General features: G+C 45.1%; 1 protein-coding gene and 1 pseudogene across 2 annotated transcripts; one reads left to right on the forward strand and one right to left on the reverse strand.

Moving 5' to 3' along the window:
* The first annotated feature begins 37,027 nt into the window (after positions 1–37,027).
* LOC146771198 (zinc finger protein RFP pseudogene) lies at positions 37,028–37,498 on the forward strand (annotated as a pseudogene).
* A 32,647-nt stretch (positions 37,499–70,145) lies between these two features.
* LOC146771199 (E3 ubiquitin-protein ligase TRIM39-like) lies at positions 70,146–225,880 on the reverse strand. 2 transcript variants are annotated; one of them, XM_085640306.1, is made up of 9 exons: positions 225,777–225,880; positions 215,641–216,054; positions 178,027–178,122; positions 170,385–170,615; positions 111,108–111,130; positions 110,439–110,554; positions 96,412–96,432; positions 96,296–96,322; positions 70,146–71,183 (listed from the first exon to the last, which is right to left on the reverse strand). In XM_085640306.1, exons 2-9 carry the CDS (start codon positions 216,049–216,051, stop codon positions 70,672–70,674), a joined length of 1,437 nt encoding a protein of 478 aa, XP_085496432.1. In that variant the 5' UTR covers positions 216,052–216,054; positions 225,777–225,880; the 3' UTR covers positions 70,146–70,671. The 2 variants fall into 2 exon arrangements, with proteins under 2 accessions (XP_085496432.1, XP_085496431.1); XM_085640305.1 differs by lacking the exon at positions 225,777–225,880 and adding an exon at positions 225,561–225,615.
* Positions 225,881–288,358: the final 62,478 nt, after the last annotated feature.

Here is a 288,358-nt window from a genome sequence, read left to right on the forward strand (position 1 = left end):
GGTTATTTATACACTCCACTACTGTCATGTTATCAGACCAGAACACCACTGCTTTATTGCGTAGTTGCTCAGGCCAGACACACAATGCAACCCAAATGGGGAACAATTCCAGAAAACCAATGTTAGCCGTTAGTCCATTGTCCACCCACCATGTTGGCCAACGCTGCGCCACCCACTCAACGCCCAGAATGGCGCCAAACCCCTCACTGCCCGCGGAGTCCGTCATTAAACCCAACTCCTTGCAGGAAGTGACAGGGCCGGGCCACAGGACAGAGCCATTGAAGTCCCGCAGGAATGCTAGCCAAATCCGCATATCCTGCATGACCTCGCCGCTCAATCTGGTGTGGTGGTGTTTGTGTTGAAGGCCTGACATCGCCTGTGCAATGGACCTAGAAAAGGGGCGTGCCATAGGTATAATGCGTAGCGCAAAGTTCAACTGCCCTACCATCTGTTGTAGCTGGTGCAACGTTACCCTTTTTGCTTCCAAACATTGCCTCAGTGTCTCCCCAAACCTAGCCACTTTGTCAGCGGGAAGCCGTGAGCACCCCGCGACTGAGTCCAGTTCAATCCCTAAGAACTCTATTACCGGGGAGGGGCCCACGGTTTTACCCTGCGCCAGGGGTACCCCAAAGCTCTTCATTAATGCGCAGAACTGCTCCAGTGCCGGCCCACACCCTGCGCCCCCTGGTGGCCCCTGGAAGAGAAAATCATCAAGGTAATGCAGCACATGCCCATGACCTGTCACCTGTCTAAAAACCCACTCCAAGAACGTACTAAACATTTCAAAGTAGGCACATGACACCGAACACCCCATTGGCATGCACATGTCCATGAAAAACTTGCCCCCAAACTGAAAGCCCAGGAGGTGAAAATCGCTCGGGTGTACGGGCAGGAGCCTGAAGGCAGACTCTATGTCTGATTTCGCCATCAGTGCGCCCGGCCCCAGACCCCTCAGCATCTCAATCGCCTGATCAATGGATGCATAACGCACCGAGCAGCAATCCTCATCAATGGAGTCGTTCACAGACTGCCCCCGAGGCGCCGACAAATTATGAATCAGCCTGAACTCACCAGGTTCCTTCTTCGGGACTACCCCCAGGGGGGAACACACGAAGTTATGCACAGGAATGCTGTCAAAAGGCCCTGCTACCCTACCCAATCTACATTCCTTTCCAATCTTGGCCTCTGCCACCCCGGCATTTTGGGTGACCGATACTTGATTCCTGCAGAACAAGGGACCCACAATTAAGGTTTTTGCCGAGGTTGCGCACCTATATCGATTTAACCAAGGCATCATGGCGTGGAGGAGGATGGGAGTCCTAGCTCTGGTTGAAACCCCTACCGTCTGGTTTCTCCCCCCCCCTATCTTTTTGTTTCTTAAGGCACTTTGCCTCGCCATGCCCAGCGTTGCCACAGAAACTGCATGCATGCCTAAACCTGCATGTCCCTGGTGCCCTAACGCAGGAGCGTCTGTTGTAATCCCAGCAACATCCCTTCTTTCCACGCCCCCCGCCCTGCGCAGCTGGGGGGAACGCACGAAAGGGCTGAGGTTTTGGCGAGTCACTGACAGTCTCCGCTGAAAGGCCGCCCACATGATCCAACCATGAGATCCCCTCCACCTGAATCCACTTTAACGTAGGATCAGAAGCCCTGATACGCCTGAACTTCTTGTCATACTCCAACCACCCCGAGCCCCCTTTTGTTGCCTGCGCCGTTGAAATTCTAGACATGTAGCATGCCATCGCCGGTGCCTCCTCAGGGAAACGCTCTGTCACCACTGCCATGTAGATGTTATATGCCAGCATCCAATGCCTAATGTTCTCCTCAACCCTATACTTTGACATTTCATGTGCCCACTCCCGCGCAGGCATATAATCCTTTTTTCTCCTCATCTCCTCCCTCTCTACATCATCTATCAGGAGTGAAAATATATCAATATAGGTCCCTTTCCAAATGCGTTCCTTCACCTCCTGCGACAGGTGGCGCGAGAGTGATTCATAAGACGTGCATGCCTCACCCATGCCCAACATTGGCAACGTCTGTGGCTTACCCTGCGAAGGTCCCGGGATTTCCTTGGGGGCCCCGACCGCCGGCACGTGAGGTTCTGGACTTTTAAGAGTCCAGAGGTGTCAGGGAAACAACACCCGAAGACCCCTGAGTTCCCCCTGTCCCGGTGCACAAACAAACAGAGACACGGGCTTCTCGATGGCGGCGTCAAAGACCAAGGTTTATTTACTGCAGGGATACAGAAATCATAGGAACCACACAGAGGCAGAATCTAGGAGACTGTTCGACTTGCATTAAGTGGGTCGCTTCTTAAATACAAGAAAAATGTCTCGGGGCAACATTACACAAATATTTCTCATGCCCAACCCGGTATCCCAAACAGACAATAAATAAATATCAAACAATGATTAGTTGTAGGTTTTCGGTATTCGATCAGGTCCTCTCGACAGTTTTTCATTCTTCGCCCGATCCTCCCCACCATAAAAATCGTAACCTCCCCATTGTAAAAGCCCAGAAGGAAAGGAGCAGTGCCAGGTGCAAAGGATTGAAACGTAGGATAAGAGGTGTTTATGGATCATAAACGGGCAGGGCAATTGTCTTCGGCCTTTCAGTCAGGACAACGGACACGAGAACCAGTATAGCAGGACTGGCCTCAGGCAAGGGAGGCAGCTTGATTCTGCCGAGTCATGCAGCGTCAGCCTTTCTCGGGCTCGAGCTTACGTGTCCTTAACAAGGTGATCTTGCCGGGGTCATCGTCCGTTCATTGACTATGTGAGGGCAAGAAACAAGATGGATGCCGTAACTAAAATGGATGCCGTGATTTTTAGAGAGAATGCCCTAGTTTCCAGTGAATTCGTGCTAGTTGCGCAGCGAAAACATTGTCACGTATACAATGGATCATTTGCGATTCATTGGTACCAAAATCGTGTCAGTACTATGATACCGAATTCACGGGTTCGGATCGCTACAGAACCTCAGACCGTCCTTTTGCCCTTACATAGGCAATAACTCACTCTATATCAGAGTCCATTTCTATGTTCATTAGGTCACTGATATGTTGTTGTAGCATTACTTTATCTCGTGATGCATCTCCGAAAACAGGTGGTCTCCTTACACACGATGAAACACAAACGTTACATAAGGCAGGGCCACACTGAATAATGAGACAGCACGAGAATAAAAATACCAACGTAACACCGATGACCATTAGAACCTTCCACCCCCATGCAGATAACAGATTCCAGAACCATCCCATAAGTGACCAGTCACCTTCCTCTACATGAATGGAGTCGGAGATTTTGTGTAACTTAGAGATGGCCTTGTATACTGTTGGCGCATTATCCGGGATAAAAACGCAGCAACTTGATTTGATCATTTTGCATACCCCACCTCGATCTGCAAGTAACACGTCAAGAACCATACGGTTCTGTAACGTCATGAGGCGATCCGCTTGAAGCTCAGCTGTCAGGTTACTAAGGGCACCTGTAGTTTCGATAATGGTGGATTCAACTACTCGTGTTATTTGACACAGGTTTCTACTGTTGACCATAGCCCCCAGAACGGGAGGAAACCTTTGAAAAAGTCTCCTGCTTCTTGGCCAGCAGTATCCTCTTTACTGAATACACCTCTCACAACTCTCGTTTTGTGATAATCCGGTGCAGCAGTGTATGTCGGAGGTAACAGTTGAGCGATATAACATGAGCCTGAGAAGTCAGCGGGCAGCCATGTATATGCTCTGTCTTGACAAACAAAATAGGTACCCTTAGCGGCTAAGAATGCAGGGGAAGATTGTGACGGGAACACGTACGTTTCAATACAGTCACTCTTCCCTAGTCGAGCTTTCGGATTCCTCCCATTTCCTTGCAAACAGACCTGACCTTGGTGGGGTACGACCCAGATCGGAGTTGAGCTCTTACGTTTGTTCTCACCCAGAGTGATGCCATATTCTGTAATGTTCCACCCCATGTAAACTCGCAACTCATCCTTGGGAATGTACGGAGTATTAGTGACATCTCTCACCATATCAGTGATTCCTTTTACCAAGGCTCTATTAGCAGAGTTATACCGGGTGGAACGCGGAGGTCGTGGAGGGTAGGTCTCTAGAGCATAGGCGAACATGGTCTGAAATGCCCAGAATGATCCATTATAACTGAAAGGCAGAACCAAATAAGGGATGCCCTTGTCCATGGTATGTGGTATCAGGCCACATACCCAGCAGTTTGTTGTGTTAACCACTAGTTGATGTTGGTGCAAGAGCTGAATGAAAGTGTTATTTATAAACTCAGAGCGTCGAGCTTGCTCGTAAGCAGGAAAAGGGTGGAAAGAGTGAATAGTACCAATAGTTGGGGAAACAGAAATATGGGGAGATACTGTAGATATAACAGGTGCAAAGATCAATTGAATACCAAAAATAATTCCGCCTACTAGAGTTATAAAAACAATCAGAAGTGTCAGAGCACATTGCATTAGGAAACATTTACTGTACAATATGTCATATAATTTTGTCTTGTGCACATTTATGACTTTAACCCTTCGTAATTCAGGAAGCTCCATCTTCTACAACTGTTCGCAACGGATGGTTTGTACCTGTTAGAAACTTACCTCTGTCTATCCTGGGAGTTCCCAAGACAAACAGAAGAAACCGACCTAATGTCTGATTCCCTGTAAATTAAAACAAGGCACACGTTACGACCCTACGGTAACCCAGACGGCAAGGCAAGAGGATAGCAAAAATAAAAGCAAACTTCCTGACTGTACGGGATGCAAATACGATCAAAACAGTTTTACAGTTATCAAACGGAAATGTAATAATGCAATGTCATCAGTTCATCACATGAGAACGTAGATTATATCTGTATTTTCCAGGTCTTGTTTGGTCTTGAAATAGCTGGTCCACAGGTGCAGAAATGTTCGACTCCACAGGTGACAAGTGTTCACTTTGTGCAATACTTGGTTCAGGATTCAAAGGAACGGTTTCTGCTGAGGTGTCAAAGTTCTGCGTTTCAGTTCGTGGATGGTCCGTTAGGTACTCTGCATCACTGAAAGGGATGTGCCTAGGAACAGGTTCTGTCTCGGATACACCAATTCCCTGTCTAACCCAGTTGTCATAGGGAAGTGGAAGAGGGACACGCTTTGTGTGGCTGGCATGCACCCAATTTTTCCTGCCAGCCAGGCGTACTGCAGTTCTGGTTACAAGGAGGACCTGGAACGGGCCCACGAATCTTGGCTGAAGGTTTCGGGTGCGTTCAAAGTTCCGCACCACTACCTGGTCACCGGGTTTCAACGTATGGCCTGGACTCTCCGGCAGTTTAGGCAAAGATTCGAATACCTGTTGATGAATAAGGCTCAGTTTAGCAGTCAGATCATGAAGGTAATCAATCAACATTGGGTATTCTATTTGTTTAAATTCCTTTGGCCTAGGGACTCCCCAAACATTAGCAGGGCGGCCGATCACAATCTCATATGGGCTAAGCCCTACTCGAGAGTGTACGGTCGCTCTGGTGGACAGTAAAGCTAGAGGCAGTGCGTCTGGCCAAGAGAGACCAGTGGAAGCTTGAATTTTCGCAAGTTTCAGCTTTAGGGTGCCATTGTACCCTTCCACCAAACCTGCTGACTGTGGATGATTCGCACTGTGGAATTTTTGTACAATTCCTAGACCTGCACACACACTCTTCATAACTTTCCCTACAAACTCACTTCCGTTGTCTGACCAAACAATCCGTGGCATACCATACCTAGGGAAGTATTCTTTGAGGAGGATTTTGGCAGTGGACATGGCAGTGTTATCCTTTAATGGGTATGCCTCAATCCATCTTGAAAAGGCACATACTACCACTAGGACATACTTAAGATTGTTACACCTGTCCATGTGGATATAGTCCAATTGAATCACTTCAAAGGGACAAGAAGGGGGAGCAAAATGACCAGTTGGGGTTGGGGTTCCCTTGCCAGGATTATGCATCAGGCATACCATGCAGTTTTTCACCACTCTTTCCGCACACTTAGTAATTCCATCGTTCTTCCATACTGGAGCTAACATTTTACAGATCCCTTTCGAACTGATGTGCGCTGCTCCATGCGCCATCGTGACTACCGCAAGTACATACGCGTCAGGTAACATCCAACGTTGCTGCTCAGACAGATCAATCCAACATCCACTCGAATCTATTTTACCCGTTTTCTCCTTCCATTCATTCTTCTCATTTTCAGTTGCCTCATTTTGGATTGCTTTCACACTGTCAATCGTATTCTCACACATTTCTGATTCAGCAATCCATCTTGCAGACGTTGCAATGTACATTCGGCTCATCATGTTCTTGGCCGTTTCTTTAGCGACCTCATCAGCAAACGCATTCCCTCGGCCAACATCATCCGTAATCTTTCGATGTGCACTGCACTTCACAATCGCAACTTCATTCGGTAGGGTCAGGGATTCTAATAGATCGCTGACTAGCTGTCCATGTTGGATCTTAGTTCCATGGGACGTGAGAAAACCTCTTTCTTTCCAGAGACGTCCAAAATTGTGTGCGACGCCAAAGGTGTACTGGCTATCAGTAAACACATTCACTCTCTTTCCCTCAGCTAAAACACACGCTCTTGTCAATGCAATTAATTCTGCTGCTTGGGCAGAATTCTGACTCACTCTTGCAGCCTCAACAATCGTACTCAAAGTCGTAACTGCATACGCGGCCGTCACATCACCATTCTGGAGTTTGAAGCAGGACCCATCGACATATAACGTGCCGTCTGGGTCTGATAACGGAGTATCTTTCAAATCAATTCTACCTTTTGTCTCTTCCTCAGTTCTGAAACAACAATCATGGGGCTCTGAATCACTCGACTCCTGAGTAGTCGGCAACAGTGTTGCTGGATTCAATATGTTGCATCGCTTGATCTGAATGTGACTTGCCAAAAGCGTCAGCTCATAGCCTGATAATCTAGCACTGGTGAGGTGCTGAGTTTTCGTTCTATTCATGAGTGTATCCACAGCATGTGGAACCATGACTACTAACATGTTGTTCATGACTAGTCCAGCAGACTGTCGAATAGACACTGCAGCTGCCGCTGTAGCTCTCAAACAACTTGGCAACGCTCTGGCTACCGGATCTAATGTGGATGAAAAATATGCACAAGGCCGCTGTTTGTCGCCAAATTGTTGCGTTAAAACACTCAACGCACAACCTTCTCTTTCATGGACATATAGTGTAAACGGCTTACTGTAGTCAGGAGTACCCAACACAGGAGCTGAACACAGCGCATCACGTAAGTCGGAGAAGCTCTGTTGACATTCATCAGACCATGGCAAAGGGCTTGGAACACCTTTTCCAGTCAGGGCTACCAATGGTTTTGCCATGAGAGAAAAATTTGGGATCCATTGCCTACAGTATGACGTAATACCCAAAAACGCACGCACTTCTCTTTGTGTGCTTGGTACAGTCATCTGTGAAATTGCTTTGATTCTCTCTGGGGTCAACCTACTTCCCTCCTTTGACAAAAGATGACCTAAGTAGGTCACTTCTTGGCAACAATATTGCAGTTTAGAAGGTGACACCTTGTGATGTAAGTTTGACAAATGACGCAATAAAGAAATTGTAGCTGCTTTGCAAGTTTCCTTGTCATCAGCAGCCAGTAAAAGATCGTCTACGTATTGGATCAGAGCAACACCATGAGGAAGTACAAGAGCGTCTAATTGACTTTTTAATGCTTGGCTATAAATTGAAGGGCTTTCACAATAACCTTGTGGAGCGCGTTTGAATCTGAAACTGCGTCCTCCTAATGAGAAACCAAAAATGTCTCTACTTTCTTCTGCTATGGGAATGCTGAAAAATGCATTTTTCAAGTCGATCACCGTAAACCATGATGCCGATGCAGGAATCAACGTCAATAATGCAGTGATATCTGGGACTACAGGAAACTGTGGAATCACTATTTTGTTAACTTCTCTGAGGTCAATCACAAATCTGTAAATTGGTGGTTTAGAAGGGTCAGTACGTTTCAGAATTGGCAGAACAGGACTATTGCAGACGTTTCCTCTAGTTTCCTCTATCACATCTTTCTGTATCAAGTCTTTTACAATTAGTAAGAGTGCTTGTTCACCTTCGTTTGAAATCCGATACTGTGGGATTCGTGGAAATTTAACATTCGCTTTTAGACTTACCACGTAAGGGGGAATTTCCAAGAGGCCTACATCGTTGGGACCAGTTGCCCAAAGAGTATCAGGGAGAGAACGCAACTCCGGTGGGAGCTTGTCCATCGACATGTACATCGGGGAGATGACTCCTTTACCTAATGTGAGCTGTACTCCCGAAGGAGAACAGTACAACGTCGCATGCAGGCGTTTCAACAGGTCTAAACCAAGCAGATTCTCATTACAACCGGTTGTTAAAATGAGGGGTGCTTCTAGCTCGCATGGCCCAACAGTGATAGATAAAGGACTGGACACGGGATTGTGAACAGGGGCGCCTGAGAAACCTACTGAAGTGTTCGTTAAGCCGGACAAAGGTGCGCCAGGGAGTTTCGCACGCATGATTGAACTTTTTGCCGCACCAGTATCCAACAGAAACGGTTCGACCACGCCTGAGGTAACTACTGTGACATAAGGTCCACTCTGATCAACTGGAACTGATACTACTCCCTCTCTCTGCCTGCGGCTGTCCTATTGTTCGTTTCTTTGAATCTCTTCATTATGATCATAGTAATCTTCAACATGATACTGTGGAGATCTACCTGGCTGCGTAGGTTGTACATTTCGTTGGTCGAAATAATTCTATTGGCGATCAGCCTGTGGTGTCATCGTACCACGCCCTCTACCTCTAGGAGCTTGCATAAATCCAACATTACCTCTCTGAGCTGGGACACCACTAGTTTGTGGGTGTAGTACTGGACACTCATTCTTATAATGACCCTCCTTTTTACAATAGGCACACTGATTCCATGCTAACTGTTGTCGGGGAAAATTATAATTAAATCTCTGGGCCGTCCCTTGCTGGAATTGTGGCTGCTGCTGAAACTGGGGTCGCTGCTGTGAGTCTGACTGATTCGAACGAGGCGGATATGCCTGTTGCAAAAGAACTTTGGTTTTTAAATCTTTCGTTTTCTTTTCTGACTTTTCCTTCTCTTCTTTCTCTCTATTCTCGTAATACTGTGCAGTTGCAAGTATCTGTGCTGTCGTCGACACTGCCCATGCACTTTCAGAATCCTTTAACTTGTTACTAAGCTCAGGTAGTAAATTAAACACGAACTTATCAACAAACAATCTCTGACCTCCCTCGGTACTCATATCTTGCCCACTGTGATCTACGAAGGTCTCTTCAAATCTAGTGAAGAAGTCAGAGACGCTTTCGTCCTTCTTTTGCTTGCATGCTGATAGTTTATCCCAATTTACTCGTAACGCTGGCATCAGCGTTTTCATCAGGTTAATTATTCTGCCAGGTAAGTCAGCAATCAGAGGTTCAGGTTTAGCTCCACCAACCTGCTGTGCGTCTGCCGCTACGATAGCTGGCCAATCACCTCCTAAGGCGACTGGGTGGTTCTCTTGCCAAATCTTGGCCCATATAGGTTGTGGTACTACATTACCAAACAGCATTTCAATGTCTGCCAAATTCATGATACACGCTTGGACTGTCTGTGTTAATTCTTTGTAATAACCAGCAGGATTCTTACGAGGGTCTGGTAATGCTTGTTTTACCGCTAATACTTCAGCCCGTTTCCAAGGAATGTGTATCCACACTCTCTGGAATTGTGCTGGAGCAGCTGCAATACCCAAGTTCGCATCAGCGGCAACTGCTTCGCGCCATATGGGCGGAACTTCTCTCATCGGATACTGACCTCGTCTTTTCCTAGTTATCGGTGTACCATCAGGGTCTCTTGTCGCCCGAAAAGGGGACTCATCCCTATAAGCTAAAATTAATTCTATCGCTCTCCCTACTTCTGAACCTATCACCATTCCTGCGGCAAATTTCTGCTGAATATTTATTAAATCAGAAGGGACGGAATCTAAGTCATCATCTTCCCATTCCTCACGCACAAGAGAACACATCACGTCAAAAACATAACGTTGAGTTGGTTCATTCCACTGCATAAATGTGTCTAATACTCTTCGTGCATCATACTTCACAGCTTTCGACATCCACCTAAGAGCTGTCGAATCTAACGTCTCTCGTTCCTCGGGACCAGGAAGCTGGCTACGTCTCTGTATAGAGTCAGAAACGGGGGTCCCAATTAAGGACCTGTAAAGAGGGGTTAATATATTAGTTACAGAGTCGGTTATTTTCCGACGAACGGAAAGCGGAGTCAGAATGACAGGGCTTGGGGACAGGGCAGCTGAAGCAGATGAAGTAGTAAGGGTAGGAGTAGTAGGTAAAGCAGTTTGCGAAACGATAGGCAAAGGCGGAATAGGCGACCCAGGAAGAGGGGGTGCCATAGGATCATTGACCACGGGAAAGACAGGAGCTGGATTCAAAGGGAGTGGAGCACCTATCCCAGGCTGACCAACAGCTGGCTGTACAACAGGTAGTAACTGTGGTACTGTAATACCCTGTGCATACGGTGGAGGTGAACTCAACAGGTAAGACAACAGGGGATCCTTCTCAGGGTCCTCTATCGGCTTAGCAGGACAAGATGGTAATACAGGGTAACACTTATCAATTGCCAAATTATGTTTTCTACTCGCCATCTCCATTGCTTTCTCGGTCTCGTTGACATGCAGCTGCCTAGCAGACTCCATTAAAGTCAACCCTTTCTCTTTCTGTTCTTTCTTTGTTTTCCTAATTTCTCTCTGTTTGGCTTCTTTGCGCCATACGCGAAAAGAATCAAACATCGCCGGCCGGGCTTTTCTCTTAAACAACTTCATTTCTAGATTATCTAGAATTTCCGTTTCGAAACTACCATGCGGTGGCCAACTAAGGACACCATCTTTCTTGGTATAACGGACCCATACTTCATTATACGTAATAGGACCCACACCATGTTTACAATAGAGCTCATATGTAGGAGTCCCAATCGGAGGAACCAAACACGAGTCCTCCAACCGTGAATCCCCGTTGCAACGTAACCAGGACAAAAAACAATTGTTACCCTTAGTCATGACTACAAAGACAAATTCCAACCAAAATGCGCAGAGAACTTAGGCCTACCAAAATGAACCAATACCAAATACCAAGATTATCTTAACAAGAGCAACCAATGATAATCTACAAATCCAAAACGTATCCGAATAACCAAACTGAGCACAACCCACTTAATACTTAACTGAAATGTGGAAGACGTCACCAAGGAGAACCCGTCTTCGTCTCGCCGTACTAAGGTCTGCACCTCGGGTCCAAGACAGGGCGACAGTCAAGGCAGCGGTCCTCTGTAGCCGTCTGGGAACGGGAACCCTCGTGGAAGAGATCGTCGGGCCACTTTTACGACATGCAGGGATCGATGAAGCGGGGTACCTCCCTCCGGAATCTTCACACGAAACTTCTCAAACTTTTCAGGCTTTGGACCGGTACCGGATGACGTCGAGCCCAACGTTGGGCGCCAATTTGAGGTTCTGGACTTTTAAGAGTCCAGAGGTGTCAGGGAAACAACACCCGAAGACCCCTGAGTTCCCCCTGTCCCGGTGCACAAACAAACAGAGACACGGGCTTCTCGATGGCGGCGTCAAAGACCAAGGTTTATTTACTGCAGGGATACAGAAATCATAGGAACCACACAGAGGCAGAATCTAGGAGACTGTTCGAATTGTATTAAGTGGGTTGTTTCTTAAATACGAGAAAAATGTCTTGGGGCAACATTACACGAATATTTCTCATGCCCAACCCGGTATCCCGAACAGATAATAAATAAACATCAAACAATGATTAGTTGTAGGTTTTCGGTATTCGATCAGGCTCTCTTGTCAGTTCTTCATTCTCTACTTGATCCTCCCCATCATAAAAATCGTAACCTCCCCATTGTAAAAACCCAGAAAGAAAGGAGCAGAGCCAGGTGCAAAGGATTGAAATGTAGGATAAGAGGTGTTTATGGATCATAAATGGGCAGGGCAATCGTCTTCGGCCTTTTCAGTCAGGACAACGGACACGAGAACCAGTATAGCAGGACTGGCCTCAGGCAAGGGAGGCAGCTTGATTCTGCCTAGTCATGTAGCGTCAGCCTTTCTCGGGGCTCGAGCTTACGTGTCCTTAACAAGGTGATCCTGCCGGGGTCATCGTCCGTTCATTGGCTATGTGAGGGCAAGAAACAAAATGGATGCCGTAACTAAAATGGGTGCCATGACTTTACTGACAGAATGCCCTATTTTCCAGTGAATTCATGCCAGTTGCGCAGCGAAAACACTGTCATGTATATAATGGATCATTTGCGGTTCATTGATACCAAAATCGTGTCAGTACTATGATACCGAATTCACGGGTTCGGATCGCTACAGAACCTCACTATCTGGCACTTAGTGGCCTTGATAGTGAGGCCTGCCTTTTGCAGGGCCTCTAAAACATTCCTCAGGTGGACCAGGTGATCCTCCCAGGTGGAGCTAAAGACAGCAATATCATCAAGATAAGCTGCACAATAATCATCCAACCCAGTAAGGACTTGATTCACCAACCTTTGGAAAGTGGCAGGTGCATTCTTCAAACCAAAGGGCATTACCACAAATTGATAATGTCCTCCTGGGGTCGAGAAAGCAGTTTTGGCCTTTGCACTCTCAGCTAGTCTGATTTGCCAGTAGCCTGCTGTTAGGTCAAATGTGCTCAAAAACTTAGCAGCTGCCAGTCTGTCAATGAGCTCATCTGCCCTAGGTATTGGGTGGGCATCTGTCCTAGTGACAGCATTGAGACCTCTGTAATCCACGCAAAACCTCATCTCTCTCTTACCATCTTGGGTGTGAGGTTTTGGCACAAGGACTACGGGACTAGCCCAAGGGCTCTCTGAAGGTTCAATGACTCCCAGCTCCAACATCTTTTGTACCTCAATTTTTATGCAGTCCCTGACATGGTCAGGTTGCCTGTAGATTTGACTCTTCACAGGCAGACTGTCACCAGTGTCCACCTCAGGGGTGCACCAGTTTGTCTGACTTGGGGTCAGAGAGAACATATGTCTGTAGGACTGCAGAACTTGCCTGCAGTCCTGTTGCTGATGGGCAGTGAGGCTGTCAGAAAAGACCACACCATCAACTGAGCCATCATCAGGGTTCTGAGTCAACAGGTCTGGGAGAGGGTCACTCTCTTCCTCCTGCCCCTCATCTGTAGCCATGAGTAGCCCCATGTCTGCCCTGTCAACATATGCCTTCAATCTGTTGACATGAAGCACCCTGTGGGGGCTTCTGGGAGTCCCAATGTCCACCAAGTAGGTGACTTCTCCCTTTTTCTCAACAATAGTTTGGGGTCCAGACCATTTGTCTTGGAGTGCTGCTGGGGCCACTGGCTCCAACACCCACACTTTCTGTCCTGGCTGGTAAACAGTCAGTACATCCTTTTGGTCATGCCAAGCTTTTTGGAGTTCTTGGCTTGCCTCAAGGTTTTTAGAAGCCTTCTTCATATACTCTGCCATCCTGGAGCGGAGACCAAGTACATAATCCACTATGTCCAGTTTGGGTTGTCTGAGAGGTCTCTCCCATCCTTCCCTTACCAAACACAGGGTTCCTCTTACAGGATTCCCAAACAAAAGCTCAAAAGGGCTGTAGCCAACCCCCTTTTGTGGGACCTCTCTGTAAGCAAACAGAAGGCAGGGTAAAAGGATGTCCCATCTTCGCCTAAGCTTGTCTGGTAAACCTTTTATCATTCCCTTTAGGGTCTTGTTGAATCTCTCAACAAGCCCATTGCACTGTGGGTGATAGGGTGTGGCGAACTTGTAGTTCACACCACACTCCTTCCACATTGCAGTCAAGTATCCTGACATGAAGTTGGCACCTCTGTCAGAAATGACCTCCTTTGGAAAGCCCACTCTGGAGAATACTCCTTGCCACAACAGGAGCTGTTGTGGTCCTCAGGGGAATTGCTTCTGGGTACCTGGTGGCATGGTCCACTATCACCAGTATGAATCTGTGCCCAGATGCTGTTTGTGGGTCCATTGGTCCTACAATATCTATGCCCACTCTTTCAAAGGGGACCCCCACCACAGGTAGTGGTATGAGGGGGGCCTTTGTGGTGCCACCTGATTTGCCACTGGCTTGGCAGGTGACACAGGAGCGACAAAACTCCTTAGTATCTTCTGACATATGGGGCCAGTGAAAGTGAGGGACAAGCCTGTCCCAAGTCTTGTTCTGGCCTAAATGTCCTGCAAGGGGAATATCATGGGCCAAGGTAAGAAGGAAGCCTCTGAACTTCAGTGGTATGACCAACCTCCTGGATGCACCAGGCTTGGGGTCTCTAGCCTCTGAATACAGTAGCCCTTCATCCCAATACACTCTATGGGTACCTTGAGCATTCCCTGCAGCCTCAGCAGCAGCCAGCTGTCTGAGGGGTTCAAGAGAGGGGCAGTCTAATTGAGCCTGCCTCAGATCTGCCCTTGAAGGTCCCCCTGTCCCAAGAAACTCAACCTGATCAGGTTCAAATTCTTCTAGGACAGTTCCTTCAGGGCTCTCAGAATCATCCTCCTGGGAGTGCTGATCCACCACCTGAGGCAGGGGGGAAGGCACAGCCTTAACCCTACTGCTCTTTCTCTTGGGTTGTGACTGGTCCATAGTTCCAGGATCCAGCACTTGTTCAGTGGTGCACTTTTTGGCCTGTGACCTGGTCACAGCAAGGACATGTGCATCTATCCCCAGAATTTCTGCATGGGTCCTATACTCCACTTCAGACCAAACTGACGTTTCAAGATCATTGCCCAGTAAACACTCTACAGGAAGGTCTGAACTAACAACAACTTTCTTGAGGCCAGTTACCCCTCCCCAGGAGAAGTTAACAATAGCCACACTATGGGAGGTAGTGGCACTGCTAGCATTGGTCACTAGGTAATTCTCACCTAGCATGATCTGTCCAGGGTCCACAAAAGCAGGTGTCACCATTGTGACACTAGCCCCAGTGTCCCTGTAGGCCTGAGCCATTCTTTGGTTGATAAAAGGAGTCTGTCTGTACTTGCCCAGGTTACTGGGACCCACAGTAGAGGACAAAGCCAAGTCCCCATCACAGATCAGAACAGCCTGAGTAGGTATTCTGACTAGGCCAGAATCCTCCTCAGTTCCCAGGGTTAACCCTACTACACCCTTTTGCTGGGAACCACCACTTACAGCTGAACTAGGGGGTACAGTTGCCTTAGGGGCAATGGTGGCTGGGGGCTTATCCTTTTTGGTGCACTCAATAAACCAATGTGAGTTGGACTTACAATAGTTGCACCATGGTTTCTTTTGGCCATCTTTCTTTTTATCCTTTTTGGGACCACCCTCCCCCTGAGCCTTTTGGGGGCCTGGTGAAGACTTCTGGTCTTTTTGTTTCTGATCATTACCCTTCTGGTCTGCCTTTTTCTGATCACCGCCCTGGTTCTGGTTTTTCTGCTTAACTCTAGTCCTGACCCATCTATCTGCCTTCTTTCCCAATTCTTGGGGAGAAGTCAGATCAGAATCAATCAGGTGTTGATGCAATAGCTGGTTTTGACAGTTGTTAAGTATTTGTTCTCTCATGATCAAATTATACAATCCTGTATAGTCCTTAACCTTACTTCCCATTAGCCAGCCTTCCAGAGCCTTAGTGGCACAATCTACAAAGTCAGTCCAGTCCTGAGTCTGTGTCTTCTGGGTATCCCTGAACAACAACCTGTATTGTTCAGTGGTTAGGCCAAACCCATCAATCAGAGCACTCTTCAGGACAGTGTAATTATCTGCATCCTCATCACTAACTGTGAGGAGCTTGTCTCTACCTTTCTCAGAGAAGGAGAGCCACAAGATAGCTGCCCACTGACTTTGGGGTACCTGCTGTACTTTGCAAGCTCTCTCCAAAGCAGTTATCCATTTGTGGATGTCATCCCCACACTTGTAGGGAGGGACAATCTTGCTCAGGTTTCTATTTTCATAGTGCCTGTCTCTATCCTTAGGGATATTGCTGCCACCAGTGGGTTCTGATCCACTTAACTTTTGCTCTCTAGCCAGAGCAAGCTTCTCCTTGGCAAGGGCAAGTTCTTCCTTCTGAATCCTCAGATTAGCTTCCCTCATTCTGGCTTCATGTTCCTTTCTCTCAGGGGAAGTCATTCCCCTGTGAGAGGAAACACTAGAGATGCTAGAGACATGGGAGTGGATGGATTCCCTTGAAGGGGGGTCTGTCCCTCCTGCTTCTCTGTGTAAGCCCACTTGGGGGTCTGTATGGGGGGACCCCATGCAAACTCCCATGTAAGCTTAGGTTAGCCTGGCTAAGTCTTCCTACTTGGCCCTGGCTGTCTACCTCTTCATCTGAAGTCCCATCTGACTCATCTGTGGTGGGTAGACCCTCCTTTGTACCTAGGGTACCTGCCTGTGAGGCTTTAAGAGCATCATACTCCTCTAGGAGTTGTCTTAACTGAAGGAGGGTAGGGTTTGCACCCTGTTTTATTCCTCTGGAGGTACACAATTGTCTCATCTCCTGGAATGTTAGGGTATCATATCTAGAGGGGGTCTTCTGCAGACCTGACCCTCCTGAGAGAGCATCTACTTGATCTCCTCCCAGAGACATGATCTAGTGAGGGTGTGGTGTGTGCACCTACCTACACTAGTTGTTTCTACTAAACCGCTCTGGTAGTTGTAGTCAGGGTGTGTTACTCCCTTCAACCTACAACTACTAAGTCCAGTAGGACTTAAGTATTATAATCTATGTTATATGTACCTAGACAATATCTGTGTGATCTTTCAATTTAGTATCTCAAGATTACAATGGTATTACAACAGCAAGCTCAGATCCCAACCGCTGCTCACCAATGTGAGAAGTTGGCCTGATGTATGATGTCACTAGTTCTAGTGTACACCTTATATCAGTCCAAATACCCTTATGGTGATTGGTTGTAAAGTCAACCTTATAGACCAGCTATCCTAGTGGTAGCATGGACAAGAGCAGTCTTAGGCTAAACTCTGAATGGCATGTGAAGCCAGCTGTGATACCATATATAATCCCTTGAATACCAAATGAAAGGACACCACAACAGATATATATATAAAATAAAGTGTATTTATTCTAGTCAAACCCTCAGCACTCTTTATGAGATTAGAGGTAAGTACAACACAGTCTTATTTATGCATACATTAAGTCACACAGGTAAGTAATACAGTTAGGCCATAGGGGCCACGCAAACCATATACTAAGTAAGTGGTATAAGGACCACTGTCACGGAAATAGGATAGGCCTAGGCCTAGGGAATCGCTGGGGCTACACTATACTACCAAAGGCTAGGAAGTGGGAGGCCCACGGGATTCAGGTGCAGAGTGGAAACACTCACGCATAATGCGTAAAAGTCACTAGCAATAGTACAGTTTAGAAATAGATAGATTTAGGACACTTCCGGAGTAGCTAGGAAGTCGAGACTGGAAAACTAGACACTAGGATAGTCACTATCCTGATGAGCACCGGAGTACCCAAGTTACCTAGCCCACAGGCTGCGGGTGCATAGGGGTGAAGTTGCGTCGGGTTTCGTCGTCGACTCCTATGGATGCCTGAAGAAATTTGCTGACAGGCAGTCAGTGAAGAGTGTCCGGTGGATCCCAAGGCTGGGATCAAGAAGAGAGGAGACCTGCAAGCAGAAGGGACAGAGTCAAGGTCACTAGCCAGTGACCACGTGGAACCAGGAAGGAACCAGGCGATGTCGTGAAGATTGCAGGTGAAGGTGAAGCTTGTCGCTGCAGCCACGAGGACCAGGAAGCGTCGAGGACGACCAGGACCAGGAGGCGAGCTGTCCCACGAAGGCTCTTGCTGTCGGCGGCGTCGAAGTTGGACTAGGACTCACCAAGCCTTGGCAAGCAGAACCCACGCAGAACGGAGGTCTTGCTTCTGGTGCAGACCGGGAAGGTCTGGGATGCTTCTCTTTTTCAAAGGAGCAGGAGCCAGTCTGGAGGAGCCAAACCAGCGCTGAAGATTACGGGGTGCGTTGTCACAAAGGCCACTAGCCAGCGGGCAAGCAACCGGACAGACGCGGCAAGCAGAAAAATGCAGAAGGGCCCCACGCAGGACTCGTGGAGTGTGGGGGGCTGGTCTTCGGTGCAGATGGTGCTTGGGGTTGGGGCTTCTCAATCCCCGGTGCACAACTTCGAGGGTGCCTCAGAAGCTGCACTTGAAGATACTAGCCACTTTTCCCAGGTAGCCGGTCCCACGTCTCTCGTCGCCTCCACGGATCTCAGCTCTGCTGTGGATGTGGATCAGGGTCGGAGAAGTCTGGAAGTCAAGGCTCTGGTCGGGCTCTGCAGTCGGTTCCTCGTAGAACTCGGGCAAAGCAAAGGGTAGTCTCTTGATGGTGCCTGTTTGCACAGGGTAGCCACTCCTTGGCCACAAGGGAGATTCTTCAGTCTTCTTCTTTCGTCGAATGTCGAAGGTCCAGAGTTTCTGTTCAAGTTTGCAGGTTCAGGATAATCTAAAGTCTTGAGGCCCAACTCCCACTCTTATACTAATCTGGGGGGCTGGGATACCTGCTAGGTCACGCCTTATGGGTGGGACCTGGGAGGGGGTGGTTACACCCACTTCCCTTTGTCCAGTTTCGCGCCAGTGCTGGGGCTGGAGTGCCCCAGCGCCGGTTTGAACTGGACTATGCAAGGAACACCTTGTGTGCCCCAGGCATGTCTCATTCCTTTCAGCCCACCCTGCCCCAATACACTAAAGGCTGTCTGGGGAGGTGCTAGCACCTCCCCAAGCAGGAAACCTATTGTCCAGGCCTCCCTGGCTGGGATCACTCCCAGCAGCAGGAGGTCAGACTTGTGTCGTGGCAGCAGCATTCATTTTGTGATGCTGAGGCTTTGGTCAGAGGCTAACAGTGAAGTATGATTTTAACATGTCTTTCCCTCTAGAAGGGGGAAATAATATCCTCATGTCCAGAAATGGTATGGGGGTGTTATTCCACAGTGTTAGACACCTTACACGACATGTTTCGATAAAGCCAAACCATAGTTACCATAACCGTTTAAGATTATAAGGCACTTTAAGAGTATATGGTAGGCTATATCATAGAACAGCTATAAGGACATGGTTCCGAAAGCTGCAGACAGGCTCAGCTCATGCTAGAGCACCATCTCACATGTTACCAAGCACTCTGCCTCCAGGATTGTTAAGGCCTGCCATAGGAGTGACTGATAGGTACACATGTGTCTATATGTAAGTTAGGTATAGGAATACTACACCTAAGCAAGGGGTGATTACACGACCTTGCCCCAGCTGAGTGATCAGCCAGTTGTGTCAAAATGGAAGGCCAGGCCAGGGGTGGCATAATACATGCTGCAGCCCCTGGTAGGCCTAGGGTACACCTATGCCCTGGGTACCTAGGGTACACTGTACAGGGCCAATAAGGTGATCCTATCCAAATGGGTTATGCACCTAAAGTACATAGTATTAATTTAGAGAGAGAACAGCAGGGCTGTGGGTCTGATTAGCAGGCCCACAGCCACATCTAAGTTGAAAACCAGTAAAGCAAAAGCAAAAAGTGGGGGTGAACATAGAAAGCAGACCCTATTCTCCTACACCCTGCTGCGAAGTTCTGCTGTGCAAAGACTTCTACGGCCTGACCTCTGAAAACTGCGCCATCTGAAAACTGCAGCCCTGTGGATTACCTTGCTACAAATGGACTAAGAAGTAGACTCCCTGCAAGCTACAGGTTAACAGAGCTCACCCAGACATCCCCACAAAGAATCCCCAGCCTGGAGAACCGGTGGATTTGAAAAGGTTTTGTTCAAGTGGATTGCGGAATTGAAGTTTCACACTTTCAAGGACCCTCTTGGAGATTCCAGAACCTTGGACTGTGTGTTGGATACTTTGGGACCCGCAAGCAGAACTTCAGGAAGGAGTTCTAACCGGACCTGCCTGCTGGAGAAGGCAGCACTGCACAGTGGTGAGGTATTCTCCAGAACCGCGTCTAAAGGTGTGTCCCTGTCAGAGAAAACGAAATGACTAAAAGGGGCACTGTTGGTGTCTAAGCACTAGAAAGTGACTAATCTTTAAAAATTCATAACTCTGGTTCCCTACAGTGGATTTTTTTCGTTTTGATGTCATTTAAAAGATAAAAATATTACATATTTTTATAAATTGGTGTTGGATTTATATTTTGTGTTGTGTCTTAATTATTTACTGAAATGGTGTTTTTGAATGCTTTACATACCTGTCTTTGAAGTTAAGCCTGTCTGCTCGCAGCCACGTTACCAAGGGTTGAGCATGGGAATAATTTTCTAAGACCTATGCTGGGTCCTATCATGTGTTAGTGGCCTTATTGCCAGTGGCAGGCCGACATTTGCCCCTACCAATAACCCACCTTCCAACAGCTGTGGAGACATCTTACTTCTCTGTCGCTGGACACAACTTCCTTTCTCTCTGTGACACACCATTGATTTAGCCCTCAGCCCCAGAGGATTAGCTCGGTGGCATAATGGCATCTCCTGCTGTCACTGCAGGACACTGCACCGCCCACAGAGTGTGATTACCCCTTAACGTCTTTGTTCATTGAAGCTAATGAATTTCTGGGCCGATCCGAGAGTGAATGTTGTCTGACATTTGGGATAATCCTGCAAGAAAGTTAACCAGAAAAGGAGCCTTTTTAATTGACGGTGTCAGATGAAAGGTTAATTAGAGCTGCACCTTCTTTACTTTTTCACAGCTATAGATTTGTCCTATGCTTACTGTTTATCTCACTGAATCTGTGTACTAGACACTGCAGTAAAGAACTGCAGTGTTGAATGAAACAATACTTTAACTTTTAGCAGCTATTTTTAAGGACTTGGGTATAACGCTCACAGATGTCTGCGAGTGGACCACAACTAAACCTTACAGTGGGCTTAGAGCCAGCTCTTTGCTTTCTTCTTGTGTTTGTCTTACCCTAGAGCATATCCACTTTACCATCCTTTTGATTAGCTGACTTGTATCCTTCCTATGCTCATACTATAGGAACTACTTTTTCATTGAGCACTCCATGAAAGTGCATGTATTTTCTTGTTCCCTCTCGTATGCTGCACCCTCCCTCAAATACCTGCCCCATCAGCTCTTCTGTTGCTCCCCTACACCTCGTGGACACAGCACGTGCTTTCATTTTTTGGGGGGAGGGGGGTGGGGGAGCACCAAATGGAATTTGATGCCTGCTGCACTACAGTTCAAAAAGTGTTTTTGTGTGGCTCTCTTGCTCACACCCCACCCACGAAGCTGCTCATCTCAACATACCCTTTTTAACTGCTCTCCACCCTTGCGTTCTGGGAAATACATGTTTAATGTTATTTCTTTTAGAGTGTCGGGCAATGCATGTTGCCTTGTGCTGCTCTGCATTCAAAAGACTACTTTCGTTCTAAACCAAAAGTGATCCCAGCACCTCGCTGTCAATGGCATTCTCTGGGTACCATGAGGGACAATTACACCAGAGGACCTCAAGTTGTATCAATAACAAGCATTGGCATAGCCAATAGGTCTCGCTTTTAGGACCTTATAAGTATTTAGTTATGCTGCACAATATCCTTGGTGCAATAACATCAACTGTTGCATGGCTAAAACTTAGAAAGTCCCAAAGGCGAGACCTATTGGCTATACCAATGCTTGTTTCATATAACTAGTCAGTACACAACATTGTACTGTAGAAGGTATACTGTACTAGTGAGTACACTGCATTCGATGGTATAGAGTGACAAAGCTACTCCAAGGTATACTGTACTAGTTACCAAACTGCATTAGATGGCACAGCGTGACAAGACTACTCTAAGATATACAGTACTAGTCAGGACACTGCATCAGATGGTACAGAGTAAGAGGGCTTCTATTAGGGATAAAGGACAAGTCAGTACACTGACAGAGCTAGTGGAAGGTGTACTGTACTAGTCAGTACACTGCATTAGATGGTACAGAGTGAAAAAGCCACTCCAAGGTATACAGTACTAGTCAGTACACTGCCTAGATGGTACAGGGTAACAGAGCAACTCCATGGCATACTGTACTTATCAGTACTCTATATTAGATGGTACAGAGTAACAGAGCTACTCCAAGGTATACAGTACTAATCGGTACACTGCATTAGATGGTAGAGAGACAGCACTACTAGAAGGTGTACTGAACTAGTTAGTACACTGCATTAGATGGTACACTCAATAGTCAGTCACTGACTCACTACTGTACTCTGCTGCGTCTGCGTGCGTCTCACTCGCTCCGGAGCCTCCGGGCGGAAAAAGCACAATTTAATCAATCTCTGCTTGAATGGATAGGATTCTCTTAATTTCAGTCACCTGTGACCGCGTTCTGTTCAGGATAAATAATGCATTGGAGCAGGCGCAGCAGTGCCATTTTAGGGGGTGGGTAGGTCGCAGATGTCTTCACCGCCACGTCTTCGCGGCCTGCTCTAAGTCTTCAGTTCACCCACCTTAGGGGGGTGGGGCGGGCGCGTCTGTTGGTGATGACACATGCGCATTGGGCCTCGCGCAATAAAAAGTGCGCCTGACCCGCATTCCAGAGCCCAGAGACTGCGACGAGGAGAGGCCCTCTCCCGGCACCCCATAATTTAATTATTTCTAGCCCTGGCCTGGCCCCTGCCTGTCCCAGTGTCCCACTCCCTGCTGTCGACTGTCTGCCGCCTGCCGCCAGGTGAGTGTCGTTTGCATTTTTGCAAATTGCATTTAAAATCAGATATGCACAGCAGAAGGTGCAGTAGGAGCGCGGGGTCAACGGGTAGGTAGGACTGAAGTTAGTACATGTAGGCAACTGCGGGAGGGGCAGAGCTTAAGACCAAAGGCCAGAGGGCCACCACCAGGCGTGCAACACCCATTGGACTCGAAGGGCTTCAGTCCCCCCCCGTCGTGTGTGGCAGCCTGGGATGAGACAGCTTCCCGGGTAGTCACACAGCCGCACCCGAGCACTTCACAGGTCTTTAAAAGACCATTTGCATGTTAATGAGGCCTCGCTGTTGTTTCACCCCTTCTAAGAGCCCCTGTAGCTCCACTCTGCCGATTGCTTAAAGTTTCAGCCCCCCCCCCGAAATTTTTTCTTAGCCCCCCCCCGAAATTTGGCTCTAGTTGCGCCTCTGGCCACCACAGTGGGACAGGAAGCATGCATTTATATAATGTGCGGAGTGAACATAGCGCTAAAACAAGGCAGCTTTTTCTGCACAGCCGCATCGCCCCATTTCTGTTTTCTATGCGCTTTGCTGAGTGGCTGCTCCTGCGCCCCGGTCTCTGGGGCTGCCCCTGACAGGAAGTAACCAGCTCACATCACATGAGCATTACCTGTCTCCAGCAGGCAGATGACAACACATGGGCCATATTATCGGCCCACAGGAATATTGTACAGTTGTGCATTTTGCAATGGTGATCAGTGAAAAGGAGTGACTCTCATGTGACTCTTCCTGGCTGCAGCTTCAATGTGCTGATGCAGTGGCCCTCTTAGATGAGGGGATTCAGCCGGTGAGGCCTCATGAAGATTCACCCGTGGTTTACAACGCTACTGCCATTGTGACATATAAGTGTTATTTAAATGTCAGTAACAGCTCCTTTTCCCTCTGCTCCTTCGCTGAACAGTAGCACTAGCAGAAGAAATTAGTAGTTAAAATAAGAAGTGATTGCACTGCTTAGTAAATTAACACCTCTCACTATTACGGTGACATCATGCCCAATTTACAACTTATTCATCCAATGATTTAAAATTGATCCACTCTATTGAGTTTGAGATCAACCACATCACGCAGGCAAGATTGAGCAGGAACGGGATAAGGGAAATAAGATCATCTTTCCCTGAACTCAAGCTTTCCAAAGATAATAGGAAACTCACCGAACCTCTGGCGGCAAATAAAGGAAAGTCTCTCTCGATTATCTACTTAAACACCCGCTCCCTGGCAAAACATCAACTAGATATATACAACCTGTTGAAATCCGAACAACCAGATATATTACTATTAACCGAGACCTGGCTAACACAAGACTCCGCCCCGACATTCTAGCAGCACTACCTAACGAGTTCTATATTCTCCAAGCCAACCGCCCACAGGAAAAAAAGGGAGGGGGAGTAGCAGCTATAATACACCAAAATCTCAAATTCACGGCACTCACCTCCTTAGACATTCCTCAAATAGACAACTTAGTATTAAAATTAGAGTCCGCTCTCACCTCTTTGGTCTGTGTATTACTCTACAGACCGCCACAGAACATGCCCCAGTTTCCAAAATCACTGAGTGAACAAATGACACACCTTGTAACAAACCATGCCAAAGTACTGATGGCTGGGGATTCCAATTACTGGGCCAATGACCCAGCAGAGAGACCACACTCAGCGGAACTAACGGACCTACTCGCTGGACTTAACCTAAGTCAGCATATTTCGACTGCCACACACATCAAAGGACATACTCTGGATCAGGTATGGTCCAGCAATCTAGTTTTAGCCAACCTAGAAGTCACCCCCTGTATTTGGTCTGATCACTACTTCATTAAATTTACCGTAAATATCCCCACCCCGACTAAAACAACACCTTGCGATCTTGAAGCACGCAGGAGCTGGAATACTATTGACAAAGACCTATTTCTGGAGTCACTGACCAATACTATTCCCACTGGTCAATCCTCCATCGAGCTAAGTGAGAAAGCCCTCTCAAACTGGCTGCTGACAGTCAGTAATAAACATGCCCCCCTCAAAAAACCATCGCGCACTCGTCGCCATGAAGCCCAGAGATGGTTTTCCCCTGAATTAAAGAACTTAAAACTTGCCCTGCGACACGCAGAAAGGAAGTGGAGAAATAAATATTCACCTGATGACAAAAGCATCTACCTAGATGCATGGGGAACCTACAAAAAGGCTATATTGGCTACCAAAGCCGAATATTTTTCGTCCAAAATCATTAATTCCACTAATCGCTCCAAAGACATCTTTTCAATCATTAACGAATTATCCAAACCCGACAGAGTAACATTAAAGCCCACCCCCTACCAATCCTTATGTGATTCCTTAAATAATTTCTTTATTGAAAAAATCAAAATCATTAAATCAAGTATCCCCAGCTGTCCGAGCCCTGCATACCCCATAAAATCGCCGAACCCGTACAAACTGGAAGAATTTCCAATAATAAATCAGGAAAACTTCAATGACTTACTGGCAAAAGTCAAGTCTGGATCTCCAAGGGACTGCTGTCCCCCCTGGATCCTAAAGGAAGCAATTGCTGTTTGCCCTGGCCCAGCCATGACTCTCCTAAATAAGTCGCTAATCCAGGGTCAAGTACCAGAGACCTTTAAGGAAGCTATTATCATCCCTCTCCTAAAAAAGTCAGGAGCCGACCCTAAAACCTTAACTAATTACCGACCGATCTTACTGCTCCCCTATCTGGCCAAACTGCTCGAAGCACATGTAGCCAAAAGTCTGTCTGCCTTTTTGGAGCATTCTGAATACCTGGATGCCCATCAAGCAGGCTTCCGCCCAGATCACTCCACAGAATCAGTAATACTATCTGTGTTGGACACTCTGAGAGAAAAGGCGGATAAAGGTCTTCCCCAAGCCCTGGTACTGTTGGATCTCTCTGCTGCCTTTGACACGGTCGACCGTAACATCTTGATCGACCGTGTCAGAGATGCGGGCATCGAAGGAACAGCCCTTGAGTGGACCAGATCCTTCTTAACAAATCGATCACAGGCTGTACATCTCGGTGGGTTCTCAACTCCCATGATTAAAAATACCTGTGGAGTCCCCCAGGGATCCTCTCTATCGCCTCATTTATTCAATCTCTACCTTCTTCCCTTGATCCATGCACTAAAAGAAAGAAATATCCAAACCTTTAACTACGCAGATGATTTCCAACTGATATTCCCTATAAAAAATTCACCCGCCTGCATTTTTAAATGTCAATCCACATTGCTGTTCATCCGCGTCTGGATGAACAGCAACCAACTGAATCTAAACCCGGATAAAACAGAACTGATTCTCACGGGAGGCTCACTGAACCCCTGGAGTACCCAATTCTGGCCAAATGAACTGGGACAACCTCCGATTCCTTCCAAGCATGCCAAAACCTTGGGAGTTACAGTCAGTAACAATCTATCCATGAAAACCCAAATAGGATCGGTTTCTTCTACATGCTTTTTCCAACTAAGAAAAATAAAGAAAATCAGCCGGTTCCTGACTCAGGAAGCAAAATTACAAGCTATCCTCGCCATGGTGATCTCGCACATTGATTATGCTAACTCCTTATACTTTGGTATCCCGGCCTATCTTACTTACCGTCTCCAACTGATACAGAACCAGGCGGCTAGGCTGATCCTGCAGGAAAACAAACGCCAACACGTCTCCCCCCTTCTGAGTAGACTGCACTGGCTCCCTATTTCACAAAGATGCGCCTTTAAGATGGGCTGCATCACCTTTAAATCTTTGAACGGCAAACACCCCAAATTTATCAACAGCTTGATTGATAGATATATTCCAAACCGGAATCTGAGATCCACCCACATGCACCTCCTGGCAACACCCTCTTTTAAACAGAAACGATTCGGCGGCACTAGGTTCGCCACATTGGGGCCTAGGTACTGGAATTCTCTGCCCCTAGAGATTAAATCTTGCACAGATCTCACGACCTTCCGCAAACTGCAAAAAACATGGCTCTTCAAACAGGCGTTCAAATAACCACTTGATTCTTCTCCCCACCCATCACCTACCCAAGCAGCGCCAAGAAGCTAACCCGGTGTACGTGCGCTATATAAATCTAAATAACATAACATAACAAGAAGGGAAAGATTTTTCCAAAATAATAGGTGGCATTTTTGGAGCATTGATACCAGCAGTGGGTGTATCTTTTAATGCATATAAAATTTGGAAATTGTCAACAATAGTAGATCGTTTATCAACAAATACTGCAGGAGGATTTTTAATGGTCAATACCGAAATGGTTGCCATGAGAGCTATGATAATGCAAAATCGACTTGCTCTTGACATTCTTTTGGCAAAAGGAGGAGTCTGTGGAGTGTTGAAAGTGCAACATTGTTGTACATTTCTGACAAAAGTCAAAATATACAAAGATATATTAAGAATATTACTGAATTGCATAAAGATATTGTTCTGGAGAAACTTGGTAAGAGTTTTTCCATAGTAAAGAAATGGTTTGCTGAATTAGGTAGTTCCTTAGTAGGGAAAATATTAATACCAGTAACAATAGTAATATTAATGACATTGATGTTAAAATTAATCTGTACGTGTATTAGGAAAAAAAAACTGAAAATACGATAAAAATGCAAATTGAGAAAAACAAGCAAAGAAAACGAGAATTTGAAGAGATTGAATTAGAAAAGATTAAAGAGAACTTGTACAATAACTCTAAAAGACAGAATGTGAACGATACAAAAGTTTGAGCTAAAACAAAGAAGGAAAAGAAACATGTTCTGGAAAAATGTGGTAGGATGGGTTTGTGGTGATGTTTAAAAATCACCAAAGGGGGGGGTTGATGGAGCAGGAGAAATACAACATTTTTTGTACCCCTGCAAAGTTAATGCCCTCATAACTTTAATAACACTAACTGTGTGAAGTATGTAAACTAATCAACAATTGCACCGATTTTAGACACTACACGTGGGAAACTAACGGCTACATTGCAAAAGTCTAATTTACTAATAAAATGTGAATCAAATTAATATAGTTTGTGATTACTTAGAAAGGAAGAATACAGTGCATGTATTATGTTGTCAGTAGAATTTTGTCGAGGCAAAGAATGCAAATAGTAAGTATAACAGCTTTGAATGTTGCTTTCGCTAGGGAACACCTAACATGGGAGATTAGAATGGAGTGTGGTAAACAGAAGGGCTTATATTCTATATCTAATTCCTGTTATGTTTGCTTTTGTATTAGTTCCAACTTGGCTCTGCTAGGCCTTGACTGAAAGTGGCAGATTTGAAATGCGATGGCGCAAAAGAAAAGAAAGATGGCCCCGCGCATGATCAGAATGGATGTTCAGTCACAAGTGTACGGCTTATGCCCGGAGTGAGAGATATCAAGGACAGCTTGACCTGAAACAAGAATGGTGCCAAAGAGACAAGTCTAACCATATGGAAACGGATGAAAACCAAGTGTTCGGATCAGCGAGCATAGTAGCACAATCAGACGTGCTATAACAGCAACTAAACTTACAGCACACTATGAAGAGAAACAACACACAGATATAAGATGGACAGTGATAGAAAAAGTAAAAGGCATTGGCAACCTGCAGAAGAGACTCCTGGACAGAGAGCAACGCTGGGTGTACCATTTAAAGACCCATGAGAATGGCTTAAATGACTCCTATTCTTGGAGTCAACTCAACAAATGAATGACGTCTTACTTTCTTAATTAATATATTTAGGATTAAAACTACCTGTATACCATGGTTGTATGGATTAATAACAATTGCGTCCACTTCCAAGTGTGCTTATTATCTGCACATATGGATGGGAGAAGAATAAGGTAATGGGATGGTCTTATGTGCATGACTTTATGACTGACCAATTGGAATAGAGGTATACACTATCCAAACTCAATCGGATCTCTATTTCCCATGAGGTACTGCAGATCTCATGATTACAATCCCAGTCTTCACAGCCTTATACTAAAATATCCCTTAATAGTCCGTCTTTCACTCTAACCATATGAATGAGGCCAACTCTGCGCGACTATGAGACGCAACTTGAATGTTGCCGTAGATCCTAATACAGTTTGCAATCCCACAAGGACACGGAAGTACAAGTGTCCCACAAAAAACTACAATTCCCTAGTATCCAACCCACACCTCGCGTGGCACACGCGATAACGTCGCAGGTCTCATGGTTACTATCCCAGTCTTCACAGCCTTAAACTAAAATATCCCTTAATGATCTGCTTTTCACTTTGGCCATACTAATGAGGTCAATTCTGCGCGAATATGAGACGCGAATTGTATGTTGCCTCAGATCCTAATATAGACTGCAGTCCTACTAGGACACGGAACTACAAGTGTCCCGCAAAAAACTACAAATCCCTAGTATCTAACCCACGATGACGCTGCAACGTCACTTCCGGTCTCCAGAATGTGGGCGTTTTTGCAGCTCTTTGGCAGCTCTTCCCGCGCTACCTTTCAAAATATAAACACCGATCCCGGGAGGCTGCACGCACAAGCCGAGGACCGGTACCAATTAGGTATGAGAAGCGGGGCGAGATCTTGAACAGAAGTAAGTACCTAACAGCGCACACAGACACATTTGGTGTCCGACTAGGTAGGCAAGGTGTAGGATCGTCTTCCTTTATTTCTGAAGTACTGAGATGTCCACATCTTCTCTTCTCCTAATCTCTCGTAAAAAACACTGACTTGATTACCACAGGACCACCAACAGTATCCTACCGGTCCTGTGTGATACACTCAGCCTCCCCAAGAAGGGTAAGGAATTGAATGAATGACGAAGAATATATGGTATAGTTGTGTGAATCGTGGGCATATGTCAAGTTATTATCACTTTTAATGTACACAGTTGGAAGGATAAACATGGCTAGCTGTTCATAGAGACTGGCACATGGTGTAGGCACTCTGGAATGTACACATACTATCACGCAGATAGTGTTAGCATGCAAATAAAATCGCCACTACACGATAAACCTGTCACATAGAAATATTGTGTTACAGATAAAGAGATGAGTGGCACAAAAGGGAATGAGACTTATGACATGGTCTTGCACATGATTATGGCTTGCAAATATGTCTGGTCTCTACCATGCACCTAAATGGTTATAAGCAAAACAGTAATACTGAAATAATGTTATTTTAATGTTGTGTGTTGTCTGTCTTTGTCCTTTGTTTATGTTCACAGATGGAGGATCACACATAACGGATAAGTTATCTGTTACATGCACACGAGGAGTGGTTACTCTGCCCTCGCTTCATTGATAGGATAGGCACTCCCTTCCTTATAATTCTCAAGGGGGGTTATCCTTTGCCCTGAAGAAAGTCCAGGACCTACACGGCCACCCAGGACTGAAACATGTCGGCACTAGGGTCTTAGGACCATAACACTCCTACGGACCCGTTTTTAAGATTTTTAATAACCCAGACAGACCCAAGACTAAAGGGAAACCAGGGGTCTGCCTGAGGTCTTTTAATCTTTAATCCCCCTGGTCTTCATTTATCCAAGGAGCTCCCAACACTGTGGTTGAGCCCACCCCGACTTTTAGGCATCGGGGTGACCCGATGATGAAGTCTGACACCACTAGGGTGTGTGAGGGTAATTAAACAAATAGTGTTTTCCGTCCTCCCATTCATGGTTGAGTTAGGTGCAACCTTTCACTAGAGAGCCACCTCTTTTTTTGTACAGTTGGATAATCGGTTCCACTGACCACGTGCTGGTCCATTGGGGTATTTTTTGTGATTATAATTCTGCTTCGGGAGGGCATACTCCGACTGAGAAACCTCTCAAACCCTTCAGGTACGGGGATACTTCCCCCAATACCTTATTGTGTATACATGGAGTTGTACTCCTGCAAGGGTAGGAGTATATTATTATGTGAATAGGGAGAGATGGGAAACATCCTTTAGACCAAAGCCAGAAACATGCTGTGCCTTCACAACACCAGAAATAGAACAAAGATATCATTAGCACTCATTAGTTTAGCACTCACGTTGTATCAACGTCTTGATTTAAGAGGGTGCATAGGTGGAGTGGTGTTGGATATAAAGTCCAACACCTTCCCTACTGTTGCGCAGACTGGATTTGGAATAGTAAATGATACTATTTCATAATCCAGCACCTCCCTAAGGTAAGTCTTTGTGACAACTTGCGTGCTAAAGGAACGTGTCGTGACAAAGCATTCGTTCTAAAGCCGGCGTTGTAAAGGCATGCATGCTTAATGCATGCGGGATAGTGTCGTACATCCAAGAGAGAGCACCCCCATTTATATTGGTGGCCCATAGGCAGTGCTAAATTTGTGCCGGTGTTTGCAGGTGCTCGGCATTGGCACTTATTTGTAAACACCGGCATTTATTTTTAGAATCCTACTCATGGTGGTGCTGTGTTTATGTGTTTTTAGTGGAGTTTGTTACTAAAGCATTTTGCTATTTAATGTACCTTAAAAAGTTATACAAATAGGACATAAACCTACAGTTTAATTTGACAAGTGAGTGGTGCCAGTTGCAGTAGACTTGTTTGAAATACCGTGGGCCCTGGCACTTACTTTTTAATAAATTAAGCACTGCGTGTAGGGGTTTCACCAGATTGAAAAATCTATACCTCTTTGCTGAACATATGATAGGGATTAGACCTGCAGAGCTTTCAAGTTGACTTGGGCCATGTGTGAGGATTGGTTCCCCCATTATAAATCAGAACTACAAGTCCCAGGATGTACAGAAAAAAACTAGACTGGAGGAGCTATTCATCAGAGTGGCCAACGTCTTGCATTTTGCAGGTTTGTTCCGCAATCTTGGCTCCTGCCCTGCTGCCTACACAGAGGCACTGCATAGACGGACGTCAATTGTCCCGCATTTTGGTTTCCTGCCACTTTTACCCTGTCAAGGACAAGGAACTCTCACTCTTTCAGCCATTTATGAGCTGAAAAAGAGATGCATGCCATGGCTGGAAGGGAGGAGCTGCAGCACAGAAGGGATCCTGCACAATGAAGCTTCAGGAACATGTTCAGCTGCTAGGGTGCAATCCAGCCGGGAAACAACCTTTACAACGCGGTCATTACACCACGATACCTTTACAACGCGGTCGTTGCAACGCCTGTGTTGTTAGTACGTGATGCATTTACATTGCAAGTCTTTACAACGAATTCCACTGGGGGGCGTTGAGGTATTGGAAATAAATTCCAACACCTTCCCTAGTGTTGCGCGAACTGGAGTAGGAATAGTAAATAATACTATTCCTAAGTCCAGCGCGGCCTCTAGTGGAAGTCGTTGTGAAGACTTGCGATGTACAACGCGGTTGTTGTAACAACCACGTTGTAATAGCACGCGATGTAATACATCGTGTAGTAAAGTGCTATATTCAATCCAGCCACCTGCTGATAAACAGCCCTGAATATATGAATGAAAAAAAATGCTGGGGATCTGCCCAAGGAGTAGGTCCCTGGTATTCATTCCTTCCACAAAGCCTCTTTCAAAGTGCAGATATATGGTCACATCAGTAAACAGAGTCAAAGAGGGAGTATGATTTGTCCAGGATAAATCAATTTGTTGAAGTAGAAGACACATGACTGCAGCACACTGCTAAGTGATGCAAAGACTACGTTTACTGCCATAATGCATTTTACTGAAAATACAATGAGACTAGGAACTTCCCCCTTCCCTGGGTAAAATTCAGCCCATTCTTTAGTCACATTTTTATTAGAAGCTTTTTTACATTGATTCTATATATTGTCAATCTTGCCAAATAAGGTGGAATACGTTCCAAATTTTTTTTGGCCATGAGCACACAATTTAGCCAAATTAGAGGTAGGGATTAAAAACGATGTCCCCCATTTCCTTAGTTTCCAGTTATACCAGTCAGGAACTGCACTATCAAGTGATCCTTGTTGAAATAATGGTTTCACTTTGTCTTCTAGTGATCTGGATGGTATACACCCAGAAATCTGTTTAGTTATGTCCCCTCCCCCTCTCAGAATCCTCTGGTGCACCAGACCAGCTATTTTAACTTTTTACACCAGTGCTTTAAATGGGCCGGTAATCACAGGTACAGAGTACTGGCACTTCTTATTTTTATCCCTCTGAGTACCGACACTTCTCTACTGCCGAGGAGAGTACCAGTACTCATGAGAGGGTAGGTTAATTAGCTGCTAGTAGGGTGACCAACTGGCATGAGTACAAATTCAGGATGGTGTGTGTAAATATTCAGGACAAAAGGGCTCATTACGATGGCGGGCGGATCACCACCGCCGGGCCGGCAGTGGTGACCGCTCCACCATCGTAACGTGAAATACCCCGCCACCATATTACAATGGCGGTGGGTACCACGGCGGATGCAAAGTCTGTCCGCCGCTTTTCCGCCGGTAGCAATCATTCCGATTGCCCGGCAGAACCGTCAGCATGCTCAGAATGGCAGCGCTGACTAGCAGGCTTGGCCGGCACGATTATGATGCCGGCGGTAGGTAGCCTTTCTGTGGCGGTTGAACTAACGTTGAAAGTGATGCAGAGAAGGTCTTCGTGGGCCCATTGCGGGCCCCCCTTGTGCTGGAGGGTGGTGTGGGTGCATGGGGGGTACCCATGGCACCCCCTACATTTCACTGCACCAAGTGGCAGGCACAGTGTAGTGCCTGCCACGTAGTGCAGTGAAATGCATAAAATGCTCTTTTTCGCTTCGCGGCGGTGCTGCTGTCAGCACTCTCCGTTGCAATGTGAAGGGTACGGAATCCTACCGCAGCGGTGGCGGTCCCTTCCTAATCGCATAGGGGGACTGCCGCACGCATGGCGGTCGGACCTAATCACCGCTACGGTGGAGGACAGATCAAATCCGACCGCCATCGTAATGAGCCCCTAAGGGTCCAAATTCAGGACAAAAATTCAGGACAGAAGGTCCAAATTCAGGACAATCATTTGAGACTAAAGATTGGTTTTACAGACACATCAGAGGAGATCGCTCAATAGTATATAAGTACGTAAATAGACAACCAACGTAAGTACAAGTCAAAATGAGTTCATATTAAGTTGCTATAATCGTGGACTTCACAGTTTTCTCTGTATGCATGCAGGTTTGAGCCACTGGGCAGGTATTGTTGTCGTATTTCATATGACTGATGGATGCAGCTTGAGTCCCACCTCACCCGTTACACTCTGCAAACTCCACCGACTGAGATACATCACTTATTGGACCCGATGTTACAAAGCTGCAGTTTTTGTAGTCACTGGAGTTTTGTTCTAGGGCACGACTGCAGTTTCTGAGTCGCTGCATTGATGTTGCTAAAATGCACCTTTGCACTGCAACATTTTACAGTGTGACTGTGCACTTGCTTTATTATATGCTGCGGGTGGTGATTTTTGGCACTGCTGATGGTATCAAGTGCCACGGCGTCCTTGCACTTGTCAGATCTGCTGAGATGCCCAAGTTTCACCACTAGGGAGGCTAATTCAGACATCTTGTTAGTGCCCATGTGTGCTGCTGTTGTGTGGTCAGAGTGTAAATGGATAACGGATACTAAGCATCGGTTTTTGCGCCTCACTTGCATTTCTGTCTCTTCCAGGTATCACCACAGTTGTTGCTGAGGTTGTGGAGTCTTGAGAGTCTGACACTTGAGGGGGGGTCGGAGTATGAGGTGAGAGGGTGTTCATGTACACTTTGGCTGTCGTGGTGCCCTTTGAGGTTATCCTGTCACTGCACAGAAAGGCCCATTATCATTTTGTATGTGATAGTTAGGCCGACATACAGAATGTTAATGGGCTAATAGCAGTCTTTGCCGAGTTGGGGAGGGGCTGCTGCCGGCCATTGATCACAGCAGGAGCGCGAGCTGGCCCATGCATTGGGAGTTATAGAACTCTCAGGCCATGTGAAGGTGGACAGCTCGCTTCAATGTCTGAAATTAATGACAACAGGCATTCGTGGAAGAATGTTTCACGGACAAGAGGCCCAAATAACGGGCGGTCCGTGAAATTCACAGACGGTTGGTCACCTTAGCTGCTAGTGCTGGTGAGCACGAAACGGTCAGAGTGGAATCTATCTCTGGCAGCCAAGGCGCTTCTGTTGCCCCAAGCCGCCGCTGAACTATCCGCAGGGGCTAATTTGCATAGTATGCGGAAGTGTTCACCATCACGCTGTGTTTGACAAAGAAGGGTCTATTCATGGCCCTGTGCTGTCAGTCACATCTACACTATCGTTTGCATTTGTGCAAACACAGGAATCAAAGCAGCCCAGTGAAGTGGATGGCATCAAACTGCCTGAGGCTCAATGCAGGTAAAGCAGAGGTGATCATATTTGGGAACACCTCTAACCTCTGGACACCGGACTGGTGGCCAACTGCAATGGGCACGCTTCCAGTCCCTGTGGAGAAGGCTAAGAATCTGGGGGTGATCCTTGATTCGAAACTCTCCTTCAGTGACCAAATCAGCAAGATCGTCTCATCAAGTTTCTACATTCTTCGAATTCAGAGGAAAATGTCATTCCTCCTTCCGGAAGACAGCCTGAAGATAGCAGTCACAGCGCTCATTCTGTCACGTCTGGATTACTGCAATGGTCTCTACATGAACAGCCAAAAGAGACACCCGAACAGACTCCAGATTGTACAGAATGCGGCAGCCAAGCTGCTAACAGGTACTCCCAGGTTTGTCTCTGTGAGGATGGGACTTAGAGATCTTCACTGGCTCCCCGTCATGCAACGGGCACAGTTTAAGGCTCTGTGTACAGTTTTTAAGGCCCTTATGGGTGTTGGTCCTGATTTTCTGAAAAATGGGATACAATGGTATGTTCGTGGAAGAGCTTTGCGCTCCTCGCAAGCTAAGCAAGTGATTGTTCCTTGTTTTAAAAAGGCCAGCTGGGGTGCTACAAAGGCTTGGAACAGCCTGCCTTTCCATCTTAGAAACTCAACTGAGCTCCCCCTTCAGGAAGGAATTGAAAACATGGCTCTTTACGTGAACAGTTTTATCTTATCTACTTCCAGGTAGGCAGTGCCCAGCGCCAGGACACCCCAGAGTAACAGAGCGCTTTAGAAGTCTTAGTAACATTAACATTAACAGTGACTGCGGCAATCACGAAAGCCATGTGACTTTCTAATAGAACTCTAAGGATGCGCTATGAATTATATTTTTATTGTTTATGTTTACATCTCTTAGATTTTATTAAGACCTATCTTCTCCTTTTCCCTCGGCTCTCTACTTTTTCTCCTCTTTCATTTCTTCTGTCCTTCAAAATTCTTAATGATATTTGCTTTAATGAGATTATTATAGCACTATATATACTGTACTATGTATGTTTGTTACTTACTTCCTGTTCAATTATACTTCTGTTGTATATATAGTGCTTATGCATACTCATTTTTTTGGGTGGCACTTTTATGTAGCGCAAACTCGATCCGAAGGTATCAGATCGCTTTACATGACCACCGGTTGCATTACAGACGGACACATTCATTTTTCAGGCAGAGTGGGGGATGCGTCAGTCTCCTGCCAAGACTCGAACCTGGTTCCCCAGTTTCAAGGTCAGTTGCTTTGGCTATTACGCCACATGCTCCTTTTACAATACTGTATGTTATTGTATTTTTTTAAACAAAGCATTATCAAAGTTTTTTTTTTTTAAACAAAAGAAAGCCGAGGGAGGGAGTTGAAAATGGCTTTAATCCAATCTGAGTGTATTGTGTGTGTCTGCTTATGTCTGTGTGTTTGCATGCTTATGTATGCTGTTCTTGACTGAGAGCATGGGGACTTTCTTGAGAGGTAATTTAAAAGAAATGTGTGCAATGCTTTTTGTGTGCATGTCTGCTTGTTTCTTTCTGTGTGTGTACGCTCCATAATATCTAGTATTCTGCCAAAGACAACAAACAACAGGAGTGACGCTGCAAATGTTACAAAAAGGGAAATGTTAACACAGCATTGCGTTTGACTTTCATTTTGTGTAACAGGTTAACCTGTTTAGTTTATAGACACGTATTTCTTGTGTTTTGGTATGTGCTGCAGCTGGTATAGAAATCTTTAAGTATCATCATGTCTTGCCCTTTGCCCCCGCCCACTCGCCACACCTCTAGCTCATTTTAATGAGTGCCTGCGCTTCTTTATTCCCATTTTAAACACTGTACTACAAGTTCCAGAATGCACAGGACAAACCACAAGCGCTGAGTGAACTTCGCGCCCCTGGTTCTCCGTACCCGTTGCTGACGTGCTCACACGTTCCGCAACCGTTATATTGAGTTGCAGTTCGACTTCCGGTTCCTCCCAGGCAGATGTGGCTTTGATAGGGTGACAGGCCGTCTGCGCAGTGGGAGTGACAAGAAGCTAGGATACTCCCAGGATACAAACAGCAGAAACGAAACCGGTCTATTACTGCATCATGGCGGCGGCAGCCCAATCTCAGAACCTGGAGGACGAAGTCACTTGTTCGATTTGTTTGGAATATTTCAAGGATCCGGTGGTCATAGGCTGTGGACACATCTTCTGCCAGTCCTGCATCTCACGGTGCTGGCAGGGGTCCGAGACCGAGACAAACCTCGCCTGTCCCCAGTGCAGAGAAATATCCCAAGAGAAAATACTTCAGCCCATCCGGCAGCTGGGAAACCTCGTGGAAATGCAAAAAATTCACCTCCCCTCTCTGAAGCCGCAGGAGAACGTGTGCGAGAAACACCAGCAGCGGCTGCAGCTCTTCTGTGAGGATGACCAGGAGCCCATCTGTGTGGTGTGTGACCGGTCGAGGGACCACCGGCCTCACACCGTCATTCTTGTAGAGGAGGCTGCCCAAGAGTACAAGGTATGTGAGGCACTGCTGGGATCGCAGCTCTTTTACCATAAACTCTGTACTGCTTGACTGACTGAGACTAAGAGTACAAGCCGTGTGTGGGACAGCGCTGGGACCTCAGTTCTTTTACTGTAGGACCGTGCCCAAGAACACAAGGCCTGTGTGAGAAACTGCAGGGATTCTGTCTGGACTCACGGGCCTGGTGCTATAATGTGCTCCCTAGAGCACGATGAACCCAAAGAGTAGAATTCTCTTGTCACACAGGGTCTGTGTTGTGCCTCATGACTGTAGGCGTGGTGCCAAAGACAACACGGTGTGTCTGCGACAGACTTCTTTTTTTTATTTTTATTTATTTTTTCGCATCTTTATATAGCGCGAACTCGACCCGAAGGTAATGGAGCGCTTTACAAAGCACCGTATTTACATTACACATTCAGGCACGGGGAGATTAAGTGATTTGCCCAGGATCACAGGATGTGGACGTGACCCCGAGGCTCGTGCACCAGAGGCGGCAGCGCAGCCGACGGACCACATCCGTCAGTTCTCCTTGTCTCTGAGAATATAAAATTAGCTAGCATTCGCGCCAAGAATTTTCAATTCTATTAAGGACACGGAGGCGAGGATTATGCTTCTCTTTCTTATTTATTGCTACTCACAGCAGCCAATGAAAACTTTCCTTATGCAAAACAAACTACATTTCCCATGATGCATGCACCACATCACTTCCTGCAGAGCCCCATAAGAGCCAGTAATACCGGAACCAGTCCTCTTTCTTTGCTCCGAACTATAAGTCCAATAATTATAACAAAGTTCAACAACAGCTTCCAACGTGGAAGGAAATCAGACCAGCTGGGAAGAACGTCAACTTCAAGCAGGATTACGACTAATCCATCTTCTTTTCGGATCCTGAAAAAACAGAGATAGAACAACCTGTAACTTCTGTATAATCAGAGTATATATGCAAAACGGGTGGGCAATAATTACAATACTGTAATTTAACCAGGTGGGATAATCCTCGCCTCCGTGTCCTTAATAGAATTGAAAATTCTTGGCACGAATGCTAGCTAATTTTATATTCTATTACAGGACCGGAGGCTTCGTATTATGCTAGTTTAACGCTGATTAAAAACAACAAAGGATATGTCACCCACCGGTTTATAATAAAGTTGCTTAAACGTTGACTCAGATGACCAGTCTGCAGAATGCATGATATCCTGTACAGTAGAATCCAACATGAAGGTCTTAGAGGCCATAGCGCCTCGAACAGAATGTGCACCAAAGACCTGAGTGTCTACACCCGCTTCCTGCATAACATTTTTGAGCAATCTGGCTATAGTAGCCGCAGTCACAGGTTTGTACGTTTTTTGCAGAGCAATCAACAATTGTACCACACCATCTGGCCTAATAGCCCTGGTACATTCTTCATAACCTTAAGGCATTGGACCACACAAAGTTTAGCATTGTCGGGAAAAGCATGATAATCCACACTGCGTGACATTGTTTTAGTTCTAGATGTAATATTAAACGAAACTCCCTCTGGAGTAAATACTCTACCTGTAATATCCAGAGCTTTAACATCCGAGGAACGTCTACAGGCCGCTAGGCAGAGCAACATGGCCAGTTTGGCTGACAATTGTTTCCTGGACAACATATTGTTGTCGGGCCATCTGTTAAATAGTGACAGAACCAGCGAGGCATCCCACAAAGAAGAATACTTTGGTTTGGGTGGATTAGCTACTCTTGATACCCTTTAGCAGTTTACATATTAAAGGATGCATTCCGACAGGTTTGCCCTCGATTTGAGAGTGGCCTGCCGAAATGGCGGAACGGAAGTTATTAACAGAGCGAAACGCTAAACCTTCCGCCGCTTTTTCTGACAGGAAGTTTACAATAAAGGGTAATCCTGTCCCCACGGGATCCACATGCTGTCCCGTGCACCAACAAACCCAACATCCCCAGGCTGAAGAATATCGTTTCCTGGTAGAGGGGGCCCACGCTTGGTTGATAAAGCCGGAAGCTTGTTCTGAAAATCCTGGCATTTGCCAACGCTGCCTGAAAGTCTCCAGGCCATCATAGACAGATGCCCCGATAGAACCATCGGGTGTTTCTCTCCATGAGGGCCCTGGAGCATCGTCGAGGACCATGGGATCCTCCTGGGGAAGTCGCAACTCGCCTCCAATAACAACGGGAACCAAGGCTGCGACTTCCACAAGGGAGTCACTAATATCACTTCTGCTTTCTGGCGCATCACCTGCGTGAACACTCGAGGAATGAGAATGAAGGGTGGAAACGCATAATTCAACTTCTGAGTCCACTCCTGCGCAAAGGCATCCGTCGCCAGCGCCAATGGGTCCGGCCTCCAGCTGAAAAACTTCGTCATTTGACGGTTCAGCCTGGAGGCAAACAGGTCGATCTCGCAAAACCCCCATATCTCCTGCAACCACCAGACCATCCGTGGGAGAAGTTGCCAGTCGCTGTAGTCCCTGAGGTGGCGAGAGTTCCAATCCGCCACCACATTGGACTGACCCGGAATGTACTCTGCTATGACTGAAATCTGATGACTCAGGCAATAGTGCCAAAAGGCCTTCGCTATCTCCACCAACATTGAGGACCTCGTGCCTCCCAGTTTGTTGATGTACTGCACTGCCGATATGTTGTCCATCCGAAGAAGGATGCAACATGAGACCTGCCTGGGAGATAGTGTCCGGATCGCAAAAGATCCTGAGAGGAGTTCTAGACAATTTATGTGAACATTTAACTCTTCCAGGGACCAACGTCCCCCTGTGGAAATATTTCCGCAGCGTGCTTCCCAACCCCAACGGCTGGCGTCGGATTCTATGACCACCTCCGGTAGAGAGCCGAAAATTGCTCTGCCGTTCCATGCCTCGACGTGGGCCAACCACCACTGCATCTCTTCCCTCACTTCTGGGGACAGAGGGACTACGTCCGTGTATGAAAGACCCTTCTGCAAGTGCTGAATTTTGAGTCGTTGCAGGGCCTGTAGTGTAGGGGCCCTGGAAATATTGCTTGAATGGATGACGCAAGAAGTCCCACTATCCGGGCAATTCCCCTGAGAGAGACCATTTGTTCTTGATATCCTGAAGGTTGGAATTTGGAAGGCTGAGCAGGGCCGTCTGAGAGTTTATGACGAACCCCAGAAAATCTATTGTCTGCGTGGGACACACAAACGATTTTGGCTCGTTGATCACGAACCCCAGGTTCTGCAAGGTACGAATGGTCATGCGCAAGTGCTGAACCGCCAGCGCCTGAGACTGTGCCATTATGAGCATGTCGTCCAGGTAGACAATCATGCGAACCCCTTGTTCCCTGAGGTAGGCTTCGACGGGTTTCAGAACCTTGGTGAAGCACCACGGTGCTGAGGAAAGTCCGAAAGGAAGGACCAAATATTCGTACCACCGGTTCCGCCATTGAAATTGAAGGAATCTACGATGGGGACGATATATGTGGACGGACAAATAAGCGTCCTTCAGGTCCAGACGGACTAACCAGTACCCCTGCTTCAACAGGTCCGCCCGCAGATGGATGCCCTCCCTCTTGAAGTGCTTGTAAGTCATATAGTGGTTGAAATCCTTCAAATTGAGTACCAACCTGTAACCACCGCCTTTCTTCTGCACCAGAAAAATATTGCTGCAGAAACCGCGAGGGCCCTCGTCGCAAGGTGCTATCGCGTGTTTTTGCAGCAATCCTTCTATTCTGAATCGATGAAATCGCACTCTAGTTGGGAAAAAGAAAGCTGTCTGGGCCGATGAACCTGACAGGGTGTCTGAAAGAACTCTAGATGGAACCCCTGAACTGTCTGCAACACCCAGGCGTCCTGCGATATTTGAACCCAGTTGTGATAAAACTGCTGAATACGTCCCCCCAATGGAAGAAGAAATAAGTCTGGAGCGCTCACCTGAAGACTCGGTGTTCTGGAATCCTCCCCGAAAGGATCCCTTGTTAAAGCGTCGCTTGTTGAAGCGCTGCCTGGTGGGGTAGAAGGTGCCACCGCGGTTGGAGTCCCACTCTCCCCTGCCGCGTCCGAAATCTCCTCGCTGAAGACCTTGGGAGAATTGACGGCCAAACGAGCGTCCCCGGCCTCGTCCGGCCCTGTTGAAAACCCCTGCTTGGAATACCCGTTTGATTCCTGCCTGAGCTTTGTCCAGGGTTGTGAAGGTGCCCACGTATTTCGCCACATCTTTGACGAAGCGGTCGCCAAATAGGTTGCCGTCCGCCAATGGGCCAGGCTCCGCCGCTGCCAACTCCGTAAGGTTAGTGTCCATGCGCATCAGGATGGACTTTCTGCGCTCTGTGGAGATTGCGCAGTTGGCATTACCCAATAGGCAGATAGCCCGCTGGGTCCAGCCCGCCAATACATGGGAATCAATAGCGGTTCCTGATTCCTGCGCCTCCAGAGCCATCTCCAATATCTTGGCTAGGAGACCGACCACATCAAGAAGCTTGTCTTGGCACCCTCGCCATGCGCGGTCTATACCCTTCTTGGGGTCCTTGGCAAACTTTTTAAGTAAAGTTAGCAGACTAGAGTCAATTTCCGGCGTTTCCGCCACCTTGTCCGTAAGGTCCGGTCGGGGACATTCAGACCGCAGTCTGTTGCGGACTTCCTTGTCAAAGCTCTTGCGCAAGTTCTCATGTAGGTACGCTGCCACCTGGGATTGAAGGTGAAAGGCGTAGGGGCCGCCTGTGGAGTCTCCACATTTTTAACCTTCCGAGATTTCTTCCTGGGAGGGGAATCATCAGGGGTGTCCGAGGAGGTGGAACCAGGTCCCGAATCAGTGTCCTGAACCCTCTCTGTCGCAGGGCGCGGGAGTGACGAATAGGAAGCAGAATGAGGCCAGGACTTAGGTCGTGGCGCCTCTGCCAGCTCCTCAGTTGGGGTAGTGAAGCTGATCCAGATCAGGGCATATAAATTCTCCCTACTTCCACGGATAGAGTAATTTCACAGATACACGCACATGCACTCATCATACACTTGGGCCCTTTTCACTAACATACACTCGGATTACTCTATCAGCGCCAACCATGGAGAGAGAAACCTCCTAAACACCCTACATCTGCAGTAAGGTCAATGCGATCAAATTGACACTGTCTTGAGTCATGATTTAAACAGCAATAATCACAATAGAGTACTCAATAAAGGACAAGAAATAACCACCAACACTGTATTTAAAATAATGGTACTTTTTCTAAAATTAGTTCAAATGGAAAGGCAATCAAAATAAAATCATTATTCTCATAGTTACCTATTCTAGCTAAATGTCATAAATGGGTCAGGACAGGTCTCTCAGTAGAAGTCTCCTAAGTCACCGTCCTCACAGCATCGATCCTCACCAACGCAGGTTTGGAAAGAAGTGGCCTCAAAATCCCGAATGCAATGACACGGACCCTCTCTAGTCTAGTATATTTATAACAAATCTTACAAAATAAAGCAACATAAAATGTTCTGAATTTCCGTTGAGCCGCTGAGCAGAGCGAACAGGAAAGGATGTAGCATCGCTACATTTGGAAAATCTCTGCTCAGAAAAATCACAAAAATAAAAAGACGGAAGAAGGAAACTCGAGTTTGCAAATGTAACTTTTACAAATGTTCTTCCTCGGAACCATCATGAAAACCACTACTGTAATCACAAAGTTCATTGTGGCTCTCTTTTCCTCCAAGGTTACTTGGATGTTTGCCTGGAGTCGCTGTCATCACGGAAACTTTCAAAACTCCAGCAGAAGCCATAGTCAGATGACTTTCAACAAGGCCTCTCGTCATCCATTTCACTCGAGCACAGGCTGTAAACGGCAGCCATTTTCTCTTAGGCCAAAACGAACCATCTTAATCGAAAGAAATACAAACAACGTTACTACATCATCGCAATGATTAAACAGTGTTAATTCCCACTAATACCCTTATGTGTATGTAATTAACTAGCCATCTGCAACATATTTAAGCATTAGTACACGTTATTTCAAAAGCGTTTTGTGCTTAAAACAAACAGCACTTAGCAACATTCATTTAATTAAACCTGCACATTATTATTAAGCAACATATATGCATTCCCACGTGTAATTTCTCTTTGTTAATCATGTTGGTTAATCAGAATTTTCACACAAAACAAATAATTACTAATTATGGATTAGTATTTTAAGTCAAGACATATAGACAAAACTAGAGCTTAAAAAAAAACCGATAAATTTTCAAAAGAAAACTCTGCTCCAGCAAAGCCATGATGCTTCGCGAACCTCTCCAATTGCCTAGAAATAGGCCTCCATGCAGTCGCCAAAGCCCGCTGCACAGTTCCCGGAACTGCCTTCTCCAGAGCCTTGTTGACTGACTCCTGCACAGAAGCGTCCAGGGCCTCAACAATATTATCTTCGATGGCAGGTGTACCCACCTCCTCCTCATACAAGGTGTCATCCTCCTCGTAGAGCACCCAATTTTCCATGGTGGAACCAAATTTGTAGACGTACTTGCTCATAAGGCAGCAGTAAGGAGGAGTAACAGGGGGGGAGCCAACCCTCAGCACCACACCACCGGTACCTAGCTCCTCAGCAAAAGCTGTATCCCAATTATTACAGGGCGTAATGGAGCCAAAAGGGCAGGAAAAGATCCAAGGAGGTGTGCTCCCTCCAGGCCCAAGTCGTTTTTACAGCCAGCCAGGCGTAGTAGATGCTCTCTGTATGGAAATCTGCCTTGAATGGCGAAAAACAAAAGAAAAACTACAGAAAACGGGCAGTTAAAACGTGCGTAGCCCAAATCGTACCAAAATAGCCCAATTGGGCTTCGCACGTGGAAACCTGAAGCAAAAAAAACGAAAGTGACCGGCTCCCAGAGCACCGGCTTATTAGGAGAGCCTTCGCGCTACACGATAATGATCTGCCATAATGATATGCACCCACCGAAGGCGGGGCGGTACCGTGCTGTTTATACAAATGAAGCGCTTCCACGCGCTGTTGTGCAATCTATCAGACGCTTGGGAAAAGTGCCATAAGCCGGCGCGATGCCCCCACGCATCGAACGCCGTGTGTATGGACCTCGGCTAAGCCCTGAGACCTCCCCGCTCCCAGCGGGAGCTCCGTTGCGCTCATAGCGCGAAGTCAGGCTCGTCCCGCAAAATCGGGCGTTCGTGTCAAAATGCAACGCGGCGTTCAAGGAGACTTTAAATCAAACAATAAAGCGCCGCTGGCAGCATGTAACGCATCAATCATTAAAATAATGCATTTAATATTACAATAATCGAGAGCTCAACTTATCTGTCTGCATGAGCAGCAAAGAAAGAGGACTGGTTCCGGTATTACTGGCTCTTATGGGGTTCTGCAGGAAGTGATGTGGTGCATGCATCATGGGAAATGTAGTTTGTTTTGCATAAGGAAAGTTTTCATTGGCTGCTGTGAGTAGCAATAAATAAGAAAGAGAAGCATAATACGAACCCTCCGGTCCTGTAATAGAATATGTTGTTTCTGTGTGACCTGGCTGAGGTAAAACAAAGTTCATAGTGTACGACAGGGTCGTAGTTTAGCAATATATGTTTTGGGGGGCATGGCCCCAGTGATGACAAACCTTTATTTACATACTCGAACAGGACGAAGGAGTCGTATTATTTTGCGATATCAATTGAAGATTAAAACTGGTTTGTCACCGGAGGTATTAACAAGAATTGAAGCACATTGGTGCTAGAGTAAACACCTGTGTAGAGATTGGGCTATGCTATTATTGCTTTAACCCCTTCAGCGCTGCGCGGATTCCCGCGCGGTGCTGAAGGTTCTGAGCGCGGGCGGGGCCATGACGGAACGGTTCCGTCATAAGCACAGCCCAACCGACGTGCATGACGGAACCGTTCCGTCACAAGCGTCAAAGGGGTTAATGATCTCGACATAAACAAGATCGTACAGAATCGACGGACTTGCAGAAGTTTTTTGCCTTTGACATGTGGCATATGAGACAAATCCTGAAAGTAGAGCTTGTTTTTCCTGCTTGGTGTAGTGATGCTTTTCATCTGCTGCTGAGTCATTCCGAGTAGAGATGTATATAGACTCTTGAATTCTTTAATTAGAGCATTGGATTCCCGGCTGTACATTCCGAATATGTGTTTGGAGTAGTATTAGATGTTGTGTAAAAATGAGGTTTTCTTCTATGGAAGATATATACGTATCATATTCCTGCAGGAGGTGGAGCCTATGAATGAATCCCACCAAAACGTGTCAACAAATTGATGGTACACAACTTACCGCTAGTGGACATTCTTACATGATCAAATTCAAGGATGCTTACTGATGTGTATGGTAGAGGTGCGATTTCTTCGCTATAAATTTCTCCCATTTTATAAATATGGCACAGAATTATAAATATGGCTAAGTGTCTACTGGCCACTAGGAGCAAAAGGCCCTCTGTTTGTCAATGCGACACTAAAATAGGAGAAAAGTAAAATGTAAAGTTAATCATTAAGGTACTTTTTCGTTTTACTTTTCTCCCTTTTAAAAGCCTTCAGAAACATCATTTTGTTCTCATGCTCCAATATTGAGTCCACAAGGACTTTTATTTAAGAGTTAAATACCTCTGTGCTTCACCTCTGACCCATAAAGCTGACTGAGCACTGCTCATTATCAGTCTCTGCAGCCTGATGATAAAAATGTAAAGTAAACTTTGGCCTTCCTCAACATTAAAAGAAAAATGCGACCCTGTGCTTATTTAAAAGTGAACTCAAGGCTCCGTGCTACTTTAAAGGTGTCTGAACACCTGGATTATATAGTCTGATCTATCTATATGTGTGTGTGTGTGTGTATGTTCGAGGCATATGGGCTGCAGATCACACACTAGTGCATAGATCGCCATCTGGTGGTGGGCCCGGATGATTACACTTTGTTGTTGTCCTGGAAGAGTCTTTGTATGGTAGATGACTCCTCCTCTGGAGCATAGTACGCATTGGCATCGACTTCATCTTCAGATTGTTTTTTCCCGCCATCGGGCTCGGATGTGTATGTCGCTCCCGCTCGGTTTCGTTACCGATCTCTTTTCGACACGCATTCCCTGATCCCTACCGTCTGTATTGTTTTCGATCGAGACTTCCTTCTACACGCGTCTCGAACAACCTTCACTTTTTGATTCCGGTGCTCGTCGAGGGCCGTCGGGCCCAACTGCGCCATTGGGCCTTCGGCTCATGGAAAGAACACCATTCAAAAAGTGCCTTCGGTGTGGACACAAATTCCCCCACACTGATCTTCATGAAGTGTGCAATCTGTGCTTGTCCCCAGAGCACGAGAGCCGAGATTGCCAGGCCTGTGCTTCGTTCCAGTCCAAAAAGACAATAAGAGACCGTCGAGCTCGAAGAGTCCTGACACAATCGTCTTCATCGGCACCAGACACCCTCGTCCAGGAGACTCCAATCCAACCGGAGTCCGAAGAAGAGCAACAGCAGGAAGAAGTCATCATTTCCGAAGCAGAGGATTCAGCTTCCGGAGCCGATGAGCAGGCAGAAGATGATGATCTCCTTCCAGCTGGTCAACCGGTCGTAAGTACAGACGACGACCCTATTCCTACCCCAACACCTCGTGAGGCTTCGGTTCCACCTCCACCTTCGGGCCCAGGTGCACACCGATCACAAACTTCTGATGCCCCGCCTTCGGGCTCGGCAACGAAGACTTCCAAAAAGCCTCTACGCGACTCCGGCTCGAGTCAGCCTTCACTCAACCCCGATAAACAAAAGGTTCTCAAACCGAAAGTGAAACCGATACAGACTTCGGCACCAAAAATTGTCGAACAAAAGTCCAGTCAGACACCAAAACAAACTTCGGCACCTAAGACAATCGAACCGAAGCCAAGTCCGGCGCCAAAACAAACTCTGGCTCCGAAAACGGTCAAACCGAAGCCAAGCTCGGCACAGAAGCTAACTTCGACATCTAAGCACACTTTGGCACCTAAAACTGTCGACCCGAAACAAGCTTCGGAACCAACAACTCCGGATCCCCAAAAATTCTCCAATCCGAAGAAAAAATTAGAGCCGAAAAGAGCTTCCGACCACAAGTCTTCAGAACCAAAACCTCAATCCGCTCCTAAGACTGTACTGGACTTCGGTAAACCAAGCAAACAGCTCGATTCCAAACAGGACAAATCGGCCCCGAAGAAGGATTATTCCATAGAAGAGCTTTTCTGCCCAGACCCAAAACAAAATACTCTTCATATCCATCCAAAGACTGGACATATAATCACTGTACCTTACAAAAGAAAACTGGAACTTCCTCCTACACCTTCAGTTCTACTAAAAAAACATGCTCAAACTTCTCCCATAAGTCTACCTTCACCAGAACTGCCAGATCCTTATATTTCCCCCACGCACTCACCACTCAGCTCACATATAACCCTGATGACGATGATATTTCTGAGAGAATAGAAGATGAGCAACCCTTAGAGGACCCATACGATAGTCCTGGCCCATCAGGTGATCCTTGGGAAGACTACAATGCACCAGATGCCCCTGATCTACCCCAAGATGAGGTATACCCCTCTAGGCCATCTCCCCCAGATGACACCAGGGTTTACACAACTCATTCACAGAGCAGCAGCCTTTCATGGGGTCGATCTCCATACTGACTCAGTGGATGACGACTTTCTTATGGACACACTATTACCCTCTCATAAGACCACAACCATCTTACCAATGCTCAAAGGGGTTACAAAGCATGCACCAGACGTATTCAAAGATCCCGTCAGAGCTAGGGTAATTAACCCCAGGCTGGAGAAAAAATACAAAGCCGCTCCATCTGACCCAGCCTATATCAAGGGCCATCTACCATTAGACTCTTTAGTGGTTTCCAACGCATGTAAAAGAGCAAATTCTCAAACAACAGGGGACGCTCCACCCCCTGATAAAGAATCCAAACTATTAGATGCTTCAGGGAAACGCATGACATCTCAAGCAGCCAATGTCTGGAGAATTGCCAACACCCAAGCTCTGTTGGCGAGATAAGATAGGGCTCATTACGATGAGATTGAATCCCTTATACAACATCTACCAGACAAATACAAGACCAGGGCTACTGATATAATACAAGAAGGGAAGGTTATTACTAATACTTTCATCCGTTGTGCTCTAGATGCTGCTGACACAGCCTCAAGAGCAATAAATGCTGGCATACTTTTACGCAGGCATGCCTGGCTGCAGATTTCTGGTTTCAAACCAGAAGTACAAACCAGTATTCTTAATCAACCCTTTGACCAACAGCATCTGTTTGGCCCCTCAGTTGATGCCTCTCTTGAAAAAATAAAAAAGGGCACTGACACCGCAAAATCCATGGGGGCTTTACAAAATCAAACTCCCAGAGCGTCCTTTCGTCGCTCTTCATATAGGGAGGCCTCAACAACTTTTCCTACCAACACTGAATCCTCTTCTTACAAAACTCCCACCCAATCCTCGCCCAATAGAGGTTTTTACAGAGGAGGATACAGAGGCAACAATACTACAGGCAGAGGCAGAGTTAACAACACCCGTGCTGCCTCCGCCCCCAAGCAGTGACTTCCCTCCCTTCCCCCCAGACCATTCCACTCTTGTCGGGGGAAGATTACAACAGTTCCTACCTGTCTGGAACGCCATCACAACAGACAGGTGGGTGAGACAAATAATTCACTCAGGTTATTGCCTGGAGCTCACTTCCACTCCTCCAACAATACCACCCAAACAGCGTCCCATATCACAAGAGCATCTCACACTCCTAAAACAGGAGGTTGTTGCTCTACTACACAAACAAGCATTAGAACCAGTTCCACTACACCAGCAAAACACAGGGGTTTACTCGCTGTATTTCCTTATTCCCAAAAACGACTGCTCCTTCAGACCTGTACTGGACCTCAGACCCCTGAACCTTTACATACAGTCAGACCACTTCCATATGGTCACATTACAGCAGGTCCTTCCTCTGCTAAAACAAAGCGACTTCCTTGCTACCCTAGATCTTAAGGATGCCTACTTTCCCATTCCCATTCACCAAGCTCACAGGAAGTGCCTTCGCTCTATGGTGGACGGTCAACATTCCCAATTCAAAGTCCTCCCATTTGGGGTCACAACAGCACCCCGAGTCTTCACAAAATGTCTCGCAGTAATAGCAGCACACTTGAGAAGGGAAAACATCCATGACTTTCCATATCTGGACAACTGGTTAATAAAAGCCAAGTCATACCAGCAATGCGTCCAGCACACACACAAGACCATTCACCTCTTACACAAACTCGGATTCACTATAAACAAAACAAAGTCGCACCTCCAACCATCCCGGTCTCAATAGTATCTAGGTGCCACAATAGACACCTCCAAAGGACTTGCATCCACCAACCCAATAAGAATACAGGCCATGCAAGCTCTTATACAAAAATTTCAACTGCAACACTCATTAACAGCTCAAGTGTTCATGCAACTAATTGGAATGATGGCCTCTTGCATTTTCGTAGTACCGCACACAAGACTCCAGATGCGTCCCCTACAAGAGTGCTTAGCAAGTCAATGGAACAAGGCTCAAGGTCAACTAACAGATCTAGTGGTGCTGAACGGTCGGACACATCGCTCTCTGCAGTGGTGGAACACCAAAAACCTTTCCAAAGGATTGCCGTTCCTCGAGCCAGTTCCACAGGTGGTGCTAACCACAGACTCATCCCTCATCGGCTACGGAGCTGATCTGTCAGAGCACACAGTTCAAGGCAGATGGACACCGCAACAAAATCTACTCCACATAAACCATCTGGAGTTGCTAGCCATTTTTCTAGCACTAAAATCCTTTCAAAAATACCTATCAGGCAAGACTGTCTTAGTTCGCACAGACAATATGACAGCCATGTATTACATCCAAAAACAAGGAGGATCACACTCCTTACAGCTCTCCCGGCTGGCACAGAGCATATGGAGGTGGGCCATTCCTCAAAAAATCTACCTACTAGCAGAGCCTCTACCAGGAGTTCAAAATCAGATTGCGGATCTGTTGAGTCGTCAGAACCAACAGATTCACGAGTGGGAACTTCATCCATAAGTTCTTCAACCTTTCTTTCAAGTATGGGGACAGCCACAAATAGATTTGTTCGCCACACACCTAAACTCAAAATGCCCAAGCTTCGCCGCCAGGTATCCACACCCATTGTCCAAAGGCAATGCGATATGGATGAGTTGGTCAGGCAAATTTGCATACTCTTTTCCGCCTCTCTCACTCATTCCGTTAGTGGTGCGCAAGCTGCAGCAACACTCCCTCACACTGATCCTAATTGCATCAACATGGGCAAGGCAACCATGGTACACCACACTACTGGAACTTTCAATGGTACCACATCAAAAACTGCAACTCTCACCACATCTGTTAACACAGAACCATGGAGAGATCATGCATCCGGACCCCATGCAGCTCAACCTAGCAATTTGGCTCCTGAGGTCTTAGAATTTGGATATCTCAACCTCCCACCTGATTGCATGAACGTTATCAAAGAAGCTAGACGTCCTACCACTAGAGCTTGCTACGCAGCTAAATGGAATAGATTTGTTATGTATTGCACCAATAACAACATCAACCCACTAGATGTTTCCATCCAGAACATCATATGCTATTTGCTACATCTCCACAAATGCACTTTAGCATACTCCTCAATCAGGTTACATCTTGCTGCCATAGCAGCCTACCTCCAAAACAGACAGCATCTATCATTGTTCAAAGTTTCTGACATTAAAGCCTTCATGGAAGGCCTTAAAAGAATAATTCCTCCCAGAGTACCACCCTCCCTTCTATGGAACCTCAACATTGTTCTCTCCAGACTCATGGGCCCTCCATTTGAGCCTTTGCACGTGTGTGAATTACAATTCCTTTCATGGAAAGTTGCCTTTCTAATTGCTATTACATCACTCAGAAGGGTGAGTGAGAGCCAGGCACTAACAATTCAAGAACTATTCTTGCAACTACATCACAACAAGGTGGTTCTAAGGACAAATCCCAATTTCCTTCCAAAAGTCATTTCACCATTCCATACCAATCAGTCTGTTGAGTTGCCAGTGTCCTTCTCCCAACCTCAAACAGTAGCTGAGAGAGCTCTCCATACGTTAGATGTTAAACGAGCTCTCCTCTATTATATTTATAGGACAAAGCCATTCCATAAAACAAAACAGCTTTTTGTCTTCCTTTCTCCCCCGCACAAAGGTAACCCCATTTCAAAAACTGGAATTGCAAGGAGGATAGTTAAATGCACTCAAATTTGCTATCAAAAAGCAAAGAGCACTCTATCCATTCCCCCTAGGGCTAATTCCACCTGTAAACTAGGGGCATCTATGGCATTTTTAGGGAACATCCCCTTAGATGATATCTGCAAAGCAGCTACATGGTCTACACCACACACATTCACAAAGCACTACTGTGTAGATGTGCAAGCAAAACAACAAGCTAGTGTGGGCCAGGCTATATTCAAAACACTATTTCAAACCACTGCAACAGATACTGGTACTCGCCGCTAAGGGAGAGAACTGCTATGCAATCTGTGCACTAGTGTGTGATCTGCAGCCCATATGCCTCGAACGGAAAATGCTACTTACCAGTATGCATCTGTTCTTGGCATGTAGGGCTGCAGAGTCCAACACGCCCACCCGCCTCCCCTGTTGCCTCTATCTGTTCCAGTAATATCTTAATTAGATACATTATTCATGGGCATCTCTTTCTGTTCTCACACAACTCCATCATTTTTTGTAATGGCAAAAAACAATCTGAAGATGGAGTCGATGCCCATGCACACTATGCTCCAGAGGAGGAGTCATCTACCATACAAAGACTTCCAGGACAACAACAAAGTGTAATCATCTGGGCCCACCGCCAGATGGTGATCTATGCACTAGTGTGTGACTCTGCAGCCCTACATGCCAAGAACAGATGCATACTGATAAGTAGCATTCTCCATATATATTCACTGAAAAAAACAAAGGTTTCAGGCACATTATAGTTAGAAATTAGCATTTAAAATACCTTAGAAATTCACTGAAAAAAACATAGGTTTCATTGACGTTATAGTTTGTTGGACATTTCACTCGTACAAAACCAGAGAAATTCCGCCGTTTTAGTTAGTTCAGCTAACTATGACTCACTGCACTGCTGATGATGTCACATATTACATCACTCATGACATGGTCAGTGACATCACTGATGACATCTCAAATGATATCACTGATGACATCACTGATGATATCATCCAGTGACTGTGTTTCTATAAAGTTTAAATATGTTTTATATATATGCTAAGGTGTATTGAAGAATGAGTGGGTGTATAAGTGTCTGGATGGATGGTTTAGTAGGTGCGTGACTGACTGTATAAGTGAGTGATTAAATGTATCTTACTGAATGCATGGGTTAGTGACTAAACTGTGTGAATGTCTGTATCAGTCTGTCTGTTATTGTGTAAGCTGCTGCATGGGTTGGTCAGTAGCTACATGAGTGTCTATATGGGTTATTGATTGGTTGCCTGAGTATTTGTATGGGTGCCTGAGTGTGCATGTGGGTGGGTGGGAGGTGTGCGACTCTGTGCATAGATGTGTGAGTGGTTGATTTACTGGGTGTATGGGTTCAAGAGTACATGTGGAAACAGCTGTATGGGTGGATGACTGTGTGTATGGGCGTATTGGTTAATGAATGGATGTCTCAGTGGTACATGTCCAAGTAACTACATATGTAAAAGGCAGTGTATGTAAGAGTTGGAGTATATAAATGACTATACGTGAGAGTGGCTGTATGGATGAATGTGTACTTGTAACGGGGATTATATAAGAGAGTAAGTATGCGTTAGTATCTGTATGAATACGTGAGGGTGTGTGTGTATAGGTGAGTAAATGGGAGTGTGATTGATTCTTTGCATGACAGACTAGGTGTGTGAGTAAGTCCATGGATGAGTGGTGGTGTGTGAGTGTCTGTATAGGTGTATGAGTGCATATGATAGTGTTGTATTGATGAGTGACTGCATGTATAAGTGATTGTATGGGTGAATGAGTGGATGTGTGTTTAGACCCAGGAATCAATATGTGTATGTAGTAACTGGCATTGGTGTGTCGATGGTTTTGAAAATGGTAGTCTCTATTTTACAGTGGGTGTATCAAAGGTTATATTAGACTGTGAGGAGGTGCATCAGATGTTCACGTGGATGATGTCATCAGTGATGTCATTTGAGGTATCAGTGATGTCACTGACCATGTCAGTCCAACATGGAAAGGAGTCACAATTTTTAACAAGCAGTCTGCCCGAGCCCATTGTACCGATAGAGCTTGGAGTTTGCTTACATGATGAGTTGGTGTAATCGCAATGAGGAAGACAATCTATAAGGTCAGAAGATGCAACAAGTAGCTGTGCATTGGCTCGAAAGGAGTACTCATGAGAAATGCCAAGACCACATTAAGGTCCGACTGTGGCAATACAAATGGTTTGGGAGGGAACATATGTGTTAAAGCTTTAAGAAAGCGCATCACAACAGGTTATTTAAATAAGCAATGTTGCTGCGGCACATGTAAAAAAACCTGAAAGGGCCAATAAAAAACCTTAAATAGGTCCCACAGCAAGGCCTTGCTGGTCTTAGTACAAACAATAAAACAGTGTGCTGCTTAATGCCTGGTGAAGGCGGTAGCCTTCCACCACACCCCTCTGTCCAACAAGAACGCAATCCTTAACGCAGGCCTTTGTCATAGCGCACATGTATGATCTGTCTTTACCTATGACAAAAAATCAGCATTAGGGATCCAGACAACAGTTCAGTTGGGCACTCAGGGCAGGGATACTTCTGTGTTAACATTGACCATCCTAAATGGTTTTAGACAGTAATGTCCTAATTACTTCTGGGACAGCTGGCAAGATCGTACTAGCGATGTCCCCAAGATCATCTGTATATCGTCCAGATAAACACACCGTGCTGACTGATCACAATGCGAAGTTGGTCATGGAATAGATTTGTTTTCTGAATGCCTCACTGCTCCTGAGATTTCTGGGGGGGGAGGTATTGGACAGTAGGGGGGAAGGTTAGAGATTCGTAGGGAACAAATTTAGATACACCTAGGTGGTGGTCTCTGGTGTAGTATGCTGTGTAAAGAAACTAGGGTCGCCAGGAAACGGCAATCTGACCAGTTGCAGTTAAATTGTCTGCAAGTGGGTTACACAGATCGAAAGCAGGGTGTGATATGGACGAGTCGGACGCTGAGAACTTCAAGATGGCGCCCAACGGGACGCCCTCCGATTCAGCGATGAGCAGTCTAGCTTCCGGGATGAGGGGAGGAGCGGCCTCGCGAGAAAAGGAGTGCGTCGGTGGTGAGACAGGGAGAGAAGAGCGAGCGGAGGAAGAAGGACGAGAAAAGCGTGCACGAGAGGTGAACACGGGAGCAGAGACCGGCGGGACGCAGAATATCGGTGGGAGACCCGAGGAGGACGGCCCAGCAGTACAGAGGGAGAAGCACTCGACACATCCCACACCAGTATCCGGTAGTCCCCAGAGGCCCCAGGACACCGAGATACCCACTGCTACGGTCCAAGGGGACCGTAGCTCCAGGCAAGTGACGTAGAGGGAAGGGTGGAGGAAGAGGTTGGAGGGAGAGGGTTTCTTGGGTTTGTGGAAAAGTTAGAAACCCTCACGCCTTGAACAGACCTTTGCACCATCCTCTCTTCTTTCCTCCTATACCAGCCCTGACTACCCTGCACTCACCCCGGTGACCTAGGAGATTGGTGAAGGGGAGCACCCTGTAAAACTAGAACCTAAGTAGACCTCTTGTGACAGTAGTGTCCTTTGTTTCTTTTTGTTTTCCGGTTGGCCTTTTGGGGAAGCACCGGCCCGGGCAGTGTCGGGGGAAGATTAAAGCCGGAAGAAGCCGAAGACTCTCGGATACAGGACAGTTCCCATAGACGGCCAATTTTGTGAACTTTGTATGCTTTTGTACAACCCACTATCAGGACTGTTTGGTTAAAACAACAATAAATCTACGTTAATACAGGACTTGTGAGCCACCTGGTTACTCCTAAAGGGAGGGGACGTATACTCCGGGGGTCAAACGCAGACGGAGAAGGGTAAAAACTATCACACAGGGATTCTAAGAACCGGTGACCACACACACAGAAGCCTTATTTACAGACAGTGTTGTAAATCTGCACCCACAGGTTTACTAACTCACATGGATGAACATTTACAACTTTTTGGATTTTACGACATTTTTCCAGATTACCCCTGGAAACAAGTCATAGCTTCCCATGCCTATCCTCGAAAAGTTATAAATATTTAATTTTCTCAAGGCTTTGTTAGTGTTACTTGAGCAGGAAGGTCTTGGAAAGCAGTTTGTGAATACCCACAAACATGTACATTTGTGAGTGTTCACAAACATTCCCACCCTGGAAAGCCCAATCCCCTTAAAAAATGGAACCTTCTGGTTGAAAAACAACTTCGTGAATTGCACGAGTCGCTGTGAATCGGGTACAGAGAATCTACCTGCAAATCGATATAAGCATATTTTGACAAAAACTCCTTATCAGCAGTCGATTAAAACCCAACGTCCGGACAGGTTAGCTAAAACCAAGGAATGCAGTTCTTGTATAGAAGCACAAAATAATATTGCTAACAACATAAGTAACTACTGCATCTGAACAAAGTCATAAAACGACAGACAAATTGCCATGAACACAATGTCTCTGTTAGGACTGAGTGCCATTGCAGTCATCCTACTACCAAACCCCCACCCTCCATGGCAGGTAGTGCACATCGACTCACCCACATAGCTGTGTCACAGTGGAAGAGGTGGCATCGGGAGACTGCAGCAGCGGGTTAGCACCACAGAGACTGTGGCCATTGTTGCGGGGTGGTCGGTCCCCCAGCACCTATTTCTCCCTGCTTTGTACCCCTATAATCCCCACTACTATTTTGACTTAGTCGCTGGGGTGGACAGGGATAGGGTTAACGTTGGGTGACACAATTTGTTCATGTTTCAGCTTCCTATCGCTTTCCAGAGGGATAGATCACCATTTCTCTAAAGATGCTGCTGGGGATTCTGATTATCAGCAGCACTGCATTCTGGATTAGGTAGCCCACTTGTAAAATCTGACTGAGGCGCAAAAGAGGAGTCATCAAGAATACGGATTCACATTGCACCATGAGGACATCTAAGTGATTTTTAGGTTGAGCTTTCTTAGGAGCGAATGCAGGCTAATGTGGGGTTATCAAGAACATACAGGAGCTTGGAGCTTATCCATTGTTAGTGATTGGTGGCTTTCCTATCACTTACATTTGCCTCCTTCTTATTTGAGGCCCTGCTTTTCAATCCTGCTTTTCAATCCTGTGTCTGTCCCGCCCCTGGAGCATAGCCACTTTACCATATCCTTTACCATTTGCTTCTCCCCACCCACCTCCATGTTGTGCTCGCCCTCGTATAGTGCCCCCTTATTGCTTTCTTGCCCATGTGTTTCTCTTTTGTCAGCTCCATGTTGCTCTCTCACCTACTGCTTGTCCTCTCCACCCCTACTCTCATGTTGCTTCTGAACCCATTGTGCTGCTTTTCGAACCCGCATCCTCTATGTTGCTTTCCCCCACCATCCACGCTCTAAATGATTTATTTTTTAAATGCTTATGCGCTACTTATATATTTTTTTATTTATCGATTTAAAGTAAAAAAAAAAATTTTGGGTCATAATTTTTTATTAGCATTTCATAAATACAGTACACAGAATCTGTATAAAATTGGAAACTAAAGCATTTTGTAATAGAGAAATATTGATAAATACAGTTATGAATAAAAAAGCAAATACATCGAAATCTATAAATAACAGAAAGATAAATCACTAGGGATAGAATACATTATAGTATGTAAAAGTAATACAACCACCATTAACTATTAAATATTGAATATGAAATATTAAAATATTAATCATATATATTGTCAACAAGACATTAAAAGCTGAAGATAAAAAAAAACGAATCTGATAAAACATTAATTACACATTTCATTAAGTAAATGCATTTGAAATACTAAAAGATAGTGCACTAATAAAATACAGGATCATTCCAGTGAAAGGTATAGGTATAATATGAATATATTTACTAACAGGATAACATTTAATAAAAGGGCCAAAGTTTGAACTACAAGGATACTATAACTAGACAATATAATGGAGGGAAAAGAAAAGATTTAAATATCAGTTCTTTAAAATGGCCAAAGTAATTTAAGAAGTGGAAATAGTTACGGAAACATCTTCTACAAGTAAAAAAGGATCCCATACTTGTAAAAACAATTCAGTTTGGTCTTGAATGTTATATATGACTCTTTCATGTGAGGCAGTTTGGATCATTGATGCTAACCAATTCTCTTGGGATGGCAGAGACGGAGATTTCCATTGTCTTAATATACAAATTTTAGCAGTAGCCAATGTAGTATGTACAAGACGACATTGCGGTTTGGAAAGGGTAGGGCATTCTCATAAATTGTGTAGCAAAATAGTAGCTGGTGAGAGTGGTAAATGTACAGGAACGGTATTATGTAAGACCTGACCTATATAGGACCAATAATACTTAACCATGGGGCATTTACATATAATGTGACTACGTCACAGCCCGAGGCATTACATCTCCAACAATTAGTATGCAATAAAAGGCCCGCTTTATGTAATTTTACAGGTTACCAGTGCCAGTCGTGAAGTATTTTGAATAGACAAAATTTTAAACGAGCACCTTTATCTAAATTTTCCAATAAAGACACCCACTGTTCATCCTCATAGGAAAGCCCCAAACATGATTTAATGGAGCCCCATATAAAAGATTTTATCTTAGAGTCTATAAGACGCAATGTAGATAGTGGAATATGAAATGGAAGCATTCCGAGAGTATAAAGAAAACGTGGAAGAGTGACCATTTTTACTGCTTGGACTCTACCCCACAGAGACAAACCAAAAATGTTCAATTTATCGAAATCATGTTGCATCTGAGTCAGTAAGGGACTTATATTATCTGTGACCATGGCCTCTGTTCCTTTCTTCACAATTAATTTTATACCCAGAAAAAGAAGATAAATTCTCTATGATTTGAAGTAGTGATGGTAGTGATCGTGATAAATCAGTAATGGTGAGTAAGATGTCGTCTGCGTAAAGATAAAGTTTAGATTCTCCCACCGGGAGAGGAATACCAACAACGGAAGGTGACTGGCGAGTTGCTGCAGCCAAAGATTCAATAGCCAATAAGAATAAAAGAGGTGACAAGGGGCAACCCTGGCGAGTTCCTCTGCGAATTGGAAATGCATCAGAAACGAAACCACCACAATTAACTAATGCAGTAGGTTGTTCATACAATAATCATACTTTATTTATAAACTGATCCCCAATCCAAATTGTTCTAAAATTTTAAATAGATATGTCCATTCTACTCGGTCGAATGCCTTTTCTGCATCAAGTGATAATGCTATGGCATCATCCTGCAGGTTTTTGGCAGCATGAAGGGTATGAGCTAGGGAATGTAAATGATTTCTAGAAGAACGCCCAGGTATGAATCCCACTTGGGTATGGTGGATTAGGGAGGGAATAACTTTGCGGAGACGAGAGGCAAGAATACTGGCTAGTATTTTTATGTCACAATTAAGGAGCGAAATAGGACAATAACTGCTACAGAGCAGTGGGTCTTTCCCCTGTTTGGGCAGGACTGCGATAACTGCTTTATTAGAAAGACTTCCTAGAGAAAATGTATGTTCAGCCTCTTGGAATGCAGCATGTAAACAATCTAGTACGCTGTCACCTGACCAACGATAACATTTTGCAGGGAATCCAACCGCACCTGGGGCTTTATGATATGGGAGTTTGGCTATAGCTTGTGATATCTCCTCCTTACTAATTTCTGTATTTAAAAGTGCTCTGTCATCTGGAGAAAGGAGAGGTAAATCAATTCCTGCAAGGAAAGATGTAATTTTGTCATGATCGACTTGGGTACCTGGGGTATAAAGAGATTTATAGTAAGTTGCAAATTCATTAACTATATCCTGAGGGCGAGTCAACATGTCACCTGCAGAGGATTTTAGGGCTGGAATAGCCATGTCAATTTCCCTTTATCTCAATTATGCTGCTAAAAGTCTACCTGCCTTTTCTCCCTGTTCATAATGCCTCCCCTTCATTTTTTGTAGAGCATATTCTGCCTTAGAGGTGAAGAGACTATTCAGTGCCATACGGGCTTGTTCTAAAGATTTACAATTTGTAAGGTAGGTTTTTTAGTATATATGCGTGTGAAATGTGCAATATCTTCTTCTAATTCTTTCTGTCGAGTAGCATTTTTCCTATTGACCTGAGCCGCATCCCGCATAAGGTACCCTCGAATAGTAGCCTTAGCAGCAGCCCACATAATCCTACCAGAGGCCACAGAGCCTTGATTTAAGGAAAGAAAGTTGTGAAGATGAACCTGCAATTGTGTTTTACCCTTAGGTGTTTTATGGCGTTGAATATTCATCCTCCAAGGTTTGCGGCCTGGTCTGGTCAATCCTGTTTGTAAATGTAATAAATCTGGAGAGTAGTCAGACACTGATGCTTCTAAAATATGGGATTCCTGAACTGATTGAACTATACCTTGAGAGATTAAAAAATAATCCAACCTAGAAAGAGTTCCATGAGTGGGGGATGTGAAGGTATATTCAGTATCATCTGGGTGTGAAAGACACCAGTGATCTACAAGGCCATTGTCCTCAAGTATATCATTCATGAGTGCTCTATCTGCAGCATTATGTTTATCAAGAGGACCTGTTCTACCAAATTCCAATCACCTCCTATAAGGTAGTGCGAAGCATCAATCTCTGACAACAGGCGATTTAAATGCAAGAGGAAGGATTTTTTGGAACCTGTCGGGGCGTAAACTGATCCCACACAGATATGAGTATCTCCAATGCGTAACCTAACAAAGACATAACGGCCGTACGGATCTTCCCATGTTTTAGATACCGTAACTGGAAGTGTTTTTCGAATGAGGATTGCCACACCACATTTTCGAGTAGGGCCTGTGTCTGAGGGACTGTCGTCATGTATACTGCTATGGAAAACCTTTCCCACCCAATCCCTATACAATTTTTTTGATTCAATTTCGTCAGGATGTGTCTCTTGAAGAAGAGCCACATCTACTTTTTTGGATTGAAAATAAGAGAGGACTTTTTTCCCCTTAATGTAATGTGTTAAACTATGAACATTCCATGATATTGCACATAAGGCATGCAAAACAAACATGTTTGTAAGAGTACTAGGGGTTTTGTTGTACTTTTTGTTTTTTCTGAGAAAAAAAAAAAGTAGTGAAGATTAGGATCCTAGATAAAAGGAGTATAGTGAATTATGTAGGAATACATTTTCCAATGACCAATATAAAATTTGTTGACTTATTAGCCAATGAAAAGAAGTGTACTGTGTAGATAAAATAGAAATATACGTGCAAATTACAATACAATGGTATATTGGGTACTACAATTTTAAGACTTCAACTGCGGGTCTGGGCTCACAAGAGCACCGCTCCTGGCAGGACTACCACCAGGAGTATAAATCAAAAGTCAGGATCAGTGATAATAAGTACGTATATCTAAAGAATCCAATTATGTTTAGTATTGATCTATGAAGGAGAGGACTAAATACAACAAGACATATATCCGGCCGTATCTCAGGATATATAAAAAAGAAGACTAGAGAACATACTAGAGGAACATACATGTCAATAATGTAAACAAATGAGAACATATCATATTAAATATATCATAGAAGATCCGATATATAATAAATTACATTCACAACTATAAATATCATTTAGTAAACATATTTGTAAAAGAGATTGCAAGTAGAATAAATACATTTCGAATGGCAATGAATCTACCAATTGAATAAATATAAAAAGATGAGCAGAAAAGAAAATATTATCCAATAAATAACATCAATTATGAATAATAAAATAACTAGTGCAATAAACAAACATCCTAAGTAGATAGGCTAATATATGTATATTGAAAGATTGGGAACCTGTTGCTACCTATGGGAGATGTTAAATAAATAGATTACGAATCTTGACAATAAATATTACATAGAAATTACATCTTTACCATAACTAATATAATAAGCAAATTTCAGATCTTAAAGTAAGTATAAATAAATATATAAACAGTTCATTTGAAACTTTGACAACATTAAAAAGGAAGTAAATAGAAAAATAGCGTAAATAATACTCATCTGATGCATATGAAGGGATTATCTGTCTGCACAATACGGACATGTAAATGTAGTGCTTATATAGCGCACGTATCACCCCCGAAAGGGTCTCAAGGCACTGTACACATACCGCTGTGGAACCCTTCCTGGCCTTTCCCTGTGAAGTGGCCACTCCTAGGCACCTCCAAGGTGAGGCCAGGCATCCCAGCGCTGTTGGGGCCGTTGTGGAGTTTAAGCAAGCTATTGCCCAGAGTTGCAGAGTGTGACCCATGATTAGAATAGGCACCGAGGCGAGAATTAACAGGTCCGGGGAAATTGAGCCCAAGAACCGCCGAGGCGGGAATTGAACCCTGGTCCGGACCAGAACCTCTGCATCAGGGTCTGCCGTTCTAACCATTGAGCCACACCACTCCACACTCCACACCACTCCACATGGAATTCGTAACCTAGAATGGTTATTGACTGAAGTGTGTAAGGTGCTTGACTCTCTGTGAAACATGTATATGGAAGTCACAAGCTAAAATCTTTAATAACAAAGGAGAAGCATTGCGTCAAGGACTACTCTTCATCTGAAGCGGAGCGAGATTTGTCTCTATGCTGGTCTTGAGTACAGTTAGTTATTGACTGCAAAGCTGAGGTTTTATCTTCCGGGATACGATTTGATCTCTCAGACTCTTTACCACATTGACAAACCTCACCCGAGATTCGACATCTGCCATCTGTAAGGTGATGAGTTGGTTGAGAACTTTGAGAAATCTGAAGCGGAGACGCATGCTGAATTTCCATATCGTGCAACTTCATATCATCCAAGAAACATTGTAACTCGTCTGGGTTGCAGAAGTCTCTTGAATCACCGTTTTTGGTGACATGAAAATGGCCTGGATCGAACAAGCCGTATTTGATGTCCATTTTTCGTAGCTGAGGCCGCATAGATAAGAAGGCTTTTTGTCGTTCTTTAGTTTCTAAAGAGAAATCAGCTGCCATTCGGATTTCATGCCCCTCATAACTGTAGAAGCCTTGTGTGCGTGCCGCTGTCAATAATTGCCTAACCTGATCATGTCTCAAAAAGCAAGCAATGAGGGGTCTTGAACGAGTATCTAGGTCTTTACGCGGAGGACCAAGACGTTGAATTTCAAGCATTGGTTCAAAATGAATACCAAGCAATTTGGGAATAACATCACACAAAAAGACTCTAGTATTCTGGCATTCAATTTTCTCTGGAAAACCAAAAAAATTGATATTATCTCTCCTGCTGCGATCTTCCAAATCAACCAGTTTACTACGGACAAACAATAGTTCTTGATCTCTGCTTTGTACTGAGTCAAGTTTATTTTCAACTACTTTCAGTCCTTCTGCTTTAGTATGAAATTGCACTATATCTGCTCTGATTGATTTGGCCTCCGATGCAAGGGAAGAAATGTTAATATCCATTTCCGTTAAACGGCAACTAAAGGTTGAAATTTCCTGAAAAAGACGGTCCATAGTGCCTTCCGATATTGCAGTTGAAGTAGCTCTGGGTTGATTAGATGAAGATGAGGCAGAGCTCTTCGCAGACATAGTGTTTGATTGCTTAAGTACGTCAGCAAAAGTCAGCTGTTTAGTAGACTTGTTCTCGTTCTTGTTATTCGGCATTACCTCTAATTGATTTGAAGTAATAAAGCACAATAATGGTACAAACTTGGCAATAGAAATTAAGCAAATTGTATTTACTTAACGTTCTTTAACGGAGCATGAAGCTTATATATTTTTATTGGCACTTGTTAAGTGCAAACAACCCTGTATATGTTCCTTGTCAGCTGAGATTGTGAGGTTTCATAATCAGAGTGAGAGGCATTAATTCTGTATTGGTGAAGCAAGCGGTGACGGAAGGTTTAGCTGGAAAAAAAATGCTTCGGTTTCCAGGAGTTTACAGCTGAAAAAATATCACGTACTCAGTATGCGTGAATTCCTTATGCAAATGACGTAACAGAGGCTCATTATATGGTTTGCAAGCCACGCAAGATCCAAGATAAATAGTACACAGCATAACGTATTAGTACTTTTGTTTCACAGCACATAAAAAGTATTAGCAAGGTGTTATGAGGGCTCTTAACTACTGAATCTTTGTACACAAGTGGTTGCAGTAATTAGAGGACAACCACAATAAATTAGCACTTGTTGAGGCAGATATTTCAAGCGTTAAATATATTTCCAAATAGACTTCTTTTGCCCTTTTAACATTCAAAGGCTATTCATATATACATTTTAGCCAGTTTCATATCATGGAAAGAAAATCTCAGCTTTTAATTGATTGGAGTCTAAAGACGTGCTGACAGGAACCAGAACACTTTTCACTCAGTCAAAGAAACTAGCAATTATCCAATAATAATTGTTGCAATATAGAAGACCTGAATGTAGTTGTGCCTCTTAGTTAAGTTATCTTTAGGTTATAAGAGCTTCACAGCAATAAGAGTTAAAAGAAAGAGACTAGAAATTCTTCTGTCTATATATTACATACATTTCTTAACAGAGACATTTGGCAGCAAACCCTGGGCTACAATTGCTTACTGAAGAGATGTTTTTGCATGCTGAAGTGAAAGCAGATAAAGCGACTGCTACATAAATCACCACACGTCGAGTCCGGCAGCTCTTCAAAGAGGCGAGCGTGGAGATTACGTGAGGCCCGGGGTTTCTCAGATGTCACCAGGCCACAGCACCGCTCGTCTCCTCAGACGTTCTTTCGGCTGGAAAAAGTCCTAAAAAGAGCTTGCATGTCAATAAAGAATGCACCGCTCATGGCCATGATATCCAACCTGCACGGTAGCGTCGCGTTGGTAAACCTGAGCTCGCTGTAAGCAACGCTGCCTCCAATTGTCCAAGTTATGGAAGAGCAAGAGTGCATGACCATGAAACTATGAAGAAACAAGGAAATGTTGCTATGTAGTGCATTAAAGAATCATTGACATGATAGTGAGCAGTGTGGACACTATTCTCGCGCTTACCCAAGCGTGTGATCTTTGTCCAAATTAAGAGTCAGTGGGTGCGCCGGGTTCTAGAGACAGCACCAGTGTTGTAAATCATGAATAATGGCTGATAAAAACCTCCCAGGTTTTGCTTCCTATGACTATGAGCAGATCTTGAGAGAAAACTTCATAGTCCGATGTAGTGCATAATCTCTACTCTGGAAGATGCAAAGTGGAGCCTAGAACGTAGCTCCTGCCAGAGCCAATATGGTCGATGTCTTTTACACAGGATTTTGACATTCCAATGCTGAATGTTAGTCACAGCGAAGACGTGATGATTATGGTATATTTGTGGGGCTGCTACAGAGTTTTTCCGCTATGTTTATAGAGCCTAACTGTATATAAAGAATGGTTTATTTCAACCCAGATCATTTCAAATGTACACCAGTAGATTTGTAGATCTTTGTTATACTATTTTCTATTTTTCGAATGTTGCTGAAAGAATGTTTGGAATTTTCTTCACTCAAATCGATATTTGTGAAATCAAGGAATTGCATTCAATCTGGCCATTATGAAGTCTTTATTCAGACTATGTATCCTCTTTCATTCAGGTAGCAGCCGGGTCAATTTAAGGTGTTTTCCGGCCTACTAACTACTTATTTTATGGGATTTTGTAGTTCAACGTATAGTTTGAGCAATTTGAAGAGGCCCAGTGCTCTACAAACAACCATGTATTGTAGTACAAATGGGACATTATTGCATGGTGATTTGGCCAGCTTGGAAATATATCACGTCCCCCTCCCCATTCAGTATGTTCTGCAGGGCTCTCCTGTTTAAGTTTTATTTACTTTGCCTATGCCCAACCATACTCCAAAATCTAAGGGATTCTGTCCAGTCCTGCCATGGCTGGAACTCTATCTAAATCCAATAGACTTCTGCAAGCTACAGGCAGCCCTAGGGTCTGCTGCACCCAGATACATCGCAGTGAGAACTGAATATCCAGTATTAGGACACAGAAGCTTGTGGAGTAGCAGAATATTAACATTTTACATTGAACTCCATTTTCCAACCTTCTCTGAAATGAAAAATACAAAACACATAATTGTCTGTAGAAAAATACGGAACTTCATTTCCATGCATGGATCTGTGGCAAAGATAATCAAAGGTATGCGTTAAAATAAGATAAAAAACTCCTCCTTCCAATTGAACTTTTCCTCTTCAACCTTAGGAACAATCAACTGATCACAGGAATTTGCCTCAATGAATGCACGGTTAAAATTACTGCTTATGCCGATGACGTGTTAGTTGCTTCTGAGAAAGCGGAAGCTGCTATACCCGCACTTAACTCCTCAATCGATGAATTTGCAAGAGTATCTGGCTACAGGTTGAATAAAGATAAGGCGGAGGTGAAACTCCTGAACAACCTTGGAGGAAAAGAAATTATGGGTAACTCTGGTCTCTTATGGCAACCTAAGTGCTTTAAATACCTAGGCTGGGATTTCACGAAAGACCTGATCACCACCCTTCAGACCAACGAGAATGCCATCTTCCAAAAAATCTCTTCGCTGTTAGATGGCTGGTCACCTAAACTTTTAGCATGGTGGGGAAGAGCTGAGACATTAAAAATGACGATTACTCCTCTTGTCAACTATCTAGACAGCATGTTACCTATGACGCTCAAAAATGATTTCCTATGTAAAATCTGTATGCTTTTTAACACATTCCTGTGGCAAGGTAAGAGACCCAGAATATCTATGAAGAAACTTCAATTACCAAAAGATAAAAGTGGTCTGGGCCTTCCGAACTTCAGGAACTATCAAACTGCGTATCTTTGTAAACAGGGATCTAACTGGCTACTTCTGCCGACTGACTACATACCAGTCTGGTTGGACATAGAAAGATCAATCATCAAGGATATGCCCTTGCTTGCTCTCCTCACCATGGATATATCCTCCCTTCCTCACTCTAAGTACATTTTGCTCAATACTAAAAGAGCCATGCTGCAACTGGAACACCTCTCCGCAATAAAAACTAATAAATCAAACTTGTCCTCTCTCTGGCACAACCCGAGCTAGAACATCGAAGGAGGGATGTTCCATAGGGAGCATTGGTCCAAAAACGGCATAAATCTAGTCAAAGACATCTATGAGGGAACCCCTCCCATGTCTTTCTCCGCACTTCAGTCTCGCCATGGACTACAACCGATAGATTTTTATAACTTTTTAAAACTAAAATCTCTCCTCACAGCGCGATCTATCATACCCTCCGACCCGTCAATACTCTCAAAGTTATTACAGCTTCTAAGGTCAGGACACACAGTCTCTAAAATATATAAACTCCTATCACCTCAACCTTGCAAATCTCAAAAGAAATGTGAAGAAAAATGGGAATCAGAGGACAAATCTAGCAATATCCCATTTGACTGGGAAAAGATACATATCACCCCCTTTTCGAATAAAATCTCCCCAATACTATCGCAAACCAAAATGATGTTAATAAATAGGACATATTGGACACCCAAGAGGATTTTTAAACTTAACCTCAGTGAGAGTCCCACCTGTTGGAACTGCAACTCTCACGTCGGTAACCTGTCCCATATGCTCTTCAATTGTCCTACACTAAAAGTATACTGGGATAAGATTTATGAATGTATAGGCAAGACTTTCAATGTAACCCCTCCTAGGGAATTTTCCTATGTTCTACTAGGCGCTCTGGATCCTAGGATCACGGGCGTAAATGACCGTTACTTGTTAGATTTTATGCTCACTTTAGCGTGTAAAATTGTTTTAAACAAGTGGAAAAACTCCAAAGAAGTCTTAAGATGTGGCAAGAATGGTTATTCTTCCTAAGAGGAGCAGACAACGTTGCACTTCAAGCCTCTCCATGGCGTAAATCACACAGGAAAATGTGGAAGTCCCTTTTCTTTCTCATATGACCCCCCGTGTAAAACAGACTTATTTCCACATAACGTAATTCTTAATGTAGGCTTTATTTACGATGATATTCCTGTACTTTTCACTATTACAGTTGTGAAACCTGTACTTGCTTAATACAGTTGTACTGAAGAATACTCTCATTCCTACTTATGTGATAAATATGCTTGTCCAACTCCGACTCTCCTCTGCACTATGTAATTCTTAATGTTTGCGTTATTTGCAATGATATTCCTGTACTGTATTGTACATTCCCCTATTACAGCTGTACAACCTAAACTTGCTTATATTTGTACTGAAGAGTACTCGTATAACCACTTATGTGATACTTAACCGCCTCTACATCACTGCGACGTCAATGGACTCACCATGGCAAGGCACTTGAGGAGCCTATTTATTTAGTTATTTATTACTTATTTATTATTTACTTGTATTCTTTATATTTTATATTCTTGAAATTTGTGTACATTCTTACTTTCATTCCGACAGCATTTCACCATTGCGCTTATCATTTTCATTATACTGTCGACTACTTAATGTTCAGTTCGTAAATTTAATAAAAAAGATTTGAAATAAAAAAATAAATAAAAAAAGATAAAAAACATATCAAATTATGTATTCAGCGTGAAGAAGAACGCATAAGACTTTCCTCATTTAGAATATATATTTAAACTGTTCATACAAGAAATACAATAATTTGGAAGTTGTGTGTACATCATGATATATGAAAGGATATGAATATTTTAGACAAAGTTATATGAAAGAAATATTTCCCACGTCTTCAAAACTCTACCTAATTCCACGTCATCCATGAAACTGTTTTCGTATCAGCGTTTGTTTTCAACAAGGGTCTGATGGTGACCGCATCGGGCAGCTCGTTGTTGAGTGGTCCGCATCTCCCTACCTTGGTTTGCACTATACACAGACCTCTACCTCCCTAGTCCCTATTGGATGTCCTACGACACCCACCCCCATTGGAACAGCGAAAAGGAAACATGAAAAGATCAAATATTCACAGGGTAGTGAACTGCAAAGAACAGAAGATTAAGAGGGATTGAATGAAGGAAAGATTACAAAAGGTTGACATATTCTGATCATTATCAGAGCGACATTCCAAGACGTTTTGGTCGAATGAGAGCTAGTGGTGCATTTGGCAAGACAATCGCTGCGAGGAAGCTGTAGGCTACGTTTACTGGAGATTGAATGTAGGCACAGGTGATGCTGCCAGATCGTGTACCTGAATATACACCAGGAGTGCCTGATCTCTTGGCCAGAGAATTGGATGAATCATGTTAATGTAGATCTTCCAGGAATTGCAAACATTGAAGAGTATGTGCAGAATCCAGAGAATTACACAATTCCCACTTGTTCTTAAGCCTGTTTCCTGAATATTCCCGCCCATGTGCGGGGACCCCGGAAACAATAAAAATTATATATGAAAAATATATATATATATATATATATATATATATATATATATATATATACATATATATATATACAGCTCTGTATATGTATAAACACATATATTATTTTTTCCAAACCAATGCAGCCCCCATAGTAGGCTAGACAATGTAATAATAATGAATGCAAACATTCCCAGATAGATATAAATATCTAAATAAACACCATAGGAATACAAATGCACCTGAAACTTTTTTTTGAGACAAACCTCATGAGAAAGAAAAAAAGAAACACTGTGTCAAACACAGAAAACAACATTGTTAGCCTGCAGGCTGCATTGTAATACAATACCATAGAGACTGAAAAGCCTTGTACAGATAAAACTGGCACCGTGCCTTTAAGGTAGCCCTGACCCCAAGATCCCATCATGCCTCAGGGGTGACAGTTGGGTCAGTTGTTCTTTGCGGGACCCGTAGGTCTAGACACAAAGATATACTTCTTTCAGATTTAAGAATAGAATCCTCTCATTTGCCTGGGGAGGCGGGTGGGTTGCTTATGACTTTGATGAGGATACCCCTGGAAGAGAACTAGGATTACAGGTAAGTAACTTATCCTTCTCTTCCAGGGGATCCTCATCAATAGTCATAAGCACTGAATAGAATAGCGAGCCCACCTTCCACCTGCAGGCAAATGAGAACTGTACTGAAATAAAAAAAACAACCGAGATAGTCAGTTGTTGAACAGGTTCCTCAAGGAGGCTTGCCCTACTTGAGTGTCTGCTCTGGTGTCCGAGTCCAGACAATAATGTCTCGTGAATGTATGTACAGATCTCCTGGGGAGTGTTCTTAAGCCTGTTTCCTCTGCCTGTCAGAAGGTGAAGTAGTATTTGCTCTCTGCATCAACAGCAGTTGGAAGGTCAAGCCAAGCTTTCCTTTCTTGACCTTGTGGTCATCAGAAACATTTGGGATGAGTTCTGAGAGACACCAAATCAGCATTTGAATTAACCTACGCCAGATGACCAAGAAGTGAGCACGTGTTACCTCCTGGCCGAAAGGTTGAAACCTGGGTTAGAAAGGGGTGCACTCTTTGGCCATTGTTACCAGGACCACAAGGATAGTGGACCTCAACACTCAAGACAGGACCTCGAAGAAGAGGATGTGCATCAACATTTATTATCAGGTTCTGTCAACCACACCACTAGGTCCAGAATCCAGTCATATTGCCTAAATGTCTTCTGCTGGAAAACATAATCCAAGATTTCCTGATGTTAAGGGGTTGAGCTTTTGGCACACTTGTGCTGGACAATGCCTCCTAGAGATTCTAGCGCAATCATTGCAGAGAAGGAGCAGAAAATTACTGGATTGCATTTCACAGCAAAGATTACATGGTATGAAGGCAGAGCCACTGCAAAATACTTCCAGCTGCAAACAGTGTATGATATCCGAACTCAGGACAGTGATGTAGGTTTCTTCCCTCATCATCTACATGGGTGCAACCAGCTTTGCCACCACTGGCAGTCAGGCGAACTACAGACAGAGTGGCAGAGAGCCACAGTGCAGAAGTACCATGTCTGGAATGAGTAATGACAGAAGAACAGAGGACTGTGTAAGGGAGGCCAGGGAGAAAGTGTAGAGATAGTTCATAATTCTAGGACGATTTATGGACAGCAGATAAGGGGGTTATAGCTTCTACTCAAGGCTCAACTCAATAAATAGAAATTGTGGGGTGTCCTGTGTGAAAGTGGAACCACGCTTCAAGTGCCAAAGTAGCACGCAGACACAAACAGAGGACACAACTTCTAAACAAGACTCATGTCACCTCCTGCAGAGAGAGAGAAAAATGGGAAGAGCTTCTTTGTGAAGGTACACTGAGAAAACAAAAACAGATGCTCCATGGTGTCTGCGTTGTACATGGACACCCACCCCTTTTCATAGTCCAGGTACACTCCCAGCTTATTGGGTTCATCATATGGATAGAGTTTGATGACAGACTTGTCAAATGCTTTGTATTGAAGGAGGTTGGCGCCAATGCTCCAGATACCTCGCTGGGGAGTCCATACAATCGCCCCCTTTCGATTCACGGACTCTGACATGACTCCAACAGCCCACATTTCCCCCTTGTCCTTCAGCTCCACCTCCCAGTAATGTCTTCCTGAAGAAAAGCCTTCAGTCCCCGCTACAGCACAAATGGTGGTGAATCTCTTGCTCCTGTATGGCAAGACCCGCATACTGCTTGTCCATCTTACGTATCTCCAGTCCTTTGAAACAACAAGTTTAGGATGAGCAGTGTCTGGATCCATAACAATGGGCACTGTGGAGAGAAAAAGAGATAAAATGTCACACACTTTCTGTGTAATGAGTACGCAATAGTGACCAAATTCAATAGAAAGGAAACCTGGTGCCCTATTACAGATAGGACACACTTTTTATGTGTAAACTGGAAAAGTGTGCCCTACTATAGAGAATGCTCTGCCTTCAGGACAGTCATAAACTCATACTGCCCTGGGGGCAGGACATTCAAGTGAAATACGGAGCACCGCTGCACAGCTGCTATGTGTTTCACTGTGCTTTAAAGAGGGGAGGGAGATCCCCTCGCAGGCGGGTGTAGTGGGACCCCCTTTCTCCCCTCCAGAGGGCAGCCATCAGGGAGTGCACTGACAGTGCACCACCTTTTTGTGGCACACTTTCAGTGTGTCTCCAAACAGCTTCTTTGCGCGTGAGTCCATAATACGCTGCATGCGCAGAGGCAAAGAGATTCCTTTCTCTGCATGTGGTCACGCACCCCCGGCACTTTCTATTATATGGCCCCAGAAAGGCAACCCCTAAAGACGCAGGTGATGCATTGGCCCCCACTGCGAGTCTGGGGCTACGTCTTTGGAATTAGTTCTACCGCTTTCCCTCAGGCTATGATGTGAAGAAATTCTAGCATATAGTTGCAACTGTTCAATAAATCTCTCTTTCCCAATAATTTGTGTGATATTGCTTTCAAATATGATTAAACTTCCTCCTTCCATTTTTACCCTCAGAATAGGAAATCAACCATATTCTAAAGGACTTTCTATAAAATGAGCACATTTTTGATAACCAGATGAAGAGATCATGGCCTATAACATATCATGCATTTTGCGAAAATTTGCATGCAATGAATACTTGCACCTGAAATACATTCTAAATTAAATCTATTAATTTTGGTTCAATTTATTTTTATTAATATCAATGCCAACAGTCCATTTCAAAATGACTTTGTCAGGTTTTATCGACTGAGTGATGTTATTTAAAAAGTTATACCATTGACTTATTCCTTATACAGTATTATACTTCTAAAACAAGCCCTTGACTAAATTCGCATCAGGTTAATATCTGTAAAGAAGAGCCCAGAATAGGATGAATTTAGGTAGATGAGAGTCAATATTTCCCTCACTATCTTTAGAAGTCTGCTTTATTGGTGTCCAAAGTTTAATAAGGGATTGAAGACTAATTCATTCACATAAGTCACGCCAACACTTTGCCGCATATCAATAATACGCCAGTTGAATAAAGGGAACAGTTGTACAGAATCCATCTGGTTTTGGCATGAGTGGCTAAAAGTTTGAATTGTGAATAGAAAACATTTGTAATTTTTATGATGGAAATGAATTTCTTAAATCATACTTGCTTGAGGCTTCAAAGTAGACTTATCACCAATGGAAGATCATGTATTTCATTCTATAATATATCAATCAAATTTGATTTATCAAAAGCATGATTGTCCCTTAAAAATATAGATCATTGGATGCTATGTCCATAGGAATCATAATGGCATATTCTAAAATTTGGGAGACTCAAACCTCTGTCTTTCTTGGCTAGACAAAACGTTTCCAGATTGACACATGTTCTTCTCTTAGCCCAGATGAAATTCGATAATAAATTATACAACGGTTTGTAACAGCCATTGTAAATAGCACGGCACACATTAACAAAAATATAAACAGTTGAAGAACTGAAATTTTGTATTAAATTTTGCCTATTATCAGAAGAGTAAGTGTGTCAGAAACCATTTGGAGCCATGGGACAAGCAACAGGATGGAATACACAGGACTCAAACAGTCAAACAACAGCCAGAGTAAGAACTATCCAGCTCAGTGCTTGGTAAAAATAGACGTTTTTTAATGACACACCAAAACGTAATCCTACACGCAGGAAAGTTAATCATCTAAACAATTCTAAGGGCCTGATTACGACTTTGGCAGACCGGCGTCCAGTCCGCCTCATCGACTCACACCCAGATTAGGAGTTTCCTCCTGTCTGGCGGGCTTTGCATTTGACGTTCCCACGGTGGTGCCCTAAAAATGGGCACAGCAACAGGAACCTCAAAAACAGTTTCTGCATGGCATGGACTGATAAGTCCATGCCACGCAGGAACTGGGGTGCATGCATGCACGGAGGCATGTTTTGTACCCCCCTGCATGCACCCCAAGGCACAGAGGCACAAGGGGGCCCACTTTGTTTCCTCTCTGCAAGGGTTTTCATGGAGGAGGAACCACCATGAAAACCATGGCGGAGAGTAAACTCCTAATATGCTTTGAGGGACCACCAAGCATATTGATGCCTCCTGACTGCCGCAACACTGTCCCTGGCAGCTGTGGTGCGGCAATGTCAGTCTGACCACCCTAATCGTAATAGGGCAGTCAAGTGACCGCTGCACCCAAGAGTCTGGTGGTCCGTGGACTGCCAAGCTCATAATTAAGCCCTAAGAAAGGTACTGTGGGGATCTAAACACACTGAAATAGCCAGGAGTAAAAATCTGGCACAGGTAGTTGTTAAAGTCCAGTAGCGACTACAAAGTAATGTCATTAGACGTCAAGGAGCTAGATCCCCCTTGAGTTTGCCTGGTTTTAGTATGAAACCTAGGATCCCAGTATGAAAGGAGAAAGGAACTTCCCACCATCCAGAATGTGATTTGTGAGTTTACTTATGGATTCTTTTTTTATTTCTTACGAAACCATCATCTCTGCATGCCATGATTTCTTTTTCTGTGAATGTTAGCATCAATTCTGCCGGTTGATATGCAGTAGAGGGGTGCCCTGGGGCACGTGTGAGAGTTAATCATTGATGTGGTTTTTCCTATGCGTTGGTCTACTGGCTATAAACTAGAATTATCATTCATAATAGTTTTTTTAATTGTTTGGGATCTTCAGTGAGGGTATCAGTAGCTAAGTCTCAATTGCATTTCTGCTTTCTTTATGCTTGGTGGACCAGACAAATAATTTTCCAAAAAAAACCCCATCTTCATACTATTAATGTGTCCTATGGAACATACTTTAACTATTTCTTCTGCATAATAAAACTCCCTACGCACTTTGCCTTCCTTCTCCCATTTCAGTTTATCTACATTGAGAAATATTTTCTCTTTTCATGCAATATCGGATTCAAGTGCCCAGATTCATGATTGTCTTTCTCATTGTTTTGGTATTAAGTGTTACAACATGTTCACTAAGTGTAGCCTAGAATGCAGCCACATTAGAGGAAGATCAGCAGTTCTCAGTTTATGATATAAAATGTGATTATAAATTATTTTGTTTATGCCACCCAAGCTCGATCATCATCTAAAAACAATTTTTTAAAGTATCATGAGGGTTGACTTTGTCTGTACTCCTATCAATGGATATCAAATTGTACTGCTGAATGATCAGAGAAGCTATTCTGGATTTTTATGGTCCTTGCTATTAAAAAAAAAATATTCTAGAGACCTTTGAGAAACATGTATTTATTGTATTTGTAATGCACGCAATTGCTAAAAAGAGCCCTGCAATAAAAATAGGACTAACCGACCATCACAGCCACAAGACACAAACAACTAATACAGCAACTGTACACATAAGTGTCACTTTAGATGGGTGTAACACTTAAGTTCTAGTAGGTCTGAAGAAACGTGTACTATTCCATATCAAATAAGTCTACATGCCCTTTCCTAGATAAAGATGATATAAGGTAAGACTCCTAGTCATTAAGAGCCAGGTTTGTAGCTATTTCCTAAACCTGGACAAATTCACCTAACTGTGGAGATCAAATGGTAAGGCATTTCTGGCTTTTGATACTTGGAAGACAAAGGACATTCACCTTGCTGCATTCCTGCCACCAGCTACTCTCCTTGCGGGACTACCTGTCCCAGACGCCCTTGCTGCCAGCGCATATAAGCACCAAATGACACCCGCTGCGTGGGCTGCGCGCGGGCGAGGGCGGGCCCGTCATTGCCAGGCAGAGGCAGGGCAGGGCCACTTCCCTTTAGTTTGACATTTGGAATCCTGATATGGCCACTAGCGCATAAGGTACTGTGTCACTTATTCTTTTCATTTTCATTCAGCGGTCCGATCAAAACAAAAGATTTGGGACATTGTTACAAAAGCACCACGAGCTGCCAATTCCAATTTCTCATATTGATTGACTACAGAGACTTCTAGTAAGGAACTCAAAGTAGGTCAGCTGGGGAGATAATTTGAAACACTGAGTATCGGACATTCCCCAAAAACCTACAAAATTATTTGTTTACCTTTTCTTGCCTTGCAGTATCATGAGGGTTGACTTTGTCTGTACTTATATCAATGGATTGGACCATGTAGACCCTAGCGACACCGTGATAGTTTGTAGTGATTTTAACTGTGCCTACGAGCTAATAAATGGACTAGAAAACATAACAGTAGAAGAGGATATGGCCATAGGGTTGCCTCAACTAGTGGCAGGGCCACCAAAACCTTGCACTAACGCTGCACTGCAGATAGTGCTGCTCACTATAGAACACTGTCTACAGGTATGCAACGGGAGGGTATTCAGCAACGGGGACGAAAAAGTCTCTCTTAACACTTTTAAACATGGTAGCTCACAGTCGAGAATAGATTATATAATGGCAGCATCCACACCTGGAGCAGGATAGTGAGCTTCAGAATAGATACGAGAGACGACAGTGACCACCGACCGCTTTGTTTGGAAGTATTAGTCCAGCTAGCAAGAGCCGAACAACTTGACATCTGCACGCAAAATGTACATCCCCTAGTAGGAAACAATCAAAGGTCTATCAAGTGGCCTAAGGTCACAGGTAACATTGAGTTAATGACAAGCATCTATAACACCTTTGCTGAGGTAGTGGGCGCCCACCTGGAGACAAGCAATTTGCCTGCAACATCAATGCACACCGTCCTGGCCGTAAAGCTAGAGCCCCTTCTCACTAAAAACATCAGGAAGAAATCCAAATCCAAATCTAAACTGGGATTAAAGGTATACCCATGATATACAACAGAATGTAGGAGATCCAAGACAGTCTTACTAGAAACCATAAAGCAGGGAAATGCAGACTTAGTAAGGAGGGCCAGGGGCGTTCATAGGACAACATTGGCTACTGCCAAGAGGGAATGGGAGGAAAACAGCTGGCTGCATCTCTTGCAGGCAGCAAAAACTAGTAATTCAGCTGAGTTCTGGAAAATCATAGCATGTGGGGGCAAGAACCAAGTAGATAGGACAAAGCATTACTTGGATTCGGCAGTTTGGACCGAGCACTTCACTGAATTGTACTCCAGCTTCCGACCCACTGTAACTCAGAGTGGAAGCAGCGAGCATGCAAGTACTGAGGGGGGACAGTGAAGTGATCGTTTTCTCACTGCAAGAAACCAAATATGCCATAGATACCATCAAGGTGGGGAAAGCACCGGGACTAGATAGACTCCCTGGAGATCTATTTAAACATGACAAAAAGGTCTGGGTCCCATACGTTAATTCCCTTAGCAATGCAATAGCAGAAGGTGCCCTAATACCGGGAATGTGGAAAGGGTCTCAATTGTCCCTATCCACAAAAAAGGAAGCAAACATAACCCCGAAAATTACAGGCCAATCAGCCTAACAGACGTACTACAAAAAATCCACACCAGACAGTTACTAAATGGGCTTAACAACTGGATAGATACCAACAATATATTGTCCCCATACCAGGCAGGATTCAGATCATGCACTAGCACAGTAGATCAAGTCTTCAGACTTTGTGCAACATCTGGAAATACGTCAAGATTAGGGAGGGCCACATTTAGGTGGCATTTGTCGACCTGCGGGCAGCTTTTGAACCTGTACCCAGATGTTTAGTATGGGATTCACTAACAAAACAAAAAGCTCCCCCTAGCCTATTAACTCAGATAGAAAGAATGCACAACGGAAACTTTGCCAGAGTCCATTGGGGTATGAATGGGGAACTCACAAAGCCAATCCCAATAGCTGAGTGAGACAGGGTTGCGTACTTGCTCCCACCCTGTTCTCACTCTATATCAATGACGTGGCAAATTATCTACAAAAGCAAGCAAACGACCCTCCCAAATTGAATGGGAACTTGGTACCAGCCTGCTGTTTGCAGATGATACCATCCTGATTTCACAGACTCCAAAGGGACTACAACACATGATGAACGATTTCAATGGATATTGTATCACAAAAGGTCTAGAAATAAACGCTAGTAAAACCAAGTACATGGCCATAAACCCACATAAGGGTTTTAAAAATAACTTTATGTTGGGTAACCAGAGAATAGAAAATGCCACTAATTTTACCTATCTTGCACTACGAAGATGGCCGCCGAGTAGGAGCTTCTGTAGGAGCTCCCGGTTTGAGGATTACCTTTCTGGTTGTTATCCTCGTTTAAACCGTCTCACTGGCCTTCCCAATTGTTTCTCTGAGGCTCGAACATGCACCGCTTCGGACTAATTACGAAAGAAGTCAATTTCGTACTCACCTATCGCAGGTTGGAGCGACAGCAGCGGTGACGCTGATAAGCTGTCCTTGCATGGTACACTGCCTGGGCTCGCTGCATCGCGACGTGCCCTCCTCTCCTTGAATCTTTCCGCGGCTGTTGCGTTTTTGGTTAGCCTGGAGGATCCGTCGCTGCGGACCCTGCACTAGTGCAGTTTGCCTTTTCTATGGCTGGATCGCCTAGTGTTGCCCGCTGACCCGCCTGGCTGGCACCGTCTCTTTGAGCAAGTCTGGTTCTCCGTTTGCATGTAGCACTGCCTGGGCTGGCAGCATAGCTTTGTGCCCTTTCTGCTGGAACCATCCTGACGTTGCTCTGGATCTTGGACTTTGCTTTTCGGTGAGCTGTATTGATCCGTCGCTGCCGGCCCAGCACTTGTGTATTTTGCCGCTGGTTTTTTTGTTATTGCCTGGTTTGACCCACTGACCAGCCAGGGTCTCTCCGAGAGAGTTCGAGTTCCGCCTGGAGTCCTGTTTCTTGGAGGCCGAGCGACGGTATCTCTGTGCCCCAATGCAACTTGCGCTCCGAGAGCATCTTCCACCGTCTGCGCTCACAACCCGACCTCCTGCCCGAGGTGTTTACGCGTGCCGGCATATATTGGCTGTCTTGAGTGTATTGTCTCTGGAGCTTGTGGTGTCGTGCTGAGCGGTCTGTCTACCGTCACATATTCCCCAGTCCTGCTGTTTTATTATCTCCGAGTCACTGCTTGTTAAGAAATCTGCAGTTACATATTCCCCAGTCCTGTTGCTTTTTTTTGTTTATTTTTTAATCTCTGAGAGACTGCTTGTTCTAATGGTGGCCCGGGACCAAAATGGCTGGCTTCACGTAACCCGGAGCGATTTCTCCAAGGGGGAACGTTTGTATATGCACTACAAGACTTTATGCAACTTCCTTGAAGGTATTTCTCTCTCCCTATTGTCTCAATTTTAGTCAATGAGTGCTATAAGTCTATCTATTATTTGTGGTTTCAATGTTTTGCTTGTCCCTAAAATGGCGGCACAGTTAAGACAATTTGATTCGCTGGCAGTGCCTGATTTCAAAATGGCGGCATATATATTTTACCTTCCTCATTATATGTTTTTTGGGTTTTTTTGTTACCCTTTCTGGACTGTAAGCAGTGTGGTTTAGGCTGTGGCATCGTCACTTTATTTTAATTGAGCCCTCTCATCCCCATCTCATTTGCTGACGCCCTGGAAAAGACGCAGTCCCTTGGACTTTTTGGACCCTTTGGTGGGCTTTCAGCAAGCTCCTTTTCAACTAACGTGTGATCTTTTACGCTCCCTCACCTATTCCACTGAGAGCTTGTGGTTTTGTCGCTGCATTCTTCCTCTCTCTTATCCTCTTATTTGAGCTCCCTTCCCACAAGGTGCCCTGATTAAAATGGAGATAAGTCCCGATCATAACGTTAACAATGCCTTCATCATCAACTACCCAGCCAACCTCTCCAAGAACGCAGCAAAATATTTCAAACATCGAATCCTCAAGGCTAGCCCAGAAACTCTGACCCCTATTTCTGTACTAACAAGGGTAACAAGGCGAATGACCTTATATTCTATACTAGGAAACGGGCGTGCTGGCGCACAGTGCTCTACTCTAAGCTGCGAATATCAGATTCTAAAAAAACTCCCCATGGTCTCAAGCTTACAACGTCTCCCTCTTCCTTCCTCAAAGCCACAACCACTATCACCCTCTACAATAATGGGATAATTCTAATACAAGCCTCCAATGACAACCTTGCTAAATTGGCCAAGATCTACCCTACCCTTAAGAAACTGGTATACGGCAACTCCACTGACCCCTATACAGCCACCACCTCACCGTTGGGATTAGCTAGTTCCCCCCACTATCAATCGCGAGTCCCTCTCCCTCCCTGAATCCCTCCCCCTCTGGCAACCTCAGAACCTCCTCGCCCTCAGTTGGTCGGCATCAACCTCCCAGATCACGACCCCAGCTATCCGATGGTCATGTGATCTCACTCGCCCCGTCGACTGTCAGCCCAACTCTGAGTGAACCTCGTGATGGGTGGATTCCTCAAACCATTTTATCTCAGCGATTAACAGTTGGTACCCCTTCCTCCTCCCCTTTAACTTTGCCCCCAGCCAGGCCGGTTTCTGGGCAACGTTCTCCTTTGGATTCTTTTCAAGCCAACCCTCTGATCAATGACCTCCCCCCATCTGCGATGGCTCATACCTCGCTTTCGAACTGTCCTCTAGTACTCTCTGACCAACCACCTAACCATGAACCTCCCTCCACAATAGTGGACCCTACAGTTCCTCTCCATGGCTCGCTGTCACCCTCAGTCTCTCCTGCACTCCCTTCCTCCCCTGACCATTACTCAGTTTTGGCGGCACGCCTTGATGATACATCTCTACAACTGTTAAATCTCTCAGCTGAGTTACATGACGTGAAGGCCCTTTCGAAAGATCTTCTCACCATGCTCAGTAGTAATAATTGGCCCAGAGTCTCCACAGGACTTAGCGATCACAATGGGCAGTTTTTAGCCCCCACCATCTCGAAATCTATTCCCTCTCCAAACTCGCCACCCTGCCCCAGATGCCTTAAGCCCGGCCTAGCGGCTACTAATCCTTAAGACCATCTCTCCTCCTCCTCCCCTTGGTCCAATGCTAACCTGACCCCTCCGAGGCAAATACACTCCATCCTTCCCAACCCAAACAGAGACCCTTCCAACAATCTGAGATGCAGCATTTCTGACAACTTCACTAGGGTGAATATCACCCAGACACCTTCCCCCTCGAATCCGCTTCGCCTCAAGTGCGTACTATTAAATTGCAGATCAGCCAGTGTTGGAAATGGCCCTTTTTGCAGGGTCATCCCTAAGCTTTTTGCCTCCCTCCTGGATTTTTCCTAACCTGTTTTTGTTGGCTTTATGACTCTGGGCACTTTACCACTGCTGATCAGTGCTAAAGTGCATATGCTCTCCCTTTGTAAATATGACTATGTGAATTGGTATATCCCTGATTGGCTTATTTGGTTTACCTGTTAGTCCCTAGTAGCGTGGCCCGTGTGTGCCCAGGGCTGGTAAACCGAATGCTGCTGGTGGGCCTGCAGCACTGGTTTTTGCCACCCACAGAAGGGGCTTGTAAAGTGTGTCTCAGACCTGCCACTGCAGTGTCAGCGTGCAGTCCAGAACTGCCATCTTAGCTGTGAAGTGCACGCACTTCCCAGCCCCTAAACCTTCCCTTGGCATCCTGTAAGCCCCCCTTATGATAGGGTGCATTGTATGTGTAAGGTAGGACATGCCCTGATGTGTGTAGCATGTCCTAGTAGTGAATTACACCCAATTTCGTTTTTCACTACTGTAAGGCTACCTGTTCTCTATAGGCCAGAATGGGAGGTCTGGGCTATTACATTCTATAGTCCTAACTGACCCACAGAACATGGTAGAAAAACGAAATTAGTATGCCTGAGCTCAGAATATTAAAATACATCTTTTAGTGAAGGTTATTTTTATATTCTGTGTTTGAACTACCACTTTTAGAGTATAGGTACTTTCTTGCCTAATCCTTCCAGTGTGCTCTGCGATTATGTGTATTGGCTGTCTGGTTTTAGAGGGACAGGGCAGGCTGAGTCAGACCTGGGTTGAATAGAGCGACCTACCTTGGTGTGAGGGGAGGGGTAGCTCTTGCACTTGAATAGGGCTGTGCCTGGCAAGGTGAATGCTGGCTCCACCCCCCACTGTGCGTCTGAGGCAGACCCCCTCTTTCTGAAAGGAAGGATGCAGCCTGATCAACAAAGTGCTCCAGGGCTGGGCAGGTTCTGGCTGGGTTCAGAGACTTGGGACCCCTAAGAACAAAGACTTTGGGGGTATAAATATTTGTGCACAAACCCCTACAATTTGTATTGCTCCTGGATAACAAGAAGAACCTCTGTCCGTGTGACTACAAGAATCTGCAGGAGAAGGACTGTCTTTGTGCTTGTGTGCTGTTTCTGGGACTGGCCTGCAGCTGTTACTACTGGACTTCAAGAAGAGGAAAAGAACTTTGATTGGACTTTTATTTTTGCTACAGCAATTACCCAAGGACTAGAAGAGAGCTAGCCTCCTGCTGGAGTCTCAGGCACATCAGACTCCACCATCAGCCTCCTGTTTCCTCCCAGCGAGGATTACTATCTGCAGGTGAGGCTCCTGTGTGTTCCAGGGCCTCTAGTTCTACTGCTGAGAAGAGAGCGCTGAAAATCGTCGCTAACCTCCGTTAGCGAGCCGCTGCAGCTGGTGAGCGTGAGAAAAATCGTCGCTCAGCTGTCGCCGAGCGCTCGCTAACCCCGAAGAAGATCGCATCATTTGTCAGGGGGTCTGAAAACGCCCGCTATCTGAAAATCATCGCAGCTCCTATCAGCGGGCCTGAAAACGGCCGCTATTTGAGAATCGTCGCAGCTCCTGTCAGCGGGCCTGAAAATGCCCGCTATCCGAAGATCGTCGCAGCACCTGTCTGCAGGCCTGGAAAAGGCGGCTGCCCCGAAGATCGTCGCATCGCTTGTTAGCGGGCCCCAAAGCGCTCGCTAACCCCAAATCATCGCAACAGGATCATCGCAGCACGGACGCAGAGCGTTCGCCATTTTCCCACATCGCATCCGGATCGTCGCTTCCTCGCGGAGCGCCATCTTTGTCATCGCAGCAAGATCGCACACGCAACAGGCTCGGTGCATCATCCTCCCTTCGCGGCAAGGATTTTATCGCATCATCGACTTAGCGTGAAGAAGTTTGTCGCTTTGTCCTGCCCGCAACCCAGCGCATCATCCTCCCTTGCGGTAAGGATTCAACGCATCGCTGGTTAGCGGGAGGAAATTTCTCGCTACAACTCCTTAGCGAAGTTTTTGTTGCTTTGCTCCAGGAACCAGATACTTTGTGAGTAAAAGGGTCGCAGAGACCACTGCCTTGAACTAAACATCATTTTGTGCATCCTGAACTATTTTTCCTTGCAGCCTTTCTAAAGTAATTATATTTTTATAGTATTGTGGATTCTTACTGTTATTGGTCTTGTGATTAAGTCTATATAAAAATACCTATTTTTCATAACTACTTGAGTGGTGTCCATTTGTAGTGTTCCTCATTATATTACTGTGTATGGTCATAAATGCTTCACACACTGCCTCTGAGGGTTGAGCAGGGGTTGTCAAAGGGTGTAGGCTGCTTACTCTGACTTAGGAAGAAGGGTCCCTACTTGGACAGTGGCCAGCCATTGCCAACTAGAGACCCCCATTTCTAACAGCCAGTAAACACGCCTCTGATATCTTTGACCTCATCCAACACAACGATTTAGATATTATCATCCTCACCGAAACTTGGCTAAATCACGTTTCTACTCCTATTTTAGACCTCCTAGTACCTCCCACTCATGATATAATCAGGCAGAAATCTGAAATTGGGTGGTGGTCTAGCCTGCATTTATAGGAACACTCTCGATCTCTCAGGTGGAATCCTCTCCCCCCTCCTCATGCGAATATCTTTGTCTCTGCTTCTCAAGTAAGAACCTACCAATCTGTAAACTTCACACTTTTTATCACCCACCAGGAGAGAATCTCCCTTTCATTGAGCACTTAATGGATATCATCTCTAGCAATGTCGACTCTGCAGTATCACAAATCTTCCTAGGGGACTTCAACCTGCATTGGTCCAAACACAATGACCCAGCGGTATCCTGCCTCAAATCATTTCTAAATGATCATGATTTGTCACAGCACTGTGATCAACCTACCCACATGAAAGGGGAAATCCTTGACCTCATCATCTCCAAGGAACAGACCATCTCCTTAGAATCCATAACTTTGTGATTGGTCGGACCATCACAGCATCCTTTTCTATATTAACAGGGAGGTGATATTGAGGAAGGCTCAACCGCTTAAATCCAAGATTCTGAAACGAGATCTCAGATCAATAAACCACGACAAACTAGCTGCTCACTGTAAATCCATTCTCTCCTCCCAAGCTGACTTGGTTGAGGTGCAATCTCTTACGGACCACTACAATTCAAGCATCGCCAAGATCATGGACGACATTGCTCCACTCAAGCTTAAAAATACCTCATCAAAAATTTCCAAACCGTGGTACAACGAAATCTTAAATTCCGAACGTCGCAATCTTAGAGCAGCTGAAAGATCCTGGCGTTCCAATCCTTCCTCGGAACAACTAAAACTTCTGAGAGTTGTCAGAGGCCTCTACAACAAACAGATCAAGAAAGCTAAGGTTGACTAATTCAGATTACAACTAGATCAATGCGCAAATCGCCCCAAGAAACTCTTCAAACTGGTCAAACAGCAATCTGTTACTGCTCCAAGCCTCTTTGATTTGAATGGCAACCCACCCACTTGCGAGGAATTTGACACTTTCTTCACTGAGAAATCCCGACTCATCTCCATGGACCTCGCCTCTAAGAAGGGCCTATTGCCCCCTTCTATAGCTGTCTCGCCCTCTGACTTCCCGGAAGAGCATATCCCGACCATCGTTGACACTAAGAACAATGATTCATGGGACTCCTTCTCCTCTTTTAGTGAAAAAGACATTGAAAAACTTCTCCAGACTATCAACCCGTCTAACCACTTTGGGGACCCGCTGCCTCCGGCCATCTTCAAAGAGATCAAGAGCGCTCTCATCCTCATCTGGACCAGGATTGTAAACGCCTCCTTATCTAAAGGCTTGATCCCCGACTGCCTAAAAGCAGCCCAGGTCTCACCTATTCTAAAAAAACTCAACGCTGACAAATTGGAACTCAATAACTTCCGTCCTATCTCCAACATCTCCACCCTAGCAAAATGTCTCGAAAAATGTGTCCAATCCCAACTCTGTGCTCACATTGAGACCTACCTACTCTTAGACCATCATCAATCTGGTTTCCGGAGGGGTCACAGCACTGAATCGGCCCTTATAGACATTTTTGATGACATCCTGAAAATGCTTGACAAAAACGAATCCTGCCTATTGATCCTCCTTGACCTCTCCTCTGCATTCGATACGGTCAATCATGACATTCTCCTATCCATCCTACAGAACAGAATGGGTTTCTCGGATCGGGTGCTCCACTTGTTCTCATCCTTCCTTCTCCACAGATCTCAAAGATTCAGGACAAACCACTCTCTCTCTCAGCCCTCCCCAGTACTTATGGGGGTCCCCCAAGGATCCGCCCTTTCTCCTATCCTCTTCAACCTTTCCCTGGAACCTCTTACTAACTTACTTAACTCTATGAATATTCTCTTCCACATGTATGCTGACGACACACAACTCTATTTAAAAATTTCATCCCCAGGCAACATCATCTCACTAAATTCTATCCTCACCTCGACCCAAAATTGGTTAACCGAGAACCATCTCCTGCTTAACGCTTCCAAAACGGAATTCTTGCTCATCTCCCCGCCGAACCACACCCCCAAGATCGATCTCTGGTTGCCTCACCTCACGGCTCTCAACTGCACTCCAATCATCATAGACTCAGCCAAGTCGCTCGGAGTCACAGTGGACAAGCACCTGAGTATGAAGACTCATATCAGCAATGTCTGTAAGGGAGCGAACCACCTGATGAGGACACTCAGAATGATCAACCCCTTCCTGCCACAAAAGGATTTCAAGCAGGTGGTACAAGCTCTTGTCTTACCAAGGTTAGACTATGGCAGTGCAACTCTCTGTGGCCTTCCTAAATACGCCTTGGCTCCACTTAGGGCCTCGCTGAACTCTGCATGAAGACTGATCACAGGCTCCAAACGAAATGAGCACATATCCCCAGTCCTTAAATCTCTCAACTGGTTACCCTTTGAAGTACGAATCCAGCTAAAGATTGCAATCCTGATGCAGAAAGCCCTTCACTACAATACTCCCAGGTATCTAGCGCAAAAACTTGAATTATCCTGTGGGCTAAGGGCATCTAGAAGCGCCTCTACTCTCCTCCTCAAACCTATCATTCTTAGCAAAAAAAGAACTTGTCACCGAGCCTTCTCTGGCGCTGCCCCTAAAATATGGAAATCTCTTCCTCCGGATGTACGCAGACTCGCCTCGACGACGGCTTTCAAACTGGAAGCCAAAAGATTCTTAATGAGCAATTTCCTACCATAACGGGTTGTGGCACCCATAAGGCGGATGTCACTGTGTTCCTAGCTCCATGGCACAACTAACAGTCACGGATTGCATCGTCTGCATAATATTATACCTTTTGTGTGTACCATTGCTTACTGTTTATCATTGTTTCTTACTTTATTTTACTTATTTTTTTCTTTTTTTTCTTTCCACAATTGATGTGTATATTTCATTTTGTCCTCTCTACCAACTTATTGTAAAGCGCTCTGATATCCTGCGGGATCCTGTTTGCGCTATATAAAACTTTATAAATAAATCTGGGCATATTATTAGGAAACCGCAAGTAAACCACTCAGTACTAGGGTTACTTCAAGGGACAGGGGCAGTCTTCAAGAAGTACAGTTTATCCGCAAGCAAATCTGTGACACCAGCGCTCGAGTTATATAAATGTAAGGTCCAGGGGGCAGCACTGTATGGATCAGAGCTATGGGGCACTACGACACTAAACAGCTGATTATCAGGGAAAACAAATTTGCAAGGAGCCTACTGGGGCTACCCCCTTCAACACCACTTATCCCGATGTTCCATGATCTAGATATGAAGCGTATAGGGCACCTTACAACTCTGCGACCATTGCTCTATTGGAGACGATTGTGGATTACACCAGAATTAGTAGTATACAGAAAAGGTGTATGTGAGTTACTGGTCATTGGTGCATGCCTCACCTTCCCTTAGCTAAGATTTGTACGGAAATAGCTCATAAAGCTAGGTCTCAAATCATATTAGACCGACCCACACAGTTTAACATCTAGCTGTAAAGATACACTGAAGGGAACTTATTGGAAACACATACTGTATGCACTCCATTGTGACCCGAGACTAGGAAGGTTAGCATCTCAATTCCTCACTATTAAACCAAGTCCGAGTCGCGAGGAGTTTCTTGACAATGTACCGCAGCACCTAGCAAGAACTCTATACCTAAAGTTAAGGTACAATATCTTACAGATTAAGAGCCACACAGCAAACTGGAGAGGCAAGGAAGATCGTTCTTGTACTCTATGCACTACGCATGCTCTAGGGTCCACAGAAAACATAGCACACATTTAGTTTTTCTGTCCGGCGTATGATAGAGCAAGGAGGAAATGGATCCAACAGTTTTTTCTTGCAATGGGATTTAGAAAGCACCAAGATGCAATAAGGGTATTGACAACTAGCACCGCACCGCACCACACCACACGTCATATTTGCCTTATCCAGATATTTGTTTATAATGGGATTGATAAGGAAAAAAGCGGGGCTACAGCTGTGATGCATCAAAGACTAATACACTTTTGACTGCATAAACATTTTTGAATTGTATAAAATAATCAGTCTCTTTTCCATTTTATTTAATTGTAAAATGTTTTTATCTCATTTTAAAAGAGAACTTACTGGGGTGGTAACAATGGAATGATCCGGTGACGCACTTATAGTGTTTTACATTATTTTAATTGAAATTCCTGACTTTTTATTGAGACTACATAATATGCTCTTGGATGTATTTTAGATTGTATTATGAATGATTGTATCAATTCAATCAATTCAATCAATCTCAAGCTTTATTTCGACTTGTATCATCATAAAAGCAACATACATAAACATTATCAATATCATATACAAATACACAATCCAGATTCCAAGTAATACATACGAAGGTCAGACCACAATAAATTATATCCGCAGCTATGCTAAAATCAAACATACATTATAAATTAGTTAAAAAGCCAGATAATATTTAAAAACAATTCCCAAATACATATTAAAAAGGGGGAATAGATAAAATTCATAATGTCTAACCAGGCCTGGTAATGGTATAACCAGCCTATGTATGTTACAACTTGCAACCTATCTGATTCCTTATAAGATACACATTGAATAGGAATCTACTTATACTAAACACTATAGGTTGCGAAGTATTTGACTTAAATGTGCGTTCTGCCTCTTTAAAGAACCTGAACCCCATATTTTTACATAAGGGTTTAATCCATCGGTCCCTTGGTTTTTTATAAACCGGACAGAAAAACAGTAGATGGGCGTCATCTTCTTTTGCTTTTTGGGAACAAAGAGTACACAATACTCTAGCATCATTGCCCCTCCAGCTACTAGTATTTACAGAAGTCTGCAGGACCCCATATCTAAATGGTAAGTATAATGTTTTTGCTAGGGGGGGTCTTATCTCGTCCATAAATTGTTCAAGTGCAGGAGTATCCTTGATAATCAAGAATCTCTGCGTCAATGGACCTAATAAGGAACTAGTAAGTACTTCGTCCTTAATATATGTCCAAAAAGCAAATTTCAAAAGTTTTTTAGAAGATGATGACATATTCTGGGGTTCTTCCCAAAAATGGGACAACCCTAGCCTTATAAACCACTGGGAAATGTGTTTTAACCATGTAATATTTTTATACTCATCAATTCTAATTATTTCCATCAGTCCATTCTTATAATCACTCAACTCAGGGGTTGTCCATAGTCTAACCCAGTAAAGTAATGGCCTTAGTGTGGCTTGGTGATCAATCCTTTTGAGGTTAATATCCATGAACACTGGAATTATCGGGGTTCTTGTTGGTATTTTAAGCAACCTGCGTATGAAGAGATTTTCTTCCTTCTTAAAAGTGTTATTGCAGGAATGGCCCCATACCTCAGCGCCATATAATGCCGCAGATTGAGCCTTTGCTTTAAATAATTCTAGTGCCGGCGTAATCGCTTTAGATTGACTACTGCCGTGCACCTTCAGAATAGGCAATAAATTTTGTTTCAAAATTAATTTACTTTTTTCCAACTGTCCCTTCCATAAGAGCATGCTATCCAGCGTAATGCCCAAATAATTAAAGCTCTCCACATACTCCAATTTTTTATTATTTAAGGCCAGATTCTTTCTAAATGATTTCTGAGGGTTTATAGACATATATTTTGTTTTGGATGAATTTATTTCTAACCCCTTCTCCACACAGTAATTATTAAAAGTATTTACTAGATTTTGTAGACCCTGTGGGGTTTGTGAGATGAGGATTGTATCATCAGCAAAAAGTAATGCGGTAATCGCTTCATCTCCTAATTTCGGGGAGTCATGTTTGCAGTCTCTTAAGTAGGTGGGTATATCGTTAACGTATAAAGAGTGTGGGCGCCAACACACAACCTTGACGTACACCCCGTCCCACATGGATAGCTTTTGAAATTTCTCCTCCCTTGCCCCATCTCACTCTTGCATAATTCCCTGTGTGTAGTCTAATTAATTCCTTAAGTAACTCACTAGGAACTGCCATATTTTCAAGAGTGGACCACAGTAGTTTGCGTGGTACAAGGTCAAAAGCGGCCCTCAGATCAATAAATGCTACATACAGACTACCCTTCCTTATATTGATATATTTCCAGCAAATGCACATAAATCTAAATACCTGGTCAACCGTGCTGGTTTTTAACCTAAACCCTGCTTGGTATTTAGACAAAATCTGCGCCCCCTCTGTCCATATTAAAAGTCTATTTAAAATGTGTCTGGCAAAAATTTTTTGTAAAAGATCTATTAAACTTATAGGGCGGTAATTGGCCGGATCATAGCGATCCCCTTTCTTAAAAATTGTTACAATTTCAGCCCCTTTCCAGGATTCGGGGATTGACGTTCCGGCCACTATGGAATTACAAAGAAAATTTATGTAGGGTCCCCAAACTTCTATATCATGCTTTAGCAAATCGCCAGGGATTTTATCAGGACCAGGGGCTTTGCCCATTTTTATAGCCTGTAGCGCCTCAACAGTTTCTTCTAGACTAAAGTGCAAAAGGGTGTTATCAGATGATATATTAGTCTCCTGGTCCTTGATTGTATCACTATGAAACTTTTATGGCCCTCGGTCGAAATAAAGTATTCAAATAAAAATGACAAAGGATTGTGCACAGTTACGGATTCTGTTAATCTTAATCTTAGGGACTTGAAGAAGAAATGCCAAAGAAGCACAAATTATGCTAGAAGGACAGTACCGGGGAAAAAGCTGTTGAAAGAACAAAGGGCCCACATTATTAGCTTTAGAGCAGATGCCATTTTAAAAAGGATTGAATCGGAAGCAAATACAGATTCCATGGATGATGGGAAAAAATAACATGTCATGGCAGTTTAAACAGCAAATTTGCGGTGCTATTTTGAATCAGCAGGGAGACTGAGACAGAGAGTACTGCAGCCATTCAGTCTGAATCATATGACAATCATATTTCTGGAGACTGCTGGTTATTCATTCTCCAGGAGTACATGAGTTCTAATTCCCTTTATAAATCTATTTGATTCTCCAAGGGCCAATCAGTCCGAAGTCCCTTTATAAATCTATTACCCTTCTACCTATTTTAGGTTGGTCAAGTGCCCTTTCAACTCTAGTGAAGTCCAATCTAGAGCATTGAGGTGTTAATGTTTCACTAGTGTGCCCAATATGCCAAAATGTCAGCATTTGGGACTCAGCACATATGGTGTGGAGTTATCCATGAACTGAATGTTGGCATTCGAGTTATCGATATTTAAGTTCTTCTATAACAAATTTAATTGAGCCTAAACTTTTAAGTTGTTTGATAGGCTGAACACCTACCAATTATTAAACCTACATTTAACGGCTTGTAAATGTATTTTTATTTCTATGCTGGTAGCTTGTTCTACCATCACTTGGTTGTGGATAAAATTGCTACAGCCAGCTTTTGAACTGTGGTATATTAAAATAAAAAAGGTTCGGAATTAGCAATTTTTATTCAGAAGGAAATTCAAGTCAACTTGGAGCTATTCTAATGCTCAAAATAGTGTATCCAATAATGTATATAATTCATTCATGATAACACCATCATAAGACTCGGTACTTTATCCCTAATGAGTGGGCAGCGCAAGGGGGAGCAGTGGTGGGCACCCTCCTAAGGGTGAATAAATGCTTGGCAGGCCGTCTTAGGCCGGCCAAACAATCATGCCCACTGTGCATGTTTTCCACCCAGGCTACAGTACAGCCTAGGAGGAGAACATGCCCAGGCTCCCATTCCCTGGCTGAGAGCCGAATCATGGCGCTGAGACCAATCACAATGCTGCATTGCAGCATTGTGATTGGCTTAGGAGAGCCTGGGTGCTTCCTGTTTGTACAGAAGCCAGGAAGAGGACTGAAAGGGTGGAAGAGAGACCGCGGCCAACAGGCAGGTGAGTGATCTTTTTTTAATTTAATTTTTAAACCTCCCTCCCCTCCCTGCCCCACTACTGCTTCCCGGGAGCAGCCGCCACTTGAAAGTATGCCAAACAAATATATAATATAACATATTGGCAAAGTACTTTGACCCAACAATTGTAAAAGGCTCAATGGAACAATGTTTTTTTAAGATATCACATTAACACCTTAATGAATGATGTGTGTATCTTCTTTTATTATACTGTTCTTTTTTTGGTGCCTTCATCTTTTCTATGTGTTTTATTTGCACTCGTTTGCCAGGCCTTCATGGTGACAAATCCAGCAAGAGGTCAGATACAGGCTGCTTCCGAATGTAATTTTTATTACCTATAGTTTTAAGACCTCACACGTAGGCACTTGATCAAATTCTTTTATTGGATTTCCAGATAGATACATACCACCTTCAGATTTCCCAGTTCAGCAGAAACTGCCCCATTAGGAATAATGACCAACACCCCCATTCTGCATTCTTGGTCCAAATACAGAATAAACATTGCCCTTGAGCAAAGTGGGGGCAACAGGGAGACCTCCTAAATACCCTCTCTCTTGGCCAAGGTGGGTGAGGAGGCAAGAAATGACCCCTACCCTTGGGCATGGATCAAAACTAGAAGAAACATCATGACTGGTATTGACAAAACCAAGAAGCGTCACTTTGCCAATGCTGTTCAGTATCAGCAATAAGACAGAAAAGAAATGTTTATCGGCCATGTTGAATAGCATTCGGAAAACAATGCACCAGCATGAGCAATCCGACATTTGTATGTATTCATCATAACAGTACAGCAGACCCCGCAGGATGAATTATACACTTGCATTAGTCACCATACATAGTCTATGTATCACTATACTACACCCCCTATTTTTCTTTTTAATTCACCTTTCTAACATGCGGGGCATCCATCCTGGATGAGTTATTTAAAAAGAAAAGAAAGTGCACCAAAGAGCAATATTTAGAATGGAGCATTCGTTAGCATACAACTGAAAATATATTATAATTAAAAAATGGGGGGGGGGGACCCGGGGAGGCACAGGGGAGTAGTGGTAGAGATGATAAAGGTGTGGGGTCGAACAAGTAAAAGCTGCTGAGTAGAGCAACAGTGATTAATACGGAGTGCAACAAAGCTTTTAAAAAGAAGATTGGAAAAAAGGAGAGTGGGAGGGGAAACAACAGAAGGGAGCAATATATAGAGTGTGATGAGAGGAGAGGAGAAGTGAGTGGTGAACAGGCTACAGGGAAAAGAGTGAGATAGCAAGAAAATAAATGCAAACTCATTGAGTGCTAAAAGAAAAAGAAAATAGTTGCTTGGCATAGAACTCTGAAAACACAAATCACTGAATCAAATGAATGGCAAAGAATCTATGCTCCTGGGGAGGAACAAACACAAGAACAGAAAGAAACACTTCGAACAGAAGCAAATAAATGAGACAAGACAGACCACCAATAGTAAGTAATGGGAGGGCAAATAGAAATCAATCAATCAAGAATATTTATAGAGCGCGCTACTCACCCGAGCGGGTCTCAAGGCGCTGGGGGGGAGGGTGCTGCTACTGCTCGAAAAGCCAGGTCTTGAGGTGCTTCCTGAAGGAGAGGTGGTCCTGGGTCAGTCGTAGGTGGGTGGGGAGGGAGTTCCACGTCTTGGCAGCCAGGTAGGAGAAGGATCTTCCTCCGGTGGTGGTTCTGCAAATCCATGGGACGGTGGCGAGGGCGAGGCTGGCGGAGCGGAGCTGGCGGGCTGGTGAGTAGAATGTGAGGCGGTTGTTGAGGTATTCGGGGCCTATGTCGTGGAGAGCTTTGTGTGCGTGGGTGAGGAGCCTGAACGTGATCCTCTTGCTGACGGGGAGCCAGTGCAGGTCTCTCAGGTGGGCGGAGATGTGGGTGTTGAGGGATGTCCAGGATGAGTCTTGCAGATGCGTTCTGTATGCGCTGGAGTCTTTTCTGTAGTTTGGCTGTGGCTCCAGCGTAGAGAGCGTTCCCGTAGTCCAGCCGGCTGGTGACGAGGGCCTGGGTGACCGCCTTTCTGGTTTCGGTGGGGATCCACCGAAAGATCTTTCGGAGCATGTGAAGGGTGTTGAAGCATGAAGATGAGACGGCGTTGACTTGCTTGGTCATCGTGAGGGAGGAGTCAAGGATGAAGCCCAGGTTGCGTGCGTGGTCCGTGGGCTTGTGGGCGGTGCCCAGAGCAGGGGGCCACCAGGAGTCGTCCCAGGCGGAGGGGGCTGGTCCGAGGATGAGGACCTCCGTCTTGTCTGAGTTCAGTTTCAGACGGCTGAGCTTCATCCATTCCGCGACGTCTTTCATTCCTTCCTGGAGGCTGGTTTTGGCGGTGGCGGGGTCTTTGGTGAGGGAGAGGATCAGCTGGGTGTTGTCAGCGTAGGAGATGATGTTGAGCTTGTGGTTGCGAGCGATGGCTGCGAGGGGGCTCATGTAGACATTGAAGAGGGTAGGGCTGAGCGAGGAGCCTTGGAGTCCACTAGACATTAGGGATTTCAACATGGTACCGTAACAAACAAAAGGATGGGATAGCTTTATTTAGCATTGAGCCATACCATCACCCCACAAAGGGCAATAGAGATTTTCTGACCAACTAAGGGCAGATAGGAACTTTTGTCCCGATGGGGTGATTGCCCCAAATGTGCACCTCCCCCACAATCCCCCCCGGGGAAGGGGGGGCGGAGCTGGAAGGATGCTCATTAGACATGCAGAGATTGTACATTTAGGTGAAGTAAAGGTGTGCAGGTGTGTAGGGCCATACCCCAATTACGGATTTTGCTCCAAATTTGCTCCTGGAGGAGCAGATAGTCCATCAGACACCAGGGATTTCAAAATGACACTAAAACAAACAAAAGGATGGGCAGACTACCCTGGCATCGACCGATACCCCCATCCTCGAAGGGGCAATAGCCATTCAGCTCCCCAGGGGCAGACAGAAGGTATGCCTCGATTGGGGAGGTTGCCCCAAATCTGCCCCTAAGGGGTGATAGAAAGACCACTAGACACCTGAGATTTTACATTTGGTCTAGGCAAAAGAATGCAGGTGTCTCACTCTGGCATTGGGGTATAACCCCTACTCCAAGAGGGACAAATCAGTCACTGTGCCCCTCCTGGGATAAGAGATGGGGTTTCCCCAATAAGCCATGCAAATGGAGACCGAAAGCCCCTGGATGCCAGAAGTATCTTTTGGGCATTGTTTTTACATATGAAGCAGCAAATGGGGCTAAATCCCAATACTGTCCCACTTGCCAAGCAGAATGGCTGCACATTTCGGCCATAAGTCGGCCGCCACCTGGGGAAACTTACCAAACCAGGACATTTCTGAAAACTAGACACAGAGGAGAGTTCAGTGATGTGTGCCTCACATGGGTCCCACAACATTTTCTTACGCACAGTGGCCAGCAAAAACCAAACTTCATGTAAAATCACACATTTTCCTTGCATTTCTGTGATGTAACCTTGAGTAATCCGCAGGGATCTAGCAAAGGCCTACTGTCCTGCATTTCCCCTACTGTCCCGATGAAAATGCTTCCCAATTTGTGCTGCTTTTCCTAGCACGCACAACAGGAATGGAGTAATACCAACAAACATCGTATGCAATAAAATCATGGCTTCTCCAGTTCTGCATGAAAGAATAATAAAAAGATAAAAAGAGGGCTAAATGCCATAAATACAGTTGAAAGTGCTATAGAACACATGCATGTTTCGGCCCAGTCTAGAGCTGCTGAGGTCAAATGAGGCTTGTGGTCTTTTAAATGATATATTAATAAAGCAGCGATTAGGAGTATTAAGGGTCAGCGGGGTGAGGGTGTACCAACACCATTATTGCAATTACCTGGAGTCCCAGAATAGCTATTAATGACCCTTCCTTGTGCTGCGCCCATACTATGGGGAGGGTAATTAACAGCTGTTTTGGCCCCAGGTTTGGGGGGGGGAGAATAATGCTTAATGAGTGTGAAGTACAAACCGGAACACTAGTCTGTTTTTCTCTGCCTCAGTTGGGAGATATTGCAGGACCGAAGCGACATTCTTATTGTACGCATGATGTCACGCATAAAGAGCTGTTACCTGCCCACCAACTCAATTAAAAGCAGTTCATTAACTTTGCAGAGGGCATTAACTGGTGTTAATGTTCAGGGTGGGGAGTGATATTGCTTAAATAGCGCTGCTGAGTCAAAATCGGGAAATATATCCAAGTGCCATATTTTAGACAATTTTTGTACAATCAATATTAAGTTTTCACTTTTATGTCATTACTTTTTTGTATCAGCTACCTAGATTGAGAATTTACTAATGCTGATGTGTCCGTTATAAGAATTATTTTAATTCTATATTGCTCCATTCCAAATAAGGGGACCCCTGTGTTTTTTGAGGCTGTAATCTATCTTGCAGAACACAAGGCACTTGTTTCAATTGTAGCACATTAATATCCATCATGCCATTTGTTGAAGCTAAGTATGCTCCCAACACTTTTTTATAGTGCACATATATAATTGATCAGTGTATTAATATTGATTGATATAGACTCTTGTCAATATGTGTTATTATCATGAACGTTTCATCTCTGTGTTAAAAGCAACAATAAAAAGTTTCTATATTAAAAGAAAGATGCCGACGACAATAGTAGTAGCTCCAATGTTCATAAAAGGAGGCTTTTGTGGTGTAACCAAGCCGAATTAGGCATAGTGGTTCAGTTGACCAATGCATCTTCTTCAGGAATCTGTGTGTGACATCCTGGCCTCAGGTATGAATACTACAGGGTCCACTCAGCCTTTCATTGTTTCAAGTTGATAAAAAGAGTACCACTGAGTCAGGTATATTCAACATCTGTTATTTCAGAGTCAACAGACCCACAGGTGAATGTGCACTTTACAAATACATCTTATGTTATGTTCATGTTACTGGCCATCAAATGTTTCTGCAGTGATCATTTTTCTACAGAAGGAATGTGGAACCAAGGTCAATGAGGGTTGGCCCCATGACAAACATTCAGGATCACCAATATTTAAATGAGTTGCATTTAGATTCAGTGTCTGGGGATACTGTGATAATGAACCAAGGACCAAGCCCTGGGACCCTCCGCTGAACATCCGTGTTCTAAAGCTTATGAGTTTGGAATGAATTGATCGCAGTAAAAACAGATACCATTGTTACTTAAATCAATGGTATGTATTTACCTCAAGAACAAGAAAAGTCATTTGATGTCAAATGTTATTGTATTTATTATTCAATAAAAAAGAATTTTTTTTTTTTAAAAAGAACAAGAAAAAGTGAGTCAGCCTTGCCAGCAGCAATCGGCAGTTTACCAATGGATGTCTACGCTGTGCGTGTACCACACAGAGCTATATTGATATTGTTTTTTGAACACATCCTGCCTGAGAGGGCAAAGACAGTCAGGGTGATAACTCTGACCTCAGCCAGTTCCTCTTACCTTTAAATCCTTTGAATCGACTGAACTCTGAAAGGAAATAAACACTCTTAGTGAAACGAAGAACAATGGGAAAAGGTGGTGTAAAATCAAGACAACTCGTATTGTATTAAACTTACCCAATTCTTTGGGGAAAGATTCTGCATTGAGAAAAAAATATTTTAGAATTCAAAATGTGTATAAGTGGTCTTTCAAAACTGATATATATCACTTGGAATATAGTGTTTATGTTAATAACACAATACATTATTATAGTATGTCAAGTTAAGTCAAGTAACGCTTTATTCGATTTAAAATATCAAATCATAAAAGCACAAGATATAGTATGTCTTAATTGTTTATTTTAACTACAATTTGCTGCTTTTTGGCTATATTGATTATAAACATTACAGTAGGATATGATTGAATTTTTCTTGATATATGTCTAGTCATTTAACTGTGTGTTTTATTAATTGTTACATTTCAAATTGTAATAATATAATATAAACATCTAAACCGCTTAAATGACTAGTTAAGTCTTTTTTTTTAAAGTGTAACCTCATCTCAAATACTTTGCAAACTGGTGAAATCCACTGTGGATTGTAATAAAAAAGCTCCCTTTAATGGTAAAGGCAGATTTGTAGTCACAACTCTGAAAATTCCACTTTTAGGAAGTTTGCATTTTCATGTCCTAAACATTTGCTGCCTGCAGGCTGATCCTGGGTCACATGACTAGGTGTAGCTGCCAGTTGGTCTTTGTGTATTGCTCCCAGAGAGGGAGACAAAAATACGATAGGTGTTGGCAGGATGGGCCACTCTAAGTTAACAAGGGAGAGGAGCTGTCACTTACCACACTTGCACATCACAAAGGCTCTGCCTGACCACTCTCACAAAGGGTCTGACACTGGTCTTCTGTGACCCTAGACAAGCTGGGGCCAGAACATAAAGGAAGGGGATGACTGACACCTCAAATGGGAGGAAGCCTTTAGAAGCTTCCTCCACTTCAAAGTGGGCACCAGGTATAAACATTGGACCCTTAGACCCAACTCTTCAGTACCTTTCTGGACCTGTTTTTTCCGCTAGGAAGGACTGCTGTGATGCTGAAAGGATTGCCAACCTGATGGACTGCTTCTCTGAAGGACTGATGCCCTGCTTCCCTCTTGTCTGGTGAGAAGGACTGTATCGCTAAACCCAGGACCCCAGAGTGACTCCCAGGGTTAGTTGGCTAGCATCCTAATTAGAAGACTCAGAGACAGAACAGTCTTCCAAAAACCTTGAACCCAGCACATGGACACTGTTATCTGTGAGTCCTGCTCTCCCGTAGTGGTGCCACCCCAGCCCTGGACCCGTGGAAGTGGGTCTGAAGGCGCTCTGCCAGCCCATCTTCAGAAGAACCGACGCAACTGCCCTGCAGGATGGCCATCTTGCACGGAACGTGCACATTACCTATGCTGCTCGGCGCATTGTCCTTGGAACCGACGCATTGCCTCTGCTGCACAGACTTCTCTGACACATCGACTCTTGTAGGAGAGTGGCATCGACTGCATAGTTGCCCCCAAATTTTTGCTGATGTTTTGACTGTTTTCTGACTCCAGCCAGGCTGTGGCCCTGCTATCCAGGACCCCAGCCTATCTGCTTCCTCTCTAAACTGATGTGAGTACCCTAGGTCCCTACCAATTGGACACTGAGGACACCCTCTGAGCCCCTTGTAGATGGTACCCTAGGTACCCAGGGCATGGGTCCCTCAGTGGCCTACCAGGGGCTGCAGCACTTATTGTGCCACCCCTGGGACAGCCATACAAACTGACACCACCAGACCACTACTGTAGTCTGGGTAAGGTGGTGCTTGCACCCCTTACAGGGATATAGGTATCCTGTATCCCACTTAAATACAACACATATATCCTCATAGGTCACCCCTAAGGCAGGCCTTGCTAATCCTACAAGGCAGGGTGCTGAGATGTGTGTGAGGGGGAACCCCTACCTGAATAGGGCCCCTCTGCAACCTTCGTTAAAACTAATGCGAGGTTGTTTGTAGTGCAGCCATACCATATACTCTTAACCGCATTATAAGTAATCGCGATAGCGTGATAACTTAAGAGTGGCTGCACAGAACCATGTCGTGTTTGGTGTCAAACATCGTGGAATCATACCCCCAATCCATCCATGGGAGTGAGGGCATGATTCCCCCTGCTAGAGGGGTGATATGGTAAAAGCGGCAGATTTTAGATACCAATTTAAAAGTGCACACGTAGTACAAAATGGATGCTACCCGCCACCCACACGACTCCGGCTGCCTGTTACTGGGCAGAACTCCAGCCACAGCAGCTGGACAATAGGGATCTTGTTGCAGGGAGGTGTTCCCACCTCCCCAGACAGACTATGTGGATTGGAACTGGGTGGGTGCACCATAGGATATCTTTCAGACTTGCACGTAGGCTTCTCGAGGTGCCTACTTCTGCATACACCGCCTCGAACCGGTTCAGGGGCATCCTGTCCCCTGCCCAGTCGGGAAAACACACAAAGGGGAGAGGGTGTAGCCACCCTTTCCCGCCTGAACTCTCATTGGTGGGCTCTGATTCAGACACTCCCCTAATCTCTGGATAAAGGTGGGTGCAGGGTCCCCAGAGCCTCAGATTAATCTTGGACTTCAAAGACTTGAACCTTCGACGAGCTGCCACACAGCTGAATGAAGAAATCTCCCTTGGGGTAAAGGAGTTCCCCCCTGCTTGGCAGGCACCTGAAACACTGCAAGTGACCCGGTTGGAACTCCGCTGCTCCTACGGACATCAAAGACTTCTACCTACTTTGTGGTGGGTTTCCAAGCATCTCAGAGGCCAGTGAGTGTGCACAGCAAAGCTCAGCACCGTGGACCCAGTGGGTGCCGAGATCCCCAATACCCCAGGACAACGGCCACCTCTTGCACAGCACACGACCCCGACCAGTGGGGAAGTTGTGCTTTGGCCCATTCTTGAGCCAACCTCTCAGCATTACTTGTGCCAAAGGACGATGCTCGAGCCCGCTCCGGCGACCCGTGGGCTCATCTTTACGCACTCCAAATTGCTGCCTCCACGGTCCCTTGTCTCTCGACTGATGGGCCCTAGCGGAGGTCAAGCTTTACTTTAAAGGGCTCCCCTGGTTGCTCCAGGCCTGCTCTACCGTCTCCTCGCTGGAGACCTCGCCCACACCTCGTGGGTCTGCACCGTAGCTTTTTTGTGATCCTTGCGTGGGTTGCGGTTGCCAACGCTTAGTGGATCCAATCCGGACACTAATACCGCAGCGGCCCTCATCCTTCGTGGGACAGTCGCCCTCCAGAAGCTGGCCTTCCTTGAAGCCTCCTAGACCACGTGGCTGCTGATCCAAGCTACCCGACTTCCATCTGAAAACACCCAACATTGAAGGGCTCTATCTCCTGAGCTCCCTGGTCACTGGCAAGTGACCCAGACTCTGTCCCCTCTGCTTTCAGATCCTTACCTTCAAGATCTACATCTTCAATCTGCACGACATCGACGACGCTTCACGCCAGCAGCAGTTCTTCACCTTTTTCCATTGAAAACGAGATCGCGACCCGACATCGAAAACGACCTATGCACCCGGCTTCCCTGGGGCAGGTAACAGTGGTACCTCGGTACTGTCGTGGGTGTGGGCCCTTCAAAAGCTTAACTCTAAGCTCCTGAACTCGAACTCCTGCTAGAAGTGTCCAGATTCTTGTAATTTCCAACCGCGACAATTCCCATAGGGTTTAATAGAGATCCCGACTGTAGTTTAAACACTGCACCCATCTCCCGTGGGTCCCCTTCCTCACTACCTTGGGTGGTTTCGTAAGGGGCCAGCGACCCTAAGTGCCCTAGGCACTGTTTGCAGAACTGTCGTGGTTCTTATACCACTTTTTTAATATATGGTTTGGTCCCCCCCCCGCCCCCCCGGGCCCTGTGATTTCAGTGCTATTTATTGTTGTTTAAATGCTTTATTGAACTGTATCTTTACCTCCAGCCTCACAAGAGACTAGTGGGTTTTGTTCTTAGAATAAATACATATATTTTTAATATATACCTGTGTGGACTACTCTTTCATTTGGTCATTCAAGAGGTTATCCATGGTAAAAAAATAAGCTTAACACTCCTTCAAGACTTAGCCTGAAGGCTGCTCTCCACAGCTACCACTAGGATAGCTTTCTTTAAAGGTTGTCTTTTAACCTATCACCTTAAGAGTCGAATTGGACTGGTGCAAGGTGTCCCCTATAACTAGTGGACAGCATATGCCAGGCCAACTTCTCACATTGGTGTGCAGCGGTTGGATTCAAGCTTGCCATTGTTTTACCAGATAACAAATTGAATTTCTAAAGTGAAAACCACTTTGGTACTAAAGGTACATATAAATTCAGCTTAGAATACAATAAGTTCTACTGAACTTAGGAGTTGTGTGTAGAGGGCTTAGCACACCTCGACTACAACTCAAGAAAGGGTTCAGTAGGCCACACCTAGTGTAGGTAGATGCAACAATCCACTACACTAGAAATGTCTTCAGGATCAGGAGCCCATAAGGCCCTGGAAGGACCTTCAAAGGTCCCAGTCGACAGATATGACAATCTCACTTTTGCTGAGCTTAGGGAGATGTGCACTGCTAGACATTTGAAGACAACCAAAGGTGCCAACACACAACGTCTCAGAGAAATTCTGCTCATTGCAGACTTCAAGCAGACTCTAGTGTCTGATGGGGTAGACAGGTTGGGTGGGCATCCCACAGAAGAGGACACCCAGGTGGTGGACTCTGATGAGGACCAGGAAGAGGATAATGAACTTGACCTGGAAAAAACAGACCACTCTATACATGGAGGTGGAGGCCCAAGGGGTACCCCCTCCATCCCTAATGGGAGAGTGGTGGATCCAAACAGAAGGAACAGATCCCCCTCCGAGGAGTCTGCCCATTCTGAGAGATCCAAAAGGACCTCTGCCTCTTCTCAGAGAAGAGACTCCTCCCAAGAGAGGAAATGCAGACTGATCCAGTTTGAGCAAGCTGAGCTTCAGCTCAGGAGAGAACACCTAGCATTAGACAGGGAGTCCCTGGAGCTTCGGAAAGCTTCAAGAAAGTGGGGTCTAGAGACCCCTGGTGGCAGTAATAATACCCCTAGAGTTAGAGAGCAAGCTCCTGACCATAGGAACCTGCATAAGATTGTGCCCCCTATCAGACAGGGGATGACATCCATAAATGGATCACTGCACTTGAAAGGGCCTGTAAAGTTCAAAGGGTCCCAGTAGATCAGCGGGCAGCAATCTTATGGCTCTCCTTTGCTGACAAAGGCAGAGACAAGCTCCTCTCTGTTAGGGAAGAGGATGCAGATGATTACTATATCTTGAAAAATGCTTTGATAGATGGGTTTGGTCTGACCACTGATCAATACAGGTTAAAGTTCAGAGATACCCAGAAAGCACAAAATCAAGATTGGGTAGACTTTGTAGATTGTGCTACCAATGCTTTGGAAGGTTGGTTAAATGGCAGTAAAGTAAATGATTATCAAGGATTGTACAATCTCATCATGAGGGAGCAAATTCTTAATAACTGTCAGAATCAATTACTGCACCAGCACCTGGTGGACTCAGATCTGACCTCTCCCCAAGAATTGGGAAAGAAGGCAGACAAATGGGTCAGAACCAGGATCAAGCAAAAGGTCCAGCCCTTGGGGGATGCAACTAAAAAGGAAAATGCCAAAAACTCTGAGAAGGGTGGGGAAAAGGGAAAAGACCAGCAGTCTTCAACAGGCCCCCAAAAAGTAGCATCTGAAAATTCCCAATCTAACAAAGCTAAACAGCCAAGGAAGCCATGGTGTAAAAACTGTAAGCAGAAAACCCATTGGACTTCAGACTGTAACAAGGCCACCAGTACCACCACACTTGCCCCTAAGGCACCTGTTCCCCCTAGTTCAGCTATAGGTGGTGGTACACAGAACAAGGGCATAGTAGGGTTGACCCTGGGATCTGGAAAGGACTCTGGCATAGTCAGAACACCTACTCAGGCTGTGTTGGTTTGTGATGGGGACCTGTCCCTATTTGTGAGTCCCAGTGGTCTGGGCAAATACAAACAACAGCCTAGGATAAATGGAAGGGAGTCTCTAGCATACAGGGACACAGGGGCTAGTGTCACCATGGTGACAGAGGACCTTGTGAATCCTAGCCAAATCATACTTGGGGAAACTTACCAAGTGACCAATGCGAGCAATGTCAGTACTAACCATGCTCTGGCAGTTGTTAACTTCTCTTGGGGAGGGGTAACTGGCCTAAAGAAGGTTGTGGTGAGTGCAGACCTACCAGTAGAATGTTTGCTAGGTAATGATTTGGAGACCTCAGCATGGGCTGAGGTGGAGCTGACTACCCATGCAGCAATGCTGGGTATCCCTGCAGAAGTGTTTGCCCTGACAAGGTCAAAAGCTAAGCTGACAGAAACTGAACAGGCCTTGGATCCTGGAAAAAAGGACCAAGGACCTCCCAAGAGGAGGAGTAGCAGGGGTAAGGCCGTGCCTTCCCCCCAGGATCAGTCTAAAGAGACTCTTTTAGCAGAAGAGGATCTGACACCTGAAGAAGGAACTGTCTCAGATGAACTTGAACCTGATCAGGTTGAGTTCTTGGGGACAGGGGGACCTTCTAGGGCAGACTTGAGCCTGGAGCAGCAGAGCTGCCCCACTCTTGAACCCCTCAGGCAGCAGGCGGCTGCTGAGGCTGCTTGGAATGCTGGTGGAACCCATAAGATATATTGGGATGATGGACTCCTTTACTCTGAGGGTCGAGACCCCAAGCCTGGCACAGCCAGGAGGTTGGTCATACCTCAGAAGTTTAGGGGCTTCCTACTCACACTGGCCCATGATATTCCCTTAGCAGGACACCTAGGCCAAAATAAGACTTGGGACAGAATTGTCCCTCACTTTCATTGGCCTCAAATGAGTGAGGACTAAGAGTTTTTGTAGCTCTTGCATTTCCTGCCAGGCCAGTGGCAAGGCAGGTAAGTCCACAAAGGCCCCCCTGATACCACTACCTGTGGTGGGGGTTCCCTTTGAACGGGTAGGGATTGACATTGTTGGTCCCCTTGACCCACCAACAGCCTCTGGGCACAGGTTCATACTGGTGGTAGTGGATCATGCCAACAGGTACCCAGAAGCTATTCCCTTAGAACCATCACAGCACATGTGGTGGCAAGAGCCCTCCTGGGAATCTTTTCCAGGGTAGGGTTCCCTAAGGAGGTACTGTCTGACAGAGGTACAAACTTTATGAGTAGTTACCTCAAGGCAATGTGGAAGGAGTGTGGTGTTAACTACAGGTTCACCACCCCTTATCATCCTCAATGCAATGGGCTTGTTGAAAGATTTAACAAGACCCTAAAGGGTATGATCAAAGGACTCGCAGAAAAGCTCAGGCGAAAATGGGATGTTCTTCTGCCCTGCCTTCTCTTTGCATACAGGGAGGAGCCACAGAAGGGGGTTGGTTACAGCCCTTTTGAACTTTTGTTTGGCCACCCTGTCAGAGGGCCACTCTGTCTAGTGAAGGAGGGATGGGAGTTACCTCTCAAACCCCCTAAACAGGAAATTGTGGACTATGTACTTGGTCTCCGCTCCCGGATGGCTGAGTTCATGAAGAAGGCGACAAAAAACCTTGAGGCAAGTCAGGAATTGCAAAAAGCCTGGCATGACCAAAAGGCTGTACTGGTGGTGTACCAGCCAGGACAGAAGGTATGGGTGCTGGAGCCAGTGGCCCCAGCAGCCCTCCAAGACAAATGGAGTGGACCCCATACCATATTGGAACAGAAGGGAGAGGTCACCTACTTGGTGGACCTTGGCACTCCCAGAAGTCCCCACAGGGTACTTCATGTAAACAGACTGAAAACATATGTGGACAGGGCTGACATGGGCTTGCTCGTGGCAACGAATGAGGGACAGGAGGAGGAGAGTGACCCTCTTCCAGACCTGGTCTCTCACAACCCTGATGATGGGTCAGTAGATGGTGTAGCCTTGGCAGGCAGCCTCACTGCCCAGCAACAGTCTGCAGACAAGTTATCCAGTCATTCAGACATATGTTTTCACTGACTCCAAGTCAGACCACCTGGTGCACTCATGAAGTGGACACTGGGGACAGTCTGCCTGTGAAGAATAAGATCTACAGGCAACCTGACCATGTCAGGGACTGCATAAGGATAGAAGTCCAAAAGATGTTGGAATTGGGAGTTATTGAGCCCTCCGGTAGCCCTTGGGCTAGCCCAGTAGTCCTGGTACCCAAACCTCACACCCAGGGTGGCAAGAAAGAAATGAGGTTCTGTGTAGACTACAGGGGACTCAATGAAGTCACTAGGACTGATGCCCATCCCATTCCCAGAGCAGATGAGCTCATAGATAAGTTGGCCTCAGCCAAATATCTGAGCACATTTGATCTGACAGCTGGCTACTGACAGATAAGGTTAGCTGAGTCTGAAAAAGCCAAAACAGCATTTTCAACCCCTGGTGAGCACTATCAATTTATTGTAATGCCCTTTGGTTTGAAGAATGCACCTGCCACATTTCAAAGGTTGGTGAACCAAGTCCTTACAGGCCTGGATGACTTTAGTGCAGCATATCTAGATGATATTGCTGTCTTCAGCTCCACCTGGGAGGATCACCTGATCCACCTAAGGAAAGTGTGGAAGCCCTGCAAAAAGCAGGACTCACTATCAAGGCTACCAAATGCCAGATAGGGCAGAGTCAGGTTGTGTACCTGGGCCACCTTGTGGGTGGAGGCCAGGATCAACCACTACAGAGCAAGATCCAGACCATCATGGACTGGGTTGCTCCAACCACCCAGACTCAGGTCCGAGCTTTCTTAGGCCTGACTGGTTACTACAGAAGATTCGTAAAGGGATATGAATCCATTGTGACCCCCTTAAATGACTTAACCTCTAAGAGGATGCCCAAAAAGGTTCAGTGGACTGTCAGCTGTCAGAAAGCTTTTGATGACCTAAAACAGGTCATGTGCTCTGCTCCAGTGCTCCAAAGCCCCAACTACTCCAAAGAATTCATAGTTCAAACTGATGCATCTGAGGTGGGGGTAGGTGCTGTATTATCACAACTGAATGAAGAGGGCCAGGATCAACCAGTAGCTTTTATTAGCAGGAGGTTGACCCCCAGGGAGAAAAGTTGGTCAGCCATAGAGAGGGAGGCCTTTGCTGTGGTCTGGGCCTTGAAGAAGCTGAGGCCATACTTGTTTGGCACTCACTTCATTGTTCAAACTGACCATAAGCCCCTCCTATGGCTAAAACAGATGAAGGGTGAAAACCCCAAACTACTCAGGTGGTGCATTTCCCTACAGGGGATGGACTATACAGTGGAACATAGACCTGGGAGCAACCATGCCAATGCAGATGGCCTCTCCAGATATTTCCACTTAGAACATGAAGACTCAACTGGTCAAGGTTAGTTTAATGTCCCTGCGTTGGGGGGGGGGGGGGGGGGGGGAGTTTGTAGGAGAGTAGCATCGACTGCATAGTTGCCCCCAACTTTTTGCTGATGTTTTGACTGTTTTCTGACTCCAGCCAGGCTGTGGCCCTGCTATCCAGGACCCCAGCCTATCTGCTTCCTCTCTAAACTGATGTGAGTACCCTAGGTCCCTACCAATTGGACACCGAGGACACCCTGTGAGCCCCTTGTAGATGGTACCCTAGGTACCCAGGGCATGGGTCCCTCAGTGGCCTACCAGGGGCTGCAGCACTTATTGTGCCACCCCTGGGACAGCCATACAAACTGACACCACCAGACCACTACTGTAGTCTGGGTAAGGTGGTGCTTGCACCCCTTACAGGGATATAGGTATCCTGTATCCCACTTAAATACAACACATATATCCTCATAGGTCACCCCTAAGGCAGGCCTTGCTAATCCTACAAGGCAGGGTGCTGAGATATGTGTGAGGGGGAACCCCTACCTGAGTAGGGCCCCTCTGCAACCTTCGTTAAAACTAGTGCGAGGTTGTTTGTAGTGCAGCCATACCATATACTCTTAACCGCATTATAAGTAATCGCGATAGCGTGATAACTTAAGAGTGGCTGCACAGAACCATGTCGTGTTTGGTGTCAAACATCGTGGAATCATACTCCCAATCCAGCCATGGGAGTGAGGGCATGATTCCCCCCTGCTAGAGGGGTGATATGGTAAAAGCGGCAGATTTTAGACACCAATTTAAAAGTGAACACGTAGTACAAAAGGGATGCTACCCGCCACCCACTCGACTCTGGCTGCCTATTGCTGGGCAGAACTCCAGCCACGGCAGCTGGACAATAGGGATCCTGTTGCAGGGAGGTGTTCCCACCTCCCCAGACAGACTATGTGGATTGGAACTGGGTGGGTGCACCATAGGATGTCTTTCAGACTTGCACGTAGGCTTCTCCAGTGCCTACTTCTGCATACACCGCCTCGAACCGGTTCAGGGGCATCCTGTCCCCTGCCCAGGCGGGAAAACACACAAAGGGGAGAGGGTGTAGCCACCCTTTCCCGCCTGGGCTCTGATTCAGACACTCCCCATATCTCTGGATAAAGGTGGGTGCAGGGTCCCCAGAGCCTCAGATTAATCTTGGACTTCAAAGACTTGAACCTTCGACGAGCTGCCGCACAGCTGAATGAAGAAATCTCCCTTGGGGTAAAGGAGTTACCCCCCTGCTTGGCAGGCACCTGAAACACAGCAAGTGACCCGGTTGGAACTCCGCTGCTCCTACGGACATCGAAGACATCTACCTACTCTGTGGTGGGTTTCCAAGCATCCCAGAGGCCAGTGAGTGTGCACAGCAAAGCTCAGCACCGTGGACCCCGTGGGTGGCGAGATCATCAATACCCCAGGACACCGGACACCTCTTGCACAGCACACGACCCCGACCAGTGGGGAAGTTGTGCTTTGGCCCATTCTTGAGCCAACCTCTCAGCATTACTTGTGCCAAAGGACGACGCTCCAGCCCGCTCCGGCGACCCGTGGGCTCATCTTTACGCACTCCAAATTGCTGCCTCCCGCGGTCCCTTGTCTCTCGACTGGTGGGCCCTAGCGGAGGTCAATCTTTACTTTAAAGGGCTCCCCTGGTTGCTCCAGGCCTGCTCTACCGTCTCCTCGCTGGAGACCTCGCTCAGACCTCGTGGGTCTGCACCCTAGCTGTTTTGTGATCCTTGCGTGGGTTGCGGTTGCCAAGGCTTAGTGGATCCAATCCGGACACTAACACCGTAGCGGCCCTCATCCTTCGTGGAACAGTCGCCCTCCAGAAGCTGGCCTTCCTTGAAGCCTCTTGGACCACGTGGCTGCTGATTCAAGCTACCCGACTTCCACCTGAAAACACCCGACATTGAAGGGCTCTATCTCCTGAGCTCCCTGGTCACTGGCAAGTGACCCAGACTCTGTCCCCTCTGCTTTCAGGTCCTTACCTTCAAGATCTACATCTTCAATCTGCACGACATCGAAGACGCTTCACGCCAGCAGCAGTTCTTCACCTTTTTCCATTGAAAACGAGATCGCGACCCGACATCGAAAACGACCTATGCACCCGGCTTCCCAGGGGCAGGTAACAGTGGTACCTCGGTACTGTCGTGGGTGTGGGCCCTTCAAAAGCTTAACTCTAAGCTCCTGAACTCGAACTCCTGCTAGAAGTGTCCAGATTCTTGTAATTTCCAACCGCGACAATTCCCATAGGGTTTAATGGAGATCCCGACTGTAGTTTAAACACTGCACCCGTCTCCCGTGGGTCCCCTTCCTCACTACCTTGGGTGGTTTCGTAAGGGGCCAGCGACCCTAAGTGCCCTAGGCACTGTCTGCAGAACTGTCGTGGTTCTTATACCACTTTTTTAATATATGGTTTGGTCCCCCACTGGGGCCCTGTGATTTCAGTGCTATTTATTGTTGTTTAAATGCTTTATTGAACTGTATCTTTACCTCCAGCCTCACAAGAGACTAGTGGGATTTGTTCTTAGAATAAATACATATATTTGTAATATATACCTGTGTGGACTACTCTTTCATTTGGTCATTCAAGAGGTTATCTATGGTAAAACAATAAGCTTAACACTCCTTCAAGACTTAGCCTGAAGGCTGCTCTTCACAGCTACCACTAGGATAGCTTTCTTTAAAGGTTGTCTTTTAAACCTAACATCATAAGAGTCGAATTGGACTGGTGCAAGGTGTCCCCTATAACTAGTGGACAGCATATGCCAGGCCAACTTCTCACAACTCTGCTGCGCAGACTTCCCTGATGCAAGGACTTTGCATCGCGCTTTTTTCAGCCCTTTGAAACCACCAATGCGCGACGAATCTCCAAGCAATGACATCGCATTTCACAGCTCCCCGGAACCACTGCTGCGCAGCGCATATCCTCGCACAGACCTTGCATCATCTCTGCTAGGAGACTTATCTTCAACTCGGGACTCCGCATCCCTTCCCAACCAGGATTTAGGGTACTCTTATTCAGCAGGCCTAACTGGCTTCCTGTAGACGGCCCGAGCTCCATTGTAGTCGGCCTGAACTTGTGACTTTGTCATGGTCCAGTGCGACCAGATAACCACAGCTGGTGCCTGGTGCTTTTTGGCGCTATTTCCACCAAAATGTTTAAAATTGGAGACTTATCTTCAACTCGGGACTCCGTATCCCTTCCCAACCAGGATTTAGGGTACTCTTATTCAGCAGGCCTAACTGGCTTCCTGTAGACGGCCCGAGCTCCATTGTAGTCGGCCTGAACTTGTGACTTTGTCATGGTCCAGTGCGACCAGATAACCACAGCTGGTGCCTGGTGCTTTTTGGCGCTATTTCCACCAAAATCTTTAAAATTGCATATCTCTGGTTCTACTGATTGGAATTTTGTCATTTTGGTCTTGATTTATTTATTAAAATGTACTCTGCTTTTCTGATTGATGTGGTATTTTCCTTATGCTGTGTTTTCACTTCATTACTATTTAAAGTGCTGCATAATATTTTCACAAGTTAAGCCTGACGGCCCTGTGCCAAGCTACCAGAGAGTTGAACACAGGTTAATTTGGGGGTTTGCTTGTGACTTCAAGGATTGTGGTTGCTGCTTGAGTAGGGTTTCACCCCCCTTAACCAGAAACCAAATTTCTAACAGCCAATCTATTACAGCAGGAACAATGCTGCTTTTTCAACTGCGGCTTTACGCATCTACTGTGTTTAATAATCAAAAATAATGGAGCGTGAGAAAATCTACATGCAGAATATTAGACATCTTTTAAACCTACAGTCAGCAACTCCTCAAAGTAAATTCAGTTTAAAACTGAACATAACACATGGTCAGTTTTCAGACAGTCGCGACAATCAGTTACATGTGCGACCTCCGGAATGCTAACAGTTCAATGCTAAAGGGATTTATTTTTAAAGAATTAGAAAGAAACAAATATAAAAGCTTGGACCTGAACTTGGATGATATCAGTAACCTTGATCAGACAGCACCACCTTCCAGACTTAAATGTGCTCATACCCCATTCAGGATGACAACAACAGTAAAAAAGAATCCCCAGGCAAAATGATCGAGGAAAAGAAAGAAACACTAGCAAACTATAAACATTCTGAAGTTTGACAACTCTTACTTAAACTGTAAGAAACCCTATCAAGAATCAGGCCTTGAGGCAACAAAAAAAGGAAATATTTGAGATCCAGCATATGCCACACTCCTCTGCACCAGTGTGAAAGATCTTGGAATCCTTCTTTAGAGGCAGAGGCGCTGTAGGCTGTGTGGGTACAAGGCAGAAACCATAGGACATATCACCCCTACTTGTCCCAAACCGTTAAGTTTAGGGCTAACATCAGGAGTGTTATAGCCGTGCCTAACTAATGTTTTATGAATCAATTTCCGTCCTTTATCAGTGCTTTAATAAAATATGTAGATCTTGTTTATAGTATGCTAAAATAGCTTCCTACATAAAGTTTACTGATGTATTTGTGTGTACAGGTTTTTAAAGATAATTTATAATTTGTTAACAGTTTCCTACACCTAATCAAAATGATGTTCTCATTTGTAGTGGTCTTTTTAATTTAATTTACTATTTGTTTCAGATAGTTTTTAATTGATACAAGTGTGTACTTATCGTCCTCATTTGATAAATACAATAAAGTCACTCACTTACAATATTTTCTTCCTTATCCTGATGTGACTGTCCCACAATCTGACAGATGTTTACCTTTTATTGTCTTGATCTTCTCCTTTATGTAAGCATGCTGTGTGTTGAAGCACTCCAGAGTGCTTTCCCTTACCAGATATCTAATGTCTGGTTTGCGATTGTTGACTTTATCACACCTAGGAAGGAAACAACATTGAACAAAACTCCATCACTGCTCTACGGTCTGGGGAGATCCGAAGTGAACTTAAAGGGAGGAAGAAGAGTTGTAGCAGACAGGGTGGGAAGAGGACTGAGAGAACTTCTAAGAGAATAGACCAAGACAGAGAATGTCTATTGCACAATAAAATGGAGGAAAGAGAGAACTTTCAGGAGCAAAGATGAGCAGGGAACCTCCACTGTGAGATAAAGAAGAGTAAAGACCTTTCAGAGTAAGAATGGACAGGAAGCTGCTACCGCAAGTTAAACAGGGGACGAGAGACCTCTTAGAAGTAAGGAAGGAAAGGTACCTTTGCTGTGTGAGAGACAAGGAATGAGAGCCACCCATTCGGAAGCAATAAAACCTCCAATATAAAGTGGACGAGCATGAGGTGGCAGTTCAGTGAAAAAACTGAACAGAACAGCTCCACTACCAGAACTCTTACACGCACGTTGAGCTAGATCTGTGTTTAATAGTGATATTTCCATTCTAGATTTTCACATAGTGAGTTTTCACGAAAAAGTGAGCTTTACCTGTCCATAACACTCTGTACATCCTAGAAAGAGAGAAACACAACATTAACATCAGTTTCACTAACTATTTGACTGTGACATCAAACATGGTAGTGCCCTTATCTCTAATTATATGTGGGTGTGTTTTTTTGATTTCATGTCTCTGATGCAGAGAGGCCATTTGATATGAGTAGCATTACCTCATATGCTATACCCCATGTGGCCAGGGTCCTCCCACTGTAAAAAGGGCAAGACAGAGGTAATGTAATCCACCAAAGATAGAATTGGCTAGGTAGATATGAATTATGGCCACTGCATGGTCACCAACAATATATTAGAACACTGAGGGATATGTTACTTACTTGTATCACTGGTTCTCTGATATGGGCTCTGCTGGAACTGTGCACAAGGACATGCTTTGCAACACAAGCCACTATCAATCTCAGTAGACATAGGGTCTTAAAACATCTCAATGGCCAGCTCTGGAATGCTGCTGCTTTCTCTACCGCCATGAGATCTAATGTAGAGCTGTTATGGGTTTGAGACAATTTATTAGTCTCCTCTTCTCAGTAGGGGAACAAAGTGATTTTGTACCTGAATCTATAAGAGATATTTACACTAGAGAATTCGTGTTACAGATAACTTCTTCTTCTTCATTTTGAGATACTTCATCGATGCACAATTGGAAACGAATACAAAGCAGTAGAAGCCTTGACAGTTAATGAGGGCGATAAGGGAGTCTGGCCAACTCTCCTTTGCCAGAGAAACAGAACCCAAGCCAGGATGCCCATTAAAGGTACATTCTGATTGCAAAAAACAGCTTTGCGTATTTCCAGTAAGGGAAAATTAGCATGCATTTCAGGGGGCTTCTTGTGCTTTCAGGCATTTTGCTTACAGTGATAGCTTTCAGATAAGGTGATATGAACAAAGAGTTTTTTAGTTGTCTCCAGAACCAAAGATGCCTTCAATACTGGGCAATGGACCACGTATAACCCTTTTCATTCCTATCTCAATGTGTACAAGATACAAGAATGTTTTTCTTTCTTGCACCCCTACGATGCCCATGAATGCTTTAGACTATTTTCCAGCTAAGCAAAATGTGCAAGGAGACTGGAACTTCCTGTTAGTATATTTCAGGTTGAAATCTGAGGGCCTCGGCAAAGGCTTCATTTGCCCTTTCAAATGATACTCTTTTAGGTAAATGTACAAAGCAGAACAATTGTACTGCATTATGCTGGGTGAGAAAATGCTCTCCTGATTTCCAAGGTAACAATGAAAATTAACTGCTAATGCAATATGAACTTCACTGGAGAGGAGAGATATTTCTGAGAGCCACAATTATGATCCTACCATTCAAATGCAGAGCACCATGGAGAGCTCACCCACACCAAGCAGAGTCTCCTCAGTCTATCCACTGATTCCACAGGGCTCAGTCTTCACAGACAGGCTGTATCTGAGATGAAGTCAAGTCAAGTCAAGTCAGAGAATTTATATAGCGCACTACATACCCAGAGGGTCTCAGGCGCTAAGGGGGGGGAGGAGGATTACTTGTCAAATATCCACGTTTTAAGTTGCTTTCTGAAAGCTAGGTGGTTCTGGGTAAGGCGAAGGTGGGTGGGGAGTGAGTTCCATGTTTTAGCAGCCAGGTAAGAGAAGGATCTACCTCCCATTGTGGTCTTGTTGATGCGAGGTACAGTGGCGAGGGCTTGGCTGGAGGAGCGTAGCTGGCGGGAGGGGGTGTAGAAGGACAGTCTTGAGTTGAGGCATTCTGGTCCGATGTCGTAGAGTGATTTGTGTGCGTGGGTTAGCAGTCGGAAAGTGATTCTCTTATTGACGGGTAGCCAGTGGAGGTCTTTCAGGTGACCAGAGATGTGTTCGTTGCGTGGGATGTCTAATATGATTCTGGCTGAGGCGTTTTGGATTCGTTGGAGTTTCTTTTGGAGTTTTGCGGTAGTGCCTGCGTAGAGGGTGTTTCCGTAGTCCAGTCGGCTCGTGACCAGAGCATGGGTGACTGTTTTCCTGGTTTCGGTGGGGATCCAGCGAAAAGTTTTTTTGAGCATGCGAAGAATGTTGAAGCAGGATGAGGATACGGCGCTGACATGTCTGTTCATTGAAAGTGAAGAATCCAGGATAACGCCTAGATTCCGTGCGTGGTCTGTCGGGATGGGTGCTTTTCCAAGGGCTTCCGGCCACCAAGAGTCGTCCCATGCAGAGGGGGATGTACCTAGGATGAGGACTTCTGTTTTATCTGAGTTCAGTTTCAGACGGCTGAGTTTCATCCATTCAGCAACTTCTTTCATTCCTTCGTGTAGGTTAGATTTGGCGGTGCTGGGGTCCTTGGTGAGGGAAAGGATCAGTTGAGTGTCATCCGCGTAAGAGATGATGTTGAGGTTGTGTTGGCGGGCGATGGTCGCGAGGGGGCTCATGTATACGTTGAAGAGGGTGGGGCTGAGAGAGGAACCTTGTGGTACGCCACAGATGACTTCGGTGGCCTCGGACTTGAATGGTGGGAGGCGGACTCTCTGGGTTCTTCCGGTGAGGAACGAGGTGATCCATCCAAGTGCTTTTCCATGTATTCCGATGTTGCTGAGGCGTTGTAAAAGGGTGCTGTGGCAGACTGTGTCGAATGCTGCAGAGAGGTCGAGGAGGATGAGGGCGACTGTGTCTCCATTGTCCAGTAGAGTTCGAATGTCGTCTGTTGCTGCGATGAGGGCGGTCTCAGTGCTGTGTTTTGCTCGGAAGCCTGATTGTGAGGAGTCGAGGGATTTGTTGGCTTCGAGGAAAGCGGCGAGCTGGATGTTGACAGCTTTCTCGATGACTTTGGCCGGGAATGGAAGGAGCGAGATGGGGCGGTAATTTTTGAGTTCGGTGGGGTCCGCTGTTGGTTTTTTCAGAAGGGCGGTGAGTTCAGCGTGTTTCCAGTTTTCCGGAAAGGTGGCGGAGTTGAAGGAGCAGTTGATGACGTCTCGGAGGTGCGGTGCTATGACGGAGTCTGCTTTGTTGAAGATGTGGTGAGGACATGGGTCTGTGGGGGATCCTGAGTGGATGGAGTTCATCAAGCGGATGGTGTCCTCAGTGGAGATTGGGTTCCAGTCGTTAAGGGTGTTCACGGGGGTGGAGTGTTCAGCATGTGGTTGGGTGGGTTGGGCTCCGGGTTGGTTGTCGAAGCTGTTGTGGATGTCTGCAATCTTGTTGTGGAAGAATGAGGCTAGGGAGTCGCAGAGGGCTTGAGAGGGGGTGATGTCGTTGGAGTTGGCCGAGGGATTGGAAAACTCCTTGACGATGTTGAAAAGTTCCTTGCTGTTGTGGGCGTTGTTGTCAAGTCGATCCTTGAATGCTGTTTTCTTGGCCTTTCGGATTAGTTGGTGGTGAGTGCGGGTGGCGTTTTTGAAGGCGTCCTTGGTGCTGGTGGTTGGGTCTTTTTTCCACGCTTTTTCAAGGGTGCGGCAGAGTTTCTTGGACTTCTTAAGGTCATCGTTGAACCATGAGGCCTTCTTGTTGCCAGGTTTGCTGTGACGTTTTTTCAGTGGTGCTAAGGTGTCGGCGGTGTTGGCTAACCATTGGGTGAAGTTGGCGACGGCTAGGTTTGGGTCCCAGGAGTGGGTTGGGGTGTTTAGAAGGAGCGAAGAGGAGATCTGGTCGGTGGTGATTTTGTTCCAGTTTCTTTGCAGAGTTGGTTGGAGGTGGTTGGTGGGTTTGGGCTTGTTGTAGGTGAAGTGAACGCAGCTGTGGTCAGTCCAGAGGAGATCCGCAGTGTGGCTGAAGGAGACATGATTGCTGGAGGTGAAGATGGGGTCGAGTGTGTGACCTGCGATGTGGGTGGGGGAAGTGACCAGTTGTTTAAGTCCGAGGTTGGCGAGGTTGTCCAGGAGGGTGGTGGTGTTGCGGTCGTTGCTCTTTTCAAGGTGAAAGTTGAGGTCTCCCAGAAGGATGTATTCTTTGGAAGGGAGCGCGTGTGGAGTGATGAAGTCCGTGATGTCTTCACTGAATTTCGCGCGGGGTCCTGGTGGTCTGTAGAGGAGGGTGCCTCTGAGTGTGGTTTTGGGGTCGATGTGGATTTGGAAGTGAAGGTGTTCGGAATTGGCGAGGTTGGCGTCAGATCTGGTTGAGATGCGGATTGATTTCTTATGGACGATAGCGATTCCTCCTCCTGTGTGGCTGGTACGGTCTTTGCGAGTGATCTTATAGTCTTCCGGGATGGCAATGGTGATATCTGGTGCGGAGGAAGCATTCATCCATGTTTCTGTGAGGAAGGCGACGTCTGGAGAAATGGTGTCTAGTAGATTCCATAGGTCAATGGCGTGCCTGTGGACTGATCGGGTGTTGAGAAGGATGCATTGTAGGTGGTTGGGTTCGGGAGTCAGTGGTGTGGTCGTGACGGAGATGTTGTTGGTGCCGCTGAATTTGCAGGAGTAGCAGGAGAAAGGTCCATGGGTTTGTCCAGGGGCGGCTTGGACGCAGTTGGGGGCGCGACCGGGGTTGAGGGCTAGGAGGGTGGTGGCATCGTAGGTAATGCGGGAGGGCTGGGCAGCGCGAGGGGCAGGGGGTCTGGCGCTGGGCGCGGACGGGCGTAGACGGGCTTACCTTTGGCGCACCTTCGGCGCAGGTTGGGCGCGGGCGCTGCGCGTAAACGCTGCGCGCGGGAACTCCTGTCATATATGGATAGTGGAGGGGGAGGGGCGAGGGCGTCTCAGCTGGGAGGCGGGGCGGGCTACGGAGGACAACAATCAACAAAATGGAGGCGGAGGGGTCTGAACGCCGAGAACGCTTGGGGGAGAATGCAAAAACAGGAATAAAGTTGGCAAATATAAGACAATGCAACTAACGCTGGCAATTAAACATATAATTGGGCAGAGCGGCGGTCAGAGCACACAGCTGGCAGTCGGTAAAGGCAAAGCGCTGCAAGTAATGGAATAAAGTTGGCAAATATAAGACAATGCAACTAGCGCTAGCAATTAAATATGTAATTGGGCAAAGCAGCGGTCAGAGCACACAGCTGGCAGTCGGTAGAGGCAAAGCGCTGCAAGTACGATACCACAGTCACAGGGGGAGCGACCACTCTGCTGGGAAGCGGAGATCGAGTCACGGCGCTTCCAGGTACTGGAGCGCTGTTTGTTGTCTGTGGGAGGGCGTCTCAGCTGGGAGGCGGGGCGGGCTACGGAGGACAACAATCAACAAAATGGAGGCGGAGGGGTCTGAACGCCGAGAACGCTTGGGGGAGAATGCAAAAACAGGAATAAAGTTGGCAAATATAAGACAATGCAACTAACGCTGGCAATTAAACATATAATTGGGCAGAGCGGCGGTCAGAGCACACAGCTGGCAGTCGGTAAAGGCAAAGCGCTGCAAGTAATGGAATAAAGTTGGCAAATATAAGACAATGCAACTAGCGCTGGCAATTAAATATGTAATTGGGCAAAGCGGCGGTCAGAGCACACAGCTGGCAGTCGGTAGAGGCAAAGCGCTGCAAGTACGATACCACAGTCACAGGGGGAGCGACCACTCTGCTGGGAAGCGGAGATCGAGTCACGGCGCTTCCAGGTACTGGAGCGCTGTTTGTTGTCTGTGGGAGGGCGTCTCAGCTGGGAGGCGGGGCGGGCTACGGAGGACAACAATCAACAAAATGGAGGCGGAGGGGTCTGAACGCCGAGAACGCTTGGGGGAGAATGCAAAAACAGGAATAAAGTTGGCAAATATAAGACAATGCAACTAACGCTGGCAATTAAACATATAATTGGGCAGAGCGGCGGTCAGAGCACACAGCTGGCAGTCGGTAAAGGCAAAGCGCTGCAAGTAATGGAATAAAGTTGGCAAATATAAGACAATGCAACTAGCGCTGGCAATTAAATATGTAATTGGGCAAAGCGGCAGTCAGAGCACACAGCTGGCAGTCGGTAGAGGCAAAGCGCTGCAAGTACGATACCACAGTCACAGGGGGAGCGACCACTCTGCTGGGAAGCGGAGATCGAGTCACTCTCACCTTTCTTTGTTGCAGTTTTATATAGCGCTAACTCGACCCGAAGGTATCAGAGCGCTTTGCATGAGCACCAGTTGCGTTACACAAGGACACATTCATTTCTAGGCATAGGGAGTTTAAGGGAATTGCCCAGAATCACAGGATGCTTGAGCCTACCGCCAGATTCGAACCTGGGTCCCAGCTTCAAAGTCAGCTGCTCTGGCCGTTAAGCAACATCCTCTCCCTATCTTGTACCTTCTAGCAATTATTCTACCTGACAGATATTGATTAGCCAGAACCTGCACTACCAAATATAACAGTTTTGTATTGCACAACTGTGCGATTTACAATGGTGCACACACTGAAAGTAAACACTTCACCACTCCTTCACAGTACACTTAGTAATTATTTTACTGCATAGCCTAAAGATGTTTTTAGTGTTGTAAATTATAAAACTGACTTCATACGAAGTGCATACCAATTCAAACATATACATTAAAGACTGGGAGAGGCACAGAGTCACACCAGCTTTAAATACATGAATTGCCCAGCTTAGCTTTATCATTACAGATCAGTTTTTAGATAGGGAAACAATGTGAGAATCCAAGAGGAAGAAATGTGAAGTTGCATTTGAAACTTTGATATTTGTGATATTAATGTGCCTCACAGCTTCTGATCTCTTTATATCCGGTTTGGTACATCCAAATTGATATGGGCTGACTGCTAGTGGCTTTTCATGTGATGTCGGCTATGAGGTATACGGTGTCAAAATTGTTTGTATGCATAATTTCAAATGTGATGTATATGTGATGTGAATGTCCCAATTATGGTCACTTGTAATAGGAAGAATGTTATGACTGTCCACCGTGTTTGAATGACTTGCAAAACTGTCCGAGTTTGGTGTTGAGTAATCAAAGTCTATAGCAGTATTTCCCAAACTGTGGGTCACAAGCCCCTTTTTGGTTTGTCCCGAACGTCTAAGCAATAAATAAAGATGCCTTTAAATTCAGTATTTAACTTGTCACTTGATACCATTTACTAGGGACTTAGAGGTAAGTTAAATATGCCCATTAGGGGCATGCCAAATAGGGGTATGCTAATTTGGCCATGTTGAAAGGGTCAGCACAGGCATAAATAGGGTTTATAAAACTCTGTAAAATAAAAAATATTTATTGCATTGGGAGCATGGGCAGTAATTCCCTCTTCATATTTTTGAGCTCTGTTGTCAAAAAGCATATGCACCAACTCCAATATATTTAGATATGAATAGATCCTCTGAAGATGGAGAAGCGCAAACCTCTCCTCAGCAGCAGCACAAAGAACGGGATCATCATACAGCCCCAGGTGCACACAAGATCTACATATCAGAGGAACAGGTGCACACGCGCTGTACATCTCAGAGCTACGGGTCTACACAAGATCTACACCTGAGAGGTAGAAATACACAGGTGCTCTGCATCTTGGAGATACATGCCCGCACACGATGTAAACACCTGAGAGGTACAGATGCGCAGGTGCCGTGCATCTCAGAAGTACAGATCTGCACAAGATCTACACACTTCAGAGGTATTGATGCGCACACACTGTACAAATCTCAGACCTATGTATCTACACAAGATCTACACATCTCAGGAGGTACAGATGCGCAGGTGGCATGCATCTCGGAGGTACAGATCTGCACAGGATCTACACACCTCAGAGGTACAGATGCACACGCATTGTACATCTCAGAGGTACAAATCTGCACAAGATGTTCACACCTCAGAGGTACAGATGCGCACGCACTGTACATCTCGGTCCTACCTGTCTACACAAGACCTACACCTGAGAGGTACAGACGCACTGGTGCCGTGCATCTCTGGGGTACAGTTCTGCACAAGATCTACAACCCTCAGAGGTACAGATACACACTCACTGTAAATCTTAGAGCTACAGTTCCACACAAGATCTACACACCTCAGAGGTACAGATGCGCAACTGACATGCATCTCGGAGGTACAGATCCTCACTAGATCTACACACCTCAGAGGTACAGATGCGCAGGTGCCATGCATCTCTGAGGTAGAGATGCGCACAAGATCTACACACCTCAGAGGTACAGATGCACATGTGCTGGACAGCTCGGAGTTACAGGTCCGCACAATGTCTACACCTCAGAGGTACAGATTACAGGTGCCGTACATCTTGGTGTTACAGGCCCTCACAAGATCTACACCTCTGAGGTACCAATTACAAATGTATATGTGCTGTACATCTCTGGGATACAGGCCCTCACAAGATCTACACCTCAGAGGTACAGATGAAAGATTCATAGGTGCTGCACATCTCAGAGCTACAGGTCCGCACAAGATATACACCGCAGCGACTGTATAGTAAAGAGATGCGCTGTCTTTCTGCAGGGTTGAGTATTTTTGCGTTTAATGTGGCTAAAATTCCTCCATGTAAATCAGAATTTCTTAGAATTCATGCAAGAACCTTCTATAGAATGACAGAAATATTGAGAGGAATTTTCTGCTCATTGTTTCCTATTTTCCTATTTGTGCTGTCTGCATTTCCTACATTATGTAGGAGTGTGTGTGTGTGTATGTATATCTTCTTTCTGCACTACTCTTGCTTCTTTCTGCACCACTCGTGCTTCATTCTGAACCCCTCTTCCTTCTTTCTGCACCCCTCTTGCCTCTTTCTGCACCTCTCTTGCTTCTTTCTGCACCCTCTTGCCACTTTCTCCACCCCTGTTCCCCCTTTTTGCATCTCAGTTGCTTCTTTCCACACTTCTCTTGCCTCTTTTTCCACCTCTCATCCGTCTTTCTGCACATCTGTTGCTTGTTTCTGCACTTCTCTTGCTTCTTTCTGCACATGTCCCTTCTTTCTGCAACCCTTGTGCCTCTTTCTGCACCCCTCTTTCCTTTTTCTGTACCCCTCTTGCCTCTTTCTGCCTCTTTCTTCACTCCTCTTGCTTCTTTCTGCACTTCTTTTGTTTCTTTCGGCAACTCTCTTGCTTCTTTCTGCAACCCTCGTGCCTCTTTCACACCCTCTTCCCTCTTTCTGCACCTCACTTGCCTCTTTCTGCACTTCTCTTGCTTCTTTCTACACCTCTGCTGCTTCTTTCAGCAATTCTCTTCCCTCTTTCTGCACCTCGCTTGCCTCTTTCTGCACTTCTCTTGCTTCTTTCTACACCTGTTGCTTCTTTCAGCAATTCTCTTGCCTCTTTCTCCACTTCTCTTCCTTCTTTCTGTACCCCTCCTGCCTCTTTCTAGATCTCTCTTGCCTCGTTCTTTCTGTACCTCTCCTACCTCTTTCTGCACCCCTGTTGCCTCTTTTTGCACCTCTGTTGGTTCATTCTGCACTGCTCTTGCTTCTTTCTGCACCTCACTTGCCTCTTTCTTTACTTCTCTTGCTTCTTTCTACACCTCAGTTGCTTCTTTCAGCAATTCTCTTGCCTCTTTCTACACTTCTCTTGCTTGTTTCTGCACCTCTGTTGCTTCTTTCTGTACCTCACTTGCTTCTTTCTGCACCTCACTTGCTTCTTTCTGCACTCCTCTTGCCTCTTTCTGCACCCCTCTTCCTGCACCCCTGTTCCCTCTTTCTGTACCTCTCTTGCCTCTTTTTGTACCCTTGTTCCCTCTTTCTGCACCTTTCCTGTTTCTGCACCTCTCTTGCCTCTTTCTGCACCCCTTGTACCTCTTTCTGCACCCCTCTACTCTTTCTGCACTCCTCTTGACTTTTCTGCACCTCTGTTCCTTCTTTCTGCACTTCTTTTGTTATTTTCTGCACCTCACTTGCTTCTTTCTGCATTCCACTTGCCTCTTTCTGCATCACTCGTTTCTCTTTCTGCACTTCTCTTGCCTCTTTCTGCACCCCTGTCCCTCTTTCTGTACCTTTCCTGCCTGTTTCTGCACCTCTGTTGCCTCTTTCTGCACTTCTCTTGCTCTTTCTGCACCCTTTGTGCCTCTTTCAGCACCTCTGTTACTTCTTTCTGCACTTCTCTTCCTTCTTTCTGCACTTCTCTCTTTCTCCACCCGCTCCCTCTTTCTGCACCTCTCTTGCTTCTTTCTACACCTCTCTTGCTTCTTTCTGCACCCCTCGTGCCTCTTTCACACCCCTCTTACCGTACCCCTCTGGCCTTTTTCTGCACCTTTGCTCCTTCTTTCTGCAAGTCTTTTGTTTCTTTCTACACTTCTCACTTCTTTCTGCATTTCTCTTCCTTTTTTCTGCACCCCTCCTGCCTCTTTCTGTACCTCTCCTGCTTTTTTCTGCACCCCTTGTGGCTCTTTATGCACCCCTCTTCCCTCTTTTTGCACCCCTCTTGCCTCTTTCTGCACACCTGTTCCCTCTTTTTGCACCCCTGCTGCTTCTTTCTGCACCTCTGTTCCTCCTTTCTGCTCCTCTCTTGTTAATTCTGTATCCCGCTTGCTTCTTTCTTCACCCCACTTCCCCCTTTCTGCATCTCTGTTGCTTCTTTATGCACTGCTCTTGCTTCTCTTGCCTTTTTGCACCACTGTTGCTTATTTTGGCACCCCTTGTGCCTCTTTCTGCACCCCTCTCCCTCTTTCTGTACTCCTCTTGCCTCTTTCAGCACCCCTGCTGCTTCTTTCTGTACTTCTTTTGCTTCTTTCTGTATCCCTCTTGCCTCTTTCTCCACCCCACTTCCCCCTTTCTGCAACTCTGTTGCTTTTTTATGCACTTCTCTTGCTTCTTTCTGCACCTCTGTTGCTTCGTTTTGCACCCCTTGTGCCTCTTTCTGCACCCCTCTTCCCTCTTGCTGCACTCCCCTTTCCTCTTTCAGCACCTCTGATGCTTCTTTCTGCACTTCTCTTGCTTCTTTCTGCACCCCTCTTTCCTCTTTCTGTACCCCTTTTGCCTCATTGTGTACCTGTCCTGCCTCTTTTTGCACATCTCTTGCCTTTTTCTGCAGTTCTCTTGCATCCTTCTGCACCCCTTTTGGTTTTTTCTGCACTTTTCTTGCCTCTTTCTGTACCCTTCTTGCCTGTTTCTGCACCTCTGATGCTTCCTTCTGCACTTCTCTTGCTTCTTTCTGTACCTCTGTTGCCTCTTTCTGCATCTCACTTGCTTCTTTGGGCACCCCTCGTGCCTCTTTCTGCACCCCTCTTGCCTCTTTTTGTACCCTTGTTCCCTCTTTCTGCACCTTTCCTGTCTGTTTCTGCACCTCTCTTGCCTCTTTCTGCACCCCTTGTACCTCTTTCTGCACCCCTCTACTCTTTCTGCACTTCTCTTGCTTCTTTCTGCACCTCTGTTTCTTCTTTCTGCACTTCTTTTGTTACTTTCTGCACCTCACTTGCTTCTTTCTGCATCACTCTTTTCTCTTTCTGCACTTCTCTTGCCTCTTTCTGCACCCCTGTTCCATCTTTCTGTACCTTTCCTGACTGTTTCTGCATCTCTGTTGCCTCTTTCTTTACCTCTGTTGCCTCTTTTTGCACTTCTCATGCTCTTTCTGCACCCTTCGTGCCTCTTTCTGCACCTCTGTTACTTCTTTCTGCACTTCTCTTCCTTCTTTCTGCACCTCTCTCTTTCTCCACCCCGTTCCTTCTTTCTGCACCTCTCTTGCTTCTTTCTACACCTCTCTTGCTTCTTTCTGCACCCCTCATGCCTCTTTCTCACCCCTCTTACCGTACCCCTCTTGCCTCTTTCTGCACCTTTGCTCCTTCTTTCTGCACGTCTTTTGTTTCTTTCTGCACTTCTCACTTCTTTCTGCACTTTTCTATCTTTTTTCTGCACCCCTCCTGCCTCTTTCTGTACCTCTCCTGCCTCTTTGTGCACCTCTCCTACCTTTTTCTGCACCCCTTGCGGCTCTTTATGCATCTCTCTTCCCTCTTTTTGCACCCCTCTTGCTGCACACCTGTTCCCTCTTTTTGCACCCCTGCTGCTTCTTTCTGCACCTCTGTTCCTTCTTTCTGCTCCTCTCTTGTTTTTTCTGTATCCCGCTTGCTTCTTTCTTCACCCCGCTTCCCCCTTTCTGCATCTCTGTTGCTTCTTTATGCACTTCTCTTGCCTCTTTTTGCACCACTGCTGCTTATTTTTGCACCCATTGTACCTCTTTCTGCACCCCTCTCCCTCTTTCTGTACTCCTCTTGCCTCTTTCAGCACCCCTGCTGCTTCTTTCTGTACTTCTTTTGCTTCTATCTGTATCCCTCTTGCCTCCTTCTCCACCCACTTCCCCCTTTCTGCAACTCTGTTGCTTTTTTATGCACTTCTCTTGCTTCTTTCTTCACCTTTGTTACTTCTCTTTGCACCCCTTGTGCCTCTTTCTGCACCCTTCTTCCCTCTTGCTGCACTCCCCTTTCCTCTTTCAGCACCTCTGATGCTTCTTTCTGCACCCCTCTTTCCTCTTTCTGTACCCCTTTTGCCTCATTGTGTACCTGTCCTGCCTCGTCTTGCACATCTCTTGCCTTTTTCTGCAGTTCTCTTGCCTCCTTCTGCACCCCTTTTGGTTTTTTCTGCACTTTTCTTGCCTCTTTCTGCACCTCTGATGCTTCTTTCTGCACCTCTCTTGCTTCTTTCTGTACCTCTGTTGCCTCTTTCTGCATCTCACTTGCTTCTTTGTGTACCCCTCTTGCCTCTTTCTGCACCTCTGTTCCTTCTTTCTTCACTTCTTTTGTTTCTTTCTGTATCCCTCTTGCCTCTTTCTGCACCCTCTTCACTATTTCTCCACCTCTCTTGCTTCTTTCTGCACTGCTCTTGCTTCTTTCTGTACCTCTTGCAAATTTCTGTATCCCTCTTACCTCTTTCTGCACCCCTTGTGCCTTTCTGTACCCCTCTTCCCTCTTTTTTGCACCCCTCTTGCCTCTTTCTGCACACCTGTTGCTTCTTTCTGCACTTCTCTTGCCTCTTTCTGCACCTCTGACTTAGAGGTAGTTTTAATACCCCTGCCCTTTTATGTACTAGGGCCTTACAGGGGAGGTCATGCCAATCACAGGGATACCCCAACCCATAGTGCACCCTAGTGTATGTAGGTGTTTTCACTGTATTCGAAGTGTCTTTCAGCATAGCACTGGCTTCAGGCCTGGTTAGTCAGAGTCAGTTACCACCGAATGTCTGTGCGGGTAGGTGGGGGGGGGGGGGGGTGACTGTGCATTATTGTGTGAGTGGGTAATTCACTGGGTGTATGGGATCAAGAGTGCATCTGTGAAGGGCTGTAGGGGTGGGTGAGTGTGTGTATGGGTGTGTTGGTGAGTGAATGGTTGTCTCAGTAGTACATGTGTGAGTAACTATATATGTGTAAGGCAGTATATGTGAGTGTTAGGGTATATAAATCACTATATGTGAGAGTGAGTGATTGTGAGAGTGGCTGTATGGATGAGTGTGTGCTTGTATCAGTGATTGTATAAGAGAGTAAGTATGTGTTAGCATCTGTATGAATAATTGAGGTGATGTGTGTATAACTGTATAGGTGAGTAAATGGGTGTGTGAATGATTCTTTGCATGATTGACTAGATGTGTGAGTAACTCTATGGTGATGTGTGAGTGTCTGTATAGGTGTATGAGTGCAAATGATAGTGGTGTATTGATAAGTGACTGGATGTATGAGTGAATGAGTGGACTTGCGTGTAGACCTAGGAATCAGTGAGTGGGTATGTAATAACTGGTTTTGGTGTGTCTATGGTTTTGAAAATGGTAGTCTGTATTTTAGAGTGGGGGTATCAAAGGTTATATTAGGGTTTGAGGAGGTGCATCAGATTATCACGTGGATGATGTCATCAGTGATGTCATTTGAGATGTCATCAGTGATGTCACTGACCATGTCATGAGTGATGTAATATGTGACGTCATCAGCAGTGCATTGCGGGTGTGCGAGTTATAGGTAGCTCACCTAACTATAACAGCCGAATTTCTACGGTTTTGTTCGAGTGAAATGTCCAACTAACTATAACGTCCCTGGAACCTGTGTTTTTTTTCAGTGAATATGTATGTGTGTATATATATATATATAAAAAAAACAAATACAGAAAGGGGCTGGGATCAGTCCTTTTAAATCTAAATCATGTTTTGTACCACTAATGCCGAAAGACGCTGTTGATACATATCATGATATGATCAGCAATGATCTAAAAAAGTTGAACCACAAAATCAATAAAACTAGAAAACAAAGAAATATGTTTTTCAAAAAAAGAGAGTATGAGAAATTAATGAAAAAGCTAAGTGAAAATCATAATGTGGTTATAAAGAAATCGGACAAAGGTGGGAATTTGGTTTTATGGCCGAAAAAAGATTATATTTTGGAAGCGCAAAGACAGCTGAATAATGAAAGTTGCTACATTAAATCTAGCATTAAAGAATACAATACAGCCAAGACAGTTTTACACAAAAAGCTGGCACATTGGAGACGTGAAGGTCTCATTTCAACTGAGGAGTACAAATTTATGTATAATGAGTTTCCAGTATTACCAGTGTTATATTTAATTCCCAAAATACACAAAAATGTCATGCCCGTCCCTGGCAGGCCCATCATATCGGCCATTAACAGCGTAAGTGAAAAAGTTGGCCAATATATTGATCATTTCTTACAGAACATAGTTAAAGATTTACCTAGCTATGTTAAAGATACAGGCGATTTTCTACAAAAAATTGAAAAACTTAGCTGGACTGATGATCTATGTCTGATTACTTTAGACATAGAATCATTATATACCAGTATAGACCACATCCAGGGACTAAAAGCGGTAAAACATTTTTTAGATCAAAGATCTAGTGAATTCTATGAACACAACAAAGTCATTCTGGAGCTCATCTCATGGTGCCTCAACAACAATTTGTTTCTTTTTGATAAAGATATTTTCAAACAGCAACGAGGCGTGGCGATGGGAGCCTGTTTCTCCCCCAGCTACGCATGCTTGCATGTAGGCTGGTGGGAGGAACAGGTTCTCAACAAGGCACACCATGCAGTGGTTGAGACACACATAGTTTCTTACTTGAGATACATAGATGATGTTTTTATATTATGGAAAGGGAACGAGGCAGAAGCCCATGCATTTATTGAAGACATCAACAAAAACATCATGAACCTTGTCTTTACATCCCACATACATAAAACACAAATTGAATTTTTGAATGTATTAGTGCACATTAGGGAAGGGAAACTTGCTACTACACTATATAGGAAGCCAACATCGGGCAATATCATGTTACATGCAAAAAGTTCACATCCCAGGCATCTAATTGCAAGTATCCCTTATGGAGAGATTCTGAGACTCAAGCGGATCTGCAATAATGAGTCAGATTTCAATGTGTGCACTAGTGAAATGGTGGGAAGATTGAAAGCCAGAGGGTACAGTGATAAGATCATTGGCGATGCTATCAGAAAAGCAAGCACACGTCCAAGGCAAAGTCTGTTTAAAAACACCAACACTGAGATTCAATGTATATCAGATGCAAGAACGTTTAAGATTGACAGTCCAAGATTAATTACAACCTATAGCAATGAAGAACGCAAAATTAGAGCTATAGTTAGAAAGCATTGGCCTATAGTGATGACTGATAATGTACTGTGCAACAGATTAACAGAAACCCCGATGATCACATTCAGAAGAGGCAAAACCATGGGATCTACCTTAGATAAAAGTTCCCCAGAGACCAGGAAAACGGCTGGCTGGTTACAACCCAGCAACGGCTTTAGAAAATGTGCAACTTGCAGAGCTTGCAAGTTTGGCTGTAACAAGACCCATTACACAACTCCATTCAGTGAATCTCCAATATCAATACGTGGCCATTACAACTGCAAAACCGAGTATGCTGTGTATGTCCTGTCGTGCACTTGTGGCCTTAACTACATTGGGAGTACGAAGCTACAGGTGCACGTCAGGATATTGCAGCATATTAGGGCCATTTTACATAGTGATCCAGCTTATCCGGTGGCACGGCATTTTAAGCGAACCCATGCTAACGATATCAACTGTCTAACATACTTTGTCATTAACGCTGTCCCTAAGTCACGAAGGGGTGGGAATAGGGAGCGTAAATTAAGACAGTTAGAAACTAGGATCATTTTGGAATTCGACAGTAAATGGCCAAACGGGTTGAATAACACAGAGGATATGCACAACTTCCTATGAATGGGTACACTGAAAAAAGATATAGTAATGATACAAAATGGGAACATATGACAACATAATCTGGTCATGATCCATGTTTCATCTTTTTAATTATCATCAATAATATTACAGATTATCTGTACATAATATTTACAAAAAGATGTGTGTTGTAGAAAGAGTAACATAAAGAATATAGCCTGTCGCCACCCACACACAAAAGGAATCAAAAAAACTATGACAAAATAGTTTTTAGAATAAAAAACAAAAGAATATATGTTTTTTTGTCTATGTGCAATCTTACAGTATATGCTTTTTAACAGTACTTAAAAACACATTTCTTTAAAGAAATGGAATTTTACTGTTATCAATATTCTTGATTGTTTACATATTTATTACATTGTAACTTATTTTATGAGGTATTTTACCTATTGCACTGTATAATGAAATAGTTTGCACATCTTGCACCATTTTTGCACTTTTTGCACATTAACACTGTTCTTAAATTTTCATCTTGCTGCTATTGCACTTATGCACTTTCTTTTTCTGCCATGGTACTGGATTTATCCAGTTAAAGAGTTCGTTTTTTATCTTAAATTGTTGCTATATTTTATAATTCTATGGATTTATCCTGTAATAGTATTGATTGCACGATACAAATATGCAAAAGAATGTAAAAAACATATATCTGGATTAAGACTTACATGTAACATATTCCTACAATGGAGTTAGCTTATTCAAGCACATATCGTAAGTCTTTCTACCTTGTTCATTACCATGTGACACAGAATTAGGGGAAGTGGGTGGTACACTCAAAACACATTTAAAAGTGGAAAGCCAAGGGTCAATTTTCATGTGATCAAGGGCTCTTGAGGCCCGAAACGCGTCGTGCGTGGGTTGTGATCTGCAATAAAACATCTTACCTGAAGTCCAGCGGGGTCCGAGTTTCCTTCTTCGCCGCCGTTGAGTGGAAGTAGCAGGAATTTGAACTTTCCGATATATATATATATATATATATATATATATTACCTACTGGCGGTCGCCAGTAGGTAGTTATAGTTAGGACCCTGTTTCCATAGGAAATCCGCAACATTCTATTTTGAATAACTTTGGCGCCAGTCGACGAATCCTCGCGAATTTCTCAAAATAGGTGGGGCGCTACGCTCCGCTCCTACCCTGAAAGTCTCGGGGGGATTCGTCAAGCGGGGGCTGAGATAAAAGGGGGGTCCCAAAACGCGTTTTTCCCATGCATTTTTCCATAGGACCTTTAGACAGGGCTACAGCCCGAACGGCTGAACAGAATTACTAGAAATTTGGCAGAGAGGTAGTCCTCAGGTCAAGGAAGTGCCTTTTGTAGGTTTGGTGTAAATCTGTTCAGTAGATTCTGAGAAAATAGCCTTTAAATCAATATATATATCTGAGCCAGCTTACGGTACGCTTACCGTAAGCTTACCGTACGCGTACGGTGGCATGCGCGAGCGCGATTCTGATTGGCTGTTACATCTAAGTAAACATTCGAATCGGTCGAAACCAGGAAGCGGCGGCCGCCATTTTCTCTCTCGCACTCTGAGGGGGGGGCTGTAAACAAAGGCAAAAAACATATAAAGGGGCTGTTTAGACAGTGCCCATGCACATAGCCATGTTAGTTGAGTCCTCAAAGGCCAAAAACGGTAAATTTTTATTTTTTGAAAATTTCGCCGATTACGCTTACCGTACGCAAAAATTTTTAATAAAAAAAAAAAACACTCTCTGTGCATGGCATATTATTGTCATCACTTACAAATTAAATTTAACAGATTACCTATCACAAGGAAGCGCATAATATGTCCTCCATGTGCGCACGGTGCGTAACGTGGGCATGCGTGCACGGAACGAACTGCGTTAAGTGGGCGTGCACGCCACGAATGGCGTAAAGTAACTTAGCATTTAAAAAACCGTACAAATTCACTGAAAAAACCATAGGTTTCACACACGTTATAGTTAGGAATTAGCATTTAAAAAACCTTGCAAATTCACTGAAAAAACCATAGGTTTCAGACATGTTATAGTTAGCGGAAATTTTACTGATAAAAAACCAATGAAATTCCCCCGTTATAGTTAGTGCAGGCAACTATAACTCACGCGACCGCAATCTTCTGCTGATGACATATGTGTCTTTATGAAAAAAAAATATTTCTAATATATGTATAGCTAAAAATTTATGGAAGAAGACATGGGCAAATAAGTGTCTAAATACAGTATTAGCATCAGCAGAGGATTGCGGTCGCGTGAGTTATAGTTGCCTGCACTAACTATAACGGGGGAATTTCATTGGTTTTTTATCAGTAAAATTTCCGCTAACTATAACATGTGTGAAACCTATGGTTTTTTCAGTGAATATATATATATATATATATATATATATATTCACTGAAAAAACCATAGGTTTCACACATGTTATAGTTAGCAGGACATTTCACTCGAAAAAAACCAATGAAATTCCCCCGTTATAGTTAGTGCAGGCAACTATAACTCACGCGACCGCAATCCTCTGCTGATGACGTCAGATATTACATCACTGTATTTAGACACTTATTTACCCATGTCTTCTTCCATTAGTCTTTAGCTATACATATATTACAAATATTTATTTTTCAGAAAGACACATATGTCATCAGCGATGTAATATCTGACGTCATCAGCAGAGGATTGCGGTCGCGTGAGTTATAGTTGCCTGCACTAACTATAACGGGGGAATTTCATTGGTTTTTTTCAAGTGAAATGTCCTGCTAACTATAACATGTGTGAAACCTATGGTTTTTTAAGTGAATTTGCAAGGTTTTTTAAATGCTAATTCCTAACTATAACGTGTGTGAAACCTATGGTTTTTTCAGTGAATTTGTACGGTTTTTCAAATGCTAAGTTATGTATTTTTTTTTTTTAAGGTTTTTTTACCGTGCGCGCACCGCACCTATGTATCCTACCTATGTATATAATCATATATTTACTATATCCTGCAATATGGAATGGTTCACTTTTTATATATTATTGTTTACATATATTTGAACAACACAGTTATTATCTTCTACAACCCTTTAAACATTTTTTTTGTTTGAAATTTTTGCCGTGCGCGTACGGTAAGCTGACGCTACGCGCTCCGTACGTGATATGTATGCGACGTACGTGACGTACATACGCGACGTACGTACGCGACGTACGTACGCTACGTACGCGACATACATACGCATACGTACTTCGCCTGCGACGCGTACACGCTGCCGTGGTTCGCGCATGCGCCTTACGCGGAACCGACGTACGCGGTTGTGCGAGTGCCTCTAATGCGCATGCGTGCATGCGTCGTTCGTGCGTGCTCCGTCTGCGCATGCGTACGTCTTACGTTCGTGCATGCGTACGTTTACCGTACGCGCTCGCTAAGCTTCCGGTGCGCGTACGGTAGGTCATGTGATCCAAAAAGAACACTTTTCATGGGTTTAAACTTGTTGCATATCCAGAAACTTCCAACACCACACCCATTCCCCTCATTACTGCTTGTGATCTCCTAGGAGAAGGAGCTGAATTGACATTGAGATACAATGGCAGAGCAGCAGTCCTCTTCTGAGAGTGAGCCTGGCAGCAGCATCATCAGATAGAGAAGGAGGAAACAAAAGAATTCTTTTGTTTGGGAATATTTCACTTTTCCAGAGGGGCAGAAAAAGGTGAATGCTCCTTTAGTCACCTGCACGCTTTGTGACCGTGTCTTATCTAGAGGGAATCCAAGGAAGAAGTATTCATTTGGAAATTTCTCTATGGTTAGACACATTAGGGATGTACATCCCGGGACTTATGCTCGACATACTAGAGCAAACTCCCCAGTAAGTCACCCGAGCACATCCGCAGAAGCTCAGCCGAGTACATCAGCTGAGCCCTTCCTCTGTGGTGGGAGCATCACCCTCTTCTGCTCCTCTGGAAACGAACCCTCGATTTCGGAGGGTACAAATGAGGTGCACCAGATGTTATGGACTAATTGTTCATGGGGAGACCAGTGTTTTCCTAATAAACAATAAGATAGACCAGCACATCTGTGGTCCTTGTTAATATTCCCATTTATTCTTTCTTTCCTCTGTCCCTGTATTAACACAACGGCTCTTTTAAGAGCCAACCTTACCTCACAATTTTTTTAATTTTTTTTAATCACTCCTTTTTAAAAAAAAATTCTTGCCGTGCGCGCACGGTACGCGTAGTTTGCGGAATTGTTACACGACGTTCGCGGAACTTTTCCGTTTACGCCGTGCGCGCACGCTACGCGCATTCTGCGATCTTTCGAAAAAAAACTATAACAAATTTTTGCCCTTGGGGGTCCTTCTGGGACCCCCTGACAAAGGCTAGGGGGTCAGGAACTGTCCACCCTGCCCCCTTTTCACGTTCTCCACCTTTGTTTTTCACCCCCTCAGACTGCGAGAGACAAAATGGCGGCCAACACTTCCTGGTTTCGACCGATTCGAATGTTTACTAAGATCTAACAACAAATCAGAATCGCGCTCGCGCACGGCAGCGTGCGCGTATGGTAAGTTTTACCGTACGCGCACGGAGCGCGCCTATAGATATATATATATGCTTTTAAATGCAATTTTCTCTGGAAATACTGAACAGATTTACACGAGACCTTCAAAAGGCACATCCCTGACCTGAGGGCTACCTCTCTGCCAAATTTCAACTAATTCTGTTCAGCCGTTCGGGCTGTAGCTTGGACTAAAGGTCCTATGGAAAAATGCATGGGGAAAACGCGTTTTGGGACCCCCCCTTTTTCTCTGCCCCCGCTTGACGAATCACCCCGAGACTTTCAGGGAAGGAGCGGAGCGCCCCTCCTATTTTGAAAATTTCATGAGGATTCGTCAATATATGTGTGTATATATATATATATATATATATATATATATATATATATATATATATATATATATATATATATATGTATATTACCTACTGGCGGTCGCCAGTAGGTAGTTATAGTTAGGACCCCTTTTCCATAGGAAAACCTCAACATTCTATTTTGAATAACTTTGGCGCCGGTCGACGAATCCTCGCGAATTTCTCAAAATAGGTGGGGCGCTACGCTCCGCTCCTACCCTGAAAGTCTCGGGGGGATCCGTCAAGCGGGGGCTGAGATAAAAGGGGGGTCCCAAAACGCGTTTTTCCCATGCATTTTTCCATAGGACCTTTAGAACGAGCTACAGCCCGAACGGCTGAACAGAATTACTCAAAATTTGGCAGAGAGGTAGTCCCTAGGTCAAGGAAGTGCCTTTTGTAGGTTTGGTGTAAATCTGTTCAGTAGATTCTGAGAAAATAGCCTTTAAATCAATATATATATCTGAGCCCGCTTACGGTACGCTTACCGTACGCTTACGGTAAGCGTACGGTGGCGTGCGCGAGCGCGATTCTGATTGGCTCTTAGATCTTAGTAAACATTCGAATCGGCCGAAACCAGGAAGCGGCGGCCGCCATTTTCTGTGTTTCACTCTGAAAAAAAAAGAGTGAAAACAAGAAAAGGGGGCAATGAGGAGAGTTACAGACCCCCTTACATTTGTGAGGGGGTCAAAGAAGGACTGTAAAGTACAAAACAAACATTTATTGATTTTTAAAAAAAATCACGGGGTACGCGTACGGTAAGCTTACGGTAAGCGTACGGAAGAAACATGGCGTGCGCGAAGGAGATTCTGATTGGCCCATAGATCTTAGTAAACATTCGAATCGGCCGAAACCAGGAAGCGGCGGCCGCCATTTTGTGTGTTTCACTCAGAAAAAAAACAGAGAAAACAAGGAAAGGGGGCAATGAGGAGAGTTACAGACCCCCTAACATTTGTAAGGGGGTCAAAGAAGGACAGAAAAGTACAAAAAAAACATTTATTGATTTTAAAAAAAATCACGGGGTACGCGTACCGTAAGCTTACGGTAAGCGTACGGTAAAAAAAAAAAAATAAATAAATGAAAAGCAGATTTAAGAGTTTAGAAATTAGGGAGCTCTAAAAAGAGCTGTTGTGTTTATGAAGTCATTTTTTTAGTGGTACCTACAAGTAAGTACCGATGCAGAGTCTAAGGTTCAAGAGGAAGACTCTGTTCCCTTCATCATTGAAGTGCACACCATCTCCTCTATAAATGTCTTGCATGTCATAACGCAAGTTGTTGTGGTAAATGGCACCCATACCATAGTCACGGAGGAAAGCAGAAACAGATTTGTTGACGTGCTTTCTTGCTTTGTCAATCTGCGGACAGAAATGATTGGACCAGTTCCATTTTTGCCTTTGGCATATGTTGGAAAACACAAAGGCAGTTTTAGGGAAAAGTGTAAACAGTTGTGCAAAGGTGTCCTTCATAAGCATTTCCAGACCTACCCCAGTCAAAGTGCCTAGGTCATTGCCACCACAGTGCACTATTATGAGGTCAGGGTGTTGGATTTGCATGAAGGATTTCACCAATGGCATCAATTGGTGCCACTTTAACCCTCTCTGACCAATCCATTTAATGTCTACATTTGGCAAAGCAAGGTCTCTCACCATACCTGTTTTCTCTGCAAACTTTTCACTCCAGAAGACATAGCTGTGCCCTACAATCCACACTGTGAACATCTTCAAAGGAGAACTGGATGCACTCAGGAGGTGTCTTTCAGTAGAATGGCAATATGAAAAGAAAGACAGTTTGGAAATGGAGGCATACATATTTTTTTCAAAACAAAAAGAACTGATTGGCTGTTTCATACCATTCTAGAATAAAAACTAGGCTGTATGTGTAAATTAATAGAAGCATGTTTTGTATTGGTACAAAAAAATGTGTAACCAAAGAACAGTACTATGGATTTGCTGTAAGGTTTGAAAAGTCAAGCACTCTTGCTCTGTGGAATTGAAACATTGTGTGTCGAACTTCTGACCTAACTCTACACAGCAGTGTTCCATGAGCTGTTGCTATGGTAGCAGGCAGAAGTCAAGTTGGGGGAAGGGTACTAGGCAGAAGTCAAGTTGGGGGAAGGGTACTTTTGGAAAAGGGTTGGTTTTCAACCAATAGAAATGTGTGATTACATTTGAAAAAAAGGGGGAAGCACTGAGATTTGAAACTTACATGTATATGTGTGGAAAAATAGAGGGAAAGTTTGCCATTATCTGGTTCTGCTGAGAGGAGAGAGGTGAACACAACAGAGATCCTGGCTCTGATAATCTGCTGTTTGAGTGTCACATTTCTTTCACAACTAACTAATTTTAAAGGTGAGTTTACAGTTTGAGAGGGGATGTATGTGGTAACTTAAGAAATGAATAATAGAAATGGGAATTGTTTTTGTTGTAGTTACACATGGTGGTTTCATAATGTGTCAGTCTGTAAAAGTGATTTACACTTGCCCCGAAAAAAAAAAGAGCAGTAAGTGTGCTTTCAAATTGGCAAATAAATTTCGTTTTGGGACTAATGTGAAAACATGACTCTGTGTGCATAGAAGAATTATAGGCAGAGATTTATTGCGTCTTGCTCTGGTGATTTCATAGTTGCATTAGATGGAAAGGGGGAGCGAATTTTTGGGGGAAGAAGCAGAGTCTTAGCACACACCCATGTGCTTGCCATGTATAGTCATGCACAGTATTTAGAAGCGAGTGGGGTTTTCAGGTTTAAGTCTGTAATGCAAATACATTCAGCATCACTAAGGCTGGTTGCCCTTGCTGGAGTGTAGGCAGTCACAGAGAATACACATGGTGGTGGTCTGAAAAAACAGCTTGGACATGTGCATTTAAATAAATCAAAAAAAGTGGTTTTATAATGTGTCAGTCTGTAAAAGTGATTTCCAATTGTAAAAAGTGATTTTCACTTGGCCCGAAAAAAAAAGAGCAGTAAGTGTGCTTTCAAAATGGCAAAGAAATTTCGTTTTGGGACTAATGTGAAAAAATGACTCTGTGTGCATAGAGGAATTATAGGCAGAGATTCATTGCGTCTTGCTCTGGTGATTTCTCAGTTGCATTAGATGGAAAGGGGGAGCGAATTTTTGGGGGAAGAAGCAGAGTCTTAGCACACACCCATGTGCTTGCAATGTATAGTCATGCACAGTATTTAGAAGCGAGTGGGGTTTTCAGGTTTAAGTCTGTAATGCAAATACATTCAGCATCACTAAGGCTGGTTGCCCTTGCTGGAGTGTAGGCAGTCACCGCGAATACACATGGTGGTGGTCTGAAAAAAACAGCTTGGACAAGTGCAATTAAATAAATTAAAAAAAAAGGTTTCATAATGTGTCAGTCTGTAAAAGTGATTTTCACTTGCCCCGAAAAAAAAAAGAGCAGTAAGTGTGCTTTAAAAATGGCAAAGAAATTTCGTTTTGGGACTAATGTGAAAACATGACTCTGTGTGCATAGAGGAATTATAGGCAGAGATTTATTGCGTCTTGCTCTGGTGATTTCTCAGTTGCATTAGATGATAAGGGGGAGCGAATTTTTGGGGGAAGAAGCAGAGTCTTAGCACACACCCATGTGCTTGCCATGTATAGTCATGCACAGTATTTAGAAGCGAGTGGGGTTTTCAGGTTTAAGTCTGTAATGCAAATACATTCAGCATCACTAAGGCTGGTTGCCCTTGCTGGAGTGTAGGCAGTCACAGAGAATACACATGGTGGTGGTCTGAAAAAACAGCTTGGACATGTGCATTTAAATAAATCAAAAAAAGTGGTTTCATAATGTGTCAGTCTGTAAAAGTGATTTCCAATTGTAAAAAGTGATTTTCACTTGGCCCGAAAAAAAAAGAGCAGTAAGTGTGCTTTCAAAATGGCAAAGAAATTTCGTTTTGGGACTAATGTGAAAACATGACTCTGTGTGCATAGAGGAATTATAGGCAGAGATTTATTGCGTCTTGCTCTGGTGATTTCACAGTTGCATTAGATGGAAAGGGGGAGCGAATTTTTTGGGGAAGAAGCAGAGTCTTAGCACACACCCATGTGCTTGCCATGTATAGTCATGCACAGTATTTAGAAGCGAGTGGGGTTTTCAGGTTTAAGTCTGTAATGCAAATACATTCAGCATCACTAAGGCTGGTTGCCCTTGCTGGAGTGTAGGCAGTCACAGAGAATACACATGGTGGTGGTCTGAAAAAACAGCTTGGACATGTGCATTTAAATAAATCAAAAAAAGTGGTTTCATAATGTGTCAGTCTGTAAAAGTGATTTCCAATTGTAAAAAGTGATTTTCACTTGGCCCGAAAATAAAAGAGCAGTAAGTGTGCTTTAAAAATGGCAAAGAAATTTCGTTTTGGGACTAATGTGAAAACATGACTCTGTGTGCATAGAGGAATTATAGGCAGAGATTTATTGCGTCTTGCTCTGGTGATTTCACAGTTGCATTAGATGGAAAGGGGGAGCGAATTTTTGGGGGAAGAAGCAGAGTCTTAGCACACACCTATGTGCTTGCCATGTATAGTCATGCACAGTATTTAGAAGCGAGTGGGGTTTTCAGGTTTAAGTCTGTAATGCAAATACATTCAGCATCACTAAGGCTGGTTGCCCTTGCTGGAGTGTAGGCAGTCACAGAGAATACACATGGTGGTGGTCTGAAAAAACAGCTTGGACATGTGCATTTAAATAAATCAAAAAAAGTGGTTTTATAATGTGTCAGTCTGTAAAAGTGATTTCCAATTGTAAAAAGTGATTTTCACTTGGCCCGAAAAAAAAAGAGCAGTAAGTGTGCTTTCAAAATGGCAAAGAAATTTCGTTTTGGGACTAATGTGAAAAAATGACTCTGTGTGCATAGAGGAATTATAGGCAGAGATTTATTGCGTCTTGCTCTGGTGATTTCACAGTTGCATTAGATGGAAAGGGGGAGCGAATTTTTGGGGGAAGAAGCAGAGTCTTAGCACACACCCATGTGCTTGCCATGTATAGTCATGCACAGTATTTACAAGCGAGTGGGGTTTTCAGGTTTGAGTCTGTAATGCAAATACATTCAGCATCACTAAGGCTGGTTGCCCTTGCTGGAGTGTAGGCAGTCACCGCGAATACACATGGTGGTGGTCTGAAAAAAACAGCTTGGACAAGTGCAATTAAATAAATTAAAAAAAAAGGTTTCATAATGTGTCAGTCTGTAAAAGTGATTTTCACTTGCCCCGAAAAAAAAAAGAGCAGTAAGTGTGCTTTAAAAATGGCAAAGAAATTTCGTTTTGGGACTAATGTGAAAACATGACTCTGTGTGCATAGAGGAATTATAGGCAGAGATTTATTGCGTCTTGCTCTGGTGATTTCACAGTTGCATTAGATGGAAAGGGGGAGTGAATTTTTGGGGGAAGAAGCAGAGTCTTAGCACACACCCATGTGCTTGCCGTGTATAGTCATGCACAGTATTTAGAAGCGAGTGGGGTTTTCAGGTTTCAGTCTGTAATGCAAATACATTGAGCTTCACTAAGGCTGGTTGCCCTTGCTGGAGTGTAGCACTCTGGACATGGGCTTTTTAAAAAATCTGAAAAGTGGTTTCATAATGTGACAGTTTGTAAAAGAGATTTTCACTTGCCCAAAAAAAAAGAGCAGTTTGTGTGCATTCAAATTGGCAAAGAAATTTTGTTTTGTGACTATTGTGAAAAGAAATGTAGTAATATATTTAAATACAATAAAGGATTTTTTTTTAGTTTTTTTCAGGTATTGCTGAAGAACAGTGAACAAAATTTAAGATGCCTACAAAATCTCGAGTTCAAAAAACGCTAAAAAAAAAAACTATATTTGAAGACAACTGGAGGACCAAAGTTAGTAGAAGATGCTCATGTTGGGAAAAAGAAAAAATCTTCTGGTAAGCAGAAAAAACAATTTCTTAAAAAAATATTCAAAACAAAGAAAAATGTACAAAATGTCTGTCCTGGGAAGAATGTAACAAAACGAAGAGAACAGCAAAAAATTGAGAATTTAGTTAATGCAAATATACCTTCTGCAACTGAAAAGTTTTACATAAACAGAAAAACAGCGTTTAAAGAGATACGTAGAAAAATGTTTCAGAGAAGAGTTATGTCCAATTTGATAAAGGATGTGAAGAAATATAAGCAAAAGGCAAAATATTACAAGAGAAAAAAAGAAATTGAAGCCATTGCAGCAAAAGCATTAGAATTAAAAAGGAAACTATTCATATTAATTTTGAATAGGATGCGTACATTAGATAAAATGGTTAATGTACTGAAATCACAAAGCAAAAGCAAAAGAGTAGTGAACAGAACAAACTTTTGTAAAGTGTTTTTAGGAAAGTGGATGCATAGTTCAAGTAGTGAACCTTTTTTTAATGAAGAGAGCTATTTTCAAAGTAATAGTTTGCTGCATGCAGTTGACACCAGAGGTCGTTCATACGAAGTAAAAAATGGTTGCATAATGGAGAAGGAGATAATGGTTCCAAGAGATGAGGTACAAGTGATGGCAGATGAGGCAATGGGGAGACGTCCTAAAGCCCCAGTGTACACTTGGAATTGTAGTAGTATTTGCACTGTGCGTCAGGAATCTATTGACAGATTTCGAGAGTTTCTAAGAGAATATAGTAAAAAAAGTGTAAAACAGAAGATTAAGGTGCTTCAAAGTCTGGATCCATGCAGAGTGAGAGAGAATACTGGTTTGCAGGGTCATTCTCTGGCTTGTCTATCTAGAAAAGTGTGCAATAGTGTTTTCCATCATTTTAGGATGCTGGCTGTTCATCATACTGAAATGAGAAAGTTTGTGAGACGGTTGTATTTTGCCAAAAGTCCAGCAATAAAGTTAAATGAATTGAATAGGGCTCTGTTCCGAGGAACGGTATCAGATGTAGAGAAGGTTGTTGATGAAATTCAGTTTTGTTACTTTGGTCCTGAACAAAACAGTGCAGAGAAGGACACAGTAAATGAGGAAGAAGTGGAAGAGAATGTAGAACCTTCTGTAAGTAAGACATTTAATGATCACATAACAAAATTTGCAATAGTCTCTAATGAAAGACCAAATGTTACTTGTATTTGTTGCCGCAGAACTCATTATAGAAAACAAACTAGGAATGTTGATCTCTACAGAAAGAGTGAAAATGAAGATAATTATAAGTGGATGGATTTTGCCACATATATATTTCTTGAAAATTGTTTTGAATTGGGTGAAGATCAGCGTATTTGTAAATACTGTTACAACAAGTTAGAGGAAAATAGAATGCCGACCAGAGCTGTACATAATAATTTAGAATTGGATGCTATTCCTGCTGAACTTTCTGAATTAAATACATATGAGTCTATACTCATTCAATGTGTTCATCCGTTCCAGACCATAGTACGTATGGAGCCCAAAACTGGTAAATTACCTCCTTCAGATTTACTGAGAGGTTTAAAAGGTAGAGTGGTGTATTTGCCCTTGGATTTGAAAAAAAATATGGAAACTATTGATGCGGATACTTTGGAAACTGAACCATTAATTATTCTGGTTAATGGTGTACCTACAAAGAATAAGAAGATTTGGCAGGAGCTGGTAGATGTGCGGAAAGTACAAAGAGCAAATTTGTATTTGAAAAAAAATAACAAATGGTATGAATCAATTTATATAGAAGAAGAAGAAGAAGACGAAGATTTTCAAGAAGACACAGAAACACCAACTGGACAAATTGAAAAAGTGGACAAGACAAAGGAAGAAGAAATTTATGAACATTTTAGCATACATCCTCTTCATTCGAAAGAAGTTATGGGAGACAATATTGATCTCTTTCAGATGAAGAAAGCAAAAGGAACTCCCGTGAGTGTATGGGAGGAGAGCTTGGAAGCTCGATGTTTTCCCCAGCTGTTTCCTACGGGAAAAGGAGGACGATACGATGAACGTCCAGAACAGATTCCAGCTTCAGAGTATCGGACTACAAGACTATATGCTGAAGATCCCAGATTTCGACAAAGTATTCCTTATTTGTTCCATCTTTTATTTGAAAGCGACTTGTCTGCACTGTCTTATGCAGTAAATCACATTTTAAAAAGTGGAGTACATTTACAAAATGTGTCTGCTAAGGATTTTATGGAGAAAGTGCAGCACCGAGATGATCATTTGGAAACACAACTGATCAATCTGATGGCTTGTCAGCGTGGGACAAATGAATATTGGTACCGACGCCATGGTGAACTAAAATGCATGTTACGCAATTTAGGAACACCAACATGGTTCCTTACCCTAAGCTGTGCCGAGTACGCTTGGGATGATTTACTGGATTTTCTACGAGAGGCCAATTCAAACATTAAAAACATCGAATACAAGACAGCAGGAGAACTGTGCTCATTGGATCCGGTTAATGTTTGCAGATATTTCAATCATAGATTTGAGGCTATGATGTCCTTCATCTGCAATAAAAAAAATCCACCCCTTGGAGAAGTAGTGGATTTCTTTTGGAGAAAAGAGTACCAGGCAAGAGGTGCTCCTCATATTCATATGCTGTTGTGGATCAAGGATGCCCCAAAGTTTGGAACAGATACTGATGAAGCAGTGTTATCTTACATTGAAGAATATGCAACATGTGGTATACCAAAAAGCACAGAAGAGAACAAGTTAAAGGAGCAAGTTTTACGTTTCCAAAGTCATCGGTGTGGAAAATACTGTCGACGGAAATACAAGAGCAAAGAAAAATACTACACTAAATGTCGATTTGGATTTCCTAGACCTGTTCTTTCAAATGGAAGAGTAAACAGTTTTATGTCAGCTGTGAGACATACTATCACAAGAAAATCACCTAAGAATACCTACAACCTTAAAAGAAAAGAAGAATCAAAAAATATAAATGACTACAACCCAGTCATTTTATCCATGTGGAACGCTAACATGGATATACAGTATGTAGCTGACAATTCCATTGCTGTTGCACGATATATAACGTCTTACATTACGAAATCAGAAAAAACAGAATTGAAGGAAATGTGGGAAGAGATTTCTCACGAGAAGACTGTTAGTAAGAAGCTGTACAGTTTCAGTTTGAAGATGTTATCGCATCGAGAAATTGGATCCTACGAATGTTCAGATAGGTTATCTTCTGCAAGTCTCTACTCAAAGTCAAGAAGAATAATTTGGGCAAGTTTAGGCCTTGCAGCAATGAGAAATCGGGTACTGAAATCTGTTGGAGAAATTGAATATTTGGCCGAGAATGACCCAGAAAGTACAGATATATTGAAAACAAACATGTTGGACACATATTATCCCAAGAGAAGTCATCATCTGGAGAACATGTGTCTCTATGAAGTGTTGCAGAACTACATTTATTCACGGAAAGCTGCAGAAGACATTAATAATGGAAAATATAAAGTTGTTGGTGAAGAAGGATGTTTGGTGAAGCAAACCAAAGGAAGTTTGATAAATCACCGGAAGCTGAGTTGCGACACTACCGACAAGAAAGAATTTTACTACTTGGCTCTTTTACAGTTGTTTAAACCATGGCGTACAGAGGATGAACTACTGGGAGAATTTCAAAGCTATGAGGATTCATTTAATGCTTGCAAAGACAGCATACAATGCAATACATTCACAACTTATCTGCAAATGTTAAATGAAGAAATTGAACAGGAAACTACAATTGCAGCAGAAATAGCTAGAGACAGTTCTCAGGACAGCCAAAGTTCAGGAACACACAGTCAAGATCCCCTAGGACAACCAATCGTTGAAAATGAAGCATCAATAGCCATGAATGAAGTGGAAACAGCTATGAATCAAGCTCAAGAAGAATTTATAGACTTAGAAAATTTGGAAAGACAACTGAATCAAGAGCAGCAACAAATTTATGAAGAGATCAAAAACAAAATTGATCACGGATTTCTACATGTAAAAAAAGAGTGCTCATGCACATCATTTCATCCAATCAGGATGTATGTAAGCGGACAAGCTGGCACTGGAAAAAGTTTCCTAATTAAAGTCATCAGAAGCTACCTAAAGCAAAAAACGGATTCTACGTTGTCTTGTGTGGTTACCGCTCCAACTGGGTTAGCAGCATATAACATAAAAGGAATCACCTTACATCGTTTGCTAATGTTACCAGTGGAGCATGAGAACAAAATACAATTCAACAAGCTAACTGGAGAAGCATCCTTGGAAGTTTCACGAGTATTGAAGAAGATGCAAGTTCTCATTATTGATGAGGTGAGCATGGTATCAAACTTAATGCTTGCCTTTGTGCATTTAAGAATGCAGCAAATTTTGAAGACAGACTATGACGTGTTATTTGGTGGAAAACACGTCATAGTTTTTGGAGATCTTTTGCAACTTACTCCAGTTAAAGGACAACCAGTGTTTAATACTGTGACACATGAAGACACGAAGAAGTCATTGGGAAGCATCGGTAATACAAATATTTGGTCCTTCTTTGAGTACAAGGAACTTACAACTAATATGAGGCAAGCAAACGATGAAGAATATGGAAGTATTCTGAAAGATATCAGGATTGGACTACTCACAGAAGCTGGCAAAAAAGCATTACAGACTCGGCTGCTACATAATTTATTTCCAAAGGAAGAAATAGTTGCAGAGAAGATATACAAGAACATTGCAGAAAACAAAAGTGTCATCTGCTTAATGCCTACTCTACGTGAATGCTCAATATTCAATGAGGAGCTTTTGAAATTGGAAAAGGAAGAGATCAGGAAATTGGAAGCAGTGGACAAAATTGAGGATGGAAGAATTACTGTCACAGTAACAGGCAAACTGAAAAATAAATTGGACTCACTAGAGAAGAACATCTCCAAAACAGCTGGATTAGAAAAAAATCTATATGTTTGCATGAACTGTAGAGTGTTTTTAAGGAGAAATTTGGATGTTGAGAAAGGTTTAGTTAATGGAGCGATGGGAAGAGTTGTGGGTTTTATTAATTATCAGAAAAAAGAAGGAATTGAATGTTTAAAAATAAAATTTGATCAGATAGATGAAGTTAAAGATATTTGTCGTTGTACAGTTCGTTTTATGCTTGTGAAAGACTTATATGTACGTAGGAAGCAGTTTCCGTTTTCTCTAGCATATGCTGTAACTATTCACAAGTCTCAAGGATTGACTGTAGATTGTGCATTTGTGAACATTGGTTCAACTGTGTTCAAAGAAGGTATGGCATATGTTGCTTTGTCACGAGTCAAAACATTATCAGGTTTATTCATGATAGACTTTGAAGAATCAAAAGTTAGTGCTGATACAAATTGTGTAAAGGAGTATAATAGATTAAGAAGAAGCTATGCTCCTCATTTAGGTCAGTATCCTGTGTTGGAGAAACGTGTAGTTTCTCGTAAAAGAAAAAATGAGAATATCTGTAGTGAAGATGTAGAGAAGAGGAAAAAAAAGAGGAGTGATGTAATTGCAAGCAAAAAGAAAAAGGAAAATGAAGAACAGGTTGTAGGATGTCATTTTGAAAATAGCTCTGGTGTCAACTGCTACGCAAATGTAGTGCTGAATGTTGCATTTTATCTGGAAAGTTTGCAAGAGCAGATAATAGTAAATCAGGGAAAAAGATTCTGTTCAGAGCTGAGTCTCCTTTTTCAAAAGTTGAGTAAAGATAAAACTCAAATAGAAAGTGCTACTGACATTAGAAAACTTTTAGATGTATGTTCAGGACGAACACAGTTTTCTCAAAATGAACAGCAAGATGCACATGAATTTTTGATGTATTTTCTTCAGGTAGTGGAAGAAGAAGGAGTTCCCATTGACATTTTTTTTGGTCTCTCTTATAAATGGGAACATAGTTGTGATAATTGTTATAATATATGTGGCTCTATTGTTGATAATGAAAGGTTTATTTATTTGACATTGCCAGAGAGTAAAACAGTCACTTTTGCAAAATTAGTTAAAGATGCTAATCATAGCATGAAATGTGGTGAGTGTAATTCTGACATGTTTTCAACATTAATTTTAAAGGAATACGGACAGTATGTAATTTTAATGATGCAACGATGTCGAGCTGATGGTTCAAAATTGGATACTTTAATAAAGAAGTTTACAGGACAGCAATTATCAATTTCAGGAAAAACTTTTGTAACTGTTGCAATAATTTTCCATGATGGACCTACTGTTACTTCTGGACATTACACAGTTTATCTAAAATGTGAAAAAGGCTGGACACTGTGTAATGATTCCCAATTGATTTTCAAACAACGTTTGCCTTTTGATTTAGCAAATTCCTATCTAATCTTCCTGAAACCTAAATTTTAGAGAGACTTGGCAAGATCTGGACAAAATAATTTTACCATTTTACTGGATTACCATTGCAATTTTGTAAAAAAAAGATTTTTAAAATTATCATTTGGCCTAATGGAAAGATAACCAATTGTAATGTGGACTTTTTTAATTTTTAATGCAATTTTGAAAAACCAATAATTTAGAGATTATCGGTAACTTCTGCACATTTTAAATTTTGGAATGTTATTGGACTGCCATTGGAAATTTTTTCAAAAATGATTTAAAAAATTACTATTTGGCCATGTGGAAAAGTAACCAATTCTATTGTGGACTAAATAAATTATTCAAAAAATTTTCGTGATCCAAAATGTTACAGAGAATCGGTGAGATCTGGACAAATTAAACTTTAGAATTTTATTGGATTTCCGTTGGAAATTTATTCCAAAAAAAAAATTACAATTACTATTTGGCCTAAAGGAAATGAAATCAGATGTATTTTGGAGTTATTTGAGATATAATATTGTGATTATAGTTCTGAAACAAACATATCAGACGGTATTTTAAAGAAATAAGTATTGGTATTAGATGATATTTTTTTACAATATTATGCATTTCTATAATGTTAAGTTTAATTAAAAAAAGAATCAGGGCTTTTTTAATACAATCTTTGTGATTGGTATTTTTTTTTGCCCGCTGTAAAATGATGAATGCAATTGCTTTCACAATTTATAGTGAAATGCAATATATTCTGAAAACAGCAAAAATAAGGCAAAAAGATTTTTTGGTAAAAAATGTAAATATGTGTACTGTATTATAAAATGTTTAAAAAATATTAATACTTTTTTCTTTTTTTCCAGATAGATATAGAAAATTTTCGAAAACTACAAACATTTTTAAAACTATTTTTTAAAAAAAGAAATGAATAAATATTTTTTCAGTGAGTATGGTAAGTCAATAATAATAATTGTAGTCTCTCAAGGACAATGTAATGTGATAAATGATTTTTAGTGTTTTTTTTAAAAAATAAAAAAAAAGTACGCGCACCGTACGCGTACGGTAAAAAAAAAATAAAAAAAAGTTTTAAAAAACATATGTAAAAAAAAGATGAAAGATAAGGTTGGCTCTTAAAAGAACCGTTGTGTTCATGCAGGGACAGAGGAAAGGAAGCATGGGAAAATTATTCAAAGCGACAAATGTGCTGATCTATTTTGTTGTTCACTAGGGAAACACTGGTCTCCCTATGGCAAATTAGATCTTTACAAAATGTGCAATGAATATCAACCTTCCGAAATCGAGGGTTCATTTCCAGAGGGCCAGCAAAAGGAGATTCTCCCCCCACAGATGAAGGGCTCACCTGACCTGCAGAAGAAGGAGTAAGCCCTGCAGGTGATGGTCCAGGCTGAGCTGCTGTGGATGTACTGGCTCGTCTTTCTGAAGAGTTACCTCCAAAAAGATGACCATGTGTCCTTCTGTGTACATCCTGGAGGTGTCTCTTCATGGTGTGATTCCCAAAGGAATACTTCCTGTTAGGATTACCTCTAGAAAGTACACGCTGACACAGCTTGCAAGTAACTAAGGGTGCATTCACCTTTTGCTGGCCTTCTGGAAAAGTAAAATAATCCCAAACATAAGAAGGCTTTTGTTTCCTCGATCTCTGCCTCAAGACAGTGCTGCTAGTGCTAGCCTCACTCTCAGAAGAGCTCTGCTGTTCTGCCATCGTATCCCAAAGACAAACCAGCTCCTTCTCCCAAGGGATCACAAGCAGAAATGAGGGGAATGGGTGTGGTGTAGGAGAGTTCTAGAACTGAAAGTAGTTTCAACCAATCAAAAGTTGTGTTTCAAGATCACATGACCTACCGTACGCTTACGGTACGCTTACGGTACGCTTACGGCAAAAAGTACGCGTGCGCGTAAAAAAGACACGCGCTTGCGCGCATGCGCATAACAGTCACTCCCCGGCACTTCCGCGTAACGTGCGCGTGTGGCGTAAGCGCGCACGCGTCCCACGCGCAGTACGCGCGGCTACGCAAAGTGCGTAACTATACGCAAGCAGCGTAGATAGATTACGGACGTTGCGTAAACCGTACGCTTACCGTGAGCTTACGGTACGCGTACTAAAAAAAAATAAAAAAAAAAAAAAAGAACTGGAAATAAATTTTACATGTTTATTTTAAAAAATATATTAAAAAAAAATATTTAAGGATTTTAAAAATTAAAGCATAGTCTTTATAAAAGGTAAGAAAATTAAATTAAAAATATGTTTGAAAAAATTGAAGAATAAAAAAAAAATTAGCATTTAAAAAACCTTGCAAATTCACTGAAAAAACCATGGGTTTCACACACGTTATAGTTAGGAATTAGCATTTAAAAAACCTTTGAAATTCAGTGAAAAAACCATAGGTTTCACACACGTTATAGTTAGGAATTAGCATTTAAAAAACCTTAGAAATTCAGTGAAAAAACCATAGGTTTCACACATGTTATAGTTAGCTGGACATTTTACTCGTAAAAAACCAATGAAATTACCCCGTTATAGTTAGTTCAGCTAACTATAACTCGCGCGCCCGCAATGCACTGCTGATGACGTCACATATTACATCACTCATGACATGGTCAGTGACATCACTCATGACATCACTGATGACATCTCAAATGACATCACTGATGACATCACTGATGACATCATCCTTGTGATAGAGTGGCAGACCTCCTCTTCCCTTAATATAACCTTTGACACACACATTCAAAAATAGAAACTACAATGTTCAAAACAATGGACATACCAATACCAGTTAAAACAACCTTTTCAGTAATTCTAAGATCCACATACACATCCACTCATTCACCAACAGTCCAATTCAGTCACTCATACATGTACTCACTCATCATATGTACTCATACACCTATACATCCTGTTACACAATGCCACTCATCCATAGAGTTACTCACACACATAGTCACTCATGCTAACAAAGAATCAAACATACATTTACTTGCATATACAGTTATACACACACCACCACACTTACTTCTACGGAAACTTACACATACTTAGTCTTTTAAACAATCACTTATAGAAACACATACTTATTCATACAGGAACTCTTTCAATCTCTCACTCTCACATATACTCACATATATACACCAATAGTCACATATACTAGTTTAAAACATATGTAGTTACTCATAAAGACAATATTGAGACAGTCATTCAATCACTAACACACCCATACACACACTCATCCACCCATACAGTCCTGCACACATGCTGTGTTCAACCCATACAAACAATGAGTCACTCATTCATGCACCTATGCACTACGTAATACCCCCCACCGAACCATGCAGACACTCAGACTGATACTCAAAAAACCAACTAATAACCTATATAGACACCCATGTAGCTACTCACCAACCCATGCAGCCACTTATACACAAAGTGAGAGACTGATACAGATATTTACATATTTAAACATTACTCACTAAGCCATGTATTCACTATGATACACTTAATCAGTCAGTTACACAATCAATTTTTCAAAAACAAATCATCCATTTAGACACTTATATACCCATTTATTCTTCCATCGACCTTGAGATATACATATATAAAACATATTTAATTTTCAGAAAAACACACATTCACTGGATGATGTCATCAGTGATGTCATCAGTGATGTCATTTGAGATGTCATCAGTGATGTCATGAGTGATGTCACTGACCATGTCATGAGTGATGTAATATGTGACGTCATCAGCAGTGCATTGCGGGCGCGCGAGTTATAGTTAGCTGAACTAACTATAACGGGGCAATTTCATTGGTTTTTTACGAGTAAAATGTCCAGCTAACTATAACATGTGTGAAACCTATGGTTTTTTCACTGAATTTCTAAGGTTTTTTAAATGCTAATTCCTAACTATAACGTGTGTGAAACCTATGGTTTTTTCACTGAATTTCAAAGGTTTTTTAAATGCTAATTCCTAACTATAACGTGTGTGAAACCCATGGTTTTTTCAGTGAATATATATATATATATATATATATATATCCAATCCTGATTTAGGGCATGCAAGAACAGGCGCTGACACCGTGGGACAATGTATCAAAGAGAAATGTTTATTCCAAAAGGAAAAGCCCAGACGCGTTTCGGTGGGTAGAACCGCCTTGCTCACTACATCTGGTCTCTCTACAGTGTTTACTTTTATTTACAAGTGAGAGGCACAAACCACCTTGGTTGTCACAGCAACCCTCTATCTTATAAAGGAAATACCAGATATATCTTAACAGTGCATTGAAAATATAACTGCACCAAAAATAAATGAGGAACTGGAAAAGATATTTGAGGAACAGACAAAACCGTAAATTAAAAAGATTCCAAACAATCAAATGTAACCTGTTGTTAATACCACAACATAGATTCACATAAGGTATTTAAGCTAGATTAAACTGTGAATAGATTGAAATACTGTGTGTGTAAAAACGGGGAGTCATAGATAAAACACACCAATATGCTACATACAACCAATGTATATAATTTATATAATTTGTATAATTTCAGATCTGCATGGAATAGTAGTATAGTATTCTAATGCGTATATACATCGCAGTTTTGAGAATTACGTTTATTCAAGTGTAAGGCGATTTCTACCATGTATGTTGAAAAAGCCGGCTAACAAGTGTTTTGCCATGTAGGGTTTCTTATACACCGTAATAATTCTCACGGCCCAAGTGGGCAGATGAACAGTGTGTTCTTGGGATACTATGACTTTTATAAAAAGAAGAGATAGGGAAGGGTATGTGCCTGAAAAATAATAAGTGTTAGATTAAAAAGAAAAAAAGATCCACATGCTGTGGATAGGATTCCAGGAACGGGATAAGCAAACAACTCGGTAATATTAAGAGGCTTTCTAAAGATGTACATTTAAAGCCTCATCAGCATTCATCCCATTTGGGATCTTGCAATCCAAGAGTATGATGTATCTGGATTCCGGTCTTCTCAGATTCAATTGTCTGTTCCCTCCCCTTACATTTTTGGCAATGCTGTCAATCACAAAATAGGAAAGTTCCTCTATTCTGCCCCCATGATGTGAATTCATATGTCTCGCTACTGGATACGCTGAGTCATCATTAGTGATGGCTCTCAAGTGCTGCAGTATCCGAACATGTATGGGATGTATCGTACTACCCACATACATCTTATTGCAGGTACAGCGAAGGACATATACAGCGAAATCCGTCTTGCAAGAATAACATCCCCGGATTTCAAAAGGGGTTTTTTCTAAGGGGAAGAGGAATTGTTCTAGTGTTTACACCATGTTTACAGGCCTTACATTTTGAGCATTTCTGAAAACCTCGCTGTGGTTTAAGCCAAGTTCCCCCTTTGGTATGTACAGGTGCATTGCAGACAAGCTCTTGGCGCATACTCTTTGCCCTCCTGAACGTCAGTTGTGGAAACTTAGTGCATGTTGGTCCAATCGTAGGATCATTGCGTACTAAGGGCCAGTATCTGTGTAAAATCTTTCTTCGGTTCATGTGGTAGGTGTTGTATCCAGTAACCAGTCTAGGTGTATTGTCTATCACTTTCGATGTTTGTTGTTTACTTTCTTTGAAAAGTAAATCCTCCCTTTTTATTTTGTCACATTTCTGTTTCGCCATTCTCAGTGTTTTAGCCTTGTAGCCCCTATTTTTTAATCGTGTAAAGAGACTATCTGTAGAGTTGTTAAGACTGTCTTGGGTGCTACAATTGCATTTCATCCTTAAACATTCAGTATATGGAATGCTTTCTATGAGGTTTCGTGGATGAAAACTACTAGCATGGAGGATAGCATTTCCAGATGTGGGTTTCCTGAACGTCCTAGATTGTATCTTTTCGTTCTCTATGTAAAGTTCTAGATCCAAAAAGACAATGGACTCCTTACTAGTAACACATGTAAAGTTAAGATTAAGAGAATTGTTATTGATAACAGACACAAAATCAATTGCACTCTGTTCAGTGCCTTGCCACAAGATAAAAATGTAATCTATATATCTCTTATATAGAATGACATTATTTGCAAAGTAGCTTTCATGTGTCTTCATGAGTACTTGCTCCTCCCACCAGCCCATATGCAAATTAGCATAGCTGGGGGCGAAGCAAGTACCCATGGCAGTTCCTTGCATTTGTTTGTAAAATAACCTATCAAAGATGAAAATGTTATTTCCAGACACCACTCTGCCATCTGTAAAAGCATGAGTGTGTGATGATGTAACCCTATGTGTCTGGTGCCTAACTAGTGATTGAGTGCATTCAGGCCATCTTTTTGTCTAATGCTGGTGTACAAACTTTGCACATCAAGTGTCATAAGAACATAATCATCATGCCAAGAAAGATCATACATTTTCGCTAAAAAGTAACCAGTGTCTCTGATATAGGCTGGAAGTTCTTTGACAAAAGGTTGTAAAAAGTAATCAATAAATCTGCTTGTGTTTTCAAACAAGCTACCAATTGCAGATATAATTGGTCTCCCAGGAGGACACAATGCATTCTTGTGTATCTTAGGGAGTAGGTATAGTTGTGGTGTAGTTGGGTAGTCATTTTTCAGAAAATCAAACTCCGCTTTGGAGATAAGTCCACAACCTCTCCAGTCATATAGATTTTTGTGGAATTTTTCTTTAACGCTAATAATACTCGTAGCGCTATTGCGATTATAACACTCTCTATCTTGTAACTGAGTCATTGCCTCCTTATTATACATTTCTAGGGGCCAAAGAAGGAATATGCTACTTACCAGTATGCATCTGTTCTTGGCATGTAGAGCTGTAGATCTGTACACTGTGCATAGATCGCCATCTGGTGTTGGGCCCGGATGTTTGCAGTTTGTTTTTGTTCTTGGACAGTCTTTGGAAGTCACGAGTTTGGTGACTCCTCCTTCGGTCCGTAGTGCGCAGGGGCTTCGGCTCCATCCTCAGATTGTTTTTTCGCCACCCGGGGAAAGATGGAGCGTAATGACAATAGTGAAGAAACCCATGTGTGTTGTATCTAAATAAGATAGACTGGAACGGATATAGGTAGCCGGGGAGGCGGGTGGGCGTGTACAGATCTACAGCTCTACATGCCAAGAACAGATGCATACTGGTAAGTAGCATATTCCGTTCGAGGCATATGAGCTGTAGATTGTACACTGTGCATAGATTATATAGCAGTACCCAACCCTAGCGGCGACCACCAGTATCCGTTGCAGTTGTTTGAAACAGTGTCTTTAGTACAGCCTGGCCCACACTAGCTTGTTGTTTGGAATGCACGTCTACACAGTTTTGTGAAGGTGTGCGGTGTTGACCATGTGGCTGCCTTGCAGATGTCATCTAAGGGTATATTCCCTAGAAAAGCCATAGAAGCCCCTATCTTTCTTGTAGAATGGGCTTTAGGTGGAATAGATAATGTTCTTTTTGCTTTGTAATAGCAAATCTGTATGCACTTGACAATCCACCTAGCTATCCCTGATTTTGAAATGGGGTTGCCTTTATGCGGTGGAGAGAAGGAGACAAACAATTGTTTAGTTTTCCTGAAAGGTTGCGTTCTTTGTATGTAGTATAGTAACGCCCTTTTAACATCAAGGGTATGTAGGGCCCTTTCTGCAACCGATTGAGGTTGTGAGAAAAAAACTGGTAATTCCACTGATTGATTGAGATGGAAAGGGGAAATTACCTTAGGCAGAAATTTGGGATTTGTGCGAAGTATCACTTTATTGTGATGTATTTGAAGAAAGGGTTCTTGTGTAGTGAACGCTTGTATTTCACTAACCCTTCTAAGGGAAGTGATAGCTACAAGGAAAGCAGTTTTCCAAGTGAGGAATTGTAGCTCACACTTATGCATTGGTTCGAAAGGCGGACCCATAAGCCTTGTAAGAACTATGTTCAGATTCCACACAGGTGAGGGTGGTGCCCTGGGCGGAATTACTCTTTTAAGGCCTTCCATGAAGGCTTTAATAGCAGGCACTCTGAAAAGAGATAAATGCTGTCTATTTTGCAGGTAAGCTGCAATTGCTGCTAAGTGTAACCGAATGGATGAGTATGCAAGGTTACACCTTTGAAGATGTAGTAGGTAGCAGATGATATGCTGTATGGACACATCTAAAGGGTTGATTGTATTGTTATGGCAGTAAATTACAAATCTTTTCCACTTCGCGGCATAGCATGCCCGAGTGGTAGGACGTCTGGCTTCCTTGATAATGTTCATACAATCAGGGGGAAGGTTAAGGTATCCAAATTCTAAGACCTCAGGAGCCAGATCGCTAGGTTGAGCGGAGCTGGGTCCGGGTGCCTGATCTCTCCATGGTTCTGGGTTAGCAGGGATGGGGACAGTTGCAGTTTTTGGTGTGGTACTACCGAGAGCTGTAATAGGGTGGTGTACCACGGCTGCCTGGCCCATGTTGGGGCTACCAGAATGAGTGTGAGGGAGTGCTGTTGTAGCCTCCGTACCACTAATGGAATTAGTGGGAGAGGTGGAAAGGCGTATGCAAATTTGCCTGACCAGTTCATCCATATCACATTGCCTTTGGACAATGGGTGTGGGTATCTGGCGGCGAAGTTTGGGCATTTTTTGTTTTCGTGGGTTGCGAAGAGGTCTATATGAGGGTACCCCCACTTGTGAAAGAATGGGAGAAGAACTTGTGGATGCAGTTCCCATTCGTGCATTTGCTGCGTTTGTCTGCTGAGCAGATCTGCAATGGTGTTTTGAATACCTGGGACATGTTGTGCAGGAGAAAGATTTTCTGTGGAATTGCCCATCTCCATATGCTCTGTGCTAGGCGAGAGAGCTGGGGAGAGTGTGTCCCCCCCTGTTTTTTAATATAATACATCGCAGTCATATTGTCTGTGCGAATTAGGACTGCTTTGGCTGATATCTGTTTTTGAAAGGATTTGAGGGCTAGAAAGATCGCCAACAACTCCAGATGGTTGATGTGGAGCAATTTTTGTTGTGGCGTCCATATCCCTTGTACTGTGAAGTGTAGAAGGTGGGCTCCCCAGCCGGAGAGCGATGCGTCCGTTGTTAGAATCACCTGAGGAACCGGGTCCAAGAACGGTCGCCCTTTGGAAAGGTTTGTGGTGTTCCACCACTGCAGAGAGCTGCGGGTGCGACCGTCCACCAACACCAGATCGTTTAGATGCCCGTGGGCCTGGTTCCACTGGCGTGCTAGGCACTCTTGGAGTGGACGCATATGGAGTCTTGCATGGGGTACTATGAAGATGCAAGATGCCATCATTCCTATCAACTTCATAAACACTCTTGCTGGAAGAGAGTGTTGAAGAACGAATGTTTGGCGCAAGGCTTGTATGCTTGCGATTCTGGTTGAATTGGGATAAGCTATAGCCTTTGAGGTGTCTATTGTGGCACCTAGGTATTGCTTTGTGTGAGATGGTATGAGGTGGGACTTTTGGTGGTTCACCGTGAACCCTAGCTGGTGGAGTAGTTGGATGGTAGCGTTTGTATTTTGCACACACTGGCTGTAGGACGCGGCTTTAATCAGCCAGCCGTCCAAGTAAGGGAAGACGTGAATTTGTTGTCGTCTGAGATGTGCTGCCACCACTGCTAGGCACTTGGTAAACACCCGTGGTGTGGTTGTGACCCCGAAGGGGAGAACCCTGAACTGATAATGTTGTCCGTCCACCACGAACCTGAGGTACTTCCTGTGAGAGGGGTGTATTGGAATATGAAAGTATGCGTCTTTCAAATCCAGTGTAGTGAGAAAGTCTCCCTGGCAGAGGAGTGGGAGAACTTGTTGCAGAGTGACCATGTGGAAATGGTCTGAATGTATGTATGCATTTAGAGGCCGTAGGTCTAGAATAGGCCGTAGGGTCTCGTCTCTTTTTGGTATTAGGAAGTACAGAGAGTAGACCCCTAAATTTTTCTGATTGATGGGGACTGGCTCTATAGCTTGTTTTTGCAGAAGAGAGAGTACTTCCTGTTTGAGCAGTGTCGTATGTTCCTGTGACATTGTACGGTGCCTCGGTGGAATATTGGGTGGGGTAGATGTTAGTTCGAGACAGTACCCTGACCGAATAATTTGGGTCACCCATTTGTCTGTTGTTATGGTTTCCCAGGTGTGAATGAAGTTTAGTAGTCTGCCCCCGACTGGAGTGGAGTGGAATGGTCTGGGGGGAGCGAGGGGAAGTCATTGTGTGGGCGGTGTGGCAGAACGGGCGGTGTTGGTTTTGCCCCTGCCCTTATTGTTGTTCCCTCTATATCCACCTCTTTGGTAGCCCTTTGAAAAGTTAGTTTGAGGAGGGGACTTGTAGGAGGTAGAGGTGGTATCGGTAGAGTAACCTCTGCCTGTGCCACGAAAGGACGAACGACGAAATGAGCGTCTAGGGGTTTGGGATTGTAATGCCCCCATAGACTTTGCTGTGTCCGTGTCCTTTTTCATTTTTTCTAATTCTTCGTTAACCTTTGGCCCAAATAGGTGTTGTTGGTCAAAGGGGTGATTTAATATAGATGCCTGGACTTCTGGCTTAAACCCTGAGATCCTGAGCCAGGCATGACGGCGAAGCAAAACACTAGTATTTATAGCTCTAAAAGCAGTGTCTGCTGCGTCGAGGGCACATTTAATAGAAGTGTTGGTAATGAGCTTACCCTCCTGTATTAGCTCATGAGCCCTACGTTTATGTTTCTCTGGGAGATGTTGCATGAGAGCCTCCAACTCATCATAGTGTGCTCTATCATAACGTGCAAGCAGCGCTTGCGTATTGGCAAACGCCACATATTTGCGGCTTGGGAGGCAGTGCGTTTACCAGACGCATCTAATAGTTTTGACTCCTTATCTGGTGGTGGAGCCTCACCTGATGATTGGGAGTTAGACCGCTTCCTAGCCGTGGACACAACTAAGGAATCTAAAGGAGCAGGTCCTTTAATATATGCAGGATCTGTGGGGGCTGCCTTGTATTTTTTCTCGATCCTGGGGTTTAAGACCCTGGGCCTGACTGGGTCCTTGAACACCTCTGCTGCATGTTTGGTGACACCCTTAAGCATGGGCAATATGGCTGTGGATTTATCCTGAATGTCAAACGTATCCAGTAAGAAATCTTCTTCAACTGGTTCGCTGTGTAGTTCCACCCCATGATAGTGTGCTGCCCGCTGCACTAAGTGGTGAAACCTTAGGGAGTCCTCCGGAGGAGAGGGCCTGGATGGATAAATATCATCCTGGGGCACATCCGGTATATCAGGGTTTTGGTAATCCTCCCATGGGTCTGGTGTCCCTGGAGGTGTGGGGTCCAGCGGGGCATCTGCTGGATCATAATCTGGATCCCCGTAATCAGGTTCTGGAGACGGGGTTGGAGAGTGATGAGGCAAGGGTGGTGGAGACCTGGGAGGTGGAGGAGGTGGAGGAGGTGGAGGAGGTGGAGGAGGAGGAGGAGGAGGAGGAGGTGGAGGAGGTGGTGGGGAGGGTACTCTGAAGGGGGATGTGGCAGAGTCCTTCCGTTTTGGCGGTGGAGGAGGAGCTGGTTTGTCGAGATGTCTTTTCTTGGAAGACAAAATCAAATGCCCAGTCTTTGGATCCTTTGTTAAAGTCTTTTGATAAGGATCGGGTGTAAATAGTTCTGCTGGCACCGAATCGTCTGCTGGCGCCGATGTTTTCGGAGCCGAGGGCTTTGAGTGCTTCTCCGTGCCATGCTTTTTGGAAACCTCCGATTTCTTCGGTGCCAAGGCAGGCTTCGGCACGGAAGCGTCGGTGCCGAGGAATTTATGTTTTTGTTTTGTCGGCACCGAGAGTCCAGGTTTCGACGCCGGTGGCTTCGGAGCCGAACTGGGTGTCGTTTTCTTCGGTGCCGAGCGGTGTTTTTTGGCACCAGGAGTAGGCTGGCTCGAGCCCGAGCCGCCATGAGACTTATGATGCTTCGACACCGGGCCCGAAGGTGGGGTGATAGAAGCTGTATGTTTGGTTTTTCCTAGGCCCGGAGGCGAAGGTGTAACCGGAGTCTCTTTCGATATGGGCGCGGGGGTGGGAGGTGGTAGAGTACTCACGACCCTCTGCGCCGGTGTGATGTCCTCCAGGTCGGAGTCGTCGGCCTCGGAAGCGCTGACGATATCTTCCTCCTGCTCGGTGTGTTGTGGCCCCGAAGCTCCGGTGTCGTCTCCGAAGATGTCCGGTGGAGCCGAAGTCGATGAGTGCGCCATGGTGCGTCGAGCTCTTCGATCCCGGATGGTCTTTTTCGATCGAAAAGACTTGCAGGCGGGGCAGTCTCGGGCCTCGTGTTCGGGAGAGAGGCAGAGGTTACACACCTGATGGAGGTCGGTGTGGGGAAATTTAGACCCACATTTTGGGCACTTCTTGAATGGAGTCCTTTCCATCGGCCGAGACCGGAGTCGAGGAGGGCCCGAAGGCCTGTGCCGATGTCTGGAATCGAGAAAGTGCCTCTGAGAGATGAAGAAGATTATTCTGATTGAGAATCTCGATAGACGAGGATTTTTCCGTCGAAGTTCGAACTGGAAAAGTTCGAAGCCGGAGCACGAAGTATCACATCCGAGCCCGATGGCGGAAAAAAACAATCTGAGGATGGAGCCGAAGCCCATGCGCACTACGGACCGAAGTAGGAGTCACCAAACTCGTGACTTCCAAAGACTGTCCAAGAACAAAAACAAACTGCAAACATCCGGGCCCAACACCAGATGGCGATCTATGCACAGTGTACAATCTACAGCTCATATGCCTCGAACCTACATTTCCCCCTTTGCCAGACCAGCGTACCACAATATCCGTTCGATCCTTGATTTTTCGCATAACATTTGCATATTCGATTCTGAGGTTATGTTTGGTTTTGATAAAATCACTGCTACTTTTTATGGCCAGGTCTTTAAGATCTTTGGTTACCCTTTCTGCAAAGATATCAATGCCATCCTTGGGCATGAGTGGGGTAAACACAGACTTAGGTTTAAAAGGTGTTTGAATAGTCTCCAGGATGTTCAAATCTGATCTGATTGCTGCCTCCATTGTGGTGATTGGGCAGGCTTCTTGTTCGTAAGCCAGTTCTGTAATGTCTTTAAGTATGGTCATGTCAGCCACACTTAAACCATCCAATACTGAGGTGGTCGTTACCTCCTTATTGCCTTCGTTGTTGATATTCAGGCTGTTAAAAAAATGTTTACGTAGTTTCAGTCTTCGGGTAAACTGGTACAAGTCTACCCTGGTTTGCGTGTAATCAAAGTTTGTATTCGTACAGAACGATAAGCCGAGGGAGAGGATTCTTTCTTCTTCTTTTGTCAACGCCATATTCGTAAGATTTATAACTGTGTTTTGACTGTCTATATCCATATTTATCTGCGTCTGTTCCTTCTGTATATCCGTTTCCCCATTCTTTGTGCTGTGTTTCCCCCATCTCCTGTCCTTCCTTCGTCTCCTTTTTGACTTTGTATTTTGTTTTGTGTTTGGTCTTAGCGCATTGGTCTTGGTCGCAAACTCATCATGCGTTCCATGCGTAAAAAACCAAATTCTTCTACGGTGTCGGGGCACTTCTGGTCTGAGTAATATTGCTCATTGCTTCGGTGTCGGATTCAATCTCCGAACTCAGATTCACTAGGTATAACAGGTCTTGTTATACTAGTGCCTGCTGATGACAGTTGTTGTCGGCGGATATTCTCGAATTTCCTTGAAAATGTATAAATCCTTCCTTGCAGATAGTCATTTCTATCCCGTTGGAACTTCACGGCTTTTCTTTCCTTGATAATTTGTTCGTGCTTCATCACTCTGATTTTTATTTCCTCTAGGCTTTTGTTCACTTCATCTTGGTCTAGTTTCTTAAGCTCATTGTGGATTTCTTCAATCCTGACCAATATTTTTTCTCTGTCAGTAGTAGCATATTTGATCAGAATCTGTAACATATTCCTAGAGGATTGCGCGTTGTTGTCTGCCCATTGACTAGATGTGTGAGTAACTCTATGGATGAGTGGTGATGTGTGAGTGTCTGTATAGGTGTATGAGTGCAAATGATAGTGGTGTATTGATAAGTGACTGGATGTATGAGTGAATGAGTGGACTTGCGTGTAGACCTAGGAATCAGTGAGTGGGTGTGTAGTAACTGGTTTTGGTGTGTCTATGGTTTCGAAAATGGTAGTCTGTATTTTAGAGTGGGGTTATCAAAGTTTATATTAGGGTTTGAGGAGGTGCATCAGATTATCACCTGGATGATGTCATCAGTGATGTCATTTGAGATGTCATCAGTGATGTCACTGACCATGTCATGAGTGATGTAATATGTGACGTCATCAGCAGTGCATTGCGGGTGTGGGAGTTATAGTTAGCTCACCTAACTATAACAGCCGAATTTCTACGGTTTTGTTCGTATATATGTATATTCACTGAAAAAACCCATAGGTTTCAGGGACGTTACAGTTAGTTGGACATTTCACTTTTACAAAACCGGAGAAATTCGAACGTTATAGTTAGTAAGCTATCTATAACTATAGCTAACTATAACTCGCACCCCCGCAGTACACTGCTGATGACATCACATATTACATCACTCATGACATGGTCAGTGACATCACTGATGACATCTCAAATGACATCACTGATGACATCATCCAGTGAATGTGTGTTTCTTTAAAGTTTAAATATATTTTAGATATGTTCATACCAAGGTGTATTGAAGAATGAGTGGGTGTATAACTGTGTGGGTGGAGGATTTAATAGGTGTGTGACTGACTGTATAAGTTAGTGATTAAATGTGTCTTACTGAATGCATGGGTTAGTGACTAAACTGTGTGAATGTCTGTATCATTCTCAGTAGTTGTGTAAGCTGCTGCATGGGTTGATGATTAGGTACATGACTGTCTATATGAGTTACTTATTAGTTGCATGAGTATCCGTATGGGTGCCTCGGTGTTTGTGTGGGTGGGTGGGCGGTGAGTGCCTTTCTGCCTACATGTGTGAGTGGATAATTTACTGGGTGTATGGGTTCAATAGTGCATGTGGAAATAGCTGTATAGGTGAGTGAGTGTGTGTATGAGTGTGTTGTTGAGTTAATGTATGTCTCATTGGTATATGTGTGAGCACCTACATATGTGAAAGGCAGTATATGTGAGTGTTGGAGTATATAAATGACTACAAACAAATACCTTTCTTTATTCGATAAAAATTCATCATAAAAGAAGACAAATACAATACAATACAATGTAAAGCAAAAGCACATCAAAACAAAGCTAGAAAAAGGATAACAAACACAAAAAACATCCAATCCAAAGCCCTATTGCTGTTATGTGGCAATAGAGGGGGCCTTGACGCGCCTCATGCATAACCGCCAAGCACTACCTAAGAATTTAGCAATCCCGCAGACCATAGCAATGGAAGACGTATCGGTACAGAGTATCCGCAGAGCCATTTTGTGGCATCTAAGGCCCAACCCCTTACATAGCGGTTTTAACCAAATCCTCCTGGGAACCCTATATGCTGGGCAGGCAAAGAAGAGATGCGCCACAGACTCAGTGGGTGCTGCGCAGCCAGGGCATGGGTTCAGTAGGCCGACCTGCTTTTTCCACCCCGAAGTGAAATCATGAACTGGGAGGATCCCGAACCCAACCTTGAGGTACAGTGCTCTATCCAAGGGGATCTCAATATAATCCAAAAATGGTTCTAAGCACCTAATCCATTTGAACGACAAAAATCGCTCAGTTAAGGATCCCCCTGAACATCTGGTGATGGTCTCCGTCTGAACTAGGTCCCAGTACATCTGTTTGATCACTATCTTGGACGGTGGGGTTTGGCTTTCCCAAAAGTCACTCAGACCCAAATGAACAACCATCTGTCTCAGATTGCACAACCACTTAATTTTATTATTAGAGTTAAGCAAAATTAGTTTGTCCAAGGCAGCGGCGTACTCTTGGAGCTCCCTGATTCTTCGCAAGCGAACCCAAAACAGCACCGGGCGCAGGCGCACTAAATCCTTGAGCGGGCGCCTGCCCAGATCAGCCCTTAAGGGGATTAGCGGGGTAGAGGCAGGAAGGGCAACCACGTCTCTCAAAAACTTATTTTCGCACCTAACTAGCTCAGAAGTGTTTTCGAACCCCCAAAGTTTAGAGCCATAAAGAGCAGACGGGAGGACTTGGCCCTCGTAAATAGCTAGAAGTGGTGCTACAGGCTTACTCCTGGACTCCCGGTGTTCTCTCATAACCGCCCCTGAAACTCATTTATAGTTTAGCATCATCTTGGCCAAGTGATCCTTCCAGCTCATCCGATTGTTGACCCTAATACCCAGGTAATCGAAGGAATCCACCAATTCCAGAGGCTCACCATTGAGCAAAAAGTTGTTTCTAAATCTGCTAGATGGTGCTAAGGCCATGAGCTTTGTTTTTGTAGTGTTAATGGTAAGACCTCTGTCAGTACAAAATGTGCTAAACCGATTAAGGAGCTTTTGGAGGCCTGACGGGGTCTTGGAGATCAGGATGGTGTCATCCGCGAAGAGGAGTGTGGGGATTTTTTCCCCTGCCAGGGTTGGAGCATCAGCCGGATCCTCTCTCAGATGGTCCACCACACCATTCACAAAGAGAGAAAACAGCGTTGGTGCCATTACACATCCCTGGCGTACACCCCTCCTCACGGGAATCCTATTGGTCAATTGGCCTTGGGTACCACATCTGATCCTTGCATAGTTCCCCTCATGAAGCCGCACAATGAGGCCCAAGAGGGAACCCGGGAAGCCCATCGTCTCTAATACGTCCCACAGCCTTTCACGAGGGACCAGGTCGAACGCCATCCTGAGGTCTATGAAAGCTAGGTATAAACTACCTTTGTTGATGGTAACTGACTTCCAATAGATCGCAAAGAAGCGGAAGACCTGGTCCATCATGCCCACCTTTTGACGAAACCCTGCTTGTAGATGGGACAACACTTGCCTTTCCTCCATCCAAGTGCCTGTCCTCATGATAATGACCCTGCCAACCACCTTCTGTAACACATCGATCAAACTAATCGGTCTGTAGTTGGCAGGATCATCTCTGGCCCCCTTCTTGAAGACGGTTATTACCTCCGCACCCTTCCATGATTCAGGGACAGGGAACCCCTTGGAAATCATGTTCATTATTTGGGCGATAAATTTAGCCCATGTTTCCGGATCTTCCAGTAGGAGGTCTCCCGGAATCCCATCTGGACCAGCGGCTTTCTTCGGGGACAAATGCTTGATGGCCAGCATCACCTCGGAGACCAAAAAGGGATCCTCGACCGGCTGTAAAGGGGGGACCCTGGCAGCAGGAACAGGGGAGGGGAGATCCACCTCCGTCCCACTATACAACGCAGAAAAGTGAGAATGCCATTGCTGGCTGGTAATATGGTTGACTAGTGTGGGAGAACTACTCGACTTATTTTTATTGATCAGGTCCCAAAACAGCAGTGGGTTCTTCCTTTTAGAAGCTGCTTTGAGATCCTGCCAATGTTGTTCCTCCCACTCGCGCTTGGCCTGCTCCAAAGCCTTTGCGTATTCTTTCATTGGTAAACTAACTAATGGTTGGCTCTTTTTACGCAGGGCTACTCTGATCTCGTTTCTTTTTGCCTTGCAATGGGCCGAGTACCAAGGGTTGCTTGGTTTTGTCCTGATGTTTTTATTAAATTCCCCTCTGCCCTTTTTGTTATGGGTTAAGAAAAAATTCCCAACTTCCTCTACTGTGTTCTCATAAGCCTTTACAAAGAACATACTTTGGGTGAACCCAAAACCCTGGTCGTGGGCCTCCAATTCTATAGTCAGATCTACTACTAACGCCCTAATCCTATCCAAATTCTCAACCTGTGTTTTAACCTTATCCCATTTCAACCTGCGGTTACCCTGGAATGGGACCACCTCATTGGTGGACCGCTGGTGGGTTAACCTCCTAACGTCAGTTTGCATTCCCCATTTTAACTTCATACATAACGGATTGTGATCACTGTCCTGTGAGGGAGTCACCACCATGTCTATTAAATCACACCACAGTGTCACATCTATTAAAATATAATCAATTCTCGACGGGCTACTGAGCCTATTAAAGGTCATCGCACCGTCGGGGTCTGAGGGAGTTCTGCCGTTAAGAGCTCTAAGGTTGTGTTCCACGGTTAAGGCGTTGATCTGTATTACCTTTGAAGACCATTTTTTTATTGGGGATAGGGACAAAGCCGGGATGGACCATCTAGAATCTACCTCCTCAATACCCAAGGGATCGTCACCACCAAGGGGCTCAAAGGTGCAGTTGAAATCCCCCCCCCACAATAATTTTGGAGGAGGGTAAGCAATTGGCTAAAGCCTGGTCTAAAATAGAAACTGTGCTTGAAGTATTGTCTCCCGTGGTCCCTCTTGAATAGATATTAAATAAATCTATCCTGTTACCCTTAGATGGACCCTCAAATGAAATATGTTGGATGTCCCAGCTCTCCGAGACATGATTGGTCACAACCCAATTCAGAGAAATTTTTATCCAGACATGTAAACCCCCGGCTGGTCTACCCCTGCCACAACATTGAGCAGGTGAAAAAAAAGTGGTATATCCAGATTTGTGAATTGGGACTATGCTCCAGGTCTCCTGGAACATACAAACATCGAACTGCTCGATAAGAGAGTTCCACTCAGGGAGAGCCAACTTTCTTTGCAACCCCGCCACGTTCCACGACATTATGTGGATAACCTTATTATCTACTACGTGTAAATCAGAAGCGACCCCCATGATCTCATCTAAACTGTGTAGAGTAGGGGTTTTTATGCAATCTGATTGGTGCATTGGGCTTTGCGGAGAGAGATCTACAGTACTGAAGCACCAAGGGATGGATGTGGTGGGGGACGCGTTCCTACCAGAATTCTGGCCATTAGGTAGAGTTAAACCCATAGATCCGGGGACCAACCCAGGGCTCTCAATAAGCGACTCGCGAGTATTGGTCTCAGGGTTAGCAATGTCAGCTCGTCCCGTCAAACCCTGAGAAACCTGTAGTCTTCAGTCGCAGTCTTCCATGCTGTTCAAGACCTCAAACCGATTCACTGCCTCCAGAGGAGTGAATGGCCTCGGGTAAGCCCAGTTCCTCGAGTGGTTCCTGTTGAGTCTAGGGGGAACGAAGATCCACCTTGAGGAGTCGGCTACCAATGTTGTATAAGGGTCTTGTGTCGAATGGCTAGAAGTAAACGCTCCCATAATATTGGGGTAAGATAAAGCCTGCTTAGTTGAAGAGGAAGAAGGGAACACCAAGGATCGCGGATAGAAATATGTTAAAGCACGTGGAATAATGCGGTTATTCTCATTTCCTGGGTACCAATCCAGGATGTGATTAACCGCTCGTGGGTCTCTAAAATGTACTAAAACAATATCGCCTTCAATGTTTTTGGTTCTGCCACCCAACCAAGGAAGGCGCCTAACGTGCAATATCTCCCCATTGATGTTCTCCTCAATTGGTCTATGGGTACTGAGCCAATGCGTAATTTTATTTTTCAACTGACTATACCCTTCTCTTTTATTGTTAGCCAAAGGTGGCACCCCCGTCAGTACGACCACCAGTGGCGCTGCTTCAGGGGGTAAGTCAACTTGCGGCGTTATAATTGGTAGGGGCCTGTTAATACATGATCTTTCCCTCTCTTCCCACATGAGCCCTATAGGTGTGGTTTCATGTCCCTCCCCTAGAACGCTGGGAACAGACTCAGCCGGGATGCTTGCGGACGTAGGAAGAAGTACACTACGTTGGTTAAAAGCTAGCTGATTAGTGGGCTGGACTATAACCTTAGTAGGAGGGAGATTGGGGTTAGGTACCACCGGGATGGGTATTGAGGCACTGGAAAGGGTCATGTTCATATGGCCTGTGGTCGAGTCTGTTATTCTACTTATAGCAGTATCTATAACCGCGAGTCTTTTCTCAACTCTTAGTAATCTTTCAATAATGGGTGAGATGAGAGACTTTATCAAGTGACCCAATGCGTCGGTTTGGGCAGCAAGGGGAGCAGTAGCTAGTGCAGGTTCAGCAACTACCTCGAAACACGTGTCCAGGGATGGCATTTATTATTACACTTTGTAGCATAGGTGTACTCGCCGCTGCTACTCTATCATCCAGAATCCTATGGGGCTACTTGCTAAAGACCAGCGGAGTGCGACCCACGTGAAAAGAATGTTTGAAGCTCCCTGAGCGATTGGCTGACGAGCCTGGAGTCTGCACCCGCGCGCCGCCACGAAAGGTACTTAAACCTCATATTTTTTGGCAGTCTACGGCACCCCTCACACAGTCCTGCTCCCTGCTGACGAGAGGCAACTACCTCGAAACACGTGTCCAGGGATGGCATTTATTATTACACTTTGTAGCATAGGTGTACTCGCCGCTGCTACTCTATCATCCAGAATCCTATGGGGCTACTTGCTAAAGACCAGCGGAGTGCGACCCACGTGAAAAGAATGTTTGAAGCTCCCTGAGCGATTGGCTGACGAGCCTGGAGTCTGCACCCGCGCGCCGCCACGAAAGGTACTTAAACCTCATATTTTTTGGCAGTCTACGGCACCCCTCACACAGTCCTGCTCCCTGCTGACGAGAGGCAACTACCTCGAAACACGTGTCCAGGGATGGCATTTATTATTACACTTTGTAGCATAGGTGTACTCGCCGCTGCTACTCTATCATCCAGAATCCTATGGGGCTACTTGCTAAAGACCAGCGGAGTGCGACCCACGTGAAAAGAATGTTTGAAGCTCCCTGAGCGATTGGCTGACGAGCCTGGAGTCTGCACCCGCGCGCCGCCACGAAAGGTACTTAAACCTCATATTTTTTGGCAGTCTACGGCACCCCTCACACAGTCCTGCTCCCTGCTGACGAGAGGCAACTACCTCGAAACACGTGTCCAGGGATGGCATTTATTATTACACTTTGTAGCATAGGTGTACTCGCCGCTGCTACTCTATCATCCAGAATCCTATGGGGCTACTTGCTAAAGACCAGCGGAGTGCGACCCACGTGAAGGGAAAAAAAAGCAGGTTCAGCAAGGGAAGGAGATAACACCATAGGGAGCGCCTCGGAGTCTAGGATAGCGGTAGAGGGGGGAAGGGGCGTGTTACGCATGGGAGGCGCTACCGCTCCTTCCCCAGGTTCAGGTCTAGCAGCCTTCAGTGCTTGTTTGCCGAAATCCGAGTGGCTAAACTTGTGTTTAGATGGTTCTCTCCCTTTCCTACGTCTTCTTTTACTTGGTGGAGGACCTTGCGGCTTAACCGCTTTAGTGAGTTGACTATATGTGAGAGTGAGTAATTGTGAGAGTGGCTGTATAAATGAGTGTGTGCTTGTGTCTGTGATTGTATAAGAGAGTAAGTATATGTTAGTAGCTGTAAGAATAGGTTAGATGGTGAATGTATAACTGTATAGGTGAGTAAATGGCAGTGTTATTGATTCTTTACATGACTAGCTCGGTGTGTCAATAACTCTATGAATGAGTGACGGTGTATGAGTGTTTGTAGAGGTGTATGAGTACATATAATAGTGCTGTATTGATGAGTGACTACATGTATGAGTAACTGTATGGGTGAATGAATGAATGTGTGTGTATAGATAGGAATTAGTCAGTGGGTATATAGTAACTGCTATTGATTTGTCTATGGTTTGAGGAGGTGCATCAGATTATCACGTGGATGATGTCATCAGTAAGGTCATCAGTGATATCATTTGAGATGTCATCAGTGATGTCATGAGTGATGTCACTGACCATGTCACGAGTGATGTAATATGTGACGTCATCAGCAGTGCATTGCGGGGGCGCGAGTTATAGTTAGCTCTACTAACTATAACGTTCGAATTTCTCTGTTTTTGTACGAGTGAAATGACCAACTAACTATAACGTCCCTGAAACCTATGGTTTTATCAGGGAATTTCAAAGGTTTTTTAAAAGCTAATTTCTAACTATAACGTCCCTGAAACCTATGTTTTTTTCAGTGAATTTCAAAGGTTTTGTAAATGCTAATTTCTAACTATAACGTCTGTAAAACCTATGTTTTTTTCAGTGAATTTGAAAGGTTTTTAAAATGTTAATTTCTAATTATAATGTTCATTAAACCTATAGTTTTTTCAGAGTTTTTAAATTATCATTCCATTCTCAACCTGGTTAAAATAATCGATATCGCCAGTCTTCCAACAATAGCTCCCGCCAAAAAGAATTGCCAATTTTCAACGAGCAGTCAACTCTGCGGTGCGTTCCAAAAACAGGCGATAAGCTGTGTTCGCAGTAGGAATGTAACATCTGCCTTTTACTGGTGTAAAGTAGGACGACTACCTACAGTGTGAAAGGGAGCCCAGCGCAGAATCACATCTGAAGACCAACACATGTCATAGAGCTACTGTTCATGCACCTCCGACACCCAAGAAGGCCACAAAACCCACTGCCACCACCCTCAGTACCTCCCCCCAGCCCAATCCCCCCTACTACCACCGAGGCAGCGCACAACAGGACAGTGGACCTTCAAAAAACGGCATGGCCCCTCAGCCACACAATAGCTGAATGTAACGAGATGCGGCAACCAAACATGTGTGAAGAACGCAAGTCAACCACCAATAATAATGCACACAATACCAAAAGTACAGGGTGCCACATTGGCGCTTGTGGCCCGGGTGGCGGCAGCAGTACAACAGGGACACCCGCATCAGGACTGGCATACGCCAAGCCAGCCCAATCCGTTTACACATACAGGGAGGGACAACAACGCTACATGGCCCAGCTTTTCATTGTAGTGATCTGCTGCTCACAGGTCTAGTTCTCAGTACGCCACAGCCACTCACTGACAGCTGGTTTACACCCACACCACACCCTTCAAGCACAGGTGTCACAGGACACGTGACTCTGCCAATAAAAACGACCGGACGCATGTGCTCCACGCCATTTCGATTTCAGACTTGGTGCACCGGATGCACTGCGGCCGGCACAGGCACACCGCCACGGGACGGTGAATTTCGGTTCACTGAGGTAGAGGCATTGTAAGTGCTCAGCGGGTGTGCAGCCTGCAATGATGCCCAGTCCCTGTGGTCCGGACAGGTCAGGTTTTGTGTGCCTTGTTGGATCGCACTGTAGGCCTGAGCCATCGACCAGCGGGGGCCTACCGCCACGTGGTGTGGCCTCACTGGTCACTGAGTTAGTAGTACTGCAAGGGCTGAGTGGGTGTGAAAGCTGCGATGATGGTGGGTGCACTGGTATGTCCTCTGTCATGGCATAATCAAGACGCAGCACCAAATGTAAGACCTGTTGGCCTGCGGAGCGGGGTTGCATGATGTGGAGGGTGCCCTGTCCGCGGAAAGGTGAGCAGTGAGGCCTGGGTGCGCAGGGGCGGGCAGGCACCTCTGGGCGTCGGGAGTGGATGGGGTGCAGCAGCGGCGGGCAGACACCTCTGGGCAGTGGAAGTGGATGATGTGCAGCAGCCTGGTTGCACAAAGGCGGGACAGCGATTTAGGCGTGCGCAGTCGTATATACTCTGCCATTCCTGATTCTGTACTTTGTTTCAGATGTGGGAGCTTGAGGGCTCCACTAGGTCCCGGCACGTGGTTGGAGACACAGCGGTGGTGCAAAGGTGAGCTGTGAGGGTTTTGTCCACTGTGTGGGCACTCACTGTCCCTCCTCATCTCTTCCTTTCTCTCCCTCACACTCTTTCTCTCTCTCTTCCTCCCTTTCACACTGTTTCTCTCTTTCTCTCTCTCTCTCTCACTCTTCCTCTGTTTCTCTCTTTTTCTTTCTCACACTTTCTCTCTCTCTTCCCCTCTCTCACTGTTTCTCTCTCTCTTCGTCTCTCACTCTTTCTTTCTCACTGTCTTCCTCTCACTCTTTCTTTTTTTTTCTCTCTCTTCCTCTCACTCTCACTGTTTCTCTCTTTCTCTGTCTTCCTCTCACTCTTTCTTTTTCTCTGTCTTCCTCTCACTCTTCCTTTCTCTCTCTCCCTTTCTCTCTCACTCTCTCTCTCTCTCTCTCTCTCTCTCTCCCTCTCTCTCCTTTGATGGACGCATGACGCACAATCTCATCTTGCTTTTTGTCAAACAGGCTGTGATTCACGGATTGACGTCCCCCCAACACGGAACTCCCGCCACCAGAGCTGAACGCGTGTACAGCCTGCGAGGATACGTGGCCATCCTGACAATCAACACCCTGTCTGAATTGTGATCTCTGCTCTCCAAGTGTCCGCAACGCCTGAGAAGGTTCCTTGAGTAGAGAGCCTTGTTTCTGCAGCAGCGGGCAGTCACCTCTGGGCAGTGGGAGTGGATAGTGTGCAGCAACCTGGGTGCACAAGAGCGGACAGACACCTCCAGGCACTGGGAGTGGATGGGGTGCAGCAGCCTGTATGCGCAGGAACGGGCAGTCACCTCTGGGCACTGAGAGTGGATGGGGTGCAGCAGCCTGGGTGCACAGCAGCGGACAGACACCTCTGGGCAGTGGGAGTGGATGGGGTACATCAGCCTGGGTGCAGAGACGCGGGCAGACACCTCTGGGCGGCAGGAGTCTATGGTGTGCAACAGCCTGAGTGCGCAGTGGCGAAACAGAGAATTCCGTGTGTGCAGTTGTATGGACTCTGCCATCACTGTTTCTATACTATGTTTCAGATGACTAAACTTGAGGGCTGCATTATATCCCGGCACGTGGTTGGAGACACGCCGGTGGCAGAAAGGTGAGCTTTAAAGATTTTCTCCACAGTGTCAACACTCACTCTCCCTCTCCATCTCTTCCTTTCTGTCACTCACACTCTTTCTCTCTCTTATTCCCAATCTCTTACTTTCTCTCTCTCACACTTTCTCTCTTTCTCTGTCTCTTCCTCTCTCTCTCATTATTTCTTTATCTCTCTTCCTCTCTCTCACTCTTTCTCTCTCTCTTCCTCTCTCACACTGTTTCTCTCTTCCTTGTGTCTCACTCTTTCTCTCACTCTTTCTCTCTCTCACTCTTTCTCTGTCTTCCTCTCTCTCTCACTCTTTCTTTCTCTCTCTTCCACTCACTCTTTCTCTCTCTCTCTCTCTCTCTCCTTTGCTGGACGCACGAAGCTCCATCTTATCTTTCTTTTTGTCTTGCAGGCTGTGATTCACAAATTGTCGAGGGATGACACGCCATATCTGTTCGTACTTTCATTTTGTTCTTTTGTTTAATTAAAATGTTTTATATGTAAATCCATACATGACTAAGATTCTTATTTGTCCAACCTCACAAGCATCTTCGAATTAATAATTGTACAACATTAGCCAATTTTTTACGTTCCAGATTCCCTAATGTGACTGTCACTTTTGTTTGTGGAGAGTGGGGGTGAAGTGGGATGGCGGCCAAGGAGCTGCTGCTGGGGGATGTCTGAGCAGTGTTGAGTGTCCGACCTGCATGATCGTTGGCTCCATTGCATCTGTTCTCAGAGACTTGCGAGCCGGCGGGCTGGCTCGTAGATGAAGAGCTGCAAGCCGACTGTCTGGCTCGTAGAGTGAGAGCCGGGGCAAAGAGGCACAGCAGCGTACTAGCTCGCAAAGGTAGAGTGCTGCGAGCTGATGGACTGCCTTCTAAAGGCCTAGCTGCAAGCTGGAGATGTGGGCAGAGGGAGCGTGAAAGGGGTATCTCGCACACACCGAGCTCGGTATATTAAATTGCCCCCGGCACCTTTGTTTTATATTTTCACTCAATGCGAAGCACAATATGGCTGCTAACAGTTCCTGGTTTGAAGTGTTAGCGGCCAATCAGAGGACACTTCCTGGTTTGAAGAGTTAGCAGCCAGAGGCAAGCTCGTGCTCGGGAGTTAGGCTCCGCCCAGATATAACGGATTTACACCATTTTGACAAAAGTGTGCTTTCTGGACCAAGACCTTTCTCCCTGCCAAATTTGGTGTAATTCAGTTTGACCTGTAGCCTTGTCTAAAGTTTCCTATGGAAAATGCATTGAGAAAACACGTTTTGGGACCCCCCTTTTCTCTCAGCCCCCCCTTGACCAATCACCCCCAAACTTTCAAGATAGGAGCTGATCAGAAAAAAGAGAAACTTTTTGGAAAATTTCGTAAAGATTCGTCAAACGACGCCAAAGTTATAAGCACATGAAAAAATGCTTTTACTTTGGAAACGTGGCACTAACGATAACTACCTACTGGCGACCGCCAGTAGGATTAGGATATATATATATATATATATATATATATATATATATATATATATATATATATACACACTGAAAAAAACAAAGCTTATAGGGACGTTATAGTTAGGTTTAGATTTCACCAGAATCCAGAGGAAGGAATACTACAGTTCTAAAGCCACAGATTTTGGATCAGTCCTACCTTTAATAACTCTATGTCCTGATGTTTGCACTTCTCCTCTATCTCTGTGATCAAGTTCCGGAGGATCGATTGCTGTTTTAACATTCCGGTCACTCTTCCCCGAATCATCCTTAGATTCTCCTTCTTCTCTGTCTCCAAGTCCTTGAGGATATGTTGCTTTTGTTGCTCCAGGAATAGTTCCAGTTCCTCAAATGCAGCTAAGATTTTCTCCCTCTGGTTTCTCAGTTCTCCCTTTGACAGAAAAAATCAGAAATATAAAAGATCAGTTCTCGGAGAAACCAGTATGCCAGCCACAGAGTAGTTTAATTTTGGAAAGCAAACAAACACCACATGTTTTAATTATATTGTTCTTATTCCAGCCACCGCCATTGCTTTACATGTGTTTTTTAACTATTTGTATCGCTACTGCTAGAACAGCAAAACAACTGGGTGACAGCCATTGTTTTCTCTTCTTGAATACATAGAGTGATGGAAGTTAAGATAACAGAATGGATATCATTCAGTCAAAGTATTAGGAATGCATTGGATAAAATATGGGGCAAGTGCAAAATGGTAAGTTATGTGCTGTTTTATGGACATGATACAAGTTGATGCCAGAAAAAACACTACCAGGATCATGTAGCATGAACACTAGAAGAAAGACAAGACTGCCTAGGCCCCATTCCCACTGCCAAAGTTCTGTTTCTCTAGGAACAGCAAATTTAACAAGCAAAGGGGATTCCAGAAAGGTCTTATGAGTGAGGGGCTTCAAGACAACATCTAATTGATTCAATAAAGTGAGTGCTGTGCCCTTTCTATTTACCTGCAACCCATTCAATTCCCATCCACGGTACGTTTTCAAAGCTTAAAAAGAAGAAGGCGCCAGGGAGGGGTGCTTTAACGTCTGTATTATGATTCCCCAAAAACACTTTTAACAGACCTTGAGTAAACTGGCTACCACATTGTAGTTTATGACCAACATATAATGTGACAGAACAGCACAGCTAAATCAGTGGTGCCACTGGAACACCACCCGTTCACTCGGGCTGCTGCACTGGCTCTAACTGTATGGACATTGATCTCTGATGCAGCAAAGCCATGAATCCAATATGGTTAAAGAGTAGAGTGGCCAGTGAGCCTTAGATGCTTCAAAGGCATCTGCACAGGGCCTTGGCTTACCATGCATCTTTTTGAAGAGTTAATTAAACGTGAAATCCTACACGAAAGCAAAGCTAAAATGTCTCCTTCCAACATTTACCGAGAAAGCATGGGAAAGCTAATTGGTCTTGCCTTGAATATGCAGTTGATGACCAATTGGCTTTGCCAGTACATGCTTTTTTTGGTGTAGCTTTGATAAGTATACCAAGAAGAATACATATATGACCGATATAAGTGCAGGCATGATTTAGCAGGCGTATTCATGGGCAAAAAACCTAGAATTTTTTAATGATGGCCACTGGTGTGTTAGCAGATGTTCACAAAAACCAGCAGCTATCTTGGAAAAAAAAATACAATTTATTGTTGTATGCCCACCGATACTGACTGTTAGGAATGGGATCTCTGGTTGGCTAAGGCTTGCGCCAAAGCCAGGCAGAGACCACCACTCTAAGTCAGGGCTGGGGAGTTACATGCCAAAGATAACCCCTGCTCACCCCCTTGGTAGCTTGGCACGAGCAGTCAGGCTTATCCCGGAGGCAATGTGTAAAGCGTTTGCGCGCACACCCAACACCCAAGGCCCACCACAAAGGAAACTCCACACAAGTCATATATAAAAAATAGCCTTTGTATTATAATAAACACATTAGATGATAATCACATAATTTACACTGTGCCAACTGGCACTGGGCAGAATTTTACAGGGGACTATTTACACAAGACAGGGCCACATGGACCACTGTCAGAATTAGCACAAATCACCAATTGTAAATGTAGAACATATACCAACTGTAACACAAATTATAACTGTAGAGCACAACCAGTAACTACTGGTAGAAGGTAAGTACACCCTACGCAATCCTAAACACCTTAGGCATATATCACGCAGGGAAACATGAACTCACTAGCATAACCTATACTAGGAAAACAATCTCCTAAGCATAGACACATTTAGAAATAGAAATAAGCATAAAGGCAATGCACATTACGCAAAAGTACACATGTAGAAATAACCATGTACCCTAGGTGAGGGCACAACACAGAAAAACTGTCCCCAGGCCAACTTGGCCTCTCATGGTCTCAAACGCCCTTTGTCCAAAATGTCAGGGCTGGGCTGCGCAGGCAGCCAAGGAAGAATGCGCAAGGATGTTGAGGGCCTAACTGATGCAGCCGCCCACTAAGTGCTGGGCAGCTGGGAACCTGAGCCTGGTACCAGCGTGCCTCCTGGCTCTCCTCTGGGCTCTAATAAACAGTAGGGCCCAAAACAACGTAGGTGCCCTGTAGGCTCTAAGAATAACACAACTGTGCCCTTTGAAGCCCCACTCCGGGACTTCTCAACCTAAATGCCCCCAAAATGTTGGAGTCCCGCGCTAGGACTCAGCAAGACAAAATGCCCCCAATAGAAATGTCGCAGCTGCCCACTGTCGTGCGGGGCAGCTGGAAGCCACCAACGATCACTGGCACCCTCTGTGCCATCGAGGAGCGTCCCCCGGGGGAGGCACCGACAATGTGCCTCACCTCCAGAGGCAGCCCCCACTCACCGGACTAAAGCGGGGACTCGCCGGCTACTTCCGCCGATGTTGCTTCTTCTCCCGGTCCCTCTCCTGGGACCGGGACTTCACACGGAGCCCGCGAGTAGAGGCTGCACGGGGCTCTCTGTTCACCAGCACGGGAGCCCTGCTGCAGCAGAGAGGCCCTACATCACCCGGGCTTCTTCTCCGGCACTGCGCTGACTTCTTTCAGCCACTCCTCCTTTGTGCACCGGAACGCGGGGTGGGCTCCCGTCGGCTTCTGGCTGTTCCTCCAGGCACAGGAGCGCGGGGTAGGCTCCTGTCCGCTTCCTGGTTCTTGGAGCGCCCCGCCCACAGCAAGTACGCTCTGTGAACTTCCGGGTCACGGCGGTGAAGTCCTCTCTCTGCAGGGTCATGCGGGGTGGGCACCCACTTCCACAAAAGCAGACACGCGGGGTGGACACCCGCTGAAATTATAATAAAGTGGCAGGAGGCGGGGGTGGGCACCCGCGAGAACGAGCGCAACAGCGGGGTGGGCACCTGCCGCAACTACGACAAAGCGGCAGGAGGCAGGGTGGGCACCCGCAAGGACAAGAAATAAAGATAAGCGGGGTGGGCACCCGCCGCGAAGGCACTGATGCGGGGTGGGCTCCCGCTCGGTTTGGCTTTAAACACAAATGGGCGGCAAATAACGCGGGGTGGGCACCCGCTCGGTTTCACGGTCCTGTGGGGGAATCTCCGCGCCGGGGATTCCCTCCTGAAAGGATCGCCGCTCCGCACTGCCAATGAAATTAGGGGCGCTGCTCCTCAGGATAGTAAACCGCTTCTCAGAAATAAAAATACAGCGCTTCCCAGGCAACCAAGATTTAGCGCTTCTCAGGTGCCTGAGCGCAAGGTCCAGGAACAAAGTCCTTAGGAAGGCAGGGGGGGCAAGGGCTGGGCCCAGGGGCCAGCTCACAGGGCCCTCCAGGCAGGGAGGCAGTCCCCAGTTGCGGTCCTCCTGGCACCCAGCAGCAGGCCCCCCTCCAGTTAGGATCAGCAGAACACTTTACATGTGGTCACAGCCCCTTTTTATATACACATTTCCTTTGTCTCAGGCTGCAGGGTTAAGGAAAAACCAGATGCAACTGGTTTTGGAGCACTCTGTTGTGCTCAGCCCCTCTCCCCATTCACTGGACAGGCTAGGGACATCAGTCGCACCACAGGGGGCGGAGCCAGCATTGTGTAGGGAAAGCCCAGCCCTATTCAGGTCCCAGGTGCACCCCTCCCACCCATCTGGATGTAAATCTCCCTATTCACCACTGGGGCAGACCCATCCTGACTCCTGGAGCCAGGCACACCAGCCAATCACAAGCTAGACAATCACTTCACATTTATTACACAGACATGCCAGCTTCTAGAAGTGGCACTTCTACACTAGACACAGTAACGCCGCACACATCATCGCGCAGCATTCAATCTCACGAGTTTGCACATACCAAACTCGACCCTGCACTCCCCACGCATCAGGAACTACCATGGACACACACATTCCCCATGCATTCCTATGGGAGGGCAGGTCAGTCTCACTAAAGACATACACAGCGTGCATGCACTTTCCACTGGGACACAGTGTAAAAGCGCCTAGAGGCCTAAAACCACTTACACGACATAGGGAAAGGCTAGAACAAATTCAAAAAGTTTTGGGGGTGAACCTGCCAGAAGGGCCAAGTCCAACACTGACTTTATCACAGCATCAAAACAAGCACTGGCAAAGCCAATATATGAAGAGTTATCTTTGGATACAGAACTTGGTGGAGGGAGAGGAATGGAAGAGTGAAGGGCAGCAAAAAGCATGAAAGAAGCAGGAAAGAAAATAGCTCCTCATGCACTAGAACACAAATTCTTAGCAAGCGGTATAAGGACACAGAACCTACAGAAAGAATGAGGTGTGAAAGCGAATTGCCAGTGGTTTGATTTACAATGTGATTTACACAGAGGCAATCTAATGGCTGGGGCTGGAGAAAGAAGAAGATATAATAGGCCTCTTGATGACAACAGGTAAAGCTGTCCTCAGACAAGAACTTCAAGTTTAGTAAGACAAACTTTTAGATTCAATAACAAAAAGGATAACTATTCTTAAGACATTGTATCCTTGTGGAAGACCCTGGAGGGCTCACCTTTATCAGACTAGGCATTTAGAACAACATGCAAACTCCAGACTGGATGAGGATTCCTGACCAAAAGATAGGTCTGGAGAGGCCTGAGACTCAGATGTGTATCTGTATACCCAGCTAGTCTACAAGCAATCAAGGCTAAAGAAGAAACAAAGCAGATGCGTAACACAGGCCCCCGCAGCCACCGCATTGCGGGGGGGGGGCCGCACTCCAAGCGCCCCCTCACTCAGCGGAGCCAGCAAGACTCTTGTCTTCATTAATTAAATGGTGTGCGCATGCCCGGCCCTGGCCGCTGAGGCTCTCCTCTTCATTAATTAATTGGTGCGCGGCGCGCAGATGTCTCCGCGTCTGCGCGGTCTTCAGTGTGGGGCATAGGGTGGGGCTGGTGACTATTGTCAGTCATGCGCATTGTGCAGCGCAATTAAAAGTGTGCATGAATCGTGACCAGTGAGGTGAGGGCGGCTGGCGGCCTGTGGCGCTGGGTGGGACATAGTGGGGCACCCCTTCCGCAGCCACAAAAGGGGCAAAAAGCAGACTGCGTTGGGCTGCTGGAGAGGCCCAAGGACTTGGCCCTAGCCCGCTAGTTCTTGAAGCGCTCTAGAGCGTTGTCCACTTTGTCACCAAAAAGGCGACGGCCATCAAAGGGCATGTCCATGAGGGTGTTCTGGACATCCCCCGAAAAGTCAGTCGATCTCGTCCAGGCGTAGATAAGATGGGCTACAGACGTTGAAATTATCCTGCCTAGAGAGTCAGCGGTATCCAGCCCACAACGGATGGTAAACTTAGCCACATCTCTTCCGGCGGTGACAGCCTAGGAGAGCACTGTGCGAGGCAGCACCTAGGCAACTGTATCCAACACCGAGTGGGTAGAATGGCCCAATAGACATGCAGTGTTTACCGACCTCAGTCCCAAGCTGGCGGAAGAGAAAATCTTCTTCCCAAGATGATCCAGCTTCTTGAATTCCCTTTCCGGTGGAGTGGTAGGGAATGTGCTCCTGGAAGTGGAGGCTTGAACCACCAAACTCTCCGGGGTGGGGTGTTGGGAGAGGAAAGTGGGGTCGCCCAGAGCCAGGCAGTGGCGTCGGGCAATCATACTATCCATGGGAGCCCCCGTGTTGGGCCTGGACCACGTGCCCAAAAGGACATCAGTAAGGGCCTCATTAAACGGCAGCAGGGGCTCCGAAGAGCTTGCAGCCGGCTGAAGCACCTCTGTCAGAAGGTTAGTCCTGACCACCACTGCAGGAAGCTCTGCGCAACACCACTGCATATGACACTCCCTCCTCCATAGCCACGGTAGGAGGAGACAACATGGCAAGGTCAGGGGAGGTGTCAAGACCACTGGCATCCCCCAGTTCCTCTCTCCAGTCCTGTTCAGCCCCTAGCTGATCAGTTAAGGGGTCACCTGACCCCTCCCAGTCCTCCTCCTCATCCTCAGGTTGCCAATCTTGCTGAAAAGGGACCCCAGGAGTGAACATGGGTACAAAAACCCCGCTCGGCACAGATCCGGCGTCAGTCGACACCGGTTCAGCTCCAGGTTCACATGGGGATGGAGGCCGGGGGTTGATGCCGGCCAGGGACATGACCAGCGTCTGTTGCAGTTGCAGTGCCGGAGGAAGCGGCGCCAGTGGAGGTGTAATAAGGTCAACCGGCTGATCCAGACCTGGATCCAGGGGGGCCTGCGGCGCCGGAGCCGACGGCGGAGAAGGCCTAGGCCCCCCATCTGAGTCTGCGGGGCTCGAAGGTGCGCCGGTGGGTTCGGGCTGCCCAAAGATGGCATGCATCGCCTCGTAAAATTTACGAAGTTGGGCAGGAGTCGCTCCGGGTCCCGGGAAGGGAGGGAAGCCCGGAGTTGAGTCTTCGGGCTCCGTGCGTGGAGCCGCGGGAGGGGCAACAGCCTGCATCCTTCATCACGTAAGCTAACCGACGGGGAGAAGTCAGTTAACCGTGTGTTTTCTGTTAAGCATATTCACATGCATCTGCTGGAGTTCTCGTTGTAAGCACACAGACATACATTTCTATTCACACATGTTGGCTATGTATATTGTTAGTATGTAAAGTGCTGCAGAGCCCTCCTGGGCCTATATGCCATACTATAAGCTGAGATGTGGGAGGGAAGCACCTGTGCTATGTCAATGGCGCCTGATGTGTGACAGACTTTGCTGCTGCTCTGCTAACCCATCTACTCATGCCAACTACTAGGCAAGCCACTCTCCCTTCTCTGCCACAGTAGCACTGATTCTAGACCCTGCAAACCTTCAGAGGTCACACTATGAGTTGGCTTGGTGGAAATGGGCCGACTGACAACTCTACAGAATATTTACCTTTACCTACAGACCATAGGGCCTTCTTGCTAGGTGACTGGACAAACTCATATTGCAGCAGCAGAACAGAAAAGACTACAACTGACAGGGACGTAATTGATTCTTTGACCTCTATCCTCCTTTACCCCACAAGACCTCTCCAATTGAATTTCATGAAGCTGAACTTATGTTAAGCTTTAAGGCATATTCAGCACGAGTGCCTGGGAATATCTTCAAGTCAGCATTGCACTATTGCATATACACAGATGCACAGTTCCCTACAAACTCATACTTCACTCCACACGCTCCCAGATTCAAAGTTGTACCCAGCTAAATCATCCACAAAACGAGAAGACACACAAATACAGACTTGTATCTTGTGAAGCACACCTTCCTCCACGGGTAGAGGTAGGTAGACAAAGATACAAAGAGGCCCTAAACCTCACAAAACCTTAAAACGGACCAGGAACAAAAACAAAGAGGCACATACCATACAAGGGAGAGCGCGCGCACATACACACACACTTTAATTGACACTCACCATTGTAGATTTGTACGCCTTGTCTTCTTTGAGTTTAGATTCCAGAATAAGTTGCAAGTTCTCCTTCAGAGGAATTAGCCAGTCCAGGAGCTTACCCTACAGAGGCCAGATGCAAAGAGAAGTGTAGGGTTAGATTCTAGACCATAAAGCATCCCCACTAACATTTCAAGTTGAGCCAATGAGAAAGCTGAGAAATGGAAAAGATAAACAATGTCTGCCTGCTTATAAGCCAGCTAAGGGGGTCTGCTTGGTGCTTGAATATGGGGCAGGAGTCAAAGAAGACATGGGGTTGGGAGATGGACGGTGTCAGAGAATGGGCAGGAATGAGGAGATAAGCGGGTAGGAGAAGGCAAATTAGAAGAAATTAAAGTAATCATATATTATTTTGCTAATGATAAAGGCTGCAGAAGGGAGCAAAGTCTCATGTGCAGTATCTTGTCACAGTGAGGGATTTACCCCCAATGATTCCTCCACCACATAAGGCAGCGGATTATAATGCAAACACCTTATAACAATAACGGCTTATCTCTCCCTCTCTAAGTAGGCCTTTAAATGGGGGGTTACACCGTAGATGAAGAAGCAGATTTCGGAATGCAATATCTCAGCAGAGTCATACTCCTTCCATCCATTAAACAATTTCCTGAAAACGAGGTGGGGAGAATGCGGTTTGAAATAGAATTCTGCTACAGTCACACAATGCCACTTCATTTGAGAGATGCATTTAAACATAAAGAGAGGGAAAGAGAGGTCGACCTGTGAGGTATTTACATTTTAAAGGGCTTTAGGCCCAGGTACAGTTGCTAAATCACAGTAAAGTTTGTAGGTTTGTTTTTATTTTTTTTATAACTGGTAAATGATGCCCATTGGGTGCACCATTGTATATGCTCCTCATCACTTGGACTCCTCAACAAAGACTGGACTTTATTCCATCTTTTCTCTCACACCCACACGTTAGGACTGGACTTTGGATACTAAATGATCAGATCCAAGAGAGTGGACAAAGTATTGATTGAGACGAAGTACTATGAAGTACGTTTTCAACACAATTGAGGAAAATAATGTACTTTGATGTAAGTCTTCTGTCTGTCAATGACTGGCTACCACGACTGTTGGTCCAAAACTTTGGAATAGAGATTGACAATCTTGCTGCTAGTGGGTGAGTGTGAAATAGCAGTACCCTCCCCTTACTAACCATAGAGAAGGGCCATGGCTGCTGCAATGTTCTGCTTTCAGGTAAGTGTCTGCAAAATTCACCTCATTTGCAGTTCCATTAGGGGCAGATGTATCATCATTGCAGTTTGCGAGTCCTTAATAGTGAATGTTAGCGATTCGCTATTAAGGAATCGCAAAATGCAATGTATGTAGGTTTCGCAATAATAATTGCAAATCCTACACATTCCTTAATTGTGAATCGCAAATTGCGATTCGCAATTAAGGAATTCCTTCCCATGCATTCCTACGGGCCTAGAGGCCCATAGGAATGAATAGGAAGACATTCGCAATGTCGAGGACCCAATAGGTACTCACAAATTGCAAATGCAACTTCAAGGGTGCCAAAAGGACACCCTGTTGCACCCCTGAAATATGCGTGTGCACATGTAGCGCCCATACATGCCCTAAGAAGGGCATGTATGTGTGTGAAATGGCTCTTTGAAAAATGCAAAAAAGTAAATTTTTCTAGGAAATTGCAAATTAATTTGGGATTTCTTAGGGCAAAATCACACAACTTGGGTGCTTTCAAAATTGCATTTAAGGAATCGCAATTTGTGATTCCTTAAATGCATTAGCAAAATAGGTAATCGCTAATTCTAGCAGCACCTCCTAGTTTTGGAACTATCCACAAGGAATTGATCAGAATAGCACAATTTGATAGTTAGGGGTCCAAAGCCCAAAACACCTGCCATAATTCACGCCAACCACAATGCTCATAACACCAAGTTGACAACTACATAGAAACACAAGACCAGCTATCAAGATAACAATATCGCAGTGTTATAAAGGAGTGAATTAATCATGACCAGAGCTTCACTTTAACTTAGTTTGTTCAGTGAATATTTGTTTTTTTAATCATATACTACATTCACCTTCTTTGAGAGTGTACCGTACCCTACTAGTAATGGCCTAGCATGTGGCCCTTTGCCCAACCCTCCTGCGCCCAGCACACTGCAGATAGCCAACCCCTGCTGTGCACGGCCCTAGGACTATTTCCTTATTGAATAAAAAGTTTAAGGGATTGCAATACCTTACAGACTCAAACACCCTCGCTGGTCTATAAATCCAGCGGAAGTTGAACAAAGATCTAAGGTCTCTTGCCGTAAGTTTGCATACCTTGGACGTGGAGTTGTGGACCTCCAGACTTGCAAACTCAGTCTGGGAATCAGCCAACCCTGGAGCAGAAACAGCCTTTCTAAACATTTTACAAGAATGTCCCTGCCCTGTAACAAGAGCTGCAACATTTCCCTTCAAGTTAGGGTCAGCCAGTCATGGACCTTGGGATCCATGGACCTTGCGTTGGATTTGAGGATTCAAAATGGACGACAGGAGTAAAAGCTCCAGATTCAATGATGCTTTTTAAATATCTGGGTCCACAAATGATCCGCAGACCATCTGTGGACTAACAGTTCAGATATCTGTAACTCGAAGAGATCACATGAATTCGAGGCATTTTTTGGAAATTACTGAATGGATTTACACCAAACTAATTAAATATACATTCACGCCTACTTGTTTATGTTCAGTCGATTTTGCGTGCAGGAGAGAGCAAACATTTCTAGGGGATTTAAAAATGGAAACATTACACTTTTGACCCACAGCTTGACCAAATGAAATCGAATCTTTATTGTTTTCAGCCATGACGTCCATAACAATTAACAGTACACATAGAAACATGATGGATATAATACAGATGCACAGTTGACTCTTAAGATCAAGTGAGGTTAAAATACAAATAGTTCAATATAATCATCAATTTTGAAGATTATGGTGTTAATGGTTCATGTGACCAAATTATGAATTTGCATTTTTTCTTCTTGGGAGTCAAACCAATGTGCTACCCTTAGATGTACTAGATGCATGATATAAGAAAAAAGGGAGCGTAGCTGAAAAGATGGTTGGTATTGTGGTCGTAAAATAAAGATGTGTAATACGTTTGTGAGTTAATCCCTCAAATACTCTAGATTTCCCATTCAGGCGGTTGTCGCTGTAAAAGTATTAATGGGTGCAACTCTTGATATGGTTTTGCAATAACACTAAGGGAGAAGCTTGACTAATTGAAGGGAAAAAAGAGACGATGCTAACAGACCAATTAAAATACACTGGTCATAAAGTACAAGTGCATTTGTCCCACCCTCGTGAAGAAACCCTACAACAACAGCACAGAGAAGGGAGTCCACCTGGGGTAACATTTGATGGGCACCAGGGGAGAATAGGTTTCATAGACACATCAAATTAAAAGCCCCCGTTAAAGTGCGAATGCATTTGTGCTCCCACAATCGTAGCCCTACAGCCGGACTGCGCAAGATCGCTAAGTTGCGGCGAAAGATGCCAGCTGTTTTCATTGAAGTGCTTCAAAAAAGGCCATGCAATGCATTTTATGACAATGTGCTCATAACATAAAGTGCATATGCACCTGGACAGACTTTAGGAAGTGCTAAGCCGGGGTTAGTAGCTCTCTTGGAAAACATTTGAAAAGTCAGCCCATCCACGCCTTTGTGGTCAAGAGATGTCTGTCATAGAACATGGTTTTTCTGAACTCCTGCTCTTAATTTCTGGGCTGCATGAATCTAAGACGAAACAACCAAGACAATGTTTTTTTCATCTGATCTCATGCAAAGAGCTTCAGCTTCGTTACACTTCCTGATGTGGAACTTGATAAAAAAGTGGGCGTAAATATTGTTTACATGTACTTAGCACGTAATGGCATAGCAGGAGGAAATGCGTTAGTGTTTCCCAGCCTCCCAACGAGCACAGGCAGCAGTCTGACCCCTCATCAGTATTTGATGGCCACCTTTTAATTGCTGAAGCCGCTGGAAATGTGCCCCATTGGATTCTGAGGTAAAGGGATCTTCTTTCTTTTGGAAAGATGTCATCTATGAAAGTTGCAGGGCCCCAGTCTTGGTTAAGTGACAAGTAATGTTTTAGCAGGGGGACTGCTTGACTCAGCTTCACTTGATTGCTATGATCCAATGATCCCTTCGTAACCATATCAAAGCTAGCCTTCGTAATGGTTTCTGGATGGAGCCAAAGATCTTTAGAGGAAATGTTGTGTAGGACTTTTGGCAAGTGAGCAAACCATGGTATTGTGCGATGATCTTGTTTCGTCATGATATCCGATAGTGTGGATCAGTAAGAGGCGAGCTCCCCCTTGGACCAAAGGCACATCCAATATTTTATTGGTGCCAGTGCTATATAATACTCATTTCTCCAATGTCTAGATCTATTCTCAGGGCATCCATTAGTGTTCCGCGGCCCAAGTGGAGTCCCCGTCGTAGGAATGTGGTTTCTGTGATTTGCACTGATGGAGTTTTCCTGTACCTCCAGGTCTCAGCACCATATGTGCTTGCTGCCCTTGCTTTCATTCTGTACGCCAGCATTGCTCGGCCAACTGAGCAGTTTCAACAGTGTCTAGTCAATCTCAGCACCACTTCAGCTTGCTGAGCCAGGAGGGCATTACTGGTATTACTCTTCGATAGCTGTGGGGCCCACAGGAGATAGCCATCAGACGGACTCCCAGATGGCTGTAGGTGAGCACATGATCCAGAATCTGAAGGTTGCTCGTAATTTTGTTTTTTGGTTAAGAATCATGTATTTTGTTTCCACAACATTGATGGTAGGACTCAAAACCTGCCTGTAAACTGTGCATTGATATCTCTAGTCTGGCAAACAGCACAGCACCGTCAGCACAGAGTAATATTGGTATTGGTTCATCGCTAAGTTTGGGCACGTCAAGGTTGAGGTTCGTTAGAGATTTCATGACATCATTTATATAGTAATTTTAAATAGTCGGTGCTAGGACGCAGCCTTGCTTGACGCCTCGCTGTATTGGAATCTCTGCTGTATATTCACCTCTCAATCAAAGCATTTATATATAGCGCACTACTCACCCGGAGGGTCTCAAGGCGCTAGGGGAGGGGGGTCCGCTACTGCTCGAACAGCCAGGTCTTGAGCTGCTTCCTGAAGGCAAGGTGGTCCTGGGTCAGGCGGAGGTGGGTCGGGAGGGAGTTCCAAGTCTTGGCGGCCAGGAAGGAGAAGGACCTTCCTCCTGTGGTGGCTCTTCAGATGCGGGGGACGGCGGCGAGGGCGTGGCCGGTTGATCGAAGCTGGAGTGTGGGAGCGTAGAAGTTGAGGCGGCTGTTGAGGTATCCTGGGCCTTGGTTGTGTAGGGCTTTGTGTGCGTGGGTGAGGAGACGGAAGGTGATTCTCTTGTTGACCGGGAGCCAGTGCAGATCTCTCAGGTGTCCGGAGATGTGGCTGCGATGGGGGATGTCCAGGATGAGTCGTGCTGAGGCGTTCTGAATCCGCTGGAGTCTCTTCTGGAGTTTGGCGGTGGTTCCGGCGTAGAGGGAGTTGCCGTAGTCCAGACGGCTGGTGACGAGGGCCTGGGTGACCGTCTTCCTGGTCTCGGTGGGGATCCATCGGAAGATCTTACGTAGCATGCGCAGGATGTTGAAGCACGACGAGGAGACGGCGTTGACTTGTCTGGTCATGGAGAGGGAGGATTCCAGGATGAAGCCCAGGTTGCGTGCGTGGTCTGTTGGTTTGGGTGCGCTGCCCAGGGCGGGGGGCCACCAGGAGTCGTCCCAGGCGGTGGGTGACGATCCCAGGATGAGGACTTCCGTCTTGTCCGAGTTCAGTTTCAGGCGGCTGTTCATCATCCACTTGGCTACGTCTGTCATCCCTTCGTGTAGGTTGGCTCTGGCAGTGGCGGGGTCGTTGGTGAGGGAGAGGATCAGCTGGGTGTCGTCGGCGTAGGAGATGATGTTGAGGTTGTGTCAGCGTGCGATGGCTGCGAGGGGGCTCATGTAGACGTTGAAGAGGGTAGGGCTGAGCGAGGAGCCTTGAGGAACGCCGCAGATGACTTCGGTGGCTTCTGATCTGAACGGGGGGAGGCGGACTCTCTGTGTCCTTCCGGCGAGGAACGAGATGATCCATTCCAGTGCCTTCTCCTGGATTCCGACGTTGCTGAGGCGCTGCACTAGGGTACGGTGGCAGACAGTGTCGAAGGCCGCGGAGAGGTCAAGGAAGATGAGGGCCGCTGTTTCTCTGTTGTCGAGCAGGGCTCGGATGTCATCGGTGGCTGCGATCAGGGCGGTCTCGGTGCTGTGGTTGGCCCGGAAGACAGACTGCGAGGGGTCGAGGGATCTGTTCGTCTCGAGGAAGGCGGCCAGCTGCTTGTTGACAGTCTTCTCGGTGACTTTTGCAGGAAACGGGAGCAGCGAGATGGGGCGGTAGTTCTTGAGGTCGGTGGGGTCGGCTGATGGCTTCTTTAGTAGAGCGCTGAGTTCGGCGTGCTTCCAGCTCTCCAGGAAGGTAGCCGTGTCGAAGGAGGTGTTGATGATGTCCCGCAGGTGGGGTGCGATGACAGCGTCGGCCTTGTTGAAGACGTGGTGAGGGCAGGGGTCGGTCGGAGATCCGGAGTGGATGGAGTTCATCGTGCGGATAGTGTCTTCGGTGCTGATCGGGGTCCAGGCGCGGAGGGTTGAGTGCTGAAGCTGTTGTGTATGTCCGCAATCTTGTTGTGGAAGTAGGAGGCGAGGGAGTTGCAGAGGTCTTGTGAAGGGGTGATGTCGTTGTTTCCGGCGTTGGGGTTGGAGAGCTCTTTAACGATGTTGAAGAGTTCCTTGCTGTTGTGGGCGTTGTTGTCCAGTCGTTCCTTGAATGCAGTTTTCTTGGTGGCGTGGATCAGTTGGTGGTGTTTTCGGGTGCTATACTTCACCTTAGTGGTATTGCCAGAATGCAGTGAAATTAAAAGCTTCAGGAACTTTTCCGGGACTTCCATCTCATTTACAATTTGCCATAGTGTGGGATGGTCAACGATATCGAAAGCAATTTGCCATAGTGTGGGATGGTCAACGATATCGAAAGCTGTGTGAAAGTCGATGAATATAAGACATAGTGACGACTATTTAAGGTGTGTGCATTTGAAATAGATAAGATTTAATCTAAATACTTGGTCCACTGTACGCTGGCCTCTCCTGAAGCCCACATGGTACAGGGACATTAGGCCTTTTTCTTCCAGCCACTTATCCAAGCGAGATAATAACAGCTTCTCAAATATTTTTCCTACACCTTCAATCTATGGAATAGGCCAATAATTTCCCACAAGGTCTCTGAGCCCTTTTTTATGTAAAGGCACGATTATTGAGTTTCTCCAGGGATCTCCTCAAGGGACAAATTGTTGTTGAAGGATCGAGTCAAAATAGGTGACCACAAGGTTAGATGAGTTCGAGAGACGTCTAATTAAATTCTGTCCAGGCCAGTGGCCTTGTGAGGCTTTTGGGCTTGAATTGCTTGGACAACTTCCTTTCCGCTGAATTTGTCCATTGCCGGATTGAATAATGGGAGCGGGCCCTAGCGGAAGGAATTAAGGGATTACAAGTGTTTGAGATGACTTTTGTAGGTGTTAGGTGAACGGGAAGATGTTGTTCTGGGCTATTATTGTCCTTCATGTTGGACTTCAAATTAGCTTTCCCGTTGTGATGCTTTGGTTGGGGTAGGGTTGCCTCCAGTCAAGACCTGGTGTTGTGTAGCTTGGCCATTCATTCCGCACTAAGCATTTATGCCAACTTTCTGGTACAGAGTTATGAAGTGGTCTATACAGAGTTGTGGGCTAATATTCAGCTCCAGGTGCTTTGGAGGATGATCTTTTTTTTTTTTGCAGCATTTTATATAGCGCAAACTTGACCCAAATCCAATAAGGTATCAGAGCGCCTTACATAGCACCAGTTACGTTACATGAGGACACACATTCATTTTTTTGTGAGGCAAAGAGAGATTAAGTGATTTGCCCAGAATCACAGGATGATCAGTGTCGTTACCGAGACTCGAACCCAGTTGCCCAGGTCCGAGGTTGAGCGCCATAGCCGTTAGGCCAACTCTTCTCCACCACCTTCGCAACCCTATCTTACAATCCCACAGAATTTCTTGGATTTTCATAAAGATAATGAGTCTGGCAAAGCTTGCCAAAGCTTATACGCATGATGCTTCTTCTTAAACCTTATCAGCTGTTTATACTGCTTCCTACTGTTAAGGAATAACTGTTCATTAGTATCGGACAGATGTTGGTTCTTCAGAGATGTGGTCAAACACCTTTTTAGCTTTACACATTCCACGTCAAACCAGTCCAGGCAATCTGGAGGTGAGTGTTCAGAGGCGGCATGGATTTTGCTTTTTCTTTCCACGGCCATCTCTACCAGCAGCTCATCAAATTTTTGCAGATGCTGCTCCTCCTCATTTGTAGGTAGAGTTAGGATCGTGGTATGCAATGTTGACCATTTATGACGCATAATATTGGTCTTTGTCTCTCAGTTGTGGTTGATGTCAAGAATGTTTTCCTATTAGGTTTCAAGACAATATTATGGCCACTCGGATGTTGGCTGGAGATAGGTGGAAGAAGCTCGGATTTGGATGCTCCAGAACCATGAGTAGTGGATCATGATCACTTTCAATCCTGCCAAACACTCTAATATCAAAAATAAGATACCATGCTTCAATATTTATCGCCATATAGTTGATGATACTTTGCCTATGGCCAGTTATAATGGATTTTGGTGGGTTATATGATGGTGTTCGGCTGTTCAGTGGACGCATGCCTTCTTCGACTAGAACTTCGAAGATGAATTCACCCTACTTTGTGCTCACGCAGTGCTCTTTAGATGGTGAGGGTATATTCCATGTGCTATATTTATCAGTTATTGACTGACCAGCATTGAAGGGAGCATTTTTGTATTAAAATCGCCACAGACCAACATACAGTTATTTTTGATGCGAGTAGGCACTATCACATACTGTCAGATAACGACTTCAACACCTCTTCCAATCTTTCCTCACGAGTTGTTCTATGAAGAGCAAATCATCGGACTTGACCAGGACCCATTCGCCTGGTGGAAAGTACACATTCAGGATTTCAAATTACCATACCTTGCTTTTTAGTTTGATGATTTGTATATTTTTATTTATTATAGAATGGGTTATTTCAGTGTTTGCTAGCAATGATGTTCTTATCCAAGTGGTCAGGCCCCACTACAGGTCTGTCCCGTTTGCTGCAGGTAGGTGATATGATGAGTAACCATCTCGGTCGATAATATAAGATGCCATGTCTCTGGCAAGCAATCAATCTTCTGTTGTTTTAAAAAGGACAGCAATCAATCAATCAGGGTCTCAAGGTGCTGGAGGGGCAGGGGGGAGGTTTGATCAGCTTCGTGGTCATCCGAAGAGCTAGGTCTTGAATAGGTGCAGTGTCGGGCTTCGTCTGATGTGGAGGGGGGAGTTCGTTCCAGATCTTGGCCACGATGTAGGAGAAGGATCTGCCACCCGCTCTGTCCCTTTGGATGCGTGGGGCCAGGGCTAGGTCGGCAGAGAGGAGGTTTCTCTCGGGGGTGTTCCGAAGGAGATTCTTTTGTTGAGGTATTGGGGTCCGGTGTAGTGGAGGGCTTTGTAGGTGTGAGTGAGCAGTTTGAAGGTTATTCTTTTTTATGAGGAGCCAGTGGAGGTCGAAGTGGTGCTGGTTGATGTGGTCATGTCGTGGGATGTTGAGGACGAGTCTGGCTGCAGTGTTCTGGATAGTCAGGAGCTTGCGGAGTGTTTGGTTGATTCCGGCATAGAGCGCGTTTCCGCAGTCTAGTCTGCTGTTGATGAGTGCGTGGGTGACGGTCTTCCTAGAGTCAGGGGGGGATCCATTTGAAGGTCTTGCAGAGTATGTGGAGGGTGTTGAAGCATGTGGAAGACACAGCGTTGATCTGGTGGTTCATGGTGAGCGAAGAGTAGAGAATGATGCCGAGGTTGCGAGCATGGTCCATAGGGGTAGGTGGGTTTTCCGAGGGCAGGGGGCCTTCATGTGTTGTCCCATGCGGAGGGGGTGGAGCCGAGGAGGAGGACTTCCGTTTTCTCCAAGTTGAGCTTCAGGTAGCTGCTGCTCATCCAGGTTGCGACGTCTTTTATCCCTTCTTACCTAGTGATGTCGGGTTCCTTGGTGAGGGAGAGGATGAGCTGGGTCTCGTCAGCGTATGAGACTATGTTGAGTCCGTGTTTTCTGACGATGGTTGCGAGGGGGGCATGTAAACATTGAAGAGAGTGGGGCTGAGGGAGAATCTTTGGGGTACTCCGCATCTGATATCTGTAGGCCCGGAGAGGAAGGGCGGAAGTCTTATTCTTGGTGTCCTGCCAGAGAGGAACGATCAAGTCCAGTCTAAGGCAGTTCCCTGGATGCTGGCATCGTAGAGTCTGGAGGCTAGTATAGCTGGGTGTTGATGACTTTCTCGATGACTTTGGCGGCGAAGAGGAGAAGAGAGATGGGCCTATAGTTCTTGGGGTCTATCGGGTCTGAGGAGGGCTTCTTGAAGAGGGGTGTGACTCCGGTGCATTTCCAGCCATCTGGGAATGTGGCTGTCTCGAGGAAGCAGTTGATCGTTCATCGTAGTTTGCGTGCATGTGCGGCAGGTAGGAGCTGGTGGGTGCTCCAGAGTGGATGCTAATCATAGTCTTTGCGGTGTCTTCTGTGGTGAGAGGGGTCCAGGTGAGGAGGGTTGGCTGGATGGCGGTGCTGATGGAGGGGTGTTGGGTCGGAACAGTAGTCTTGGTTGTCGAAGTTATCATAGAGCGTTTTGATCTTGTGGTGGAAGAAGAAGCTGTGTTTGTTGCAGATGTCTTGGGAGAGAGGGATGTCAGTAGTTTCGCTGCTAGGTCTGGTTAATTCTTGTATGATGGAGAAGAGTTCCTTGGAGTTGTAGAAGCCAGTCCTCATCCACCAATTTTGACTTTAGGCCTGCTATGTTCCACCTAATGATTTTTAAATGTGTTTTTGGACTAATTTTCCGTATATTTATTCTACAGGCAGTGTCCTTCTTGATCAACCAATGACGGTCTTGAAGAAGGCAGGAAATCAAACCTTTGTTTATTTTCTGTTGCAATGTTTTCTATACAAAACTTCACATCAGTCAAATTGGCCCAATGGGGAAGAGGTGTGAGCTAAATGCATCTTGTAGAAATGAATTTAAGCTTTGCCTAGACTTCAGCAGTTTTACAGGGATGTTTGCACTTGGTTGCTCTAAGTATACGAGTGGGTACAGTTCAATTTTCAGTGGCTCTACTGAGATGCCCCAAGTATTAATTAAATCCACATGGTTGGGAATTTTGTTTGTTATCCTTATACTGGACCATGCTGTATGTGTAGACTCTCTTCCGCCTAGCTTGTTTGAAAGAATCTTACTGCGAAGCAGATCATTTGACCTTCTATTTTGCAAGCCTGGAAAGGAGTTTATAAGTTGCAGGATATTACTTCTATTTAGGATACCTTGACTCCCTCTCGATGTATATTCTGGAGTGAATATGATCGTCGCCTGTTCTTTAACGATGGGCGCAGTATCCTGAGTTTCATCAAGCAAAGTGCTTATCAGCATGTGGCACTGCCTGGGATCATTTATAGGCTTTCTCCTGGGATCTAATGGTGATGGTTGTACCCCATCATGAATCAAATTTGTTGGTTTGGCCCAGGGGTGTAAAGAATCGACTGGAGCTGTGCCGGTAGATAGAGATGAATCTAGTGGGGGCAGACTTTGGGATTTTCCGTAGATATCTTTTCTAATGCGTATTTCTGTTATATCCAACTTGGATTCAGTTGATGGACAATGTTCTTCATTTGAGGGATGTGGGCTTGGATGGTAGTTACTCAACTGACACTCTGGGCACCAGAGGCTTTCTCTGGCTGTGACACGGCAATGAATTTGTGGTTTGCCTGAATGTTTTGTGATGCTCAATTGTTCAACCTTATTGGGCGTATTTTCTCGGGTCTCCTGCAGTAGATCAGTTTTATGATGTCCACCCACAGTATGAGGTGGCATTATTATTGCCTCTGTTATTGATGGTTTATTTCCATTGCAGATTTCGGCGTTTGCAGTAGAATTTGACCTGACTCCTGTTGGTGTTAGATATATTAAGTGAGTAAGGAATGCATGCTTCCCTACACAACATACCTGGATTTCGGTTTGAAAAATCTTTGGATCAGCCACCTTTCATTGTTTTGGTTGCAAGCTTTTTTGTGCCTCCTCCTTGTTCTTGGGTGTTTGAATCCACCAGAGATCTTATGATAGTTTGAGGAAGTTGTCTCTGTTTGACTGGATGAGTAGTAGTGATAATGATCCACAAGTATAGCTTTAGAAGAAGCTTTATAGGAGCATACACACACCAAACTCCCAACAGACTCAACAGAACTCAGTAGAACACTCAACAGAACTTAGAACCAAAGTTGAGCATAAACACAAAAGCATCAATGACATTACAAGTTAATAGCCCACAGGTTAGACTGACCTCTATGATGCACCTAAGCTGTAAAAGAACACTCAACACTTAACCGTCTAGGTACACTACTACATACCTTCCTTCTTCATAAAAAAAATACAGAAAATACAAAAGAACACATAAAGGTTCCAATTGATTTGCATAACTAATACATTGCAAAATATTTTAGGCAATTGACCTGTCAACAGAAAACACAACAGGTTCAAAGTTTTTTATCATAACAGTATCACTGACTAATCAGGTTCATTGCCACGGTTAGAACCTTCAACGGCAAAAACATTTGCCTTGGCCAACATGGTAAGGCTCCACCAAGACCATTTGTTTAATAACGCAGATGTTCTTCCTAGCTTCACCACTTTAAGAATTCCAGAGACTTCGAACATCCTTTTTTAACGTGCACAGGCAGTTTAACTTTTACCTTGTCCCACACACATAGAGGCTTTTGTTTACACATTTTCACCTTGGTCACATTCTCCCTTTTCTTATCATAGTTAAGACTCACCATTTTATATATTTCTTTAAGCTCCACCACATGATCCTTGGCACTTAACCAACCAGGATTAAGTTCCCGTCTCCGTTTCCTTCCCTTAAACAATACAAATGGTGGAAACTTTGTTGTACAATGTTGGGTACAATGGTATGGCCCAAATCATATCTGCTACATGTTTCTTGAGATCAATGCATCCCTTGAGAGCCAACTGAATACTATCTACCAGAGTTTTAGTAAATCTTTCAACTAAACCATTCATATTTAAAAAATGTAATGCTGTTTTTACATACTGAACATGTGCATTCCTAAGGAAAGAAGAAAATACATTCGAAGTGAACTGTGTGCCATTATCTGAATCTAAATACTCAAGATATCCTTCTCTTCTGATTAACTCTTGTACAAATCTAATCTCGTGGAACCCATTTTACATCTACCCACTTTGAAAAGTAATCTATTACCACTAAGATAAAAACTTTTCCACGTGAAATGCCTTGATATGGACCCAATATATCAATAGCCAATTTCTTCCATGGCTTTTCAGGAACCGAAGAATGTAAAACAGTAGAATGCCTTGCCTTGAGTACTTTATCTGAATCTACACACAAAGAACAACCTTTCACTAAAGTGATATCATTACCCCTATACGGCCACTAAAATGTATCTCTCACTTTCTTGATGCTATTGGTTTGTCCTAAAAGTCCTAGATGAGCAATCAAAATCAATTTTTTCCCAATGCCAACCGGCGGAACAAATTATTAATTTTTTAAGATCAAATTGTTAGCAATTGTTAACTCATGTCTGACTTTCCAATACACACACATTTCATCATTTACAGTAGCCTCCATACACTTTTCCTTATATATCACATCTCCCAACATCCTCAACAGTAGCTGAGACACAATTCTACTGTAGCAACAGGTCACATTTAGCTATGACATTACTAGCCAACCTGGACAAACAGTCCGCATGTACATTTTGGACTCCAGGTATATACACTACAGTAAAGTTATAATCATATAACTTTGCCAACAATTTCATCAGTCGAGACGATGGCTTTCCTGCTCCATTTTTGGACAACAATATTAGGGGTTTATGATATGTCCTGAGTTTGAAAGGTTTTCCCCACAAGTAGGTCTTAAAGTGTTCTACAGTCCATGCACAACCTAGAGCTTCTCTTTTTATAGTAGAATACTTTGTTTCTGCCAAAGTGAGTGGCCTGGCAGCAAAAGCAATGGTATGCTCAACACCTCCATGATTTGACTCAATACCGTGCCTAACTCTGTGGCACTAGAATTAACTGTAACTATATTGGCTGTAGATTGGGAAAATGCTGCTAGCCGTTTACATCCAATGATAGCTTATTTAACCAATTTGACCGCCAAAGAGTGTGCCCTGGTCCAGTCAAACTTAACTCCCTTTTTAGGTCCCGCCTAGCTATTGCGTTTACGCAATCGCTATGCGAGACTCTAGTAAAGGGGCATTTTAAAGTGCTCCCAAAAGTGGATTGCATGGCGAGCACGCGCACAATCACGTGCATCATGCCGCCATGCAATCCGTTTGGGGAAGCGCTTCAGCCCACTAGCGCCCTCGGCATCATACTTCAAAGGGTCCGCTCCCCCGCCTGGAATGCGCTCCCCCGTCCCGCCAAGCGCGCGCGCCACGCTCCGCCGGGCTTGTCTTGTTTTTATTATCCCTTGTCTGCTTTTCCTTCCAAACAGTTAGGGACTATACAATCGGATCCATGTTTCACTAAGGTGTATAATCGGTGGCGAGCCTCCCAGTGTGACTCCTCACCATGACACTGGCATGGCTTCCATGCCCCCCGACACTAATGCTGTGTCTGTGCTCTCACCGAAATGTCATGACCACATTTGCAGTCTGTAGTTCTCCTGATTACAATGACCTATATAAACGTATTTTACTCTGTATATTACTGCTGTATATTTCAATGCATCATATTTCAGTAGTGCGCCTCTTGATGTCAAGTGTGATGGTGCATGAGATCGTCATCTGGGAAGATTGGAGCCCTTCAGTGCTCTGGATTAGGACTGTAATTGGAACCAATTTAAAAATTGTTTTGCTGTTCTTCTTGTACAAACGTGGCAGCTTTGTAGCCCGCGCAGTCATGAGTGGGCTGTTATCTCTGCACTGAGTTGCCGACCATGTAAAATTCCCTTTGGAACTGGCTGCAATGCAGGCCAGCCTGACCTCCTTCCATGCATGTAATGCCCTCCTGCCAAGCAATGTCCTCTCCACCCTGTCGCCCCACACCCACCCGCCATCCCCACTCACACCTACCTCCTGATCAGAGCAAGTGGTAAGTGTGAACGTCAATTGCATCGAAAAGAAAATGCCATGCGGAATTGTGCCTGATAAAACAGAGTCTGACAGACCGGCAGGACCCTCCCCACTTTAAGTTCTGATTAAAACAAAACCTGCTCTTAATTACAGTTGTGTAACACACTCTACTCTCAGTTGGTATTTATTGGATTTCCAAAGCATGTAAACCCAAATGTAGCCAACACTGTGAATGTTGGTGTTTGTGTGACAGTTCACCCTAATATAAGAAATGGAAACACAGGCCGAGTCAATGAGCTGGAAGGCTCGTGACAGCATGGGGAGTTAAAAACACACGCCTTTTTTGTGAAAAATACAGGCAGGAAACATATTGCTTTCCATCTGTATGTAAATTTGTCATTTTTATTTATGTATGTTCTGATAGTTGATGTTCACCACTATTTAAAATATGTAGGAATTGCTATGTTCATCTTTCCTGTAATCCATGCTATTTTACCTATTCCGCACAGTGCATTGGACACATTAGAAGTTGGTGCACACAATGTAAAAACCATGACAGAAAGATCTTATTAGACAAAACAGATGCAATTTAATAAGAACACTCTTCTTCTCTTTAATGTAAGTTACTATAATCATGCGTATTCTTTTCTCTGGGAAACATTTTTCTAGCACTAATGCATGGTTGGGATGGTTTCTAATGCACTAAGCTCCAGCCAAACGCAAATTGTAAAAGTAGATAAACCTTTTATAACTCCATTCCTTTCTTGTTCAAAGATCACTAAACCTTTCTTCAGTATTTGACACCATCCACCATGATGTCCTGTTGATACACACATCCCTATTTGCAGGAGTTCAAGAAACTGCTGTATCCTGGTCACATTATTATCTTGTAATTTGCACCAAGAAAGACAAACCGGGACTTTATTAATCTGCACGCAGCAAAACCAACTGTAAAGTCCCACAAGGAATATCCCCTTTCCTGTGCCCGTTTGGGGTATATAGCTATATCTTTAGCAGATTTTCTGGAAAACATAATATTTTCCCCCACCTATACACACATGGTACTCAGATGTGCCTCAAGCTGAAAGAGGGATGAGGAAAATTATATTAAGTAGGCGACCACTTGAAAGAAGTCTCCGATCTCTCTCATGTCCCTTGCCTGAATCAATGGCCCTTCAGGATGCCCTCCTTGACCTACAGTACAAACTTTACCTTATGGGTGGGCTACTACAGCGCTTTCTACATTGCTATGCACTATAAACATAAGATCTCAATTCATGACACTGCCAAAGCCACATGGCTAATCCAGCAAGGTCTTCCAGCCATACCACTTCGCCAAGTACCTGGGATCAATCACTACAAACATTTTCTCTACCTAGCCAGACATATACAAGTTGGTAAATGATCCTAGAATGTCAAAGGTTTGTTTTTAAAGAATGTTTTTATTGCATTTTTCTGAATAGGGAATACCTCATGCTGGAGACCTATATAAAGTACGAATGTTATAAACATTCTCTTGCATTGCGATCTGCAGTTCCAGCATTTATCATTTTAGCATCTTATCCAGTAAACAACAGTCTATTTCAAATGTAACTAGAAGCAGCACACCAACCTTTATTCTCAAAAAGTAGTTTTCCTCGTTCCGCTATGCAACAGGAGAAGAAAGCACGCTGCGGGGTGGAAATGAAAAACAAGCATTGGCATAGCCAATAGGTCTCGCTTTTGGGACCTTCTAAGTATTTAGTTATGCAGCACAATATCCTTGGTGCAACCACATCAACTGTTGCGTAGCTAAACACTTATAAGATCCCAAAGGCGAGACCTATTGGCTACGCCAATGCTTGTTATAAAAGCAACCACAATGGAAGTACCATGTCAGCAAATTTACTCACATACCTTGAATAATATTCGCACAGCCCAAGAAAGGATTTAGGCTGAGCCTTGTTCTGAGGTTCCACCAATTCCTAATAGAATCAAGCAAGTCTTTTTTTGGAGCAATACCTATGCCAATGACTTGGTGTCCTAAATACACTACCTCTGATGCAAACAATTGACACTTATCAAGGCGAACTCTCATTCCGTTTTCTTCCAACATTGATAACACTTTGGCCACAGTCTTGCGATGCTTATTAGCAGATTGTGAATACACTAAAATATCATTCTGGAATGCCACCACCCCATCAGTGTTTCCAAAAAGACAATTCATCAATTTCTGAAACACTGATGCGGCGGTTGCCAATGCTGGTGTTATGAATGTAATGATGTGTCTTGAGTCTTTTGTAAACTCCATTTGATGGTGAATGACTGAAACAGCACTTCTATAGCACATGGCTACCCGGAGGCATCCCAGCGCTGAGACAGGTAACTGAGACAAAAACAACACCTAGGGGAAGAGCCACGTCTTTAATTGTTTTCGGAAGGCTAGATGATTAGATTCCTTTCGTAAATATAGTGGAAGGGAATTCCAAAGTCTGGCGGCCTTATATCCAAAAAAGCCTGCTGCCTCTTCTGGCCATAATCCTGGGTACAACTGCCAGGTGAAGCTCATCTGAACGCAACTGCCTATTCGCCTGATAGGGCTGAATCATAGCATTATTGATTGGTGGGCTATTCCCTTCCATCGACTTATGGGTGATACACAGAGCCTTGAAATTGACTCTCTCCTGAATAGGAAGCCAGTGGAGGGAACACAGAGCGAGACTTGCAGAGTGTTGATTTGGGGTCCCCATAAGCATCCCTGCTGCGCAATTTTGCACAGTCTGCAGTTTCGCAATTGCCGAGACTGGCGCGCCTAGGTATAGGGCATTTCCATAATCAATCCTAGATAGGATAAGTGTCTGGATCATCAGCTTTTTGGCCTGGAATGGAAGAAGGGGGAGCACTTTGCACTGTATCCTAAGGATGCCATAACATGAGGCAACAACTTTCCTGGCCTGAACTTTAAAGCTGAGGTCCTGATCCAGCAAGATACCCAGGCTTTTTAACTCGGTCTTAGGGGCGGGCGGAGGGCCCATGCAGGCTGGCCACATTGTGTCTGCTTTAAAACCCAGAGGATTGCCAAGCACCATAAGCTCAGTCTTGTCGCCATTCAATTTTAGATGTGACAGATTCATCCACTTGGTAACTTCCTCCAGACAGGGACGAAGACCATTGGATGCCTGGTCCGAATGATTCAGTGCGACGACCAGTTGAGTATCATCTGCGTATGTCACTATGTGGACCCCAAAGGGGGATACAATCTCTGCCAGCAGAGCCATATAAACATTAAAAAGAGTGGGGCTCAGGGATGAGCCCTGAGGGACTCCACAGTGTAGGGGAACAGATTTTGAAATGACCTCGCCCTCAAACACCTGGAAAAATCTTTCCTCCAGAAAAGATTGCAACCATGATAAGGCTGAACCAGTCACCCCCACATCTCTAAGAAGGTGGACCAAAATTCAGTGGCTCAACGTATCAAAGGCTGCGCTAAGTTCAATGAGAATTATAGCTGATGACCCTCCAGCGTCAAGAATCTTTCTAGATTTTTCGACAACCTCTAACAAAGCAGTTTCGGTACCTTGGCGCGGGTGAAAACCCGTTTGAGAGGGGTGGAGAAGATCATGAGATTCCAGGAACGAATAAAGTGTAGAATTAATGTGTTTCTCCACGATATTACTGATCCTGGGGAGGAGCGAGATAGGGCGGTAGTTGCCCAGGACCGACGGGTCGAGATTAGGTTTTTTCAGCAATGATTTCACCATTGCTCTTTTCCACATGGGAGGAACCGTGCCCATGGAGAGTGAAGCATTGATCAAGTTAATAATGGTAGGGGCATCAGTCTCTCGTGCTAGCTTCAAAATATTGGGTGGAACTGGGTCTTTAGGCGACCCACTTTTAACAAGCGTCAAGATGGCTTGAAACGATTCCTGGGTCAATGGGGGAAAGGCCTCCAGGGAATAATCCCTTTTTGATGGACCAATATCCTCATGCTGGAGTTTAACATTGTTGCCATCTGAGGTGAAGAGTAAATAGATATTTTGATTGTTGTTGGAAAACTAATCTTCATGTTCGTTGCAACGACGACCTGATAAATCAGGTACATCTGGAGGGAGGGGGGCTTTAAGTAATTTTTTCGCAATGCAAAAAGTTTCCCTTGGGGAGTTGGCAGCTAGGGAGATCCTTTTCTCATAGTGGGAGGCCTGGGCCCTTTTGACTTCTGCCTTATATGTTGTAATGGCCTCCCTATAATCCAGTTTCTTGTTGGGGGAGAAATCTTTTCTCCAAATCCTTTCTATTTTTTTGCACATCTGTTTTAATTCCCGGAGTTTAGGGGAAAACCAGACATTCTTGTTGGGCCCTCCTCACTTAGGTCTCGCCTAGCGCTGCAGCGCGAATGCACCGCCATTGCTTTGCGAGGCATGCAGTATACACTATGGTATGGAAGCTTTGTGGAAGCTCCGCCCACTCTCCGGCCCATCTTCTTCATTGGCTTAGTTTCTAAATGATGAAGAAAGAGAACCTCTTATCTGACCTGTCTTATTCTTGTAGACTTAATCACTTGTGTACTATAAAGACCCCCAAGGTGCAAGGTTACTCAAAAAACATTTTCATTTTTTTATATAAGGTATTTATTATTTACTTTTTTTTTTAAAAGAAAAGGATATACATAGCAGAGCATTCATAATTGTTAAGTTGGCATCTAATTCATATGTAGAACATACATTGCTTCACACTGTGTTTCCTCATAAATTAAATTTCATAGATACTTGTGAACATAAGAAACAAAACTATATAAAAAGACTTATGTTTAGAGACCCCAAAGGAAAATCAAAAAAACCGTCACATCAACATTCTCACCTATCATTCACTCCTGCATACTAACAGACATTCTCCATAGGTAAATTTTGATTTTTCATTAAAAACCAACAAACCATCTCTGGCAAAAGATCCTACTTCAATTCTAGTGCAAGCAAAATTAGTGTGTATACATAAGTTTTAGACAGTTCTTGTTATCTCCTAAAATTCTAGAGTCATGACGTTTTAAATAGAATTCTTCTGAGGATCTCCCAGGATCTCCCAGTGTATGGTTGGTGCACCAGGAGCACCAACCATACACTGGGAGATCCTCAGAAGAATTCTATTTAAAACGTCATGACTCTAGAATTTTAGGAGATAACAAGAACTGTCTAAAACTTATGTATACACACTAATTTTGCTTGCACTAGAATTGAAGTAGGATCTTTTGCCACAGATGGTTTGTTGGTTTTTAATGAAAAATCAAAATTTACCTATGGAGAATGTCTGTTAGTATGCAGGAGTGAATGATAGGTGAGAATGTTGATGTGACGGTTTTTTTGATTTTCCTTTGGGGTCTCTAAACATAAGTCTTTTTATATAGTTTTGTTTCTTATGTTCACAAGTATCTATGAAATGTAATTTATGAGGAAACACAGAGTGAAGCAATGTATGTTCTACATATGAATTAGATGCCAACTTAACAATTATGAATGCTCTGCTATGTATATCCTTTTCTTTTTTAAAAAAAGTAAATAATAAATACCTTATATAAAAAAATGAAAATGTTTTTTGAGTAACCTTGCACCTTGGGGGTCTTTATAGTACACAAGTGATTAACTCTACAAGAATAAGACAGGTCAGATAAGAGGTTCTCTTTCTTCATTTGTCGTCCTCCCCTCCTCTTGGACCTAAAAGTACTTAGGGGAAACCTTTCGCTCATATGTTAGTTTCTAAATGATGCCTTCCGATTGTTTTAAAGCTCGTTAGTTCCTCCCCATAACAGCCATGTCAGTCATTTGTGTCCTTCCATGGCTACTGGCCCCTTCACAGCACAGACTACTTTCTTCCTGTGCCCCCCTCCCGCAGTCCGAAGCCTTCTCGCCGCCGCCCCCCCTCATGCCTCGTCGCCCGCACGCATTGCTATTTGCAATGCAATAGGTCTTGCGTAAATGCGAGTCCTATTGTATTGCCAATGCTTGTAGGTATTACTCTAATCTGTTTTACGCAGTGCATTAGGGTCACGGCATTATATAACCTACCCTGTAGAAGAGACAATATCCGCGGTTCAACAATTAGACGAAAGAAAATGTATGCTCTCCGGCTTTCCCTTATTCGCCGCGCCAATGTCAGTGCCAACAGAGCCCACAAGAGGGCAGCAGAGATCCAAACAAAATGACTTTGCAGCAATTTATTTTCAAGACAATCAAACTGTCCATCTCAGAACCATCATTTCAATTTACGCTGCAGAACATGAAAACTCTATTTCCTTACATGTGAGCTAAGTAAAAATCAGCAATCCAACACACTTAAGAACTGACATTTTCAATTGTGCACCCCAGAGAGTATTGTCCTCTTGTTCCGATCACAATATTGCTTCAAGAGGAAAGGTTTATCCATTCGTTAAAAAGAGCGGCTTAAGTGTTTTTTACACTGGAAAATAAACATCCGGGATTTCATTTAAAAAAATCAGAGATTTAAGTACTCGAACATTCCTTGCTGAGTACAAACGTGTCCCCTACCTCTCCTGGCCCGACCAGTCTCCTGTATGTGACAATCTCTTGGGGCACACAGACATTTCCCAGGTCACAGCACAGGCAAGAAGATATACTCTGCAGGAGGAAGAGAGGCTCTGCTCCAGGGTGAACCGTGCGCAGCTTGTTCTAAAACCCACGGCATAGAAAATATGCAGTATGTTTTAAAAATGACTTAAAAGGTTTCTCTTTGCTACAGAGTACTTACAGTTCTCTTAGTTTATTGACTTGTTCAAGTAAGTGAATTGTGTAGCTGTGGTCCGCCAGACCCCTGGACTGCTCACTTCACTGGTGTTACATTTTGAAATAATACAGCCTGCTGTGACCGCTGTGTGTATCTCCCGGCCTCTCCTGAGGCTTGCCCAGCACCATGCTGTCATGACACTGCTAACTGCGCCAGCGGAGTCCGTGAGTCAGCTGACTCTAATTAATGTATGCTATAGGCCCCAAGGCAGCTGGGCTCAGTGTCAGGGCCTCTCACACCCTGTTAGGTGGTTCTGCAGTATAAACGCAAGTCCTTGATCCTTTTAGTGTTAATTCTTAGCGGAGCCATGTGACCTGCTTTCTAGCTGTCCGCTTTTTTTTTTCTTTCTAATGGTGACATCTTTGGCTAATATTAGTAGTTACTTCTCAAGTCTTACTTTCCTGCTTACAGCATTCGCTTATGGATAAAGTGTTCCCTGCAGTGACAGCTTTACCGACTTAGTTCACCCCACTCCAAGTGAAAAACCTTTTCCCATCACATTAATTTTTTGCATGGCCTCGTCTTGGACAACAAACAACACCTGGTAAAAGTGAATTGTTTTATTCTCCTTGTTTTATCATGCTCCTTTTCTTTTATTTGTGTCTAATTGGCATTGCTTCTGCCTTTTTATTCTTATTAGTCAATACATTATGCCAACCAAAATTCACAAGTTAATTATATGATCAGCATTGTACAAGAGAAGCAATAAAATAGCAATAGAATAAAACACATACCTCCTATCGTTTTTATGAAATATTTAAGTAAACAAGAATCGTGTCAAGAACAGAATTATGGGCATGGCCTTCAATGCTATTTCATGTGAAGTGATGCTCGTCCTCTTTCATATCTGCCAAGGCTTCAGATTGCTATGTATGATATTTTGATAAGTTTGTTGTAATTATGACTCCGCCACCTCATGAATTTGAAGCAGTTTTATGATCTTAGAGTTTCTCGTTGCTCAAATGGGTCAGATTTCTGATATTTATGTTTCCTTCTTTTTTTATTGGTTGATTTTGCTGGTGAGAAAAGTGTCACTCATAGTGGTTCTAATGGCACTCATAATTACACAGAAATTATGAAAATGTTAAACATAGCAATCTAAAACCTTTGCAGCTATGCGTTTCCTGCCTCGTGCTTCAGCTGCTCTGTGTTTCTCCCACCGGGACACCGGAGCAGTAAACCCGGAGCCCTGTGGCGCACAAGGAACTTCACTTCCATTACAGTCCATTAAAGGAGCAAGTTGGTCAGAGCATGAGCCCGAAGCACTTCCACACGAGAGGTGCAGGAGCCTGCAAGTGGAATGCGCCACAGTGGGATGAGTGCTGTGTGCATCGTCGAAGGAAAAGTATTTTTCAGATGCGTCAGTGCTTAATTTGTCAAATAATGAGTACCGGTGCCCAAAGCTCTGCTCGGAAACCCTATTAAATAAATGCCAGCGGGCCGAATACCAGGGCTCTCTAGAATTGAAACCACCCCAGGCCTCTTTAATCCAGTACCTGACACCCTTGGCTCGTTTATTCCTCTTGCTGGTTCCTGCTGTCTCCCTTTGTGACTGTACTTAAGTCTTTCTCATCCTCCTTCTTTCCCCTTTGTGTGCTTAGGTCGAGCATTTGAGACCTCTTGTATATACTTTAGTATATAATTATTATATACTTATGTACTATGTGGGCTCTGGAGATCAGCCCTACGACTTGTCTGCTTCCGCTTAAGGACTTTTTTTTCTGTTCAACTGCCTCTATTTGTCTTGATAGAAAACGACCAGCAGAGGTCAGTAAAATACCAGAATCAGTTTAGCATGCTCTAGATTCCAGTCCATAGAAATTGTCTTCCACGAGCACTCGTAGTCAAAAATATTTTTTTCAAATCTTGGTTTTTCAGTGATATGACCACCAAAGGCCCTGATTTTATATTAAAAACAGAGCTTTGGACTATACAATTTCCAGCTGAAAGGCAATATTTCTCTCCATGTGTTCCCATACATGGCGTGTCACGCAGGTTGGTGCTTACTCTCCCTCAATTTTAAAGAACAGTAGACGTTCAGCACCCAGGCTAATGTGCTGCATAGCTAAATACATATAGGTTCCCAAAAGCGAGACCGATTGCATTGCAAATGCTTGTTCTGGATCAATGTTTCGGCAGACCCTGGTTAAGTGAGCACTCTATCCAGTTGTAGAATCTTTCATCGGCGATGACTGGATTGGTGTCAGGGATTGGTTTGGTCTTTTCAATTTCCAGGGCCCACTTCTCTAAAAGAAGTTTGGACCATGGACGAGATAAAACTTGTGTTGGACGAGTTTATCGGGCAACATTTACAGGGGTCCAGCAGAAGGAGATTAAAAAGTGATCTGACCAGGGGAGAGGAATGGGCTCTTTCCCCGTTAAATCCTCCAGGTTAGAAAAGATGGGGTCGAGGAGGTGCCCTTTAACATGGGTCGCAAGCAAGACCTTCTGAGACAGTCGATAGGCCGCAAGGTCACGAGGCAATTCTGTTGCGGGTCGAGGCAGTAGGATCATCGAAATGCAAATTAAGATCTCCTAAGAGAGTAAAATTAGAAGCATTACTTGCAGAATTAGCAACGGTTTCGAATACAGATTTACAGAATTGACCAATAGACCCATGTGGGCGATAGATGAGAATACCTGACAGCGATAGAGTGGGGGTAAATCCAATTGAGAAGTGAGAGGTCTCACAATCTTTTAATGTGCTGACGAGAAAGCGGCAGCTCAGATGGTCTTTATAATTAATATCGATTCCACCACCTTTACCTGTCATTCTATCCAGCCTCTAAATTAAATAACCCAGGAGGAGCGTTTGGACAATATCAGGTTCTGAACAAGAATTAAGCCAAGTTTCTGTAAGAAACAGAACTTCTGGATCTAAATCTTTTAAGAGGATGGAGATCCCTCCTGTGTGTTTAGGCAATGATCTGCAGTTTAGCAGGAACAATTTGTATAATTTCCGAGACAGTGGAGGAGTGAAAGGGATGGAAGCAATTTAAACAGACAATGTGAGCAGCCAACAGGGGACTCGCTGAGCGAAATGGAATGGCCGCAATTTGGCCCTAGGGTTCTATTTAGCTGTTTGAGCTGCATCTGGGGGGAAGGGGCAGGGGTTCTGGTCCCTGGCCCAGTTGGGCGCGGACGGGTTTGCCTTCAGCGTGCTAGCGGCGTGCCCACTGTGCACGTCCGCTGTGTGGTCGCATCATCTGGCGCATTTATAGCCATGAGCAGAGCAGGGGTCCAGCTGCTAGAGCGCTGACCCGGAAGACTGCTCGGAAAGTGCGAGTGAAGTAAAAAGCCCACTTCCTCTCTGAGCCATAACACAGCTCCCCCTCAATAGCAGCAGTACAACAAAAGTTAAAACAGGTAAAACTTCAATAAAACAATAAGGCTCCTAGCAAGTGTTTAAAGATGCTTTCGGGTACCGCTGCATGGTCGCGTCATCTGGCGCATTTATAGCTGTGAGCAGAGCAGGGGCCAGCCGCTAGAGCGCTGACCCGGAAGACTGCTCGGAAAGTGCGAGTGAAGTCAAAAGCCCACATCCCCCCTGGGCTATGACACAGCTCCCCCTCAATAGCAGCAGTACAACAAAAGTTAAAACAGGTTAAACTTCAATAAAACAATAAGGCTCTAGCAAGTGTTTAAAGATGCTTTTGGTTACCGCTGCGCGATCACGTCATCTGGTTCATTCATAGCCGTGAGCAGAGCAGGGGTCCAGCCGGTAGAGCGCTGACCCGGAAGGCTGCTCGAAAAGTGCGAGTGAAGTAAAAAGCCCACTTCTCCCCTGAGCTATAACACAGCTTCTCTTATAGCAGCAGTACAATAAAAGTTAAAACAGGTTAAACTTCAATAAAACAATAATGCTCCTAGCAAGTGTTTAAAGATGCTTTCGGTTACCGCTGCTCGGTAGCGTCATCTGGCGCATTTATAGCTGTGAGCAAAGCAGAGGTCCAGCCGCTAGAGCGCTGACCCGGGAGACTGCTCGGAAAGTGCGAGTGCAAGTGAAGTAAAAGGCCCACTTCTCCCCTGAGCTATAACACAGCTCTCCCTCAAAAGTAGCAGTACAACAAAAGTTAAAACAGGTAAAACTTCAATAAAACAATACGGCTCCTAGCAAGTGTTTAAAGATGCTTTTGGTTACCGCTGCGCGGTCGCGTCATCTGGCGCATTTATAGCCGTGAGCAGAGCAGGGGTGCAGGCGCTAGAGCACTGACCCGGAAGACTGCTCGGAAAGTGCGAGTGAAGTAAAAAGCCCACTTCCCCCGAGCTATAACACAGCTCCCCCTCAATAGCAGCAGTACAACAAGAGGTAAAACAGATAAAACTTCGATGAAACAATACGGCTCGTAGCAAGTGTTTAAAGAAGCTTTCGGTTACCGCTGCACAGTCGCGTCATCTGGCGCATTTATAGCCGTGAGCAAAGCAGGGGTCCAGCCGCTAGAGCGCTGGCCCGAAAGACTGCTCGGAAAGTGCGAGTGAAGTAAAATGCCCACTTCCCCACCTGAGCTATAACGCAGCTGCCCCTCTATAGCAGCAGTACAACAAAAGTTAAAACAGGTAAAGCTTCAATAAAACAATAAGGCTCCTAGCAAGTGTTTAAAGATGCTTTTGGTTACCGCTGCGCGGTCGCGTCATCTGGCGCATTTATAGCCGTGAGCAGAGCAGGGGTCCAGCCGCTAGAGCGCTGGCCCGAAAGACTGCTCGGAAAGTGCGAGTGAAGTAAAATGCCCACTTCCCCACCTGAGCTATAACGCAGCTGCCCCTCTATAGCAGCAGTACAACAAAAGTTAAAACAGGTAAAACTTCAATAAAACAATAAGGCTCCTAGCAAGTGTTTAAAGATGCTTTCGGTTACCCTTTGGTATGTTACCTTTAAGTCAATAGTGGTGAAGTATTTGGCACCATCCAATTTCGCAAGCAATTCTTGAACTTTGGGTAAAGGGTGACACTCTACCACAATCTGTATATTGACCGATCTCAGGTCAACACACATGCTGAGTTCCACATTTTTCTTTTTAACTTGAACAATGGGCGAAACACACTCAGATGCATCCACTGGTTCTATCACGCCTTTAGCGCACAATTTTGTAATCATTTCTGACAATTCCCATCCTACTGGTAATGGAACCAGTCTCAGTTTGTGTTTAGTCGGTACAGCATTTCCTTTAAGTTGAGTTTTATGGGAAAACCAGGAGAGACCAGAGGCAACATGGAGGCGGATGGGGAAATGAAAGGCCGATGCAACACAGGAAGCGATGTAACAGCAACAAGATGTGTGCTTGTGTGGTGTTTATCACGCACCCACTGCAGTCACTGTTTCCCCTTCCTCAACTGCTGTCACATTGAGCACACAGGAAGTTAAACTTGTGAATAAGGACGTGACATCGGATTTTTAGATAAAAGATGCCAAAATGCCGGGACGCGCACCTCGAAGCAGACGATGTGACGGGAGGTGGAGCGGAGGGCGCGAGGCAACCCATGAAGGGGAGTGAGATAAACAAGGAAGTGAGAGACAGAGAGGGCCTTCGGAGAGATACTGAGGTTCTGTAATTCTCGAGACTGACTCCATTTTATTGTGCCACCATTTTGTGTTGCCCTCACGTAGGCCTGTGAAGGTAGCCTGGCGAACAAAGTGGCTTGGCCTTCTTAGTCCATGTATACATTAACTAGGTTTCTTTCTGACTGTGGAATGAACTGTAAGAAACTGACCTCTTCATCTGAAACTGACCTCGCAAAGCCAATTTCCCTGATCGATCTTTGTCTGAGATTGCCAATCAAGATACTGTACATGTAATCAGCGTTTCTCCCATACTCTGTACTGTAACATGTAAAACAACCTTTTTTTCTGTCTCTCTGAGCAAGTACACTCTGAGACCCGGCTCGAAGCAACTAATTCCCGAGATAACCATCTTTTGACCCTTGGTGACCGTTCTCGGCCCCTACAGCTGTTTTACGAATCACCCTCTTCAACACACAAATGCGCCCTGTTGTAAATTAATTTGACCAAGGAATGGCTATGCCAGCTGACCTATAGGGTCGGGTAAAGAACACGACCTTAGGGAAGGAATTTCTATTACCCATTATCCGGTATCTTGTACAAAGAATGTGTTCTTGTGGATGATTTGTATTTTTATTCTACATGAAGGGGGTTGTTGCTTTAGGGGATTCCAGCGCTACAAAAGACTGTGAGCCACGGATTGAAGTGGCAGTCTCCTAAGAACCTACTTACGATGTACTTCTGGGACAACTGTACCTAGCTGCAGCTAAATAAATTGAAGTTCCTATGCTAACAGAGTGTTCCGTGTCTCTGTAATTTGGAAGGTGAACTCAGAAGATTTCAGGCGTACCCTGCGCCGCCGGGCCTGACAAAGCCTGGTTCTTCAAATGGTGCCCTCTGTGAGGCGGCTTCAGAGGACGTGGGTCCAGCCCGAGGATCGTGAGGAGCCCCGCCAGGAAATTCCGGAGGACGCGCACCATGTGATCGACCCCTGCATGTCGTAAGTGGATCGAAGGTTTTTACAGCGTGGCTTCTCCCCTCTAACAGCTGCGAAGACCTGCTGCCCTGACTGCCGCCACACTTTGGCCCTCTTGGTATTGGTATGGCGAGACATTAGAACGGACCTCTGTTGGCGTGGGAATCATCTGGATAAGTTAAGTATAGTGGCCACTCCTTTGTCTCTGTTTTGTTTTGTTCGACTTTTGCAAAAGCCGAAACCGAGGGGTGAGTGCAGTTTGTGTACCATAAAGTGACTAATTAATCCCCTTGAAGTTTGTAAGAAACTAGTGTGCTAACGATGCCTGGTTTTAATAAGTTTGGTAAAATGGTTTGGTTTTGGTTTTGATAGGGAGTTCCGGCTGGAGGACTCTTGTCCAATTCCTCCGGTTGGAACTATGTGAATTAAATTAGCCGGCTCCCCTAGAGGGAATACCTAAATAGGTTTAGGTATAAAAACATATTTCTTCCTTGGTGATTCTGTATCCCCAGGGAATTAAAATATGGACATAATACATACAAGGATCCTTTGTTCTGCGCAATCTTATGATAGTAGATATGCAGAGCGATTTATTGGTGTTCTGCCAGCCAAAGCTAGTGAATTGAGTGTATCTTGGCTTCTTGGAAATAAAGGTCTGTGGGGCTGTTTATGCAGTCTTTTGGAACACTATTGAGAAGCGCTTCTTGTAAATATGACTTACAACTAGTATTTACAAATCGTTTAGTTTAAGTACAGTCTGTGGGCTGTCCTTTGTTTCTGTCTTGTGTATTGATCTGTGGGTTAAATGTGTGTTTAAATGTCTATGTGGTTTTCCCATTAGTGCAACTTCTGTAAGTAAATAGCGATGGCGCTATTTATGAAATAAATGACTAAAGCTCGCTGTATTGTGTGTCCTGAGTGTCTGACCCCTTTCTGTTTATGTCTGAAATGAGCTCAATATGTGTTTGTGGTTTTTCTTGATGTTGTCAGTCTGTTAAGCAAAATGTCAGTTAATTAATTAAGTAGAAATTAAGTAAAAATTCAGAAATGAACCATGTGATATGCTAAATAGCTATATGTTGCTCTTTAATTTATAGAGTAGGCAACTATGCACATGTACAAGCTGTTAAATGCTTAAAAGATAAAAGCCAGGAATGTTTACTCAAGCCAGGACTTCGCCCTCAGTTAAACACGGGTGGAACTTTGCATTTCAGGCTGTTGTTTTAAAAAAAAGGTTCCAAAACTACGGTTCATTATTTTGTATTACAAGAAGACATTTCAATTAAGGGTTTCCTCTCTTCAAGCATTTTTATAAGCATATTGTTGGTTCTAAGGTTAGAATAATTGTTCTTTAAAAAAAAAAAAAAAAAAAATGGCGCAAGAATTTGTCATGTTTCAAGATAAGCTTCTGTGTTTAGGCTTATAAATAAATGTGTCTAAAATGATAGGCAAGGGATGCAGCTTGCTTTTATATATGGACCTTTCAAAAATGATTGGGTTTATTAAAAATAATTATTAATTATGAAAAAGAATTATTAAAAATAAGTGCTTATAAATTCGTTTTTTAATATTTATAAAGCTTAATACTCATACTGTGACCTCCTAGCATTAACATTTAATTTAAGTTGTGTTGAACCGCAAAAATGAGAACATTTGCATATGGAATTTCACTTGGCGCAGGCGTAAAAAACTCATTTTTCTAAGGATTTACATGAGATATGTCTAATGTCCAATCTCTGCAATTTGTAAAGAACATTCTGAGGATGATTAATATGTAGCACAATTATAGGATATTTAATTTTAAGTGCCCCAAATATCAAAGTCGAAATTGGGTAAAATAGACTATTTAAACAGCATGTTTGCCCTTTACAATAGCTTTAAAGTGCTTTAGGCTTCAGTAAATGCATATATTTAAGTACAATAAAAATTTGCAGGTTGTTCCCAGTTGGGGTTGCTTTTAATGTCTCAGTGAGCCAATGTGCCCAGTGCAGAGGTTTGGGTTTAATATCAAGATTGAAGGTTATAACTCTAGCTGGACCTATTGAGACGTTCATTCATTTAAGGTTGATGAAATGAGTACCATTGCATAGGGTGGTAACAAGCATTTGTTCTAAAGCTGGTATGTTGTGTTGTTGTGTTCTGTGAATTATTCACAGTAGATGTTTTTGAGTCTGGGAATAGGAGTGGATTGTGGCCCTTAAAGGGAGTAATATATATATATGGTTTGTGGTTTTGGATAGGGTTGGTTATTGCAAGTTAGAAAGAGTTAGGAAGGTTTTTTTGTCTGTGACAGCTTCAGGGTGAAGAGAGAGAGGGCTGAGGAGAGGCAGATTTTGACCTTGAGGTCAGTAAGGTGGGAGTTAGAAGTGAGTGTAAACAGATGGAGAAACCATTGCTTGGAAAAGCTTCCCTGACAAGAAGACATTAATGCTTGCACACTATAGGAACCTTGAAAAGTGATGGGGGCCAGGAGTGCTCGCAGTGGCTGGTTCCGCGCTGAGGTGCTATTTTTAGCTTTTCTGATAAGATAGGACAGCCAGAATCGTTAGGGAGCCCTGTCTGTTCCCATATTGTTCAAGAACAAATGTGGCATTAGCCTCAGACAAAACGTAAGATGAAGCTCTTTCTTAGAATTCTGTGGGCTACATGCCTAGGTAAAAACGATCAGCAAATTAAGATTCATTTTTTGGGGGGAATTGTGGCGCAAGGGAACACGGAGTGTCTGTGAAAATGTTTTCCTTTTAGACAGTTAACATTAAGGTGGCTTAACATGCTTACATGTTTTAGTCATTGCAAAGTTGACAAGATGGTTCCAGTTAAGTGCCACTAGGTTTGTATTTTTTTGTCAGTTGTGAGGGAATAATGGTGAAATGAGCGCCCTGAATGACTATAGGCAGGGAATCAGGGTGAGAGAGGACTAGAAAGGACTGAGAATGTTACAGTAGGTGAAGAGGAGTAGTGAAAAAGCAGGGGTTAACAGCCAAACAGCACAGCGATGGTCCATATCATGGGGTGGTGGAACGAGTGCTCCATATGTCCCTGATCAATGTACAAATTGAAAAAAAGGAGGGTGCTGTCAGCTGTGTGTTGAAACAGATGTGTTTTTGCATAACTTCTTTGGAAAGAAATGTTTGTGTTTATTTTTGTGCATTTTGTCTTTCTATGAATTGTTCCAGCTGATCCTGTGTGTCAGAAGCGACACAGTCAGTTGTTTTGACAGCCGGTCACCACTCTGGTGACCTGCTGTCAAAAGAAAAGAGTAAGGAGATGGAATATTATTTTTGAGCCTGACAAATTAAGCAGGCCAGAATATTAGTTGTTGAGTTGCAGTTTCATTGTGCATAAAGTACATGACATAGTGTTGTGCATCACCGTTCATTTACATATGATATTGAAATGTGTCTATGCTTTCTGTGCTTGGTATACAGCAGGTATACCTGATGGCTTTGGTATACAGCAAGTATACCTGATGGCTTGGCATGTGTGTTTTTATTTTATGCACGTTTTTTATTTTTGCGTTGTGTTTACGCTTTTGCTTTTAATACTGTTACAAGCTCCCCTGTGTTGTGAGGGGATGGTCATGACGATGCCCATCGCTACGCAACAGTTGGTTGGACTTGTTCTGGTTACTAAATTTCACAGATATGATATTTCATGCTGTGAATATGACAGACAACACTTCACCAGTGCATGTCTATTTGGCTATAATGGTATTGAAAAAAAAATATATATATATAAACAAAAGAGATATACAGGATTAAAAGTGTGTCACCTGCAGTTAGTCATGTTACTGCTCCTTCCTTTAAGGGACGAGCAGCCTAGATTGATGTTCCCTGATTAGACCCCAAGGATGAACTATAAATCTGTGGCTCTTGCTAAAGGTGACCTAACTTTCCTTGTGATATTGCACTTCTACATGTAGTCATAAGAGACACCAAGAGTTTCTTATTTGCTATCCTGAGTAACAGGATTGTGATTTTAAGTGGGTATAGTGCCCCCTCCGGACAGGTGACTAGGGAAAGGAAAATTGTAGATCAGATACCAGAGACCTAAGAATTATTATTAATCCCAGTGACCATGAGGAGATGTTGTTTAGCCTGTGTATTGCATGGTGCACTTGCTGCACAATTATTAAAGGGAGGTATCTGCATGCCCCTGATAAATTTGTATCATGCATTTCCCCTTTTGAGGTGTTCTAGATAAGGAATGTAGGAACACACAGATGTAGTCATTTAAGAGATGTTTATCCCATTAGAAAATCATGAAATGAATATTTGTAAATCCAAGAGGGACTGGCCTATCTGTAAAACTGGTGCCACTATGAACCATGTCCAGTTGTACTAATGATACCAGAATGTTTAATTGATTGATTATTGAATTTGCCTTTTGGATTCCCCTCCTTTATATCTGTCCCACACTCCCCTTGGAGCAACCTCTTTCTCTATTAGGAGCATTTAATATGGTGATCTGTTCTAAAAGTCTCTTAGTTTTCTCTGGTCTGTATCATACCCTGTTCTCCTCAGGTCTTGAGCTGATCATGCATCTAAACTGACACATTTTCACTCTGACTCCTGCAGTCCCACATTTTGGTGGGTCAGCACTGATTACAGCTCAGGCTACTGCTGCCATACCTTTTTGATGGTGCACTGTTCACACACATGTTGTGACTGATAAAGGAGAGACTGCAACATGGTCAATCTCCTTGTGGCTTAATTATATTGAGATTGGATACAGACTGTCATGTAGCAGATCCTATAGGCTGGCACACTGCGTGTTTGAGTGTTAGTATGAGTTACTGTGATACGTTTGGCTGGCTGTCACTCTTAGGGTCTTGAGATGATCAGTGCTGCCTTCTTTAATAGGTACCTACTCTGAAATTGATTCTGGGCTTAACTTCACCTCACAGAGCTACTTTGAAGGTACTGGCGAGCTACCAGTGGCTCCCGAGCTACTCGTTGGAGACCCCTGGACTAGAAGTACTGCCTTTGCCTCTTATGAGAGTGACAGTGCATTCTAAACCAGAGTTGTCCCATGGCTTCTGGCCACCTGCAGAACATTGATTTAAGCCTAATTCCCATCAGTGACAGCTACAGATGAAAGGCGGACGTCTTGGCCCTACAGTCCCAGCACCCAGAAAGTAGCAAGGCTGGACAGCGATCGCCAGCGTGCCATCAATGATATCCCCAAAGCATCGTACTTGCTCCATCAGACGGCGTTGGACATCACAAAACCAGAGTTTCAGTGTAAAAGAGCGAAAGAGAAGGATCCCTGTTGTTGATGGCAGGGCTGGTTTGAGGCTTCAGTTTTTTTTACCTGTCATGTGCGGGTAAACTCTGACAGTGTGGAGTCCCTTGAGCCCCTTGGCCTGGGTTTTGGCCACCCCCGTCTCTCTTTTCTTTGCTCCAACGGAAGGGCAGTGCACCGGAGGATCTAAGGCACTACATGATGAAAGGAAAATTAAATGAAAGAGCAGCCCAATCATCCTCTGACACTGAATAGCGAGTGTTGGAGCCTGAAAGTGTTGCTGAGCGTGAAAGTCTGTTGCTCTTTCCGATTAATAGTACTTTGGTCTGCACAAGATGATCTGTGCCCATGACCAACGAAGAGCACAATATCTGTAGTGCCTGCCGCAGAGGAAATATATTGGTGCACTGCTTTGAGACATTGAGACTTTCGAGTGAGCTGTGAGTGTTTGCCAGGAGGGCACTCCAACGGATACTGAGAAGCACTATTTTCATGGAAGGCCTGAATGAAGAGGCCCAATGCGGAAGAAAACAACAGAAGCAGATTTGATGGACGATAGAAGCCTACCAGAGAGGCTTAGAACGGACTTTGGCATAGTTATGGCTGCACAAGCGGTTCCCGTGTAATTGCATAGAATGGGTGTTAGGAGACTGATTCTTATTGTTTTGCTGGCATTGTTTTAGAGTAGTATTCTGTTTAGTAAAAGCAGAATGAAGTCTATCCTCTGTTGAAGAGTATCTTCATTTCACCTGAGAGCATTGATAAGGATCGCCACTGTTTCACCTGAGTATACAAATAGTCACTGAAATGCATAGGAGTCCTGAAAAGGTTCGCTAAATAATTTTAGGATTTGCTTTTGCCTAGGGTTGTGAAAAAATAATAATCCTGTTTGTAATAATGGTCATTACTTTCTTCTGCTATCTGAATGTTAATTATGACTCGATGCTTTGTTCTCTTTGTATCCCTGTTGATAGCTTACATATACCTGCTTAAATGAAATGTGTAGAATGTAAAATGCTCACCTAGCAATAAATTAGGTTATTGCCTACGTAATGGCAAAAGGAGGGTCTGAGGTTCTGTAATTCTCGAGACTGACTCCATTTTATTGTGCCACCATTTTGTGTTGCCCTCACGTAGGCCTGTGAAGGTAGCCTGGCGAACAAAGTGGCCTGGCCTTCTTAGTCCATGTATACATTAACTAGGTTTCTTTCTGACTGTGGAATGAACTGTAAGAAACTGACCTCTTCATCTGAAACTGACCTCGCAAAGCCAATTTCCCTGATCGATCTTTGTCTGAGATTGCCAATCAAGATACTGTACATGTAATCAGCGTTTCTCCCATACTCTGTACTGTAACATGTAAAACGACCTTTTTTTCTGTCTCTCTGAGCAAGTACACTCTGAGACCCGGCTCGAAGCAGCTAATTCCCGAGATAACCATCTTTTGACCCTTGGTGACCGTTCTCGGCCCCTATAGCTGTTTTACAAATCACCCTCTTCAACACACAAACGCGCCCTGTTGTAAATTAATTTGACCATGGAATGGCTATGCCACCTGACCTATAGGGTCGGGTAGAGAACACGACCTTAGGGAAGGAATTTCTATTACCCATTATCCTGTATCTTGTACAAAGAATGTTTTCTTGTGGATGATTTGTATTTTTATTGTACATGAAGGGGGTTGTTGCTTTAGGGGATTCCAGCGCTACAAAAGACTGTGAGCCACGGATTGAAGTGGCAGTCTCCTAAGAACCTACTTACGATGTACTTCTGGGACAACTGTACCTAGCTGCAGCTAAATAAATTGAAGTTCCTATGCTAACAGAGTGTTCCGTGTCTCTGTAATTTGGAAGGCAAACTCAGAAGATTTCAGGCGTACCCTGCGCCGCCGGGCCTGACAAAGCCTGGTTCTTCAATACGGAGGCAGACAGAAAAGTGCTCGGCCGAAAAGGCGAGACCAGGCCAGAGTGAACTCAGACGCCGCTGCAGTGACAGCGATACGAGACATGGAGTGAGTTCTCTGGAGAGAGCAGAGAGTGACTGAGAGAGTGAGGTGAAGAGGCTGAGCTAGAGAGGGAGCACAGGAGAAGCTGGAGAGGTTGGCGGATGATGCTCATTGGCTGGTCATGGAAGAGGGACCGGTGCGGCAAGGCCTGCTCCACCTGCAGCAGCAGCAGCAGCAGACCTTCGGGAAGGTAGGTGCTGCTGCTGTGTGCAGTGAACGATTCACTCCACGATTGTGGGGGCGGATGTGTTACCACGTGTGTCCTCGGACAATGGGGGTCTGGATTGCATGTGCCAAGAAGAGAGTCTTTATGTTAGTATATATAAAAGGTAAAACGTAAATGTAGGGGGTTAAAGGAGAAGTGTGAAGAGAGGCCCCCGAATGGAAACAAGCGGTCTGCACTTTTCAAGCACTCGTGCTTGTGGCGGCATTAAGCTTGTGGGAGTGAGCAGTGGCGAGCAGGGGCCATATGTCTGTAGTTAATGTGGCCGCGCCGCTGCTCGCCCCCGCAAGGTGGATGCCGCCACGAGTGCGAGTGCTTGAAAAGTGAAGACCGATGCCTAAAGGCCCTCTCCTAGAGCAACGCATGCGCACTGCCTAGGCGAGACCAAAAAAAAAAAGAGTGTGTATGACACCTGCTGTGAATGACGCCTCTGATCAAGTGAGGTGTGGACATGAGATTTTTTTATCATTTTTTTTATAAAGCTTCAGACATGTAACCTGCAGTGTAGTTCCTAATTTTTGAGCCTTTTTACATGCTTATTCTGAGAGAGTCCCCAGTTCCTGAAAATATGACCCATCTCGGTGTGTCAACCCCCTTACTACATCGCAGTTCTAGGGTTGAAAGGGGGATCATGTAATCAGGAGTAGACCTGAATCATCAGTATCATGCGAGAGTGGGACAGCAGGACAGGTGTCCCCAATGCTGACCAGCAGGCAGGACAGAATATCTGAGGAGATGACTGAAAGAGCAGGGGCAGCTGGCACGGATCGGGGGTGGAGAGGTACAGGGGAGGGGGGTGGGAGGAGAGGGTAAAGAAAAAAAAACGTACCTCCTCGCCGCGTCTCCCCTCTGTCGTCTCTCCGTGTCTCTCCCGGCCAGAAAAGGAAGCACCCAGGCTCCCCTAAACCACTGGTCTGATCACTGTGGTTCAGCGCTCAGCCATGGACTGGGAGCCTTGGCATGTTCTCCACACAGGCTGTAATGCATCCTGGGTGGAGAACATGTGAAGTGCGCATGACTGTTAGGCCGGCCCAAGAGTCCCCACTGCTCCTTCCCCTGCTCTGAGAGCAGAGCAGCTCCGCCCCACAAAGCTGCAGCTCAATAAAAACCTGCTGATCACCCACTGGAAGGGTGTGCACAGAGCACTTCTATGAATTACAATGTATGATATTATTGTTAAAAAAAATGAATCTGTTCATTCCCTTAAAGTGCTTAGTGAAAGCAATATAGGTGGATGGTTTATTTGTTTTGACTGGCAGTAAAGGATAAAGGCCGGGGAATCCGTTAAAACTACATCATCATCTAATTTTAAAGACTGTCAAGTGACTTAGCCTTGACCAAAAGCAAGAGAGTGATAAGAAACCTTCGGTTTTTAGTTATGCAAATCAGCACTATAAAGACAAAAAAGGGAATGCAAGGCATTAGGTGATATTAAGGCGCTAGTGGGATAACAGCATGTAAGGCAGGTGCATTGGGTGCAAGCTGTTTGCAACTCACACATCTCTGTGAATCATGATTTGTAGGAGAGACATGAGCCCTAAAACCAGAGACATACTGAAAGTGTAAGACATGAGATACCCGATTGACTCATACATACCCTGCACCCCTGGGCGGCCTCTTCTATGGGATGCACAGTGTGAGACCTGTGATCCCTGGAGCGGTCGCACACCACGCAGATGAGTTCCTGATCGTCTTGGCAGAACAGCTTCAGTGATTCCTTGTGCTTCTCACACAGCAGCTCCTTTGTTGCCTCCTTTTTAGTGTTCAACTGCTTGACCAACTCTACAACATTGCGCAACTGTCTATTGGCCAGAATTCTTTTTTGAGCAGATACTGTGAGACACTGGGGACAAGAGAAATCCGACTGCAAATCTCTCCAGCTCAGACCCAAACATGAGCGGCAGAAGTTGTGTCCACACGCCGTGATCACTGGATCATCAAAGTAATCAAGGCAGATGGGGCAAGAGGATTCCTCTTTTAGAGTCAGTATTGGATCTACGGCAGCCATGTCCTTGTGAAAGGAAAAGAAATGTTACATTCATTTATTGGCACAGCTAAAAGATCATGATATAGCAACAACTATGAAGGAAAAATTAAAACCCATCACACTGACGCATACAACTTCTTGAACATTCCTTGTGTTTTGGCAGAAGACACTAAAACGTATACGATCTAAGGTACCTTTGCGTCTCAGTCTGTTTAATGTTCTACCTAACGCTGGTATTTCATTGCAGTCTTAGCATACACATACAGAGAATGGTGTTCCATTTCAGTCAAGGGTCCATGGACTCTACCTATACTTGTCTTCTGAGAGATCATTAAGTACCTTTGTGGATATAGAGGCTTTGACTTTGACTGCTTTAAAAGAAGCTACTAATTGGCTTGTTATGGTACTGCACCTAGTGCAAAGAGCAGCTCTTCCAATGATCAAACATGGCAGTTACTTTCAGAATAGGACTCCTACCCTAAATCATCAACACAGGCTGTTGATGTACTTACGAGAATCAATCAGCACAGCCTGCTTAGCAGCTCTGCATGGATCACACTCAAGCTATTTGGAGAACAAATTAACCTGGGAGGAAATGGAAAAGCCTGTAGAACCTAGAGTTTGGTGCTGATAATCACAACAACTAGTGTTACGACTGTATTGTGATGCATGTTTTCGGAGTTAGGTCTTTGTGTTACTTTGACTAGCACTGCATCCTGCACATTTACTAGTAACTTCCAGACACACATCTTTAGAAATGTACATATCTAACTCTATCTTTATCGAATTTAAAAATACAGTATTAAAAATTCCTACAAATTCATCAGGCATTTCAGAGAATAAGAATTTCCTGCATTAGTTTGCCATATATTTTTACTACAAACACACATAATTAATATAACATATTTTAATATAAAGTGATCTTTTCTACAGAATATACTTAAAGATGCTAAATTGCACTAAAAACTACCGTTTCTGGATGAGCAGAATATTTCTAGCAATTGTAATTAAAATGTCGAATGACTTCATTGCAAATAAAGTGTCTTGTGCTTCACTACGTGCTCTTACCCCATACTTCTCAAGTAACAGACGCAAAATCCTTTTCATGCACGTTTACTAAAATGACCTCTACCTCTTCAGAGCACTACAATTCTCACATCCTATTCAAGTAGGCTTTGGCTCAACTAGGGGGCAAGGAGTTGGTGTTAGTGATGGTCCGGCACAACCAGATTGTTGCCCCTTAAAACCTCTGCATCCGTTTGCCAAAGGGGCGGGGGAGAGTTCAACAACACACTTGTGTTTACATATACTCTTTTTTTTTTTTTTTTTTTAAATTTGTATTTTTATTGAAGTACTTTAGTTACAATAAGGATTACTGGTCAAACATATACAGTATCAAATACCATAAAAAACAGCTTCAACATAAAGGATTCTCACATAATAAAGTTAAACATCATCCACTAAATAACCATCAGTCCGAATCAAAAAAAGAACCCCAAATTTTATCAAATTTTCTCCCACCTCCCACCCGCAGAGCATAAATTTGTTCACTCTTTCTTACTCTCCTCATTTTCTGTATCCACTCTAATTTACTTGGAATCTGTTTTGTCCGCCAGTTTTGCAGTAGTAAAGATCTTGCAACTACCGTTACTATATACAATAGTTTAGTCAATTGGGCGGATATTTTAAGATCTGAATCAAAACCATATAGTATCAGTTTTTCATTAAAAGGGAGCGTAATTTTGAAATTAATCTGGCAGAACACAAAAATATCGTCCCAAAATTCCCTTATATTGGTACAGTGAGCCATTACGTGAGACCAGTTGGCGGAAATGTGCTGAGTACATCTGAAACAGTTTGAAGGATAGTTTGAATACATTTTGGAAATGGCAGCAGGAGTACGATATAATAACCATTTCCCCAAAAATAACATTCTTCGCCAATTAGCTCCCCGAAGTATATTAAAATTAAAATGGTTAATGGTCTTCCAAGTATTCATAGATAATACATGGTTTTCTTGTTCCTTCCATTTTTTAATTACTTTTTGACTTAAATCCGTTTCCCTACTATATGCTAAGCAACGTTTCCATTCCCCTGGTCTCTTTATACACTCATTTATCAAGAGATCTTTAACCAATTGCGTTGGTTGATTAAGCTGTTCAATATCAAGTTGGCCCAAAAATTTAAAAATAGTATTATATGACAAAACCAACAAAAAATTTGTCTGAACAAGACTTGCCATCTCTCTAGGAGTTATCCAGCCTCCATTTTTTAAAAAATCAGCTACTTTACTAAATCCTACTCTGGCCCAATTGTCCACTATATCCGATCTACCTTTAATACCCATCAGTGGAAAAATACTGGACAGTGGAGTTGTTGCATTAACTAGTGGGAGTGAATATCTATTAAACATAACAGTACGTTTTTTAAGAAACCATAAGAGAATCTTATAGCGAACTAATTTGGGGGATTTAAAAATCTGCAGGGGAGGGGGTTGCTCATTTTCAAAACAAATTAGATCGAAGAAACAATTAATAAACAAATTTTGACCTAGAGTTTGATTCCTGAATCTCGACAGATACTGTATAAAATAGGCATTATAATAATCTCTAATATTTGGCAGAGAAAGTCCTCCTTGATCTAAATCAGCATAGAGAGTATTGATTGCTATACGAGAAGGCTTCTTTGCCCATACGAATGCAGAGAACATAGATTCAATCTTGGAAAAATACGTTCCTGATAAAAAACAAGGAATAGTAGAAAACAAAAAATTAAATAATGGAAGAATGGACATTTTTATCAGGGCAACCCGACCCAGGATTGATAGTGGCAGGGAGTTCCAGCGTGTAAACATTAAGCGGATTTTAGAAAGAAGGGGATCGAAGTTAGGCATATATAAGTCCGTAACTGACTGTGAGAAATAGACCCCGAGATATCTTTTGGGTTTAGTATTAATGCAACACTTTAGATCGGGATGTATTTCTGGATCTCTGTTCCCACAAATCAGAATCTCTGTTTTCTTTTTGTTTATCCGGTAACCCCCTAAGGCTTCGAACTCTTCGAAGATCTGAAGCATCTTAACTTGCGAATGAAGCTCAGGTTTAATTAATAACATAATATCATCCGCATAAAGTTTGATCTTACTTATTGAAGGAATAGGGGGAGAGATATTAACACAGTTCCTTATTGCAGCCGCAAGGGGCTCAATAAAGAACGCAAACAAGACTGGGGATAAGGGACATCCCTGTCTCGTACCTCTCTTAACGAAAACAGTACCGACCATTACCGTATTTATAATAATATTTGCTTTGGCCATAGTATACAGATTTCGAATTAAATTTACAATTTTATGGGGAATACCAAAGTGCCTTAAAATAATAAAAAGTGTCTCCCAAACCACCAAATCAAACGCTTTTTCTGCATCTAATAACAAAATCAATGCTGGGATCCCTCGTGTCTCAAAATAATCTAAGGCATCAACTAAATAATGTGTGTTTGTAAACAGTTGCCTTCCTGGAATAAAACCGTTCTGATCCGGGTGGATCAATTCTGTTGAGATTTGATTCATGCGCATTGATATTAATTTAGTAACGATTTTATAATCTGTGTTTAGTAAGGTAATTGGTCGGTACGAGTTTGGGTCTTTAGCATCCTTCCCCTTCTTCAGAAAACTCACCACCGTTCCTTCTCTAAAAGAGTCCGGGATCGAGCCTCCTTCCAACATCGAATTTAATAATAACAAAAAAATATTTGAAAAAGTGCAAAAAAACATTTTAAAAAATTCCGCTGGAAATCCGTCTGGGCCAGAAGCCTTCCCATTTGGTAGGTTTTTGACCACCAATTCTACCTCTTCCACTGAGAAAGGGCATAACAATGCTTCCTGATCGGTTTGAGAAAGGCAGGGCAATGCACAATTTTCTAAAAAATCCGATAGTTTTATTTGATCAATACTATGTTGCTGACTATAGATTTTATTATAGTGAGTGAGCATTATCTTCCCTACCCCAATCGAGTATCTATTTGAGTCGCTGGGCATCTTAATTCTCTGATCAAATTAGCCGTTGCTTGTTCTCTCACCTGCCAAGCTAGGAACTTCCCAGTAAAATTACTGTCTTCATATATTTTTTGAGAATGTCTGCGAAAAATCTCCTCGCTTTGAGCATAATAATGTGCGCTTAATGCCCTTTTGGCTTCATCTAATTGATGTGAAATCGTATTGGATGAGTTTGCCTGTCTTAATTTGTTTAAAGCTTGTATTCTTTGTTCCAGCGCCTCTTTTTTACTTTTAATTGCTTTAAATACTGCTGCATCTTTACTTATAATTATACCACGGATAAAGGCTTTCATAGCATCCCAGATAATATTAATCGGGGCCGAGTTGACATTGCGAAATACAAAATCATTGATCTCTGTTTTCAAAGACGTTACCCACATTTCATCATTCAAGTATGTTTTGTTGAATACCCAACGCTTAGGAGTCTTTGAGTTTGGATCCAGAGCAAAATTAATAACCAACATTGCATGATCTGAGAACCCATTATGAATAGGCCTTTGATTCAACATATTAAGCTGTTTAGAGGCTAGAAAAAAGTCAATCCGTGAAAAAGACTTAAACCTGCCTGACCAACATGTATATTCTTTTTTTGACGGGTATTGAGTGCGCCATGGATCACAAAGGTCCAAAGTTTTTTTATAGTTAAGAATAACTTTCAATGATTTAGGTTTGACTTGTTTCCTAGATTGCGTGGTCTTATCCAGCCGTAAGTTCATAATTAGATTGAAATCTCCTCCAATAATAATATCTCCTGCCACCATCAGTAAAGATTGAAATAGATCCTCATAAACTGAGGAGCAATCGTCTACCGGAGCGTATAAACTGACGAATGTAATAGGTCTCAATCTATTTTTTATTCTACAAGAGGCCCAGCACCAACGTCCTGATGCATCCTCATTTGTTTGTATGATCTCAGGATAAATATTCTTATTCAGAAATATGGCAACCCCTCGCTGAGCCTCTGAAAATGAAGAGAAACCACGATATGAGGCCCATTTTTTAAACATAGAGAATTGATCCAATTTTGCATTTGGGATATGAGTCTCCTGCAGCAATATTACCGAAGGATTTTCCGACTTAATCCATAGCTCTATGGCCCGTAGTTTCTTTTTGTTATTTAAGCCGTTCACATTGAAAGAAATAATTTTCAAACAGTCACTACTCAGTATTTAGATAGATTACATATTTTCTGGAGGAATCTCTCATTTTAGTAAACAAAGAACCACCTATCAGGCATAGAATAGTTAATGAAAAACATAATAATAGACCTAGCACTAAAGACTTCATTATTTTAACCCCTACAACACACCCACCACCCCCCCAAACCCCACCCTCCAATCGCCCCCCCCACCCCCACCATTGGCCAAGATTCCCCAACCCACGCAGACCAATGGTTCCAACCCCCTGCCAATCGGGTGACATCTCTCACCCCCTGGACCCCCTGGACTCCGCACTCCATCCTGTGCACCTGATCCTCCCCTCACCCTACCAAAAAAAAAAGAAACATCATCTAACCACGACCGTCACAACTATCAGTCTATATTTAGGGAAAGAAAAAAACCCCAGACCCAACAAAATCCAAGTCCAAGTCCTTAAAGACCATAAATTTCCCAAATTTTTCCAAATTTATCCTTATAAAGAGCTGGAAATGTCCCGGAGTAGTTCCTGCGCTGCTGCAATATCTGACAACATAAAAAATGTGCCTTTCACTAAAACTTTGAGTTTGGATTGCTGTGCTATCGTGGCTTGAGCTCCTTTAGCTTTAAATAATTGTAGCATCTGGACAAACTCTTTTCTTCTACGAGCAGCAGACGCAGACATGTCTGAAAAAATGCGACACTTCACGGTTTCATTGACGAAAAATTGTCTTTGCTGAATTGCCGTTGAAAGAATAGTCTCCTTAATCCGTATGTCCGAAAAATTCAATAAAATTGTTCGAGGAAGGGAAGAATTTGGGAAAGGCTGAGCGGGAACGCGATGTGCTCGCGTAATAGTCAGGTCGCCCTCATGATTAGGGATGACTTTAGATTTCAAAAAAGAGGTGACCCACTGCAGCGTGCTGGGCCCTTCAAGACCCTCCGGAACCCCCACTATGCGTAGGTTAGATCGACGATTATAGTTCTCTAAATCGTCCAATTTGGATTCAAGAGCACGTGAGGTGAGGGAGAGCTGATTTGTGTCCTGTTTGACCTTAATCATTTGATCCTCCAAATTAGAAATGCGGGTTTCGGCTTCTTGCAATCGAGCGGGGAATGCGGAAAAGAGATCTTCCATTTTATCCAGACGTTGATGGATTAAAGCTAGCTCAGATCTCTGGAACCTCTCTTAAAGTATGTTTACACAGACTTCAAAGCAATAAAAACTTTGATGGGGTCCCAAAACACACTTGAAATCCAAAGCATTTTACATAGAACCCTAAGAACTTCCCACTTTTATCCCCATTTTTACTCATAACCGACTGGGGCATTTATTAAAATCCCAGTAGCTATCAGCCAGGTATTTTTAAAGCTTAGAAATCCCCCATCCCTATTCTCTTACATATCATTTGATATCATTCAGTAGTCCCAAATAAACCACTGGGTGCAGCACGCCCAGTTTTGCCGTGGACCGGAAACAAACCCAATAATGAAGCATGCCACCAAGGGATAACGCTGGTGGGTGAGGGTTCGACATATAAAAATAATCATGTTTTGCTTATTTGTATAAAAAGCCTACACGGTCCATTTAGCAGAGATGGGTTCTCTAACTTGTGTGGAGCTGGGTACATGCCTAATTTTTCAGATAAAGACTGACAATGTCAATTCTTATCATTTTGCATTAGTGTACGGAAAATTACTTTAAAAATCTGGCTTTGATACGGCCCTTCTGAACCTATGCTAGACAATCCTGCCCTAGCTAGATGATCAGAGCCTATGTATTTTCACTAAGTCATGTGCAATACATTCTACCATTCCTGGCTACTTGGCAGTGGTGTACACACTTTACACACTGCACCTTTTTAGGACATCACAATGAACGTTATACTATATAATGCAAACTTTGATGAAGATGCAAACTTCCGAGTCCTGGTATTAATATATCCATGAGGTACTGGAGTACACTATAGTAGCATGATGTCATTGGGGTGCTGGGGTAACCATTTTAATTTGTGATGAAATTGCAAGTGCTTCACATTTGACTTTTACACGCCACTAAAATGAACCAAAATGCACAATTTTGCTTTAATTTTCAAACAAATCTTTGGAGTGAGAAACACTACTGATTGTAGTACCTCGTGTGCTGCACTCACGTGCCTTGTAATATTTCCCATGTCTCTGATGCACATAACCTAGACTGAAGTGCACAAAGATCCTTCATTGTCACACACAAAGAAAAATATTTAGAGGGAAGATTGGTCCTAAGATAACTGATCTCAGCATTATTAAGTGAAGTTCCCTTTCTACCTTAAAGCAGATAATCGTACCTGACTGAAGTTATTACTCAGGTTACATAATGTTTGAAATCTACCTCTTTGGCCTAAATACTGCTCTTTATTGCCCATCAAACCTTATGGCCCCACGGGTCACTTCTAAATAGGCCTCACCAATAGACCAAAATATAGAAGCTCCACTCTAGACATAGTGTTCACCTATCCTGCACCTAACCAATTTTAAGAAACTATGGATGCTGCTTGGAAAAAAATGGTTGCTTCTTTGCATAAGAAATTGTGGCGCCTGTGAATGGACTTGACTCCATAGCTAATTCTTCAACTTTTTCAGGCCTACTTTGCCTGTACTCAGCTTAGTAGAGCTGACAAACAGAAGGAGAAAACTATCAAACCAGTTTAAATTGCCACAATGCATTTTTGGTATGCCGTTTTGGTTGCCTCATTTAATTAATGTTATGTGTTTTGGCCACAAATCACAAGCACACTTTAATAATGACTCGGAAGGTAATAACAGTCTTGTTAATTGATTCGTGGATTAAAAATCAGGTACTCATTATAATCACGCCATTATCCACCGATAGGATTGTCACTTCATACTTTCTGTCAATGGGGAAATCTACAATTATTTCTTTTAACTGGATAGATAAAAAGATTACATAAGAGTATTAAAACATAAACTTTCTTTCAATCTGAAAGGATACTCGCAGTGTGATGTGGGTGGTAGGGCGACACTGCGATGAAGACAAGACATAGACAATGAGTGCTGGGCATCACCGGATCGTTCAGCCAGTCCCCTTTTCACCAGCCTCAGGTGACGCCTGTGTTTGGTGGGGGTGTGAGAGCCAGGAACAGCCCTCTGGAGGGGCTGCGCTGTGGCACGGCCCCAGGACACTGCACTAAACACCAGCCGTTGAATGTCTGCAACCTGCGGTGTGGCCTGCTTTCATAGAATGCAACTCAAAGTCTTTTTCCACGGGTCCTCAAAATGCACTCGTTTATGCAACATCCTTCAAAATAAACTGTGAAATATACTGCGGTTCATGTTTAGAAATGGATGAAATATTAGTCAGAAGCATTAGCCTCAAGTATATCATGTACTAGTTTCTGGGCCTACATGACAATGGATAGTGAGGCGAACAAGATGTCACATTGCTCACTTTAAATCCAGTAAAGCCTGACAATTCCTCACTTTAATCACACTTGCTTGTCTCGACAAAAATATTTCACCGCCTTGTGCAGCAATGCTCAATAGCTTTCAAAAACTTTGAGGGCTTGGAAAAAGTTTAACATGTGTGAAGCTCTTCATGTGCAACTTTTGCCGACTAGATCATAAACAAGTCATTAAATGCTATGCAAGGAATACTTTGCAAGACGATTGTGTAAATCATTGAAACATGTTATTGTAATATTATTTTTGTCGTTTTCCTTTGGATTGTATTAGGCGCATGGCATTGTTGAGACTTCGGGCTTTAGCATGCATCTTAATGTCTGTATTTTATTAAAAGTTCAAGCCCTGCCTCTCCACATACTGCTTCTATCTTGAGTATCAGTGAACCGTGGCAGGCACATCAAGAGAGCACGTATCTTAATGTCTGTATTCTATTAAAAGTTCCATCCCTGCCTCTCCACATACTGCTTCTATCTTGAGTATCAGTGAACCGTGGCAGGCACATGAAAAGAGCCCGCTTCTTAAAGTCTGTATTTTATTAAAAGTTCCAGCCCTGCCTCTCCACATACTGCTTCTATCTTGAGTATCAGTGAACCGTGGCAGGCACATGAAAAGAGCCCGCTTCTTAAAGTCTGTATTTTATTAAAAGTTCCAGCCCTGCCTCTCCACATACTGCTTCTATCTTGAGTATCAGTGAACCGTGGCAGGCACATGAAAAGAGCCCGCTTCTTAAAGTCTGTATTTTATTAAAAGTTCCATCCCTGCCTCTCCACATACTGCTTCTATCTTGAGTATCAGTGAACTGTGGCAGGCACATGAAGAGAGCACGTATCTTAATGTCTGTATTCTATTAAAAGTTCCATCCCTGCCTCTCCACATACCTATTGCTTCTATCTTGAGTATCAGTGAACCGTGGCAGGCACATGAAGAGAGCACGTATCTTAATGTCTGTATTCTATTAAAAGTTCCATCCCTGCCTCTCCACATACCTATTGCTTCTATCTTGAGTATCAGTGAACCGTGGCAGGCACATGAAGAGAGCACGTATCTTAATGTCTGTATTCTATTAAAAGTTCCATCCCTGCCTCTCCACATACCTATTGCTTCTATCTTGAGTATCAGTGAACCGTGGTAGGAACAAGAAGAGAGCACCGCAGCAGAGGCGAAACAGAACCACGGCTGTGAAAACTAACGAAGGACTAAAAGAAGAGACGCTTCCACATATCCCATAGCTACCGGTACAACATGGGGCTCCGGCGGCCATCTTGAAATTCCAAGTCACCCCACGGCCTGTAAAATAGCATTGATGATAAAGCATAGAAACTAGTGGTATCTATTTGCATATCTCTAATTTACACAATATAAACGATGTATACATTGATAATTCCATATATTTCAAATTGCCATTTGTTATTCTGTTATGCACTTTAAAATACTTGGGGAGAAGAGTTGGCCTAACGGCTAGGGCGCTCCATCTCGGACCTGCGGAACTGGGTTCGAGTCTCAGTAAGGACGCTAAACTTCCTGTGATTCTGGGCAAATCACTTAATCTCCCCGTGCCTAACAAAGAATGAATGTGTGTCCTGATGCTATGTAAAGCGCTCTGATACCTGATTGGATACAGGTCAAGTTCACTCTATGTAAAACTCTGGGGGGAAAAACCACACAATTATGAACTATATTTTATTTATTAAAAGTTTTTGCATCTATTTAAAATAATGCAAAAATGAAAGTGCATAATATTTTCTTCAATGAACAAGGAGTTAAGCTGCATTTAAGTTTCAGTTTTGTCATTCTTAGGTCCTGATCAATCAATCAATCAGGGTTTTGTAAAGCACAACTACTCACCCATTACGGTCTCAAGGCACTGAGGGGGGATGGAAAAAGGCAGGGCCGGCATCGGCCCTGCCGCAAGTATGGCGGGGCCCCGACCCCCTCCCCCCCTCGCCTGCTCTCCCTGGTGCGGCGCGCAGCGGGGATTGGCTTGTGAGGGCTCCACTTTGACCCGGAAGCGATTTAGGCGCTTCCGGGGCAAGGGGGAGCAGGGGGCAGGCCGGTTAGAACCGGCCCAGTAATACATGATAAAAGGCCGGGAAACGCGGGAGTCAGTCTCTTTGTCCTGCGCACCCAGGTCTGCCGCACCCAGCCTCTAGGAGGCTGTCAACCTTTTTGTCTTTTTCTCTCCCTACAGGTTCGCGTGACACGGTGGCCGGCGGTTCCTGGCTCGCAGCGGCGTGATGGAGCCGGCAGATACGGGTGGAATTGAGGCACGTGCTTCCAAGGTTTGCTTTTCGTGGTGGACAGCGGTTTCTGTCTCGTAGTAGAGAGCAGACGTCGGAGTGGGCGAGAACGTACGGAGTGACGGAGCCGGCAGACCTTGGGGGAATCGGACGACGAGGAGTTGAGTGAGGCACGCGCTTCCAAGGTAAAGGGAGATTTAGCTCAGCGGGGAAGCGTGTGCTTGCTGATTAAGAGGTCGGGAGTCACTGTGGTCTAAAAGTGAAAGAGCCCAGGGAATGTGCCATAATGGTCAAGGTTTGAGACTGTAGGTTCAATTCTCGATTGATTCTGTTCACTGAGACCTTGTGGGAACTATTCAGTTGGATCTCTTTTAAGAAAAGTAGAGGCGTGTAGTAGCGCAGTCGGCAGCGCGTCAGTCTCATAATCAGAAGGTCTTGAGTTCGGTCCTCAGAGAGGGCATTTACTTCATCAGGGGAGACTTTTTTAAAACAGGAGTTTTGCGCAGTGGCAGTGTGATAGTGAATAAGGCAAACGTAGGCGTGTGATTCAGGCAAAATATTTGAGCGTCCTCTTGTGGGGGGGGGGGCTTTTAAGGAGCATTTTAAGTGGCAGCATTTAACAAAAGACTGGGTGATTTGGATCCGAGGTTTGTTTATTGTTTTTCCATACATATGCTAACTTGGTTTTCATCGTAGGAGTACATAGTGGGTGCTCTTCACGCTAGACAAGAAGGAGGCGAGACAGAGGGTATCTCTGTAAGGGGACACAGGCAGGCCTGCACTTCACTGCTTCTGTGGGCCGCCGGGCTAGAGTTCGCTTGCCTACCACCCAGGCAAGCTGGTGTGGCGCGGTCTCAGTTGCGTGGTGCTTATGGCCAGTTTGTGTACCCCCAACGTACAGGTAAGGACCTGGTTAGGTCCCATTTAGGTGACAAATAGCATTGTGCTCGCTGGTGTAATTGCTGATCAGTGTGTGGGTTATCTGACAATTGTTGGCCCAAGTAAAAAATGTCTGGTAAACGGGGGGCAAAGCGTTCCTGCATGGAGCATATGTTGGAATCTATGATGCGCAGGATGGCGACAATGGATAGGAGATGGGAAAATGTAGAGCAAATGGGGCATAGCCTGGCGGAGCTCAGACAGAAGGTAGATGATCAGAGTGGTCCATCAGGCAGGCCCAAGCGGACAATAGTGCCCCCAAAACCCAGAGGGGAATTAGAATCACTCCCCAAGCGGGTTCGAAACAAGAAGGGGAAGAACCACGACCCCACACCAAGGCAACCTTTAGGGGAGATCCCTTCTGGGGAGGGTCCCTCAGGTCTTCCAGTCACACCGGAGAGCCCTATAGCTACACCTGATGTAGCGCCAAGTGTCCCATTGACCCCTGTGCCTGCACCAAGTTCGGTGCCTCCAGCAGCTATCCAGGTGGTACCAATGATAATCCCGGTGGTGCCCACACCATGCCCAAGTGTTCCGGTCCAGAATCCAGGGGCCCCCGTCCCGGTTTTAGCACCAGCAGAGGTTGGTCAGGTCCCGCCGGAGTTAGCATCACAGATAGCGGCAGTCCTTCCTTGGTTAGGAAAGGGGGGAATGTTACCATTTTCTAAGGGCGCAAAAGAAGTAGGGGAGGATCCACTAGCAGAGGCACAGAGAATGGTGGCGAGGATTATGGCTGCCCCAAGCGGGGTGCCGAGCCCAGGCCCGAGTAAGGCCAGTCAACCCCAACCAGCGCAACAAGAGAGCGACATTGGAAAAGACAAGATGGCGGAGCCAGCTGGAATCGGGGCAATAGGTAAGGAGGTGGCATTGCCATTGCTGGGCGCGGGGGGGCTACCCTCTAGGAGGGAACATTTAGCAAGGCATGTAACACGGGAGGTGAGGGAATTGATATGGTCTGGTGCGTATGTCAATATGTTTTCTTTACTTGTGGATAACAGGGAAATGGAGTATGCAAAGAGGCAAAAAGATTGGATGCTTCCCAGTGAATGGTGGGTTGAAATGTCGAGATTCAGGGTGGAGGAGACCCTGACCAATTGGATAAGGGCTTTCTCAGTGTTTATGGCCATAATAGCTGAGCGGTCGCCTAATCTGCAAGCAGAAATGACGTGTTACCAGAGCAGGGTAACGATGACTCATGATAAATATGGGGGCATAGGTTGGAAAGAATATGACATGAATTTCAGGAAGGCTAAGGAATTTGACCCATCACTTACATGGGACCGGGTTGATTCAATCTCATGGTTTGATCAGTTTGGCCCAGGGCAGCCGGGCAATGCGGGGCAAAATTGGAACAAGAGTCACACTTCTCAAGCACCTCAGCCCTTTCGGCCACCACAAACCTGGGGCACGGCCCCGGATGCAGGGAACGTGGGGGGGGGTCGAAAAGGAGTATGCTGGGATTTTAATAGAAAGACATGCACCAGAGCCCAAGGCACTTGTAAATTTAGACACACATGTTCCATATGTAATCACCCCTCTCACCCAGAATCGAAATGCCTCAAGAAAGGGAATGCATTCTCAGGAAATAGAGGGAGGAAGAAACAAGAATAAGGAAAAGGAAAAAATGGTAACGCATTCACCCATTGACGTATTGGCTATGACTCCTTGGTTAAATAGGTACGCAGATCATGCCACGGCTAGGATGTTACAGGAAGGGTTTTTGTATGATTTTAGGATTCCAGTTGTTGACTACACAGGGACACCAGAGTGTAAAAATCAGCTGTCGGTAAGGTCAAACCCAGGGGTAGCAGCAATAAAAATTACTAAAGAATTGTGTCTGGGTAGAATAGCGGGTCCATTTGACCACATCCCCGTGCCCAACTTTGTCTGCTCGCCCCTGGGGGTGGTCCCAAAGAAAGATGAGGGGGAGTTCAGGTTGATTCATAATCTATCAGCCCCTAGAGGCAATTCATTAAATGACGCCATCAACGAAGAACTCTGCAGCGTCAAATATGCTTCTTTTGACCAGGCAGTGGATATGCTAAGGGTTCTGGGACCAGGGGCCTTGCTGGCCAAATCAGATGTTGAATCCGCCTTCCGGCTACTTCCGGTTCATCCGTTAGCTCACCACCTGTTAGGCTTTTCATTTCAAGGGAAATTCTACATGGATATGTGCATGCCCATGGGTTGTTCTGTATCCTGTGCTTACTTTAAAAAATGTAGTTCATTTTTGGAATGGGTTTTCAGGCAGGCGACTGTTATGTTATTTTGTTATGTTATTTACATTGACTGGGCACCAATTTGTCATGCAGTATCTTGATGACTTTCTCTTTCTGGGGTCGGCGGGCTCCCGGGAATGCGCAGGGGCATTGCAGGAATTTTGCATGCTCATGCGTACTTTTGGGGTTCCTCTGGCACCAGGGAAGACAGTGGGTCCAGCAACCACAATTGAATTTTTAGGCATTGAATTGGACTCTGTACAGGGATGTTTTAGGTTACCTAAAGAAAAAATAGTGAAATTTAGAGCAGTACTCCAAAAATGTTTGTCAAAAGATAAAGTGACCTTACACCAGCTACAACAGGCAGTGGGCCAGTTGAACTTTGCGCTACGGGTAATACCTATGGCACGACCATTCTCCCGTTCCATCTCACAGGCCATGACAGGCCTGCAAGAAAAGCATCATCACACAAGACTGTCGTCTGAGGTTCGCCAGGACATGCGGATTTGGATCGTATTTCTGGAGGGTTTCAACGCAGGGTAGTGTGGCCCGGTCTCCCCACTACTTCCGCGGAGTTAGGTTTATGGACTGACGCTGCGGGCAGTGTGGGATTTGGTGCCATACTCGGGAACGAGTGGGTGGCGCAACATTGGCCGGCTTGGTGGGTTGGCTGTTGGCCTCATCATCTGCAAAATCAATCGGTGATTTTTTGGTCAGACAACATGACAGTGGTGGAATGTATCAACCAACAGGCTGCACGGTGCAAAATGATTCTCCGCCTGTTGAAAGAGATAGTGCTATTATGTATGAAACTGAACATACAGTTTAAGGCTAAAAATGTCCCGGGGGTGCTGAATAATGCTGCTGACGCACTCTCTCGCTTCAAGATGCAGGTTTTCAGGGAATACTTACCATCTGCAGAGGCAACACCAACACACTTCCCGGAAGTACTCTGGCAGATTGGTGCCCCCAGCTACAGAACCTCGTGGCAGCTAGCCTAGCACCCAGGACCAGGAAAGCTTACGAAGGGGCGTTTTGGTCTTACTGAACGTTTTTGGGGCGGGAATGGGCGGATAGCTGGCATAAGTCAGGGGCATTCCTCTTGTATTTAGATACTTTGAATAAGGAGGGGCGCTCCGTGGCGACAGCCAGGCGACATGTAGCAGCGAATTGTTTCTTTGCACAGATCAGGGACACAAAAGACCCCACAAATAGTTTCATTGTAAGAAAGGCATTGAAGGGGTGGCGGCGCCTCCAGGGGGCTGCTCCTGACACCAGGCAGCCGATTGGTTTGGAGCGGCTGACTGCACTGCTAACAGCCTTGGGTGCCATTTGCAGTTCAATAGGGGAGACATTACTATTCAGAGCTGCCTTTGCATTAGCTTTTTATGGGGCATTTAGGGTGGGGGAACTGGTGGCACGCAACAAGCAGGATGTACAAGGTGGGCTCCTGCTGGAGCATGTGAAGATACAGGGAGACGCTTTGCTAATAACCATTAAAAAATCTAAAACCGATCAGGAAGCCCCGGGCGAAGGGGTGGTACTTCACAGGGCACAAAGCAATCCATGCTGCCCAGTGATGCACCTAGAAGCTTACCTCAGACAGAGGAATAGTGCGGTAGGTGGGACATTGTTACTGCATACGGACAGTACCCCACTTACCATGTTCCAATTTAAAAGGGTATTGGCCATGGCGATCGGCAGGACAGGTTTGAATCCAAAGGACTTTGGGACTCATTCATTCAGAATAGGGGCTGCCACAGAGGCAACAGCTAGCGGGTTGCATAGCAACAGTGTAAAGAAGATTGGACGATGAGCTTCTAATAGTTACAAGCGCTATGTTGTGAGGGTACCATACAATTGTGGACTGATGCCTGTCCTGTTTTGTTTGTTTGCTTGCTTTCAGTTTCTCTAACCTGTCACGCAGGGGGGAAACTGCCGTTGGCACAACAGCAAGATTCTTCACAACGGCGGTCACAACCACGGGACAAAGGATCACAGGATGTGTGGGTCATTGGTCATTCTTATATACGGCGTATGAAATCTGTTTTCCTTTCAAGTAATTACAGACAAAGAGCTGAGCAGGATGGTTTCAAAGTTTTTTTCCAAGGTCAAGGGGGTCTCTGCCTCAATCAGTTTAGGGGTTATGTGACAGATCTTTTGAACATACACAGCCCTCCGCTCACAATAGTTATTTTGCATCTAGCTGGGAATGACCTGGTAACACTGGAGAGAAGGGTCTTGATGGAGGACATAATTTCCGAAGTAGGCTGTTTAGCTAAGGCGTGCCAGGGCTGCACCATAGTTTGGTCGCAGATGATACCCAGATTCTAATGGAGGGGGGGAAATTCTGTGAAAGCGTTGAATCACTCGGTAAGGAGGATCAACAATAAAATGGGGAAATTGTTCAGGTCCCCTCAGTTACAAAACATTGCACATGGGTGTGTCAGGGGAGAATCGTGCTTCTTAAAAGACGGGGTCCACCTCACTAGGTTAGGTAATGAAATGATGTTAGAAAATATCATAGCTTGGCTAGGGAGTGTAAGGGCTGGGCATGACCTTTCAGGGCAAGAGGAGGGGGGGCCAGATAGTCGGGCAACTACGCTGGCCTGTGGCGGTAAGGTCATGACTGGTGAGCAGTAAATTTAAGGTCCTTAGGGGGTGGCGCCATTCTTGGATGGGGTCGCCCAGGGGGAGGGACAAGGGGTCTCTCCTATAACTCCAGGGGCGGTACATCCGGTTGGCTGGATGGGTGCGGGGAAAGGGGGCAGTCACGCTTTCTTTAGGCTGGTTGGCCACCCCGCACTGGCATGATGACGTCACTAAATGGCGCAGAGTGCATGAGCCCCCATTTTTAATGGAGTTCAGGGAGCGTATGGGGGTAACCGGGGGGGGAAGTACCCTCTCGGTAAACGGGCCCTCTGCGCATGCGCACTCCTACGGGAGGGCATGGCTAATTGATAAGGATCTGACACCGGTTAGCGACCTTGCCGTAGGATACGCAGAAAGTAATTAATGTATGATTATGATCCAGATGTTAGATTCGGATAGGAAATACTCTGTATTAGAAATATGTTAAGGTTAGCCATCTGATATCTGTGCATATGAATTGTAATCAAATGTCATGCTGCGTTTCTGCGTAAATTGTGTAAATATTGTTTAATTCAATTTTATTTTGTTTTCATATTTTAATAAATACGGCCGGGGGTTGTACGACCCCCGCCTCCAAAGAAACTCCCCTCTCATGTCCATCATTAATAGATGTGGTTTATACACAAGGCGGGGGAGGGGGAAGTTCGGTAGTCCCAGGCCATATGAGCAGCTCATTTGGGTCATCCAAAAAGCCGCGTCTTGAGGCCCACAGTTAATCATGGCATTACTTGCCATGTAATTAGCATTTTAGTCCCACGTGTATCTCGTGTTTATTAAGGTGCAATGTTGGTTAGTCATGCCACTATACACAAACTAGTACAAGTTAATATTTAGAATGATTACGTAATTACATTTCATGCAAAATAGAGGAGGTATACAACATTTAGCTTTACCTGCTCCATCAATGGACACGTGTGATTGATTGTGATGGTGAATCAGAGTGCTGCAGGCAGTCTGTAGGCTGGAGCAGCAGGTCACGCGCAGCACACTTCGATGCATGGGACCACTCACTGCCTGTCACTACGGTCCCATCAAACGGAGGCACAGGCTGCACATTTCCTCCCTCCCTGCCCATGAGCCACTGCACGCCCCACATTTAAACCTATACAGAGTCAGGGCGAAGGCTTAGGATACTAGGCTGACCACTAATTGTCAGCAGCGGATTCTCAAGGTCAGATGTTTACAATCAATAGGGAGGCGAGAGATTAGGCTTGAAATCGGGAGGGTTGGCATAAATATCCTTCTGCTTATTTAAAGCGCTCCAATACCTTTCTGTCGAGCTCGCGCTATATAAATATCTGAAAATACAGGGATACGCAGGGCTTTAAGTAGGCCGGGTCCTGCCGGTGTTCCGCACCGGCAGTTCTAATAAGCAGATGCTGAGACGGGTCCCTTTCGGGCTCTCTATCCTCACTCTCACCGTCTGAGTGAAATCAAATAATCTTAACTTGGCGGCAGTTCTTCCCTTCACTGCTTTAGATGGATCTTTAAAGGGACTGTTACAGTTCTTCCAGTCTCATCGTTTCCGAACTGAAGCATTTTAACTATTTCATATAAAGATGCCATTGTTGTTGCTTATTTATCTTATGCAACTAACACCTATTGACAAAGCCAGTAGTCTTTGCTTGTGGTAGGTGTAACGTTAAGTGTTGTATTAAGCCACGTCCTTAATTATCTCGGCCACGCCCCTTTGAGAAACCCCCCCCCCCCAGTTTTTTTATCCCACTTAAAGCCCTGGGGATACGCATGACCTCTGACTTCCTTTTAGTCAGAAATGTCATCAGAGCTGGGCCAGAATTGTTTCTCAGTTTACTTTTACTTTTAAAAGATAACAAATAATATGATTTACCACGATTCAGCATATAAAAGAGATGTATTTACTTGAACTGTAAAGGCACCATATTTTAATGTAACATGATATTTGCTGTATGCTGACATACAAAATATTTTATAATTGTGCTCATGCACCAGCTCTTACAGCCTGAGCCAACCCGTAACTCTGGTCTTGCTATTAATTTGTAGGCTCGCCTACCTTTGCATTGTAAGGCTGCCCGGGGGGGGGGTTGCGCAGCCACTCCCAAGGCTGTGGAGGAGTTACAGGGCGATCCAGGGTCTGCACATACCAAGGGGTATAGCATGCAGCAGCACCGTGTGGTGCTAAGCCAGGATACCCAGGGATCTTTAGCGTGTCCACTGGAAGACCTACGGCGCCCCGCTAACCGACAGGCGGTTGTGGGTCTGAGCAACCGGGGGCTGCCATGTATGCTCCGCCCACCCATCACGGGGGGGCGTGTGAAGCATGTGGACTGGAGGTCCACGGATGGGAGGGGGGGACCCTCCCAACATTTGGTATACACCAATTGGCGTTGCCATGGTGACTCTAGGCTTATCAGACGGGCAGGCGGCATGGGGCTGGCCTGCCCTGGGATCGCCCGTAAGATAACCCACCGTGTTTGCATATTTATTATGCTAATAAACCTGCAGCAATATTTCTCCACTTACATTCAGTGTCGTGTGTTTTATTATGATTATGTACTGATGTGTGCTGTGATAACGGTTGCCGATATTGGCACTATGTAAGGCTGCCCGGGGGGGGGTTGCGCAGCGGCCCGCCCCTTTGAGGGCGGCCGCCTTAGTGCCACAGGAAGGCACAGGGGTGGGAGGTCGTGTCCCTGGGTTTGACCAAGGGAGACCCCAGACAGGTAGCTGCTTCCGGCGGGGAGGAGCAAAAGGGGGTACATATTCTGTCTCCGCCCCCTCCTCGCCCTCTTGTCCGCTCGTTCGCCTTGCCCGCCCATCCGCTTACCCGGCATCCGGAGGGACAAAGGGGGGGGCAGGTTTTTCTAACAATTTTCACTTTGTGTTGCAGGAGGAGTTACAGGGCGATCCAGGGTCTGCACATACCAAGGGGTATAGCATGCAGCAGCACCGTGTGGTGCTAAGCCAGGATACCCAGGGATCTTTAGCGTGTCCACTGGAAGACCTACGGCGCCCCGCTAACCGACAGGCGGTTGTGGGTCTGAGCAACCGGGGGCTGCCATGTATGCTCCGCCCACCCATCACGGGGGGGCGTGTGAAGCATGTGGACTGGAGGTCCACGGATGGGAGGGGGGGACCCTCCCAACATTTGGTATACACCAATTGGCGTTGCCATGGTGACTCTAGGCTTATCAGACGGGCAGGCGGCATGGGGCTGGCCTGCCCTGGGATCGCCCGTAAGATAACCCACCGTGTTTGCATATTTATTATGCTAATAAACCTGCAGCAATATTTCTCCACTTACATTCAGTGTCGTGTGTTTTATTATGATTATGTACTGATGTGTGCTGTGATAACGGTTGCCGATATTGGCACTATGTATGAGGCAAGTTAGGACATCGGTTGTCATTGCCAGTGCTTGATGACGACACACACGTAATACTGTCTATTTCCTGAACCACAGTAGCGCCTCCTCCGCATTGGACGGAGGCGGGAGACGAGGCGCTGGCTGCAGGAACCGGCTGGGAGCAGAGAAAGTTCTTCTTCGTCCACAGTGTACAGATTCGGGGAGACCGTACTACAGAGGCAAAGAAGAGATATTTCCTCGGTTTCGTCGGTATTTTAGCTGTGTGGCAGGGGGGTAGGCAGCAAGTGCGATGGGTTTGATTTTTGCCATCTCTTCTCGCACTTTGGGGTCGTCGGAAAACGCTGTCCTTTGTTTCAAAGGCGGGAACCCGCCACTCTTTTATATTCGGCGCTATAATGTAGCGCTTTGTTTGGGAGAGGTGGTGGAAGCAGAAGTCCACCGCTCGTCTGTGCTTTAATTATTTTGTCGATCTTCTTGAAAATGTGCGAATGGAGCCGCATAAGACGTAGATTGCATAAATGTGCTTGGCACTTTGAGACACTGCAGCAAATGTGTTTGTGTGTGTTTGGGGGGCAGAGAATGTTTGTTCACATGTCAACACAACCATGGAGGAGACTCAGGTGAATGCTTTGCTTAATTATTTCGAAGGTGCGCGTGGAAGCCTGTCCGAATGAGAGTCTGCCTTCATTTTGAAAGGGATGGCATTGGAATGTTGTGTCTTCTAGCCTGAACATGTGATATAACTCTTTGAACATTCAGACCCCGCTCTCCACCAACGTTTGATCCCGCTGGCATTACTGGCTCTTTAGGATCTCGCATCAGGAGCACCTATGGTGATGCGACAGAAATACATTTTAAAGTCAGCAGACCTTAACCCACTTAAAGAATGATTACTGCGTGCATTGGACAGCAGAACTAGCCGCTATTGCAGCGTGCCAAGCATGCCCCTACCGTGTCATCCCTCAACCATACATATAACTGTCTGTTTAATAATGCATGGCTACACTTTTTTTCTCTCCTACACTCAGGTTTTCTTCCTCCCCTTCTCACCTCTCTTCTCTCCTTCTCCCCACTCATGCTCTTCTGTTTCCGAGTTTCCCCTTTCTCTCTGTTCCCCCCATTCTCCCCGCTTTTCATTTTTCAGTTTCACGTCTTTTCCTCAATCTCTCCTTTCATGCCCTTTCCTCTAGGACTGCTCTTCTTCCGTTGCCTCTCACTCATTTCTTCTCCTCTTTTCACTTTCACCATGTTCCACTCCAATCGTGTACTCCCTATATCTGCTTTCCCAAGTTCTCTTCAAATTCTTTGTGTACCTTTGCACTCAGATCTCTCCTCCATTCTCATTCTTCCTTCTGTTTTTCCTCCTTGCACATCTTTCATGACCTCCATCTGTCTGCTTCCTTCCTTCCTTTGCCACTCTTTCGTCCTACCCCCACATCAGAAAGTGTTTACACGTTGCAACACAGGCCTGGTACATTAGTACAATGATAGTTCATGCACTGTATTGTAATTGCATTTATAGCTCTTACTACCCCTGATAAGGCATCAAAGCGCTTTTTGGATGAGGGGAGAGACTGCAGTAAGAGTGGAGCGAGTGATCTCAACTTGGCAGAATTACTGACAGCAGAGAGCAGTAACTGATCATGGGATGGGCAAAAGGAAATAGCAAATGGCCAAGGATTTAGTTGACAGAGGGATGAAAGGGGTATGTGACAGGATGGCCTATAGAATCAGTAAAGTCATGACAATTGTTTGTGGGCCTTATGATTATTTGTAGTAAAAAAGATGTTTCTGGCTGCAATTAAAATACTTTCCACCCCCCACACTTTTCAATACAAAGTTAAAGCAGTGTTTCAAAAGAAGAAAAGGCTTCCATTACAAAATTCAAATATGTTGTCCGAAGAGACCAGGGGCTGCTGGATGTTGGAGAGCCCAGGTAATACGGTGGCTAGAAGACATGTCCTGTGTCTTTCAGGGTAAGTGTCACTCGGCTGGGCCTTGACAGTGTCACCATACCTTTTCCTGCAGCCCTTAGACATGCGTGGCTGTTGCTTTCTTCGATACCTTCTGTATGCTTCTTTCTGTTACACATCAAGAAGCCCCACTGCAAAGTATCTATGGCCTGGGTTCCCTCGCCAGTGCCAGCGCCAGATTCTCTGACTATCTTACCTGGTCCTAAGATGGATGGTATATCTTCATGTTTCAGACGCAGTAACTCGTCCTCCATATGCAGACCCTAAGACAGCTGTCAGTCTCATGTAACAATCAAGTATGCAAAAAGTGATGGATGGAATGCATGAATTAATCTCAGCCACTGGTAATTACTCGGGCCGCACCCCTATCCATCTTCATTTTGCACACCATTGCACCTCAGTTAGGCCCAGCGATATGCAAATCAGTCTTGACCCTGTACTGGTGGGAGCAGTTGAGCCTGAACTGCCAAGCCAGGACCCCCCCTTAACCAGAACACAAGCAACCCCAGACCGGTTTTTTCTAAGTTTGGGTGGACGTACCTGTCTCACATTGGGCGACAGTGAAGTACACAAAAAAAGTGATGGATGAAATGCGTAAATTAGTCTCCGCCAATCAGGGCGAAACCAGTTATTTCACTTTATTTCATGTTAATTTTAGGTCTCGCGCCTAGCAGTGCACTGCGTAGCAGTGTTCGCGCAGCGCGAGATATTTAGTAGGTGAAAAATGGGGAATCGAAGCTGACCTAGGAATCGCACACGCTCGTGCGTGTGCGATTCCTTTTGTGCTACGCGATTGGCCTTTACGTGCATCTTTTTATAAAAGACTGCACACAATTGGCCAAAGGCGGGCGCATTGCTCCGCCCATGGCCTTTTGGTGTCTTTATGCGCTTGGTGCGCGTAATAGACACCAAAAGGCCATGCCTCGCAGTGGCGCGCGCACGCACCACTCATGGGCTTCTTTGTTTTTTTGAAGCAGAAGTGAAAGCGAACGATTTCCCTACCGCTTGTTTTCACAGTAACGGAAATCTGCGGTTTTACATTAACTAGAAGACTACTTGATGACTCACCCCTCTTACCCCCTACCAAATAAAAGTTAGAAATCTACCCCCTATCACAGAAGTAAGCCTGAGGTAGTACATTCCCGAATCCTTGAAGCTCTGCTTTGTGGTATGCTGCCACTTATTTGATTGTGGCGTGAGCCTGTGGCTGTTTTACTAATCGTGACAATGACCAGGTGTTTGTTTGTATATGTAAATGTACGTAGTCCATTTTGGCTGTAAAAACGTATTCTTTCCTTTAATTATGAGGTAAGTTGTGCTTCAGAAACACGCTGCAGAGAATCTCAGCGTTTTGGGCTTGTGGCTCCAGCTGTGTTTCCTTCAGACGTGGCGCTGGTTGCGTGTGCACAAACCCAGCACTTGTGTACATGTGGAACGTCTTTGTCAGCGTGAGCGGCGGCCTTGTGAGTGCCTTTTGTGTGCCATGTAATAAAGGACAGCGAAGTTATGAATCACCAGAGAGGCTGTGACCGAGGAGCCAGGCACAGCTAAGCCGCTTTCAACGGCCATCCAATGAAAATGAAGTGCATCCCAACCCCATTGGAAACATTTGCAGTTGATCTCAATGAATTTGAGAAGCTTTGTGGGGAAAGAAGCGACAGTAAAACGATGGCCAGAAGGCGGCGGCTTGCTGAAGGGAGATGGAGAGTCTGTGAATAGGTTGTTACTGGAAGGGCGGTCGGTGGACAGCAGAAAATATTTCCTAATTTCAGAATCAAATAAAACGGTACCTCCAACATTTGGTTTAACGATGAACAATGTGTTTTTTGTTCGTATCCTGATTCGAAGTAAAATAGGTAATTGCGCATTTCTCACTTCAGAGGTCAGCACACAAACTCCAGGTTAGCTGTGCTTATCCCAGTGACTGCATGAGCACTGTGGTGTTCTTAGCTCTTGGTTAATCATTTTCTAAATAACCCCCCCCCCCCCAGCCACAAGATTGGTAGCTCTGGTAAAAGTGCTTACATTTTTTTTGTTTTGTGTCTGAAGATATTGCAGGTATTAATTTAAAACTCACATGTTGAAAATGACTATGCTAGTAGTTATTTGTTCTTCTGTGCGGCCCCCACTCTGGAACTCGCTGCCCCTCTCCTATGAATTTTCGCAATTTATACATCTTTAAGGTTGAACTAAAATCTTTCTTGCCAAAGAAAATCTCACAAAAGAAAGGTTAGACTCCATGGTCATTTTAAAACAATTCTCTCCGGGAGCTCCGACCCTACTGCATCTATTTGTTGGTCTTGCCTACTCTTTTAACTGTTGTGAAGGCCTCTTGTGGACAATACCAACGCTTACTGTGGGCTTTAGGTCAGCCCGTTGCTTCCCATCGGTTGGCTGTTATGTCACTCTCATTTGCCTGAATCTCGTTCAATGTCTTTCCTTCTTCTGGCATTTGTCCCTCCTCTGGAACATAGTTTCTTATCCGTTCTTTGATTGGATGACTAGGATCCTCTCACTGCTTACATTGAAGGAATTATTCTTTAGGGTTGGCCTTTGAAACACCTTTAGCTATCTCCAACGTGCTTTTTTGTAATTATACACATTAATCCTACATTGATGGAATTTTGGTCATTGGGCTTCCTCGATTGGTCTGTTAAATTGTCGTCAAAGCTTTGCTTCCATCCACCACACCATACAACGCAACCCCCCCGGGCAGCCTTGCATAGTGCCAATATCGGCAACTGTTGTCACAACACACATAGGTACATAAATAAACCACACGACACATATGTAGGTGGAGAAATATTGCTGCAGGTTTATTAGCATAACCAATTATGCAAACATGGTGGGTTATCTTACGGGCGAACCGATCCCAGGGCAGGCAAACCCCTATGCCGCCTGCCCGTCTGATAAGCCTGAATCACACCGTGGCAGTCGCCAATTGGTGCATACCAAACCTTGGGAGGGGCCACCCCCTCCCATGAGTGGACCACCAGTCCACTTATTTACTCACGCCCCCCCGTAAGAGGTGGGCGGAGCGTATTATGGCAGCCCCCGGTTGCTCAGACCCACAACCGCCCGTAGGACTAACGGGGCGCCGTAGTTCTTCCAGGGGACAACGCTAGACATCCCTGGGTATCCTGGCTTAGCACCACGCTGTGCTGCTGCATGAAGTACCCCTTGGTATCTGCAGACTCTGGATCGCCCTGTAACTCCTCCTGCAACACAAAGTAACATGTTAGAAGCGTAACCCCCCCTCCTTTGTACCTCCGTCTGCTGGGTAGACGGAGGGGCGGGCAAGGCGAGACGAGAGGGACAAGAGGGCGAGGAGGGGGCGGGGACAGCCTATATACCCCTGCCCCCTCCCCCTTCCGCCGGAAGATCCCTTGCCGGACGTCTTCCCTGGCCCAAGCCAGGAACTAGACCGGCTGCCCACAGTGCCTTCATGCGGCACTAAGGCGGCCGCCCTTTTAGGGGGGTTGCTGCGCAACCCCCCCGGGCAGCCTTGCATAGTGCCAATATCGGCAACTGTTGTCACAACACACATAGGTACATAAATAAACCACACAACACATATGTAGGTGGAGAAATATTGCTGCAGGTTTATTAGCATAACCAATTATCCAAACATGGTGGGTTATCTTACGGGCGATCCGATCCCAGGGCAGGCAAACCCCTATGCCGTCTGCCCGTCTGATAAGCCTGAATCACACCGTGGCAGTCGCCAATTGGTGCATACCAAACCTTGGGAGGGACCACCCCCTCCCATGAGTGGACCACCAGTCCACTTGTTTACTCACGCCCCCCGTAAGAGGTGGGCGGAGCGTATTATGGCAGCCCCCGGTTGCTCAGACCCACAACCGCCCGTAGGACTAACGGGGCTCCGTAGTTCTTCCAGGGGACAACGCTAGACATCCCTGGGTATCCTGGCTTAGCACCACGCTGTGCTGCTTCATGAAGTACCCCTTGGTATCTGCAGACTCTGGATCGCCCTGTAACTCCTCCTGCAACACAAAGTAACATGTTAGAAGCGTAACCCCCCCTCCTTTGTACCTCCGTCTGCTGGGTAAGCGGAGGCGCGGGCAAGGCGAGACGAGAGGGACAAGAGGGCGAGGAGGGGGCGGGGACAGCCTATATACCCCTGCCCCCTCCCCCTTCTGCCGGAAGATCCCTTGCCGGACGTCTTCCCTGGCCCAAGCCAGGAACTAGACCGGCTGCCCACAGTGCCTTCATGCGGCACTAAGGCGGCCGCCCTTTTAGGGGGGTTGCTGCGCAACCCCCCCGGGCAGCCTTGCATAGTGCCAATATCGGCAACTGTTGTCACAACACACATAGGTACATAAATAAACCACACAACACATATGTAGGTGGAGAAATATTGCTGCAGGTTTATTAGCATAACCAATTATCCAAACATGGTGGGTTATCTTACGGGCGATCCGATCCCAGGGCAGGCAAACCCCTATGCCGTCTGCCCGTCTGATAAGCCTGAATCACACCGTGGCAGTCGCCAATTGGTGCATACCAAACCTTGGGAGGGACCACCCCCTCCCATGAGTGGACCACCAGTCCACTTGTTTACTCACGCCCCCCGTGAGAGGTGGGCGGAGCGTATTATGGCAGCCCCCGGTTGCTCAGACCCACAACCGCCCGTAGGACTAACGGGGCTCCGTAGTTCTTCCAGGGGACAACGCTAGACATCCCTGGGTATCCTGGCTTAGCACCACGCTGTGTTGCTGCATGAAGTACCCCTTGGTATCTGCAGACTCTGGATCGCCCTGTAACTCCTCCACAGCCTTGGGAGTGGCCACCGTCACTACCAGGGCCCCCCACCAAGATAGACCTATTTACTTACAACCTGCTGCAGCCAAAGCTTCCCCTAGGTCCAGTAGGAAAAGATCCATGCCTAAACTAGAGAGGTGCACCCCATCTCCCTCCAGGCGCCCTGTGGACTCAGCGTGTATAAGACCATGCCTGATGAAGCCAAAACCTCTTTGCTCTGCGCAACCGCGCATGGCTCAAGGTAGGCCTTTATACCTACAGCATGCTGATACCGGGCCTCTCCCACGTCCAGCCAAAACAAGTCTTAGCCCAACCGGACCGGCGGCCAGCATGCACCATCGGGACAGGTGCCCCCATCCTTTCTAAACTCCCCGTGGATTTTGACTGAAATGACCTGAAACCTAAAACTAGGCGTTGGTCCAATGTTACCTTTGCATGGCTGAAGAACAATACCTTTGACAAGACACTCCTGCCCGGCAGTGCCAATGCGGGAGGAGGTAAGAGTTGACAAGCCCGCCTACTTCCTCTTTCACTCAGTTGTCTGAGTCTAGCACTAGTTGGAGTATGTCCATCGCATTCCGTCATTCACCACCAAATGTGAAGCCTTGCCCTCCTAAAATTCTGCTAGTATACCAGGGAGAGAGAGGACAGAGTGACCTCAGAGGAGAATCAACGTGTAAAATTCTTCTCTATTTTGAATACTGGGAAAGCCAATTGTTCTCCTGCCATTTTGTAGCCCAAAAGTGTTACCCCGGGGTTTCCCTTAATCATATGGACCATATCGCCCTTGTTGGATGACCACTTCCACAACCTGGTACTAAGTGAACCTACCAGGATCTGCACTTGAACCACAGGTCGGACCCAAGCCCCTCTAAGTTCTGCTGCTCGACCTGCCTGTTAACATGAATCCCAGGGCAAACCACAGGCATCTAACCCATGTTTGCCATGCCTGAGCTAAAACACCTCTGGGAGGCAAAACACCGGCTAACCACCTAAATGCATTCTGAACGTTTGCTGACAACTGCCAAGGGAAACGCGCATAACTGAAGCAACTGGCGCCATGCTCATCAAATCTCAATTCCCCCTACTCTGACTGCAAAATGTGCTCATGTGGTTGACCGGATTAGTGCTCCCTCCCATCCCTATGATTATGGAGCCGCAGCAGTAGATGCTAATGATGGGATAACGAGCACCGCTAAACAGACATGGAGTGAACCTGAGAAAGAAACGGTTGGACCACAACCACCACCATATCCCGCCTGTAATCAGTAAGGTTTACGTTGCCATCTGCAGTAGTGCAGCGACAATTTGCCGCCATCCAACCTGTGCAGTATCCTGTTCTGGGCAGCCCCCACATTCTTCCACTGGGCATCTCTGCCTGATGTAAGTGACCTAGGTAAAATGTCTCCCTGCCAGGCAACCTGGCATTGAAAAATACATCACCTACACCGTGAGAACCCTACCTGCCATACGATTTCGCTCAAATCTTGCCTGGCCTTCCTACCTTCCCAGATGATCCAGCAAACTTTGCTGTACACGGTCAATTGACCTGACCAAACATCAAACCCATCAGTTTGGGCCACATAACCTGCCCCCCAAGACTCTGCTGCACAACCAATGAGCAGGAATGACAGAAGGGAAGGGGCTCCCGGTAGTAATTAAAAGTTTTCTACTGCCCAACCAGCTATGCCCCTCGGAAGGCTACCACAATCGCTTAGGATATGAGCTTCACTCAGCACAACCCTTTCATCCTGGACCTACCTCCAACTGATGTGTAATAGAGCGCGCTGAACCTTAGGGGTCAGCACCCCATCTGACCAACATTGGTGGGACCACTCCTGTCTATTCTTGTACTCGTCGTCCCTGTTAACCTGGCACTGCCTGATGTGTGCCTAGGACATGGTCCCCTTGCATGGTGGCCTGCCAGCGAGACAAATATCCAATACACGACGAGTACCACTCCCTGCCTTCGCTAGAATCCTGCCTAGCTGGATACGCGAAGGTGTGCAGGCATAAGAATCAGAACCTAACTGTACCTGAGCATAGGACCTAGAATTCAAACTGAGACCTATAGAAAAGCGTGGTGCACTGCCGCACAGGTTGGCCCCTCAACCACTTCCCAAACCTTGGAAGCAAGCCTTTGCTGGATGCCCTCAGATCCTAGCCGTGCACGCCTCACCCAGGGGGTTCCCTTACTAACGGAGCTTTCGTCCTACTGCTAGCCGGCTTACCGCTCAGTGTCCCAGGACATGAAATGCTAAATCCAACACATAATCTACGTTCTCCGACCGCAAACGAAGGATAATGTGTTCACCAAAACAAAGTAAACTAACTTTGCAAGCAGCACTTGTCTGGAGACTTACAACATCTGTCAAGAAGCGCAGCAACGTGGAAATCAAGCTTGGGGAGCTGACACACCTCTAATTCCCTTGACCCCAAGAGGCCAAAAGAGGCAAACCCGCCCCCCCACAAGGCTCGAAGGAAGATTGGGCAGAAGGAAAGCTGAATGTAACCGACGAGCCAAATACCACCACAGGGGAGCACACAGTTACTGCGAAAATGGGTACTCCTGCCTTCCACAGGATCCAACAAAAGACCTACCTGATAGCCTTAATGGTATAGGTTCCACTGCCTCACTCATGAAAACCGGTCACCCGAAGTGAAAGGCTAACATAAAGACACCAACGGGGCAGGGGGAGCCCAGCGTCGAGTTCAAGGATCGTTTAACAGTTAACTAATCTGCAGGGCTACACAGCTTGCTCAGGCGATCACCCTGGCAAGCAGACCAGACACCAGCACATTGCATCGTTGCCGCACCACCGCGCAAGCCAAGGCTACCGAGGGGCAAGGAGTCATGGCAACGGTCGTGCCCCAGGCTAAGTACGTGCACCTATACCCATTAATCTCCTGTCAGTGGCCCTGGACGAAAAGTCCACTAAAAGCGGAAGCAAGCAACGCTCTTCCCACTACATGAGGGGCAGCCAACCTTTTCGCCATTCCCCCTCGGGGGCACCCTGCAAAACATCGCGAGCAGTGGCATAGGGGATGTTACTTCCAATACGCCCACCGCACGAACCGGGTGCAAGGAGGGGGGGTTGTGACCTGCGTCACTGGCCGGTCACAGGGGTTGTAAATAAATCTAAACTGCCATGGGGTCACCCAAATGGACCGTGGGGTTAATCTCCTTGGAACGCCAACACGGCCTGAGCCCTCAAACCCAACACCTAACCAGGAAAGCGTGGGAGTAGGGGTGCGGAGGTGATCGATGATCAACCCCCGGGCCAGAGCCTCCTGATTGGCGAGGGTGACAAAGACTAACCTGTCTAACCGATGGCAGCAGGGCTCACGAACGACCTCAAGACGGCGTGTGAGGCGAGACGAGAGGGACAAGAGGCGAGACGAGAGGGACAAGAGGGCGAGGAGGGGGCGGGGACAGCCTATATACCCCTGCCCCCTCCCCCTTCCGCCGGAAGATCCCTTGCCGGACGTCTTCCCTGGCCCAAGCCAGGAACTAGACCGGCTGCCCACAGTGCCTTCATGCGGCACTAAGGCGGCCGCCCTTTTATGGGTGTTGCTGCGCAACCCCCCCGGGCAGCCTTGCAATACCTCACTTAATCTCCCCGACGGCCCCCAGCGCCTTGAGACCCTTAAGGGTGATTAGTTTGCGATTTACAAATACCAGGATTATTTATTTAGTCATTCATTGCCGGCAAACTAGCTTTCTTTTCTTTTTAGGTCTCGCCTAAGACAGCGCTTTAGCGCTGCCCTGGCGAGACTTATAGTAAGCACTTTTGGAAGTGCAAACGAGTGCTTTCAGGCCGCCAACTACTGTGCATGTGTGCCGGGCGCGTGCACCATTTGGCAGCCTGAAAGCACTCGTTGTCTTTCTCTTTCGCGGCCGCTCGGCCGCTTTGATGTTTTATCGTGATCGCGATCACTTTCACATTCGCGGCCGTACGGCCGCTTCCCTTCCTATTTTAATGCACTGTTAAAGCAGAATCCACGCGTCGTAAAGCACATCGTGACCCCATCCCCGGCCATCGCTCTCTTCCATTCACCATCTGCCCCCCGTCCTTTCCCCTCCTCCTTTCACTCAGTCATTCCATTCTTACCCCTCCTTCATTCACCACTGCCTCTCGCCCTTCTGTTAGTTTCTTTCCTACTCTCGCCTCTATCAGTTCTCTTCTTCTCCAGACCTTTCTCTTTGCTATCTCACCCTCCCTACTCTCCTGTCCTCTCCTCCATTCTCTTCATCCGTTCTTCCTCCAAGGTCCCCTCTCAGTGCCAGAGGTGGTATTTGCAGCTGTGTCGTTTATGCCCCGTGCCTGGCCGCTCCTTCCCCCATCTCAGATAATATCGTTTTTTTATTCTGTCTTTATTTCTATGGCCTATGGCGTGATATGGACGATGAAGGCGCGGATCGATTGGACGCTGCTGATAGCAATAGAGCTTCCATCTCACAGGGTGCCACCGACTGGTTTTGTTTTCACTTTGTTTGCACTCGGCGAAAATGTCCCGATATTTCTTGTGAATAGCGCTTTCTTTTCCAAGGAGAACCTGTGTTCATCTGCAGGGAAATTATAGCAAAGTTCATAAATAGGTCCAGCCCTGCCTCCACATGCCCTTTATAACAGTTACTTGCCCAAACATGAGAGACAGCGCGGTACGTATCAGACGCATCTCTCTGGATGGACTCCCAGCTATGTCATGGTTTAATTTAAATTGTTTTTTTTTCAATGCTTTGCAAAAAAACAATCTTGATGATTGGCGATTAAAAACATGGACACAGGCCTTCCACTACAATCTGCTTTAAAACCCATATTACTCGTGACCGAGGCACTGACTGTGGTGTTTGCTTATTTTGAGGGGGGGCCCGAGGTTGGGCTGTTATTGACAGTACAGCTGTGCTCACAAAGAATAAGTGTTTGAAGAACTGAAAACTGGGGGAAGCCTGGAAGCAGGTGGGGGGGATGGGCTGGCGCGGCCAACTTCAGCTTAGATTTTCAGGATTACTTGTGTCATATTTGTTACCTTTACAGATGCATCCTGCTCTGTCTCACCCTAAAGAATTTACAGGTGCTTAACAAAAAGGCCACAAACCCATCTGCATGCCACTGGGAATCCCAGCCATAATTGCTCCCTTTCCCAAGGCAACCCCCCTGCTCTGACACTTTATTGCCCTGGCTGTCTCTGAGGTCTCGGCGCCTCATTCCACACCGCCGCCATCTGGTTTGCGCTGTGGTTTACCCCTCACTGTGGGAGTCGAAGGGCCTTGTACCCAGGTGGAGGGCGCCCAGTGCAGAGAGCCACCCGTCTGCCTGTGATTAAAGAGGCCTGCTCATCTCCCGCGGGTGTCATTTTCAACACAGTCAATGAAACTGAAGCTGTATTCAAGAACAACACGCGTGGGGCCTAGGACTTCTCGGTGCCCCCTTGTGAAATATTCAACAACATCGCTGGTTCCTTTTCACCTTAGCCGGCCCCTTTCCCGCACCCGGCTGTAGGTTACATTTCTACATTGTCTGATGCAGCTGTTCATGATTCAGGTGACACTATGACCTCTGGGAACCCGAGAGCAATAAATAATAATAAATAGGCTTCGTCCTCTTTTAAGAAGCAGTTTCTCTATTAAGGTAAGGGAGGGCCATACGGAGCTGCTCTAAATGGCCTGTCTTATCACCTGAGCTAATTCCGGTGTTTAATGAATAGATCTTTGTATTTCTTGGTAAATCTGGTTGTGTATCATTTGAATTATTTACTAATCTCTGCAAACCCTGTATGTTTCCTCCTATCCCGTGTAATTTTCAGACTTAATCTGATGGAGGCGTCCATGTAGCTGACCAGCAGTGAAATTAGCGGTTCATTATTGGAGTTGTTTGGGGTGGGGGGGATGTTGCATTCCGATGGAACGCCCTCGCATCATGACAACAAGCATTTGCAATGCAATAGGTCTCGCAGTTGTTAAAAGTTTGAGCTATTGGCACTGTAAATGGCAATGCATTTTATTTATGTGTGGGTTTTTAAAACATAAATAAAAGGCATTGTCATTTACAATGCCAATAGCTCAAACTCGTATAAATGCGAGACCTATTGCATTGCAAATGCTTGTTGTTAATTGCTTTTGTGTCCGTGTTCTGTGGAAGCGGGGTTGGAGTCCGCCCTGTCGGCATTAGGCCCTGCCCACCCTGACTGCATATTTTGCTCGCCTTGCTCGGGCTTTTCATGAGGCATTCTCGGCGTTTGATGGTGTTCAGTTTGCTGTACAGCATTCTCGGCGCATGCGCTTTTCAGGGAGCATTCTTGCAGGGAGCATTCTTGGCGTTCGCTTTCGCTTTTACAGCCTACGGCGCTCTGTTCCTTTCCATATCATATCGTCTCCACTGTAGTAAACATATGGCTTATGCCACTTTCTTTAGACTGGTGGGGAACTTGCTGTATCTAATCTATTGTACCATTTACTGTTCATAGTAAATTCTTCAAAAGCAAACTGTTATACTTTGTAACACGTATGTTTCAGTCTGTTTTTAGTTCTTGCTAGCGTAGATATTGCTTTCCTCCCAAAAATTGGTGCTTTATATACACCGCGTGCTCTTCCTTTGGGCAATACACATCCTGCTCTGTTTACACACCTACATTTATTGAGAAAGGAGCCCCCTTTCAGTGCACCTAACTAACTCTGTGCGCACAATTCCACACTGCGTGAATCGGTCCGTATAGTCCGGTCCCAGCCTCTTATAAACAGTCGGAGCCGAAATCGTAGGTGAAAGGTCATAGTCTGTGATGATTTCATGCACATTTGTGTGTCTTTGCATGCACACGATATGCTAAATTGCAGGTACACGTGTGCATTGTTTTGCCGGTGTTCTTTTAAATACAGCAAAATGGACCCAGGTTTGTATGTGTTTCATTGATTATGCATGCCAACTGTACCTCCCTTTCGTATACCCCACTGCAATGCAAGTGCCTGATTCATTAACGTTCAAGAAGTTGATGGCTGTTATTGTGGTTAATGTCCGTTTTCACTGATGACAAACAGTGTGGCCTTCACCTGGTGCTCGGCTCCCTGTGCTGTGACCTGCAACGCCTGATGTGAAGCCGGCTGCAGCGCGTGGCCAGCCCCGAGCTCGCGGCGCGCACTCTCTTGCTATTCAATATGGCCGGGCCGCCCGGAGTATACACTAGAGAGGTATACGCGTTCATAGAAGGGTCTGCCAGAATGTGTGGCGTGGCTTTTCACACTGTACCTAGATCACTGCAAAGAATTCCCAAGGGGCACACTGAGGTATGTCATTGTTGATTTTAACCCCAGTGCCCGACAGCTTCTAGCACACGCATATTAACATGTTGTCATCATGCATTTTACCTCTGCCATCCGTGGCACTCTGACTGGTTGCTTGACTGGGAGAAAACATTTAATTTGATCTACACTGCATGAGTTGGAAGTAGGTGCACAAATAATATTTACATATGGTGGGGCTTTAAGTGTGATGAGAAAACCGGGGAGGGGGGGTCTCTCTAAAGGGGCTGGCTAATGTAATTAGTGCGTGGCTCAAAAACACATAAGCTAAAAATCTGTGCTTAGCATAGTGTGCCGCCCGACTGGTATTTTGCTACTTCTGTCATTGCCTCCACATATATAATACGACCAGTAACATTACACCTACAACAAGCCAGGGCTATTGGCTTTGTGAATGGTTGTTTAGTTGCATAAGATAAATAGGCAACAACTATGGCTGCGATGTATAAAACATTGAAGATGCTTCAGTTCTGTAATTATGACACTGTGAAACAAGCATTTGCAATGCAATAGGTCTCGCATTTACGCACGTTTATGCTATTGGCATTGTAAATGACACTGCCTTTTATTTATGTTTTAAAAACCAAAACCAAAAAGGCATTGTCATTTACAATGCCAATAGCTTAAACATGCGTAAATGCGAGACCTATTGCATTGCAAATGCTTGTTCATTCGGTTTCCAGTCCTCTACAATCTTCTGACTTGCAGTCCTGAGTTGTTTCCTCTGAACTGATTAGACTATTACACCATGTATCAAAAACGTGTAGGTTAGAAGCTCAGGTTTGAGAAAGTATCCATAATGATGCGGAGTGAGATTATTGCCCCTTATTCCTAGAACGCCTCCTATGCCTCTTAACACCATTCACATCTTCTCTTGTCACTTTGCTAAGCCTTTGACATATAGCCCGGGCCACTCACACCACTAAGCTTCTTAACACCGATTAATAATAATAATAAAGAGGTTTATAAAGCACCTGGTTACACCCACTAGTGTGTCCCTGCGCTGCGGCCAATTGGACCATCCTAAATACATGGTAAGAGTCCAAGAGAAAAAGAAGGCTGATAGGACTAATCTTGCTGGAAAAGCCAGGTCTTCAGTTTTTTTCGGAACTTGGTTTCGGATTGTTCCAGCCGTAGATCCAAGGGGAGAGTGTTCCATTGCTTAGCTGCAAGGTAGCGGAAGGATCGTCCCCCCATTCTTGTTCTTTTTATAGCAGGAACTTGAACACTGCCCGCGCCCGAGGACCGCAAGGCCCTGGAGGGCGAATAGGGGGACAGAAGATTGTGGAGATAGATCGGGCCGTTCCTTTGAAGGATTCGGTGACTAATGCAGAGGGCCTTAAAGGAGACTCGTTCTTTAACTGGGAGCCAGTGTAGAGTGGATCGCGCATTTTTTGATGAGGCTCTCCTGGGAAGCATCAGGACAAGGCGGGCAGCCGCATTCTGAATATATTGTAGCCTCTGCATGCTTTTACTGCTGGTGCCCAAATAAAGGGCATTCCCATAGTCCAAACGAGAGGTGACAAGTGCGTGGACTAAGGTTTTCCTAGCCGATACTGGGAGCACATCAAGAACTTTCCGGAGGCCTTTCATTATACCAAAGCACTTTCCGGCAACTGTCCTGGAATGGTGGTCAAATGAGAGCTTGGAATCTAACCACATTCCCAACCAAGTTCTTCACCTGCTCCTTAGGGGCAGGGATAGGGCCCAAGGTCTGTGGCCACCATTTAGGAGACCATAGTTTGGTATCCCTACCCACAATCAGTACCTAGGTTTTATCACCGTTAAATTTAAGGCAGTTGTTCGCCATCCAACCGGCAAGTTCTTGGAGGCACAGTGAAAAGTTGGAGGCATCCTCATCACGAGATTGGGATAGCGATACCACAAGCTGCGTGTCATCTGCATATGACACGACACTGACGCCGTATTTTTCGATGTTATCGGACATGGGGGCCATATAAAGATTGAAGAGCGTAGGGCTTAATATAGATCCCTGAGGGACCCCTGGTCCATCCTGATATTCTTGGAATAGAACGGTCCTTGGGCTACTTGAAAACTCCTGTCCTGAAGGAAGGAGCTTAAGCATTTCAATGCCAGATTGGCCAATCCACCTTCCTTAAGGCGCTGCAGCAGAATAGGGTGGGCCACAGTGTCGAACGGAGCACTAAGGTCAAGCAGGATCAGTGCAACCGACTGACCTGCATCGACCAGTCTGCGGATGGTTTCAGTGGAAAAAAGCAGAGCCGACTCTGTGGAGTATGTCGCCCGAAAACCCAATTGCGTAGAGTGCAGCAAGTTATTCTGATTCACGTGTCTCATTAGTTGGTCGTTGACCACCTTTTCCGCAATTTTGACGATGAAAGGTAAAAGTGAGACTGGCCGCAGATTTTCCGGCTGACTATAGCTGATCCCGGGTTTTTTTTTATGGGCACAACCACTGCCTGTTTCCACTCTCGGGGAACTATGCCTGTGGTAAATGAGAGTTGAATGAGGTGTCTAAAATAGGGCGCCAAAGTGTCCATACAGTCCTTCATGATTCTGGGTTTCATGGGATCTTTCGGGGAGCCCGACTTAATGCTCAGGGCTAAAGCTCGGAAGTCGATCAAGGATGGAAGGCTAAAGCCCGAAAGATAGGAAACCTCATTCATAATACCAACTCTCGGCACAGCGGACTTCCCATTACGAGCCGCCTCCGGAAAGGTTGAATAAATTCTCTCCACCTTATCGGAGAAGAATTCCGCTATCATGTCACATGCCTCAACTGAATCCCTATTGGGGGTAGAGATTCTATCCAGCGACGATAATTCTTTAAAGATCATGAACAGCTCTCTAGAGGAGTTCTCTGCTAGTTCAATTTTGGTGTTATAATAGGCAGCTCGTGTCTTCCTTATAAGAGAGTGGTAGTTCTTAAGACTAGACTTATAAGATAGTTTCCTATCTTTGGTAAAGTCTGCTCTCCAGCTACGTTCCATACGTTTGCAGGAGGATTTAGCGACCTTCAGTTCTTCGTTAAACCAGGAAGCTGATCTACCCTGTCTCCTCGGAGCATTGGAGGCCCAGGGTATCACTCAGTAACTCTTAAGATGCTCTGACTACATGTCAACATCCAGTCAACACCACCCTTTCCCCTACATCAGTTAGCCACATATTTTTGTTACACCAGAAGCATTTACCATACCCACTTACATCACCACTCGCTCACCATTCCCTGAAGTTATTAGGCGTCACTTGCACACACCAATAGATCAACATTTGTACAATCGCGACAGTGCTCACTCACCATTTAAATAGTCATACCTCCTACATAGACTTGCAATCTACTCGTTACAATCCCTGTACCATTGCCTACTATTAACCATACAATACAGTTCACAACCTAATTACCAAGCCATCTATTTGTGTAGAGACACTTGTACCATAACTATAACTCCACTTCAAGCTGGGTCACTTATCCCCGCACTCACATCTGCCATTTGCAAAGCTAATTGCTTACAAAGCTCACTTAACATCATTCTTCTAAAATACCCATTCGTTATAACTCATTCACACAACCGCCTGTTCACATCATTCATCCCCCAACCTTCACACTTAGTCATGCTAGTGGCACATTTCACTCACTTTTATCATCCCTCATACACTATATCACAACATTCATTGCTCATCTCACTCATTCACTATAACACCCTAAGAGAGCACCACTCGCTACTTTCAGTACTACACAGCAACCATCAGCAAAAAACTGACACCTCACTTACAGAACAAATTATTTACACCATCGACTCCCACCATACCATTACACCAGTTGAGACACTAAACACACAAGATGGAATATCACTTGCCTCCATCACTCATTCACTGACGCCTCACAAAACACATTGCCGTTTGCAATACCAGTCATCCATTCAGAACACAACAATGACACACACTCACAGCACCACCTACTGCACCAGTCACTTGCTCCACTCTCTAGCCTTCAGGGAAGATGCAACAGTACTTGCTATCAGCAACAACCAGTCACACTATTACACAAACACATGATAACTTGTCTAGACAACTACCTCTCATCTCAACCACTAACTTCACTGCTTACCACCTTACTCAGGCATTTGTATCCCTTGACCATTCACAAACCCACTTTCACTACACGCATGTTCAGTAGCCATTCACCCTTAGTGCTTTACTACTAAGTCAGTTCACCAACTCCTTTCAATAACTCTTTTTAGCACTTGTTTGTTTCTTCTATCACTTGTATACTACCTCAAATGTTTGCCTCCTTTTAATCAAACCACTCTACTTCAACTTTATGATTTATCCATTCTCAGTTGTTCACAACACCAGTCATCCACACAACCCACCAGCAACCACAGCCTCAATCATATTCTTTTACTCACACCAGCAATGAGCTGCAGCCACTCACTCTCCAACTGTCTCACACCATTCACCCATATCAGTCATTGTAAATATCACTCACGCATGCAATCAGTCGGATGAGCCATTCAGTCATGTCTCACCCAAAGATTTGCAAAACCCTATTCTGCCTCACAGGTTGACCTAGACACTCAAACTTTCTTTCACAATTCTTATCCCAGTCTGCCATCACTCAAAACTCAGCCACTTGAAACACTCATTCACTACTTCACTTTAATTGCAGTCCACACCATGCATTACTTACCTTGGTCCTTCACAATGCAATTCATAACTGATCCGCAACACTGATCATCCCCATATCCACTCACACCCCACCAGCAATATACTTCACAGTTGCAATAGTCCTTGCGACTTTCTTGCACTCCTTCACCGCACACTCGCACTGCACCCACACTTACCACACATTCATAATACAACCCAGTTGAACTAGTCACCTGCAGTCAGTCACAGCTTTCACTCAGAACATTAGTGACGACCAAACAGTGCTTGTCTTCACCCGCACCTATCGTATCATTCTCAGCCTACTGAACTCAAGCTATCATTTACGCCCATTCAGCATCTCTTTATGTATTAGACATCCCTGACAGTACATACTAAGCCACTCAAGATGCATCTGAGCCACACAAAACACTTCTTTCTTCACTCACAAGATTCATGGCCACTTTCATCATTTGATCAAGCCACGCTCAATCAGCTACTTACACAGCTCACAACCACAAGCACCAATCTCTCACCGCTGCCTTCTTACATAGTCTGTTACAGCAGCCCCAGTCACATTAACACTGAGCTGCAGCACCTGCTTCACCACTCACAAGACCCCTTTGAGGCTTACTTGCAGACAACTTAAAGGCTTTGGTACACTCACAACAGCATACTTCATAAGCAGTGTCCTACATGCACAGTGACTCACTCAAGGCCAATCCTGCACTGATGGTACTAACCTCTACACTTAGTCATTGTTTTACATCTGTGTCAACAAAATTACATGATTACAGTGATAAAGACCTAAATGGAGGAGTAAAGGTGAGGCAGTTCTTTTGTATAAATACATTTATTATAGAATACTCTATGACCAAGACAAAACCTGCATCTTGAAAACCATATCCAACAGAACGGCGAGACTGAAAAGAAGTACACTCACTATTTTATTGAGGTATGCGAATTAGATATGGCTGTAGGGGATGACATGCAATAACAATGATAATGTGTATTCCTGTTCTGTATTTGATCAACTTTGATTAAATGAAGCGGTTCAGATGTAAAGTGCAAATAGAATGTATTCAGATTATCGAACCATGCAATACCTAGTTTGCCTGCCCTGCATGATTTCAGTGACATATACCAAAATCTGAACATAGAATGCGGACAATGAAGATGTGACATTGGAGTAAATATCACTGTGCACCTCTTAATGAAGTTAGATGTACTGAAATAGCCTTTGAATGTGTTTTATAAATAAGCAAGATAACCAGCAATGAAATCGACAATGTAGAGAATAGTTATTATTGAGTATCATCAAGACTGATATCCCTTTCTTTTGCCTTGCATAGGCTAGGCCCTCCATCTGTGCATGTAAAACGCTCTGTGAAAGATATGGTCAATTTCGAATTATAAAAAATGTTATGTTTTGATTTTGTAAAGGAATCAAGAAACTATTTTTAAACTATGTCCAAAGATGCTAGTAGTGATTTTTAAAAATTCTTTTTTCGTATATGCTCTTTTGATAGCCCTGAAGAAGTCTCATGGGAGACGAAACGCGTTGGCTATGATTATGAAAATATGAAATATGACATGGAAGAAATCTTCACTCAAAATCAATAAAGAAGAAAATCTCAACATGTTATATGTGTCGTATGCTTTATCATGAGTTTACTTGTCACTTTGAAAAGATACAAAAGTGTTTAAATACTAGGAGACCTTACATAAGTATATAGTGCTGAACCTCTTGTGTATTCATATGTTGTTGTAGGACTTTGTCCCACATTGTTGAGAGTAAAGAGGGTAGTACTCTCTGGTTTCGTGCACTATCTTTGAGTTATTTACGTTAACCACTAGTATTTGTTAGGTGCGGTTCTAATCAGCCTCAACCCTCTCCGTTTATGTGCTTAGATGTGTCTTAGGTGCCTGCCTTGCAGGGGAGTAACTCTTTTACTCCAAGGGAGATTCTTCAGTCATCTAGCGCTTTGTAGATCATCGAAATTCCAGGATTATGTATCAGAGTTTCGTCTAAAGGTAAATCTAAAGTCCTGTAGCCAGGGGTTACTATCTTATACCCAAGGAAGGGGTGGGACAAACTCTAGGGACCCACCTATGGGAGGGTCAGGAAAGAGGGGTGGCTACACCCATTTTCTTTGTCCAGTTTCGTGCCAGAGCAGGAGCTGGTAGCCCCTGCAAACGGTTTGAGCTGGACTATGCACAGGGACACCAAATGTGCCCCCAGTGCAGACATCAAAGCACTCTTGGAGTGCACCCACTCAGCCCCAATACACTAAAGCCTGTCTGGGAGGTGGTGACACATCCCTGTGACAGGAAACCTATTGTTCAGGCCTCCCCTGCTGGAGTTTCATCCAGCAGCAGGAGGGCAGACTTGTGTCTGTGGCTGGCAGCATCCATTTTGTGATGCCAGGGTCCGTTAAGGTGGTACCGGGTATACCGGTGCTGTCATGGCTTTCCCTCTAGAAGGGTGGGATCATACTCCCTCCAGAAGGGTGGGATCATACTCCCACACCTGTTACTGGTGTGGGGGTATGATTCCAAGGTGTTTGACACCAAACACAACACATTTCCATGCAGTCATCCCAAAGTTAGCATTTACCGTTTGGTTATAATGCACTTAAGAGTCTATGGTTTGGCTGCATCACAAACGATCCCGGAATAAAGGTTCTGAAGGCTGCAGAGGGGCTCCGCTCATGCATGGGCACCCTCTCCCATAAAACCCAGCACCCTGCCTTCAAGATTGGTAAGCCCTGCCATAGGGGTGACTGATAGGTTTATATGTGTAGTGATATGGAGAGATATAGTGAACCTATATCTCAGTAAGGGGTGCATGCACCACCTTACATAGGTTGCTGTAGCAGTCCTGTTGTGTCATTTTGGATGGCTTCCCAGGGGTGGTGTAATACATGCTGCAGCCCCTGGAAGGCCTCTGGGGTACCTATGCCCTGGGTACATAGTATACCATATACTAGGATAGCTTTCAATAAAGGTTGTCTTTAACTTATCACCAATAAGGGTTGTTTGGACTGGTACAAGGTGCACACTATAACTAGTGCACAGCATATACCAGGCCCACGTCTCACATTGGTGTGCAGCGTGTGGGATTCAAGCTTGCTATCGTTTTACCAGATAATCTCAATTGAGTGACTAACTGAAAACCACTAAAGGTACTTGAGGTACATATAATCAAGATTAGAATACAGTAAGTTCTACTGAACGTAGAGTTGTGTGTCAAGGGCTTAGCACACCCTTTCTACAACGCAAGAGAGTTTAGCAGGCCCCACTAGAGTAGGTAGGGGCATACATCACACCACACTAGTCATGTCTTCAAGGGCAGAAGCCAGTGGGCCTCTCCCAACTAAGTAGGACAATGTTACATACCAAGAATTGAGGACTATGTGTGCCTCAAGGAAATTGAAGACAGGGAAAAGCCCAACCACACAACATCTCATAAAGTTGTTGCTGGCAGATGACCTCAGAAAGACCCCAGGGTTTGATGAAGTAGGCAGAGTGGGTGGGGCAGCAGAAGAGGAAAGGCCAAGAGGTGACCACACCTATGACCTAGAATCTGAAGCTGACCAGGAAGATCAAGATGATTCTAACCTGGACAATCCAATATTTCCTGAAGGTGACGAAGAAGAGCCCAGAGAGCCAACTTGCACTCCACCTGGAAGGGTTAACAGTTTACCAAGAAGGTCTAGATCTCCTTCTCAGGAATCTAATCATTCTGGTACATCTGTAGAGACCTCTATCTTTCATAGGAGCACTACCTCCCAGAGGAGGAAATCCTCCTATGATATAAAATGCAGACTGATCCAGTTTGAGGAAGCTAAGCTTAGGATAAAGAGAGAACAGTTGGCATTGGATAGGGAATCACTGGAGCTTCAGAAAGCTTCAAAAAGATTGGGGCTAGAGCCCCATGATGGCAGCAACAGTGTCCCTAGAGGTAGAGAGTATACTCATGACCATAGGAACCTGAACAAGATTGCCCCTCCCTACCAGAGTGGGGATGACATCCACAAATGGATAACTCCACTTGAGAGGGCCTGTAAGGTATAGAGGATCCCTCAGGAGCAGTGGGCAGCAATCTTGTGGCTTTCCTTTGCAGACAAAGGTAGAGACAAGCACCTCACTGTTAGAGAGGAGGTTGCTGAGAATTACAAGGTCTTGAAAAGTGCACTGATTGAAGGGTTTGGCCTAACCACTGAACAATACAGGTTAAAGTCCAGGGATACCCAAAAGGTACAGAAGCGAGACTGGGTGGACTTTGTAGATTGTGGTACCAAGGCTCTGGAGGGCTGGTTACTTGGTAGTAAGGTGTGTGATTTTAAAGGATTGTACAACTTAATTATGAGGGAGCAGATCCTTAATAATTGTCAAAATCAGCTGTTGCATCAGTACCTGGTGGACTCTGATCTGACCTCTCCCCAAGAATTGGGAAAGAAAGGCAGACAAATGGGCCAGAACCAGGGTGAGGCAGAAAGTTCAGAACCAAGGTGGTGACTCCAAGAAGCAAGATGCTAAGACCTCTGACAAGAGTGGGGAGAAGGGTGAAGACCAGAAGTCTTCTCAAGGGCCCCAAAAATCTGCATCTGGTGGGGAGTCCCAATCTAATAAAGGAAAAGGCCAAAAGAAACCAGGTGTTAAATCTGTAAACAGAAAACCCATTGGACAAGTGATTGTATCAAGTCCAAAGACTCAACTCCAGCCACCATTGCCCCTAAGGCAACTGTTCCCCCTAGTTTAGCTCCAAGTGTAGTTTGAGGTTCTGAGGTGGACTCTGTGGTCTAGTCAGAGTTCCAACTCAGGCTGTACTAATCTGTGATGGAGGCATGGATATGTCCTCCTTTGTGAGTCCCAGTAATCTGGGCAAATATAGACAGCAGCCTTTAATCAATTGAAAAGAGGCTTTGGCATTCAGGGACACAGGAGCAAGTTTCACAATGGTGACAAAAGATCTTGTGCTCCTGAGCAGATCATACTTGGTGAAATGTACCCAATGACCAATGCTAGCAATATCAGGACAGACCATTCCTTGGCAGTTGTTAATTTCTCCTGGGGTGGGGTAACTGGTCATAAGAAGGTTGTGGTAAGTGCCGACCTCCCTGTTGAATGCTTGCTTGGCAATGAGTTAGAAACTTCAGCTTGGGCAGAAGTGGAGCTCAGGACTCATGCAGAATTGCTAGGAATCCCTGCACATATGTTTGCTGTGACCAGGTCACAGGCCAAAATGTCTAAAACTGAACAGATCCTGGAAGAATGGACCGGGTGCATCCCAAGAGTAGGAGCAGTAGGGTAAAGGCAGATCTCTTGAGGGAGATGATCTTAGTCCTGAAGAAGGAACTGTCCCAGGTGAGCTTGAACCTGATCAGGTTGAGTTCTTGGGGACAGGGGGCCTTCCAGGCAGATCTGAGCCAGGAGCAGCTGAGCGCCCCTCTCTTGAACCCCCTCAGACAGCAAGCTGCTGCTGGGAATGCTAGTGGAACCCATAGAGTCTATTGTGATGATGGACTCCTATACTCAGAGTGTAGAGACCCCAAGCCTGGAGCCACCAGGAGGTTGGTTATACCTCTGAAGTTTAGGGACTTCCTATTAACACTAGCCCATGATATTCCCTTAGCAGGTCACCTAGGCCAAAACAAAATCTTGGGACAGACTTTTCCCTCATTTTCATTGACCCCACATGTCTGAAGACACCAAGGAGTTTTGTCGCTCCTGTGTCACCTGTCAAGCCAGTGGGAAGGCAGGTGGTACATCAAAGGCCCCCCTGATACCACTACCTGTGGTGGGGATTCCCTTTGAGAGGGATGGGATTTATATAGTTGGTCCCATGGATCCTCAGACAGCCCCAGGGTACAGATTTATCCTGGTGGTGGTGGACCATGCCACTAGGTACCCAGAAGCCATTCCCATAGGACCACCACAGCTCCTGTGGTGGCAAGAACCTTCCTGGGAGTATTTTCCAGGGCTGGTTTCCCTAAGGAGGTAGTATCAGACAGAGATGCAAACTTCATGTTTAGTTACTTGACTGCTATGTGGAAGGAGTGTGGAGTGAATTATAAATTCACCACACCCTATCACCCACAATGCAATGGTTTAGTTGAGAGATTCAACAAAACCTTAAAGGGCATGATTAAAGGTCTCCCAGAAAAGCTTAGGCGCAGATGGGACATACTTTTGCCTACAGGGAGGTTCCTCAGAAGGGGGTTGGTTACAGCCCTTTTGAACTTCTGTTTGGACATCCTGTTAGGGGTCCATTGTGTCTAGTGAAGGAAGGTGGGAGTTACCTCTCAAACCTCCCAAACAGGATATTGTGGACTATGTACTTGGTCTCTGCTCTAGGATGGCAGACTACATGAAGAAGGCTATCCAAAAACCTTGAGGCTAGCCAGGAATTGCAAAAGGCCTGGCATGACCAAAAGGCTGCGCTGACTGTTTACCAGCCAAGGCAGAAGGTGTGGGTGTTGGAGCCTGTTTCCCCAGCAGCCCTCCAGGACAAGTGAAGTGGCCCCCATACAATTGTTGAACAGAAGGGAGAGGTAACCGATCTGGTAAACCTTGGAACTCCCAAGAGTCCCCATAGGGTGCTCCATGTCAACAGACTGAAACCATATGTGGACAGGGCAGACATGGGCTTGCTCATGGCTACTGATGAGGGACAGGAGGAAGAGAGTGATCCACTCCCTGACCTGCTCTCACAGAACCCTGATGATGGGTCAGTAGATGGTGTAGCCTTGGCAGGCAGCCTCACTGCCCAGCAGCAAGCTGATTGCAGAAAGTTGCTGAATCAGTATAGGCATATGTTTTCTCTGACTCCAAGTCAGACTACCTGGTGCACTCATGAAGTGGACACTGGGGACAGTCTGCCTGTTAAAAATAAGATTTACAGGCAACCTGACCATGTCAGGGACTGTATCAGGACTGAAGTCCAGAAGATGTTGAATTTGGGAGTTATTGAACCCTCAGATAGCCCCTGGGCTAGTCCAGTAGTCGTAGTGCCCAAACCTCACACCCAGGGTGGTAAGAGAGGGATGAGATTTTGTGTAGACTACCGGTGTCTCATTGCAGTCACTGGGACAGATGCCCATCCAATACCCAGGGCAGATGAGCACATAGATACTTTGGCCTCACCCTAGTTTCTGAGCACATTTGACTTGACAGTTGGCTGCTGGCAGATCAGACTAGCTGATGATACAAAGTCCAGGACAGCATTTTCAACTCCTAGTGGGCACTATCAATTTGTGGTAATGCCCTTTGGTTTGAAGAATGCACCTGCCACTTTTCAAAGGTTGGTGAACAAAGTCCTTACAGGTCTGGAAGCCTATAGTTCAGCATATCTAGATGATATTGCTGTCTTTAGCTCCACCTGAGAGGATCACCTGGTCCACCTGACAAATGTTTTGGAGGCCCTGCAGAAAGCAGGCCTAACTATAAAGGCCACCAAGTGCCAGATAGGGCAGAGTCAGGTTGAGTACCTGGGCCACCTAGTGGGTGGAGGCCAGGTTCAACCATTACAGAGCAAAATCCAGACCATCATGGACTGGGTTGCTCCAACTACCCAGACTCAGGTGAGAGCTTTCTTGGGCCTGACTGGGTATTACAGAAGATTTGTCAAGGGGTATGGTTCCATAGTGACCCCCCTGAATGACTTAACCTCTAAGAAGATGCCAAAAAAAGTTCAGTGGAAAGTCAGCTGTCAAAAGGCATTTGATGACCTAAAGCAGGCCATGTGCACTGCTCCCATTCTGCAAAGTCCTAACTACTCCAAATAATTCATTGTTCAGATGCATCTGAGTTGGGGTTGGGGCTGTGTTATCGCAATTGAATGATGAAGGTCAGGATCAGCCTGTGGCTTTTATTAGCAGAAGGCTGACCCCCAGAGAGAAATGTTGGTCAGCTATTGAGAGGGAGGCCTTTGCTGTGGTTTGGGCTCTGAAGAAGTTGAGGCAATACTTGTTTGGTAATCACTTCATTGTTTAGACAGACCATAAGCCCCTCTTATGGCTAAAACAGATGAAGGGTGAAAACACCAAACTTATGAGGTGGTCCATTTCCCTACAGGGGATGGACTATACAGGAGAACATAGACCTGGGAGTAACCATGCCAATGCAGATGGACTCACCAGATATTTCCACTTGGAACATGAAGACTCAACAGGTCAAGGTTAGTTTAATGTCCTTACATTTGGGGGGGGGGTTGTGTAGGAGAGTAGGATCTGCTTCTTATAGTTACCCCACTTTTTGCTGATGTTTCACTGCTTTTTTTACTTTAGTTTGGCTAGGGCCCTGCTAACCAGGACCCCAGCCTAGCTGCTTCCTCTCTAAATTGATGATTATCAGTACTTTAGGTACACTCCATATTGGATTCTGGGGTACCCTTATAAGTCCCTCGTATATAGTATGCTATGTACCCGGGGCATAGGTACCCCAGAGGCCTACCAGGGGCTGCAGCATGTATTATGCCACCCCTGGGCAGCCATCCAAAATGACACAACAGGACTGCTACAGCAGCCTATGTAAGGTGGTGCATGCACCCTTTACTGAGATATAGGTTCACTATATCTCTCCATATCACTGCACGTATCCCTATGGCAGGCCTTACCAATCCTGAAGGCAGGGTGCTGGGTTTTATGGGAGAGGGTGCCCATGCATTAGCAGAGCCCCTCTGCAGCCTTCGGAACCTTTATTCCGGGGTTGTTTGTGATGCAGCCAAACCATATACTCTTAAGTGCATTATAACCAAACGGTAAATGCTAACTTTGGAATGGCTGCATGGAAACATGTCGTGTTTGGTGTCAAACACCTTGGAATCATATCCCCACACCAGTACCTGGTGTGGGATTATGATCCCACCCTTCTAGAGGGAGAACCATGACAGCACCGGTATACCCGGTACCAGCTTAACCGACCCTGGCATCACAGAATGGATGCTGCTAGCCACAGACACGAGTCTGTTCTCCTGCTGCTGGATGAAACTCCAGCAGGGGAGGCCTGGACAATAGGTTTCCTGTCACAGGGAGGTGTCACCACCTCCCAGACAGGCTTTAGTGTATTGAGGCTGGGTGGGTGCACTCCAAGAGTGCTTTGATGTCTGCACTGGGGGCACATTTGGTGTCCCTGTGCATAGTCCAGCTCAAACCAGTTGCAGGGGCTACCAGCTCCTGCTCTGGTGCGAAACTAGACAAAGGAAATGGGTGTAGCCACCCCTCTTTCCTGACCCTCCCATAAGTGGGTCCCTAGAGTTTGTTCCACCCCTTCCTTGGGTAAAGGATAGGAACCCCTGGTTACAGGACTTTAGATTTACCTGGACGAAACTCTGATACATAATCCTGGAACTTCGATGATCTTCAAGGCGCAAGATGACTGCAGAATCTCCCTTGGAGTAAAGGAGTTACTCCCCTGCAAGGCAGGCACCTAAGAGGCATCTGACCGGTTTGCATCTCCGAAGCTCCCGCCGGACTTCAAAGAATTTGCTTCACAGGAGGTGGTTTCTCAGACTTCCCAGAGGCCGACCCGAGCTCCCAGCAAAGCTGAGACCCGCAGCCCTCGTGGGGACCGAGGAACCGGAGCCCCTGGACACTGTGCACATTTGCAAGTCCATATGCTTCTCATCGATCCGTGAGGCTGTGCTTTGGGCTACTTGTAGTCCACACCCCGAGCAGTGTCTCCACCGAAGATTACTGGCCTACACTCACAGAGTGTCCCGTTGGCTGGTATTGTGTGATTCCTCTCGAGGTCCCTTCGCGATCCCTGGTCCGTCAACTGGTGGGTCCCTGTGAATGCAACTCTAACTTTAATTGGGCTTACCTGGTTGCTCTAGATGTGCCCTGACTCTCCATCGCTTGGAGAGTCCCCAGGACCTTGCTGGTCGACACCAAAGCATCTTTTCTCTTCCTGTGTGGATTTCTGTTGCCAAGGCTTGTTGGGTTCAATCCGAGCACCAACACCGCAGCACTCGACATCCTTTGTGGGACAGCTCGAATCCAGCTCCTGGTCATCGTCGATGTCTCCTGGTCCTCGTGGCTGCAGAGTCAAGCTTCACCTCTTTGCACCTGAAACGCCCGACATCGGTGGGCATTCGTCTATCATTCCCAGGGGAACACTGGCAAGGGACCCAAACTCTGTCCCCTCTGTTTTCAGGTTCTTCTGATCTTCGATCCAGGCTTAGATCACACCAGACACTTTTCTTCTTCCCGACAGCAGCACTTTGCAGTTGATATTTTGATTGTAACATATGTTCTTTGACCTCTAGACTCATAAAGAAACTAGCAGGGTGTGTTTAGGAATAAATACATATATTTTAAATATATATACCTGGTGTGATTCTCTTTTCATTTGGTCATTCAAGAGATTATAGACTGGTAAAACAAGCTGCTTCACATTCCTTCAAGACTTAGCCTGAAGGCTGCTCTCCATAGCTACCACTAGCATAGCTTTCAGAAAAGGTTGTCTTTAACCTATCATCAAGAAGGGTTGTTTGGACTGATACAAGGTGCCCACTATAACTAGTGGATAGCTTATACCAGGCCAACTTCTCACACATTGGTCCATTGAGTGGGTATACCTTGCAGACTTTGTTGACTTTGCTCTCAATTGACTGCTGGGGAATTCCTACTCATTTTGCCTTGCCAAGACGTTTGTGCCCTGTTGCTGAAGGACACTGGCTCACTTTTCAATAGTATTCTGACCAATCTTGGTAGCAGCGGTCTTTGTTTCCTGAGGGTGCATTATGGGGGAAAGGAAAGCTATGGAGGGCGTGGGAGGAGGTGGGGGAACTCGAGTAGCAAAAGGGAAGAGGGCCAGGAAGACACTCAAACATCCGGCCAGCAATTGCGTTCTCTACTGGATAGACACCTTAATCAATGAGTCTGAGGTCATTCTAGAGGGTATTCAGACTGCGCCCAGTACTTCTGGCGATTTAGCTGATGGACCCCTCCAAAATCCTAGGCCAAACTGCCCCCCAGTTATTCCGACGATGTTCCAAAAACAACTCCCAAAGAGGGTTCCCACAGAACCCAAAAAGCAAGCACCAATTTCTAAGGACACACCCCACTCTCCCACTGCCTCCATTGTTAGCACTGGTTCAAGTACCCTTCATTTAGAACCAGTTATCCAGTGCGCAAATAGATTTTTACCCCTCCAGGACCTCAGTGATAATCCAACGATAATGAGCCTGTGCCATCATCCCCTGAACTGGCGCGCGACACCACAGCGACTAGCATAGAAAACAAACTAGAACCCTTTGATACTTACCTTATTCTAAACACACTTAGAGCAGAGATTGGTACAATGGAAATCATGATAGAAGGTCTCACCACCTTAGTAAAAACGCTACTAAAGGCAGACCCGTCTTGCATACAGCAGGACCCCCTTGTATACAGTTATCATCCACAACCCACTCATAATGATTTGTCCTCACAAGAACCAGCATTTCCTAGTAAAGGACATATTTCTCAGGGTCCTATCTCACACCATCTGGCCACCCCTGCCACTTCCCTTCCACAAGCAAGGCACAAAAGATTTGCTAGTTGGGAAAAAGAGTAGTTTTGACATACCCATACAATATAAGCTTAAGAGGCTAGCTTCCCCACAGTATCCTGTAAACAGCCACAGGGCAGCACAACCATGGCAAGCCAAATCTCCTATACATGGAAGCCGAGATAGGCTGAATTTGTTAGTTGCCCCAGCTATTACTAGCTTGTCGCAACCCAAAAAATTCTGCATGACCAATGTCCCGCAAATCAACACCAAGCATGTCTATGAGAGCGAAGACTCTTTGATAAACAAGGTGACTCACTGGATTGGTCATGTCAGGGGCTATCGGTCAGTGATCAGAGACGACATTGTTAGAGCACGGAGGTGTTCCTCTCCAACCAATCACCTGGATAATATTGAGATCACTCTAAGGGGAACTGAGATGGCGGAAAACCCCCCTTGCTCTAGAATTCCGTACCTGTGCCCCTGACGGGTCTCCCATTCAATTTAGGCATCTTCCAATATTAGAATAAGGTAGGACACTAGCCTCACAGCCACCACCATCTTTGGCAGGCAGCTCTTCCTTGGAGGCCAATGACCGACTACAGGACATGGCCTCCCACCATTCCAATTTACCCAGTATAGCACAAAGCTCCAACCATATAGCTTGATCTCTTGCTATTCCCACTCCTCCTAACTTCCCAATTTGCATTAGAGATAGTTCCCAATACCGGGCCAGCCCATGTAGTCCTTCCATTTCTACACGTGAAGAGCAAACATCTGGCAAACAATTGCATCTAGCTTTGCAAACACTACCTTATACGCCAATCAATACTAACATTCCTACACAGAGCACAGCGTCTGGTATTACGGGCCCTCAACAATTGAAGATTGTGTCTTGGAATGTGGCGGGCTTAACCAGTAAAATCCCACTGCCTCATTGGAACCAACTAGTGGAAGGATTTGATGTATGCATTTTTCAGGAGACATAGAGTCTGGTTCCTTTACATAAAGTTGGCTATACCTGTTTTCATTCACCTGCAATTTCGACGGGAAGAGGGCGCACATCTGGGAGTTTGATTTTTGGATAAGGATCGCCCTTGATTGTCGAAGCATTCCCCAATCAAGCTCAAACCCTGACATCACATAGCTAAGAATTAGGGGACCTAGGGGCGGACCCACAGTTGAACTCTTTAATGTCTACGCGAGAGGGACGAAGGGAGGTAGACCCTCAGCCCCCCTGATAGCATTAGACGAATGCCTAGCTAATTGCTCACCTGACGCAAGAGTGATAGTTGCAGGGGACTTTAATTGTACCTTCAAACCCCTGGCACAGGAAGACCTAATGGTATTAGAAGAACAAGACAGCAGGTGGTCAATCCCCCAACTTGACCTCCCCTTAGTCAAAAGATGGACACAGCAGGTACTCCAACTTAATGCCATCACTATGGAGCCCCAAATAAGAATTTAAAAAAAACAGGCATATTACCAAGGATCCATATTCATGATATTATAAAGATTGTAGAGAAAAAAGACTGCTCCTGGCCAAAGCCATCAAAGAGAAAGATCAGACCCTCATAAAATCGGACCAGAAAATCCTACAAAGTAACTCAGCGCGAGGAAAAGTTGAAATGGGATGAATCACGCTGGGAACAACTCAAGGACGCATGCTCTTCCAAAGACACCACCTTCTTTTGGAATTTGGTCACCTGGGGAAGCAAGGCGCACGCCCACCCCTAAATTATATTTACTAGCCAGATCTGGTATGACCACTTTAAAGGGCTTTACTCATCAGCAGAGGCTAGTAAAATAGGGGAGTTAGACGCACAGTTGGGCCCAGTACAAAAGAGAAGTACTTTACCTTACAGGAGGCAGAAGCTCCAATAAATAAAATTGTCCCATCAACACCAGCCGGTCCCGATGGCTTGCCTGGGGACCTCTTCTTGGCCGATCCCTACCACTGGGCTCGCTACATTTCACTCTTAGCATATGAAATAGCCAATGGAGAACCAGTCCCAGCATCATGGAAGGTGGCCGAAGTTGACCCTATCTACAAGAAGGGAGACAAAGATGATCCTTCCAACTACAGACCAATTAGTCTGAATGATGCTATGCAGAAGGTCTTTGGCCGGATGCTTCTGCATAGCATTCAGTCATGGTCCGAGAAAGAAGAAATCCTATCCCAGTACCAGGCCGGATTTAGATCTAAGACCGGGACAATGGACCAAGTGTTCAGACTCCTCCTCATCTATTGGAAGGTAGTGGTGCTAGGCAAGTGCAGTCTCTATCTCGCTTTCATCGATTTGAAGATTGCCTTTGACCTGGTTCCCAGATCCAGGCTGTGGATGATGCTTGGTGAAATGGGTATCCCCCCTTTCATCCTAAAAATATTAGCTCGGCTCCACGAGGGGACTTCTGCTCAAGTTAGATGGGGGGAGCAAGGACAACCAACAGAGCGCATCCCTGTCAACAGAGGAGTTCGACAGGGCTGTGTCCTGGCCCCAACTCTGTTCTCCCTCTATGTGAATGGGGTAGTTGATTTTCTCCTAGAGGAGCCTGCAAGATACCAACCCTGTTGTTCGCAGATGACACCTTGTTGATGTCAAAGACCTCAGTTGGACTACAACACCTTATTGATAGATTTCAAACCTTGTGCGACACCCGGGGACTGGTCATAAGCAGCTCGAAAACCAAATTTATGGCCTTTAACTGCCACAGGTCATATAAGATTGGCCCTTTGCTGTAAGGGGTACCCCTCAAAAAGGTGGACACCTTTGATTACCTCAGTATAAGAATTAATGACAAAATGTCTTGGAGACCCCACTTAGCAAAGATGCTGATGGCACACAAGCGTGTGGCTGGACTAATAGGGAAGGAACACCTCCTCTCACACACTAGACCCATAGCTCCCGCCCTCCAAGTGTATGACACAAAAGTAGTTAGCTCAGCTCTTTACGGAGAAGAGGTCTGGAGCTTTGACAGACTTGAAGAGCTTAGCAGATCAGAACATAAATTCCTGAGAGACCTGGTTATGGCACCTAGATATGTTCCCCTCACTCCTCTACTGTTGGATATGGGCAGGCGGTCAATAGCTGACGTAGCTAGCCTACGCCCTGTACTTTTCTGGGCCCGCATTAGGCGGACTCCCGAGCTTCTTTCCTATGCTGATGCCCTTACCGAGATCATTTACCTAGATACTGGCTGCAAAATAGGCTGGATTGCTGGCATTAAAAAAACCTTGACAGCCATAAGCCTTCGAACCTGTTGGGTCAGCCAGGAACCCCCAAGGAGAGAAGAACTCAAACGCCTATATTGGGATTAGGTGGAACAACGGGAGAAGTCCAAGCCTAATGTGGGCAGATAAGCTGCAGAATTTATTTCCCACAAACAAATAATACACCTTGAGCCCTTCCTTGATACAATTCAGGCACCAAGAGATAGAATGTTGTATATACATTTTAGCAAAAACAACAGTTGATGGACAGATTTCAGAACAATGTCATACATTCACCCCAGTACAGAGATCTGGGCCTAAATCCATCATTTTTTTGCTCACCAATGCCGTTCCAGTTTGAACCCAGCCATATGCAAATCAGTCTTGACCCTGTGCCATGTATATACATTTTAGGTTTGGAACTGTTCCCATTTGTGAGGCAACAACAAAGTGGGCCACCAGCAATGGAATTTTTTTTCCATGTTGTATGACCCTATAGAAAGCATTGCCCATCTAATGTTTGCCTGCCCGGCATATAAAACACCACGGGCCAAATGGCTGAAACCACTTTGTCAGCAATTGGGCACATTGGACCACCACACAGTACTACATATCCTCAGATCTGATCGTAGGCCGTTCTTTGCATGCTGCGTAGCAAAGTTCTTGGGACAAGCATGGCTCATAAGGCGGAAAGCCATTGTAAGATTGGTACAATTTTAATTGAAACTAGGATAAATACAAATACATGTTTTAACGTAAAAACTATTTGCATTCTCTTGCACAAGCACTTCACTTGTCAAACCTCTGCTGTTATGTGAGGGACATTTTAATAACACTTTAGCACACTGGTCCCTCACTTATATTGACAAATTGATTGTTTTTATACTTTCCTAACTGTAGATACATATTTGATTAATTGAAATGTGCATCTGTCAATGTTACCACGTTTTTAACACTTTGAAGATGAAATATGCTTTATCAAACTTGGGGCTTAAACGACCTTTTTGCTGTATCAACTGCTTATGTAAATTAGAAAGGCTGTATATTTGCACAGTTTTTTTAAAGGAAAAATGTATTTTAAACATAGCTTTTATGACATTTCTGTTGAATAAAGCTTATATCTCTCCATCTAACACTTTCAAACCAGTTACTGTTCACAATATAGGAGGCCTCAGCTCTCTGCAATCATGTAGGATTTGAAAAATTAGACTATTGTTAAATGAACATGAGAAATATGAGCGCACAAGTCTGTGTGTGTGTTTGTGTGAATAGGCACAAATACACTGCACAGCCAAATATTTTCCGTTTAACAAAATGAACCACACCCATCCTAAACATGATTTCAAATGGAAAATTCCCACCACAGATTCCTCCCCTTGTGAATACCCGCCGGCACCAGGCTGGATGCAGAGACTTTTCTAAGCAGTTCCCTTGTGCGCTTGTAGGTGGCGTTGTGCTGCTGTGTCTCAGGTTCACCCCTCCCCGGATGTGAGATTGGGGCCCCTACATGGGAGCCTTCTCAGGATTACTTCTCATAACTCTCTCATGGCCTTATTTAGAGTCTGGGGGACGAGATTCTCCATCACAAACATGCCTTATATTCCATCAGCCATACTAAAAATGCCGTAGGGTATAATGTACTTGTAATACTGCAGACAGATTAACCCCCACGTTTGACTGCGTGTCCACCAAACTCGGCTAGAGCGGTCGACCTCGAAGCTGGGGAACCGGGTTCGAGTCTTGGCAATGACGCTCACCATCCTGTGATTCTGGGCAAATCTCTTCATCTCCACACGCCTAACAAAAATGAATGTGTCCTCATGTAATGCAACTAGTGCTATGTAAAGTGCTCTGATAGCCGCTATCGGGTATCAGATGGTCCAACTGTACAATGTGTCCTTTGCCAGTGACAAACCCGTGAAGAGCCACCAGGAAATAGTCAATATGGCCAAATGACCGGTGAGCTGCTGCATATAACAAGCATTGGCATAGCTAATAGGTCTCGCTTTTGGGACCTTGTAAGTATTTAGTTATGCAGCACAATATCCTTGGTGCAACCACATCAACTGTTGCGTGGCTAAACACTTATAAGGTCCCAAAGGCGAGACCTATTGGCTATGCCAATGCTTGGTGTGGTTGTGTGTGTGGTTGTGTGTGTGTGGTTGTGTGTGTGTGTGTGGTTGTGTGTGTGTGGTTGTGTGTGTGGTTGTGTGTGGGTGCGGGTGTAGTTGTGGGTGTGTGTGTGTGGATGTGTGGTTGTGTGTGGTTGTGTGTGTGGTTGTGTGTGTGGTTGTGGTTGTGTGTGTGTGGTTGTGTGTGTGTGGTTGTATGTGTGTGGCTGTGTGTTTGTGTGGTTGTGTGTGGTTGTGTATGTGTGGTTGTGTGTGTGTAGTTGTGGGCGTGGTTGTGTGTGTGGTTGTGTGTGTGTGTGGTTGTGTGTAGTTGTGTGTGGTTGTGTGTGTGGTTGTGTGTGTGGTTGTGTGTGGTTGTGTGTGTGTGGTTGTGTGTGTGTGTGGTTGTGTTTGTGGTTGTGTGTGTGGTTGTATGTGTGGTTGTGGTTGTGTGTGTGTGGTTGTGTGTGTGTGATTGTGTGTGATTGTGTGTGTGTGTGTATGTGTGTGGTTGTGTGCATGTGTTTCTGTGTGCCGTTGTGTGTGTGGTTGTGTGTGTGTGGTTGTGTGTGTGTGTTTGTGTGTGTGTGGTTGTGTGCATGGTTGTGTGTGTGGTTGTGTGTGTGTGTGTGTGTGTGTGGTTGTGTGTAGTTGTGTGTGGTTGTGTGTGGTTGTGGTTGTATGTGTGGTTGTGTGTGTGGGGTTGTGTGTGTGTGGTTGTGTGTGTGGTTTTGTGTGAGGTTGTGGTTGTGTGTGTGGTTGTGTGTGTGGTTGTGGTTGTGTGTGTGGTTGTGTGTCTGTATGTGTGGTTGTGTGTGGTGTGTGTATGGTTGTGTGTGTGGTTGTGTGTGTGCTCTTGGGTGTGGTTGTGTGTGTGGTTGTGTGTATGGTTGTGTGTGGTTGTGTGTGTGTGGGGTTGTGTGTGTGCTTGTGTGTGTGCTTGTGTGTGGTTGTGGTTGTGTGTGTAGTTGTGTGTGGTTGTGGTTGTGTTTGTGGTTGTGTGTGGGTGCAGTTGTGGGTGCGGGTGTGGTTGTGGGTGTGCGTGTGGATGTGTGGTTGTGTGTGGTTGTGTGTGTGTGATTGTGTGTGTGTGTGTGGTTGTGTGTGTGGTTGTGTGTGTGTGCTTGTGTGTGTGGTTGTGTGTGCAGTTGTGTGTGGTTGTGGGTGTGTGTGTGGTTGTGTATGTGTGTGATTGTGTGTGTGGTTGTGGTTGTGTGTGGTTGTGGTTGTGTGTGTGGTTGTGTGTGTGTGTGGTTGTGTGGTTATGGGTGTGGTTGTGTGGTTGTGTGTGGTTGTGGTTGTGTGTGTAGTGTGTGTGGTTGTGTGTGTGGTTGTGTGTGTGTGGTTGTGGTTGTGTGTGTGGTTGTGTGTGTGGTTGTGTGTGGTTGTGTGTGTGGTTATGTGTGTGTGGTTGTGTGTGTGGTTGTGGGTGCGGTTGTGTGTGTGTGTGGATGTGTAGTTGTGTGTGGTTGTGTGTGGTTGTGGTTGTGTGTGTGTGGTTATGTGTGTGTGGTTGTGTGTGTGGTTGTGGGTGCGATTGTGGGTGCGGGTGCAGTTGTGTGTGTGTGGATGTGTGGTTGTGTGTTGTTGTGTATGTGTGTTATTGTGGTTGTGTGTGTGTGGTTATGTGTGTGTGGTTGTGTGTGTGGTTGTGTGTGTGGTTGTGTGTTTAGTTGTGTGTGTGGTTGTGTGTGTGGTTGTATGTGTGTGTGCGGTTGTGTGTGGTTGTGTGTGTGGTTGTGTGTGGTTGTATGTGTTGTGTGTGTGGTTGTGTGTGTGATTGGCGTGTGGTTGTGTGTGTGTGTGTGTGGTTGTGGTTGTGTGTATGTGGTTGTGTGTGTGGTTGTGGGTGTGGTTGTGTGTGGTTGTGGTTGTGTGTGTGGTTGTGGGTATGGTTGTGGTTGTGTGTGTGTGGTTGTTTGTGTGGTTGTGTGTGTGGTTGTGGTTGGGTGTGGTTGTGTGTGTTTGTGTGTGTGGTTGTGTGTGTTTGTATGTGTGGTTGTGTGTGGTTGTGTGTGTGTGGTTGGGTGTGGTTGTGGTTGTGTGTGTGGTTGTGTGTGGTTGTGTGTGTGTGTCTGTGTGGTTGTGTGTGTGGTTGTGGTTGTGAGTTTGCTTGTGTGGTTGTTCGTGTGGTTGTGTATGTGGTTGTGTGTGGTTGTGTGTGTGGTTGTTGTGTGTGTGGTTGTTGTGTGTGTGTGGTTGTGGGTGTGGTTGTGTGTGTGTGTGTGTGTGCGTGTGTGTGGTTGTGTGTGTGGTTGTTTGTGTGTGTGTGGTTGTGTGTGTGGTTGCGGTTGTGTGTGTGTGGTTGTGGTTGTGGGTGTGTGTGGTTGTGTGGTTGTGTGTGTGTGTATTTGTGGTTGTGTGTGTGGTTGTGTGTGTGACAGTAATACTAAAAGCATATCAAAATAAAGGAACACAAACATCGAGTTTGTGGAAAGAGAAAGCACATTGCAAGTCAAAGGGGGGCAGCAAAGCATTAACACAACATGTTCTTTGATGTTTGATGTTCTTAACGAGAACATCAAAGGGGTGCTGCGAAAGTGATCGCGGGCAAAAGTGAAAGTGATGGCAGGCAAAAGTGAAAGTGGCACATGCACTGTAGCTCTAGCCTGGCCATGGTAGCATTTTTTGAACCCTCACTAAAAGTTGTAGAGTAGTGCTCTAGTGTTCCTGCCGCGTCACGGCAGAGAATGCTGGGAGCGCGGGCGGCCATGTTGGTGAGTTGAAGCAGTGCCGAGGGACAAGTGCACGTCGTCCCGGCGCTCCGATACATATATTAATAAATAAATACTTAAACCCGCGCTTCGTGGCCGCCTTTAATTACCCAGAGCCTTCTACAAATTGGCGACGAGGCTGGGTAGGCGGACACACCCACTTCTAACCCGTTCAGTGACGCGCGCGCGGCACACGTGGACAGCGGGAGACGGCTTATCGGAGCGTGGCAGCGGAGCGGCGGCGGGGAGGAGACCCTTATCGGGAGGAAGCACACTGCGCTACTCAATAGCACCCAGAGGCCACAAAGCAGCAGTGCATCCATCCTGCCCTGAGCCAAGACAACGTCGGGGACACAGTGAGTCCAGCAGAACCCCTCACAAGTGACTGCAGAGGAGGTGCCTGTAGGCACCAAGAGGAGCAAGGGCTCCTGGAAACAGAGTGAGGGCTGGGGGGCGAGGTCCCAGTCCCCGGAGACTTCCCAGATATACCACAACCAGCCAGGCCACCCCAACTAAACACAGCAACAGCCCCGGGAGGGCAGCAGAGCATCTCCCCGGAGTGGGCATACCTGGGGAACACAAAGCAGAACCGGAATAAAAATAAAGAAAAGGAAATAAAGGACACATGGACAATTAAATCACCGGGCGGGCACAGGGAGGCAGGGTTAAGAACCTCATCTCTAGCTCTCGCTTCGAGGTGGCGGCATTCAGATCAGACACCAGAGGCAGCGCCAGGAAGTGCAAGGACGTAACAGGTACCTCCACCGAGACCATTCTAAGATCTGCCCAGGGGGGCCTCACGCCACAGGCTGCAAACCACACGTGACAGCACCTAGGGTACGTCAAGCCCAGGAGGTGGACTGATCCTGGCGCACCAGGTACAAGCAAAGAGGGGTGAGGACCTTGCGCAACCTGCGAGGGTGACCAGCTCGCACGAGCTCAGTGCACCAGGGAGTCCCCCACCCAGGACGGACGAAGAGCCACAGCAAAGGCGAGGAGCCATGTGCGCCCAAACCTTCTCCCTCACGAAACCGGTTCCCTTCCTGCCGATGCCGGGTGAACCGGACATGAAATGGGAAGACTGGGAAGAATACTTCCTGAACTATCTGTCGTCGTTGGAAGACGAAGGGGATGAGGCCTTTCCAAGTAAACGGAAAAAGAAGATACTGCTACACAATTTGGGTCCAGAAGGCATCAGGGTGTTCATTAACTTAGTAAAGAAGACAAGGCCTGCAGATGATGACGACGTATTCCAACACGCCATAGAAGACCTGGACAGCCACTATCAACCAGTGGTGTGCACGGTGATCGATCGTTTCAACTTCTTCCAACGGAAACAAAATGTGGGGGAGTCAGTAGATGACTATGTAGCGGCGCTGATGAGGTTGGCGACTACATGTAAGTTTGGAGGACTCCATGATGACTTCATACGGGACCAGATCATCATGCACATGGTAAATACATCCATACAGGAGAAGTTATGGGTCAGTGGCGATGCACCTCTCAAAGAGATAGTGGCGATGGTCAAAAAGGCGGAACTCTCGAAGAGGTGTGCAGAGGCTGCCAAAAAAGACAGCGCCAGCAGAGCCATAGTCAGCAAAGTCACCGAGGTCAGTACCCAGGAGCGGAAGCAGCAAGCATCAGCAGGACCAAGACAGCCCCAGAAACATGGCGCAAGAACGGGCATGAACCAGAGACCCCAAGGAGAAGAGAAAAAAGGTTGCTACCGGTGTGGAAGCAGGGCACATGCTGCCAACGACAAGCGATGTCCCGCCTTCAGAGCCAAATGTTTATATTGCGGGATAACGGGGCACTTTGAGAAAGTATGTAGGCGCAAACCCCGGAAGACGTCTGTCAAATACGTGGCACAAGACTCAGAGATCGAAGAAAGAGGGGGTGAAGAAGAGGAAGATTGTGTGCTATGCATCGATGACCAAGTCCTGGGCATAGACGGCGTCAGGACGCGCAAGCCGCTGTGTGAACTTTCCATAGGAGGGATCCAAGTCTCCATGGTTGCCGACTCAGGGTCCCCATACACCATCATACAACGCAGCGTTTGGGACAGAGACTTTGCAAAAAGCATAGATACACATCTGCTCCCTCCGGACATCCGACCGGTCACCTTCACAGGAGAACCCATTCCCATGGTGGGATATTGCCCGCTACAGTTTGAATTCAAGGGACGCACGGCGGAGGGGAAGCTATACGTAGCGGAGAAGGGACGCTCAGTGCTTGGATGGGTAGATCAAGGTGAATTAGGGATCCAACTAAACCCTGGAGGCATAACTCAAGTGCTGATGACGGACACGCACGAACGGATGAAGCCAACACATGGAAGACAGGTTTCCCAACGGTCTTTGGAGGCACCATCGGCAAGTTGACAAAGTTCACCCACAAGATATGCCTCAAGGAGGGGGCTCAGCCAGTGAGCCACAAGGTGCGGAATATACCGTTCAACTGTAGGGACACGGTGCAACAAGAATTACAACGCCTGGAGGACAATGGGGTGATTGAACCAATAGAGAGCGCGGAGTGGCTGGCTCCCCTGGTGGTAGCCCGGAAACCCAGCGGGAAGGTACTGTGGTAAATTTAAATTACCTAGACTTAATTTATGCGGTAAAATTCAAGAAGAATAACTCAGTAAAAATAAGAGGCAGAATCCGTGGTATTCGAGGGTATAATAGGGAATTTATTCCTTACAAAGGAATGATGGTTCGAACCAGGCAATCGAGTTCCGTCACCACGAAGGTTCAGGAAGGGATCAGCAATACATTATTGACAGGTTATCATATTTATATGAAAATGCATTACAGTAAAGACATATGCAGAAGGCGTTACAGCTGAGAAGAGAGATAAGAATACACATACGTAATGAAAAAGGCGTTACAATAGGCGTGCATAAAGGCGTATACTAGAAACGTCATTATGATGATGACACGAGTGGGTGGATCCATAAGAGAATCCTGCAAAGTCAGCAGAAATACATGGCAGAGATGCGCGCGCAGCCGCATGACGTGTGATTGACGTGTAACTAGAGGGTGAAGGGAACTTGACATTTAGCCCTACATAAGGAGACAGAAGTCTGGGATGTCAGGACAACCTAGTCCCAAATCGTATCTAATATCTTGTGTTTAAGGAACTATATTATCTGTCAAGTACCTCAAGCTGAGCTTCGGTTTCCACAGGAGCAGATGCTGGATCTCCACTCCCCTACTCCGCTGCCGCGAACTCAAAGGCTCACGAACAGCGAGGAGGGGGAAAGGGGAATTGGACAGACAAGAGAGACTGCACTGTGTCTTCGTTCTGGACTGGACACGAACCTCCGTCTTCTAGATCCCTGTAACGAGAGTTAATAAACAACAGCTCCACATACACTACCCTTAAGAATTCCAAATGTAATTATTCCACACAATACCTGTCCTGACACAGTGGGTAGCTACTCTCTATACTCATTCGGCTGGGTATCTCATTGGGAATGTGGGCTGTACAGTTGGCGTGCAGCAATCCTGTAATGAAAACTCACATGTAAAACCCTATTTCTTCCTTAAGCCACCTGCACCCTGACTCTCTCCCTCCAACTTTACCTGTCTCCCAACAAGAGGTATTCTATAATGTAAAGAAGAGCTGGTATTTGAGGTTGAGTAAGGTGTGCTATTCTTCTTGCTGAACTCTGCACAACGAAGATATGCTGGTTGGTGAATGCTCTTAAATAAATATATATATATATATTTACAATTGCTTTTTTTTAAGTTCAAGCTGCGGAAGTCTTTCTTTGTCACACAACTACTCCTCCTTCTGTCTCTTAATTCAGTCTCTTTTCTTTCTTTTTAACTATCCACTGGAATTCAAAATTGTTTCTGACTGGCGAGTCTTTACTGAAGAATTACTGTTGCAGATAATACGTGAATCATAAGCGGACACTTAAAAGCTTACTGACCCACTGAGTCTCTAGTCTCTGAAACGAAGTTCACTGGAAGGTTGACGCTCCAAGAATGTGAGAGAAAAAAGGCGCACTTACTTCTCAAAATGCCCTGCTCTCACGCCTAGCCTCTCACCCTCCTTACTCATGAAGAACTTGCCCTCACGTCGTGAACGAGAAGACCACTTCTCTGCAGATTCTCCTCACGAAACTCCTTCGAAGATTCAGCTGGTTTTCTCGAAATAGTGTCCCACTGCGGGACTGAGTGAAGGTTCTCAAAATTGGCAACTAATTTATATTAGAAGGTCAAAACTCTGACTGGAATTAACCGGGAGAGGACGGAGCTCAAGAGAACACCGCCACTCCACAAATTTAGACAGTTGAAGTGCGCCGCGTATTGGAAGCGCGCGCACTACTTCAAAATTGAAACACTGCACCGCAGCAGGGGAACAGTGGGAGGGAAGAATCGGACCGACCAGCGGCCATCTTGGAAGGAAGGGGTAGAAATGTGACTACACTACAAATGACCGTAGGAAGGCGGAGAGCGATCTTACAGAAACGCATCTACGCCTTCCTCGGACCAACCTAGCCTGAACCTGAGATTGTTGCCTCAACTGGGGAAAACTAGACCTTTCAGCTCCAATCCTGACAGTACCTCCCACCAAAACCCCCCTCCTCTCCTCCTTGGGTTTAGTGGGATGTGTGCGATGAAACTCCCTGAGCAAACGTGGAGCATGGATGTTGGAAAGTGGCTCCCAGGATCTCTCTTCAGGACCATAACCCTTCCAGTCAACTAAGTAGAAAATCTTCCCTCTTTGTAGCCTAGAATCTAGAATTCTCTTCACCTCAAATTCTTCACTTCCCTGCACCAAGACTGAAGAAGGGGACCTCTTGACTCTAAAACCCTCAGGACAACGCTGGAGCAAGGAAACATGGAAGACTGGATGAATCTTTAACCTTGGAGGAAGATGAACCTTAACACTGACAGGATTTACCATCCGGTCTACTCGAAAAGGACCCACGAATCTAGGCTGAAACTTCCGGTTCCCCTTCAGACGTAAGTTTCGGGTGGAGACCCAGACCTGATCTCCCTTCTCATAAACTGGATTTGGGCGCCTCTTCTTGTCTGCCTGCTTCTTATAGGAAATCTTAGCCTTAGACAAATTTCTGGAAGCTAACCGGTAAGCCAAATGTAATTCTTGTACTACTGTCTCCACTGCTGGAACATTGCTGATCTCTTTATCTACCAGTGTGTTAGGATGCCTTCCTGAATTCAAATAAAATGGGGAGTAACCAGTAGATGCATGAACGGCATTATTGTAAGCAAACTCGGCTGCCCATATTAGGTCGGGCCACTCACCTTCCCGATCCAACAAGAACATGCGCAAGTACTGCTCCAATTCTTGATTTACTCTTTCCGTCTGTCCATCCGTCTCAGGATGGAAACTGGTGGACAGACGAGAGTCAACACCCAACCTCCTTAAAAAAGATCTCCAAAAACGAGAGACAAACTGAGGACCCCTGTCGGAAATGACTATCTTTGGAATACCATGGGCCCTTACTATGTGTTGTGTGAACAATTTGGACAACTGAGTTGCGTTGGGAAGAGCCTTCAAAGGGACAAAATGACTCATTTTAGAAAAATGGTCCACCACCACCCAAATGACAGAGAGGCCTCCACTAGACGGAAGATCCACAATGAAATCCATGGAAATGGTATGCCAAGGGTATGGAGCGAGAGGCAATGGCTGTAAAAGACCTTGTGGAGCCCTTCTGGGAGTCTTTCCCTTGATACACAACTCACAAGTGGCTACATACTGCCGCACCTGAGCTTCCATTGCCGGCCACCAAAACTCTCTTCGGATCAACTCCAATGTCTTCTTCACCCCTTTATGTCCAGCTAGAGGCTCATCATGGAAGTGTTCGATGATCTGCCTTCGCAACTCCACACTTGATACAAACAACTTGTCTTGAAAATAGGGCCTTCCTTCTTTCACTTGGAATTCTTTTCCCCTGGCAGTCCAATTTCTCACTTCTTCTGGAGACTGAGTATCTTGTAGTTTCTTTTCAATGTCTGTGTAAGTGAGAGTTCCGATAATTCGATCTACAGGAATTATAACTCCCTCTTCTCCAGTCTTCCCCTCTTCGTTCATATTCAGACGAGATAAGGCGTCCGCCTTTCCATTTGCTGATCCAGGCTTGTAAGTTAGAACAAAATCATAATCGGCAAAAAATAGTGACCATCTCAATTGACGGGGGGTTAGGGTGCGGGCGGATTTTAAAAACTAAAGATTTCGATGGTCCGTGAAGACGGTCACCACGTGCCGGGCACCCAATAAATAATGACGCCACTCCAAAAATGCATCCTTGACTGCCAACAGTTCCTTATCCGCGATGGGATAATTTATCTCTGCCGCTGTTAACTTCCTGGAGCGAAAGGCTACAGGATGTAATTGGCCTGTCTGCTTATGGCGCTGAGACAAAATCCCACCAATGGCCAAATTGGAGGCATCTGCTTCCACAAAGAACGGTTCTCCAGGATCTGGATGAAGCAACACTGGAGATGATACAAAAATGCTTTTGAGTTCATTAAAGGCTGCTTCTGTTTCCGCATTCCACTCGAACTTCGCCTTTTTCTTGAGCAACTTCGTGAGGGGACAAACTCTCTCCGAAAAGTTAATTATAAAACGCCTGTAAAAATTGGCGAAGCCGAGGAAACTCTGTACTTCCTTCACTGAACTCGGGGAGGGCCACTCCTTGATGGCCCTAACCTTTGATTCATCCATGGAAACACCATTGGGTGACAGGACAAATCCCAAAAATTCCACTTGTATGGAGTGAAACACACACTTCTCCAGTTTGACAAAAAGTTGGTTCTCAAGCAGCTTCTTCAGAATGGACCTGACATGCTGAATATGTTCTTCTAAACTGGCAGAAAAAATGAGGATGTCGTCAATGTAAACCACTGCACATCGATCCAAAAATTCTCGCAACACATCATTTACGAAGTGCTGAAAAGCGGCTGGAGCGTTGCATAAACCAAAGGGCATAACTTGGTATTCGAACAAACCAAAACGAGTACGAAAGGCCGTCTTCCACTCCTCTCCTTCAGCCATGCGGACCAGATGATAGGCGCCTCTCAGATCCAATTTTGTATACACCCTCGCTCCCTTTACCTGATCCAAGAGCTCAGCAATCAAAGGTAGTGGATAACGATTTTTCTTGGTCACCAAATTGAGGGCGCGATAGTCTATGCAAGTTCTTAGCTGGCCATCCTTCTTCGGAATGAAGAAAAGTGGAGACGAAACTGGAGACTGTGAAGGGCGAATGAAGCCATTAGCCAGATAATTATTCAAATATTCTTTTAAATGGACATTTTCCGCTTCGGTTAATGCGTAAATTCGGCTACAGGGCAGAGAGGCTCCCGGCTCCAGCTCAATGCGACAATCGTATTCACGATGGGGAGGCAAACGGTCCGCTTCTCTTTCATCAAAAACTGAGGCAAGATCTTCATATTCTTGTGGAATTTCTTGAGTATCTAAAGCACAAATGGTCTTCGGGATGCTAGCTAAGATTTGGGACTGTGAAGCTTGTGAAGCTATTGATGGTTCTGGATGGGATTGGAAACAATGTTGCAAGCAAAAATGTGAATTCATGCGAATGGATCGCTGAGCCCAATCAATTTGTGGGTTATGCTCGGTGAGCCAGGGCAGGCCCAAAATAAATTGAAACTGCGGAGCATCGATTAAGTTGAATTGTAAAGAGCTCACGTGTTGGCCGGGTCCATACAACAAAATCTCCTCAGAATCGTAGACTATAGGCCCGGAGGACAAACTTGTTCCATCTACAGCACGTACAGGCTCCGGCCGTTCCTTCCTCAAGAAGGCGATTCCAAGAGCTCCAGCGAATCCAATGTCACAAAAATTTCCTGTGGCCCCTGAATCGATCATGACCGACATTCCTTCCTTGATCTGTCCTCCAAACTTAATCCGGACTGACAAAATTAAATGTGGGGCTGAAGATTGCAAAGTATTAGCCACTAATTTCGCCTCTGGAGTTGACGGTTCTTTAGCTTCCACCAGGGCAACCCCTTCTACTGGTGGAGCCGATCTTTTACCCAAGAATTGTTCTTTGGCCTCTTTGGACATTCCTTCACAAAATGGCCTGAGTTCCCACAATACATACACAGCTTTCCCAAACGTCTCTTCTCTCTTTCTTCTTTAGACAACGGACCTCGAACGGAACCAATCTGCATTGGTTCATCTTCAGACGACGATTCTTTCTGCTTTGATCCTTCTGTTTTCATTCTGTCAAAACGAGGAGGGATATACCTGGTTTCTTTCCGCCTCTCATTCCTCCTTTCATTTTGACGCTGATCAATCTGAAGAACTAAGTCAATTAATTCTGAAACCTCCGTGGGACGTTTTGGAATCTGCGATAGACCATCTTTGATCTCATCCTTGAGACCACGATAAAAAATTGCAGCACGTTTTGCCTCTGGCCAGTTGGTTTCTACAATTAATTTATTAAATTGCGCCAAATAAGCAACTAATTCTCGATTCCCTTGCTTCAGATCTAACAACTCATTATCAGTGGATTGCGAGATGGACCGTCTGTCAAAAATTCGTAGAAATTCTTTCTTGAAGCCTTCAAATTCATATAAAATGGGGTCGTTGTTGTTCACCAACGGCATAGACCAGGCGGCGGCATCTCCACTCAGGTACGACAGCATGAACGCCACTTTAGACTGATCTTCTTTAAAAATAATTGGCCGACAGAGATAGTGTAGGGAACATTGAGTAAGAAAAATTTGGGCCTTGTTCGGATCCCCACTATATCTTTCAGGAGCTGCCAATGGAATAGTTGGCGAGATAGCATGGATCACCTGAGTAGTGAGTTCGGCAGCGGAGGGGGCCGGGGCAAAAGAGGGAGGCTTATCTTCTTGGACAGAAGGACGGGTTCCCCCAGAAAACTCTTCAAACCGTTGGCGCAAATAACTTGCATCTAAAACAGACTTTCTAACCTCTTCTTTCAAAGACTTGTTCTCTTCCATTGTATCACTTAACTGCTTCTGGATACTATCTAATACTGTAGCTAGAGCCTTAACATCAATCCCCTCAGCCATCGTGCTCGGGTGGAATTCAGTCTTTTGGCACTTCAATCTGTCAAGTACCTCAAGCTGAGCTTCGGTTTCCACAGGAGCAGATGCTGGATCTCCACTCCCCTACTCCGCTGCCGCGAACTCAAAGGCTCACGAACAGCGAGGAGGGGGAAAGGGGAATTGGACAGACAAGAGAGACTGCACTGTGTCTTCGTTCTGGACTGGACACGAACCTCCGTCTTCTAGATCCCTGTAACGAGAGTTAATAAACAACAGCTCCACATACACTACCCTTAAGAATTCCAAATGTAATTATTCCACACAATACCTGTCCTGACACAGTGGGTAGCTACTCTCTATACTCATTCGGCTGGGTATCTCATTGGGAATGTGGGCTGTACAGTTGGCGTGCAGCAATCCTGTAATGAAAACTCACATGTAAAACCCTATTTCTTCCTTACGCCACCTGCACCCTGACTCTCTCCCTCCAACTTTACCTGTCTCCCAACAAGAGGTATTCTATAATGTAAAGAAGAGCTGGTATTTGAGGTTGAGTAAGGTGTGCTATTCTTCTTGCTGAACTCTGCACAACGAAGATATGCTGGTTGGTGAATGCTCTTAAATAAATATATATATATATATTTACAATTGCTTTTTTTAAGTTCAAGCTGCGGAAGTCTTTCTTTGTCACACAACTACTCCTCCTTCTGTCTCTTAATTCAGTCACTTTTCTTTCTTTTTAACTATCCACTGGAATTCAAAATTGTTTCTGACTGGCGAGTCTTTACTGAAGAATTACTGTTGCAGATAATACGTGAATCATAAGCGGACACTTAAAAGCTTACTGACCCACTGAGTCTCTAGTCTCTGAAACGAAGTTCACTGGAAGGTTGACGCTCCAAGAATGTGAGAGAAAAAAGGCGCACTTACTTCTCAAAATGCCCTGCTCTCACGCCTAGCCTCTCACCCTCCTTACTCATGAAGAACTTGCCCTCACGTCGTGAACGAGAAGACCACTTCTCTGCAGATTCTCCTCACGAAACTCCTTCGAAGATTCAGCTGGTTTTCTCGAAATAGTGTCCCACTGCGGGACTGAGTGAAGGTTCTCAAAATTGGCAACTAATTTATATTAGAAGGTCAAAACTCTGACTGGAATTAACCGGGAGAGGACGGAGCTCAAGAGAACACCGCCACTCCACAAATTTAGACAGTTGAAGTGCGCCGCGTATTGGAAGCGCGCGCACTACTTCAAAATTGAAACACTGCACCGCAGCAGAGGAACAGTGGGAGGGAAGAATCGGACCGACCAGCGGCCATCTTGGAAGGAAGGGGTAGAAATGTGACTACACTACAAATGACCGTAGGAAGGCGGAGAGCGATCTTACAGAAACGCATCTACGCCTTCCTCGGACCAACCTAGCCTGAACCTGAGATTGTTGCCTCAACTGGGGAAAACTAGACCTTTCAGCTCCAATCCTGACATTATCTGGAAGGAAAGGTCTTTTCGGACAAAGCCTATTCTATACTGACTGTTAGTGCGTGTACAAGCGTCTAAGTGTCTACATGAGATGCGAGGGGGCATGGGCCTACCATGGTAACGAAAGTCATGAATTACTTGCACGGAGATAGTAAGGCCGGGCCCTTTGCTCTGCAGCTGGAGGGATGTTTACCTAAGCTACTAGACAGGAATGCATTTCTTGAGGAGCGGAGCAGATAACTTGAAGGCTGAATACACTTTTGGCAGGCAACAGGCCGGGCTGGGCACCGTTAGCCGCGCAGGGAGTAAGACAAAGTTCATGGATACAGATGCAGGTCCAGGCTGGAGCATTCAGAGGCAGAACCAGAAAAAGCTCGATGGCAGAATTCAGGGCCTACCTTGCCAGAGCTGGAAAACGTGAAAAGTATACCATATAAAGACGGTGGCAAGGCATACTTAGGAACGGAATATCTGACCCATTCATGGTAGATCTGAAAGAGGACATATTAACGTTGGACACAATTGTATTTGCGTCTTCATAGCTTGAAGTGGAGGGAACATACATGTACTTGTAGCATGTACATGGAGCCGTTGGGGTCTAAGATAGGGGACACAATTGATCATAAAAATTCATATTTCCTCATTCCCTCCTTGTCCCCTACGGACCCTTCATGAAATATCGATCTTCAGGAATCCATCAATCTGTTCATGTAACATCATTTGCTCTTCTTTCTTCTTCCGGGATTTTGAATGAGAACTTGGACGTGGAATACACGATGTGGCACACAGGCCGCAAATCGCTGGTCCACATTGTAGACACAGGCAACAACTGAATACTATGAGAAGGCCAATACCTAGGAAGGATAGGACTTTCCATCCCCAGGCTGACAACACGCTCCAAAACCAACCGGACCATGTCCAGGTGCCTGGATTCTGATATATCTGGTTTGCAATCTTGTGAAGACGAGTTATGGCTTTATATACGGATGGCGCGTTTTCTGGGATGAAAACACAGCAACTTGATCCGATGACCCTACAGGCTCCGCCCCTATCGGCTAGGATGACGTCAAGGACAAGACGATTTTGGAGGACAACAATCCGCATCGCAGACTGCTCCTCTGTTAAGTTGCCTAGGGCAGAGGTAGTTTCATTCACTACTGCTTCAAGGGTTCTGGTTAATCTACGTATCAGTTTACTGTTTGAGACAACACCTATGTAAGGAAAGAGACCTTTATTGAAGTCTGTATATTGTTCCCATGCTGTTTCAGTGTAGTCAACAATTGGGATATCTCTCTGGGGTCTATGGTGTACTAGATTGGTATTTCTATGATAATCAGGAGGGGCTAGGAAAACAGGTGGCAGAAGGAATGCAATGTAACAGGTACCATCCCAATCTAGAGGTAGGCGTATATATGCGGTATGACCACATATGAAGTAGGAATGACGGGAAGCTCTAAATGTAGACTTGCCTTTATCACTGAATTCGATCACAGTAGTACATTTACTATGACCCAGGTGTACTGAACCATTCTTTCTTACACATAATTCACCTTTGACTGGTAATACTGACATAGCAGGCAAGACTAGTGCAGCTTCAGATTCAACATTCAGAATCATGAGGTTAAGTGTAAAATTACCTAATCCATATACTTCATTTTCTAGATCAGTTCCTGTTCTTTTGGGAAGTCCCTCCTTGTTAGGATAACAGGCTTTAAGCAAAACTAAGTTCAGGTTTCCCCATACCCAGTTGCTCTGGTAAACTACAGTGTTTGAATCTAAAGAGTTAATCAAACTAAACCATGCTCCACAGGAACCATTGTGTGTAAACGGGTACGGAAAGAGAGGCAGAACTCCTTTGTATTTCTGATAGGGAGGAAGTCGGCCACATATCCAACAATTTGTAGCATTGCTGGTCTGATGGGAATGATGTAACATACTAATGAATGTGTTGTTGCGCAGCGCAAATCTATAGGACAACTCATGTGGAGGTAGTTCACTAAAAGAATGTTCGGCAGTAATATTGTGAGCAGAATGAGCACGCTTGAAAATAGGATAGTACATGTGCAACAGTATACTTGCAGCAATAATAAAAAGACTTAGAAAAAACATAATCAACAATGTCACTATACAGTGACTATGAAGTGATTTACAGTATGCATATTTCTTGAGCTGTTTCTGTCTATTTCTCTCTCTAATTCGGTCTAGAGGATACATGTCAGAGACTAAATTCAACCGATTCACCTTGGAGAGGACTTAAACAATCGAATTGTCTGACTTGCTAGACCTTAGTTTCAGTTTATATTCCTGTGATTCGGTCTTTTCAACCAGGGGGAGTTTTGAATCAGTCTCTGGAAAGGGGCAGGGCTGAGAGTTCAGATCCGATGGTAGTCCATGAAATTTCTTGATATGGCTCGAGTGTAACCAACCCTTGCGACCCTCGACCTTCACTGCTGTCCTCGTCGTTAGAAGTACCAGCTTTGGTGTTTGCCAGCGAGGCTCCAACGGACTCCTCCTGTCGAAGTTTCGTATGAAAACAAGGTCTCCAGGAACCACTTCATGGGGCTTTACCTCGGTGTTGTCGGGAAAGGCTGCAGCTACCTGTGAACGGCAAGATTGTAGTGCAGACATCAAGGAAGCAAGGTAATCTGTCAACATATTACAATCAACATCAGTGATTTTACGAGGTATAGGCGTCCCCCACATATTTGGCGGTCTACCGAAGACCACCTCGTACGGGGATAGCCCTGTGCGAGAATGTGCTACCATTCTCATGTAAAATAGTGCAACTGGTAAGGCTACTATCCAGTCGACACCTTTCTCTCTACAGATTTTAGAAAGTCGTATTTTCAGGGTCTGATTATGACGTTCCACGAGACCTGCTGCCTCGGGATGTCGGACACAGTGGAATTTCCATTGATAGCCTAACAAGAGTGAAATGTGTTTCATTAGCTCGGATGAGAACGGCTGGCCATTATCTGAGTACACGATACGGGGCAAACCATACCGTGGGAAGAATTCACGAACTAATTGTTTGGCAGTAGTCGGGGCAGTGTAATCTGAGACGGGATATGCCTCTGTCCAACGGGAAAGAGCGCATACAACTACGAGGACATATTTGAATCCTCGACATCGTTCCATCTGGATATAATCCATCTGGAGGACTTCAAAAGGGTGATCGGGAGGTTGAAATCCACCCTGCTCTACAGGTACGCCTTTACCTGGATTGAACTGACAACAAATCATACAAGTTCGGACTTTCTGTTTGGCTGCAGCTCATAAGTGTTTGTTGAACCAAATGTGTTGAATACTGTCTAACATAGCTTTTTCTCCTAGATGTGCTGGACTATGTATTGTGTTAATGATAACTTGAACCATTGAGTCGGGGAGAAACCATATAGATTTTCCCTTCGTCATCCATCCCTGATCTGTTTGGATCCCTCCTAATTCAGCCCATTTCTTTATTTCCTCTGGTGTAGCATGTGTCTGTATGTCGATTACATCAAGGGCGGGATCCCTAACTGTCATGCAGTGTGTCGGCGTCGGAACTATTGTCTTTGTCAAGTCAGTTACATGAGT

The sequence above is a fragment of the Triturus cristatus genome, unplaced genomic scaffold (genome assembly GCF_964204655.1).
Source record: "Triturus cristatus unplaced genomic scaffold, aTriCri1.1 SCAFFOLD_231, whole genome shotgun sequence".
Lineage (NCBI taxonomy): Eukaryota > Metazoa > Chordata > Amphibia > Caudata > Salamandridae > Triturus > Triturus cristatus.

Coding starts and splice junctions, on each gene's coding strand:
- LOC146771199 (XM_085640306.1), bottom strand. CDS start 216,051: ATGGCTGCCGTAGATCCAATACTGACTCTAAAAGAGGAATCCTCTTGC. Junction 96,433..110,438: donor GAAGATCAAGACAATAAAAG/GTAAACATCTGT, acceptor TTCTCAATGCAG/AATCTTTCCCCAAAGAATTG. Junction 96,323..96,411: donor ATCTTTCCCCAAAGAATTGG/GTAAGTTTAATA, acceptor ATTTCCTTTCAG/AGTTCAGTCGATTCAAAGGA.